Below are 244,964 nucleotides of genomic sequence, written 5' to 3' on the forward strand. Positions count from 1 at the left end.
AGGTAGCATATAACCACTTATTCCTTCCAGGTCACTGAAAATCACCACCCAAAAAAATTGTACTGTCAAATATGCATTCAAAACCTCATAAAATATAACGAGAAATTATGTAAAGACAAATAAGCAAACTGCCTTTCAGCAGTGTATACATTACTGCAGTATATTCTTACATTGACATGTGCGTTTATTTGTTTATTGATGCGTGCCTTCACACATTGTATGGCCATTTAGCATGCAGTATGGGTTAGTGTGATGTAACACAAAGCTAACTATTCCAGCATCTTGTCTATAACAATAGGTCTTGCACAGTATTGGTTAAAATAAAGGATTATGAATAATCACAGCAGTTTTTCATTTGGTCTTAGAAACTGTACACATTACAGGCAATGGAGAAAATAATGATGGCTCTGCAAACATTGTATGCTGTGAAGGTCACATCTGTCCCATCCAATTTAAATATGTAATCTTTATAATTTTGTCTGTGCTGAGCTGATGAGTAGCAACAGATGAATAAAACATCATGGGCATGAAGGATCACATTTTGTCAATTGCAAATCGAGTGGTTTGGACAACTACACTCCACAAAATGACCTAACACACAGTTCACAGCTTGCCAGGGGCGGAGTTACGGGGTGGGGGGTCTTGGGTGCCCGGGTGCCCCCTCAGATGATACCGCACAAGAATAATAATATTGCCTTATTTTACAATTGAAGCTCTATATTACATAATTTCTCTGTTATTTATCAAAATGGTATTTTTTTCAAAATGTTGTTTTACTTATTTAGGTATAACGCTCTTGGGGTTCCATAGTGTGTGAGTATTCATTCATTCATTCATTTTCCATGCCGCTTATTCCTCACGAGGGTCGCGGAGGTGCTGGAGCCTATCCCAGCTAACTTCGGGCAGTAGGCAGGGGACACCCTGAATTGGTTGCCAGCCAATCGCAGGGCACAAGGAGACACACAACCATTCACGCACACACTCACACCTATGGACAATTTAGAGTGTTCAATCAGTATTATTATTATGAAAAAGATTTTACAAGATTAAAAACGTTTTTTGCTAAGTATTTTTTTTATTTCATGTCTTTTTCCACAAACGCCTTTTTATTTCATAATATTGTTTTTCAGCACAATAATATTGTTTTCCAATCAAATACATAAGGCGGAGTCAATCAAGTGATTGGCTGGATCGTGGAGTCTGTTAGCGACGTTAGCATTTGGTAGCGTAACTTTCAGAGTTGCAAAGAGAAGTTGTGAATCGGTTGGATAGTAACGAAAGGCTTTTACCTCAGCCTGAGCGAGGACTTCAGCAGCAGTGTGTTTTTGATGACATGGTTTCTGAAAGTTTACCTAACAGTTTATCGACACCACCAAATGCTAAGTTGCTAACGCAACTAACCAGACTCCACGATCCAGCCAATCGCTTGACTGACTCCGCCATATGTATTTGATTGACAGAAGACAATATACTGTGCGGCTGTGTAAGAATAAATAATAATAATGCATAAACACATGAGATGACAGATATACAGCACACAACCACTTACAGGAGGTTGATGCTTTCTGGTGCCTCATTAATCATGAGTGCTATAGCATATTTGTGTGTCTAGTAGCAACTTTTGACCCATTGAAATAGATTTGGCCACCCCCTTGCCCCCCTAAGGATTAAAGTCTAGTTCCGCCACTGCCACTTGCATAATATAATGTGAACCAATATAGGTACACTCTGCTTTTATCTTTGTAGTTTGCAGTGGTGTAGGACTGCATCCGATTTTTTAATAATTCAGATTAGTTTGTGTAGCCATTCAAGTTGCGAAAACATGCAACTTGCTGTGTGGACTGCATGAAGCCATGAAGGGACACGCAGACATACTGCGACATGTTGTCAAGTGCTCAATGTTAACGGAACTAAATGGTCTTCGTCGCCACGCTTAAGTGGAGCCAACTTTTTTTTTTTTTTTTTTTTCAAACTGATTGTATTTTCTGAGCCCTATCCGGCATTGCTCGTTCACGTCTGTTGTTTGTTTTGTCGACATCTTTCCATTGTTGCTGACATACAGAGGTGGTAACACATTAAATGTTCTCTGGTACATTTACTTGAGTAACTTTTTGAGTAAAATGTACTTCTAACAGTAGTTTTACTAAGCCATACAGTTTACGTTTACATGAGTAAATTTGTGAAGAAAATAAATAAATAAATAAAAGGTACTTTTACTCTGCTACTTTGGGCTACACAAGAGTCGCTACATTTTTCCTCTTCATTCTACGTATTAAATTTATTTTAGGGCTGTCAAATGATTAAAATTCTTAATCGAGTTAATTACAGCTTAAAAATTAATTAATCTTAATTAATCGTAATTAATCGCAATTCAAACCCATCTATAAAATATGCCATATTTTTCTGTAAATTATTGTTGGAATGGAAAGATAAGTAATATACTGTACATAAGTACTGTATTTGTTTATTATAACAATAAATCAACAAGATGGCATTAACATTATTAACATTCTGTTAAAGCGATCCATGGATAGAAAAACTTGTAGTTCTTAAAAGATAAATGTTAGTACCGGTACAAGTTATAGAAATTTTTGTTAAAACCCCTCTTAATTTTTTTTGGTTTTAATAAAATTTGTAAAATTTTCAATCAAAAAATAAACTAGTAGCCTGCCATTGTTGATGTCAATATTTACACAATGCTCATGGGTGCTTAAGCCCATAAAATCAGTCGCACCTAAGCGCCAGCAGAGGGCGACAAAACCCCAAAAAACACAAGTAACAATTTGGCATTGCACTATGCTGTCATTTTAATCTGTTTGAGCAGGGCATGTGCGTTAATTCCATTAAATATTTTAACGTGATTAATTTAAAAAATTAAATACCGCCCGTTAACGCGATAATGTTGACAGCCCTAATTTATTTATTTATTTGTTTTTTGCCAGCAATGCCATTGCCAAGAGTAGCGCGACTAATTTCACCAATGAGACGTTGCAACAATAATCACACAACTCCATTACATCAATCAAGCAAGCTTGCCGTTCTATGATAACGCCAGCCTGTTCAATTACATGGCGTCTTTAAAGCACTGTAAAAAAAAAAAAAAAAAAAAAATGAAGTATTTGACATAGAGCGCTGCCCTCAGCATGACTTGAAACTGCAGATTTTAACCTCTCTCCCAGCTTTTATTTGCCACCGATTGACCACGGAAAACCAGGCACATGATCTTTTTAATTTCATAATAGTAACTACGAAGGAACTACAGTACAGTATTCAGTATTCAAACTAGGAACATTTTTTTCCACTAGAGGGCACTCATGCTCTTTGGACGAATAATGCTTCATTTCATTTTTATTTCTCTCTTGCCGGAATTCTATGATTTTTTTTTTTTTTTTTTTTTTTTTTTTTTTTTTTTTGTCTTTGGCTTAATGTCATTCTGGACTGGGTTATTGTACAGTATCATTATAACAACAGTTCATACAGCTATGTTTGTGATGAGGGAAAAAATACCATTGTTTAAAAAAAAATGTTACTCATTATTTGAGTAGTCTTTTCACTGGATACTTTTTTACTTGTACTTGAGTAAATTTTTTGGATGACTACTTTTAAATGAGTAATATTATTTTGAAGTAACGCTACTCGAGAAAACATTTTAGTTACTCTACCCACCTCTGCTGACATCTGAGTTTCATTTATATCTGGTGTGATGTTTACAGTATATGTTTTAGAGGAGGTGGGGTTTGCCGTCATGAGACAAACTCGATTTAACTAAACTGACTTTCATTCAGGAGCAACATACCATATTGGCCCGAATATAAGCCGGACCTGATTATAAGACGAACCCCTCTTTTTCAAGACTTAAGTTTGAAAAAAGACTTTTTGAACACCAAATTAATTTTTATACAGAAAATAATTACAATACAGTTGAAAAAATGATTATAACAACCGTAATTTCTGGACTATTGGGCGCCCCTGATTACAAGCCTCACCCAGTACATTTTTAAAGGAAAAACTATTTTGTACATACATAAGCCTCTCCTGGCTATATGCCGCGTGTGCCCACTTAGTAACATGAGATATTGACAAAGAAATACGCACAGTTTTCAAAATTTTAATAACACACCTTAACTTTTCATTCCAAACAGCGCCAGGAAACACGGCAGTTATATAGCAGCGGCACGGAAGTTACATAGCATCAGCACGGCGGTACAGCACAAATTGGGCTGGTCATTAAAAACATAAAAGTCTTTGTTAGCAATCTTCATCTTCCTCCTGTGCACTCAAACCATGGAAGTCTTCACCCTCAGTGTCGGATATGAAGACGCTCAGATACACTTCGCCACGCACCTACACAGTCTCTCCTTCGCCGTCGCCTTCAATGTCTCCCACAATGAGGCAAATGTCCTCTTCAGCACGCAGCAGACTGGCCCCTCGAAACCTGTTGGTGATGGCGGACTTCTTTCACACTGCTTCACGCTGCCAGGCTCACCCGGCATACCTGTGCAATAGCTGCTCTTCGCATGAGGCGAGTCTTGGCAAACGATCTCTCGCCGCAAACAATCTCTCGTCGCGAGTCGTCAAAACTTCCCATAACACTCGGATGGCCAATTTAATTTTTTCTAGCGTTCTCCATGATGCAGATCTGCCAATTCTACTCATGCACAAAGACGAGGGTCTGCCACCTCTATTCATACACAACGTATAAAGTTAAACCACCGGTCACAGTGCAAACAAGCGTCTTCCAAGACACTTATATTCCACGTGTCTCACTCCCACATTCCATGCTCGAGTGCCCCGGGCGGCCGTCAGAAATAGGCACAAATTGGCCGCATCATTGCACACGACGCAGGATCCAAAATGAGGGAAAAAAGTAGCGGCTTGTAGTCCAGAAATTACGGAATATGTTTGAGAGAAAGAGCATGTTATTTTGCCTCATTCATATCTTAATGTCTGAGCCTTTAAATAGGTAAACTAAAGTGCAATCACATTCATAAATGAATGGCTTCTGGTTTTTTAAATGTAAATAAACCAATCTATTGTGATAAATCAACAAAATGGCAATAACTGCAATAACCATCAAAGTGAGGTCTAACTGTAACTGTAGTCTTGAAACAAATCTGAATAAGGAAAAACATCGCCAAACTGGCGCCATCTAGCGTCGTGAATGGGTATAATGTCTTGACCACGAATATGAGACGACCCCCACTTTTTCAGTCTTATTTCAATGCAAAAAAACACCGTCTTATATTCGGGCCAATACGGTCTGGAAAAAGCAGTAATCCACCCTGTGGCGGAACAAATGTGAACAGGGCCCGGGTGCGATGAACATAAATGGGACACCCCGAGTGGACTGTCCGATGGCGTGGTGCTAATGGACAGTTATTCACAGACCCCTTTACACTTTTGTGGACCCCTCAGGCTGCATAAATGGGACCCCCTGACTTGACCGTCCGACAAGGGCTGAGGGGGGCTGGTGCTAGTGGACAATTATTCGCGGTCTGCTTCACACTTTTGCAGACCCCTCAGCTCCGTGCATCATCTTACCTTTCATTTTGACCCTCCCCTCTCACCCAACCGTGCATACTTTAAGCCCGCAAACCGGACCCCTCAGAGGTCTGGGTTTGGTGGCGCATTCTGCCCCTGAATCCACTTTTTTCTCCAAATGATCATTGATGATGGACTGCTGATGATTAAAGTGCCATCAAAAACTGACCTGACCTCAGTTGTTATTCAACACTGCAATTCCCACTCCCAACTGACCCTCCCACTTCTCTGTCATCCAACTGTTCTGCCAGCTGTCTATTTTAGATGTAACATGCATTCAAGTGATTACTGTCTGAGTGGTCTCTTGGAGTCTTTCCAGAATAGTTTGACTTGGGAAATTTTGTCGAGCCGAAAAAGCAAATGGCAGCCTGCCAACATTGTTTAGAGGCATGTTAAGCTTAGTTATGTTGAGGTCATGACTGAAAAAAGATGTAAAGTAATGGCTCCATTATTATTTTACTGATGTATGACTCATTAGTTTGCAGTTCTGTGACAACCCCAGGTCACTTACGGTACTATTTTATGGGTGGTCAAGCCAGGCCCAGGATATCTCTCCAGTACTAACGCCGCAAAGGCAATTGCTCAGATTTTCCAAAGTCTGTAAATTGTCCCTTAAATTAAAATGAAAAGTAGTTGGTACTTGCCTTTTTAGCCCAGTGGCGTCGAATCATTTTTTGGAACCCTCAACAGTTGATAAAGCCTTTCATTTGTGGTCCAGCCTGGGTCTTACACGTTTAAATGACCTTTTTGTGAATGATATTTTTGCCTCTTTCGCACAGCTAGTCCAAAGATTTAATATTCCTAACTCTCATCATTTTAGATATCTGCAACTTAGAAGCTTCGTTAAGAGTACCATACCGCTTTTCCCAAATAAACCTCCTACAACAGTTTTAGATGATGTTATGTCTTTAGATCCGACAGAGAAAGGGGGAATTAAGCGCATCTTTAATCTAATTTCTCATATGGTAGCTCCGTCCTTATCCAGAATCAAAGACCTGTGGGCACGGGATCTTCAAACACCAATCGGAGAGGGACTGTGGTCCAAGGTTTTGGGTAGGGTACATAATTCATCTATGTACGCTCGTCATGCTCTGATTCAATTTAAGGTAGTACATCGGGTACACTATTCTAAGGTAAGATTGTCCAGAATCTTTCCAGAAATCAGCCCTTTGTGTGATAGGTGTAAGCTGGCGGATGCAACACTGATCCATAAGTTTTGGTAATGTCCAAACTTAGAAATATTTTGGAAGGATATTTTTGAAGCCCTCTCCCTAGTGTTAGGGGTCGGAATCACTCCTGATCCTTTAATATCAATATTTGGAGTTTTACCGGAGGGACTGTGGCTGCCTACTTGGGGGTGTAGGGTTATTGCGTTTACCACCCTTTTGGCGCGATGTTTGGTTCTTTTGAGGTGGAAGGAGGCTGCCCCACCCACAACGTCGCATTGGATAAGGGATGTGCCGATGAACCTTAGGCTCGAGAAAATCAGATATATTCTTCGCGGTTCTGAAAAGAAATTTTATAGTACATGGGGACCTTTTCTTTCATTCTTTGACAACACCGCTACACAAGTGCAGGAATGACATATACACTGTTATATTACTAATATAGCCATGGGGGATGGGCAACGGTACGGTCGCTTTCCATGCGGCTCCTATTTGGTGGGACATTTGAATGTATCGCACTGTATTTTTATTCTGTAACCATTATGTATTGGAAGTGATAGAACATAAGAACTTTCTATGACTGTCTGGACATTTACAATTAGACTTAGACTTCATGGTTGTTTGTGTTGGATAACTTAGAGGGAAACATTTTTTTTTTTTTTTTTTTAGTTTGGGAGGAGTGTTCTGTATTTTTGTAAAACCAATAAAAAAAGAAATTTGAAAAAGAAAAAAAAAATTAAATGAAAAAAAAACAATTTGTTTAGCTTGTTCAATAAATCTGGCAGATTCTCAGTTCAGCATGCTGATTTTAGTAATTAATGTGTCTTCTAATAGAGTTTGATTATGAATAAATTAAAGACTGAAAGTCCTTCGTTTGTCTGTTGTCGTAGTTTAACTGGTGAAGCTCATTCATGCAGAATAGGGGATCTGTATACATGACTTTTTTACATCAGACATTTTTTGTGTTACTATGCAATTTTAAGTACTGCCTCACGTCATGTCAAATATGGCACGCATCCATCAGGAAATTACCATGGCCAAAAGAAATTGTTTGCTGTGCTAACTAGTATTCGAAGATGTAAATTCAAATTTGGAAAGCCCTATAGCAGAGAACAAACAAATTAATGAAAAGCTAATTTTACAATTTTAGCAGTGGTTCCGTTGATCATTTCTTTGAGTTGGTGATTTTAAAATAACAATAGTAATATTTTTAACTCTGTGGTGCATAGTGGTCACCATAGTGGACAGCTACTGTACCTTCCTCTTTAATGCATTGGTTTCGATGGTTTAATGTATTGTACATTAGTTACAAAAACTGTTTAAAAAAAAAAAAAAAAAAGCCTCGCAGGCTTAAATAAATAAATAAACATTCAATTAATTTAATGTTGTGAATCAACCGTTAAAGTTGTTAAAATTGCTCCCGTTATTACATAATTTCCCTTTTGTCTACTTTCGACACGTGAAAGTTTTAAAACTATTTTAAAGATAGATTCAAGTCAATATTTTACCGATTTAGGAGTGTTTTAGATAAAAAGTTAATTAGGTTCGCTTGGAAGGTTCGCTACAACAGCCTTGCAGGGAAGTCTACTGCTTTAAGATGGCAGCTGTTTACTAACACCCGCATCTAGCTTTTTGTACATATACTGCTAACGCCACCGAGTCTGTTTAGCATCTAGTCCTATATAAATATGATATTTACCGTACCATTATTTGGACGCACTTTGTAGCAGCTGTCTGCAGCAGTCAGGTATGTTGTTGTTTTTTTATCCCGCGGCATGAGTTGAACTAGAGCCGTGAGTTGAGCATTGGCATTACCCGATGGGCCGGGTAATGACAAGCATGATGGTTAGCTACTCTCGCTCAGTTCCTCATTGCGTCCCGAAGACCGCGCGACACGCTGAGTGAGTTTTTTACTTCCGCTTTACTTGACATATTTCAATAATCGGCATTTGGATGTTTGTGAATCGTTCTCGAATCTTCCACGGCCGAATCGCGAATAATCTAAGAATCGGAAATTTCGCACACCTTTACTATGAATGTGCCTAGAAGTCTCATCACAGAGAAATGAATAGACTTTTAAAACAAGGGCTCCATAACCTTCTGGCATAACCAATGCCGAGAATGTAATTTAGCAATATTCATGTGTTTTTTTTTTTTTTTTCTCCACGTTTTTTCATTTTGTGTTTTACTCCTGCATCCCTATCTAAACCTCAATCATCTTGCCAACAGAGAGAAGACGTTCAACTTCACGAGAACGTGATAGAAGAAGAAGAGAGAGAGATCGTTCACGAGATCGTGACAGAGACCGGCGAAGAAGTCGCTCACGATCTCCCCACAGGAGGCGTTCAAGGTGAGGAAAGTCAGGAAGGAATTGTAATGTTCAATGCACTTAGGTTAAATATAGAAAGACTAATGATTAATGTAATAATCATTTTTTAATAATAGGCATTATGTTCACGAAATGAAGTTATTCATTTGGCAATATATCACAACAAAATACTTACTGTTTATTCAACAAGGGACATATTCTTTCATATGCTTTTTTTTTTACGCTTTTTTTTTTTTTTTACTCACTTACTTGCATGGCTTTAACTGCATAGCAGCCTCAAGTGTGCTCTCTGCTGCCAAACTCTGTTGAGTTCAATTCAATGGTCAGGTGGTGTAACTGCAAATAAAAATCCTCCGAATCAAGATACTGTCAATAATTCTATGCTCGAAGAGCAATAGTGGTAATTATACTGTATACAAGATATATAATATACGTACTATTACGTATTATATGCAGTAACATCTTGGGAAAGATGTGTTTGGAATATGAAATATCCATTTGTATATAATAAATAGAAATTTCCAATTAACCATGTGTCCAATGAAGTGGATATCCCCCAGTATATATTTGAACACAAGTCACATAATTGCGTCACTGTTTTTATGACTGTTTTTGTTATAAATTAGTAAGTAATTGTTATATTTATAAGCAGTTAATTTAAAATATACATTTTGGTGCTGATTAGTCATAGTTTGCATTACTACATGCATTTTATCTTATTTTGTAGTCTTCAAAAGCAGTAAAGAATAAGGCAGTTTACACAATAGCCCAGGAAATTCTAGCCATCTCCAGTGATGATAACTGTCGTGACAAAAGTGATGATGAGTGGCTGCCAGACAACAACAAAGACATTGGTGCTTAGGTGTAGGAGTCACAATTAAGTTTCATTGGTTTTCTCATTCAGGTCTATACATTGTGCCTTTAGCCCTTGCCTTGAGCCCCAGGGGTTCGGTGCGTGAATCCAAGGGGTTCGGTGAAGGGGAAGACACGCAGGGCCCGATTTTTGTTCGCTGAATAAATTCAGGCAACCGTTTGACTGTTTTTTGTTTTTTTTAACAGGATTTATTCCATTTCTTTCAAATGCTAATCCTTCATCTGAAGGAAAGCAACACTGGTTTGCTCTGTGGAAGGTTGACTCGCCCTTGGTGTGAGGAAGTACAACAGACGTAGGGGCAGCGTGGACTGCGCTGACATAAACATTTGTGTCACATGATTTTACACGATGAAAATGGTATGTAATGCAAAGTTGCATCAACAGAATGAGATTAGCGACAGAATACAAAAACAGGTACGTGTCAAATGAATCGAGTTTCATTTTGTTGTCCAAAGTGAAGGCAAAATTATTTGTAGTCAATTTTTGTTTCACACTGTTGTGTTGTTTTTGTGTGAAGATCCATGTTTTTTTTAACATATTGATTTTGCCTACAAAGTTTGTCAATCATTTTGTGCACTGATAAAATACAGGGCGGTTCATTAAATTTGGTATATGAGAAAGCATGCTGTCTAAAAGAATAATTTTGAACAGGAATTTGGTTACATATTAGCTTGCTAGCTCAGATCTTTCGGTTCTGAAGTTAAAATCCATCCATCCATCCATCCATCCATCCATCCATCCATCCATCTTCCGAAGGCTTTCGTTAATGCACCTGAGAAACTCACGGGGTTCTGTACTTTTAACAAGATTAAGAACCACTGACTTATAGTGTTTAAAGTGTTGAAAAAATGAAAATGAAATGAAATTTTTATCAAAGCATAAAAAAATAAAATAAAATAAAAAATCAATCAAGGGCGTAGGTTTGGTTTTAATATTGGTAGTGACAATATAACAGCATAACCTGCATGTACACTTTTTGCTGGGGACAGGACATTAATAAGACCAAACATATTTGGTGAATGGGGGTAAGTGCTACATTTCTCACTATTGTGGACATAATTAATTGATAGGCTAAATGATTAATGCAAAATAAATCTGTATTGACCTAAACTAACTTTCACACTGCAAATTCTAAACGTCTTAATCTGATATATATTTTTTTTTAATCTAGTCAAATAATTTTCTCCATCTTTTTTTGAGTGTTAAAGGCTGGTTAACAGATTAATGCGTCAGATTCTTCCACTTACTTTCTGTAAATATTACTATTTGTTCGTATTGAGCCCACACATCTAAACGTTGGTCATCTTTCACCAAAATCAAGAAAAACATTCTTTCAAATAAGGTTTTGAACAATATTCTTGAAATAAAAACCTTTTTGACGAATAAGTTTTTCTTTTAAGATTAAATAGACAAACGTTTTGCTTAAAATGAGTCTGTTAAGCTTATTTTCAGCTAGCTGTTTTTATTTCAAGAAATCTCAGTGAGTAAAATCGACTTGAAGCACTGTAGCAGTAGCAAAATGAATGGAGTGTTACCCACCTCCACAACATTGACATCTTTTTACATTACTTACAGTGGCTGCTGCTAGCGGAAAAACACTTCTAATACCCCTCGTTTTTGAAGGGGGCTGGGGAGGCAGCATGTTGTATTTCTGTTGGGCTGTGAATGTGTGTGTGTGTGTGTGTGGGGGGGGGGGGGGTTCAAGTCATCAGCCAATAAAACGTCAGTTTCAGGGGAAAATGGACTGGCACATTCAACAAGTGAAAAGGGGTCAGTGAAAGTGAACATAATGAAAGTACTGTAATTGATTTAATAATGGTAGGATCAATTCTATCCTTACAAAATATAGGAAGACAATCTAAAATACCTATATAACTGAAGTCCTCATATAATGCAAATAAGGTTGCTTAAAAGTTGGTGGGGATAATTTGAGCATCCTGAAAAGTTGGTAGTGTTATGTCCCTACCGTCCCTATGCAAACCTACGCCCTTGGTTTCTATATTTAAAACACAGCACAAGTTAATTCCTTTTTTTTTTTTTTTTTTTTAATAGTAAATTAACATGTTAAGTGTGCAGGCGGATGGAGTCCACTGGATTGGACATGTCTGTAACTTCATGTAAAAATAATATTTTTGGATTTTTTTAAATTTATTTATTTTTTTTTAAATTTCACTTCGTAAGAAGAATAAAAACACTTCAGAAAAAAATCTTCACCGATGATTTCATGATTTATGCATCAGAGGGTTAACCTGTGGTGGTTATAATATCATATAAAGCTTTCGAGATTTGGATACAATGTATATATTTATTATTATTATTATTATAATAAGACATTCAATACTCCGTTTTGTTTGAAGGACATACCAGGGCAAATTCTCCATTGTGGCCTCAAATGAGTTAGCAAGCGCAAGATTGTTATATAGGCATTTTAGATGTCATGTGAGTATTTTTAGGTTTTACATTATGGATTTGTTTTCTAAGTATCAATACATTTTTTTCCGTGGGTGTGACAAATATCTTTGAATGGTAATTCACAGTGACACACTAAATAACTCTCTTGCAAAAACATTCCTATTTTTGAAAATGGGAAAGTGTGTAAACTAAAACCTCGAAAACATTTTTTTGCAAAGCAAAATAAATATGTTGAAATTATGAAAATATTTTTTTGTGATGTAAGGGTGTAACAATTTTTGGATGGGGGTCGATGCGGGGTTGGATTGGCCGGATGATTGACAGCGCACCCCGTGCCTCTCGTCCAATGAGGGACTGCCGGGGGCGTGCACGTGCGTACTGTAATCAAAACCTCTGATCAACTGGTGAGCGTAGTGCTTGTTCCTTGTCACTGTGTTCCCCTTTTGCAGCCACGCGCAAGTTGCCGACGTTCTCCACTCATTTAGGGCCCAAAACTAGGCAATAGAGCAAAGGGAACTACATGGGGGACAGGTTTGTGGTCGTCCCGGTTGACCGGGGAGGAGATGTCTCCATCGAAGGGCAGCAATCGGACTCAGTTAGAGTTCCAGCGACGCGATTCACCGGTGGCGATGACCGGGTGGAGGACCCTGAGTTGGAGGAGAACGCAGTGTTCGAACCGCAGGACCCCAACGCCGCGGTGCCCATTCTGGAGTACAACAGGGAACCCAATAAATACGGTGAGTCAGCCGGGCAATTACTACACTGTCCCTGTTCTTATCTCTTCTAACCACCCTAGGATTAGCAGTCTGCTATTTTTTTTTTTTTTTTTTTTGGCTCTTTATCTTTTTGTTTTGTGGAACGAAAAGTGCTATGACGCCTGTGCTTCAGTATCATAGGCAAAGCAATAAGTCTGCACAATATCATGAAATTTAAGTAACTTGATGGGGTAACTTTTTGTAACCAAGCAACTAAACTATAACAATGTAAAGTTGTGTCGCCATTCATGTTAGCCATATGTGAAAAAAATTTCTTCATTATGCAAGGTACAAACATGGTAGTTAAAAACTTAAAATGTGCTTAAATTCTACATACTGTTCAGTTTTCATTCATCCTTACATTAACTATAGCCTATCAAGTAATGATATAATAGTAATGATGAAATTCCCCCATGAATATTTTTCATTAAAGTTTCATTAAAACTCACAGCTATGTCATGTACAAATTCAAATTTACCACCGCTAGCATTATTTCCCTTTTCAGTTAAAAAAACAAACAACCAAACAAACAACACAACTTTAGCAGACAGTGTTTATTTTTGATCTATAGCAGTTTGCCGTACACAAACTAACATTTTTCCCCCTGCATTTGAATTTAATTTCAGTTCAATTTGGGAAAGTCAGGATAAATTAATGAGATGTGTGTTATGTCTGTCAAATATGTCAAAAATGATCCAGTTTGACAATGACAAACATGTAAGGGTTAACCACTTGAAGTTACTCAGGAGTGTGGTTGTGATGTTTCTATGTATAGCAGCAGGTTGAAGGTTTATAATGTGCTGGCATTTTGACAACATAGCTATGTGTTCATTCATTCATGATCACTGAGCGATACCTGCCACATTAAACCAGAAAGTTAGGAAAATTCACTGCAATTTGTGTATTTTCATTAGATGCTTTGTGAGGTGGGATTGGATCTCACAGCGGTAATCTGTTGTATTTAGATTTGCTTGGGACACACATTTACTGAGAATTAAAATGTCAGTATCCAGCAAATATTATTGTATTACAGCACTGTACAGGATAACTAATGTATTCCTTTGTGTAAAATGTGTTAAAAGGATTTAATCATTAATATTTCACAATCGAAACCCGCAAAAATGTGTATTCACCCACAGTGAGTGACATACTGTAAATTGTGCAAGGGGATATTACAGCTGGTGTTTAGATATGAGTTCTTGCTTACTTCCTAGTGTAGGAACAAAATATGTAGTATTTCCATTTGCTAATATTGTTAACTTAATTTACACTTTAGGCCTGCAGCTATCGATTATTTTAGTAGTCGATTAATCGATGAACTAGTTAGTTTGAATAATCCAGTAATCGGATGAGGAACTTAAAAAATTAAAATACCTGACCTGAGCCTCAAACAGCATAAAAAAATGAACAACTGGCTAACTTACATAGCAAAAGTACACTAGTTTAAATGCTATAAAATGCCAACATTCTTTTTCTTTTTTTACAGTGCTCTTAAAAAATAGTTCAAACACATATTCAAACCCATCACCTGTCACCTTGATCCTCTTCCCACTGCCCTCATCAAAACTTGTCTTCCCTCAATAGCCCCCCCATCACTACTATCATTCACTCTTCACTTACATCCGGTACGGTCCCTCCATCCCTCAAAACTGCTTCCATCACACCCATTCTAAAGAAACCCAACCTGGATCCCACCAATTTCAATAACCTCCGCCCCATCTCCAACCTACCTTTCATTTCCAAAATTCTTGAAAAAACCGTTTCATCCCAACTCCATAACCACCTAATTACCAATGACATTTATGAGCACTTTCAATCTGGTTTCCGCCCCCTCCATAGCACCGAAACAGCCATACTTAGAATTACAAACGACCTCCTCATAGCATCCGACTCCGGTTTATTATCAATTCTCATCCTCCTCGACCTCACTGACGCCTTCGACAAAATTTCCCATACAATCCTTCTCGACCGACTCTCCTCCATTGGTATCACCCACACACCCCTTTCCTGGTTCACTTCCTACCTGTCCAACCACACACAATTCGTCAAACTTGGCCCCCATAAATCCAATTCCCTCCCTGTCTCCGCTGGCGTGCCCCAGGGCTCTGTCCTGGGGCCGCTCCTCTTCATCATCTACATTTTCCCCCTCGGTTCCATCTTCCGCAAACGCAACATTCACTTTCACTGTTACGCCGATGACACCAAGCTCTACATATCCTCAAAACCAACCGCCTCCCTCCCACCTTCCTCCCTCACCCTCTGCTTAGATAACATTAACTCCTGGTTCTCCTCCAACTTACTCCTACTAAACAGCTCCAAAACAGAAGTCCTTTTAGTTGGAACCACCGCAACGCTCTCTAATGTCCATAAGTTCTCTATTACTATCAACAATTTACCGATTTACCAATTTACTCTCCTTCGTCTGAGGTTAAGAGTCTGGGTGTCATCCTCGACAGCACACTTTCCTTCCGGTCACGGACTCACATATCAACAGCATCACCAGATCAGCCTATTTCCACTTTCGCAACATTTCTCGCCTCCCTTCTCTCACCCGCCATACCGCTTCCACCCTGGTCTGTAATCTAATAACCTCCCGGCTCGATTATTGCAACTCACTGCTCTTCGGTCTCCCTAACAAGTCCCTCCAGAAACTGCAGCTCATCCAGAACTCAGCAGCACGCCTCATCACTCGAACCCCCGCAACACACCACATCACCCCCATCCTCCGTCAACTTCACTGGCTTCCCGTCAAACAAAGAATCAACTACAAGATCCTCATCATCACCTTCAAAATACTCCATGCCCTGGCCCCCCTACCTTTGCGATCTTCTCCGTCTAAACAATCCACCCCATTCACTTCGCTCTACCACTATTCTTCCCCTCTCCGTCCCCCGTGTCCGCCTCTCCACTTTTGGTTCCAGAGCTTTTAGTCATTGCGCCCCCCAGCTCTGGAACTCCCTACCCCCTGATCTTCGCAGCATATCTACCCTATCACTTTTCAAATCTAGACTGAAAACACACCTTCTCACTCTCTCTTACCCACCATAACCCCTAGCTCTGTTATATTTTTACTTCTTTTTATTGTGCTTTTAATTTTTTATTCTTTTAATACCTTTTTATCGGACTGTGATTCCATGTCTCCTGTGAAGTGTCTTTGTATGTTTTGAAAAGCGCTCTAGAAATAAAATGTATTATTATTATTATTATATTCCTACAAAAAACAGCTAAATATGCCTTTTAACTGAATTACGAATGCAAGAAAAAAAAATTAGCTCAAACAAAAACTTGTGTTGGTCTTAACAGGGAGCAACTGGATTCAGCCATGTGAAATGAGGCAGACTAGAGGGCAGTGTAGCCACCCAAATCAATAAAACTAAATGCAAACACTTTCAAAACAAACCTTTACAACGCCACTTTAATCAAATGAAAACTCGAAGCAGCAAAATTTAATTCAAATATTTTGTTTTCTAATCGAATACTCGAGTTAATCGATTGATCGTTGCAGCACTATTACACTTTGCCATATACTGAGCTACTAGGACAGACACATTTGCAGTTGTTTTGCTGTTGCCAACTAAACTACAGGGAAAAAACGAGTAAATAAAATAAATAATATAAGAACAGTTCCATTCAAAGTTCCAGATCTTGATGACTAAGGGGCCGGTTTACATGGTGACACTCCGAGAATACGACACATTTCATGTTTTGCATTTACATTGTTCCGTCTTAGTTCCGTCTCCATTTGAATGATGTCGCAATTACGCATGAAAACGATGTAGTATTCATGCCAGGCCCGAGACGGCAGTGCAGTTTTACAAGGCGACAGCCAATGATGCACTTGACAATGACCTCCTCAGCTTGGTTTTTTTTTCTTTCGCTTCAAAAACCACAAAAACATGAACATAAAATATATTTAGATTAAAAATATTATGAAAACTGTAAATTAAAGCCAACATTTCACCATGTTTGCTGTCTTGAATGTTTGGTTGCAGGGACTGCGCGTGCCCAAAGTGATGTGTGCGAGTACTGACGTTATCGGAGCGAGCGCGTTCCATTCATATGGTTGCAGAGCAATCCCTAATCAAAAGTTTACATTTTCGCCTTCTGTTTTCGCCTTCACCGTTGAAAGGCAAAGCCATTCCACAACGTTGCGTCTTGGTGTTGTAGCGTCACCATGTAAACGATATGTGTGCAACTTTTTAAAAGATTGACTTTGGAGCTCTAGCTGTTCAATAAAATAAATAAGAGTTATCAAGAAGACTAGAGTGCTAAAACATTGGCTTACGGTAAAATACACAAATAGCTAAAGATAAACATTACACCGTGTGTAAATTTTGGTGAAAAAAAGTATAAAGTTACCATATAATCTACAGAAAATGTATTGGATCTGATCACATCAATGTGGCGGTCTGTTCAACGTAATTGCATGTGCTGTATAGAATTACATTTCAAAATCAAATTGTGTTCCTCCTAATATGGTGGTTATTCATTGAACTAAAAAAAAAACCCTCAAAATAATGCAATTTAAAAAACTATTCTAATCTGTTTACTGGTAGTATATATTTTCCATTTGTCAAATGTGTAATTATGGCTGGTAATGAGTTTAGTGGGATAGTCTGTATAGTCAACTAAGATGGTGCCATTTATGTAGTTTCCACAGGGTTTTTCTTGTGTTTTGACAATTGTCAGACCTGGTGTAGATCTCACAAGATAATCTTATCATCACGATTTAATTAGTATGTAAGGCTTTACAGTTGTCCCCTTTTGTTGGATTGATCTAATATTCCAGGATATTTGAACGCCCCTCTCTTTTAATTTTACAAACAGAAAACAAGACGACCTGCAATTTAAAGCATTAACACAAATAGTCCTTTTTTCTTGCAGGCATCTTAATAAATCCTCACATGCACCTGAGACAAACAAATTTGCAACATTTAGGAACCAAAAGATCTTCGCATTTGATGAAAGTTAATTGGCTAGTACTATTAATCATCCAGCACAATGTCATTTTCACACCACCAACTTTTGCAGTCATGCGATACTTGCCGTTTCATTGCTATGGAGAGCCTTGAAAACAAGATTGGGTCAGTAAATACAAGTCGTTAATTAAAAGTGGAAAATTGTTTTGTCCTGATGAGGGTCGCAAAAGATTGTCTTTGGAAGGATTGAGTACATGTGTTATCAAGAGGATGCTTGTGGTTTTGACGAAATGATTGATGAAAGCACACTATTGAATGATGAATGGTGGTAATTCAAGAGGTGATTTTTATGAAAAATCTTTTTAGATGATCAGGAAATGAATAGAGGTAGACCGATTATCTGAAATTTAACATATATCTGTATCTGCCTTTTTTTAATCATACCAGCCGATATGAAAAAATCTATTTAAAACTGGGTTATTTTGGCTCAGATGCAGCCGCGCCTCTCTGTCCTGCCTGCTGTCTCCTGCACTAGTATTCACCCTGTCATCTGATTGGTTAAATGGTAATGGTAAATGGAGTTACACTTGTATTGCACCTTTCCACCTTTTTAAGGCCTTCAAAGCGGTTCACACTATATTCTCATCTACCCACTGGCAGCACCAGGAGCAACGTGGGGTTTAGTATCTTGCTCAAGGATGCTTAGACGAGGTCATCAGGGCAGAGAATGGAACCCACAACCACTGGGTTGGGGAACAACTTCTCTACCACTGAACAATGCCACCTCCTATTATTAGCTATTATTTTCTATTTGTATAATTCAATTAACATGCTTTAGGAATTTCAATGAAGTTCACTGTTTGCGTTATTCATTTTTTTTCACGCCAATTTTTACACTTTTACTGCAAATGAATATCGGCTCCAAAAATCGGTTATCGGCTACTCTAAATACTAATAATCGATTTCGGTATCAGTCCTGAAAAACCCATATCAGTCAATCTCTAGAAATAAAATGATGTACATTAGGGTTGGCGATGTCATATTGTCCGATTTGAAATCTTTTCAATTTTTTTTTTTTTTAATTAACAGAACAGAATAGAAGGCCTTTATTGTCATTGTACAGAGAGAACAACGATATAAGCTTCGCCATAACATGCACTGCATAAAACAAAAGCAAAAGTACAACAAGGCTAAGATAAGAAATACAGGTTAACGTGACAATTTACAGTACTCAGACTAGGAGGCAGATGGCTGACTTGATATGATAGTGCAAATGACCATTTGCACATAGTTATTGATGTAACAGTGCAAAAATGCTATAAGGTAACTGCGCAAATATCGAATATGGAATACCCAGATTATGCAATTCCCAGATTGAGACAGATTTCTATCAACACATTACTTAGTGAGATGTATGTGACAATGTTGTGGCATTGATAGCGACATTTCAGTGCAAATGAACAGGTAGTTTTAGAAAATCTGCAATAAAAGATAAGAAACTACAGTGCAGTTAAAACTTCTTATTAAAATTTAAAGTAAATATTTACAGAAAATTAACCTGCCTCTTGCAAACAACACTTCTCACGGTCAATATTTATTATCAGCTGTCAAACACAAACTACTGTTGCAGTGAATTTGCAGTCACATTATTAAAATGTTAAAATTTTAAATGTCCCAAAGATAAGGAATGCTTAGACTTGCCTGATCTTCATTGACCTAAACTGCTTGTACTCAGTCCGAAAAATGTGCTATTGGTGCACTGCATTCCTACAAGGGGTGGGAACCTTTTGGTACCTCACGATACGATACGATTTGCGATACAAAGCTCACGATAACGATGATCTCACAAGATAGCGATATGACGATTATCAATACATTAGTCACAAAATCATTCTCGGATATTCTACAAAACAACTTATAAACAGAAAAACAAGCTATCTTCATCCTTCTGCTGTAAGTTTATCGCTAGTAGACATCTTATCCATTTGAACTGGGAGTGTGGCAGCGAATGAACCCCTCACTCTTCAAACGGGCCCCTCCCACTTCTATGGCCGTCAGTGGCAGCCAATGCCAGGCAACGAGGTAATTTTGGGCCATTTGAGGTCATTACCTGACTGTTGATTTTTAGTCTCCTCCTGTTGATTTGGGGGCATTTTATGCAGTGAATGAATAGGCAGTGACTCAAACTCATCAGGAAATGACTTGTAAATGCCCTAAAATGAATAGAAAGTGACCTGAGTGTCAATGGCAGCCAGTAGAGCTAACTTAGACACTTTTATGGTTGAAGATTTTGGGAGCAATTTGTTTATTTTTAAAACGAAATGTCGATTCTTGGCATGAGCGTATCGATAACCTTTTGGGAAGCAAAGTATTACGATACATCACCATTTCGATATTTTGTCACACCCCTAATTCCTACACATAACTATGAACTTTTGTTGGTGAGTTGCCATGTTTGTGTGCGTTGACTCAACAAATTTTGATTAGTTAAACACAGTACATGACATCTCTGGATTACTGATGATAAATGTCTCTCATTGCATCAAATTAGAGGAGCACGATAATTATCGGTCCGATAATTATCGGTCCGATAATGGGAATTATGACGTCATACCAATAAATCCGATAACAATATATATTTTCAGTCCTATTAATAATATTTTTGGCACGTGTCGGATTGGGATGTGTGTGTTTGTTTCAATTCCTGTTTTGCCAGTATGCAAAGTTTTGTTACTGTTCTAGAGGCTGCATCTTTCCGTCACCGAGTTAGAAACCTTACTATGGCAATTAGCAAATGTTTGCAGCCTTTTGGTTATTGATAGGCTTGCTGCTCTAGAATTGCCAGGTTTAGAAAGTTTCATGGACTAAAATGACAAAAGTCTCCTCTCCTGTTGCACCAAATGTTTTATCTGCTGACAAAGCACAATACCTGTTGGGTTTATGTTTGTTTCGATAGGTGTTCATTGTTCAGGGGAACCCGTTGTCAATGATATTGACTGATGAATTCTGATTGACTAAAATTATATTTATTTGAAAAAATTAATATGGGCACTTTATTTGAAGTAAAAACTGGTCTTGTCTTTGCTTTGTTCATTATAATAATGTTCATGTCATCATGAAAATTCTGGTTCAGTCAAAGGCAAATCTATGCTGAATCAACCAATAATATTTTTGACCTGCAGGTGTTCAAAAACTCAGGTGCATATGCATTGAAAAATTATATATACGTATATTATCGGTTATCGTATCGGTATCGGCCTTGAAGAGCAGCAAGTTATCGGTATCGGTTTTAAAAAATGGATATCGTGCACCCCTACATCAAATACGCATTAAGTGTTCTGTATGGAGCTTTAGATGCATCATAGATATTGGAATTGTTGGCGAAGACTCATTAATCCAAGAGACATTCATCACGTCATAGACAAGTAATGGGTTGTGTAATATGATCATATGTTGCGATATGCAAGTTATGCAACAAAATGCAACATAAGATGCGCATTATGTTTGCGTGCATGTGTGTGTATATTCCTATTTAAAAAGGCATGCTCCTTCGGTGTCATGTGTTGTCCTCTGCTTTATTTGGAGACTATCAGTCAGCACATCAACTGAGCCCTGTTGAGCACTCATTCAGCTCCTAGGTTTGTGTGGACTCCACATTCTACACTTTTCTAGTTGATTTTGATTGGATGCAAAGTTCACATGGTCAGACAGACATTTTAAGGAAACAGACAAATACTTATCGAATGTAATATTGATGAATTTGAAAAAGAGCGAGGACTTTAGGAAAAGTGAAACTTGCCTCAACATAAGCTGGCAACATTTTTTATCAGATAATATAAAAATATAAATTGAAACGATGCTGGTAAATGTTTTAAAAATGCGACAACAACGTTGTCATTTGTCCTTGGACACAATACTTCTGGAGCAGCTATTTCATTATAGTGCTACCAAAGAAGAATGTACTGAGAGGTAAAAATAAACATACATTCCCATAATAACTGTAAATGTGATTAAGGCTTTGAGGCTCTTTAGCGTTTGCTCTATGTTGAGGAGGAATTATTAATATCTAGGGGCAGTCAGCGTTCCTCGGCTGTGTAGTCAGGGGTATCAGATGTCAGAAATGTGTAGAGAGACGTATCATGTTCTGCTTGTGTCTGAATGAAGAGGGTATCGGTAAGTCTCCTTGCCCCTTCATGTCACGAGCTGTTGAAATGGGTGCGGTAAAGTTAGGCCACTGTCACCAAAGGTGAAACTCAAGGTCAATTGCTAAAATCAATCACAAATAGTTAACTCACCAGTTTTTTTTTTTTGTTTGTTTTTTTAACACTGGCTTAAATTATTGTCTCTAAATTATTGGACTGCTAGAACAGCAATTAACGATTACTTTTATAATTGATTAATCGCACGATTAATTAAACAATCCAGCTCATCAACAGTAGTATAAACCACTGCGATCCAAGAGAAGGGTGCCGAGATATTAACTTGCTGGTCGCCATTCGACACCTAGTACTTTTGAGTCGCATCGTATTTGCTTGCTTGTTCGCCAGCCGCCTTTGTTTTGTGATCCTCTACCTTGTGCAGGTTTCGAGTGTATTTTGTTGTCTTATTGGCTTTCTGCCCACCACTTAGTTTAGCATTATTGATGCGTTTCGACTAGGAGTGGGAACCTCAGGGCACCTCACGATACGATACGATTCGCGATACAAGGCTCACGATAACGATTATCTCACGATATCACGATACAGCGATTATTGAGATACTGGTCAGAAATTTGATACATGATATTCTACGATACAACTGTTGAAACGGAAAAAAAAAAGATATTTCAAAATAGAAAAAAATACTATCTAAGTCATTTATTGAACAGTGACACCTTTTTTGTGCAACATTGCTGCAAAATATACATCTACTGCAAATTGTGTACCTGCACATATAGAGGAAACACACCACATCCACTGATATCTCTTGGAGAGATCATGATGAATGGCACCCTTAATTTCTTTAAAGTTTTAAATCTTTTAAAAAATAATTGACAGAGCTGTAGGTGTCTGTCAGCAGTTGAGCTTGGAATGGGGCAATGATAAAATTGGTGGGTCTTTTCTTCGTATTTCTTTAAACAAACTGAACAGCAAAATTCAATGAGGAAGAGGCAGACTGTAACGAATCAGTTTTCTTTATCAAACTGTTGTTCATAAATACAATCCAAATACAATTTAAAAGCACACTTACTTGTATGACAATTTACAGTTTGTGTTCAAAGGAGACTCCAAGCTGTTATATGAATAGGTTTATGTGTTCTTTGTAAAAAGGAATTAGGCAACTTTACTATCTAACAATAACTCAAGTGGTAATGTGCTTTTCCAAAACACAATACAAACTTGAGACACTGATTAGCATAATCGCGTAATAGCTTAGCGTCTCATCAACAAGGAATACAAATAATACACTTGGCTTCATTTACTCACCTCTGACGGAGGCACACTGGATCTAACAACACAAAAACCAATCTAACTCTCGACACTTGGTAATATTATTAATTCGGCAACTCAACCTGAGTGTAGCAGTGAACTCTTTCTCTCTTCAGCATTAATCACTGGCGCGCGCGCAGCCTCACAATTCGCACAAACCAAGGACCTAAAAGGGACTGCTCATACCTGCCAGCAATAATCGAATGTCAAATTCGTTAGCAATTAATTTATTAATCAATTTAATTGATTAATTTTTGCTGCCTTAGATCCGCCAAACTGCGGCACCAGCTACAGTACTGCCGTACAGGAGTTACTTCCACTTGTTATAGCTGCAGCTATCGAATATTTTAGTAATCGAGTATTCGATTGAAAATTCTATCGATTAATCGAGTAATCGAATAAAACTTTTTCTTTTTTTTTTTTAGGTAAAGAGCAATTATAAATATACATGGAAAAAAAACGGATCTATTATTGAACCATTTTCAGTCAATCATTGTCTCTATATTCAATGTACATTGTTAAAAACAGCCACCAATTGCATCTCAGATGTGACTAGAAAAAAGAAATTCACTACTTTCACTCAAAAACCTTCTAGATCTTATAAAAAGAAAATATTTCTTACCTAAAAATGTAATCACGCTTGATAACACACATCACTTAGCGGTTAGGTGTTTTTCAAGCAGTTTTTAAGTTCTAGTTAAGTTTTAAGTTAGTGTAAACTTTTAAGTCCTGATAGGATTTTGAGTCTTTGCGGTGTTCAAAATAAATGTATGATACCTGCTGCACTGGAGCACATTAGGGACCAGTGTTATTTGGTGTTTTATCCAGCAATGACTACGGAGCTAAAATTGACAGCTTTATTGAGTTTTTATTTTACACCCTCATCATTCTACAGCGCTATGCTTTTACAGATCAAATAAAGCTTGTATGTAAGACACGTTAGCCATGCATCGACAGTAGTCACAATTAATAGAAACCTAATCCCTCCACAGGACTAACGTTACGTGAGCATGGAACAGTAACGTTGATCCTATTTTTAGCGCTGAGAAGTCTACTGCTTCAAGATGGCGGCTGTTTACTAACGCCCTGAGTCTGCCATTTCGCATCTAGTTCTATATACATGTGATATCAATTAGACGCATCAGATGCTACCTGCTACCACCGTAGCATCATGCGGGCGTAGTTTTTGGCAACAGTGGCAGTTTGTAGCGGCTGTCAGCTGCAGTCAGGTATCATTGCTTCCTTCTCGACGCACGTGACATCAGCGCGGTGTCCCGCAATAAAGGTAGTCCAGGCAAAACGGATCCTTAGAGCTGGCAAAATTAAACAATTCCTCGAGGCGAATGAAATTACTCGGATAATTTTTTTAACTCGAGTTGCTCGAGTGTTTGTTTCAGCTCTAAAATAGATTGCCCCCTGCTAGGAAAGAGGGAAATTGGAAATTTTTTCCCCCAACAATTGTCAAGTCCCGTTTCTGAACACCACGGAACAATTTAGATGGATCTCTTCATCTTAAACCTTGTAAACAGACTGTGGGGGTGATATAATAGTAGGATTTTTTTTTTAAATTTATTTTTATTTTTTTAACAAAGCTATAGACCCTACTCACCTACGTCACAAAATGACGTGTCGCTGTATCCGGCCGCCATATTGTCCGTATTTTTTAGACTTATTCTCATTGTTTTCAATTAGTCGTGTAAGTTATAGAGCAACTCACGGAAGCCCCGGTGTTATCTGACGCTGTAAACTCATTGGATGCGTTGCATAAAAGGCGTTATGTGGAAAAGCTTCAGTTTATCCATTCGCCAGATCCATATTTGATGCCTAAATCGATGTTTTTCGACCCGCTGTCTGCATCTGCTAGCTACCCTGATATTTACAACTATCTTGTCCACACAAAATCAGCCTATTCTCACGAAAGTTTGAAAAACTTTAAGAGCTTGGAGGCTTATAAATACTTTGTTGCTGGTTGAGTGAAACAGGTCCTCGTCCACGAAAATTCGGCAGGAATCTATCGTGTGCTCGGGAAGGTGAGTTACGAAATTTTCAATTCAAAATCTTTTGTTCTTGCTAACATCCACTGTCAAGTCTAATGTATTTCATGTCATTTGTCAATGGAGCTAGGGCTTTTAATGTTTATATGGTTTAGCGATAGCACACTCACTACATACATACATAATATGTAATAAATATGAAGTGCGATAGCACTATTCCAGATTGTCCCTAGTTGAATTTATTTTTTGGCTTTTGACCTCAATAGCGAAATTGTAAATTAATTGTATGACAACTGTCTGATTATCCCCTTATAATTATATATTTTCAGGGAGTTCATTCACAACGTCTGAGTATGTTGTCGGCGATTAGCCTAGCAATTATCTTAATTGTGGTTGTCAGCCCAAAACCCTCTAAATACATATTAAATGCATCTTACCAGATGTAAAATGACTACTACATAATCTGTGGTAGTCGTTTGGAGCCCAGTTTTCTCGTCGAATTGCAGTAGTCAATCTCGGTCTCCTCTCCGGGTCTCTCGGAATACGGTAAAACTTCAAGTCTCTCCGTCTATCTTCTCTGTTTTTGCAACCGACCGCCACACACGACTTCACCATTTTGATTATTAATGTTAACGAGCAGAAAAACACGCCATAATAGGAGGAATTTACGAAGCGCTAATGCATTAACATGATGAGTATACGGACAACATGGCGCGGGGGCGTGGCTGTGACGTCACGTGAGTAGGGTCTATAGGATGCTAGCAAAAGATAACAGGATTCGATCAGATGCTTAAAAAATGACTTTTTAGAAATTAAAAGTTTAAAAAAGTTTTAACTTGTTTCATAATAAATCATAAATGAAACTGACCACTGTTCTATTTTGGTCAAAATAAAATTCAAATTTATCTTGTTTCTTCTTATTTTCGCTCCCATGACCTTTTGAGACCATGATTGGCGATTGGGGGATTCAGATTCAGAAAATTGTCATTGTTACAAAAGCACAACAAAACTTGTTTAGAGCATCCATACAGCTAAGTTGATAAAGTGCAAAACCCATATAATAAATACCCTTAAGTACCAAGTGTAAACATTGACACAGTATTGAACAAAAGTACAACAAAGATTCAACAGCAGCATAAAGTCATGTCAGTGCTAAAGTGCAGAGCAAAATATACCTGATATGAATGTGGTGACCATTCCAGAGTGCAACCTGCCTCAGATTGCCAAACGTCAGCTGGTATAGGCTGCAGCCATAGAATCTCATACAGTATCTCATACAGTTGACTGGCAGTGTTGCTTGCTATTCTTGTATACAGGTTCTCTTTCCATGATCAGTTAACCTGTCATGGAGTTGTTTTTTTTTTTTTTTTTGTTAAGGAAATTTAAAGGCTCATAGTAACTGTTTCCCAGTCAGTGTTTTGGAAACTAGGAGACAGTTGCTGGTTTTCCATTAGTCAGTGCTGAAGGAAATTGATTTTCCACTTCCTAGTAGTACACAGGGTAATTTATTTTCTTACAGTTGTTGGGCTTGTCAGTCGAGAAATGATCAAATTGATTTAGCCATCTTGTGATGGTGACATTGCATGCCACTGTATTTCCATGAGTGTTCACAAGGAGGCAACAAAGCATCATTTCAGTTAAACTGAGTGGCGCGTGTGTCTGTGAGGGATTCAAAGTAGACGCTCAATAGTGACTCCACCAACTTGAGTAACAATGGCCTCAATTGTGTTCACTATGGACCTTCATGGCTCCTAAGTCTTGAATATTTGTAAAAGTAAAATAGAATCAACAAAAAGAAAATAAGGAAATTCATGAGGATATGCCTGTACACTCATGAATAAGACATTGACCCTTGACAAATCAGTAATATGTCTCCAAATACCTAAACAATTTTAGTTTCGCCAAAACTAAGGACTTTTATTAATCTGATTTATTTATTGGCGCAATATCAGACCACTGATTATTTCTTGCTGAAAGGCTTCCCTTCATTTCATACTTTTCATACCCTAAAAAGGGGCCGTCTTGACACAAAGTGTCAAATATATGGTTCATACACAAAAGCACACTTGTTAATACTACACATTGTTGTAACCTCATCATATGGATAACCTTGCCCTGGCCTTGATGTATTGACTTTCCAGGGGTAGTCTGAGTGTCTGACCAATTCGGCAGCCAGTTATCACTGCTCATATGGATTGCTGTCATCTGGAGATTACACGGATGAGGGAAAAAAATCTCTTCATGATTAAAGTTATCACTATTACTATTACTATCTTTTTTTTTTCGTATTACCACAGAAATGACTTATAATTAGTCCTGTCGTGATAACAAATTTTAGTAGGCGATATATTGTTTCATAAATTCTTGCCGATATGCGATACTTTTGCTTGTTTTTTTTTGTTTTTGTTTTACCAATTCAACCATGAATATAGTGACGATACATTGTAATAAATCACCGATTTGAATGGAATAAATTGTTATTCTTAAATAAAGACAAACTATATTAAAATTTATAAATACTTTAAAAAAAAAAACACACACGCAATGCATAACGAGTCATTTTAAAGCTAGTTAAGTTCAGAATATGAAATAGGTGAGAAAGCCAATGTGATTTTTGGTGACTGCCAATTAGAGCCTATTAAAAGTGTTAATTTGATCCAAAATGAATGTCATCTTGTCCTGCAAAGTACTCATGCAACAAATTTGAAGCCAAATTATTATCATTTATTGCATCATATTATAATCATGGGTGTCATTTTAAATTTATTTTTAGTTTAGAATCTGAAGTATATGCGATTGCCTCCAGAAATCTGGACACAACACGCTTTTATTTTGAAACGTTCACCAGAAGTACGTTTGCTATGCCACTAACAGTAAGCTTTACACTCAGTAAAAAAAACAAACAAAACAAAAAAAAAGAACAAAGTGCACATTGCTTTTGTCAAGCATGTGGTGTCAGTAATAGTTTTTTCTTTTGTTAGCGTCGCTTGCAAATTATTTAATCCAGCTAGTTTTCATGATTGAAGTGTCATCTTTTAACTGCAATTTTGCGTTGTGGAGAAGACTGCCAATGTTTTATAGCAGGCTAAAGTAGTTAGTACATTGTCTCCTTTCCATTAGCCTCATAGTAGCAATGCTAACGTTTTACAGTGTTAAATATAGTAATTGTTTCCTCATTTTGTATGTCTGAACTTTAATTCTACGGTGCGTTGATGGCCAATAAACTGTGAAAGCTACTGGAGTCTCATAGGCAATCAACACGCACGTGTGCCGAGTGGCCGCAGCACACGCACGAACAAATGTATGCACGCACGCATGCGGCGAAAAATCGCAGCCGGGAAAATTACCGCCCTCATTTTTATTTACCGTGCGATAATTTGACTTATTGCATATCGCGACAGGCTTACTTATAATGTGCACCTCAAGTTATGTCAGCTTTAGTATTATAGTTCAAAAAGTTCTTCACAGACGAACAGCTGATGTTAAAATATACAAATACATAAATTATACTTGGTAATATGCTGCTACCAACGGGATTTGAGATATTAAGGAGGAAGAAAGATTGAAGCGGAAGCAATTTCTCATTCACAACAACGAACATGTTGGATTGTTTAAACATTGGTGGTAAGGGTGTAACACTACATGTATTTGTATTGAACCGTTTCGGTACGTGGTGCTCGGTTCGGAACGGAGGCGTACCGAACGAGTTTCTGACGTAATGTAACCCTTACTTTTCGAGGCTGTGAGTCGATTGGGTTAGTTTCTTTGTGTAGATTATATTTACTCCGTCTTCTCTACTACAATGAGTACCAACAAGGTAGGACAGTATAACCCAGAAACGTCAACGGCGCGACATCGTGGCTGCCGCGAGAGCACAGTGAAACGCGGGCGCTAAAGTCAATCAGCCAATGCACACCAGTTGCAGTGCGGCCGCGTGTTAGACGCCTCCCAGAAGCGGCTCAACACGACGCACGCGAAAAGAACGTCAGAGTTTATTATTTGACGCGAGACGCGACCCTCCTGCGTCAATACTACTACCGGTAGCTAGGATCGGGCAGACCGGAAGTCACTCGTGTAAAAATACGGTGGATCCGGTCAATTTTCAAACTAATATGCAATCGTAACCCACTTTTTGAGTCCATCAGATCTCTTGAGTGGTAGATCGGGGCACAGTTGACTTGTCTTTGTTGATTTACTGCTGTCTTCTCTGCTATAATAATAACCAACACGGCCCCGTGTTCAATACAAAACCCTCCTACCACAACAAAACGAGTAGGAACTAATATTCACATAGGAACTAAAGTTATACAACATAAAATATACAATATAAATGAATACTACATCACATTTGTAAAATATAAACACATAATAAAATAAATAATAGCCCATTTAAATAAAATACATTGAAATGATCTTAAACACCTGTAATTAAATAATAAGAATAATACAGATCCTGCTTACACAATTAAATTTATTAATTTCTGTGTGGCGCTTTAACTTGAGAAAATCCACCAATAAAGCTTTTGAAAACCGTTCATAAGGGGAAAAAAAGATTCATTGAGGCATTTCATTTTGTAAAATACATGTTAAAATCTTTGTCATTGGGATTGCTATTCTCTTTAGCACAGGACTTCTTTTTTCTTTCTTTCAGAAAGAAAGCTGACCGATATGCGGGGTCTGAAAGGCAAATTGTTGTTGGATTATCTTTAAATACCCGCTACTTTTTGAGCAGAATTCTAGCTTTGTATAGGCTGATGTTCCTATTGTTGAAAGCACCAAGGTGTGTAATAAACAACTAGCACATTTATATTTTGCATTTTCTTTTTCTTACTGTACCGAAAATGAACCAAACCGTGACCTCAAAACCGAGGTACGTACCGAACCGAGATTTTTGTGTACCGTTAATTGGTTCTGCAGGTTGCATGGTTCATTCATGTTAGATTATAGCAACTATATCTAATAGCTTTTTGTACTCATACTTTGTATGGGGATGTTGCCAAACATTCAGATGAAATGTTGATAGAGGTTTTTGGCATTGGCAACAAGACTGTTTTCTATTAGATCAAGACCAGACCAGAGAAAGACTGTGTTAGCAAAAATAATTTGTGTGCTTTCTAAAAGAATTTGTGAGCAAAGCAACATGTCAAAGTTGTATAAAACAATTCTATGCTGGTTAAAAAAACAACAACAACATGCCAATCTTATGTTGACATCATTGACTTAGTAAACCATCATCCTGAGGAAGTAACTAGTAAATGGGAGTTTTTCTTTTATGGCCCAACACAGCAAATAAGACAAGCTCTTGGAAGATTTGCATTGTTTCACGTTTTCTTAAACTGTTTATTTATTTATTAAAATCTCAAGAGTTCTGTTTGGTTACTTGGTGGTTAACCACAGACGAAATAAAAATCGGTTCCCTTTCCACCGTTTTGCATATGACATATTATGTAACTGTCAGCTGATGATTTTTCGTATAAGTGCTGCAGCATCTCAAGGCCCTCAGCACACTGTGTTAATGTGCCCAGGGGCTATCGAACAGGACAACTGGCAACAAATTACAGCCAGCAACTCACGCCAACGCATAGGAGTCAAACATTACTAATATTTCCCACTTCAGAATGTTGGCTACTATCGATCAGAAAATCATTCAAATGTGCTTTGTCAGTCACACGCAGCCAATGGGTCGATTTCACCCAAAAGGTCCAAAGTTTCCGCATTTTCTTATCTTTCAGGAATGCATGCAGGCTAATCAATTAACTAAACTTTTTAGAAGGGTATATTTTAGTGCTGACATACTTTTTACAAAGAGACACTTAAATGTCAATGTTGAACCCAGAGGGTCCAACATTGACAACATTAGAGGGTGATAAAAATTGGTGTATGGGAGAGGGAATCATAAAAGCCTGCGAGCTATAATCGTCACTCCCTCGTGGTTGCTTAGTGAGTGACAAGATGGCTTGGAAAAACACTGTCTTTTGTTGCTATACTTCTGTCGTAGTTTTTGGGAACGGACTATTGAGGGGATGTCTTGATCTGATCACGTTATTGGAAATCTGGCCGTTCTCGAAATCGGGCCATTTTTCAGAGGATCGAAATCGGGTGGAACGGATCAGGTTCTTAATTTAAAAAATATATTTGTGTTTTTCTGCTTCATGCCTCTCACTCCCCATCCTGCTACTTTTCTTGGTCATCAGTACCCTGGAGTTAGCTACTTAAAGTTAACAATGATTGACAGGTTTGTAGCTTTGATCTTGCCAGAGAAGCTTGTTAGCGTTACAATCAAAGGTGCCCATGTGTCAATTAGGCATGTGCCAGTATGAGATTTTGACGGTATGATATGATATGACATGATATGATGACCTTAAGCAAAAAGATCACGGTTTCACGGTAGTGCAATTACAGCTCTAAAATGTGTTACCGTTAGATATCTTGTATTTAAAAAAAAGTTTTTCTATTAAAAATGATTTTTATTTTTCAAAACGTATTAGCAAATTGGAACATAAACATGATGTTAAGTTAAAATAAATTTTTAAAAATTAACAAAAAATAACAAATATTCTAAATAAAATTAAAATAAATGCAGTCCTTTGTCTGAGCGTAATCCCACAGCCACAGCTCAACATTATTACCATCAGAACAAAAATAATTGAATTATTTTCCATAAGAGCATGTGTGTATGACTTGTATCATGTTTACATTATACATGGCCTCTTTCTCAACACAGACGGTAGAGAGAGGGAAAAAAAAAAAAAAAATCACGTTTTACCACCACTAGACACACTAAAGACGCTGGTGTTAGCTCTCGTAGCTGGTGGGAAACGTTCATGATAGTGTTAATTTTATTTATGTAGGTTTATTTTGTATAAATGAGAAATCATATTGGAGGTACTGCCTCCTCAGCAGCCACCCTCTGCAAACATGTTTTACATGTAACTTTTCCCTAGCCAAAGTATTCCCACACCAGCAATTTTGTTTTCTTCGATGTGGGGAAAAAGTTCAGGAGTTTCATTTCCTCCAGCCATTGTGTAGCACAGCTGACTCACTGACACTAAGCAACAACTGATGTAGGAGGGTTCAGCCTTGCACCGGCAAGCGAGGGATTTCTCCCTGCATTTTTGGGACATAAAAAATAGCTCATACCATAGGGATGGTATGACCGGAAATTTTTGCGGTTTTGAAACCGTGACGTTTTAATAACACAGTATGCCTCGAAACCGGTAATCGCTACAGGTCTCTTGTCAATCAATGTTTAGCTTGTTACACACTAGCGGTAGTGTGCTGTGGCAACTCATTGTGTAAGTGAGAGGCTGTTCTCAGCAGCGTGAGCAGATTAGAGTTGACTTACTCAATGAAGCATTTAATGAAGACGATAATTTTTCTGCGTTATACTAGTTTAAAAATAATTCACATTATGAAGGCAGCATGGTGGGACAGTAACATGTTTAAAATTTTATTTAAAAAAAACTACAACACCCCCCCCCAAAAAAAACACTTCTGTTTCGTATCAGATCGGGACTTTTAGGGGTGTAACGGTACACAAAAATCTCGGTTCGGTACGTACCTCGGTTTTGAGGTCATGGTCCGATTCATTTTCGGTACAGTAAGAAAATAAAATGCAAAATATGAATGTGCTAGTTGTTTATTACACACTTTTGTGCTTTCAACTGTAGGAACAGTAGCCTATACAAAGCTAGAATTCTGCTCAAAAAGTAGCGGATATTTAAAGATAATAATCCAACAACAATTTGCCTTTTGCCTTTCAGACCCCACGTATTGGTCAGCTTTCTTTCTGAAAGAAAGAAGAAAAAAGAAGTCCTGTGCTAAAGAGAAAAGCAATCCCAATGAGAACGATTTTAACATGTATTTTACAAATTAAATGCCTCAATGAATCTTTTTTTTTTTTTCTTATGAACGGTTTTCAAAAGCTTTATTGGTGGATTTTCTCAAGTTAAAGCGCCACACAGATATTAAAACATTTAATTGTGTAAGCAGGATCTGTGTATTATTTTTATTATTTAATAACAGGTGTTTTAGCTCATTTCAATGTGTTTTATTTAAATGGGCTATTATTTATTTTATTATTTGTTTGTATTTTACAAATGTGATGTAGTATTCATTTATATTGTATATTTTATGTTGTATAACTTTAGTTCCTATGTGAATATTAGTTCCTACTTGTTTTGTTGTGGTAGGAGGGTTTTGTATTAAACACGGGGCCGTCTTGGTTATTATTATAGCAGAGAAGAGAACTGTAAATCAACAAAGACAAGTCAACTGTGGCCCGATCTACCACTCAAGAGATCTGATGGACTCAAAAAGTGGGTTACGATTGCATTTTAGTTTGAAAATCGACTGGATCCACCGTATTTTTACACGAGTGACTACCGGTCTGCCCGGTCTGCTAGCTAGTATTTTTGACGCGGGAGGGCCGCGTCTCGCGTCAAATAATAAACTCTGCCGTTCTTTTCGCGTGCCATGCGTTGAGCCGCTTCTGGGACGCGTCTATCACGCAGCCGCACTGCGACTGGTGTGCATTGGCTGTTTGACTTTAACAGCCGCGTTTCACTGCGTTGTCGCGGCGGCCACGTTGTTGCGCCGTTGACGTTTCTTACTGTCCTACCGTGTTGGTCCTCATTATAGTAGAGAAGACGGAGTAAATATAATCTACACAAAGAAACTATAACCCGATCGACTCACAGCCTCGAAAAGTAAGGGTTATATTACGTCAGAAACTCGTTCGGTACACGTCCGTTCCGAACCGAGCACCAAGTACCGAAACGGTTCAGTACAAATACATGTACCGTTACACCCTTAGGGACTTTGTATCTGCAGATTCTCAATATCAGGTGACTCGGGTGCAAAAACATGCGATCTGGACATCCTTAGTTGACAGTGTAACAGTTCTCATTGCTGACTTTTGTGCAGCTGGTGTAGGTTTGAGTCCAACTGAATCAACTTCTCATAATCACCCTGGGATTGATGGTGATCACTCTAGGGTGGAGTCTGCCTGCAGTCTGCTTGGCTAGTCTTCCCTGACACTGAACAGAACAGGAGCTATAGGAAAGAGATGGAGAGATTTATTAACAGCTATAATTCTCCAATTAACAAAAATAAATGAATTGTGTAAGTACAGTGCAGTGCCGTAATGTTTGATAAAGCATGCTGTTTCACAGATTTACCCTGCCAACTGTTTAAATACTCGTGGAGTCAAATAACACTGCATAGGAAGTGAGGAAATGTTATCCTCAATGTGTGTCCTTGTGAAGGAAATCTCCTCCTTTGAACGCTCTGGACTTCCTTCTCTCTTTGAACAAAAGCTGACATTGCTGACCACTGCCCTCCGGCAAAGAAAACAAATCAAATCATGGACATGCTTTCATACACACAAGCACACGTATCATGTTTTTTTCGTGTTGTTTGAGTGAGTGTGTGTGTTTGCCTATGTATATGTGTGTGTAGGTACTGCCCCTTCACAGGGGCGGGCCAGTTCTGCTCTTCCTTATTGGGGTAACGGGTTTGTGGATTTCACAGAACAGAACAGTCTCCCAGTTCTAGACAAACTTTTGAAGACCCTTGTAATCTAATTAAGCGGAGCTAATTGGGAAAAAGACATTTCCGAGAAGAGGGAGCAAAGGTAAAAGTGAAAACAGCTGGACAGTGGAAGGGAGTGGACCAGCAAAACATCGAGAGGGAGAGAAGATAAGGCTGTGGCAAGAGGGAGACATTGAGAGGAAGCACATGGTTTAAAATGCCAACTAATTTCACTGTGGTTCCTGTAAAGGACAGCTCGGAAAAGGCAAAAGAGAGGATTGAAGAGGAAGATTTGAATGAAAATGAGTTAAACGAGGAAGCTGCAGGTGAGAGCTAGTATTTTTTTTGCATTTTTGGACTAGATGATGAGTAGTAATTACTTCAAAGTAAATTAGTAATACACGTGTGTATTTTGACGCAATTGTCCAATTGACTTCATAACTAGGTTCAAACCAAACATAGCCTACTCAGAAAAAAAGCGGTTTCTGCTGTCTTTTCCCCTCTATTTTGTTAAATACTACTTTTCTTATGAATGAGTGGTTAGGGTGGTTGAAAATTGCTTTTTTCCCCACAAGGTTTGCTCGATTTACTTAACACGGCATCCATGTTGTACTATGACAGCTTGTCTTTGGCCCAACTCCCTGCTACTCATTGATTGTACTGCACTTTTCTTTCTCAGTTCTCTGTGAGCAAAAACTCTCAAGACTACATTCCGTTACCAAGGACCTTTCTCATCTGATTCCTTGTGTATGCGAATAACTTACCAAAACATTTACATCATCTCTTGGTTCAGAATTACACAATCACATACCATTCCTCCAGGGTCAAGGCAAAAGACTCTGAATATTTGCAAACCAAGCACTCAAATTACACTTTGTGGAGCGAGACTCTACTGACTTAGAATCATTACAACAATCTAAACTACTGCGTAAAAGTGTAAAATTTTGTCAAGGCAATGTCACATAGGATTGATGGTAGTGAGGTTTTTGTACTCACAGCAGTACTTACACATTTGGCTATGGGTTCATTGGATCTTCATGGTCAAGGATTTACTGTGGTGCTTCAGTTATAGTTTTTTTACATTTATATTACATGGTAGAGCTGGTATCTTAAGTTAGGTTTCTCTATGCACATAACCAAGAAGGAGACTGACAAAACTCAGGGAAAGCAGCTATGTAACGGATAATTCTCTGAACCTAAGCCTTTAAAGGGAATCACGGACAGAAAGACTTGTAGTTCTTAAAAGATAAATGTTAGAATGAGTTATAATACTTTGGCTTTCAAACACCTCTTAATTTTTCTGTTTTTATAAAATTTGGAAAATTAATTTAACTAGTAGGTCGCCATTGTTGTTGACGCAGCGCTGCCGTACTTTTTACTGCGTCACTCGTTAGCTACAAAAACATGTCATTGGTTCTGCCCTTCCAATTTCAACCCAGCAGAAAAGTGTTGAGCAGGACAGCACTGTCAATATTTCACAAAACGAGGAGAAGAAGCTATTAAATTAAGGTCTCCAGCGAGATTACATAGGGATAACGTAAAAGGGTTCATTGAACAGACCAAAAAAACATAGGGATAATGTAAAAGGGTTCATTGAACAGACAAAAAAAACACGTGATCGCGAAATGGGAGACACAAAAAAGGTGCGTGACAGTAGGTCGGGATCAATTAAACAAACAAACACACTAAAAAAACGTGGGAAAACCAGGGTGAGAGGAAGACAAATGAAAAAGACAAGGCAATGATGCAATTAGCAACAAAGGGATATACAAACTGTCAAATAGCAGCAAGTCAATATCTTTGCAAGCCACCTAGGATCGGTTTAAAGGCACTGCTGATGAGCTGGAATTGGATGCAGGTTCGACGTTGGGAACTCATTCCACAGGTCTGTAACAAAACAATCTGACTAGCAACAGAATGTGACAAAATCATGTCAGTCGCCATACTAGCTTCGCTTGCTAGCTAGCACAGTAGAGGTGTGCATCGGCACTGCCCTCACGATTCGATTCGATTACGATTCGGGGGGCCACAATTCGATTCGATTCAGAGGGTCACGATTCGATTCGATTCAGCAATGCATCGCGATGCATTAAAGCCTGGGATGCATTAAGCAAAGCATATTTTTCGTGAATCATGAGGCAACGCAAGCAGTCAGACATTAAACAACTTTTTATTGGCTCTTGTGTCACTCCTGGTTGAAGTCCAATGAAAATACTTTCAGATATATATATTTAAAAAAAAAAAACAGATCCCAGCATTTAATTAGTGCTTTGAATGAAACCAGGGCTTTCTCTTTTACACACAGTAGCAGCCTTTCACACAGTGCAACATCTGAACTCCTGTGCAAAATCAGTAATAACAGTCACTGTATTTTAGTCACAACGACCCATCAATAAAAATATTCAAGTAAATATGAAAGAAAACGACAAAGAAAATATTGTAGTGCAGCACTATCTTTATCGCAATATCAATCCAGTTCAGTTGCAAACAAAACATCAACTAAATTGCAATGTAGAACAAAAGTAAAATGTAGGCCTAGCCCACTATATACTGTATGTGCAATCAACTTAGAAATGCAATCAGTAACTACCACATAACAATAAAAAATAATGAATTAAAATGAAGTGCAGCAGCATTTTAGCAGCCATAACAATCTGTTTCAACATGAGGAAATATCAGTTTTTTGCAAGCGAGAGAGCAGAGCGATAGTAGAGGTTAGATCGGGCTTAAAAAATCCAGCCCGACCCGACACGGCCTGCTGGTATTGAAGCCCGACCCGGCCCGGGCTCGATCAATTAACTAGATTTGCAGGCCCAGCCTGAAAAACACGATTTAATTTTTTTTTTTTTTTTTTTTAATTTGTTGGAGTGATGCGGGGAAAAAAACGCAGCAGCAGCAATTTATTTTCATTTCTTCGAGTTGGCAGAAAAACGTTTTCTTAATGTTTAAATAGTCTACATAATTTTATGATCATTATAAAAGCATTTACACAACGAAATAATGCTGGGAAAGTTTAATATAAAAAAAAAAAACATGCGATTTTGCAGACACACAGAGGAGAAGATTCAAAAGGATCACATTTGTGTTGCCTTTGTGTGCATAAATAAAAGTGTCATTCGTAACGAATCGCAAGCACCACAGCGGGAGGAGAAGAAGAAAAAGCGGGCGGCGCCACTGAATTCATGTGCGTGCACAGGCAAATGCATGAGCGGAGAATGGAGACGTTTATTCGACATGGCTGGCGCGAGCCATGTTGACTGTTGTCAATGACTTGTGCCGATGTGTTTTTGGTCATTTAAAAATGGTTTTACCGCGGATTGGAACATATTCTAGGCTCTCCCGTTCGCCACCTGTGTTGTTGTAGAGACGACTTTCGGCGTGTAAGAGTGACGTTACTTGTTAATAACACGTCATGCAAATAAACAAATCTGATTGGACGGTTGATTTTGTACTTGTTCGCGTGGCAGTTAATGGGCTGGGTCCCAGACTTTCTCACAGTGTTTGAAAAATACAGGGAGAATAGTCTGGCGGTGCCAGGCAACCTAGGATCGGTTTAAAGACACTGCTGATGAGCTGGAATTGGATGCAGGTACGACGTTGGGAACTCATCCCACAGGTCTGTAACAAAACAATCTGACTAGCAGAAGAATGTGAGAAAATCATGTCAGTCGCTGTACTAGCTCCGCTTGCTAGCTAGCACAGCTATTTTCCCAGTCCATCCCAACCACGTCATCAGCCCCAGCGTGCATTGCGAGCGTAAAGCATGGCGCCCTCCGTAGGTCAAAATATGTTCTAAATATTATACATTTTTAAATCAATGGTAATAATACATATGTTTCCGAATAACATATTTTAGTAAAAGAGAACAATTGTGGCTTATTAAAGCCTACAAGTCTTTAAGTCTGAGGTTCCCTTCAAAGTGTGGCAGTATATTGTTCTAAAGGTTGCTTGTTTTTTAATCTTCAACCTAGTGGGGACTTATTGGAATCATTGTGAAATTCCAACTTGCATCACAACAAAGCCAATAACTATAGATTTTTCTGTGTTTTTACCCTCACACAGTAAAAGTCACGGGATAGGTTCAGATTCGGTTAAATCAAATTTGAGTGAAATCCAAGGGAGGGTCTGAAAGCATGCTGTTGCCTCATGAGAATTACTGAAGGGTGGAATGGTATTTAAATGCAGTTACTGCTATTGATTATGCTGCTGGCTAGTTTCCCGTTGGTTGAGTTGGGGGAGGTGAGACACCACCCTCTCATGATGCAGTTCTTATTTCTTCCCTCATTGTCTGGTTCCCTTTTCTGGTTAGTTTTTTTACTTTGATTGTTTGTTATAGTTTGGAAATGCTGGTGATGTGGTTGAGCTGTTTTTGTTCTGGGAGCTTCCTGATTTCTCTATTTAAAAGTAGAAAAAAAAAGGGGGGGGGGGGCATTTTAAAAGCACGTGACATAACCCGAGGTTTACTTGTGTACTACCATGGATGTGAAAATATAGTCCACCTTTACTTTGTCATCGTTTCCTTGATTTTCATGGATTTTCAGTAAGGACGGCAGATATTCAGCAGTAAGGCGAGTAAAGAAAATAGAATATGTTTCATGAAATTAATTTCTGACTTTTTCAGTCAAGAGTACTGTTCCTCTTTCCATTGGCCAATCCACCCTTGACATATGTTTCCTGTTTATTCCCTGACCAAATCTTGTTCTGTTTAATACAGCATTTTCCACATTTGTGCTCATTTAAAAAATATATATTTATACCGAATGCATGATAAAAACTCAAGTCTTCGTCTTTATTTTACAATGCCATAGTTGCGTCAGAGTAAACAACAGCATTATATAAACTTAAGTCTCTACAAGGAGAATAATTACATCACTCTGGATCTGGTCATGTACAATGTCGTACCAAGAAATTTTCTAGAAAAGAATGGGAAAGTCCCTTTTCTGTTCCAACATAAAATTGTCTTTTTCCTGTTCTATGAGATCAGTTAGGGTATTAGACACCTCGTTGTGGTAAGGGAAAAACTTCAGTGGCCTGCACTCAGCTGTGACATCAACTAAAAGATGTTGAATAATAATTGTATCACTGATATAATTTTACCACAACTGAAATAGCCAAATTTCTTTGGGCAGCATATTTTTATTTAGAGATGGAATATGAAAAAGGTGACAATTTGTAGTCACTGTTGGTAAGCGCCCTTTGGTCTTTTCAAAGGCATAATAAAGTAGAAGTCATAGAATATTGACAGTATTTGTATCAGCTGTGGTCTTAGCAGTATGATAGCTAGTAGGGGTGTAACGGCACAAAAAATCTCGGTTCGGTACGTACCTCGGTTTTGAGGTCACCGTTCGGTTCATTTTCAGTACAGTAAGAAAACAAAATGCAAAATATAAACGTGCTTGTTGTTTATTACACACTTTTGTGCTTTCAGCAATAGGAACATTAGCCTATACAAAGCTAGAATACGGCTCAAAAAGTAGCGGGTATTTAAATACAATAATCCAGCAACAATTTGCCTTTCAGACCCTGCGTATTGGTCAGCTTTCTTTCTGGAAGAAAGAAGAAAAAAGAAGTCCTGTGCTAAAGAGAAAAGCAATCCCAATGGCAAAGATTTTAACATGTATTTTACAAATGAAATACCTCAATGAATCTTTTTTTTTTTTTTTTTCTTATGAACGGTTTTCAAAAGCTTTATTGGTGGATTTTCTCAAGTTAAAGAGCATACGACAGGAGGGGGAAAAAAGTCTTAAATAGCATTATTATGTGAATTTGAATCATATTTTGAGACAATTCGACTATATACAACAATTTAGCAAAGCGCAGATGATGAGAAATTAGTCTCTTAATCTGCCGGTTAGCCACGCCTACCATTATAGGGCTCAAGCGTCCCCAACAGGTGGATGACGTCAGTGGGAGACTGGGCTCATCGGTTTTACTATACAGCCCATTGAGGGGGAGTTATGCAGAACGAGGAAAACACGATGAAGAGAGCCGCAAAATGTCATTGTTTCAGTCTCTCTACTCCACTATTTTTACAGGATATTCTTTTTATCTAAATATTTTTCCCCAATAGCTAAATAAATGGCTTGAGAAGGACCAGTCAGCCCGTCGAGGACGAACTATTTACAACGAGGAAAACGCGACAAAGAGATCTGCAAAATGTCATTGTTTCTGTCTCTTTACTTCAATATTTTTACAGGATATTCTTTTTATCCAAGTATTTTCCCCAACTGCTAAATAAATGGCATGGTCATGACAAATAACAGTCTTGTGCTAAATGGAATATGAAATTATAAAAATGCACTTATTCAGGACGACATGGCAAAATTACTCCATAATAGTCAAAAGTGTTGACTTCACCTTTACTGTCGCACCTCCCGAACGATATTTTATGACACCTAAATCGGACATATGTCATTTCCGTTCCCTGGCTTCAGAGAATGTAAACAAACCAAGCGGCGTGACAGCTAGCCAACATGGTAACCCGAACCGAGTGATGTTTCAAAGTCTTCGAAGCGGAAAATCACACATAACTAGCCTGGATTATTTGACATGATGACAGTCATGCAATTTACAGCTTGTTCCCCGGAGGAGGGCGGCTGTAGTTGTTGTGCAGCTAACGTGCAGCTAATGTGCATGAGGAGAGCTTTTACAATGCTATCAATGATCAAACGTAAGTAGTCCTTTATTTAAAGAAAGTTTGTAGTGTTTACTTAGTAATCGCTGTATTCGTATTTGACATAATACAAAACAAGATGTTTACTCACTTCCTCGTAAGTCCAATGGTCCCACAGTAGTAGGGCTTGTTTTGGCCAATATCCACGGTGAATGGGAACCTTTTGAAACTCCAAAAAGGCGCACACGCCTCTCCCTCATACAGCAAGATTTTTCTGCAGCCGTTTGGCTGGCGTGATGCGAAAAATAAACATATTAATCCGAAAAGCCATCTGAATCCTCAGTCCTCATACACAACAGTAGGCTGTATAGTGAAGAGGAGTCCTTCTCCCGTACACGTCACAGCGCCCTCCTCCTCAATGCAAGACCGAAGCCGGAAGTCACTCATTTTCATGGCGCGGGATTCAAAAAACTAAATAAATATAGCGATCGCTTTCACACACATCCAAGCGCTCCATATCATTCAGGAGCATTGTGTATTAATCTCACTATTTAATTGCAGGTGTTTTAGTTCATTTAAATTTATTTTGTTTAAATGGGCAATTATTTATTTTATTATGTGTTTATATTTTACAAATGTGATGTAGTATTCATTTATGTTGTATATTTTATGTTGTATAACTTTAGTTCCTATGTGAATATTAGTTCCTACTCGTTTTGTTGTGGTAGGAGGTAGGCCTGAACGATATATCGTTTAAACATCGCCATCGCGATGTGCGCATGTGCAATAGTCCCATCGCAAGGACGTGCGATAGTTTTTTAATTTCATTTTTTTTAATCCACAAACGTTTGTTTTGAGGAAGGAGAGGGAAAAAAAGCGCACAGTTTCTCTTTCTCTCCAGCAAGTCATCGGCTCCTCCCCCTCCCCCTGCAACAGCGGAGTGGAGGGAGGAGGGGCCGAACAGCAGAGCGGAGGGAGGAGGGCCCGTTCTCAAAGTGAAAGCAAGCAATCAACACGTTGGAGGAGCAAGGAAGACTGTATCCAAAAGGAGTTTTGGAAGTATTTTGGCAAGAACAAGACTATAAGGGACAAAAAACAGCCCTGTCGACAGTGCCTCGCCATGGTTGCCTCAACAAGAAGTAATCTGTCAAACATGTGGGACCATTTAAAACGCAGGTATCTATGCATTCCTGCTACGAGCTCCCAATCAGAGGCTTTTTAGCACAGGTGGGAACATTGTTACGTGCCAACGTTCTTGTCTCAAGCCTGCTATAGTGGATAAACTAATAGTCTTGGCCAAAAACCTATGAGACCCAGTTGAGAATTGCTGAGCAAGGAAGGTGGACGATATGCAGACAAATACATAACACAGCTGAAGGAATGTCTTTTCTTCTTTTTATTCATGTGACAGCTATCAGGAAGGCAGGAAATTTGGGAGTTAAAATGGTTCTGTTATTCATCACAGTTATTTGCAGTTATTCAGTTCAATTATTTACAAGTTCAATTGAGTTTGTTTCTTTTATATTTAAATTTATTGTAAACCGTATTTTTCAAATAACTATATATAGTACAGCTGCACATAAAGTTTTGATACTTAATATTTTTGTTGAAATATTTTTACAACTTTGTTGCCGTTTTGCAGTTTTATATTGTTATATTTTGTGTAAACAACTCAGGGGACTAATGCACTTGCACTTTTATTAGTCAGATTTAATATTTAAGTTCAAATATGTTGACAACTTTGTTGTTTAACTGAGGTTTTTATGTATTGTTATAGTTTGTGAACTCTTTTGTCATATTTAATATTTTTGTTCAAATATGTTGACAACTTTGTTGTTTTACTGAGGTTTTTATTTATTGTTATAGTTTGTGAACAACTCTTTTATTTGTCATATTTAATATTTTTGTTCAAATATGTTGACAACTTTGTTGTTATTTTACAGAAGTTTTTATTTATTGTTATATTTTGTCAAAAACTTAGGGGACTAATGCACCTGCTCTTTTATTAATCATTTAATGTATTTGCTGCTGTTGAAGTGTAAAATATTGTATTCAATAAATGATCTATTTTGTGCAGACATGACTTCCTGGATACCTTCATACAGAAATCTTCATCATTCACAAATTAAACGGTATTATATGAATACACTGTGGTCACGGTGTGTTATGTAAAGTATTTCCAAACAGCTATTCAAGTCATTTAGTGAAAATTTCTTTAAAAAAGATAGATCTTTTTTTTTTTTAATATCGCAATATAATATCGCAATATATTGCAAACCTAAAAAAAATCGCAACAATAGTTTTTTCCAATATCGTTCAGGCCTAGTAGGAGGGTTATGTATTGAACACGGGGCCGTGTTGGTTATTATTATAGCAGAGAAGATAGCAGTAAGACAAAGTCAAAGACAAAAAGACAAGTCAACTTTGCCCTGATCTACCACTCAATAGATCTGATGGACTCAAAAAGTGGGTTACGATTGCATATTAGTTTGAAAATCGACCGGATCCACCGTAATTTTACACGAGTGACTTCCGGTCTGCCCGATCCTAGCTAGTTGTATTGACGCAGGAGGGCCGCGTCTTGCGTCAAATAATAAACTCTGCCATTCTTTTCACGTGTGTCGCGTTGAGCCGCTTCTGGGACGCGTCTAACATGCGGCAGCACTGCGACCGGTGTGCATTGGCTGATTGACTTTAACGCCCGCGTTTCACTGTGCTCTCGCGGCGGCCACGTTGTCGCGCCGTTGATGTTTCTGGGTTATACTGTCCTACCGTGTTGGTCCTCATTATAGAAGAGAAGACGGAGTAAATATAATCTACACAAAGAAACTGTAACCCGATTGACTCAGAGCCTCAAAAAGTAAGTGTTACATTACGTCAGAAACTCGTTCGGTACGCCCGTACCCGTATCGTAACTATTCAATACAAATACATGTACCGTTACACCCTTAATAGATAGTGTGATAAATAAACAAATACCACTGATGGGAACAATAATACACCCATCACAGTCAGTACTTGTCAACTTCAAATTACTAGAAATAAACAGCATTTTTTTAAGGAAGAAGAAAAATCCAAAAGTCAGAAAAAACAGCTGTTTCAGACTGGCACTTCCCGTTTCCACTTGACAGATATTTTCTTCCCCACCAGTTCCCTTCTGCCAATGTGGTCTATGTGATAAGACGCAAACAAAATTTTTATTGCTTGCTGTTTTGAAATTTTACTTCACTTCCTTAGTCTGTTGATGTTTCCAGTAGTCCCTTTTGAATTGATAACTTTATGTTCCTTTCTTTTGACTACTCAAAAGTAAAATGTCTTCAAGTGATGTTTGCTGAATATAAATCATGACTCAGTTTAGTGGTCACTTGTGTTTTATCTTAATTTGAAGATCAGTTTTTCATGAATTGGTCCATTTAGTTTCTCTTTTAGGACATGTTCACTTTAATCTATTATGGTTATTTTGTGATTTGTATGAAATTACGAAGTTGAAAAGGATTTCAGTCATTTCCCACAATTATTGTGCTTTAAACATGCTGCAGTAAACTGGCATACACCCTTGCATCTGGTGTTGCTTTCCATGTCAGCTCCCAATATCATATTCCGTTGTATATTTATAATGTCAGATTTATCATTATTTTGTTATTTATTGCTCGGTACTAATTTATTACATTGGCACCTACTTCTGATATGGACAAACACCAACAATTATTATAAAAGATTTCCAGATAGATTCCAAAAATATTAATAGTACCGTACAAATAGTACAATAAAAGAAAAAAAACGAGTAAAGCTGAAACTAGTAAAGCTATTTACAAGGCTACTATAATCTCCTACTCTTTAAAATATGACTCGCTATTTTCTTGTGCAACAAGTGGAATCGATCGAAAGCCAGACGAATGGGCCGAGTTCTAGCGGTGACGAAGCCGAGCGAAGTCGCTCCCTGCCGGTGGGCTGTGAAACTCGCAGGAAAAAAAGTGGCAAAAAGTGGAAGTGGTTGTTCTATTAACATATAGTACTAAACCACATCAAATACACATGTATTCATTTAAATACTACTTTATTTGTATGCTGTATGCTTAATTAAACTCCAAACTATTCCCGCACGGGCTCCAATGCACTGTACTTGATGTAACGTGGGACATCGATGGAAAGCAACTTCAGAATGATCATGTAGCATTGATGAAGCAAATTAATTTTATCTTCCTTCATTTAATATTTTAAATATTTCTTTGATACCTCAAAATACTTCCGAACCGCGGACATGTTGGCTGTCAGCCAGTAGTGCTAGCTCGCCGTGTTTTGATTACGTCATCACAAGAGGACTATGGTTCTTGATAGTATTTCAGAGTAAACTTTCAGAGTTTCAAAGTAAACATGTTTATTTCCCATATATTCATCTCCATTACCGTATATTTCGGACTATAAGTCGCACCTGAGTATAAGTCGCACCAGCCAAATAATGCCCAACGAAGAGGAAAAAAACATATATAAGTCGCAACGGAGTATAAGTTGCATTTTGGGGGGAAATATACTTGATAAAATCCAACACATAGAACAGATATGTTATCTTTAAAGGAAATTTAAAATAATACATTAGAGAAGAACATGCTGAATAAGTGTAAAGTACAATAATGTTACATGATGCATGAACAACGAAATGCGAATGTACTCTCCTCACCAGGACTCTACAGCTCTGTCCTGGCTATAGACCCTACCCACGTGACGTCACAACTCCGCTCTCCTGAATGGTACCGCCCACTTGTCCGTCAAAACATAGTGTTAACCTGTTACGGCTACGTACATTTCTCCTATTTACGGCGTGTTTTTCTGCTCCTTAACATTAATAATCAAAATGGTGAAGGCGTGTGTGGCTGTTGGTTGCACTAACAGAGAAGATGGAAGGAGAGACTTGAAGTTTTACCGTATTCCGAGGGATCCAAAGAGAGCGAAATGGACGGCTGCAATTCGACGTGAAAACTGGGCACCAAAAAATCACCACAGACTATGTAGTAGTCATTTTATATCCGGTAAGATGCATTTAAGATATACTTAGAGGGTTTTGGGCTGACAAATAACCACAATTAAGATCATTGCGAGGCTAATCGCCGACAACATACGACGTAGTACGACATAGTTTCAAATTCAAGATGTTTGTGACTTCCCTTTCTTCCACCATCGTTATTTTTTGAATAATATTTAGCTGGTACCAAGTGAAAGAAACTGGCCTCGTCTACGGGGCTGACAAATAACCACAATTAACATCATTGCGAGGCTAATCGCCGACAACATACGACGTAGTACGACATAGTTTCAAATTCAAGATGTTTGTGACTTCCCTTTCTTCCACCATCGTTATTTTTTGAATCATATTTAGCTGGTACCAAGTGAAAGAAACTGGCCTCGTCTACGGGGCTGACAAATAACCACAATTAAGATCATTGCTAGGCTAATCGCCGACAACATACACGTATGTATGTAGTGAGAGTGCTATCGCTAAACCATATAAACATTAAAAGCCTTAACTCCATTGACAAACGACATGAAATACACTAGACTTGACAGTGGACTTGACAGTGGAGCAATAACAAAAGATTTTGAATTGAAAATTTCGTAACTCACCTTTCCAAGCACAAGATAGATTCCTGCCGAACGAGGACCTGTTTCACCCAACCAGCAACGAAGTATTTATAAGCCTATTTATAAGCCTCACATTTTCGTGGGAATAGGCTGATTTTGTGTGGACAAGATCATTGTAAATATCAGCGTAGCAGATGTCAGGCAGACAGGGCGAAGACAGTGGGTCGAAAAACATCGATTTGGGCATAAAATATGGATCTGGCGACTGTATAGAACGAAGCTTTTCCACATAACACCTTTTATGCAACACATCCAGTGAGTTTACGGCATCAGAAAACACCGGGTCTTCCATGAAATGCATTTTAAATTCCTCGATCAATTGAAAACAATGCTAATACAGAGACAAAATGACGGACAAGTGGGCGGAACCACACAGCGAGCACGTGGTTTTGTGACGTCGGTGGGTAGGGTCTATAGACCCTACTCACCAACGTCACAGAATGACGTGTCGTTGTATCCGGCCGCCATATTGTCCGTCATTGTTTACCCGTATTCTCAATGGTTTCAATTTGTCGTGCAATTTATAGTGCAATTCATGGAAGCCCCGGTGCTTTCAGACGCTGTAAACTCATTGGATGCGTTGCATAAAAGGCGTTATGTGGAAAAGCTTCAGTCTATCCATTCGCCAGATCCATATTTGATGCCTAAATCGATATTTTTCGACCCGCTGTCTTCGCCGTCTCTGCCTGACATCTGCTACCCTGATATCTACAACTATCTTGTCCACAGAAACTCAGCCTATTCTCACGAAACTTTGAAAACCTTTAAGAGCAGCACTCTAAGCAACATTACCTCGTGTGACCCTTTACTTCCAATTTTCTAAAATGGCGACAATCAAAAAAAAAAAAAGTTGACTGCGATGGCCGACGCTTCAAGGATAGGTGGATAATGGACTATGCTTTCAATAAAATCCGCAACAACTGTGTCTGCCTCATTTGCAAAGAGACAGTCGCTGTTTTCAAAGAGTTCGATGTGACGAGATATTAGCAAACAAGACATGCTGACATGTACGACAACATTACAAGGAAGATACGCAGCAAGAAATTATAGCAACTTGAAGCTAGTTTAATTTCACAGAAGCAGTATTTCGCAAGAGCCCGAGTGTCGAAAGAGAACGCTACTAAGGCGAGATTGTTGAAAAATTATGAATTTAAAAAATTATAATAAAGCAAATGTGACACACAGAAGGGCTTGCTAAAATGTGTTTAAATATATCGTTCAACGTAAATCAGCCAAGGCAGCCCCCCACATTTTTACCACACCAAATCTGGCCCACTTTACAAAAAAGTTTGGACACACCTGTTTAACTGATGATCCGGAGACAAGGCCAGCTTCTTTCACTTGGTACCAGCTAAATATTATTCAAAAAATAATGATGGCGGAAGAAATAAACATCTTGAATTTGAAACTGTATGTTGTCGGCGATTAGCCTCGCAATGATCTTAATTGTGCTTGTCAGCCCAAAACCCTCTAAATATATATTAAATGCATCTTACCAGATATAAAATGACTACTACATAATCTGTGGTGATCGTTTGGTGCCCAGTTTTCTCGTCGAATTGCAGCAGTCCATCTCTCTCTCCTCTCCGGGTCTCTCGGAATACGGTATAACTTCAAGTCTCTCCATCTATCTTCTCTGTTACTGCAACCAACCGCCACACATGCCTTCACCCTTTTGATTATTAATGTTAACGAGCAGAAAAACACGCCATAATAGGAGGAATTAACGTGGCGGTAATGCTTAAACCCGACGAGCTGACGGACAATATGGCGCTGAGGCGTGGTTGTGACGTCATGTGAGTAGGGTCTATACAGCGAGCTAAACTCCCAAATGACGATGTTGGACGTCCGTATAATTTGCTGACTTTATTTTGGCTGTCGTTATGACACCATCATTTGAAGAGTGAAACTAAAAATAGAAAAATTAGGGCTGTCAAACGATTAAAATTTTTAATTGAGTTAATTACAGCTTAAAAATTAATTAATCGTAATTAATCGCAGTTAATCGCAATTCAAACCATCTATAAAATATGCCATATTTTTCTGTAAATTATATATATATTCTGTAAAAATAAATTGTTGGAATGGAAAGATAAGACACAAGATGGATACATACATTCAACATGCGGTATATAAGGACTGTAGTGGGCATTTCACTCTACTGTCATTTGAATCTGTCTATGCTATCCTCACTCCGAAGCGTCTACTTTTTCCAAAGCTAGACAGCTAGTGAACGACGCTTTAATAATCAGACTTCTTCCTTTTTCATCTGATTTATTAATAAAATGGCCTCAAACCATTGTTCTCTTTAGACCGTAGTGAAACTACAAAAAAAAAAGTACACAAGCATTGCATTAGCAACAACGTTAGCTTAGCACGCTATACAGGTTCACTAAACATAAACAAAAAGCGTCTCATACAAAAAATATAACATTTCGCTTACTAACATAATATGTACATTCTTTACAACAACCACACTTACGGAAAAATCTTGTCCAAGGATCATATAAGCACAACATTACAACGTAGGCGTCAGCCCGAGACGTCGTGCAGCCATATTGAACTGGCAAGAAAGCAATAAACCATGTCGCAAAGCGACCACAAGAGTTCGCTGTTAGACAGCACAAACAACCTTGCTGTAAAACTTACCAAGAGGCAGAATACTGTCTGACATGGGACAGTGCGGGACATGTGCGTTAATTGCGTCAAATATTTTAACGTGATTAATTTAATTAAATTAATTACCGCGCGTTAACGCGATAATTTTGACAGCCCTAAGAAAAATACAAATCCATTTCGTTCTCGATACCAAACAGGTTCGCATTAACGTAAATAAATGATAAATAGCTGCTATTACAGCAATGACACAAACGGTTAGCATGTGTTCGCTAGCATTAGCACATCGTTAAAAAAACCATACAACTGGCTCTAAGTGTCTGATCGCGGGTGAAAAACACAACAACAACAGCAGAAAAGATGATACACACAGGCGCTGCCTCTGTAGAGATATTTTACAAGCATTAACTATGAACGTAGGTTTGCAGCTCTCTCTCTCGCTCTCTCTCGCCCTCGCCCCCCCCACGCGAATGTGGCCATAGCTATTAAGAGTTATTCAGATAACTATAGCATAAAGAACATGCTAACAAGTTTACCTAACCATCAGTGTCCCTCCAAAATAACATGTGAAATGATATAATAATGTTAATAATTTCACACATAAGTCGCTCCAGAGTATAAGTCGCACCCCCAGCCAAACTATGAAAAAAAACTGCGATTTATAGTCCGAAATATACGGTATGCATTTAAATACTACTTTTTTGTATGCTGTATGCTTAATTAAACTCCAAACTATTCGTGCACGGGCTCCAATGCACTGTACTTGATGTGACGCGGGACATCGATGGAAAACAACTTCAGAATGATCATGTAGCAGCGATGAAGCAAATTAATTTTATCTTTCTTCATTTAATAATTAAATGTTTCTTTGATACCTGAAGATACTTCCAAACCGCGGACATGTTGGCTGTTAGCCAGTAGTGTTAGCTCGCCGTGTTTTGATTACGTCATCGCAAGAGGACTACGGTTTTTCCACAGTAAACTTTTGGTCTTTTAGAGTTTTGCTCAGATAACGGTAGGTGTGCTCTCTATATCGTCCCACTTTTTTAACGAAACGAAGTTTATTTCCCATATATCCATATACAGTAATTTAAAAGTTTGACTTAAGTCAGCTACTTTAGTATGACTCAACTTCCCTGTTGCTCTGCTGTTGCTCCCACTACAATATCTTGTAAAAACACCGATCTCAACTTTATTGTTTTAAAATCAGAATAGTTTTAGAGGTCAAAATGACAACTGCAGTAGTTATATTTAATATCCACTGAACCTAAAACCCTAAAAAGCCACCAGTACACTGGCATGTGTTACATAACTGTTGTTTGCTTTAGGGTTTAAGGGCAGAGGATATCATTAAATGGAACCTACATTCACATGCACTCAGTCACACTGAAATTGTAACCATCTGACATCAAGTGGAGCTTGATACGATTAAATCCGTCTTACTGAGTGATTTAAAAGACCCTCTTAAAGCTGAGCCATGACACGTTGAATGATGGTACCTTAAGCAGATGTTCCAGCGTCAAACAAGCTAGCGAGTTTGTGGACATTTTAGGTTGTTACATTAAATCAGTTCTCCTTGGCGGATATTTAAGCTAAAGATAAGGTTTGATCAAGTGCATCCTAGTGCAAAACGAATCTTGTTTAACAGTTTGAAAGAAAATATAATTTCATTTTTATGATGGGTATTAATGGAGAAATCATCAATAAAAGAAAAAATAAATTATGATTTGCATTTTTTTGAGCAACTATTTTTCACATGAAAGTCATTTTATCATGTCTTTTCCTTTAACAGATGATAATGTGCATGATTTTTGCTTGCTTTTCCACTGCCAACTGACCGAGTGATCACAGAGCACTTTTTTTCAAGCTGTCTTTATGTAGACAGCCTTGAGGTCATGGCCCAGTGTCTCGCCTCGAAAACAAGTCAATGTGCCCCAGCATGGTGTAAGACACTCACCTGACTGATAGTTAGCCTGTGGCCAGAAGAGTGAAGCACAAGTCAACGTTCAAAGTGTCGTGGGCTAAAAGCCAGGCCTTGCTTTGTGCGCTCGCCCCGGTGTGACTTCAGTGTTTTATAAAAAGTTCAGGATTAGCCTAATCTAGTTAAGTGATTTGACTCAACTTCACATGCTCTAAGACATACAGATTAATGAGTAGCTAAAACAAAGGTGGAGTCATTTAGCAGAGGGATGAGGTCCTGGAGCAGTCAGATAGCCCTGGCTGTGCCAAGCCAATATTGTACATTAAATAGATTGAATGAAATATGTATTATTTGAATTGGTCTGTGATGTGCAGTGGCATTTCAAATACCGTATTTTTCCGACTATAAGTCACACCAGCCATAAAATGCCCATTGAAGAGGAAAACAACATATATGAGTCGCACCGGAGTATAAGTCGCATTTTGGGGGGAAATTTACTTGATAAAATTCAACACATAGAACAGATATGTCATCTTGAAAGGCAATTTAATATAAAAATACAATAGAGAACAACATGGTGAATAAGTGTACAGTATGATAACGTTACATGATGCATGAACAACAAAATGCAAATATACTGTCCTCAACAGGGCACTACAGCTTGGTCCTGCCTATACAGCGAGCTAAACTCCCAAATGACGATGCTGGACGTCCTTATAATTTGCTGACTTTATTTTGGCCGTCGTTATGACACCATCATTGGAAGAGTGAAACTAAAAATAGAAATAATACATATCAATTTCGTCCTCGATACCAAACAGGTTCGCATCAAAGTAAATAAATGATAATTAGCTGCTATTACAGCAATGCCACAAACAGTTAGCATGGGTTCGCTAGCATTAGCACATCGTTCAAACAACCACACAACTGTCTCTAAGTGTCCGATTGTGGGTGGAAAACACACAACAACAACAGAAAAGATGATACACACAGGCGTTGCCTCTCTAGAGATATTTTACAAGCATAAACAATGAATGTAGGTTCGCAGCCGTGTTTCTCTCTCTCTCTCTCGCCCACTCGCTCAGACGGCGCGTAACTGTTCGTCTTCTTCTGGCTTGTGAGCACTCTTCTTCCCGGAATCAATTGCGAGTGTGCCCCCACTTGGGCGCGAAAGCGCCACAAACCAAAAGCATGCATTTCAATATAAAAAAGTCAATAATACAATTAAACACACATTGCTAAAGGCAGAACGCGAACGTGACCATAGCTATTAAGAGTTATTCAGATAACTATAGCATAAAGAACATGCTAACAAGTCTATCAAACTGTCAGTGTCACTCCAAACACCAAAATAATATGTGAAATGATACCATAATGTCTTAATAATTTCACACTTAAGTCGCTCCTGAGTATAAGTTGCACACCCAGCCAAACTACGAAAAAAACTGCGAGACTGCGAAATACTTTACCTGGTAAAATGTATTATGTTTTAATATCCTGCGCAGTACCACCCTGAGTGCTTACTGCCACACCAATTGATTGTCATCCTCCACTTCTGGTGGCCAGAGGTCACATAGACTGCAGACATATCTGACTCCAATCTGTTTTAGCTAGGTTCCTTATTGGAATTTTGCCTGTTAAGACTGGGCCAAAATATTGAACCGCATGACAGGATGCTGTGGCAATGAAGGCGCCAACCCGTGCGTGTAGTTTGACGTCATACAGTTGCGACAGCGGCAAAAAAACGTGCAACATACGAGAAAAGTATCTACAAAGTACTTTATGAATGTTACTATGCCATTATAGTAGCAAGTATACGGCATTTTAGCTACCTAACAAACATTGACATTATTTACTTGCTTTGACATTATTTACATGTCCCTCCTCCTTGTCTTCGTGAGGAGAAGTGCTGTCGAGCGCGAGCAGTGGGCAAACGCTGGACTTGTCCCCAAGAATGCTGTCTAATACCTAATTCATAAAATAGGCATTTGTTACGTCCTGCCCCTCTTTTGTTGTTGTACTTGTAATAGTGGGCTTTTCCTCAGCGTGCTACATTCTTTTTAACCGCTCTGCACTTCGATTAGCGCTCTCGGCCACATTGAGTTTTCCGTCACGTAGAATTACGTCACGGAAGGTCAAATCCCATTTGAGCTGTTCAGATTGAGAAGCATATTGTCCATGTCGGAAGCTACTTCTCGTATGTGGTTTTGATATGTCTCGCAAAAATTGGATATCTGTGCTTTGTGACTGTCCAGACAACAAAAGAGCCATCGTTTCAATCTGGATTGGCTAAAAATCAGATTTTGGCTTCCAGTCTGAACAAGGCCATAGTTAATGACACTTCACTAAGGCAGCATTTGTGTTTTGAAATAGCTGTTTAATTTCAAATTATTATAGAGCATTCTTGTAATACTTGGATGTAACACAGATTCATGTAGAATTGAATTTACAAAACAAAAATACACCTTTTTTGCATTCAATTTTGTATGTTTTGGTTTCTTTAAGTGGTAAATGTTAAAATGAAGGATTGGCATTAGGGGTATGACAAAATATCGAAATGGTGATATATCGTGATACCTTGTATCCCAAAAGGTTATCAATAAGGTCCTGCCAAGAATCGAGATATCGTTTTGAAAAAGGTGTCAATGTCTAAAAAAAAAAAGAAAAAAATGAACCAACAAGTTGCTACCAAAATTTTCCACCTTAATAGTGTCTCAGTTAACTCTAAGGCTGCATTGACGGTGCTCGACGCCCAATTCATTTAGACTGGGAACGTTTGTTCATTCGAAACCAGAGCATTCACAGTCATTCTGTCCAATTTTCAGGGCATTTACAGGTCACTTGATGTTCATTTTAGGGCATTTACAGGTCATTTTCTGTTGAGTTTGAGTCACTGACTATTCATTTGGGTGATTCCCAGGTCATTTCCTGTTCTGTAACTCAAAATAAACAGGAAGAGACCCATAAAATACCCCAAAATCAACAGGAAGTAACTGAAAATGAGCAGGTAAATTACCTTAATTGGCCAAAAATTACCTCATTGCCTGGCATTGGCTGCCACTACCGGCCATAGACGTTCAATCCGTTTGAAGTGGGAGGGATGTGCTACCCTCCCAGTCCAAATGGATTGGATGTCTACTAATGATAAACTCATTCCAATTCACAGCAGAAGCTTGTTTTTCTGTTTATTAGTTGTTTGTAGAATATCCTAGAATAATTTCCTCACCAATGTTTCGATAATCGTTGTATCGTCAGATCATCGTTATCGTGAGCATTGTAGCGCAAATCGTATCATATCATTAGTTACTAAGAGGTCCCCACTCCTAATTGGCATAATAAACATTTGAGCAATTGTAGTTGATTGATGAAGTGTTGAAGCAGTTGAAGGGAAGATGGAGTGTAGTGCTTGGCTGTAACTAGGAGTGTGCCATCTTAGGCACCCCACGATTCAATTCAATTCCGGTTCTGGGTGCTACGATTCACTTATTGAACGATGACCACGGTATTGTCGATGATCACGGTTTTCACGATTATCGCTGCATTGCACATTACTAATTAATAAAGTAGCCAAACAAATTTATGTCCAGTATTCATTTAAAATATCGTAATGATTCAACAGGAGCGGTGGAAACATGCCCATACAACAAAAAGCTGCCCTTAAACTTTTTCTTTTTTTTTTTTTAACGAGAAATGGCAAAAACATGAACCGTTTTAAAGGCAATACTTATTTCTCAACATGCCCGTACAACACACAGCTACCTTGAGATACTCTTTTTCACTAGAAGGTACAATAACATTAGCTATTTCAAAGGCAGTACTTATTTCTCTCAACAATACAATAAAATTTACACAGGTGGAATGAATTCCACATTTTCTGGAAACAAAGTGTCTTTAGAAATAAGACTTCTTTAAACCAATATACTTTTTTTTTTTTTTTTTACAGATTTCTGTACTATTTCGCATGTTTGTACCGTTACCGCTGTACTTAATTATGGTTTTACACATTCTGCATATAGAGTAACTTTTGTACACCAACAAACAAAGGACAACTGGACATGGAAATACACGTTAGCGAATTAGCTAATTAGCTTAGCGTTCGGCGCCAACAGTTAACATCTCAAAAACAACAACAATAAAGGCTAAACAGTACAAGAGGGTTTGTGTACACTCACTACTTGACATGACTTGAAACTACGGCTGGACAACTGAAAGACAAGGAGCAAGGAACTATTTCTCTATTTCTCGCTCTAAAAAATAACTTGCGCACAGAAGCCTGTCTCGTAAACAAATTTATTTTCCAGTCTTTTGAAAAGGAGTAAATCTCTCGCTCAGTAATCGGCAGCATCCATCATAACGTTGTACGTGCGTTCATTAAAGGTGTCCGGGCGGCAGACGTGACTTGAATTTCGTCCCACTACGAGCGGCTGTCATAAAGTTATTACGGAAAATCATCCTTTTTGAACATCTGTGAATCGTAATCGAATCGTCACGTGTGGAATCGCGATGCATTTAATAGTTGATTTTTTTTGGCACGCCGTAACCAATCGACAGTGTTTATTCAAATATTTTAAAAAGCAAAAAACCTGTCAAATTTGTGAAGTACATCTAAACCTAAGACATCTGTAATGGTACAAGGCTTGAGGAAGCATTAATCTCACCACAAACGTCTCTTTAAAATAAGTACTAAGGAATAAATAAATACAAATTGATTAGATGAATAACACATTTTCTCGATGATGATCCAGGAGATCACTATCCTTATGTTTTGTTTTGGGTTTTTTTGCATTTGGGCCATTCAACCCTCCCTGTCCTGACACTTTTGCTTTTCTAAAGCCTTCCGCTTCCCTCACTTTCTTTGCTCCGCCCACTCAGTGTGTGCAGTCACACATACTGTACGTACTCAAGTGTTAATGTGAGTAGAAGGGATCAGAAGCTCAGGGTGATTGAGGAAAAACATCCATGTGAGCATGCATGTGAGCGTGCATGATGGTGCGCGTGCATGCTGGTCTCAGTGGGAGGGAAAAGGGTGCTTTGTGATGCATGGCTGTCGCTGACTTCGTCATCGCAGGCCACTTTTCACACACACGCACATACCCAGTCACAGAAATAGCTGATCCTCACATTATCCACACAGCACAGGCAGCATTCCTGTCTTCTGCACCTCACAAACAATATCACTATACTTTGGACCTCTATTACTGGAGTTCCGTTGGGACCACTGTTTGGACCCCTCCTCTCGTGAACCTTTTTTAAACCCTGCTCCTCAAAATGGAGCACAGGGGAGGCTCTCGTCGGAGGGGTAAGTTTATATATTTTTTATTTACACTATTATATTTTAGCTAAATAATGTGGGTAATATATTGATATGTTTCCTGATTTTTTTTCTTCACGGAATAATTTGGTAGATAATTTTTGATAGTGTGCACTTGTTCTCTCTCAAATGATGAAGCAAAAATAATAATTGAAAAATACATGTAGTGCTGCTGAAAAATCATTTATGGCTTAATAGACAAGGCTAGAAAAGTTGCGTCCTTTGCCTTTCTTCATTTTGAGGTTTTATTTAATTTCCACTAAAGTATTAATATACTAACATGATGACAAATTTGGGCTTTTGAATACAAGTAGTGGCAAAAACCTTTATTTAAAAGTAATGACAAAATATATATACACACTCAGCACTAGGAGCGGGAACCTCTTGGTACATCACGATTCGATACGATTTGCGATGCAAAGCTCACGATAATGATGATCTGACGATATGGCGATACAACGATTATCGATACATTGGTCAGAAAGTCATTCTAGGATATTCTACAAGCAACTAATAAACAGAAAAACAAATTTCTGCTGTGAATTGGAATGGGTTTATCACTAGTAGACGTCCAGTCCATTTGAACTGGGAGGAATGTTCATTCGCTGCCATCCCTCCCACTTCAAACGGATTGAACGTCGATGGCCGTCAGTGGCAGCCAATGCCAGGCAATAAGGTAATTTTGGGCCGTTTAAGATCATTTTCCTGTTGATTTTCAGTTACTTCCTGTTGATATTGGGGTATTTTATGGGTCACTTCATGTTTATTTTGAGCTACAGAACAGGAAGTGACCTGGGAATCACCCAAATGAATAGGCAATGACTCCAACTCTACAGGAAATTACCTGTAAATGCCGTAAAATGAACAGCAAGTGATCTGTAAATGCCCCGAAAATCGGACCGAATGACTGTGAATGCTCTGGTTTTGAATGAACAAAAGTTCCCAGTCTAAATGGCAAAAAAAAAAAAAAAAAAAAACAACATTGACACCTTTTTAAAACGATATCTCGATTCTTGGCAGGAGCATATTGATAACCTTTTGGGATACAAAGTATCACGAAATATCACCATTTCGATATTTTGTCACACCCCTACTTGGCACTGCTATGAACATGATTCCAGAACTGGTGATGGATTGTTTGTCACTAAATATAACTTTATGATAGTTTTAAACAGTGACAAACAACACGTTAATGATGCCACTGCCTAAATTGAGCCTAAATCCTCCATTAAACCTGAACTTCATGGAAGTGATTTTTGATTCTTGGTATTTGTGTGGTATAATGTCTCAGATTATGATGACTATACTGCCACTTCCTTCTTACGTTTGTAGAGTGTACCATGAGCTAACTCTGGCAGCGTTAGGCAGCTTAGGCATCGTCACAGTGCGCAGCTTAGCTGATATAAATAGGATGCCTGGTCATTTATTACCACAATGACCAGAGAAGCTGACCTAACCATTAGCGGATCTTCAATGTTCCTACTAACTGATGACGAGCCTATACCAATAAATAAGCACTGAACTAATGGAGTCCATCCCTTGCCTAAGCTATTCGGTGCCTCTTTTAATCAGGAATGTCATCATTAACATAAAACTGATGATAAAAAATACAACTGTTGGGTGCTGGAAGTTCTTTTCCTTTATGAACAGGAGTTACTGTTGTTTCGTGATCATTCCTTTTTAAAATTAGACACTACAAATATTCAAGTAAACATTGCCATCTCTCTCCAATGTGGGAAAATCCTGTACAAATGAAATGATGCCTGTCTGAGCATCCCCTGGCCTCAATTTGATTGACACCAATTTCATCAAAACAATGGCATATTTCAGTGGTCACACCATCCACACTAATGCAAGAAACACTCCACAAATTACCGTAAGTAGGCTCTACTACACTATGCCCAAGTCACATTTTTCCAAACTCATTTCCTCTTTATTATAGACTTAGAGGAAATTCAATTTGTCCAGAGGTTGGTTACATTATAATCTCAAACATTCAAGATGATTTTCAAAATTGGTTCATTGTATTGTCTTCGTCTAGCATGGCTTCTTCTGAAAAAGGCTCAATCTTCTGCTGTGACGATTTAGCATATGATGGCAGTGGCTGAATTAACTCTGAAGTAGGACTATAACAAATAATTGTTTTAACATTAGATTAATCTATCAGTTGTTGTTTTTTTTTTTCATTATTATTATTAATTGATGAATCGGGTAAATAAAAAAACAACATTAAAATTCCATCCCGTTATTGAAAAACAGGACATTTGTAATCTATAGTGCTTAAACCTAAATTGATTCTGACTGATTTACTGCTTTCGTCCATAAAATAACATTAGAAAATAGGCAACATTGTTGATCATTGTTTTCTCAAAATAAATACAAAAAAAATTCAACACATATTCACACTTTTTTCATAATCTGATGATCAATAAAATGCTGAAACTAATGTGGTCTTCGCAGACATTCAGCATTATTTACATCAATCATGTCACTTGTATTTATTTATTGGTCGATATAGCGAAATCCTTTGCACTCTTATTTGTAAAACATGAATAAAAATGAACAACTTAGCTTTATTTTCAAATTCTAAATGTTGCTATATTGTCTAAATCAGAATTGTTTGCAGCGTCTGCAGTCTGCAGCGTCCTCTCAAAACTGCTTTGCAAAATTCATAAATAATCTAGGGATGGGAGAACTCCATAGATACATCACAATTGGGATGTGATGGATTTTTATTTTATCATTACATTTTAATTGATGACTAAGAAAGGCAGTTTTGTCGGAATGAAAAGATTGGAATATGGAAGTGTTTGCCTCCTGAACAGTCAGTTAAACATGTTTTTTGAGTCATCCCAGACAAATAAGCGCCTCTGTAAATGAATTGATATCTATATAAAACAGATTATGTGATATAAAACCCAAAAGCGATGAACGAATATGTTTGCTTACATTTAACTTAAGTTTGTTTCTGTGGCTGTACAGTAGCTCAGAAGATAGTGAAAACTTCATTCATCATAACGGCTCCAACTTTCTGCGGTGTCAATGGCGATGCATGGGACATTTTCGTACGGTCCATTTCGCAATAAATTTTGATCGTGCTTGTCTGATTGATTAAATTAGTAAAAAATTACTAAAACTTATGATAGTTTTTTGGGGGGGGCTACATTTTGAATTTGCGCTATTGAAATACCTCTGCAAGCTTTTTGCAATGGTGACAAAACATTTATTGGCGAACATTGCATTCTTGCTAATTTCTTTCCCTTGCTTGCTTTCTGGAAGGTTGTCAGTAGTGCTGCAACCTATAATCGATTAACCCAAGTAATTCGATTAGAAAATAGATTCGAATCAAATTTTGCTGCTTCGAGTATTTGTTTAATTCGAGTGATGTTTTAATGATTTGCTATGAAAGTGTTTAGTTTTGATTTGGGTGGATACAGGCTGCCGTTTAGTTGCAACAATGAATATGCCATTACTCTAACATGGCTGAATCCAGCTGCTTCCTGTTAAGACCAACATAAGGTATATTTTTGTTTGACCTAATATGCACTCGTTATTTAGCTTACAAATATATTTAGCAGCTTTTCGTGGGAATATGTGTTTGAACGTTTTATTAAGAGCTTTGTCAAAAAAAAAAAACATTCTATAGCATTTAAGCTAGCGAACCTTTGCTATGCAAGTTAGCAAGTTAGCTTTTGTGATACTTAGATCCTCATTTATTTTTTTATTTTTTTTATACTGTTTGAGGCTGAGGTATTTTAATTTAGTTTGAAATGGATTGAATGCTCTTTTTAAAATGCAATCTTAGCAAGCCAAAAAAAATATTTTTGCAAGCATTAACACTTATTTCTTAAGTTTTACATCTCCTAAAATGTATTCTGCAAGGCATTAATAGTAATCCGATTTCTCGATTATTCGAACTAACAAAACAACAGATTAATCGATTATTTAAGTAATCGATAGCTGCAGCCCTAGTCGTCAGTGTCAACATTCTTAATTCCAATATCTCTCCATATTTTCAATAGCAATGTTAGATGGACAGATTAAACAGATGCACTTAAACAGGAAAAATAAGTCTTGTGTTTAAGTGATGTTTTTCCTGGTTTCTTATACAGCTCCATTACTATGTAGTACATCCCTTCTTTAGTTTGGTAAATTGCAAGGCCAGCTAGCTCACTAGGACTTTTGCACTGCTGCATGCACGTGTTGACTGATGTGGTAAACTGCTGACAGCACACAGCATCTCTCTCCTGTTTGTTCTTATGTCTTTGTGTATAGTGTCAGACTGTCAGTTCGCAAAAGTATTTATGTAACATGATGCAATGTGCGCGCTAACATTTTAAAGTGTGAATTCATTCAAATGTCGGTATATTACTACTACTAAGAGTTCATATTTATATTTAGCTCTGTGTTTTAATATTGTATTGCATTAACTATGGTATTTTGCCTTTACTGTGAGAGCTTTTGTTGATGCTGGAACTTTTGCTGAGCTCCTATTACAGTTGTGAGTGCAACTGAAGGTCACTGAAATAGTTATTGACAGGGAGGATGCTGGTTGAGCTCTGTAGACATTATTTGTTATGCTGAGGAAAAAAATTCCAACTTTCATTGTCTATGCGATTACCACAAGTAAAATTATCTTATTACAAACATGCTACTGAAATAAACAATGACTTCGATGAAGCATGTTAGTTTTGTGAGCTTGAAATATTGTACATTTTTGTGTCAATGAACAACTGCTTTAAAGTGCTGCAGAGTACAAGGACATAGTGACTTTCTCTGTGATTAAACCAGACTAAGCCCCTGTACAAGCCTCTTATTCCTTGTGCATCTGCATCAAACAGTAAAAGATATGCATCAAATCCCCACTCCTGTCAGATTTCTGTAGGCGTCTCCTCTGTTTAAAACAGCTCATGATGTAAAGCTAAATTCAGCAAAATACAGCAAGGCATTCTGAAAAGGGATGTGCTGCCCATTGTCAGAAAGCTTACAGTGCTGGCCAAAAGTATTGGCACCACACACAAAATAGAATGAAAAAAATCATTTTAAAATCTATCATTTTACACAAAACTCCAAAAATGGGCCAAAAGTATTGGCATTTGGCACCCTCAGCCTAATACTTGATTGCACAACCTTTAGACAAAATAACTGCGAACAAATGCTTCTGGTATCTATCAATGAGTTTCTTACAATGCTCTGCTGGAATTTTAGACCATTCTTCTTTGGCCAACTCCTCCAGGTCTCTGAGATTTGAAGGGTGCCTTCTCCAAACTGCCATTTTCAGATCTCTCCAGGGGCGTTCTATGGGATTCAAGTCTGGACTCATTGCTGGCCACTTTAGAAGTCTCCAGTGCTTTCTCTCAAACCATTTTCCAGTGGTTTTTGAAGTGTGTTCTGGGTCATTGTCCTGCTGGAAGACCCATGACCTCTGAGGGAGACCCAGCTTTTTCACACTGGGCCCTACATTATGCTGCAAAATTTGCAGGTAGTCTTCAGACTTCATAATGCCCTGCACACGGTCAAGAAGTCCAGTGCCAGAGGCACCAAAGCAACCCCAAAACATAAGGGAACCTCCGCCATGTTTGACTGTGGGGACTGTGTTTTCTTCGAAGGCCTCATTTTTTCCCTTGTAAACTCTTATGTTGATGTTTTCTACCAAAAAGCTGTACTTTTGTCTGATCTGACAGGAGAACATTTTTCCAAAACGTTTTTGGTTTTCTCAGGTAAGTTTTGGCAAACTTCAGCCTGGCTTTTTGATGTCTCCTCACTCCTGGTCAGAAGTGGAGTCTCCCTGGGTATCCTACCATAGAGTCCCTTTAATTCAGACGCTGACAGATAGTACGGGTTGACACTGTTGTCCCCTTGGACTGCAGGACAGCTTGAACTTGTTTGGATGTTAGTCGAGGTTCTTTATCCGCCATCCGCACAATCTTTCGTTGAAATCTCTCGTCAATTTTTGCTTTCCGAACACATCAAGGGAGGTTAGCCACAGTGCCATGGGCTTTACACTTATTGATGACACTGCGCACAGTAGACACAGGAACGTTCAGGTCTTTGGAGATGGACTTGTAGCATTGAGACTGCCCATGCTTCCTCACAACTTTGCTTCTCAAGTCCTCAGACAGTTCTTTGATCTTCTTTGTTTTCTCCATGCTCAACGTGGTACACACAAGGACACAGGACAGCGTTTGAGTCAACTTTAATCCATTTTAACTGGCTGCAAGTGTGATTTAGTTATTGCCACCATCTGTTATGTGCCACAGGTAAGTAACAAGTGTTGTTAATTACACAAATTAGAAAAACATCACATGAATTTTCAAAGGGTGCCAATAATTTTGTCCGGCCCATTTCTGGAGTTTTGTGTAAAATGATAATGATTTGATTTTTTTCCATTCTCTTTCGTTGTTTTTTCATTGCAAGCAAAATAAATGAGGATATTACTACCAAAGCATTTGTAATTGCAATGATTTTCTGGGAAAAATTGAGCATTATCTGACAGAATTGCAGGGGTGCCAATACTTTTGGCCAGCACTGTAGTTGCTGTTGCAAGTCATGGGTCGTCCAACAGGATGAGGACACAAGCACACAGTAGTGACGGGATCTGTCGTTCACTTGAGTAAACGAATCCATTCCGGTTCGTTCAGTAAAAAGATTCGTTCAAACAAATCAACGAATCGTTCGCCTCCCCCTCATCTCCCTCCCCGCCCAAACGAATCGTTCGGTTACTGAACGGGAAGTGACGTTGCCGAACGAATCACCAAAGACCACTTCGCAGTATAACTGAACGGGAAGTGACATTGCTTTGTCCCTCCCTCTCTTGCACACAGGCACCGCTCGTCGTAGTTTCAGAAATGAGTGACAGGCGGTATCATTCTGCTTTCACAGACAGCCTCGTCTCCCTCCTGCTGCTGCAAAAGCGAGGGAGAACTTCCGCGTCATCTGTCCTAGTTCTATGGGCTCAGTCATGGCTCGTGCTTGCATTTCGATTTAGGACACGGTTAAACATTTTCCTTTTGTGGGGGGAGTGGGGGTTTGGGGTCGGGGGCGCACGGACTTTCTTTAGCATGTTCTTGATCACATATACAATTCTGCTGCTACCAGCCAACGCAGCATCACAAAAATAACGTCACGAAAATAAAAATAAATCGAAAGTTTAATTTCTAAATATGGAGCGACCAACACATCATATTTGCCTCTCGCTCTGTTGTATTTTTGTTTTTATGCTCATCCCTATTATTTTAGGTCACTATTGCTAAAACTGAAGTGTAAATAGCTAGTTGTCAAATGTGCTGCTCTGAAACAAAAACAATACTACATTTTGATATTCGACAGTTTAATTGCAAATCACTATTAAGATGATCGTATTGAATTTTTGCACTGGTATTAACAAATAAAATAATCCGGTCAGCTCCCCTGTCGCCCCCTCATCTCAGATCGTCAAATGCTGACGAGAAATAATTGTTTGCGCTTTACGATGTTGCCTTTCTACTCTCATTAGTCTGTTAAGAAAAATGTAGACATATTGCGACATCTCCCGTGTCCGCGTGCGTTGTTTTTGAGTAGCACATGATGAACGGATGGACATAATTTGTCAAATCAACCAACACCCGACACGAAAAAAAAATAAATAAAGCAGTAGGAAAAAATTTACATGTATATACAGTTTCATTGCAAATCAGTATTATGGTGATAATACTAAATATTTTTTCTGTGCGCATATGAGGTAAATATCGCTGCCATGAAGCCTCCATATAGTGACAGTTCTCTGCCCCCTTCACTGCCGTGAGTGCCGTCACGCGACCGCAGCTCACTTTTGCTTGCCTCGTAGCTACCCGTGTTTTTTTTAATTTATTTTTAGCTACCCGTGTTTTAACTACTGTAAATTTGATAGTATGTTGTCAGTCATAGGTAGTCCAGAGTCTGTTGAGAAAAGTAGTACACTAAACCATGCTCGCTGGATTTGTGTGGTGTTTTGTCTGTTTGAGCAGCATTTGATAGGCTCCACATTAACAAATATGTGACAAAGTCATTTCCTTCCATTTTTTGACTCGTTCACCGCATTACTGGAAAGTCAAGTTAGCAGCAAGCTAGGTCAGGAACCGGAGGACCGAGTCACTGAACGGGAAGTGACATAACTCAGTCTTGCCCCCTTGCGTGCACGCTGGCTGCTTATTGGCTACACGTGGAAGTGATTGACAGACGCCCTGATTCTGTTTCCGCTCCCTCCCCTGCCCGCGATGAGGCTGGCGTCTGATTGGTCGTGTGTGATGTCAGAAGACGCTGCCGCTTGCTCAACGCCCTCCCACGCAGCGAACAAGCCCTAACTTCATAGAACGAATCAGTGCAGATGGTGATTAGTTCGGTCTCGTTCACCCAAACAATTCGTTCAAAAAGACCGAATCGTTCGCGACCGATACAACACTAGCACACAGCTAATAACATAAGAATGAGAAAGAACAAAATGTAGGACTTCTGAATGGTCTTGGTATTGATGCACTTGTATATCTGTGAAAAAAGATGAAAAATACAGTTCAGAAAATGGTATCCTATACATGTGAAAATCTAAAGAAAAAAATGTGCACTATAACAATAAGCTAAGGTTACACCATTGTTTTTGTTCTGTAATATTCTTGTTCTAAGTGTGTACGATAGTGAAGCAGTAAGCAATAAGTAGAAGTGTTTGTCAGACGCACCCTTTTGCAATGTGCCCTCTAAAGACAAACTGTTCTGTTTCCACAGGTGATGGTGTCCCAAAGGAAAACAGTCCCTTCATCAACAACACAGACAATGACAAAAGCAACAGTTATGATGGCACCAACATGGCACTTTTTGAGGTGATTTGCATCCAGTGAATTAGTTGAAGTTGTTCTTAGTCAGTTGCTGTAGTTCTCAGTGATAACTGTGACAGCTGTCACACTTAAGGCCCAAGTACACCGCATGCGTGATCGTTGCGGTTCCGGTCCGGTTCAGTGTTGCCTGCGTGCCACGCAGTCCGTCAAAAACAGGCAAATCATACCGGCTGCTGCACGGCTGCGGTCCGCCAACCTCGTCCCCCCTCCGTGAGCTCTCGCGTGATCGCGCGCGATAATGTGCCATTTAAAACAACGAAAAACACACGGAGTCTATACTCATCAGAGAAGCAGAGAGAGAGCACATATTTTCTTTGCATATTGATATTTTAGTTAATCTGGAATTAAGAGACAGACATGACTGCATCATGATGAGATCAGGACAGAAAAACACACATAATAGGACACCTTGCAGCTTCCTTTTTTATATTGTCCTTATAGAAAGGATCTGCTGCATCATAAATGATTTTGTGGGTTTCCACCTCCATGATGAAGCGCTCATCATCCATCTTCGCTCGTGTTTAAACCGTGATTACGCACCTGGGCTGTTACGTCCAGGCCCAGCTCCGCCCATTTTGCCGGATGCGTGTCCGGCAAAAATAGAAAATAGCGTATACCATCCGGCGGGCATGCGGCACGCCGGAGGTGGTTCGCAGTCAAGCCGGAGCACTGACGCGGCCGGTATACGTTGAACAATAGGATATAATGGGAACGGATTGGCTCTGGCGCTATTTTTTTCCGGAGTCGGACCGGAACCGCAACGATCACGCATGCAGTGTACTTGGACCTTTCCATGGTTAGTCAGCAATGTGCAGTGTTAATCTGTAGTTTATTAACTAGTGGGTTTTGGACTGTATCTTGGTTTTATAGTGGGAATAAATCCAAAATTAATGAGTGGATTTAAAGCAACACTAGGTAACTTTTCAACCTTTATCAGATATTTTAATAACATTTGTGTTAATATGTCGACCAGTGTTGTTTTTGGCAGCTATTTTAATTTTCGTCTTAGTCTTTTGGACGAAAATAACAGTCTTAGTCATATTTTAGTCATTTCAAAATGTGTTTGTCTTGGTCTAGTTTGTCAATGAAAACTCAAATTTTGTCTAGTTTTAGTCGACAATTCTCAAAATATTTTCGTCTATAATCTTCAAAAGTTTTAGTCTGTGAATAAAGAAATAAATAAAAGTTTCCAAGAATTTCGAATGAACATGACAGATGAGCACATAACTGTAAAATCTACAAGGACATCGCAATTTTCATTATGATAACACACACTCAGCAGGAAAACAGCTCATTAATTGCAATTATTAAACCCACCTGGACGCCACGAACTGTATGTAAAATGTTTTCCAAGGGTTTAAGAAAACAGAGAGTCACCACGCTAAATGCTAATGCTAACGCGAAAACATCCATTTCGTTATGTTTTAGTCTCCCAAGACATCATCGTGACGTCATCGTCATGAAAAAATTTGTTCGTTGACGAAATATTTTCGTTATAGTCATCGTTTACGAAAACAACATTGATGTCGACTGAAAACTAGCTGAATAACATCTCTTTTATATCTTGGGGTGTCTGTATCGCTTTCAGCGGCACTAATTAACTTTGAGGAGGGTGGCAAGAACCCTGCCACACACACAAAAACTGCAAATGTGCTGGCTGTTTTACAGCCTCTACCCCCTTCCCCTATTCATTATAAGAATGGAAGTCGATGCAAACTTTTTCGTGCGAATTCTGCAAAGATGGCAGAGCAACAAAAGAGACAAAAAGTTTTGTCTGAGGAGGAAAAAAAGGGGGGCTATCAGGATATACAGAATAAACATTGGCTTTGCCTTCACTCGCTGGTGTGACACCCTCCGACCCATCAACTGAACTCGTCAGCGCTGATGAGTTGGGGTGGGGGATTAGCCACACGGTTGCTAACCGTCATGTGCCATTTTTTAGCCACAACTGGATTCATTACCTGATTACTATTTATCCTTCGCACAGCCACTGGAAACAGAAATGTTGTTTAATCCATCTGCAGGCGACAGGGACATTGATTATTGATTGATTGATGATTTTAGGACACTGTGCGGGCGTGTGCTCGTCCTCATGGGAAACGCAGTCTTTCTTAAGGCAAAACACTACCGCTTTTTTCCACCGGCATCGCTAAAATCGACCAAATCTGAAAAGTTACCAAGTGTTGCTTTAAAATTTCGCATTTAATAAACAATAGTTTTTGTTTTAAAAATGTTGGTAATTGAATTAAAAAAGGCTGTGGTTGGATCTATGCAGTAGTCATCAGTTTCACTTACTTTCCTGATACAATATCACAATGCATGACCCATACAAAAGTAAAAAATTGTAAGGACATACAAAAAAAGGCCAAAATTCCAAATGTTCACACTTTAATTTTTTAAATAATTGATTAATTATAATTTTAAATGTTTACCTCGCTGAGACTCTGCCACATACGTTGTTCTGCCATTTGGCCAACATGGTGTAGCCTCTCTGCGATCGTTGGACTTCGTACTGACTTAATTGGAAAGCGAAACCTTAACTTAATCAACCATACATAGGCACAGTTCCCGAAAAAGCTTGTACAAACGACTCTTTGTTGGCTGTTTTAATGTCCTATTTTTAAGTTATTGTTGCTCTATGAAACTTAAGCTTGCAGTACTGATGGACATATGTATTTTAAAAACATATCATCTAATTTGTTCAGTCAAGTTGAAACCATGTAAAAATTGTATTTGTGTGTTCATTTAGAAAATTGCAACATCAAAATTAAGAAATTATATATAAACGAGAAGTGAAAATGGCTAGTGTTTGCTTTTATTTGCTATTTATTTGCTATATGCTATGATTTGGCTTGTTAAATCCTCCTTATTTATTTTATTGCAGGAAGAGATGGACAGCAACCCCATGGTGTCATCACTTCTTGACAAACTGGCAAACTACACAAATCTCACCCAGGGAGCCCAGGAACACGAGGAGGCAGATGACGATGAGGGCTCCAAAAAGAAAGCTGTCAAGGTAAACTGGAATAGCTCCCGTCTTTTCTATATCCAGTACATGTTTGAATCCTAGGGTGGCCAAGGTATACTGTTTACTACTTAGGAAATCATGTGTTTATAGACCTGCACACTGTAACGCAGATTGGGGTCTATCCACTTTATTTCCTGTGATCCTGTTTTCTAAGTCATGAGATACAGGCCATAGTATATGAACCATCTTCCTGATTTTATTACTGAGTCAAAAAGACTGCATGTCAATTTTGTGCATGTTTGTGTGTGTTGTCACAAAATTGTTTCAATGACAGTTGAATTAGTACTCTTCTTTAACAGCTGGTTTCAACATTTTATTTATTTGGCTCATTTTTCTCTGTCATCAGAGTCCTCAAATGGGAACCTTCATGGGTGTCTATCTCCCCTGCCTCCAGAACATTCTGGGGGTCATCCTTTTTCTTCGCCTTACCTGGATAGTCGGCACGGCCGGCATCTTGGAATCACTGGCTATTGTTGGCCTGTGCTGCTCATGTGTGAGTATTCAACCAAAACAGTCCTTATAACACTTCTCCAAGTGTTAAAGGTATCGTACGCTGAACTGTTTTACCTCTATTTTCAATATGAAATGAATATAGCAGATCCATCAAAGTGTCAATATTCTGTTTTCACAACATAAAGTGTAAATCAGAAGCGGTTCCTTTGTCTAACAATGGTGTCTGGTCACCCCCAGATAGCTGTGATTGAAGTTTAGATCCATTAATCTCTGGTTATAGCAATACAGTTTCTTGTTTGTTTTTTCATACTTTTGCTAGTGCTGTTTTATATGACAATATATATGTAAAGGGGCTGCAGATATCGATTATTTAAGTAATTTATTAATCTATCAATTAGTTCGAATAATCAATTAATGGGATCAGGAACATGTAATGCGTTGCAGAATAAATTGTAAGAGATGTAAATCAAAGGCTTGTGACGATTGCACTTTCAAAAGAGCATTAAATGCGAATACAAAATAAAATTCCCAAGTGCTTCTTCAAACTATGGAGAATTGCACTTTCATTTCACAAGAGCAAAAAAAGCATATAAATAAATTAAAATACCTGAGCTTAGCCTCACACGGTCTAGAAAAAAAAAAAAAAAAAATTAGGATCCAAGTACAACAAAAGAACAACTGGCTAACTTGTATTGCAAAAGTCCGCGATCTTAAATGCGATAAAATGCTGACGTTTTTTTTTTTTTTTTCTTTTAACAATGCTCTTAACAAATATTGAGTAATCAGATTAAGAACATTTAATGCGTTGCAGAATAAATTTTAGGAGATATAAAACAAAGGCTTGCTAAGATTGCACTTTCAAAAGAGCATTAAATGCAATACAAAATAAAATATTAGAGTGCTTCGTCAAACGATGCAGAATTGCACTTTTATTTAAAAAATAAAATATCTGATTTTACTGTCAATCAGTTTAAAGTAATACATAAACCTAATTAAAGGATATAAATACAACAAAAGAACAATTGGCTTACTTGCATAGCAAAAGTCCGAAAGCTTAAATGCTACAAAATGCTAACTTTTTTTTTTACAATGCTCATAACAAATGGTTCAAACATATATTCCCACAAAACTGCTAAATATACCTATAAACTAAATTACGAATCCATAAAAAACATATTAGTTCAAACAAAAACTTGCCTTATGTTGGTCTTAACAGGGGGCAGCTGGATTCAGCCATGTTAAATCAGTTATTTCATATTCACTGTTGCCACTAGAGCGCAGTGTATCCACCCAAATCAATAAAACTAAATGCAAATCCTTTGAAACAAAATCATTACAACGCCACTGTAATTAAACGAATCCTCGAAGCAGCAAAATTTGATTGAAAGCTTTTTTATATCCGAATTACTCGAGTTTATTGATTAATCGTTGCAGCTCCAATATAAATACATATATGTATTATTGTCAAATCAAGGGTGTGACTGACCATTCTTTTTTTATCTGCAACAACTCAACTCATTTTGGTGCCTTTTGCATAGTACATGGATTAAAAATAGTTTACTGGCATTGAGAAGGAGCTACAGAGAAATTTTCACAGGAAACTCACAGGCTATACTCACTCTTAACATTTGTGTAAAATCAAGCGATTTAGAGCAGTCACATGCAAGATTATATAAATTCATGTGTATGTGTGTTTGTCTATGTGCTGTAATTAAGGACCAACATTTCCACTCCTCCCCATGCTTATCACATAATCCCTCCATCCGCAAAGTGTCAGAAATACTGCAATGTGCACTCTCACACTCTTGCTGATATTGCCCAATCCCGCGGCAGACAATGGATTACCTCAGATTAATCAGGGAAAGTACAAGCAGAAGCCTTGGCAGGGAATGCTTTTTACCTCCTTCCTGAAGGAATGCTTCCTGACAAATGATGACTACCGTATTTACATTCACATTTTGCTCAACAGACAGTTGTGGATAAACGTTGACATACAGTTGTAGAGAACACTTGAGTTTCGAGTTATTTCGAAAACTCTTGATGGTGATTGGATGCATCTTTGTCACAAACACGTTCATGAAATGATTTTATGACTGTTAACAGAAAAAGTAACCAAAACTACTAGGTCAGAAATATATATACAGCAATGCTAATATTTGGTTCTAGGGCTCTTTGCCATTTTAACTTTAATTAGGCACTTTTGGTAGCCATTCACAAGCTTCTGGCAAGTTTCTGACTGAATCTCTGGCAGAGAACAATCAGTTGTAGAAATAACTGTAAACTCAAAAGAGCCATGACATTGTTCTCCAGATTACAAGTGTATGTAAACCACAACCAGGAGGTGGAACACTGCAATTAAAGCACCTATATTTAAATGGAGAGATGATTAAGTACCATACTTTGAATTTTGTCATTAAAAATGTATCTTAATGTATTGATTCTGAAAAGGACTCACTAGCAGAAGATGTAATAGACTCTTGATTAGAGGTGGGAATCTTGGGGCACCTCACGATTCGATTACGATTCAGAGGCTATGATTCGATTATAAATCGATTATTGATGCCCCCCCCCCCCCCGAGCTATTAGCTGCTTCTGATGTTTTATACATTAGTTACAAAAATAGTACAAAAATCTTCTCAGGCTTAAATAAAGTACTATTTCAGTATAAAATTAACAGTTCAAAACAGTAAATAAAATATTGAAGTCCCCATTCTGTATGAGCAGCTTTAAACTACCTTCGATCTTCATCAGAATAAATCATAGAATTTTGCAGAAATATATTTTTATCCAGCTAAAAGTGAACTCGGGTATAAATGAAAGACAATGTGTACTACTATTTCAATACAAATGGCTCAAAAATGTGCTTTTCTGCTTTAAGTTGTGTAAACATGAACATGTAAACATTAACGGGTTTCCCTGAGGTACAAATAATTAAAATAAATAAATAAACGTGTGGGTGTAGCATGTCAGATGGCTAAAGCTACCCAGCTGGGCAATGACAATCATAATAGCTGCGTTGTCTGTAACAACAGAAACGTCTTTTTTTGCAATGTTCCATTCATTTACAGCACCGCTTAGCAGCTCAACCATATTAGCAACCTTCTTTTTTGAAGCCCGTGAGCTTTCAGCTCCAACTCATCGGTTATGAAATGGGCTGTTACTATAACAAAAAATTCGGGGGCTACAAATCTCCACTCATCACACGTAACGGCGACTCTGTCTACATTCGACAACGATGACATGATTTCTACTTTCGTCTGCTTGTAGAGACTGCCATGTCAGTCAAACGGCGGCGGGATGGGATGATGTACCTCGGCTTGCTTTCAACATTCTTCGAAATCCCTTATTTTCTAGAAGATTTTGTCATAGAATCCAAAATAATTCCACACGTCTGCTTTTAAATTTATGGGAACAGGTCTGATCTCACAGAGAGGTTGGTTGGTTAAGTCAGCCATGCTTATATGCATGTTTCGTATCTAGCGGCATGAGTTGTGAATGTGTACTCTCAGTCCGTTCTTCATTGCGTCCCGAAGACAGCTCTGGCTATGTTTTAGTTCCGCTTTAATATGGATGTTTGTGAATCGTTCTTGAACCTTCCAAGGACGAATCGCGAATAATCTAAAAATCGGAAATTTCACGCAATTTCTCATAATATAAAATTGATTCTTTTTTGTGACAATCATGAGGCTTAAACTCCTACTGAAATCTTACCAGTACATTCATATGGAGGCTCCTTATCTGCCACATCATTGCAGCTAGGAGTATGACAATGTATTGAAAAAGTGATTCAGTATATTGCGATACGTTGTACCCCAAAAGGTTTTCAAGATGCTCCCGCCGAAAGACGATATAGGGTTTTAAAAAGGGGTCACCGATTTGAAAAAATAAAGGGACCAACAGGTTGCTACCAAAATCTTCCATTGGAATAATGTCTACATTAGCTCACTGGCTGCCATGGCGCTAGACATCCCATTTATTTTGACTGGAGTGGACTGAACCAGTCTTTGGGCATTTACAGGTCACTTCCTTTTGATTTGGAGTCACTTTCGATTCATTTGGGGACATTCTTGAGTCGCATCCTTTTCAGTAACAACAGTAATCAACAGGAAGTGACCTGTAAATACCCCAAAATCGATAGTATGTGACCCGTAAATGCCCCAAAAGGAAAAGGAAATCAACCGGAAGTAACATGAAATTCCCCAAAATAAACTCATTTCCTGGCATTGGCTGCCATTGACAGCCATAGACGTCCAACCCGTTTGAAGTGGGAGGGATGGCAGCGAATGAACGAATGTTCATTCGCTGCCACCCTCCCAGTTCAAATGGATTGGATGTCTACTAGTGATAAACTTATTCCATTTTACAGCAGAAGAATAAAAAATGCTGTAGCTTGTTTTTCTGTTTATTATTTGTTTTGTAGCGTATCCTACAAAAATTTTCTGACCCGTGTTTCAATAACTGTTGCGTCACCATATTGTGAGGGCGTTATCGTGAGCCTTGTATTGCATATCGTATCGTGAGGTACCCAGACGACCCCCCCCAATTACCGTTACTAATAAAATCCTGATCTTATTCTAACAAATTTACAGTTTGACTTCTTGAGCCTATTGCTCTTTATGCTATGCGCAGTATCATCCACTAACCTTCTGCGAGAACAAAAGGGCAAAGGTAATGTCAAACCTTCGAAACAAATTACCGTTAAAAAAAGACACAACAATGCAAAAGAATGCATCTGGATATTTGACCTGGTACTATTCGTCAAGTCACTTATTGTCCAGAAGAATTAAAATTTTCAAGTTAAAACTGCCCTAAATTGCTGTACTCCAAAAAATTCCATCATGAGGACTGTTTACTTATATTCAGTAGTTTTTAAATTGGAGCATCAGTATGTAGTAAATACAGTATAAAATATATGTAAGAAAGATTAAAAATCAAAAATTAACTTCGAGACTGTGAGACAGATGATATGATTTTGTGTGGTGAAAGCTCCCACTTAGTGTTTTTTTCTTTGTGGTATATTACGTCAGATATTCCTGGTAGAGCGCGAGTTGTATAGCTGCTTTGGATTTAAAAGGAAGTGAGTGGTAAAATTAACAGCTAATTGGCTTTTCTCCAGCTTGTCTGCCGTTTTAAACCGGATGGCCAACGAGAGCCGGAGGTTTATCTTGGCTGTGGGAAGTCACGGCTTTCCCCCTGTTGGCTCTGCTTGGGTCCAACTGCTCTTTTTTCATTTCTTTATCTTTTTTTGTCCTTCATAATGTCACCTTTACATGTTCACTGTCCCCTTGTTCTTTTTTTGTTTAAGTTAAAAGGATAAGCAGAGCAGAGAATGGATGGATAGAAGTTGACCTTTATGTCTTTGTTATCTTGTGCCTGTCCTTCCTCTTTTTAGTAGCCAGCTGCCTTATGAAAATATTGGCGACATAGAAAATGATTTCATGGAAAAGCTTGTATGATTTGTATTCAAATTCAAATACCATTTAAATTGATTTAAGAAATTAATCTTCAAGATTTGTTTTTACCAGTGGTGGAATCATGGCTGTCAACAGACTTGCAGGGGCCCAGGGAAAACAGCTGCCTTGTCACGACAATATACGCAGTACTTTTAACGCTTTGCAAGCAATGACAGTGTAAATTTTCAAATTATTTACCGTATTTTTCGGACTACAAGTCGCACCTGAGTATAAGTCGCACCAGCCATAAAATGCCCAACGAAGAGAAAAAAACATATAAGTCGCACCGGAGTATAAGTCGCTTTTTTGGGGAAAATTTATTTGATAAAATCCAACACATAGAAAAGATATGTCATCTTGTAAGGCAATTTAATATAAAAATACAATAGAGAACAACATGCTGAATAAGTGTACAGTGCATGAACAACGAAATGCGAATATGTCCTCACGAGGAAGCTACGGCTCGGTCCGGGCGATACAGCGAGCTAAACTCCCAAATGACGATGCCGGACGTACTTAAAATTCGCTGAACAATTTTGTCCTCGATAACAAACAGGTTCACATCAACGTAAATAAATGACTAGGTGCTATTACAGCAATGACACAAACGGTTAGCATGCGTTCGCTAGCATTAGCACATCGGTCAAACAACCACACAACTGGCTCTAAGTGTCCGATCGCGGGTGGAAAACACACAACAACAACAGAAAAGATGATACACACAGGCGTTGCCTCTGTAGAGATGTTTTACAAGCATAAACAATGAACGTAGGTTCGCAGCTGTGTGATTCTCTCTCTCTCTTGCTCTCTCGCCCACTCGCTCAGAGACACTGCGTAGCTGTCCGTCTTCTGGCGTGTGAGTGCTTTTCTTCGCGTAAACAAGTGCGAGTGCGCCCCCACGTGGACGTGAAAGTGTCACAAACTAAAAAGCATGCATTTCAATATAAAAAAGTCAACAATACAATTGAACACACATTGCCAAAGGCAGAACGTGAACGTGGCCATAGCTATTAAGAGCTATTCAGATAACTATAGCATAAAGAATATGCTAACAAGTTTACCAAACCATCAGTGTCACTCCAAAAGACCAAAATAACATGTGAAATGATATAATAATGTGTTAATAATTTCACACATAAGTCGCTCTTGAGTATAAGTCGCACCCCCAGCCAAACTATGAAGAAAAAAAAAAACTCCGAAAAATACGTTAATTTGAAATGGACAGTTAAATTTAACAGACCATAATAATAAACAAACAATTTCCATCTATTTTCCCATGTAGGCTACAATACAATACAACTGAGAGTGCTATGCCTGCCTGCTAAGCAACAAAACAGTATAACAGTGGGTTGTAAACCCAAGATAAATCCAGCCGCCGGACCCGGGTCTTTTCAGCGTCACGCACCTGGCCCCCACAGACTAACATACATCCCTGATCTCCCATCACCCTCTCTCTCCTCAGCTCAACGCGAGCAGCATGTCTTGTCTGGCAGCTCAATAGACTACAAGCGGCCGGTGACAGACTCGAATTGGGCTTTGGTCATGGTGATCGCAAATGTAAACGTTCAGTGTCAGCGGCTGTTGTTCACTTACCGACATCACCGTCTACAGCCAACTCTAGCCCTAATTCTCTGGCTTCTTGTCCCCCTTTCAAAAACTCAATCATTTTTTGTCATTCACCTCTATGATCTTCATCTCTTTTTCTTTTTTCTTTTCTTTTCTGCGCACCCGATTTATGACGACTCGCCATGTTTAGAGTTTACAACAATGACAGATTTTAATTTCTTGCTTCAAGGCACGAACGTAGTGTAGCCTTGAGTGCGCTAGAGCGGGGTCAAACCATTCTCTGCTAAGACAGAGGGGGTGGGGGGCGTTGTGCGAAAAATATATATTTGAAATATTTAATATGTTAAAGTTTTTGAGTATGTATCAAGTATAACTTAATATTTAATCGGACAATGATTTAAATAAAAAAATATGTCAATGTAAAGTAAAATAAATTAAGGTTCATAGGTTCATTAAGGTTCCTATGGTCCTGAGGCCCAGGAACACATACCCGGTTGCCTCTCCCCCTGTCAACGGATTTGGGTGGAATTTACCGAAGTAAAAGTACTTTGTTACTGTACTTAAGTAAATATTTCTGTATCTATCTGTACTTTACTTGAGTACAAATATGAAATGGAATATTTAACTTCACTACATTTGAGACCACGTATCTGTACTTTTTACTCCACAACTTTTCAAATTGTCGCCTGCGTTACATAGTACTTTTGTTTGTTTTCTTTATTTCTCATTGTGAATTGATAGTTTCGTTTTCATGCCTCACCCGCAATCAATAAGCCCTGTGCAACTATACCATAACTGAGCAATAGAGGCAGCGACAAGAGTACAACCAAGATTAGGCAGGTGAACAAGATTTTGACCAATAAAAACCACCACACTCTTGTACAGTAAGTGACGGTATGCACCTGATAGTTGTGTGCAATCTGCCATTTAACTAGGTTTTGGAGTTTTTGGCCTTGTTAAGCTTCCCGTTTACAGTACAGTCGATGTTATTGCTAGTTGTTGCCATTCTGCAAAGTTTGAGAGAAAACTGAGAAGGCAATGAATTGTTTGGTTCTTTCTTTGAATGTTGACTCAGATTTCTGTACGTATGTTTGTATATATACTGTATTTAAAGGTATATTACACTTTTGCATTGGGAAATAATACATTTACTTTTTACTTGTAAAGTCAATTTTAACGCAAGTACTTTCTCTGCTTGAGAATTTTTTTTCGTAGATACCTGTACTTTTCCCTGTATCTATACTTTTACTGAAGTAAAAAAAACAGTGAGTACTTCATCCACCATTGATTTTTATGGACTAAACTATTGTTTAATTCAGCGAAAAACCAAAAAGGTATTTTTTCTAATTATGATGGCATGAAAAAGGTATTGAGTTGACAGCATCAATGTGACTGCTAAGTATTGTTTTTGATGGAGAATTATTTTCAAACTATGTTTCAAATAGCAGATTTCAGTCATAATCAGACATCATGCCATGTTTTGTTTCTGTGTTCTCCTTTCAGACCATGCTGACTGCCATATCCATGAGTGCAATTGCTACAAATGGTGTTGTGCCAGGTATCAAGCTTAATCATTCATTAGTGATTAATGGTTTGCAGTGTTGTTTTTGGCAGCCCTTTTAATTTTCGTCTTAGTCTTTTAGATGACAATACTCATTAGTCTTAGTCATATTTTAGTAATCTCAAAATGTCTTTGTCTTCGTCTAGTTTTTGTTGACGAAAACTCAAGACTAATTTCGTGTAGTTAAATGCAACGTGTACTTAAAAAGTTTTCGTCCGTAAAATTCAAAAATGTTACTCCAAAAATTAAAAATAAATAAATAAATAAATAAGGGTTTTCAACTATTTCGAATGAACATTGACAGACAAGCACATATTATAGCGTCTATAGGACAACGGCCACTTGGTGATAGTACACACTTAGCAGGAAAACAGTACATTGTTTTCAATTAATTATACCCACCGGGACGCCACGAAAAAAAAATTAAATAAATACATTTTAAAAAGTTGTCCGGGAGTTAAAGAGGACACTCGCCGTTAACATTAGCCTAATGCAAATGCTATGCTAACTCTACAAGTTACATTTAGTATGTGATGATCACTCAGCACAGACCTTTAAAGGCTCAAATAACATTGTTTATTCTTTCTGGCTAAGATAAGAAAACAAATCTTACCGCGTGTACAAGCTGGAGTGACTGGAGACGACACTGATGAGATTGGGGGACGGGGGGCGCAGCACGTCACGAGTGACACAACCAGACACAGCTACGATACATGCTAACTACACATAAAATGTCACGCATTGTGAACATGTGACAGAAACTATTGCGCATTTTCGTGTCATCGTTAACGAAAACACTGATGGTTTGAAATGTTTTGCAATTTTAACTTGAACTTTTTCCACAGCTGGAGGCTCCTACTATATGATTTCCAGATCTCTTGGACCCGAGTTTGGTGGAGCTGTGGGTCTCTGTTTCTACCTTGGTACAACATTTGCTGGCTCCATGTACATCCTGGGTACTATCGAGATTCTATTGGTGAGGAAATACACTGTGCACCCTATACTGTCAGACATTTTTAACTCAATGTTGGTCTCCGATCCCTGTTCAGACCTACATTGTGCCTAAGGCAGCCATCTTTGTGGCAGAAAAAAAGGAGGATGAAGTTGATGCCCTTCTGAATAACATGCGTGTCTACGGCACGTGCTGCCTTACGCTGATGTCCATCGTCGTCTTTGTGGGGGTGAAATATGTCAACAAACTTGCCCTCGTCTTCCTGGCTTGTGTCATTCTCTCTATTCTTGCGATCTACGCCGGAGTCATCAAGACCATCTTTGAGCCACCCGACTTTCCGTGAGTCAATTATGAATGAATACAGTATATATCAGTTGTCTTTGTGCCATTAAATTCAAGTAATAATTATATGCTTCTCACAAATGAGTTATCAAAACAGTAGTATATCCCTGCTTTCCCTTTTGTTGTTATAGTGTTTGCATGTTGGGAAATCGTACTCTGCAGAACCACAACTTCGATAAGTGTCTTAAGAATGACATTATTGATAATGTGACTGCTACCACCCAGCTATGGAAGCTGTTCTGTAAAGGACCTGAGCTCAATGCTACCTGCAATGACTATTTCCTAAATAACAACGTGACCCAGATTCAAGGCATCCCTGGACTTACAAGTGGAGTTATTTCAGGTTTGAACACAGCTTGTCCTTGGTTGATTTGTCTAGTGTAATAAATGCGCTGTGCTATTTTCCTCTCATTAACATTGTGTTAAAAAAAAAAATCTATAGTGTCTCACATAGTGAATACCCCATTATAGTGGTTCCCTCGCTACTTTGCGCTTCAAATGTTGCACCGTCAGTCCATCGCTGATTTTTTTTTTTTTTTTTTTTTAAATTAAAAAAATAAATAAATCAATACAAGTGAACTGTCCCGATCTGATCGCGTAGTGTATCCCTCCCTCCCTCCCCCTGCTCTTTGTTGGTCAGGCAGTGCAATGTAGTTTATTATTAAAGTTAACAATGATTGACAGACGTTTGGGTTTGACCTGGCCAGAAACACGAACTTCAAAGTGCCGCATGCGTCAATCATCATTTAACTTGTTAAACAGTTGCTCTGGCAACTCAGTGAGCGGATTTGAGAGGACTCACTCAATGACGTATTTAATAAAGCCAATAATTTTTCTACATTATTCTTGTTTAAAAATAATTCGTTGGGACAGTAACATGTTTAAAATTTATCATAATTATTACATTAGAAGTGCTTAAAAGCCATTTATTTTATATAATGTATATATAATATATATATATATATATATATATATATATACGTAAAGTTTTTTTTTTTTTATTATTATTATTATTATAATTTGGGGGGGGAAAAGGGGGAAAAAACATGTCTTATAGATATCTCTATCCAATGCTAAATCTGACCACATTGAGCACTAAAAAAAAAAAAAAATGTGTGTGTGTGGGGGGGGGGGGCGCTACTTCACAATTTATCACTTATTGTGGTGGGTTCTGGTCGCCATTAACTGCGAAAAACGAGGGATCACTGTAATTAATCTGAAGTATTGCATGACCATTTGGTTGTCATATCGAGGCTTTTGTGTCTGAATTTCTCTTTCTCTACTTCCATTCAGAAAATATGTGGTCAGAATATGGGCCTCTCGGTATGTTAGTTGAAAACAAGAAGTTGTCATCTCAGGGAGGAAGTGATCCCACACAAGACATCTACCTGCCCTATGTTGCCAATGATATTGCCTCCTTCTTTACACTACTTGTTGGCATCTACTTTCCTTCTGTCACTGGTGAGTGTAGTACCTTGTATGGTAGTTATTATTTTGAATTTTGTGGTCAGCATTGGACTTGCATTTGACCTAGATTCTGTCCGTTTTTTTGTGATCTTTCAGGTATCATGGCCGGTTCTAATCGGTCAGGTGATTTGCGAGATGCCCAAAGATCCATCCCAGTTGGAACCATCCTGGCTATCTTTACCACCTCTGTCATCTGTATCCTTGTGTGTTTTATTGAAATTCCTGGTGAAACTGACAATCAGTTATGCTAAGGCGAACAGACTCAATTCTAATCCTTCTTTATTGTTCAGTTGAATCCCACTGACCTTAGACAGAAAATCTAACGATGCAACCAAATCTTATTTAACAAGGAAGCATTTATCACAACCGTATAGTATGTGTAAATACTGCTGGACTAGTAACAGTTGTTTTTCGTGTTAGGATAAATCAAGCTTGAATGGGCAAAGAAAAAAACATCGGGAGCTTTCCAAGAAGTGTAGAAGATTGCTTTTGACCAGAATGACCTAATTTGTTCTCCTTAACAGTTTGCATCAGATATAACCTGTGTCGTGCTATTCGGCGCATGCATTGAGGGCGTTTTACTCCGGGACAAGTAAGACTTAAACACACATTGCAATGTTCTGCACACATTTCAAAATCATTTATTTGACCTGCAAGTTCACAATTCATATTTCTTTTTGCTAAGCACAGAATGTTTTTATGAGACAAAAAAAAAAACAAACTCAAGACAATTGGAAATATCCATATATATATGAACTATACTATAATATGCTACGGTTTACTATAGCAAACCTTACCCTACCGTACCAATAAACAATATTGAAAAAGACTATCATTGCGATTTTTGGGGAGTTTGCAATATATTGCGATATTTAAACTAGAAGAATTTACACCAGATAACTTCAATAGGTCTGTTTGAGATAGGCCTGAACGATATTAAAAAAAATTTACGTTGCCAAGGCTCCACACTTACTTTTTGCATTGGTTGCACTGGACCAACTATTTTCTTAAAGTGCATCAGCACAAAATGTAGGTGCACTCACATTTTTCATTGCATCACCTTTCATTCATTCATTCATCTTCTGAACCGCTCATCTTCACGAGGGTCGCGAGGGTGTTGGAGCCTATCACAGCTAACTTGGGAACTTGGGATGTGACAGGAACCTGTAGAAAACCCATGCATGCTGTCTTTATATTGTGAATTAATTTTTAAAAAAGAATATCGTAGAAAAATGCTTGTCTTCATTAAATGCTTCAATGAGTGAGTCCTATCAAATTCACTCACGGTTTGACACTCACGCTGCTGAGAACAGCCTCTCACTTACACAATGAATGAGTTGGCACAGCACACTTCAGACTGTGTACAGTGGGGAGAACAAGTATTTGATACACTGCTTTCTCCCCACTGTATGTAACAACCTTACCGATGATTAACATGTGCCTTTGATCGTAGAGTAGGCCTGAACGATATTGGAAAAAACTATTGTTGCGATTTTTTTGAGGTGTGCAATATATTGCGATATTATATTGCGATAGTAAAAAATATATATATATATATATATATATATACAATTTTTTTTTTTTTTAAAGAAATTTTCACTAGATGACTTGAATAGCTGTTTGGAAATACTTTGCATGACACACCGTGACCACAGTGTATTCATATAATACCATTTCATTTGTGAATGATTAAGATTGCTGTATTATTATGAAGGGATCCAGGAAGCAATGTCTGCACAAAATAGATAATTTATTGAACACAATATTTGACACTTCAACAGCAGCAAATACATTAAATGACAAATAAAAGAGCAGGTGCATTCGTCCCCTAAGTTTTTGACAAAATATAACAATAAATAAAAACTTCTGTAAAATAACAACAAAGTTGTAAACATAGTTGAACAAAAATATTAAATATGACAAATAAGAGTTGTTCACAAACTATAACAATAAATAAAAACCTCAGTAAAACAATAAAGTTGTCAACATATTTGAACTTAAATATTAAATCTGTCAAATAAAAGTGCAAGTGCATTAGTCCCCTGAGTTGTTTACACAAAATATAACAATATAAAACTGCAAAACTGCAACAAAGTTGTAAAAATATTTAAAAAATATTAAGTATCAAAACTTTATGTGCAGCTGTACTATAGTTATTTGAAAAATACGATTTACAATTAATTTAAATATAAAAGAAACAGAAACTCAATTGAACTTGTAAATAATTGAACTGAATAACAGCAAATAACTGATGAATAACAGAACCATTTTAACTCCCACATTTCCTGCCTTCCTGATAGCTGTCACATGAATAAAAAGAAAAGACATTCCTGCAGCTGTGTTATGTATTTGTCTGCATATCGTCCACCTTCCTTGCTCAGCAATTCTCAACTGGGTCTCATAGGTTTTTGGCCAAGACTACTAGTTTATCCACCATTGCAGGCTTGAGACAACAACGTTGGCACGTAACAATGTTCCCACCTGTACTAAAAAGCCTCTGATGGGAAGCTCGTAGCAGGAATGCATAGATACCTGCGTTTTAAATGGTCCCACATGTTCGACGGATTACTTCTTGTTGAGGCAACCATGGCGAGGCACTGTCAACAGGGCTGTTTTTTGTTCCTTATATTCTTGTCGATAGCCAAAATACTTCCAAAACTCCTTTTGGAGACAGTCTTCCCTATTCAACGTGTTGCTTGCTTTCACTTTGAAAACGGCCCCTCCTCCCTCCGCTCTGCTGTTCGGCCCCTCCTCCCTCCACTCCGCTGTAGCAGGGGAGGGGGAGGAGCCGATGACTGCGAGTTGGAGGGAATGAGATGAGAGGCTGTGCGCTCTCCTTCGCGCTCCTTCCTCAAAACAAACGTTTGTGGATTTAAAAAAATGAAATGAAAAAACTATCGCACGTCCTTGCGATGGGACTATTGCGCATGCGCACATCGCGATGGCGATGTTTAAACGATATATCGTTCAGGCCTATCGTAGAGCTATCGAGTCTTCTCTGGCCAGATCAGAGCTACAAACCTGTCAATCATCGTTGACTTTAAGTACCAAATGCCAGCTGCAAAACAGTTTGGTTGCACTGCTTAGCAGGAGGGGGAGGGTGTGAGGCTGTAGCGCTGTACGAGCATGAAGCAGAAATGCAAGTTTGCGTGTTCAAAAAAAAAAATTAAATATTGCACACCCCTGCGATGCGAGTATTGCGTATCTGCACATCGCGATGACGATGTTCAAACGATACATCGTTCAGGCCTAGTACCATACTGCACTGTACTATACTATACTATACTATACTGTACTATACTATACTAGTGTTTTTTGAGTCACGGCACGTTTTTACATTAGAAAAAATCTCGTGCACACACACCACATACCAAAAATGTTCCAAAATTACTTTCTGTACAGCATATTTAATTATAAAATAATTTCTAAATATTTATACTTACTCAGTGTGAAACTTGAGCCTGCTTAGATGAACACAAAGCCGATATACTGGCAGGAATCTTCTTGAACTGCTCTCAGTCTTTGTTTTTATTGTTTTTAACAGTTAGGCTTGAAAAGCTCAGAATTCTCAGACGGGGACTTTAGCCATGTCTTTAACCACATCAGGGCCGAGCATCTAGCTGGCAATGGCTTTGCAGGCAGGTAGTATAAATGTCAGTGCCACAGTGTGGGATTTTTTTGGATTTAGCAACAAGTTCATCAATAAGGTAACTGGCTTTTAGGGCTTTTTCATTTACCTTTGTAGTTTTTCTCAAAAAAGTTGCCTGTGTCTCGGTGTTTTCACGAAAGCGAACAAAATTTTCCATCGACTTGTTTTGAAGCGACAGTTGTTTTGTCTGGAGATGACGTTTAAGCTTGCTTGGCACCATGGTGCTGTCTGATAGTGATATTTGTGTCGCATTTAAGAACTGCTCGGATTTCTTGCCATCAGCAATCTTGCTGTCCTCGACAATGCGTTGGAATAAAACACAGGGTGGGGGATTGACGGTCATCACATGGATAAAATGGAAAGGACACTTTCATGTATAGTACGGCTGCAGCTATCGAATATTTTAGTAATCGAGTAATCGACTGAAAATTCTATCGATTAATCGAGTAATCAGATTAAACTTTTTTTTTTTTTTTTTTTTTTTTTTTGTCATCTAATATTGAACCATTTTCAGTCAATCAATGTCTTTATTTTCGATGTACATTGTTGAAAACAGCCAAAAATTGCATCTCAGATTTACTCTCGGATCATAGAAGCACTTGCTCGCATCAAAGTCATCCGCCTTAGGTGCGCTAGTTTCGCCTTGAACTCCTCGAGCCCTGGTGGCCATTATTCATCATGCATCATTCTTCATCATGCTTTTATGCCATTAGCGTAATCACCTGTCACTCAAACATGTCGGAAGTAGCGACAAAGTTGGATCTTTATGTCAGAATAATTCAATCAAAACTTTCTACTTAAAAAAAAAAAAAGTGCTTTCAAAACTTTTAGTACTTCAAATAAAAAATGAGTTCAAAACTTTTTGCTCTCCAAAAAAGTGACACTTCAATAAAAAATATATATACCGGTATATTTCGAATAAAAAAAATATTTTCAAAAATACATATATGTATATATATACAGTATATATTTTTTAGGGAAAGGCAAATTTTATTTTTGAAACTGATTTTTTTCTTTGATTGAAAATAGTTTTTTTGATTGAAGCAACTTTTTCTGGGATTGAATGATTTAGACACAAATGTCTTACCCATAATATGGCCCAAACAAAAAAAGGATTGCTTCAATCAAAGAAAACAGTTTAAATAAAAAAATTAAGTGTTCAAATGCGAAATTCTGAGTTTCAAATATTTTATTGCATTCAAAAACTTTTTTTCTATAATTGATTTTTTATTTTATTTTTATTTTTTTTGATTAAAGTGATTTTTCTTTTGAAAATATTTTTTTTTTGGAAGCAACTTATTTTTTTGATTAATTAATAAAGGCCCAAATGCAAAACTACATTACTTCAATCAAAAAAGTAGTTTCAATCAAAAAATATATATATATTTTTGCATTCAAACACTTTTTTTTTTTTGATTGAAGTAACTTTTTTTAGTCGAAAATATATATTATGATTGAAGCGACTTTTTTTTTTGATTGAAGCAACTTTTTCTGGGATTGAATGATTTGGGACACAAATGTCCTATCCGGAATATGGCCCAAACAAAAAAAGGATTGCTTCAATCAAAGAAAACAGTTTAAATTAAAAAATTAAGTGTTCAAATGCAAAATTCTGAGTCCCAAATATTTTATCGGATTCAAAAACCTTTTTTGTATGATTGATTTTTTTTTAAAGTTTTGATTGAAGTGATTTTTCTTTTGAAAATATTTTTTTGTTTGAAGCAACTTATTTTTTGATTAAATAATAAAGGCTCAAATGCAAAACTACATCACTTCAATCAAATAAGTTGTTTCAGTCAAAAAAAACTTTTTTTGTATTCACATTTTTTTGATTGAAGTGACTTTTTTTAATTGAAAATATATATTATGATTGAAATGACTTTTTTTTTTATTTAAGCAACTTTTTTTTTTTTTGATTGAATAACAAAGACACAAAATCTACCTCCATAGAAACCTAGCCCTCCGCAGGGCTAACGTTACGTGAGCGGGTAACAACTAGCGACATCTTATTTATTAGCGCTGCGAATCTACTGCTTTAAGATGGCGGCTGTTTACTAATGCCGCCCAGTCTGTCATTTCGCATCTAGTTCTACATAGATGTGATATCTATGAGACACATCCGACGCTACCTGCTACTACCGTAGCATCATGCGGGCGTAGTTTTTAGCAACGTCGGAGTAGTTTGTAACGGCTGTCGGCTGCGGTAAGGTATTTTTTTTTATTGCTTCTTCAACTACGTACGTGACATCAGAACATTGTCCCGCATTTAAAGTAATCTGGGCAAAACATGATGCTTAGAGCTGGCAAAATGAAACAATTCCTCGAGGTAAATAAAATTACTCTGACCAGTTTTTAAACTCGAGTTACTCGAGTTGCTCGAGTATTCGTTTTAGCTCTAATGTACTTGCACTTGACGAGTCTCATTTCTCGCCACAAACCTGACGATCTCTCACGGCACACTAGCTGCACACCGATTGAAAAACTACTCTACTCTACTCTACTCTACTCTACTCTACTCTACTCTACTCTACTCTACTCTACTCTGCTATTACTCCTACTCCTACTACTTCTACTACTACTACTACTACTACTACTACACTATACTACTGTATACTGCCAACAGGCCACTTCTATACGTTTTGTGGATACATGTGCCTTGTCTCTCCTGTAGGTTTGGTGACTCTGTAAAAGGCAACCTGGTTATCGGCACACTATCTTGGCCTTCACCTTGGGTCATTGTAATTGGCTCCTTCTTCTCCTGCTGTGGCGCAGGCCTGCAGAGTTTGACTGGTGCACCACGCCTGCTGCAAGCCATTGCACGAGATGGCATAGTACCTTTCTTACAGGTGAGACACAGACCCTTGATTAGTGAAATCAAACACACCCCTTTCATTTGCATTTTTACATTTGCTATTAAGGTATTTGGACACGGAAAAGCTAACGGAGAACCTACCTGGGCTCTCCTACTTACTGCTGCAATCTGTGAGATTGGAATACTCATCGCCTCTCTGGATGCTGTGGCTCCAATCCTCTCCATGTGGGTATTTTCGTGAATAGTTTTCATTTCCCTCTACTTGAGCTTTGATGCAGTTGGTCAGAAAATCTTTATCTTACTGCAGGTTTTTCCTCATGTGCTACCTGTTTGTCAACCTGGCCTGCGCAGTTCAGACATTACTAAGAACACCAAACTGGAGACCACGCTTCAAATACTACCACTGGTCAGTAATCTGTAATAATGCATTTTATAGACTATAAAATGGAAAAAATATTGAGTTATGAAGTCAAGTGAAACCTGTTAAGTGTTTTAGATATTTGACTTAAAGTAACTCGTGATGATGCTCATGGGATATTATCTATGGCCTTTTTCACATTCATTCACACTCAGACACAAACACATCTCCATTAAGATTAATTCCACAACAAAGGTTGCACACAATAGCAGTCAGCAACCTTGTGCCCCGAGAATTTCATCATTTTACTCCCATTTTAAGCCTTTCAGCTGTCCATTCTGAAATGGGTTTATTTGTTTCTCAACTAATGAGGCAAAACCATGACACCTTTCTATAAATAGATGGATTTTGTAATTAGTGGATGAGAGTTGCGAACTGCTTTTTCTTCGCAGGGCTCTCTCCTTTCTCGGAATGAGCTTGTGCTTGGCTCTCATGTTCATTTCATCCTGGTATTACGCCATAGTTGCTATGGCCATCGCTGGCTGCATCTACAAATACATTGAATACAGAGGGTAAGTACCGTAATTTTTGGAGTTGGCCGCTACTTTTTTCCTTCATTCTGAATCCTGTGGCTTATAGTCCAGTGCGGTTTATTTGTTGATTTATTTGAGTTAATAGAAAACACTTAATTTGACAGCGGCGTCATAAGACTGTGATAAGACCATCATAATTTTGACATGACACTACCATGGGCATTACTGATTGCTTATGACAGATGTCATTAAGTGTCATCCAGCAAATTATGGCACTAGCTCCATTTATGTCCACCTTGGATCTTTTACATCTATTCAAAAGTGACATAATTTGCCGGATAACACTAAATGACATCTGTTATAAGCATTCATTAATGCTCATGACAGTGTCATGTCACAATTATGATTGTCTAATGACAGTCTTTTGGCGCCACTGTCAAATTAAGTGTTACCAAATACCATAACTAGTAAGGATGCAACAATAGTCGGTTTTACTAGTCCTTCTCAAAAAATTAGCATATTCTGATAAAGGTCATTATTTTCTGTAATGTACTGATAAACAGACTTTCATATATTTTAGCTTCATTACACACAACTGTAGCACTGCAATGCATGCTTGAAGGCATGTTGGAAAACAGCAGTGTTGACAGCAGGTGGCAGCAGTGATTAATTGTCTCCCCCAAGGGAGTAGTGATGGCCAAATGAAGCTTCTTGAAGCAACCATGGTGGTTCTTATGGTCTTATGACAGACACATAATACAGTGAGGACAGCTGTGGCTTATAGTCTAGTGCAGCGTATTTGTTTATGAATAAATGCTGTTTTCGTGTCAAATTTGGTGGGTAGCGGCTTATAGTCAGGTGAGCCTTATAGTGCGAAAATTAAGGTTAGTAGTTTCCAGCTGCCGGACAGATGTAGTCAATTTTGTCGAACTGTGAAAGCAGACATTTTGTTTTCATTCCTGCTGTTTTATTTTTATCTCACACAAACATCCAGATAAACATGAATTATATTTCTACTATTTTTGTCCTTTAACAGCGCTGAGAAGGAATGGGGCGACGGCATCCGTGGCCTGTCACTGAATGCAGCCCGTTTTGCCCTCATTCGTCTAGAAGAGGCTCCCCCACACACCAAAAACTGGAGGTACACCATGTTGAGTTTGTCAGTGCAACACTGTGAACGACTTGTAGGCAGAATCCAGACAAGACTGGACTCGGAATGTTTGTCTAATCTCATTGTTCAACGTCTAATTTACCAGACTGATGTGATAAGCCTTTATTCAGGCTGGAACAAGCAGTATCCCCTTATTCCCTCAATTGATTTGATCAAAATCAGGCCATGGTCTTCTCAAATTATGTCCCCTTAGGATTTCTTCTATTTTTATAAAAGTGTGTGATATAGTTTTTGACAACAGTAATTAAAACTGAAAAACAGTGTTTAGGAGGCCCTTATAATTTTCGTTCTTTTGCACGATAATACTAGTCTGTCATATTTTACTCATCTCAAAATGTGTTTGTTTTCATCTAGTTTTTGTTGACCCAAACTCAAGAGTAATTTTGTCTAGTTTTAGTCGACGTTTACTAAGAATGTTTTTGTCCGTATTTTTTTTTTTTAATTACTCCAAAAATAAATCAATAAATAAAAGTTTCCAACTATCTGGAATGAACATTGACAGGCGAGCGCATACTGTACTGTCACGTCTACAAGGACAACGACAACTTGCAGACAAACAGTACATTATTTTCAATGAATTATATCCACATGGATGCCACAAACTGTCTGTAAAAAGAAAAAGTTGTCCGATGGTTTAAGAGGACGCTCGCCGTTAGCATTAGCCTAATGCTTACGCGAATGCTATGCTAACGCTACAAGTTACCTTTAGTGTTTGATCATCACTCAGCACAGACCTTTGAAGGCTAAAGCAACATTGTATATTCTCTCTGGCCAAGACAAGAAAACAAATCTTACCGTGTGTGCAAGCTGGAGTGACCGGAGACGACACTGGTGAGCCGGGGGATGGCGCAGCACGTCACGAAACAACTATAAAACTACACAAAAAATGTCACACATTAACATGTGACGGAAACTATTGCTCATTTTCATTGCGTTCTCGTCTCTTCAGACAAAAACTGACATTAGTATCTTTATGTTTGGTCTCCCAAAACAAGTTTTTAGCTCGTTATCGTCTCGTCATCGTTGTAAAAAAAAAAAAAAAAGTGTTCGTTGACGAAATCTTTTCGTTATGGTCATCATTGACTAAAACAACACTGCTGAAGAAATTACCAATGCAATAAAATTTGATTACTTTTTTCTTTGGATAAAATCAGGCCTCAGTGTTTGGTGCTGCTCAACTTGGATTCAGATCAAGCAGTCAAGCATCCACGCCTGCTGTCGTTCACTTCTCAGCTGAAGGCAGGGAAAGGCCTGACTATAGTGGGAAATGTATTGGAAGGAACCTTTCTTACTAAAGAGGCTGAGGCAAAGAAGGCAGAGCAGGTATAGCAGAAATCATCCATTTACATCGTTTATTCTTTGATGAGTCGTAACATCCTTTTATTACTGTAATTTTCTACAGAACATCAAGTCTTCCATGACAGCTGAACGGACCAAAGGATTCTGTCACGTTGTCGTTTCTTCAAACCTCAGAGATGGAGTCTCTCATCTTATCCAGTCAGCCGGGTTGGGAGGCATGAAGCATAACACAGTCCTAATGGCCTGGCCAGGAACGTGGAAGCAGTCCAATGACCCGCAGTCATGGAGGAATTTCATAGGTACAGAAACAGGAGGAAGCAGTGAAAATGTCCAATCAAGGTTAGAAAAAGGCTCTCTTTATTCCTGTGCCCATCCAGAAACGGTGCGAGAGACCACATCTGCTCACCAGGCCTTGCTCGTAGCCAAGAATGTGGACAGCTTCCCCACCAATCAAGACCGCCTGGGTGAGGGCACCATTGATGTGTGGTGGGTGGTTCATGACGGAGGCCTCTTGATGCTGCTGCCTTTCCTGCTGCGACAGCACAAGGTAGATTACTACATGACACGTATTATATGGGTCTCATGAGTGCCCACTGGGCCTGAACGATATTGGAAAAAAATAATAGTGCGATAGATAATGCGAATGCTCCACACTTACTTTTTGCATTGGTTGCACCGGTGCGCCTAACTTTTTTCTGAAGGTGCACCGGCACAAAATGTAGGCGCACACACATTTTTAATTGCATCACCTTTAACGCCATACTTTTAATCACTCTCTATTAAGGTAGTTCCAAAAAATCGATTATTAGATGCATCGCGATTTGAGTCGTAACGATTCGATTACGATTCATAAAGGTTCTAAAACGCTGATTCTCCCTAATAACTTTATGACAGCCGCTCGCAGCGGAACGAAAATCAAGACACGTCTGCCACCTGGACACCTTTAACGGACGCATGCACAACTTTATGATGGATGCTGCCTGTTACTGAGCGAGAGATTTACTCGTTTTCAAAAGACTGGAAGATAAATTTGTGTATGAGAAAGGCAGGAACCCAGCAGTTGCGCTTCTTTGCGCAAGTTATTTTTTAGAGCGAGAGGCTCCTTGTCTTTCAGATGTTCAGCAGTAGTTTGAAGTCGTGTCATTTGAAAAATGTCCTGAGTGTGTTCCTAAGACCTGTGTGCGTCTATAAGAGGTGTGTACACAAACCCTCTTGTACTGTTTAGCCGTTATCGTTGTTGTTTTTGAGATGTTAACAGTTAGCGCCGACCGCTAAGCTAATTAGCTAATTCGCTAACGTTTATTTCATATACAGAACGTGTAAAACCATGATTAAATACAGCGGTAACACTACAAACATGCGAAATAGTGAAGAAATTTGTGAAAACAAAGTATATTGGTTAAAGGAAGTCTTATTTATAGACACTTTGTTTCCAGAAAATGTGGAATTCATTCCACCTGAGTAAATTTTATTGTATTGTTGAGAGAAATAAGTACTGCCTTTAAAATGGTTAATGTTTTTGCACTTTTTTGTAAAAAAAAAAATTAAAAAGCAGTTTAAGGGCAGCTTTTTGTTGTATGGACATGTTTCCATCGTTCCTGTTGAATAATTAGGATATTTTAAATAAATAATGGACGTAAATTTGTCGGGCTACTTTGTTAGTAATGTACGACGCATCGATAATCGTGATAACCGAGAATCATAGCACACTGAATCGTAATCGAATCAAATCGCCGGGTGTCTGAGATGCCAAACCCCTACTCTCCATAACATTCATATAATTCATTCATTTTCTCCCTCACGAGGGTCGCAGGGGTGCTGGAGCCTATCACAACTAACGCCAGGAAAAAGGCGGGGTACGCCCTCAAATGGTTGCCAGCAATTCGCAGGGCACATATTGACACACAACAATGAACACACACACTCACACCAATGGACAATTTGTAGTGTTCAAATACAGGAACCCCAAGTAAAACCCTTTTTTTCTCTCTGTTTTTATTTGGTTTTATTTATGAAATTATAAGGCTCATATCTCCAGAAAACCGGAGATATTCCCTTATAATTTCATAATAGTAACTATGAAGGAACTACAGTATTTACTCTTCAAGATAGGAAGTATTTTATCCACTAGAGGGCAGGGCACTCATGCTCTTTGAACGAATGATGCATTTCAGGAGGTTTTTTTTTTCGTCTTGCTAGAGTTCTTTTTGGGGGGGGTTGTATTTCTTTGGCTTATTGTGGTTATGTCATAGGTTGTAGTACAGAATAATAATAACAGGGCATATAAAAAAACTGCGCTGAGAAAAAAAAAATACCTCTTAAAAAAAAAAAATTCAAACATTGTAAGCAGTTTCTCACAATGTTAACATTACTTGAGTATCATTTTCACATTTTTTCATCCTTTTTTACTTGTATTTGAGTGCATTTTTTTGAATGACTACTTTTACTTAATATTATTTTAAAGTTACGCTACTCTTCTTTTAATTTCATAATAGTAACTATGAAGGAACTACAGTATTCACTCTTCAAACTAGGAACTCTTTTCTCTACTAGGGGGCACTCATGCTCTTTGGAAAAATAATGATTAATTTATGTAGATTAAGATTTTTCTCCCTCACCGGTATTCAATGTGTTTTTTTGTATGTCTTTGGCTTACCGTAATCAGGTTATTATAGCACCGTATAATAATAAAAGTTCATAAAGATTTTGTGCTTACAAAAAAACAATACAATTATTTTAAAAAAGTCAAACAATCGTAAGCAGTTACTCACAATGTTACTCATTACTTGAGTATCCTTTTCACCTTTTTTCATCCTTTTTTACTTGTAATTGAGTACTTCTTTTTTTTTGCTGACTACTTTTACTTAATATTATTTTGAAGTAATGCTACTCTTCTTTTAATTTCATAATAGTAACTATGAAGGAACTACAGTATTCACTCTTCAAACTAGAAACTATTTTCTCCACTACAGGGCACTCATGCTCTTTGGACAAATAATGATTAATTTATGTAGATTAAGATTTTTCTCCCTAGCTGGAATTCAATGTGTTTTTTTGTATGTCTTTGGCTTAATATGGTTATGTAATATGTTATAGCACAGTATAATAATAAAAGTTCATAAAGATAACTTTATGAGCTGAGAATAAAAAATACCATGGTTTAAAAAAAAATCAAACATCTTAAGCAGTTACTCACAATGTTATTAATTACTTGAGAATGCGTTTCACCATTTACATTTTCACTTGTACTTGAGTACATTTTTGTGGAAGACTACTTTTACTTGAGTACTATTATTCTGAAGTAACGCCACTCTTACTAGAGTAAAATTTATGGCCACTCTACCCACCTCTGGAAGCGCTTTGAGGGCCTTAAAGGTGGAAAGGCGCTCTACAAGTGTAACTCCATTAACCATTTAACTCTTTAGTGAAGGGGTTTGCTGAAGGCAGCAAGATGAAATACAGTGAAAGTGAAGCAGTTTTATGGTACTTAAATTTAGTTTTCTCATCTTCCTCGACAACACTCCCTCAGGTGTGGAGAAAGTGCAAGATGCGCATCTTCACTGTGGCCCAGATGGATGACAACAGTATCCAGATGAAAAAAGATCTCCAGACGTTTCTGTACCACCTGCGACTGAATGCAGAGGTTGAAGTGGTGGAAATGGTGAAATATGTTTGAGTGCTTGCCATTAATTATGCATAATATGCCAAAGTGTTGTTGTTGTTTTTTTAATCAGCCATTGAACCAAACTCATTTGGTGACGTTGTATTGCTCCTCTGTGTGCAGCATGATAATGATATCTCAGCCTTCACCTATGAGAAGACGCTGGTGATGGAACAGAGATCTCAGATGTTGAAACAGATGCAGCTATCCAAGACAGAAAGGGAGCGAGAGGTACGGCCCCCTAGTATTTAGAATTGGGTTCTTCATTTACAATTTACGTATTGACTCAATTGTGGTCTTTGATTATATGACTGTGTGTTAGAATTTTTTAGCACACACCCAGCCTTGTGCCGATCAGCTCGACAAACAGTTCAAAACACAAGTTATTTCTCAATTTTATGTCCATTATCAACACCCGTGGCACTCATTGACGGTTGGCCCCTTCTGCTTTTTATCTGCAATCACGTTTCGGGGCAATGCCGCACTACTCAGATTCAGAGTATCACTGATGAATCACGTAACTCAATCCGGAGGAAGAACCAAGGTGCTGCCGAGGGCGCGAGCCTCAGCCGGCAGTCCTCTCCAACGGAGGACACACAAGAGGATGAGGTAGTCGTTTTTGTCAACCCCAGTGTCCCTTACAACTGTGGCCCGGCTTCACAAAGTATAATCTTTGGCTACAGTGCAACTTTTACTTTTCATTCATTCATATTCATTTACATTTTTAATATAAACATTTTCTTTTAACTCATTTACAACTGGAACTAAGAGAGTTCAAAAAGGACTACATGATTAACATCAATCTTATATAGCAAAATAATTAGGTAGAAGGAAGTTTGAGGTTTGTTCCCGATTCACACATTTGCTTTGAATGCGTACCGTAATTTCCCGAATATAAGGCGCACCCGTGTATAATGCGCACCCCAAATTTACTTGTAAAATCTCGGGGAAATTATTGTACCCGTTTATAACGCGCACCCTAAATTTAGCACCAATAAATAGAAGAATACAAGAAAACAGAGCTCGTGTACAGATGCAGAAATGTCATTTTACTGAATGGTGAAACACAGCACAAGCATAGCATATTGGTAGTTCAGAACATTACCATAAACTGACAATATTTACGGTAATAATATGATTTGACAACTTCTCCAACTTACCAGAATCTAGGAGAAAACAAAACAGATGTCACTTTTCTTTTAAAGACTGCTGTATAACTTGCTCGTTTCATCATGACGAATCAATGTTTCTTCCATAGATTGATATGGTAAAATGAAAGTGAGAACGTAAGTCGGAAATCCGAGAGAGCTCATCACTGTCGACACGACAGTAACAATAGGAACTATTGTTATTTGGGTTGAGTTTCCCAAGGGACAGATATAGTTGACAGACACACACAGGAAGTCTGTGTTGTTACGTTTGTTATGGTCCGAGTTGCAGAGCTGCAATAAAGGTTGACTCAAATGAGTTCAAGAAACTAAATTCTGTGCTTTATGAAGAGTGAAAAAAGCAGAATTTAACACAGACGGAATCATTTGGCCGATCAGAGTGAAGTATTACCGAAACAAAATGGTGACGTCACGTACCGTAATGGTCGGCAACGGATCGCCGCATACGTTTCGTCAACACAACGTGGACGTGTCGATAAAAAAAAAAATCGGTTTATATATAAATATATATATATAATATATATATATTTCTGTCTCCATCCATGTACCCGTTTATAATGCGCACCATGATTTTACAAGTCGATTTTGGAGAAAAAAAGTGCGCGTTATATTCGGGGAATTACTGTAGTTGTTGTTGTTTTTTTTTTTTTTTTTAATGTTCGAATGAGTAGAAAACAGCAGAACAAAATCACTAAAAGAGTTACAGTGGCATTTTAGTTAGGATGAATTGTGACTCGTGCTGACTGACTGTTCTTAATTGACTTTCAGCAAAAAAAAAAAAAAAAGTTGCAGACATCCATCAGCCAGGTTGGGCTTCGTAGTGTTGAATACAATGCAGAATACATTGCAAATTGAATTTCCTGATTTGCGACAGACCAGAGAACCAGATTGTTAAATGTACCGTATTTTCCGCACTATATGGCGCACCCAAAAGCCTTCAATTTTCTCAAAAGCCAACAGTAAGCCCATATATGGATCGATATTCGTTAATCATGGCATGACATTCCCTTTAGCACAGCTCTGTCTAGTGAAAAACGCAACCACTACTACTACTACTTCTACTACTACTACTACTACTACTACTATGGCTCCTTAAAATGTGTGCGCCCTATATATGAATAGTTTAAAAATAGACCATTAATTGAAAGTTCGCTTTATACTGATAGTCCCCGGGTTACGGACGAGTTCCATTCCTACGCTGGCAACGTAATTCGAATTTCCTAGTAAGGCGGAATTAACCCTATAAGTACCCCTAAGTACTTCCTAAATCTCAAAATAACTATCCAAAAATATTCATTTTACATCATATTCATAAAATGAAAAATTACTGTAATTTTCGCACTTACCCACCAAATTTGAAACAAAAACGTCATTTTTTCATAGACAAGCCACACTGGACTATAAGCCATAGCTGTCCTCACTGTATGATGGGATATTTACACCAACAGATATTAACCAAGAACACTTTGACAGTGGAATCATAAGACTATCATAAGACCAAATGAACCACCATGAAGCTTTGAACCAAGTGGCTACAAAGCATCATTGCTTCAAAAACCTTCATTTTGCCATCACTGCTCCCTTGGGGAGAAAGTCAACCTCTGCTGCCACCTGCTGTTAACACTGTTGTGTCCATATGCCTCCTAGCATGCATTGTAGCGCTACAGATGTAAATAACAATCAAAAATCATGTCCTGTGCTAATTATTTCTGCAGTTACTGTTCCAGTTTCATTAATTGCTAGTTATGATATTTGGTAACACTTTATTTGACAGTGGCGCCATGAGACAATTTGACAATCATAATTATGACCCTGACACTGTCATGAGCATTAATGAATGACTTTAACAAATGTCATTTAGTGTTATCTGGCAAATTATCTCACTTTTGAAAGGATGTAAAAGATCCGAGCTAGACATAAATGGAGTTAGTGACATAGTTGGCCCGATGACACTGAATGACATCTGTCATAAGAGTGTGATGTCATAATTATGATGGTCTTATAATGCCGCTGTCAAATAAAATGTTACGAATTAACCTAAATAAATCAACAAATACGCCGCACTGGACCATAAGCCGCAGGATTCTAAATGAAGGAGAAAAATAGCGGCTTATAGTCCAAAGATTACGGTAGATAGATAGATATTACGTCCCTCAGGTAACATGGGTCACACCATAGTTCTTCTTACAACTGACATTTATTAATTTGTCATAGTTTAATGACAAAGAGGACACAATAATGCAATAAATCAAATCAATAGAGACATATTTACATACCTCAATGGCTGCACTATAATACCGAGGGGAAATAAGGTCCAAATCTTCAGTGGTCCCATGAGGAAAAAGGCAGCTATGCGCCTTATAATGCGGAAAATACAGTAAACACAGCCTATTTTTTGATAATGCTACTAGTGGACATTTAGTAAAAAAAATAAATACATTTAACACTATTTAGAGGTGATATAAAAATAAAATACAAGCAATATATAAGGTTGTGTAAGGAATGGTCCCTTTCAGTCTTTGTTTTGCTGTGCTCAGCCATGCTGAGCTTTTCTTAGCATCATGTTACTATATACTGTACTAAAGAGCTCTATGCTGCTTTGTGAATACCAACCTGTCACATCCCAAGACTGCAGCCCAAGCTCCTTCATTCATTAATCCTACATTGAAGTCATCCCAAAATACCTCTGATGAAAGAATGGACAGTATTGTGACCCAAACTGACCTCTGTGTTTATATGCAACTAATGTTACATGCAAAACATCACACGTTCATTTATCCTCATTTCTGAACTTAATTATCCATGATTTAAATTGCAAACATATTGTCAGACATGACAGCACTGTCCATTTTATCATATCGCCATTGTCCAATGAAAACTACTTGGGTCCGAATATTCATTTTCTCATGTTTATTCATCCAATTCCCTACATAAGAGTTATTTGGTTTTAAAAGGTTTTTTTCATTGGAAAGCAGCGATAAACAGAGTTACCATGCCCATTTTTCCCCTCAACCCACTTGTACTTACAGTATGACTTTCTGACAGTGAGGACATCACTAAAATGCTAATTCATTGTCATGACTGCTGTGAAAAACAGTTCATTATGAATTCTTTGTTTAGTATAAGGAAAAACATTCTGTAATTATTGGAAATTGAGTCCCATGGTGTTGAGTTGTTGTTCTGTGTTTCATTTGTTTTGTACTGGTTTAGCATTTTATAACCCAATGTCCTCCTCCTCTGTTTTTTATAACTCCAACTGTTTTGCATTTGTTCCTTTGCATATCATCGTTCTCTGACTTGTGGGCAATCATCCAATCTTCCCATCATTCATGTCATTCATCCTATTTCTCTCTTTGTGCTACTTTGCACGTATCCTCTCACATTCTGTTCTCTACTGCCTGACTTTCTGCCTTTCAACCTTGTATACTGTACATAATTTATGTCATCAACTCATTTTTGCCTTTCCCAGGCCCAGCTCATCCATGACAGAAACACAGCCTCCCACACAGCCAGTAACGACAAATCCGAAACTGGCCCGGAGCGGGTGCACATGACCTGGACCAAAGATAAGCTTTTCACAGAGCGGAACCGCAACCGCGAAGCCAACGCCAATGTGGCCATGCGAGACCTCTTCAACATGAAGCCGTAAGTTAGCTATTACTGATGCATGGAGGTTTAAAATACAGTAGATGTTTAATGAAAAACAAGCGTCCATGTTCGACATATTCAGTAATGGAGTCTGTGTGCGATGTCCACAGAAAGTCCAAGCGTGCAGAACATTTTTGTCAGGTGCTAATGTTCAGGAGCGGATCTAGAAAAATATTAATGGGGTAGCTAGAAGGAGGCAGGAACTTTTTGAGAGTGGCAAATATTTCTTGTTGATATTCTTTGGACAATGATAGGCTATTCTGCTACGATTCGATTCAAAGGCCTTCGATCAATTTAATACAAAATGAAAACATTTAATATAATCAGTTCAAATTTGCCTAAAGCAAAGAAAATTACAAATCAGTTGTGATGCGTATGAAAATTTTGTTCCTGATTTTTTAAATTTTATTTAAACAAAACATAGCAAAAATATAATAGTTTGCATTTTAATCGGGATTACCATATTGGACCGAATATAAGACGGTGTTTTTTGCATTGAAATAAGACTGAAAAAGCGGGGGTCGTCTTATATTCACAGTCTAGACATTATACCCATTTACGACGCTAGATGGCATCAGATATCCTTGAAGCGATGTTCTGTCATGATAGATCTCAGCTACTCTCCCCATTCACAACGCTAGATGGCGCCAGATAGCCTTGAAGCGATGTTCTGTCATGACAGATCTCAGCTACTCTCAAGTTTAACCAGTTTGCATTATTTTAATGCAATGTTTTTCCTTATTCAGATTTGTTTTAAGACTACGGTTACAGTTAGACTTCACTTTGATGGTTAATGCAGTTATTGCAATTTTGTTGTTTTATCACAATAGATTGGTTTATTTACATTTCAAAAACCAGAAGCCATTCATTTACAAATGTGATTGCACTTTAGTTTAAATATTTAAATGTTCAGATATTAAGATTTGAATGAGGCAAAATAACATTCTTTTTCTCTCAAATATATTGTTATAATCATTTGTTTCGGATGTACTGTAATTATTTTCACTATGAAAATTAATATGGTGTTCAAAAAGTCTTTTTTTCAAACTTGTCTTGAAAAAGAGGGGGTCGTCTTATAATCGAGGCCGTCTTACATTCAGGCCAATAAGGTACATTCATTTGTGCTTAACAAATCGATATATTAGTCCACATGGATTAACTGTTACACATCTAGTGTCAACATATGGCAGATGTTCACATTTATTGGATAAGAGTTTGCTAAGAAATTGTATGTAGACCCCACAAAAAGGCACAAATGACATTTACAAACTCACATAGAGAAACTTAGCTTCACATTTTTATATATATATTTTTATAGGTTATATATTGTATATACACAGCGGTTGGTAGTAAGGCATTACATTTACTGAATTACATTAACTTGTGGAACTTTTTTATAAAAATGTACTTTTAAGAGTGGTTTTACTAAGCCACACTTTTTACTTGAGTAGCTTTGTGAAGAAGAAACGCTACTCTTACTCCGCTACTTTGGGCCACATTAGTCATTACATTTTTCCTCTTTAGATTTTACTTTTTTTTTTTTTTTTTTTCACCACTTCTCTGCCCAGAATTCAATTTTCAAAGCTTTTTAAAATTTATTTCCTTGGATAAATGTTGTTATGTAGTAGGTTATAGTTTTCTTATTCTCCTTCTTCAAAGTATAATAATAGCAGTTTATATAGATAACTTTGTGCTGTTTTTTTTTTTTTTTTTTAAATCAAACATGATAAGCTGTTACTCACAATGTTACTCATTACATGAGTATTCTTTTCACCAAGCACTTTTTTACTTGTACTTGAGTACATTTATTGGAAGACTACTTCTTTTACTTGAGTAAAGATTTTGGCTACTCTGCCCACCTCTGTATGCACTCAGACTAGTATACAATACTTACAGTTGTATGAAAAAGTATCTGAACCTTTTGGAAGTTCTCACATTTCTGTATAAAATCACCATCAAATGTGATCTGATCTGTGTCAAAATCACACATATGTAAAAACAATGTCCGCTTTAATTAAAACCACCCAAACATTGATAGGTTTTCATATTTTAATGAGGATAGCATGCAAACAATGACAGAAGGGAGAAAAATGAGTAAGTGAACCCTCTGCCTAAGGAGACTTAAAGAACAATTGAAACCAATTTTTACCAAACAATTTAAGTCAGGTGTGTGCCCAATCACTGATGAGTGGTTTAAAGCTGCCCTGCCCACTATAAAACACACACCTGGTAAGAAATGTCTTGATGTGCATCATGGCTCAGTCAAAAGAGCTGTCTGAAGACCTGCGATCAAGGATTGTTGATTTGTAAAAAGCTGGTAAAGGATACAAAACCATCTCTAAAAGTCTTGATGTTCATCAACCGACAGTCAGAGAAGTTGTCTACAAATGGAGAGAGTTTAGCACTGTTGCTTCTCTTCGAATGAGTGGCCATCCACCAAAGATGACACCAAGGGTTCAGCGCAGAATATTCAGCGAGGTAAAAAAGAATCCCAGAGTGTCAACTAAAGACTTACAGAAATCACTGGCACAGTCCAATATCTCTGTGCACACATAAACTATATGTAAAACTATGGCCAAGAATGGTGTCCATGGGAGGACTCTACGGAGGAAGCCACTGCTGTCGTTTAATGTTCGCAAAAGGCACTTGTACACTCCACAGAACTTGTAGCAAAATATTTCTTGGACTGATGAAACCAAAGTTGAATTGTTTGGGAGTAAAACACAACGTCATGTGTGGAGGACAAATGGAACAGCTCACCAACATAGATACCTCATACCCACCGTGAAGCATGGTGGAGGGAGCATCATGATTTGGGTCTGTTTTTTCTGCCTCAGGACCTGGACAACTTGCAATCATGAATTGGAAGAATGAATTCAAATATTTTTCAGGATGTCTTGCAGGAAAACCTGAGGGCGTCTGTCAGACAGTTGAAGTTAAAAAGAGGATGGATGTGCAATAGACAGTGATCCAAAACCCAGGAGAAAATCAACTTCAGAATGGTTTCAGAAGAACAAAATACACGTTCTGGAGTGGCTTAGTCAAAGTTCAGACTTGAACCCCATTGAGACGATGATTAAAGATGGCGATTTGTGCCAGACATCCCAGGAATCTGACTGAAATACAGCAGTTTTGTAGAGAAAAATGGGCCAAGATTAGTCCTGATCGATGTGCCAGACTGATCTGCAGCTACAGGAAGCGACTGGTTGAAGTTATTGCTGCCAAAGGGAGGGGCACAAAATATTAAATGTGATGGTTCACAAACTTATTTTTCCTCCTTCTGTCATTGTTTGCATACTATCCTCATTAAAATATGAAAACTTAATAATGTATGGGTTGTTTTATTAAAGCAAACACTGTGTTTTTTCATCTGTGTGTTTTTGACAAAGATCAGATCGCATTTGATGGTGATTTTATACAGAAATGTGAAACATTCCAAAAGGTTCAGATACTTTTTCATATCACTGTTTACTATACATAGACATACTTATATACACTATATATTATATATCCTTTTTTTTATTTAATTTTATAAGGATCCTCACTGAGACTTACTAGAGTGGGAAGCCTAACTTTTAACCCTCACTACCATCATGCCACCCAGGTGGATCCGCCACTGCTAATGGTGCAGATCTTGGTCCCCTCACAAATTTGGGATTCCCCTGAAATTAAGTCTTCAGAATAGAAAGCAAGATACAGCATCTTACATACATTTAGCCTGTCGTTTTCGTCATTCAAAATAAGCCTGATTAAGCATACACATTACATTTAGTTCAAAGTGCATAGGTGATTCAAATAACAATGTAGCATGAAATGACCAAAGTGACTGCTGCCAAACCAGTTTGTGTGTTCGTACTAGTAAAAAGATTATAATGACGATGAGTGAAATGGGACAAGTTTGCATGGCTTGAGCTTTCAGGCTGAACCGGTGAGCGTGCACGCTTAGTGCAAGGCTAGCCCCCGTCAACCTATGCGAACACTAATGTGGACTAACTCTTTTTCTCTTATAATTAAGACATCTCAATTAAGTCTCCTTAAAAAAGAGACACTTCGTTTTGCACGGCAGACGGGTCAGCTCCAAGTGTCATGGCAAGCCATGTGGGACAGTTTGAAGCTTTCATAGCTCGTACTTGCTTAGTGGCACTGACTTTAGATGCATTTAAAGCCTGTCTCTGTTCTGTCCCATTTTTCTCCTTCTAGAGAGTGGGGGAGCCTGTAAGTTCTATTCTATTTAACTTAGACTGCATGTGTGTTTGTGCTACTGTACACGGTTTCCTTCAGCATGTGTGTTTCCTGTGTGTGCACGTGCATGAGCAGCCGTTGGTTAACGTGCAGCTATTGTGTGCAAAATTCTGCTTTCCATTTCCCATTTAATAAAGTAAAAGCAAAAGTGATACTGATTGTTGATAGAAATATCAACCCAAAAAGTTTTTACCATCTATAATTTATATTTATTTTTTTAAACAGTGGAAAGCAGAACTTTGTTATTGTATGTCATCATTTTCATGTAATTTGGTTTAGAAGTGTTTGTTTGCAATATTTAGCATTAAACAAGGGTTGATCGGAAAATGTCAACAAACACATCAAAATTCAAATTACATTTGTTTGCGTGCTTGTTTTATGGGCCGGCCATCACTAACATGCACTTGAGGCTAAATGTTCTTGGCAATTAACTGTGTTTACTATCTTTGTTGATTTGACGTATTCACAAATATACACTGCAAAAACACACTTCATTTAAAACTAGTTAAATTCCATTGTTTTCAATGTAAATCTACTCGAAATAAGTGAAATTATCTGCCAGTGCTTCCAGTAAATTTTACTCAGATTTCTTGAAATGAGAAAAATAGATAGTTTTTTCATTCAGATGAAAATAAACATTTAAGGATATTGTTCAAAACATGATTTGTAAGTAGGGTTGTTCCGATCATGTTTTTTTGCTCCCGATCCGATCCCGATCGTTTTAGTATCTGCCGATCCCGATATTTCCCGATCCGATTGCTTTTTTTTTTGTGTGCTCCCGATTCAATTCCAATCATTCCCGATAATTTTTCCCGATCATATACATTTTGGCAATGCATTAAGAAAAAAATGAATAAAACTCAGACGAATATATACATTCAACATACAGTACATAAGTGCTGTATTTGTTTATTATGACAATAAATCCTCAAGATGGCATTTACATTATTAACATTTTTCCTGTGAGAGGGATCTATGGATAGAAAGACTTGTAATTCTTAAAGGATAAATGTGACTTTGTATATTGTGACTAAATATTGCCATCTAGTGTATTTGTTGAGCTTTCATTAAATGATACTGTAGCCATTTAACTGTTCTGGCCAAATGCATGATGGGAAGTGCGACCATGACTGTGCGTACTGGTACAAATTGATATATCTTCTTCGCGTTGGGAAATGTCATAGGGTGTTAATAAAAAGATCAGTTACTACCTTTCTTCCCCACATTGCTTCCCACGATATTTCTAATCGTAGGGAGAGGGATTGTAAGGCTTTAGCCAATTAAAAAAAGGCTCCAAAGGCTGCCAAAATTCACTCTACTCATTTTACGCTGCCTTTTAGCTCTATATATAGGAAAAACAGCGCCATTACAGATTGAACGTGACAATGCGTGAGTGGGTCGTGCAGCGCATGCGTTAATTGCGTTAAATATTTTAACGTGATCAATTTTTTAAAAAAATAATTACCGCCGTTAACGGGATACATTTGATAACCCTACCTTAAGCCTAAACTAAAGACTAGCATATTATGTCTGTAACGTTAAATACAATTAGAAAACGATTTAATCAAAATATATATATATATATATATATATATATATATATATATATATATATATATATATATATATATAAATGGCATGTCCGATATTTTTTTGCCGATTCCGATACTTTGAAAATGACGTGATCGGACCCGATCGATCGGGACATCTCTATTTGTAAGCTTTTTTTTTTTTTTTTTTTTAAGCTTTTTAGATGTATGGGCTTAATAAGAACAAACAGTCAGATTTACTTAAAGTGAGTGGAATAATCTTTCACATGAATGTGTTAACTAGCATTTAATAATCAAAACAAAATGGAGAAAATGTATTTAAGATGTTACAAATTTGCAGTGTACATATTGTTAGTTTACCTTGAAAAAGTTAATATTTGCAAAGTTGACTCATTTTCAGAACCCGGCAAGCATTGCGAATTTTTATGGAATTTGTAAACATTTTAAATTCTCATGACCAAACTATTCAAGAGAAAAACAAATTTGAGTTACAGCGAAAACGAATTACCACAACTCTGAACCTCTTGTGTGTCTTCTTTACACTTACATTTATGGCTTTATTGTAACCATGCAAGGGCCACGATGTGCAAATGAAATTTAATTGTTTACTTCTGTTTAACAAGGAACCAGACCAACGTCCGTCGCATGCACACGGCCATCAAATTGAACGAGGTTGTAGTGAACAAGTCACAAGGAGCCCACCTGGTTCTGCTTAACATGCCCGGTCCACCAAAGAACCGAGGAGGAGACGAAAACTGTATCCTTATTACAATGCTGTTTTTGTCAACTATGACAATAACGAAAATATTTCATCGACTAACAGTTTTTCATGACGTGACGATGACGAGCTAAAAACTTGGCTGGGGAGACAAGAACATAATGAGACAAATGGCAGTTTTCGTCTGACGAGAGGACAATGAGCTGGAAATGCAACATCGTTTCTGTCATTTGTTCACAATGCGTGATATTTTCATATTGTACGTGGAGTACTTCAGCTTGCGTCGTAGCGGTGTTTGGGTCGTGTCACTCATATGAGATATGCTGCGGCTCTCCCGCACTCTCCTAACCGAAGTTTAGGATGTATCTCAAGCTAGGCTGCACTCCGTCTTGTTTGTTTGGAAACACGGTAAGGTTTGTTTTCTTATCTTGGCTAACGAGAATATACAATGCAGGGTTTCCCTTAGGATTTTTTTAAGCTTTGGTGGTGGTGGACTGCATCGAAATCGGACAGCGTGCCGTGAAATTGTTTCATATCATGACATATCTCTTTCCAAGATACTTCAAAATACTAATCTGAAATTAAAACTAGTGACGTCAGCAACGAACAATTGCTATGCTAAGATGCGACGATTCAGTTCAAAGACGCTATATAGAACTTAAACGTTACGTTGATCTCCATATTAAATTTGTTTTCATTGTCTTAAACCACAATTACATTCATTAAGTTGAAATACCTTTCTGCACATTTTATCCCTATTTCTAACTCCACGCCGACAAACTCAGGCGCAAGTTAACAACAGGAGAATCGATGTGATTTTCAAAATAAGGCATGCTATTGTGTGCAAATAAGGAGCTATATATATTTTCTTTCAGACCTCATTTTAAATTAGACAAATTATTTCAAATGTATCTTTATATCTAAAAAAAAATCCCATTTACAATGCGTGGCGGCTTTTATTTTGGTGTGGCGGCACACCACGATCTTTTCTATGTAGGGGAAACCCTGCAATGCAGCTTTAGCCTTTAAAGTTCTGTTCTGAGAGATCATCCGATGCTAAATGTAATACCTAGCGATAGCGTAGCATTCGCGGTAGCATTAGCATTAGCTTCAGAATGGTGAGCGTCCTCTTAAAACACTGGCACGTCTACAGTAGAGCCACTTAGCTTTTCTGGTCAGTAATTTTTGAGGATGTTAAACCCTCGAACAACTTGGTTTTTTTTTTTTTCATCCAGTTCATGGCTTATTGGCAGGTTTGCTGAGTTTGTATTATCACAAAGTTTGCGTCCTTGTACACGTGACGATATGTGCTCATCTGTCTGTGCTCATTTGAAATGTTGGAAACCTTTATTATTTTTTTTTTTGCGAAAAGGTTTTAATTTTACAGATGAAAACATTTTGAGTAACTGCTGACTAAAACAAGACGAAAACATTTTGAAATGACTTAAATTTGACTTGGACTAATAAGTATTTTCGTCCAAAAGACTAAGACAAAAATTAAAAGGGCTGTTAAAAACAACGTTGCCTTATTATCTTTTACAGCTTCTAATTCCAATTCTCAACAACACTACTTCACGCTCCTTTACCTCCTTCCTCTCAGATATGGAATTTCTCGAGGTTTTGCTTGAAGGTCTGAACCGTGTCCTGCTTGTCCGAGGCGGCGGGCGTGAAGTTATCACCATCTACTCTTAGACCGGGGGAAACGAGAGTGGAAAAAAATCCCTGTTCTGCACATTATCGCCTTCAATACTAGTCACCTGACATTTATTTTGAAGGGAAGGACGTTTAGTCGAGTTTTATTGAGATGGGATGGCGGAATCGCTAGTAATGATGGTTAGTCAGCAGGACATCGGGGAAGGAGGGGACATTGCGGGCTCGCGAGCGAGCTCGGCGCGGCCGTGCTAGGCCGCAGCACACTCGTGAGAAAAAAATAGAGCATAGACACTTTATATTTTTCATTCAACTCTTGACGAGGTCATTTGTTTTATCGCCGTCTTTCCCTCGTTGTGATGTTATCAACACTCACCGTTGACTGATGTTGAACCTTTTTCTCTGAGAGGCACACACTGTGCCTCAGTAGAGCGGAGCATCATGGGTAGTTGTGCTGCCGCTCTGTGATTGGTGAACACACCCTTTGCTAGCTTATGTAGCTATTTATCACATACGCAAACATTTTAATTATCTAGTAATGGCCAAAATGTATTTACTTTATGCATTCATTCATCATCTATATGTTCATACAATGACATCATCATTGGCCTTCACTGCATTTAAAAATAGAGCACAAATTTCATCTTAAACTGACAGTTTTGCACTAAACATAAAGTCACGTGTTTGCTACATTTGCGTTATAGCTTGGTCACGTCAATACTACATTATTTGCTTTATCTATATTCAAGCTTTGAGCAATAGTCTGAATTAGCTGAATTGTTAAAAAAAAAGATCAGTAGCCAGGAAGAGAAAGTGCCAAAATGATCAAGAAACTGTGGAAGTATTGGGGGGGGAATTCACCGTGAAAACGAAATTTTTATTGTGCAGGAAATGCAACTGTTTCAACTTGACATTCAAAAGAAATATCATCATATATCATTTACACCTCCACAGTTTCTTTTTATTAGCAGTATTTTTTTAAGTGATAAAAGTTGTATTTTCCTTTGTCGGAAAATGTTAAATTTGTGCATCCAGTGGTTATTATCACAACATTTTGTGTTTTGTTTTGTTCAGTTGCTGTCGTATGGTGTCTGTAGTTTTTTTTTTTTTCTTACGTTAATTGAACCTGTTTTATTTTGAGTGTCTGTTGATTGTTTTATCAAAAAGAGGCTGGCTGGAAGAGGAAGTATGTATATCTGAAGACAGCTCTATTTTACGATACAGCTACTTTTACTATGTTTTATTCACCAGAAATTCCACCTTTACAATACCACAGCAAAAATTGAAAGGGTACAATGGAATGGTTTGAGAAGGATCCGTGTATCATTCGTTCAATTTCAATTCAAAAATAAAATTTGCCAGAAATGGGAGCTGTTAGCATTTTTTCCTGTAATGTATTCAATCATTTTCTGTACCGCAAGCTGTTGCGGGCTAATCACAAGTCACAAATCTGCAAACAAACAATCACACTCACACCGTTAAAATACACTACCATTCAAGATTTGGTGAGGTGGGAAAAACTAGGGCTGCAGCTATTTAACTTATCAATTAATCAGTTAGTTAGTTCAAAGAATCGAGTAATCGGATTAGGAACATTTAATGCGTTGAAGAATAAATTTTAGGAGATGTAAAACAATTGCTTGCTAAGATTGCACTTCCAAAAGAGCATTAAATGTGAATACAAAATAAAATTCCTGATGTTTCTTCAAACTATGCAGAATTGCACTTTCATTTCACATAAATGCATTTAAAAATAAATTAAAATACCTAAGATAAGCCCCAAAATGTATTTAAAAAAAGGATAAATGAGGATCTAAGTACAATTAAAAAAAAAAACAAAAAAACAATGGGCTAAGTTGCAAAGCAAAAGTCCGCTAGCTTAAATGCTATAAAATGCTAACGTTTTTTTTTTTCTTTCACCAATGCTCTTAACAAAACGTTCAAACACATATACCAACAAAAACTTCTAAATATACCTATAAACTAAATTATGAACACCTAAAACAACATTAGCTCACTCAAAAACTTACCTTATGTTGGTCTTAACAGGGGGCAGCTGGATTCAGCTATTTTAAATGAGTTATGTCATATTCACTGTTGCCACTAGATCGTAGTGTATCCACCCAAATCAATAAAACTAAATGCAAACACTTTCCCAACAAACCTCAACGCAGCAACAATTTTTTCGATTAATTGTTGCAGCACTAATGGAAGCCTCAATCTCCTCCAAAGCCCGGGCTTGAACCCTTGACCTTATAAGTGTGAGGCGACATGCTAACCAGTCATCCACCGTGTTGCCTCGTTTCATTCAATCAAATGCTTCCATTACATTTTCTTGGAAATTTAAATGGAAAAACTAGTTGAACGAATGTTACACAGATTGAGAAGTTGTATGACACTGTTGGTCTTTCTTTGTCGTTAGCCTCACAAAGAAGAAATAAACATTGTCTAGTTTTGAGAAAGCTATTAAAGTTTATGTTTAATACTGTTACTGAACTCAGTGGCACTAAAATGTAATCTAATATATCGCTTACCTTGAAAAAGGTTGGCAAAAGAGTTGAACGGAGTGGTAGAGATGTGTTTCACAACTCAGTGGAAACTGGGAGGTGACTGGAAAATGTTATCTACCTCAAAGGTGTCACGGAGGCATGAAGACAGAATCAAAAATGTGGAGACACATTGCAGCTTCACTAAAGAGGGAAACAAGAAAGAAAAAAATAGCCTCACCTATGTGAGGTGAGCAGCAGAAGCGTGTGCGTGTACATGCGTGCCAGTGTGTGTTTGTCTATGTGTGTTGTGAGAGGTGAAGAAGCTGTTGGTGTTTCTGCTTTTGTCCTGCACTGCTAGTGAGCCTCACTGGCCGCATAAGGAAGTCACTTTGTGGAAGTACGTAGAGACAGTAGCCCTGTAAATTATATCTGTGCCTCTCTGAGTAACTATTAAAAGTGCTGAAATAATCCTTGTGTTGTCTGTGGTTGTAATTTGCTCAGTTTGCAGAGCATTTCATAGAATGTTTGTATTGCCATCGTTATTGTACACTTTTTACCAAGGACATAGGTTTTCACAGGGAGGGTAGGGACATAACACTACCAACTTTTCAGGATGCTCAAATTGTCCCCGCCAACTTTTAAGCAACCTTATATGCATTATATAATTAGTTCAGTTATATACAGTGGGGCAAATAAGTATTTAGTCAACCACTAATTGTGTAAGTTCTCCCACTTGAAAATATTAGAGAGGCCTGTAATTGTCAACATGGGTAAACCTCAACCATGAGAGACAGAATGTGGAAAAAAAAAAACAGAAAATCACATTGTATGATTTTTAAAGAATTTATTTGCAAATCATGGTGAAAAATAAGTATTTGGTCAATACCAAAAGTTCATCTCAATACTTTGTTATGTACCCTTTGTTGGCAATAACGGGGCCAAGCGTTTTCTGTAACTCTTCACAAGCTTTTCACACACTGTTGCTGGTATTTTGGCCCATTCCTCCGTGCAGATCTCCTCTAGAGCAGTGATGTTTTGGGGAACGTCGTTGGGCAACACGGACTTTCAACTCCCTCCACAGATTTTCTATGGGGTTGAGATCCAGAGACTGACTAGGCCACTCCAGGACCTTGAAATGCTTCTTACGAAATCACTCCTTTGTTGCCCTGGCTGTGTGTTTGGGATCATTGTCATGCTGAAAGGCCCAGACACGTCTCATCTTCAATGCCCTTCAATGAGTTCATTTATTTTCCCCTCAAAATAACTCAAAATATAGCCATTAATATCCAAACCCCTGGCAACAAAAGTGAGTACACCCCTATGAAAAAACAAACATCCCTAAAGTTCCAAATTGAGTACTGCTTGTCATTTTCCCTCCAAAATGTATTGTGACTCGTTACAGGAGTGCTGTCAGCATTGCTGCAGAGATGGAAGAGGTGTGGGGTCAACCTGTTAGTGCTCAGACCATACGCAGCAGTCTACATCAAATTGGTATGCATGGAGGAAGCGTCTTCGGAAGACGGTACACAAGAAAGCCCGCTCGTCTCATCGGCCCATAGGACATGGTTCCAGTAATCCATGTGCTTTGTTGACATGTCAAAAGCAAACTGTTTGCGGGCTTTCTTCCTCCTGGGGTGACAGCCATGCACTACCAATTTGATGTAGAGTGCAGCGTATAGTCTGAGCACTAACAGACTGACCCAGCACCTCTTCAATCTCTGCAGCAATGCTGACAACACTCCTGTAACGAGTCACATGACATTTTGGAGGGAAAATGACAAGCAATACTCAATTTGGAACTTTAAGGATGTACGTTTTTTCATAGGGGTGTACTGACTTTTGTTGCCAGGGGTTTAGGTATTAATGGCTATATTTTGAGGGGAAAATAAATTAACTCTATTATAAAAGCTGCACACAGACTACTTTTCATTGTGTCAAAGTGTCATTTGGTCAGTGTTGTCCTGGAGCCCTGGTGGCCATTATTCTTGCTTCATCATGCTTTTATGCCATTGGCGTAGTCACCTGTCACTCGAACATGTTGAAAGTAGCAGCGAAGTAGGATCTTTGTGTCAAAATGATTCAAAACTTTTTCTACTTTAAAAAAAAAAAAAGTGCGTTCAAAACTTTTAGTACTTCAAATAAAAAATGAGTTCAAAACTTTTTGCGCTCCAAAAAAAGTGACACTTCAATTGAAAAAAATATATATATTTCAAATAAAAACAAATATTTTCAAAATATACATATATATATTTTTAGGGAAGGTCAATTTTATTTTTGCAAACAATTTTTTTTGTTTGATTGAAAATAGTTTTTTTTTTTTTTTTTTTTTTTTTTTGAGGCAACTTTTTCTGGGATTGAATGATTTAGACACAGATGTCCTACCCATAATATGGCCCAAACACAAAAAGGACTGCATCAATCAAAAACTTTTTTCTGATTGAACTTTTTTTATTTTTGATTGAAGTGATTTTTCTTTTGAATTTTTTTATGTTTTGTTTTAAAGAATCTTATTTTTTAATTGAATAATAAAGACACAAATGTCCTAGCCAAAATGTGGCCCAAACGCAAAACTACATTACTTCAATCAAAAACGCTGTTTCAATAATAATAATAGTAAAAAAAAAAAAAAAAAAAAGACTTAAAAAAAAAAAATTTGGAAAAAGTTTTCAAATGCAATTTTTTGTTTAACATTTTTTTTGCATTCAAACTTTTTTTTTTTTTTTTTTTTTTTGATTGAAGTGACCTTTTTTTTAAATTGAAAATTTATATTTTGATCGAAGCAACTTTTTTTTTTTTTATTATTGAATAATAAAGACACAAAAGAACCCTTCTCAAGCTACCTCCATAGATATGGCGTTGTGCTGAATGGACGGGCAACTGCAGTACACGCAAGTGTGTTTGTTCGTCCACTAGAGAGCAGCATTGTGTTGGCATAATTTTAAAGACAACAATGCGCAAACAATTTAATAGTAAGTCGTCGCAAAAATCGCTGAACTGCTGAATGACAGGTGAGAAACCGTGGCAAGCATATGTTGGTGCAGACAACGTAGATGATGTGGCTAAGCAATAGCAGAGGTGGCAAAAGTATTACAGCTACTAAAAGTAAAGTACAAATATAGGTTAATTTTCATAACATTGAGTCACTCGTGGGCCGTGGCCTACCACTATTTGATAGTAATAACTGCACTGGAGGCTTACTTTGCACAGACTGAATGCGGTACATTTATTTAAAAAATTAATATGTATAGTTTTTTTTAAAAAGGCATGGGGTTTCTTTATTCAATCTATTTAACAAATATGGTCAGAGGGGAAAGAAACCGGAATAAAAGCATACATTTGATTAGGAAATGTGGGGAAGTAATCATACGTGGACATTAAGGGGGGGGCAAAATTTCATTGTATATAATTAATTGACTTTCCAATTTATGAATTTAAAATTAAGACTTCGTCGGTAAAATGTCGTCTATAAATGTTGTAAACTAACAACAAAAATGAATAATACATATATATTCAAAATGGGTCTAAATTATTTTTCAATCACATCATATGACTAGCACCTTAAAGATGGCCATTTGCTTTGCTTAGCCCCCCCAAAAAAACACCTGAGGACAGAAGAGGCAAGATGGATTTACGTAATTCTTTCAAACCTAAGCTTTCAAAAGCGACAACAACTACTGAGCGAGAACCAGGGATTGAAGATGTGGACCATGAAACGCCGGAGAGCACCACCAGAATGGTGAGCGGAGTTTCAGTTTGCCCCACGAAAGATGTCACCGGGCGTCCCATATTCAATGGACGACGATTTTGGCCAAAAGCATAGCTGTCCTTCGCAGCCTGATTTACAATTCCCCTCAAAAATGATGGGAAACAACAACAAAAAAAACCTCAAATTTTCACTTTATTATTAAATATGTTCCTGGCTGGAATGTTCAGTGAAAAAGGATGCAGCGTCTACTTCTCCACTAGGTAAGACAGAAAAACGTTTGCGCTCACTCACTCACGTGCACACACACAGCTGGGATGCCTGTATGTATTAAGCTACTAGACGAGCATATGTCTTGTAGGTAGGGTTGTTCCGATCATGTTTTTATGCTCCCGATGCGATCCCGATCGTTTTAGTTTGAGTATCTGCCGATCCCGATATTTCCCGATCCGATTGCTTTTTTTCTGCTCCCGATTCAATTCCAATCATTCCTGATAATTTTTCCCGATCATATACATTTTGGCAATGCATTAAGAAAAAAATGAATAAAACTCGGACTAATATATACATTTGAATACAGTACATAAGTACTGTATTTGTTTATTATGACAATAAATCCTCAAGATGGCATTTACATTATTAACATTCTTTCTGTGAGAGGGATCCACGGATAGAAAGACTTGTAATTCTTAAAGGATAAATGTGACTTTGTATATTGTGACTAAATATTGCCATCTAGTGTATTTGTTGAGCTTTCAGTAAATGATACTATAGCCATTTAACTGTTCTGCCCAAATGCATGATGGGAGGTGCAACCATGACTGTGCGTATTGACACCAATTGATATATCTTCTCTGCATTGAGAAATAACATATGGTGTTAAGAAACACATCAACTGCTACCTTTCTTCCCCACATTGCTTCCCATGATATTTTTAATTGTTGAGAGGGGGATTTTAAGGCTTTGGCCAATTAAATAAAGGCTCCAAAGACTGCCTAAATTCACTCTACTCATTTTACACTGCCTTTTAGCTCTATATATAGGTAAAATGGCGCCTTTATAGATTGAACGCGACAATGCGTGAGTGGGTCGTGCAGCACATGCGTTAATTGCATTAAATATTTTAACGTGATTAATTTTTAAAAATTAATTACCGCCATTAACGCGATAAATTTGACAGTCCTACTTTAAGCCAAAACTAAAGACGATTTAATTAAAATATATATACATATATATTTTTAAAAAAGGCATGTCCGATATTTTTTTGCCGATTCCGATACTTTGAAAATGACGTGATCGGACATCTTTACTTGTAAGTTAATTCTATTGCTGACAATGTGTTTCGGGGTCATCAACGTCAACAAGGAAGTAATTAAAGTTGCCATAACTTTAAGTATAATGAAGTAAAATACAGAACTGTGAAAATTTTACTTCATCACAGTAATGAATCATACAAGTATTTGTTTAATGAATGTCTGCAAGAATGAAGTCAGATAGAATAAGAAGTAGATCATTTATAGTGTTTTCTCAATCATACGCTTTTAAAGCTGAAGGGTTAAACGAGAAGCAAAAGGTAGAAGGTGTCAAGTTCACAGATATATAGACAAGATTCCAAGGTATTTCTGCTTTACTGCCGCATATCTGCTCGTAACTTCCGTTTTCGAATTTCTCCGTCCAAAGCAATAGTGGAGCTGGAGTAATACCACATCAAACATCAAAACATCAAAATCCCTTAAAAAGACAATTTGGAAATACTGCATCCATCTGCCATCATCAGGACAGGGGAGGACAACATGTTCATAAAAACAGATGTGGAACAAAGCTCGTGCCACCACAAAGACCAGCTGTTTTTGTAGCCATGTTGCTGCTGTGTTATGGAAGGCATGTTCTTCCTATCCTTGCATTTTCATTTGTCCGGTGCTCAAAAAATACGCAAGCTAAAATGTTGCGCATGAAACTACTTGTTGCCTTTGATATTGCTATTACGATGATGATTGTAATTATGATGATCTTTAATATTATTTACTACAGCTACTATTAATCAGTACGTGTAGATGGCACAATTATGTCAACGCATAAATGCAAGTGTTACAAGTATTTTGTTCGTTTGTTTACAGGTGGAAAACGCTGTTAGGCTAGGGAAGACAAGTTGATGTGCCTCACAATAACACTTAATGTACGTTGATGGACATATATCAAGACTACGTGCGTTCTACCCGGGGGCGGCCAACAGGCTGGGAAAAACGGTAGCTCGCCTCGCAGGCGGACCGTCACCTCGATCCCTACATCCCACTACAAGCTTTTTAACTGACGCAACTTTAAGATACGCTATTGGAGCTGGAATTACCGAGGACAGCGTGAAAAAGCTGAACTGTAGGCCGCCGAGGGTCTGCGTAATGTCGGGTCAAAGTTTGGCGAGGCTCTAAAGCCACTCTGGAACTCTGCTGTCTCATATCACATTCTCATATGCTATTTCTTCTAATAATTTTATAAACTGTGATTTATTGCCCTGTTTTGCGAATGCACCAATCATTTTAAATAAAACAAGAAATGGAATCACATTGTCCAAATGTTTTATTGTGATCAATATATGCAATAAAAAAGAATGACATCATTTTTGTTAACATGTCCATACCTTCTAGTATTTCCTTGTAACAACAAAATATGTGTCAGCACTTCTGAATTAAGCAAATGTACAGTAACATTTTTTGTAATTTCAACTCATTTTCGTCACTCAAGTGGCTGGCGTATCAATCTGCACCTCACGTCAACACAGGCTGACAGGTTGTTATAATTTTGTCCACGAATGTACGATTGTTCTTATCACTTCGTTTATAAATCTTTTAGGAATATCCTTAGGTTTAAATCACATCCTTACCTTCTTGTCTGCAGTTGGTTTCGATTTAAGGCATATGGCGAGGTACAGAAGATCCACACTGGCGCATTATAGCGAATAGATGGTCGCTGATGAAAATATTTCACTTCCAACCATATACATAGAAGCTTCTAGAGATCACGCACAGTGCAGAAACTCACAAAGTATCATCTACGTCATGCTGAATCAATTTTTGGAGATTCCATGGGTTCCTCTGCATTGATTTTGCAGTTTTAACTTTGTCAACACACTGCTTACTTCAGCCGAGATTCATGTTGTTCTTTCTAAACAGGAAGTTCTGAGCAGACATTTTCCAAGATGGCGCCGCCCATGTTTCGCGAAGGAAACTTGTCTATTCATGAAAACGTTAAGCACAGTCTCCAAAAAATAAATAAATAGATAAATTAAATACAAGTGGGTTCTATTACAATTACTAGCTTGGTCGCGCATCTCATTAGTAACACAATTCATGTTTTATAGATTACATTTTGCAAATTTTTTAATATGAGATGACACTTGACAATAAAAATAAACCACTTGTTTTTTTTTTTTGTTTTTTTTACTGTTGTTTTGAAGGGGAAAATTATGATAAATTACCATATCTGTCAAGCTCAAACCATCAACAGTACACTTAGCTTTAAATACTTGTATTCTATTTGCAGTACAAATTTGTGGGGTTTTATTTATTTATTTATTTGTTTGTTTGTTTATTTACACTACTCTATTAAAGATAACCAGGCACTTTAAAGCAGAAATGTGAAGTAATTTCATAACATGCCAAATAGGGTCACAATTAAAGTAATTAAACATTGTCCAACAAATAAAGCATGAAAAAATAATTTATATGTTGTATATTTGACAAAATAATCGCGTTTCCGAAGTTCGAGCCTGAAAGGGGACGAACCCGGAAGTGATACGTCACACCGGGAACAGCGATGGCAGCTCCATGCATACGGCCGCCGTACAAAGCCCTTCAAACAATGATTCAAACAGCGATATAAGCGATAGATCGAGCGCAAGGGAGGAGATCCAAGTTTTTGGGTTGAGAGTTGGAGGAAGAAGAGGAGCTTGGAATTTTATGTTGGACCTAACATGTATTAGCCAGACGCTAATCAGGATGCAAACAATGTGCCTAGACTACCTGACATGGAATGGAGACAAGACCCATCGAGATTACAAGATTGGTAAGATATAGGCTGTTATTATTTTCATGATTTGAAGATGCAGGCATTTGCACATAATTTTATGTTTTTGTCTATCTGATGACATTGTTAAAAAAATAATAGTCAGACTTCATGTTCATTTTGGCAGATCCGGCAGCTCTCGTGCATATAAAATAATAATATAAAAACATTGGGGGGAAAGAAGGAGATGAGTCGTTGATGGCTTTCTCCACTTTATTGTGGCAACAATAAGAAAACAAAATAATAGCGGACTGCCGCCACATTCGACCGCAAAGTTTTGCTTCTCGCTGATCTCTTCCTCGCTTCCTACTACTCCAGCGTCTCTTAAACTGATCGTGCATAGTTTGTTATGAGCTTTTTGTTTACAAATGTATCGAACACACGACGTGCTGACAACTTTGTTTTTTTATTCACACATGGAGCCAGCAGTACAACATGGCTTGGGGCTCTCGGCAGGAAGTGGCGTCTAATGGCGTGAGGAAATGTAGTTTTTTCACACAAGCGAACAGATTACAAAGCACCACTTCAGTGTTGTCCCGAGACTACATTTCCCATGATTCACTGCGTGACCTGCGCGCTCGCTGATTCGCTACCAGACATTAAAACCAACACGCTTGTTGTTGTCACCTGTCAGCGGCTCTCGTACGTAAAACACAAACTAGAAGGCTATCAAGCGATCACCGTGAAAGAAACGCCGAACCGTACAAATGCAATGCAATGCTTGAAGATTGAATGTGGAGATACATAATACAAATACAAATAAATGTGCACAAACTCACCGGCGGTGTGTGTCTCTTACGGCAACATGACAGTGAATTACCGCGATGCCGACCCGCTTATATGCACATCCACACCCCTTTCCCGATTGACAGTGGATTAACCCTTTCGGACAAGATCGTAGATGACGCACAATTTCAACACGCTTAGCCTAGCAACGCAACAACAACTATGATCGGGGATTGCCACGAGTTAACTTTCAGCTAACGTCGATAGCTTATACTGTTCATTCCACAACAGTTGGCAGCTCTGCCTTGACAAAGTCATCAGTCATCTATCCAAAAATCACACTTACTTTTTGGCAAATCCTTGATCATAAGCAGACCGGTTAAGGAAGCAGGCGTCTTCGAAGTGTTTGCAACAGAGAACATTACTCGATGATGGCGTGAAATTCATTCGCTTCGAGTGAACGAAAGATGTCCATTTCCGTGCCCTGCTATCCTTTGGCCACTCTCAACTTTTCGTTTGAGTGAGAACAAAACATCGCCACACACCGCCGTGGCATCTTACCGAGAAGCAATGCAACAAACAATACTGTTCTATGGTGGACTTCCCTCGCACTTCCCGGTGTGACGTAATTTCCGAAGATTTCCGAAGACTGCCGAAGAAAAGCATTTTCGTTGTCAAGGGCGTTGCTATGGGTTAAACAAAGAATCTGGAAGGGTTGCGTTAAAAAAAATAATGAAAATATTCTTATAATTGTTTAGCCATTGATATTATTCAAAAACATGTTTGGCCAACCTTAGTTCACATTTCCGCTTTAAAATAGATTTAAACGCTTCTTTAGCTTACAAATGAAACTCAATTTAACTTTGTTACATTTTTTTTTTAATGTTAGATTTTATGTGCAAGAATTCATAGCTGTCAACAAAAATGTATACAATAAGAGAAGAAAAAATGGATATAGTTTAAAACATGTTTATGTGTGAATTATTTTTTGTATTTTAAGCATGGAAATTTCATGGTTATAATAATGGTTCTAATTATGTGTGACTTTATTTTGAAAGGTTGGCACCATCCGGTAAGCAGAGCTTGCTTGACTAGCTGTTTAAAGCCGCACCATCGCTGCCTGCTACCTCGCACCGCCTCTGCAGGATCCTTTTAAGGACAAGAGGCGTCATTATTTTTCCGTTTAGAACTCATTTGACGGCTTTTTCATTATTTCTACCCGTCGTGTAGATTTCCTGTCAATTGGAATTGGAAGGAGGTGACAAGGTTAGCCGCTGCATGGTGCAGTCCGCCGGACGGACGCACCTAACCCCGCAATGGTGTGTTTCTATTTTGCTTTTTGACACCCATGACGAGCGAGCGGACTTCTGTTCTTAGCTCCTGGTTTATTTACAGACCGATATATTTATGGTGATTCATATCCCGAGCTCGTAGCCGGTGAGGCAATGCAGCACGTCGGCGGGTGCTTATCGGCAGGTGGATGGCCAACCTGACGCAAAGCCTCTTTAAAACCGACGCCCCGAACGTACCACCGGACATACTAAAATCATGCTTCCAGGGGTAGGCGTTTTTGGAACCAGCCTGACCGCCAGGGTGATCATCCCTCTGTTGAAGAATGAGGGATTCGCCGTCAAAGCGCTTTGGGGTCGCACGCAGGAAGAGGCGGAGGAGCTCGCCAAGGAGATGGACGTCCCATTTTACACCAACCGGATCGACGACGTGCTGCTGCACCAGGACGTGGATTTGGTTTGCATCAACCTGCCGCCGCCTCTGACGCGGCAGATCGCCGTCAAAACCTTGGGTGAGTGGCTGTGAGGGGCGGGGAGGATGCTACTACTGCTGCTCCAGGGGGGTCGACTGATCCAACCGCCCTGCAGCTTCAGTCAGTGTGCATGACTAGAAAGGTGCGGCTGAGGATAAAGCTTGATTTATGTGTGGAGACACAGACTCTTTTAGAACTTGCCCTGTTCGCTTAAAAATCTGTACTCACATTTCATTGTGTAAGTGTAGCCAATTCCAATTTATGAATTGCATCAAAACTGAAATTGCAAAATGAAAGCATGGACTCTTTCATCAAATTTAGAAAAAAAAAATCAGTCCAAAGTTTGGACTCAATACAGCATTTTCTTACACAAACCTCTCATCTGGACCAAAAACAAACCGGAGTTATTTATATAAAAGTGTGCATTGCTGCCATCTGCTGGATGTCATAAACTAGTGAAATTGTTTCCAAGCTTGAAATTCACAGCAGAGCGTAATTGACGTGTTAATTCATCCTTGGCTTGGTGGTGGTGGTGGTGGTGGTGGGGGGGGTATGATGTCCCGGGCCTCAGGACCATAGGGGCCCCTGAATGACCCTTAATTTATTTTACTTTACATTCACATATTTCTTTATTACCTAAATCATTGCCTGATGAAATATCGATATAAAACTCGATATATACCTAAAAACTTTCAAATATTTAATATTTCAAATATATATTTTTTCCTTTTTTTACAACGCCCCTCCCCCCACCCTCTCTGTCTTAGCAGAGAATGGTTTGACCCAAGGGCATAGGTTTGCATAGGGACGGTAGGGACAAAACACTACCAACTTTTCGGGATGCTCAGATTGTCCCTACCAACTTTTAAGCAACCTTATTTCGTTATATAATGACTTCAGTTATATAGGTCATTTACATTGTCTTCGTATATGTTTTAGTTGTTGTAATTGACCCCACAATTATTAAATGAATTATTTACATTATTGCTCAGACTTACATGTACCTCTATTCACTAGCTGAATGTGCCGGTCCATTTTTTTTTTTTTTTTACTCCTAAACGCACATTTGATTGGTTGATGATTGGACCCCACTCTCCCCCCCAACACACACGCATTAGATTTCAGAGGCATTACGGATTTAAGATGTTTTTTTTTCATCCAGCAGAAGCCACTGTAAAAAATGTAAAAATACATCACTGTTGTGGAAGTGGGGAACACACCACTAATTTTGCTACTGAAAGTCCGACCTGCATCAGAGTTAGCATAACATTAAACTGTGTGAACTTGCTAACCTGCGAAACTCGAGTAGGAAGCTGCTTAGAGAAGTGTCCTTCTGTATGTGTTTTGTACTGTGAATGTTAAATTAACTGTGAGAAATGTAGTGAAACGAGGTTTAACCCCTTCGCCCCAATATATTTTTTATTTTATTGATGTGGTCTTAATACAGCCCTCTGGAGCTTTCTTTTTTTGTTGTTGCTGTTGTTGCGTTTGGCTGTGCTCGTTGACAAAAGCTGTAGTGTTTTACGTAAAGGACAGCTCCATTTAAAAAAATTTTTGTCATTCCCAGACAAAAGAGTTTTTTCAGTTATATTTCTTTATTTAGACAATGTTGAGTGGTCTGAAGACAAATGTTTCTTTTTCTAAATTCCTGGATAGTTAAGAGATGATAATGAGCTTGTATTTATTTTGTATGTTAATATAATTTAATTGATGTTCAAATAATGCAATTTAAATTTGCTCATAAAATCCGGACATTTTTCCTGGAAGTTTTCAAAATGTTTCTTTAGTAGTTTTTGAAAACAATTGTTTGAATTGAACGATGTAAGTTGAACCAATACACATAAAATTTAGTATAAGTCAATATAGATTTATTTTGCATTGATCATTATGAATGTCCCGTCCCCAGCAAAAGGTGTTCATGCAGGTTAGGCCATATCGTCCCTACCAATGTTGAGACCAAACCTACGCCCTTGGTTTAACCCCGCTTTGGCATGCTAAAGGCTACACTACGTACGTAGTAGCCCATTGAGCTGCGGTATGACAAGACATGCTGCTCGCGTTGATCCGAGGAGAGAGAAGGTGATGGGAGATCCGGCATATACAGTATGTTGGTCTTTGGGGAGCGGGTGCGCGAGGCTGAACAGACTCGGGTCTGTCGGCTGTATTTATCTTGAGTTTACAACCCGCTGTGTATTATAGCAAACGCTAATACGAAGCACACTGTTACACATATGCTGCCTCTATTCTGAGCGAGCAATAATGGATCTTGAGCACAGAAAACACCCCTCCTGCTCTCGCTCAATTTCCGGAAGTTCACTGGTTGGCTGTTTGCCCTCCGCTAGCTCTCTGATTGGTTGGCTTCGTGACACATTATTAGCGTGTGCTTAACTGAGCACGCAGAGAAAAAAACTGACGCGTGCCGGAGTCGAAAAATTTTGCGAGAGCAGGAGACGTGCTCAAAATCCATTTTTGCTCGCCCAGAATAGAGCCAGCAATATAACGCCTTATTACCAGTGACTGTAGCTGGAGGAGAGCGACCCTTCAGCAAAATGACAATAATAAAAAAACTACCTACGCTCCACCATATCACAAGGCAGGCTTAACAACCTAGCCATGCTCTCCATTAAGCGTGAGCTTGCTGAAAAACTGGATTTCACTGATGTTATAAATGACTGCTGTCAAAAAAATTAGGCGCATCATTGTTTGAGGACTTGATACCCTCTGGGATGTGGAGGTGGCAGGCACAGGTTGTTTAGTCATACTGTTTTGTTGCTTAGCAGGCAGGCATAGCACTCTCAGTTGTATTGTATTGTAGCCTACATGGGACAATCGATGGAAATTGTTTATATTGTGTCACATCACATTACGGTCTGGTAAATTCAACTGTCCATCTCAAATTAAATAATTTGAAAATTTATACTGTCATTGCTTGCAAAGCGTTAAAAGTACTGCGTATGTTGTCTTGACAAGCCGGTGGCAGGGGTGTGGTGGGGGGGCCCTATCATGGTCTCTTGTCCCCAGGCCCCTGCAAGTCTGTGGACAGCCCTGATTGCCAGTATATTTATCTGGACGCAAACTAGTTGATATTTCATCAACAGAGCCTTTGCTGGTTGTTAAATAGTCCACTCAACTTTGAAAATTCTGCCTACTAAAGTAGACTAACTAGCCGGTGCGCTGGAAGTCACTCACAGCATCCGTTTCAGTCCAAATTTGTCATGCACATGTGTTTTCCCCATACAAAGTGTGCACAGTGGCAGGACACGCATGCTGGACAGTTTACATATTACAACTAGGCTACTACGAAGACAGCGTTCTATTTTAACTACAGTGTGTGTTGGAGTTTTTGTATTGGAAATAAAAGCGCCCATGTATTATAATGCAAATCAATGCAGCTAGACAGTGCAATGACATATGAACACATTTGATCATTAAAAGGGCCAAAAAGCCTTGGTTTAACGCCCCCTTTTCACAACTTTAAAATCAATTGCACACGAATATCCAACGAGAACAAACAATAATATGGCTACAAGGCAAGCATATCTTACCCATTTGAAGACACCAAAGGACAATCATCTTCACCTTCGACCTCAAATTGAATTTTAGAAATTTTTGCAAAGATAAAAATGCACATTTGTTTTTGTGCCACGTTAACGCCTCCTCTTTCAACAGTTTACTTTTCCTTTCCAATAGCACCTTATTCAACACAACTGGTAGCAAGCAAGGTGTCAGGTAGTGTTATTAACGAAAAATAAATAAATAAATCCGAAATCTATAGTTAATCCCCAAAGTCAAATACGCTTTTTTTTTCAATATGTTTTATTCATTTATTTTTAAGAAAAAAAAAACGTACCAAAACCCGATTTTCTTGGTACCTCACGATACGATACAATTTGCGATACAAAACGTACGATAACGATGATCTCAAGATATGGCGAGACAACGATTATCGTTATATTGGTTAGGAAACCATCTGAAAATATTCTACAAAACACTAAGAAATGGAACAACAAGCTTCTGCTGTGAATTGGAATGAGTTTATCACTAGTAGACGTCTAATCCATTTGAACTGGGAGAGTGGCAGCGAACGCTGCCATCCCTCCTACTTCAAACGGATTGAACGTCTATGGCTGTCAACGGCAGCCAAGGCCAGGTAACAAGGTAATTTTGGGGCATTTTAGTTTAGGAGTGGGAACCTCTTGGTACCTCACGATACGATATGATATAAAGCTTACGATAACGATGATCTGACGATAAGGCGATACAACAATTATCGATACATTGGTCAGGAAATCATTGTAGAATATTCTACAAACAACTAATGAACAGAAAAAACAAGCTTCTGCTGTGAATTGGAATGAGTTTATCACTAGTAGACGTCCAATCCGTTTGAAGTGGGAGGGATGGCAGCGAATGAACGAATGTTCAGACGGATTGAACGTCTATAGCCGTCAGTGGCAGCCAATCCCAGGCAATGAGGTAATTTTGGGCCATTTAAGGTCATTTACTTGTTGATTTTCAGTTACTTCCTGTTGATTTTGGGGTATTTTATGGGTCACTTCCTATTTATTTTGAGTTACAGAACAGGAAGTTACCTGGGAATCACCCAAATGAATCAACAGTGACTCAAACTCAATAGGAAATGACCTGTAAATAACCCTAACCCTAAAATGAACTGCAAGTGACCTGTAAATGCCCTGAAAATCATACAGAATGACTGTGACTGCTCTGGTTTCGAATGAACAAATATTCCCAGTTTAAATGAATTGGGCGTTGTGCACCGTCAATGCAGCCTTAGTGTTAACTGAGACACTATTATGGTGGAAGATTTTGGTAGCAACTTGTTGGTTCCTTTTTATTATTTTTTTTTAGACATTAACACCTTTTTAAAACGATAACTCGATTCTTGGCAGGAGCATGTCGATAACCTTTCGGGATACAAAGTATCACGATATTATCACCATTTCGATATTTGGTCACACCCCTATTTTAGTTCATTCCCTCTTGATTTTCAGGAACTTTCTGTTGATTTGGGGGCATTTTATGAGAGACTTCCTGTTTATTTAGGGGCATTTTATGGATCACTTCTTGTTGATTTTGGGTTACAAAACAAGAGGCGACCCAAGAATGAATAGCAGTGACACAAACCTAAAAGGGAGTGACCTGTAAATGCCCTAAAATGAACGGAAAGTGACGTGTAAATGATCTGAAAATCGGAAAGAGTGACTGTGAATGCTTTGGTTTCACCCCTCTCCGGCCCCTCCTTAGTCTAAATGGATTGGGCGTCGAGTGCCATCAATGGCAATCACTATTATGGTGGAATATTCTGGTAGCAACTTTTTGTTTCCTTTGTTTTTTTTTTTAAACACTGACACCTTTTTAAAACGATATTTCAGAAAACGCAGACAAGACTGAAAAAGCCGTTTCTGCCCTTACACTCCTCTTTAAAAGAAACCACTGTATTCTAAGCGAAAAAAACTGTTGTGTTTGATAGAACAATATGTCTATATGCTTCTGTAGCAGATTCATGGCGCATTAAGCCCCCGAACTATTTTTAATCTGTCCGTTTTACCCTGTAAACCCCCGTTTACAGATGTCGCGCAACCGCTTTTGTTTCAACCCAGCCATAAAACTAAGGTAATTAATTTAGGGCTGTTAAAAGATTAAAAATTTGAATCGAGTTAATCACAGCTTAAAAATTAATTAATCGTAATTAATCGCAATTCAACCCATCTATAAAATATGCCATATTTTTCTGTAAATTATTGTTAGAATGGAAAGATAAGACACAAGACGGATATATACATTCAACATACTGTACATAAGTACTGTATTTGTTTATTATAACAATAAATCAACAAGTTGGCATTGACATTAACATTCTGTTGAAGCGATCCATGGATAGAAAGACTTGTAGTTCTTAAAAGATAAATGTTAGTACAAGTTATAGAAATTATATATTAAAACTAGGGCTGTCAAACGATTAAAATTTTTAATCGAGTTAATTACAGCCTAAAAATTAATTAATTGTAATTAATCGCAATTAATCGCAATTCAAACCATCTCTAAAATATGCCATATTTTTCTGTAAATTATTGTTGGAATGGAAAGATAAGACAAGACGGATATATCCATTCAACATACTGTACATAAGTACTGTATTTGTTTATTATAACAATAAATCCACAAGACGGCATTAACAATAACATTCTTTCTGTGAAAGGGATCCACGGATAGAAAGACTTGTAATTAAAAATTTTAATCATTTGACAGCCCTAGTATGAATGTTTATTATTACGTATATTTATAGCGCTGTCAAACGATTAAAATTTTTAATCGAGTTAATTACAGCTTGAAAATTAATTAAACCTAATTAATCGAAATTCAAACCATCTATAAGATATGCCATATTTTTCTGTAAATTATTGTTGGAATGAAAAGATAAGACACAAGACATACACATTCAACATACGGTACATAAGTACTGTATTTGTTTAATATGACAATAAATCAACAAGATGGCATTAACATTATTAACATTCTCTTAAAGCGATCCATGGATAGAAAAACGTGTAGTTCTTAGAAGATAAATGTTAGTACAAGTTATAGAAATTTTATATTAAAACCCCTCTTAATGTTTTCTTTTTATTAAAATTTGTAAAATTTTCAATAAAAAAATAAACTAGTAGCTTGCCATTGTTGCTGTCATTAGACCATGCTCACTCCCCAAACCTATAAAACCATCATCAGCAGAGGGCGCCAAACAACAAAAGACAAGTAACAAGCGGACATTACACTGCTGTCATTTTAATCTGAGCGGCGCATGTGCGTTGTGTCAAATATTTTAACGTGATTAATTTAAAACATTATTTACTGCCCATTAATGCGATAATTTTGACAGCCCTTATTAAAACCCCTCTTAATGTTTTCATTTCAATAAAATTTGTAAAATTTTCAATCAAAAAATAAACTCGTAGCTCGCCATTGTTGATGTCAACCCATAAAATCAGTCGCACCAAAGCGCCAGCAGAGAGAGACAAAAAACACAAGTAACAAGTGGACATGACACTGCTGTCATTTTAATCTGTTTGAGCGGGGCATGTGCGTTAATTGCGTCAAATATTTTAGCGTGATTAATTTTTTAAAAAATTAATTAACGCCCGTTAACGCGATAATTTTGACAGCCCTAAATTAATTATATTTATTATTCAAAATGTCTGTCGTTTTTAGCTTAGAATCATTAATTGATGTCTCATATTTTGTTTAAAAAAAAAAAAACGACTAAAAAATTATTCACTCGCATATTTTAAACTTTTAAACAAATTATGTCACAATGAAAAAATGGCATCTGTAAAAAAGTCACAGATATCTACCTCATAACTACGCTTAGTTGTATTTTTTTTTGTTACTGTCACATTTTCTCCGATATGTTAGATGATAAATAATCGATCCAAAGAAAAATTTTTAAAAAAGTTCATAAGGGTAAATATATGAAGAAGAACATCTCGACCACTCCTTGATGTCTGCGATTTCTGCATCGCGACCCTTGTTATATTACCACGTTTCACCCATAAATTCCCCAAAGAATCCAGCTGTGGCCATTCACAGCTGTGTCTTGACACTCGGTGATACATGCTACATGGAGTTTTTGGATCGAAACAAGGTAAGTACGCGATAATATCTCATTAAAGTCATGGCGTCTGTAATTCTGCTCTCGCGTGCTCTCACCTCCAGATAAGGTTTTGCTCTTTAAAAAACTTTTTTTTTTTTTTTTTTTTTAAATTCCCTCCTGTTCAAAATGTTTCTTCCCCCCAAAAATTGAGATTTTAAGCTTTCCAATGATTTATCCCACATGCATATCGGGCAATTGAGAAAGTTGGCCAAATCGGGGGTCTCAGAGTGGAACTTCAAGTAACCTGAGTGTTTTCCGCCATATCTCGATTCTTGGCATGAGCATATTGATAACCTTTTGGCATACAAAGTATCACGATATATCACCATTTCGATATTTTGTCACACCCCTCGTACTAACTGACAATATTTGGTGACAATCGCAGCAAGATACTAAAGATGTAACCATGTCATCGGAGCTTTGGAACTCCATTAAAATAATATTAATTTCGCAATTATGTTGATACTGTATGTTTGTGTCACATTTTATAGGTAGCATTACATACAGTGTACGTATTAAAAAGTCTGCTGCTGCTGCTGCTGCTGCTGTGTGTGGGATGGCAGAAAGAGCAGCTAGTCATGTGAAGGGCACTCATGAAATAGATCTTGTGACTGCACCCAATGTGAAAATTACCCAGCTCTTTTAAATCAGATGACTGGATTTGGACAGACACACATGCAGTCAAGCATGTGATTTTGATATCAACTACAAGTCATGTCAGATGGTAATTAGACAATTCAATTTAGATCAGCGGGAGCGCGAGAGTGTTGCAAGTTTGTAAGGGGGGAAAAAAACGTCTTTGGCATTTTGCACATTCCCACATTAATGGCCTTGTTTACTTTTGTTAAACACTGTGGAGTGCCAACACAAGGGAATGGCAAGCGTACAGTGGGCCGTATCCCATTGCCTTTCTTATGTCAATATCCACAGTGCATTAAATCACAGGCTGCCTAGACAAACATCTGCTCATGCCAACACTACATAAAATGTGATTTATTGAGTGTCTTTATGGGGGTTTTTAAGTAAAGTTGTTGATCTCGCTGTTGCACAAGCTTGCTGATCATGAGCCAGATTACCAGCCATGTCCCAGTGAACTTGAGTCAAACAACAACATGCCTATAGCTGCATGTCGATGGCCATTCTTTGCCTCCCCTTCCTCCTTGCTCATTTCCTCATGCTTTTAGTATTCCTTCCCAGCCACCTCTCCTTCTAGCTTCTGCCCCCACCTCCAGACAAGTCTATAACATTATATTCAATCATATGTACATTTTTACGGAGAACAAATTGTTAATGTTTGCCAATCCTACCTTATTTAGCATTAATCAGTTTACCTAGTATGAGTGCAAATTTTGCAGAGAGAATTTCACCTCAATACATAAGCCTTTTCTAACCATGTATAGACTTAAGTATTGAGATGAAGTAAAATTCTTTAAATTTTTTTTATTGCTTATTTTTAATAGGGATGTCCCGATCCGATCACGTGATCGGAAATTGGGTCGATCACGACATTTTTGAGAGGATCAGTATCGGGTTCAAAAGGATCGTGTTTTTAACTAAAAGAAATATTTATGTTTTTCTACTTCATGCTGGTACAGCACCACAGCCTCTCACCCTCCCTCCTGCTAAGCAGTGTGGCCAAACTGTCCAGCTTGCGTTTGGTACTTAAAGTTAACGATGATTGATAGGTTTGTAGCTTTGATCCTGACAGAGAAGCTTGGTAGCTCTACGATCAAAGGCACAAATGTGTCAATCATAGTTAAACTTGCATAAGTGTGCTGTGGTTACTCATTGTGTAAGAAAGAAACTCTTCTCAGCAGCCAGAGTGAATTTCAGTGGACTCACTCAATGAAGCATCTAATAAAGACAAGCATTTTTCTTTGTTATTCTTGTTTAAAAATGATTCATATTATGAAGGCGGCAGTGTGGGACAGGAACATGTTTGGAACTTTTTCGGTGTTGGATTAGGACTTGGTATCGGCAGATTCTCAAAATCAGTTGCAAAAAAATGCGATCGGGACATCCCTAATTTTTAAAGTACAACATGCAATACATTAAAGTCCCCTTATGAGAACACATAATGAACCCACAATTTGCTCGTTTCCCTTAATGCAGTTTGAGCAACTCCTATTTTGTTCCAATTCTAAAGAACATCTATAAAATGAGAGGCCACTGTTGTTCCTATTCTTGTTCAACCTCAATATATTGACATGGGTTCTCCCACATACAAAACATCCCCTTGTGAACATCAACTTGTTTTCTGTGAAAATAATGACCTCACTCTAGGTGTTGCCAAAAAAGGAATAGGATTGTTTAAAATGGGGTCTTTTCCAATTACATGACATTTCCTCCCATAAGATACCAATATACTCACAACGCCCACGAAAGACGCCGGCAGTGACGCTATTGTAAGAAACAAGATTCGCTTCCTGTTGCGTGTGTGATTGTGATCACCATGTGGCTGATGCAAGTGTGTGATTTGATTCCTGTGACATAGGAATTTGAACTTTGTAGAGACTTTCACTAGTAGTTCGCTTGTTAGTTGAGCTCCTTATGGCTATAAAAAGATATACAGTACCACAGTACTATTAAGTTTACAGTACTGATACGCTAATAATAGAAATTGTAGGTATAAAGCCAGAATTTGACCAGTCACAAGCAGCAGGAGTCATAACAGTCACCAGAACACCAACGTGTTCTACACGTCATTCAGGTTTTACCAGGTTGGGCTTGTCGTCTCGACAAACAGGTCGATCTTGTTGAACAACATCTCTCTTTCCATTGGGATTTCTTTCACTTCCCTCCTTACTACTATGACATTCCTGGGGCGTCTGATGTCATTCAAGCTTTCTGGCTGTCTTCCAAAGCCGAGAAAGACACAATTCTTGCCCTCTAAAAAGATTGACTTTAGAATAAATTTCCCTTCCTATTCTGTCCGTGTAAACAGGACTTCTTAAGCATGTTAAAACTCATGACTAGATACACATGTTCTCAAAAGTATTGGTACCCGTCTGCTATATCCGCACTGGTCACCGAAATGTATGTACTGAATGTGAAATATGGAGGAAACTCAGTTAAATTCTGGGGACGCTTTGGTGCACTTGGTGCTTGGTGTTATTAATCTGTACAGGCTACAATAAGATCTAAAGACTATCTCTGTATTCTAGAAAGGAATGTGCCATTCAAGGTCGGAAAGCTTGGTCTTAGTCACAGGTTATGGGTCTTGCAACAAGATAATGACCCAAACCAGGGCTAGAAACACACACATACAAAATATGAGTAGAAGCTAGAGGTGTGCATCGGTACTGCCCTCACGATTCGATTGGATTACGATTCGGAGGGCCACGATTCGATTCAATTCGATGCGATTCGATTCAGAGGGTCATGATTCGATTCGGTTCGATTCGGCAATGCATCGCGATGCCTTAAAGCCTGGGATGCATTAAAATTCTAAAGCAAAGCGTATTTTTCGTGAATCATGAAGCAACACAAGCGGTCAGACATTAAACAACTTCTTATTGGCTCTTGTGTCACTCCTGGTTGAAGTCAAATGAAAATACTTTTATATATATATTTTAAAAAAAAAAAACAAACAAACAGATCACAGCATTTAATTGGTGCTTTGAATGAGACCAGGGCTTTCTCTTTTTTTTTTCACACAGTAGCAGCCTTTCACACAGTGCAACATCTGAACTCCTGTGCAAAATCAGTAATAACAGTCACTGTATTTTAGTCACAACAACCCATCGATAAAAATATTCAAGTAAATATTAAAGAAAGCGGCAAAGAAAATATTGTAGTGCAGCAGCATCTTTATCGCAATATCAATCCAGGGATCAGTTCAGTTGCAAACAAAACATCCAACTAAATTGCAATGTAGAACAAAAGTCAAATGTAGGCCTAGCCCACTATATATGTGCAATCAACTTAGAAATGCAATCAGTAACTACCACATAACAATAAAAAAATTATTAATTGAAATGAAGTGCAGCAGCATTTTAGCAGCCATAACAATCTGTTTCAACATGAGGAAATATCAGATTTTTGCAATTGAGAGAGCAGAGAGATAGTAGAGGTTAGATGGGCCTAAAAAATCCAGCCCGACCCGACACGGCCCGCTGGTGTTGAAGCCCGACCCTGCTTGGAGTGACGCGGAAAAAAAAAACGCAGCAGCAGCAATTTATTTTCATTTCATCGAGATGGCAGAAAAAACGCATGTTTCTTAATGTTTAAATAGTCTACATATTTTTGTGATCATTATAAAATCATTTACACAACGAAATAACGCTGGGAAAGTTTAATAAAAATTTTTTTAAAAAACATCCGAGTTTGCAGACACACAGAGGAGAAGATTCAAAAGGATTACATTTGTGTTGCCTTTGTGTGCATAAATAAAAGTGTCTTTCGTAACGAATCGCAAGCGCCACAGCGGAGGAGAAGAAGAAAAAGCGGGCGGCGCCACTGCTTCATGTGAGTGCACAAGCAAATGCACAATACAGAGAGCCTGCTCTCGGTTTTATCCCATTTTTTTTTTATATAATTTATTAGTCCGGCGCAGGGCAGCCGGACCCGAACGTGAATGCTTAACATTTTGGGCCCGACCCGTTCGGGTTCGGGCACAAGATCTAACCTCTAAGAGATAGGACATAACATAATAATGACTGAAGCGGAGAAAGAGGGAGCAAGAAAGATTATTGATGCACCTAAGACATTGAAAGCTGACATCTGGAGACATTTTGGTTTCTACGAGGTTGGTGGGAAACTTGACCAGAGTTATGCAGTGTGTAAAAAATGAAACATGACAATAATAATACAAATGGGGAAACCAAATCCATTGCATCACCGGAATTGCGCAGGAAAGATTTTTGAACGTACTTATATATTTTAAAATGCGCTGAATCGATTCGGCTTGTTGCCCGCATCGAATCGAATCGTCCATGCCCTGCATCGGGATGCATCGCCGCATCGATTATTGTTGACACCACTAGTAGGAGCAAATAATTGTTGGCTAATAGTACATCGCGCAGCATTTCCACTTGTCTGCAGGACTATCACATGTCTGGTGGGATTCACGTATGACTGGGTGCAATTAGACACACTCAAGTACAGAAAGTATCAGTGCCATGATTAGCGATCAGGCAGCATAGAATAGGATGTCAACATGTCCACACTTACAAGTGATTCACATAATACTGGGTTCTACACCTCACATTGCTAACACTCAACCCTGACTAAACACATCTCTTTTTGACACCCCCCGCCTTTCTCCTTGGTCACCACATGGTGTCCACTAAGGATGCAACAATGCTCGGTATTATATTGAACCGTTCGATACGCCCTCTTCGTTTCAATACGCAAAAACATTACATCAAAATGAATGCTATGCTATCCCCACTCGTACATATTAAACAAAGAATGTCTTTAAGGATATGTACAACAAAGTTTATTGTTGCCGACTTGGCTGCAATGAAAAACCTCGATTTGACAACAGACAGGTTAAGACCGTGGGTCACAGAGAGCTAACTCACGGTTACATGATGAACAATGAGTGGCACATTAAGAGCGCTGTACTTCAAACTCGTCCTGTTTATGAAAGTCGATTTTCAAATGCTGATGTTATGCAGTAATGAGCAGACGCGACTTCTGTGGCGTTTGTTAACTTTTTTTAATGCCCGACAACACTCGCGTGCACACATTAGATATCCTCCAATAGCAACCTAGATGTGCTACGTTAGTCCCATGCCATTGGCTGCGTGAGCCCAGAGTGATCACGGGACGTGTAGTCTCTAAAGTACATCGCTGAATTAAAAACCGCCATGACTGAATGGAAGTTAAGCAGGCCAAATCAATCCATACCAGTGACTATAGATAATCCTGCAAATATTATCAATTCAATACGTAACACAGATGGACTCGGACCACAAATAGGATGTCAGAGCATTAAAGGTATTGAATTGAATCAAAAATCGTGTCCCTCGTATCGAAAATCGTACCGAACCGTGACTTAACTATATCGTTGCATCCCTAGTGTCCACCAGAAATACAATTAGCTAATGATAGCACCACTATAATCATAGCTACTGTAGGCGTTTCTTGTAGTTGTTTGTTCTTCTCTTCTGTCTCTCTCCTCTTCTATTTTCCTTTCCGTACCCCCATAACCCCATTCCTGCTCGCTGCATTATCCAAATAAACGAAACACAATGAATAATCACATTAAAACAGTTCAGATCAATAGGACACTCCGATTCCCATCCTTGTGTCAAACAACTGAACAGGACTGGTTAAAAAAAATATTGGAATTGGCCTTCTATCAACCCTGATCTAAATCCTATTGAATATCTGTGGAAGGAGCTGAAACATGCCATTTGTAGGAACCAGAGAAAACTGGACAACTTGGTCAATTTTTTGTTTTTTGCTACAAACAAAACAACTATTATTAGTCAAGGAATCTGAAACGGACCAAAAAAGTGGTAAAGTTGTATAATGTAAGCCAGATTTAAGTGGAAGTCTTGAGTTCTGAAATGAAAAAAAAATAAGTAAAACTTTGAGCTGCTGTTTCTCTCGTATAGATATTGCAGACTAAAACAGGAACTAGTGAGGCTTCTCAATACCGTGTGCAATAGTGAACAACATGCATGGAAGTTTGCGACTTTTCCACAAGAGTCAAAACAGCTTTGTGACGTTAGTGTAAAATCCCTGTATTGTTGCAAAATGTACTTTATTGTGTAACAATATAAATCATGCAGTAATACGCAGTTTAAGTTATATGTTCTGGATAGGAAAATTCCTCACTCAAGCTGACACAAAACTCAAGCATGATGACGAGTGATTCAATGTATCCATCTGCTTACTCATAGTTAATGTGGTTCCACGTTAAGAGGCAGAATTGACAAAGAGCACTTCCCCTAACCTTTGTAAATGATACACACATGACTCACATTATCATCATCTGTTAATGGCATCACTGAAATTCCGTTTAATTGAGTGATAAGTACGGTATTTGCCCCCTTCCTTGTTTCTAGTGATTTTTAAACATCTCACACTCTAATGTTGCAGATCTCTGCCCAATACTTAATATTTCATAAAGTCATCCCACATCTGAACCAACCTATGATGAACTCTCAAAAGAGTAGCTGACCAAACAAAATAACTCGTAAGATTGTCAAGAACGTGATTGTCGAACCTCGGATTGAGGAGGAACAATATGGGTTCCGTCCTGGCCATGGAACAACGGACTAGTTCTTTACTCTCGCTGGAATTGGGAGTATGCTCATCCAGTCTACATGTGCTTTGTGGACCTGGAAAAGGCATATGACCAGGTCTCCCGGGATATACAGTGGGAGGTACTGTGGGAGTACGGGATGAGGAACCCACTCCTTAGGCCCATCCAATCCTTGTACACCCAAAGTGAGAGTTGTGTCCATGTCCTCGGCGGTAAGTCAGACTTGTTCCAAGTGGATGTTGTCCTTCGCCAGGGTTGCGCTTTGTCACCAATTCTGTTCATGATTTTCATGGACAGGATACCGAGGTGTAGTCGTGGCGGAGAGGGTTTACAGTTTGTTGGGCTGAGGATTGCATCACTGCTTTTTGCAGATGATATGGTCCTATTTGCATCATCAGCCTGTAACCTGCAGCACTCACTGGACCGGTTTGCAGCTGAGTGTGAAGCGCTGAGGATGAGGATCGGCACCTCCAAAACGGAGGCCATGGTTCTCTGCAGGAAACCGGTGGATTTCCTTCTCCGGGTAGGGTATGAGGTCCTGTCTCAAGTGAAGGAGTTCAAGTATCTCTGGGTCTTGTTCATGAGTGAAGGAACAATGGAGTGTGAGATTGGACAGAGAATCGGGACTGCAGGAGCGGTATTGCAGTCACATTATCGCACTCTTGCAACGGAGAGGGAGCTGAGCCGAGAGGCAAAGCTCTCCATCTCCCGTTCAGTCTTCGTTCCTACCCTCAACTATGGTCATGAGCGATGGGTCATGACCGAAAAAAGAGAATCGCGGGTACAAGCGGCCGAAATGGGTTTTCTCAGGCGGATAACTGGCGTCTCCCTTTGAGACAGAGTGAGAAACGGTGCTATTCGTGAGAGGCTCAGAGTCAAGTCGCTGATCCCTCGCGTAAAAAGGAGTCAGTTGAGATGGTTCGGACATCTACCCTGGTGCGGAAGGCACCAGGGTTCCTGACACGTCCAGCTGGGAGGAGACCTCGGGGCAACCTAGGACCAGGTGGAGGGATTATATCTCGACACTGGCTTGGGAGCGCCTCAGGCTTGGGAATGGGAAGTTTGGGGCTGCCTGCTGAAACTGCTGCCACGGCGACCTGACTTTGGATAAGCGGTTGAAGAAGGATGGATTGTAAAGAACAGTTAATTCAGGACATGGCAGTAGAATAAACGTTTGGGACAGAAGTTGAACTTTTTGGAAGATGTACAGTTTTTTAAATGCGTTGTTAAATCTTAAAAACAGCATTTGATGAAAACAACATCAACAGTCCACCATGTTAGGGAAACTGTACTCTACATGGTCCTGTCGCTAAATACTTGTCGTATGTCTGTTTGACATGCAAATTAAGTACTGTATATGCTCACATCAGGGGCGGAGCTTGGGCATTTGGTGTTTAAACGTAGGGATGACAAAGTAGTGTCAACGAGCCTAGACTCTCTGCGATATCTGTGGACTTTACTGTCATTCATTGGTAAATTTAGATTAATGTTTTTAGTTCAAAGCCAGCCATTACATTGTCTATGTTAAGGTAAGCCTCTATGAGTTTCTCACTGCCTCATGTTCATTTTTGCCGAGCCATCTATTTACATGCTAATGGCTGCTTTGGGAGTATGCTGGTGAAAAAACCCTAGAGACAGAGAAAATGATGATGGAGTGACAACAAGGAGCAAGAGGAGAAAGCTTGGCCTTCCTGTGAAATTGCTTTTGTCTGTTTGATGAATGGCCAAGCAGGGATGCTCTTTCAGGCACACTGACAAGTGAGCATTCTTGTATTAAGTAGAAAACCTCCCAAACACCGCCCCCTCTAAGCCCTGCCTTTCTTTACCATGGACCTGCTAGAAGGAAATGTTTTGTACAGCGGTGAACTTGGGGCTTTTTTTTGGTTGAGGAATCACATTGTGCTCCTAAATACTGAGTCAAAGGATCTAGCGAAGAGTGCATGTTTTTCCATATAGGACCATAATGAATGAATGAATGAATGTAGTTCATAGTCTGATCACATAACAGCAAACAGCCAAGTTCTCTCTAGTGTAGCATAGTATAGTAAAGGTTCCCATTCATGACAGGAAATGATATCTGTTTCATTTCCTGTTGCATGCACAGTTGGGTAAATTTTTGAAATCTTTTTCAGATGAAACCTTTTCTTGTATCATTTTATACAGCTAAGAGAAAGAGGAGAGACAGATGTTCCACTGGGCAATTCTTATCTTTTTCGGCCCTTCCCGTGCATGACTCAAGCTTTGGTGTGGTTCTGTCTGGCCGTGAATATATTCCAGCTGCCTGCCATGACTCAACCACGCAGTCACTGTTCGGTCCTAAATTGCATTGGATAAGAATAAAAAGGAACAACTGAAAAACTGAAGTCATCGCAAGTCATGGTTTGAACATCTATTTTCATCACCTGTATTGTACCTTGCCAGTTTATAAATAGAATAGCCATCATGATTAAAGCTTTCCCTCCTCCCCAATTGCTGCAAGATGATCATTTCTGGATCAGCCCAACGCAAAAGCACACAAACAGGTTACATAGCCTTTACAGTCTATAATGGCTGCTACGAACCTGACTAGACTATTTTTTTCTCTGAGGGCTGTCATGGCTGGTTGCCAATTTACACTCAGCAGGCATGTTAGTGCACTTGCACAGTTTAATGCAATTGAATACCCCGGTTAAAAATAGATGTGAATTTTACAAACCTCTAAATAGGTGAAGAGACAAATCATGACCGAATTAAACGTATCATCGAATAAAATGTCACATTTAGAATGCGTCTCACAAGCCAGGAGTGTGACGAGAATTAATCTGGCCCAGGGCTACAGCTATCGATTATTTTAGTAATCAAAATATCGAGTAATCGGATTAGGATCATTTAATACGTTGCAGAATCAACTTTACGAGATCTACAGTGGGGAGAACAAGTATTTGATACACAGTCAATTGCCACGTTTACATGGAGCCAAATATTCCAATTACAATCGGAGTATTTGTTCAAACCAAATAAATGTGTTCCATATAAACACCTCATTCGGAATGAACAGGCCCAAACCGAATGGAATTTCATTCCGATTCACAGGGGTGGAATAGTCCTTTTCCCAAACCAATTAGAAGTAAAATTATATCATGTAAACAGGGAAGCGGAATGGTGTCTGGTTGCGTTCTTTCTGCGCATGCTCCGTACTGACGTGGTGACGTCACTCGGTGACGTAAGTAACGTCACTTGCAACATGGCTTCCAAGCACACGCACAGCGCACCCACACAACTTTTTAAATGAACGGCGTATCATTCTGAAGTTTTGTTTCCACTCGAAAAGTTAAAATAGCAGCTGATCTGACGATCGATCTCCATGTTTTGCAACGTGACGCTTTGTTTTGATTAATCTGCGCATGTCAGACGGCAGTTGTCAAACGTCCTTTCGGAATAAAGGCAGTCACATGTAAACGCTGGATCGGAATAGATGAAGTGACATGTAAACAGCTGATGTGAAATTTCCATTCGGAATGATTTGAATCGGTATGAATACAAGTCAGCATGTCAACATGGCTAATGGGAAAACCCATTGGCAGTGTATCAAATACTTGTTCTCCCCACTGTAAAACAAAGGCTTGCGAAGATTGCACTTTCAAAAGAGCAGTAAATGCAATACAAATTAAAGTTTCCGAGTGTTTCTTCAAACGACACAGAATTGCACTTTCATTTAAAAATAAAATACCAGAATTTAGCCTCAAACAGTATAAAGTAAATGAGGATCTAAGTACAACAAAAGAACAATTGGCTAATTTGCATAGCAAAAGTCCGCTAGTTTAAATGCCACAAAATGCTAATTTTTTTTTTTTTTTTTTTTTTTTTTTTTTTTACAATGCTCTTAACAAAACACATATCCCCCCCCCCCCCCAAAAAAAAACTGCTAAGTATGCCTATAAACTAACTTACGAATGCATAAAAAAAACAACTCAAACAAAAACTTACCTAATGTTGGTCTTAACAGGGAGCAGCTGGATCCAGCCATGTTAAAGGAGTGACGTCAAATTCACTGTTGCCACTAGATGGCAATGTATCCACCCAAATCAATCAAACTGAATGCAAACACTTTCAAACCAAACCATTAAAACGCCACTCGAATTAAACGCATCCTCGAAGCAGAAAATTTTAATTAGAAACTTTTTTCTAATCAAATTACTTGACTTAATTGACTAATTGTTGCAGCTCTAGTCTGGTCATCTCACTTGGTTTACATAGAGTGTGTTTATTTCAGCGCCATCATGCCTCTGATGCCCCTCCCACTGCTCCCTAGTTTGTTTGCGTTCTCAACACTGATCAGTGGTGGAGATGGAAACTTATATTTTCCCTGTGCTATTATGTAATTTATATAAGGTGGACATAGAATATGGTCATAGAAATATAGACGACATGCAGGTTGCATCTTAGCTTAACAACACAGATGTACTGTGCATAATTCTCAATGAATATTCAGTCAACTGAGAGTACAACTTCTTCCTGTCACATTGTTGAAACAGAACTATCAAACCTGTTAAATAGGTTTGGTCATGTGACGTTTAAAAAAGGTCGCCAGTGTATTTGGGACAGTAATTTTGGTCACTAGCTATGGGTTAAAATTAGGGTATGCAGCTATCGATTATTTAACTGAATGATTTATCTATGGATGAATTAGTTCGATTGATTAAGTAATTGGATAACAAACATTTAATGTTTTGCAGAATAATTTTAGGAGTTGTAAAACAAAGAAACAAGTGTGTATGCTTGCATTAACATTTATGTTGACCCACACATCCATTGGCATCAAGATTGCACTTTCAAAAGAGCATAAAAGGAAAATACATAAAATAAAAATCCGTGAGTGTTTTTTTCTCCCAAACTATATAGAATTGCACTTTCATTTCATTAGAGCAGTATATTAATTTAAAAATAATTTAAAAATCAAATGGTATTCAAAAATGAGGGTGTACGTAAAACAAGAACAAAAAAAAATTAGTCTAAATGTCTAATTGATATGTAATTTTAGTAGCTCGTAAGAAATTTGCATAACAAAAGTCTGTTAGCTTAAATGCTATAAAATGCAAAAAAAATTTTTTTTACATATTCCCACAAAAATATTTAAATATGCCTCTAAATAAAATTACAAATGCATAAACAAACATATTAGCTCAAACAAAAACTTTCATTGGCCTGAACAGGGAGCAGCTGGATACCTGTGTTTCTTCAAACGACACAGAATTGCTCTTTCATTTAAAAATAAAATACCTGATCTTAACCTCAAACGGTCTAGAAAAATAAATAAATAAATAAATAAATGAGGCTCTGAGTACAACAAAAGAACAGTTGGCTAACTTGCATAGCAAAAGTCTGCAAGCTTAAATGCAATAAAATGCCCACGTTTGTTTTTTTACAATGCTCTTACCAAATCGTTCAAACACATATTCCGACAAAAACCGCTAAATATACCTCTACACTAAATTACGAATGCATAAAAAAACCTCAGCTCAAACAAAAACTTACCTTATGTTGGTCTTAACAGGGAGCAGCTGGATTCAGCCATGTTAAATTAGTTATGTCATATTCACTGTTGTCAACAAGGGACATTATATCCTTCCAAACCAATAAAACTAAATGCAACACTTTGACATTACCATTGCCATTTTAATTAAACGAATCATCAATGGAGCAAAATTGAATTTGAAGCCTTTTTCTTACCGAATTACTCGTTTTAAACATTGCTGCACTAGTTAAAATAGTGTTTTAATTCCCTTTAGGAATCTGTGATATCCACAATATAGTCGTAATTTTTAATAAGGAGCAAGAGTTTGTTGTCTTCTCTTTTCTATATAGAACTCAGTGGTTGACAGAAACTGGTGTCAGGGGGTTTCATCACCATGACAACAGTCCAGATTTAACCAAGCAGCAATATGCACACTCCTCTTTGAGAAAGTTCATCTGTCTCAGACAGATATGAGCCTCACACCGAGCTATTTAGGACAGGCGTCATGGGCCCCGTGGTGAAGATGTCACACAGCTGCCCAAGAATGTTCATGGTTATTAGTTTACTGTTATTACTAATGTGGGCTTGTTGTCTTTAATTACCTTATCAGATTGGGTTTTATTTTCAGTGTCACATCAGTCTTGGTTCTTCAGTATAATTTCATGTTAAATTAATTACATTTCTTCTCTAATTATGAGCCCTTCAGACCTTAAAGAATCTCAATTAGGTACTCAGGTTCTTAACAGGACAATTGAAATTTGGTTGTGGAAGTGGAAAAATGCTACATGGTAAATGCTAATATACAACTTCATTATGATATGATAAGTGAACCAAACTTAATTTTTATCAACCTGTTGTGGACACTAATTTTTAAGTACCTTAATTTTCGCACCAAAAGGCGCACCTGACTACAGGCCGCCACCCATCAAATTTGACACGAAAATGACATTTGTCCATAGATAAGCCACACTGGACTATAAGCCGCAGCGGTCCTCACTGTATTATGCGATATTTACACCGAAAGATATAAGCCGGTAATACTTTATTTGACAGTGGAATCATACGACTGTCATAAGACCAAATGAATCATCATGAATTCTTCACTGCTTGAAGAAACTTCATTTGGCCATGACTGCTCCCTTGGGGGAGACAGTCAACCTCTGCTGCCATCTGCTGTCAACACTTTTATTGTCCAACATGCCTCCTAGCATGCATTGCAGCGCTACAAATGTAAATAACAATCAAAATTCATGTTGTGTGCTAATTCTTCAGTTACTGTTCCAGTCGTTTCATTAAATGCTAGATATGGTATTTGGTAACACTTTCTTTGACAGTGGCGCCATTAGACTGTCATTAGACAATCATAATTATGACAATGTGCACTTTGAGATTTGTTTTTCAAATGTAAAGTGCGTTATAAATCAAATGTATTATCATTATTATTATTATTATGACACTGTCATGAGCATTAATGAATGCTTATAAAAGATGTCATTTAGTGTTTTCCGGCATATTATCTCACTTTTGAAGGGATGTAAAAGATCTGAGCTGGACATAAACGGAGTGAGTGATATAATTTGCCAGACGGCACCTAATGACATCTGTCAAAGGCATTTAGTAATGCCCATGATAACGTCATGTCACAATTATGACGGTCTTATGACTCCGCTGTCAAATAAAGTGTTACCTATTAACCCAAATAAATCAACAGACAAGCCGCACTGGACCATAAGCTGCACGATTCAAAATAAGGGAAATAGTAGCGGCTTATAGCAGGGCCGGCCCAGGCCATTTGGGGGCCCTAAGCAAAATAATGCAAAGGGGCCCATATTTTTGGCGCACCATTTCGTCACAGTGTACTGTGAAACCCAAACATGCAATCCAACCCATACGTCCATATTTTGTATATTAATCAGATTTTGTTGCACTGCATACTTCAAACTTCTCACCCCAAATGATTGTCAGTACTTACAATAGATAGCGCCAAACCTTTTTCTAAAAGAGAAAAGAAAGAGGTTAAGGAAGAATTTTTATTTTTTTAAAGTTTTAATCAAGTATCAACACTCACAAAATTCAAATAAAGCAAACTGTAGTAAACAAAACAATATAAATTAAACAATTGCCAGATTGGGCCCCCCCTAGTGGTCAGGGGCCCTAAGCAGCTACATAGTCTGCGTATAGGCTGGGCTGGCCCTGGCTTATAGTCCGGAAATGATGGCGCAATTTGGGGCTGGAAAATATGCTTCACAAGATGCGTTTCATTCATTCATTTTCCATGCCGCTTATTCCTCACGAGGGTCGCGCAGGTGCTGGAGCCTATCCCAGCTAACTTCGGGCAGTAGGCAGGGGACACCCTGAATTGGTTGCCAGCCAATCGCAGGGCACAAGGAGACGCACAACCATTCACGCACACACTCACACCTATGGACAATTTAGAGTGTTCAATCAGCCTACCATGCATGTTTTTGGGATGTGGGAGGAAACCGGAGTTCCCGGAGGAAACCCACGCAGGCACGGGGAGAACATGCAAACTCTACACAGGAAGGCCGAAGCCCGGGATTGAACCCTTGATCTCAGAACTGTGAGGCAGACGTGCTAACCACTCAGCCACCGTGCCGCCTGATGCGTTTCAGTTAAGTCAATCTAAAAAAAATAACAATAATTTTACCCAGTGTTCTTTGGGCGTTCTTTCAGACATGCGCCCCGGTTTTTTATGCTTTTCTCACACGAAAGTATTCCCGTACACATCCACCGTAAACCACACCGTCAACCAGAGCTCTCTTCAACACTTTACTTTACTTTCATCATATCGATTTGGTAAGTAAATATTTTACGCTTTTATAAACTGTCGCGTTGCCTTGTTGTATATGGCAACGTGACAGTTTATAAAAGAGTAAAATAATGTAGCGACTGTTATTTATCTGTTCTGCCGCAATGGATGATGGGTAGTTGTGGCAACCACAAGTGAGAGTAGTGGTATGTGTTATCTCATGTGTTTTCTGTTCAATAAAGTGCGCCATTTCTTGTGGTGGTGTGGTATATGGGGCACAAGAACAGCGCGTGTTAATAACAAAAGTCAGTCTCTGTCACATTATTTACTTACCAAATCAAGGTGAAATAGGTAAAGGTGTTGAACAGAGTTTTAGTTATACAAGTGTTGTTCATTTCACACCAAGCATTAACAAAACATTAAGCAGTGTGTAAAGAGTCAATGTCTCTTGTGTCTTAAATGCATTGTTAAGCATTTTAAAATAAAGTTTAATTCCACTGAGTTGTAGTTTAATTCCGCTGAGTGGTTAGCACGTCTGCCTCACAGTTCTAAGATCAAGGGTTCAATCTCGGGCTTCGGCCTTCCTGTGTGGAGTTTGCATGTTCTCCCCGTGCCTGCGTGGGTTTCCTTCCACATCCCAAAAACAGGCTGATTGAACACTCTAAATTGTCCGTAGGTATGAGTGTGCGCGTCAATGGTTGTATGTCTCCTTGTGCCCTGCAATTGGCTGGCAACCAGTTCAGGGTGTCCCCTGCCTACTGCCCGTAGTTAGCTGGGATGGGCTCCAGCACCTCCGCGACTCTCGTGAGGAAAAGCGGCATGGAAAATGAATGAATGAATGACTTCCACTGAGTTAATCCATTGATTGTTCTCCCTTAATTATTACTGTTTGAAAATATGTTATTCATTAAATTAACATGAGCTGTTTATATTTTAGAATTATTTCAAGTAAAAAAAAATTTGAGTTCACCTGCATATGATGAATCGCCACTAAAGCTAACTAAGTATCACTTCAGGACTGAAAATTATAAATAAGCTACTGTTATCCAGAGATGGGTAGGAAAATAAATATACTCCGTTATATTTACTTGAGTAACTTTTTGAGAAAAATGTACTTCTAACAGTGGTTTTACTAAGCCATACTTTTTACTTTTACTTGAGTAGATTTGTCAAGAAGAAACGCTATTTTTTTCTCCGCTACTAGTTCTACCAATTTCACCAATGAGACGTCGCAACAATAATCACATGACTCCAATATACCAACCAGAGGCAAGCTTGCCGTTCCGTGATCACGCTAGCCTTTTCAATCATGTGCCGTTTTAAAGCACTTTAAAAAATGAAGTATATTTGAAATGGAGTGCTGCCCTCAACATGACTCGAAAGCGAAAGAGTAGTTGTTCCCCAACCCAGAGGTTGTGGGTTCGATTCTCTGCCCTAATGAACTCGTCTAAGAGTCCTTGAGCAAGATGGATGGCGCGATAGTGTGAAGAGCTTTGCCTTGAAAGAAAGGTGGAAAGGTGCTATACAAGTCTAACACCATTTACTGATTGATCACGGAAAACTGGAGATTTGATCCTTTTAATTTCATAATGGTAACTATGAAGGAACTATTCAAACTAAGAACTATTTTCTCCACTTGAGGGCACTCATACACTTTGGACAAACAATGATTCATTTCTGTCATTTTTTTCTCTCGCCGGAAGATTTTTCTTTCTGCTTAATGTGGTTATGTAATGGGTTATTGTACAGTATCATTGTAACAACCAACAGTTTATATAGATTAAAAATTAATTGTAAGCAGTTACTCACAATGCTTCTCATTACTTGAGTATTCTTTTTACCAAATACTTTTTTTTACTTGTACTTGAAAACATTTTTGGAATGACTACTTTAACTTGAGTAACATTATTTTGAAGTAACGCTACTCTTACTTGAGTACAACTTTTGGCTACTCTACCCACCTCTGCTGTAATCTAATTCAAGTTAATTTGAGTACTGCAAACTCAAGGTAAACAATTTATTATAATTATATAATTATAATTTTTAAGGTTGATTTGAGTTCTTAAAACTTTAAATAATAAAGTAAATTGCATCTAATTAATGTAAGATAAATTAACATTTTTTCTAAGGCGGTGAGTTTCCTTTAAAGGAAAAAAAAAGCACAGTCAACTTATCATATTTTACAGTGTAGTTTCATTAGAACTGACCATTACATTTCACTTCAGACACCTCACCTGACAATGACACTGACTGTAATTATTATATCATCCTGTGTAGTGCTGCAACGATTAATCGATTAACTCGAGTATTCGATTAGAAAAAAAGATTTGAATTAAATTTTGCTGCCTCGAGTATTCGTTTAATTAAAGTGGGGTTGTAATGGTTTATTTTGAAAGTGTTTGCATTGAGTTTTATTGATTTGGGTGGTTACACTGCCCTCTAGTCTGCCTCAGTTCACATGGCTGAATCCAGCTGGTCCATGTTAAGACCAACATAAGCTAAGTTTTTGTTTGAGCTAATGTTTTGTAATTCGTAATTTAGTTTACAGGTATATTTAGCCATTCTGTGGGAATATGTTTCCGAACCAATTGTTAAGAGCATTATAAAAATAAAAAATAAAAATGTTTAAAGCGTTTTATAGCATTTAAGCTATCAGACTTTTGCTGTGTAGTTAGCCAATTGTTCTTTTGTTGTACATCAATCCTTATTTTATTTTATTTTTTATATAACATTTGAGGCTCAGCTCGGGTATTTAAATTTTTCATGTTCCTAATCCGATTCTCGATTATTCGAACTAACTAGTTCATCGATTAATCGACTGCTAAAATAATCTATAGCTGCAGCCCTAATCCTGTGTAGACTTGATTTTGTACTGCAATTTTCTGCTTTATTGCAACCGTAAAGATAACAGCAACATTGTTCTATTGAAAAAAAAAAATAGAACAATGGGTTGTTTCTATCCCTTGATATTCCTCTGAATGTGAAAGGCAGTCATTAAATGGAAGTATATTCTTGTCTGCTTGACTCATTCATTAGATTCATAAGAATATCTGACCTTAACCATGATTTATGAATATGTCATACTTACTTTACCGACCTCTGGATTGATAATTCCATGGCACTGTCTGTGGTGCTGAAGTAGTGGATGCACAGTTTTTTTTCTCCTCGTGACGATTTATAGTGCATCAAGAAAAACACGTTATCGACAACAATACAATCCCCTCAACATGAAATTTATTAAGAAATAAGTCATTAGGGATTTAATCTAGAATCACATTTTTTTCAAGATTTTTTTTTTTGTGTTCGTTGGTGAACTATATCAAGATAAATGTTGACAACAGAATATTTCAATCATTTGATTTGTCATAATTTGTTTGCTAAATTTGATTCAGTATAATTACAGTTCTTGCTTTGACTCACTATAACTTTGATTTCTTTTTCAGTTTCTATTACTCCTTGATTAAATGATATTTTCATTATCAACACTCCAGGGACACACTTGTGTGTGTTCAAATTCATGAAAATCAGTCCTGACTCCTTTATAAAAACCATGCAAATTATCAGCCATATTTCTTTTGCAAGAAGAAGAAAAAACAAGATCCGTTAATGCATCATTTTTACAGGGTTTGACCTCAACCTGATGAAAGCACTAATGATAAAAATATGGCGCCACGTTGCTTTGGTTTCACTACTGCTGTGTGTTGAAGGCTGTTAGTGCAAGTGTGCTGATTAGGATGCAGTGCAGTATGTGCGTGCCTGTGTGGGAGTGATTAGAAAAGAGAACGTGCTGCGCTCCAGTTAATTAAACCCCGGGTGACCCCCCCGACCAATGGTTGTTTGAGCCTGATAGCACACTTTAGTTGATCTGTGGCAACCAGATCGTTCACTTTTTACTATTTGTCATTACGACTAAGGAAGGGAGCCTCAGGGTACCTCACGATACGATACGACTGGCGATGCAAGGCTCGATGAGCTCAAGATATGGCGATACAACAAATATCGTTACATGGGTCAGGAATCTTGCTAGGATGTTCTACAAAACAACTAATAAATAGAAAAACAAGCTATTTTCTTCATTCTGCTGTGAATTGGAATGAGTTTATCACTTGTAGATGTCCAGTCCATTTGAACTGGGAGGGTTGACAGCGAATGAACGTTCGTTCATTCGCTGCCAACCCTCCCACTTCAAACGAATTGGACGTCCACAGGCGTCAGTGACAGCCTATGCCTGGCAATGCGTTAATTTTTAGGGCATTTCGCCATTAACTGTTGATTTTTGTTACTGTACTTAAGCACAATTTTTTGTATCTGTACTTAACTTGAGTACAAATATGAAGTGGTACTTTTTACTCCACTACTTTTTCAAATTTTCTCCTGCGTTACATGTTACTTTTGTTTGTTTTGTTTTTTTTCCTTATTGTGAATTGCTAGTTTCATTTTCGGCGCAATCAATAAGCTCCATGCCACTATAGACCCTACTCACCAACGTCACAGAATGACGTGTCGCTGTATCCGGCCGCCATATTGTCCGTCTCTGTTTAGCCCTATTCTCAATGGTTTCAATTAGTCGTTCAGTTTATAGAGCAATTCATGGAAGCCCCGGTGCTTTCAGACGCTGTAAACTCATTGGATGTGTTGCATAAAAGGCGTTATGTGGAAAAGCTTCAGTCTATCCATTCGCCAGATCCATATTTGATGCCTAAATCGATATTTTTCAACCCGCTGTCTTCGCTCTCTCTGCCTGACATCTGCTACCCTGACATCTACAACTATCTTGTCCACACAAAATCAGCCTATTCTCACGAAAGTTTGAAAAACTTTAAGAGCAGCACTCTAAGCAACATTACCTCGTGTGACCCTTTACTTCCAATTTTCTAAAATGGCGACAATCAATAAAAATAAAAAAAATAGTTGACTGCAATGGCCGACGCTTCAAGGACAGGTGGATATTGGACTATTTCTTCAATAAAACACGCAACAACTGTGTCTGCCTCATTTGCAAAGAGACAGTCGCTGTTTTTAAAGAGTTCGATGTGACGCGATAATATTTACGAAGCAGTAATGCGTTAACATGACGAGTAGACGGACAACATGGCGCGGAGGCGTGGTTCTGACGTCATGTGAGTAGGGTCTATACCGTATTTGAGCACTAGAGGCAGCAACTTGAGTAAAAGAAAGATGAGGCAAGTGAACAACATATTGACCAATAAAACCCAACAGTGAGAGCAGCGCAGCTTCAAATGGGTGCTGAGCACACGTTTTGGACTTTTTCTTTTAGCTTGTTAAGCCTCTGTTTACAGTGCAGTCAGTATATATTTCTTGTTTTTTTTTCTTGCAGTTTTGAAGAAAATTAACAGTCAATGAATTTTCTGGTTCTTTCCTTGAATATTTTTGCATCAAGGCAAGGCAAGGCAAATTTATTTATATAGCACAATTCAACACAAGGCAATTCAAAGTGCTTTACATCACATGAAGATCATAAAAATCACATTTAAATCAATACATCGTAAAAACCAAGATGGTGAGGCATAGGCCTGTGTAAATAACGCACAAGTGTTATCACTTATGTAACGCTTCCTAATCACCTCTGTTTCCCTTTTCAGAGGATGGACAGGGGTGGTCATTTTAAACATAATGCAGTAGTGGTCAGACAGAGCAACATCATTCACTGTGACCTCAGAGATGTTAAGACCTTTGGATATTATTAAGTCCAGTATGTGCCCTCTGTTATGTGTTGGAACTGTGACATGCTGAGATAAACCAAATGTATCCAAAATATTTAAAAGCTCTCTAGCACATCCTTCTTCAGGATTATCAACATGAATGTTAAAGTCACCCACTAAAACAACACAATCAAAGTCCATGCAGACAGAAGACAGTATTTTGGTAAACTCATCAAAAAACATTGTGTTATACTTTGGTGGTCTGTAAATTGTTACCAAGGCAGCTCTGCAAGGGCTTTTTAGCTGAATGACAATATATTCAAAGGAATCAAACTGACCACATGAAATATTCGTGCATTGAAAACTGTCCCTGATCAGACTGGCAACCCCACCTCCTTTCTTATGGGTTCTTGGCGCATTAAAGAAATTGAAGTTTGTGGGAGTTGCCTCAATCAGAACTGTAGAGCTATTATCTTGATCTGACCAAGTTTCTGTTAGGATCATCATGTCAAGGTTATGTTTGCTGATAAAATCATTAACTAAGTAAGATTTGCCAGCTAAAGATATGATATTTAGCGGAGCCAATTGTAGATTCCAGACTGGATTCACTGGTGAGTTTTGGGAATGACATACTATGCTTAACAGGTTGGCAGAGTTGATTGAACGTTTTTTATACAGGAGAAAATACTTTTACTTTTTACTTGTAAATTAAATTTGAAAGGAAGTAGTTTTGTATTTGAGTAATGTTTTCTCTTAGATACTTGTACTTTCACTTTTTGAGTATTTTTGCCCCCTGTATCTGTAATTAATTAAAAAAAAAAAAAAGTGAGTGCTTCGTCCACAACTGATTTTCCAGTTCCTCAGTTCCTTTTCCTTTTAGGGCATGCCATTAACGCAGTACTTGTCAAATAGTGGGGCAGCCCCCCCCCCCCAGGGGGGCACAGAGCGATGCTGGGGGTGGCGCATGTGACCTTGGGGAGCATACATTTTTGTTATACTAGAATAAAGTGTAATGGCACGTCCACTCAGTGGGTGGCAGTGCCACTCTCATTTTTAGCGTGTGCCTAGTATTTTTGAACAAAACAAGAGCACGCAGCAAAGAGCTCTGGAGATAGGAAAAGCTTAGACATGGAAATATGGTGAAGCATATGTAGCGTTTAGCTTTTGGCTTTGATTTTTAGTACAGTGGGAAAGGAGGAAGGACCAGACTGTTTACTTTCGCAGCGGACAGCAGGAATTATTTTTTTCAGCGAGTGCCAAATATTGCCAACAATTCTCCTGCTTTGTAAGTGTTACATCGGTAAACCAGCGAGCACTGTCAGCATCATATAAGGTGGCATACCAAGCTGCTCAGTGCAAAATAACCCCACACCATAGCAAAGGAGCTAATACTGCATGCAGTAAAGATAAATACTGTCCCTCTCTCCAATGACAGTCTCCTTTTCTTGTTTTAATTTTTTCGGTCTAATTGTTCGACATATTGTCCTAATGAGTTAATGTTGCTCATCAATTTGAATTTGTTATTATTTATTGATTTTATCAAATTTTATTTTTCAGCATCAAACGGTCAAAACATTTATCGAGTGTATTTTTACAGAATGGATGTGTTTGTTTGTTTTTTTTACACTTTATTGTAAGCTGATCTATATTACGTTTTACTTTAATATTAAAAAGAACACAATGTTATGCAGAGTTGTACTTATAATATGAATTTTATATACAAATGATACTACAGTATACTTACAGTGGTGGCAGAGAATTGGGGGGGCGCGGAACGTTTACGTCTTCCTGGGGGGGGCCATAACAGAAAATAATTGAGAAGCACTGCATTAACGGATCATTTCCTGTTGATTTTGGGTTACTGAAAAGGAAGTGACTCAAGAATGAATTGGAAGTAATTTAAAATCATCAGGAAGTGACTTGTAAACACACATAAAATGAACAGGAAGTGACCTGTAAATGCACACAAGACTGGCTTGGAATGCCGTGGTTTCAGTGCCATTGACGGCACTAGATGTCCAATCCAGTCAAAATTAATTGAATGTCTAGCGCTGTCAGTGGCAGCCAGTGAGCTAACGTAGACAATATTCTCATGGAAGATTTTGGTAGCAACATGTTGGTTCCTTCTTTTAAATGTTTTTTTTTTTTTTTTTTTTTAATTAAACAGTGACCAGGGACACCTTTTTAAAATGATACCTTTTGGGCTACAAAGTATCACGAGATACAGTGGTACCTCTACATATGAAGTTAATTCGTGCTAGGACCAGTGTTGTTAATCTTACTGAAAAAAAGTAATTAATTATAGTTACAAATTACTTTTCCCAAAAAGTAATTGTGTTACTAACTCAATTACCTGAATGTAAGAGTAATTAGTTACTTGGCAAAGTAATTGGTGATAATTACTTTTTTTTTTTTTTTCCTAAAAAAAAAAAAAAAAAAAAAAAAAAAAAAACATTGGCCATACTATGTGAAGTTTTTTTGGGAGGTTTTTGGTACAATTGGCCCGAGCCCAATTCTTTACCCTAATTTACCCTTTAACCTGAATCAATTGTTAAAAGTTGTTAAAATTGCTCCCATTATTGCATTAGTTCCCTTCTCTCTACTTTCGACATATGAAAGTTTTTAAACTGTTTCATCCTTTAAAGATAGATTCAAATCAAGATTTTGCCGATTTAGAAGTATTTTAGATAAAAAGTTACTTAGGTTCGCGAGGAAGGTTCTCTACAACAGAGCCGTCCTAAAAAGCCTACTGCTTTAAGATGACGGCTGTCATTTTGCATCTAGTTACATCTATATACAGTACATGTGATATCTACCATGTCTACCATATCTACCATAACATGCGGTCGTAGTTTGTCGGCTATCGGCTACAACATGTATTATTGGAGCTACCTAGCATCGCGTTAGCTCGGCGTCACAACTTTCTTCCCTCCTCCCCGCTCCTGCTCTGCTCTTTCGTCTCGGTGTGTCCGTCTCCCTCAGACTTTTCGACCAATATAGTAACGCATAGTAACGCATGCCTTTCCGTCCTCAGTAACGGTAACGGCGTTGCCAAGATGAGAAAAGTAATTAATTAGATTACCCACTACTGAAAAAAATAACGCCGTTAGTAACGCCGTTATATTGTAACGCCGTTATTAACAACACTGGCTAGGACCTTGTTTGTAAGTCGAAATGGTCGCTTGTCGAGCAGGATTTTCCCATAAGAACACATTATAATTCCATTAATTCGTTCCACAGCCAAAACTAAATCCTTAATAAATACTGCTGTTATTATTGCAAATAGCAATTACAAAGAGCAAATCAAATAATTTCTGAATAAAAATCAGAATAATAATATAATAATAAGAATAAGAATACCTTTAATAATGTAACAAATCTTGTTCTAATGTGAAGGATGTATTTAACGTGGTGTACCTGAATGCACCACGTGGCTGATGAAAGAGTGAGAGGGAGTGCAGTTGAGATATTCTTACTCTTTTAACGTCCTGTTGTTGCTGGCATCAACTGCCACAGACAGTAGGCGTGTTGTGTCGCACCAGTTCTGAAATAAATGATTAAAAACCTGACAAAGCTGGCGATCTCTTTGGCGATGGTACCGCAATAATAATTGTCACCTTAACTTATAAAGACTGGCGAACAGAGGTTGGAGGAGTAGTGTTAAGCAGTTCACGGACACGCACTCCACTCTCATATTTTTCTATCATTTCCATCTTCATTTCAATGGTAAGCCTCACCTTTTTTCCTTTTTCACCACCTGCTTTAATATTCTTGGAACCCATGTTGATTTCTCTCACAAGGAAATCCACCGTGCGTCCGTCTTGCGGGAAAACAATGAAATTGCGACGCTGTCATAAATCGTCGTATTTCGAGCATTTCATCGGATGTAGAAACAAATGGCGAGCAATTTTCCTTCTAAGCTGCGCGCTAAATAAAAGAAAATCTTGAAGCACTGCAACTCTACAGGACTATCCAATAATAATGAATTAAATAATATATGATCGCAAAAAAATGTTTGAAAATTGAATTTTTTTTACATGAACGTGATCGCCATTTTAATGAATTAATGACACGTTTAATAACAAATGTTTGCATTTAAATCCGTGGCACTTTTAGTCCCCCATACCACAGAACTTTGAAACTATTAATTGCATATTTAATGGTGTATTTATTTAATTAACCTTGGCACTTTTAGGCAAGGCAAATTTATTTGAAAAACACAATTTAACACAAGGTAAAAGTGGTTCGCATCACATAAGAATTTTAGTCCCCCATACACTTTGTCCAGATTTCTCTGAAATGGGAAGGGGAGTAAATTTAACTGAAACTAATCCACAGCTGGCTGAATACTGAACATATTTCTAAAACAACAGCCTGGCTAGTGATACAGTATAATTTTGCTTTAGCAGTAAGTCATATAAACTCTATGTAAATAACAGCTAGCTTGCAGTCGCGCTAAGTATACGTGCTTATGCTGTTGAAAAAAATCATCACAACAAACCTCTGTTTTTCTTCACGTTTATGCTCTCTTCTTTCTTTTTCTTCTGACCCAGAGGGCTTTTGTCTTTTCATGAAGCTGACTTGTCATCGTAACGTCGCTCAGTTGCGGAGGCTAAAAATAGCACCTTCAGGTAGCTCGCTGGTCTGCTGGGTGGTGAGTGGGACTAGGGTCTGTGGTGAAATTATCGCATCACAGGAAAAATTGAAACGGCCAGAAGGCACACTAGAAAAATGATTTCATTATTATTTAAAGACTTATCACGAACGGTTGTTGTTCTTTTGTTTTATTGTTTTGTATAATTTTATGAATACTGCTATCATCAAATATTATTTGAATATTTTTCTTGACGCCCTTTTGGACACTGCTGCGCCCTTAGGCATTTGCCTAGCTCGCCTTATGGGCCACACAGGTCTGTACAGGACAAGTACATAAAAGGGGAAACAACGCTTATCACAGTGCAAGAATCTAGAAACAGTAACAAACCAACTTTCTATACGGCTCATTAATAGTAATAAGAAGGCTATACCTAAATGATACACTGGTACAAACATTGTCAGGTATTTTTTTTTTTTTAACTTGGAGGTAAACTGCACAACAAGAGGGTATTTTGACAGTTAAGCTCAGCTCAATACACTGTAGCCTAATTTAAAACATGGCGAGCACACAGCTATTACTATCATGCTTTTAAGTGCACCCATTAGGTTTGGAATGAAAGCCCTGGTCACTAGTCATCTCTTCATCATCTTCCAGTGGACAGGGTTGTTGCCAGGTTAATGGTAGCGCTTTTAGGAATGCTAATCAAGCAAATCAAGGGCATTAGCTAAAAGGGAAAGATGGCTGTGTAAGAATAATGACCTTCATCATTCATACTTGTTTTGTTCTAGTGTGTAATTGGAGATGGAGCTTAGAGACAATATATAGTGAAGGACATTTTTCAAATGTAACCTGCTTATGGGTTTTGTCAGTTGATCAAATTAGTTTACTAACTAGAGCATGTCAATCTGGTCTCTTGACTACATTAATGTGTGATGTTTTATGCAGTTTATGCTTTTATATCCAATTGGATATGTGAGAAGATCATTGTTTTTTGTGAAGAAATGCCAACCCAAAGCAAAATAAAATAAGAGTCGAACAAAAATCTGTTTTTGTGTAGATATACTGTTCGCGTTGGGCTTTTAGAGGCTTACTTTCCATTGTATATTGATGGCAGGTGTAGCCAATGTTCCTATGTTGTTCCCTCAAGGCTTTGGAATTGATTTAAGATTAATTCAATTTGAGATAATCATCTGCAAGATGGTTCTGCTTTGTCTCTACCTTGAACTCTGTCTGTCTCAGCCTATTGACTGTAATATTTTTTTTTCATGCATTGAAATCAAAAGCACATCAGGTCTATATTTTTAAATACATACAGTATTTCATAATGTATGTTGTCCCCCGCATCTGGAGTTCAAATTTAAATGAAGATTTCAATGATGGCACTTAAAAATGTTTTAATCTTTGCTTATTAATATATGATAAACACTCTTCATTCACCAACTTTATTGAAATATACTTAATTATCACGTTTCGATGAAAAACCAAGGTAAGAATCTGTTATCTCATCAGGTCGAATCCAAATAGCAGATGCATTCCGAAACAATGACATAGTTGTTTAAACATTTGGGATGAGAATGTCAAGGGTGACATTCTTGAGTGTGATTTAATAAGTTACTTGTTCACATTAGATACACTTTATTTTTCTGCGAAGAGACGTTTAAATCACAAATCTAGGAAGTTTTGAGAACAGAATTAAGGTAGATGTTTAGCCCTGAACAGACTAGCTAATACATTAACAGTAAGGGATCTGTAGTCTTATGTAAAGCTGACTGAAAAAGTTTTATTATCAAGCTGAAAGTTCATATACGGTACAACTGCACTAAATTTTTGTATTAGTACAATGGCTGTAAGCTAGATATCAAGGGAATATTGAATTAATGCTCGAACAGCTTTCCATTGCAGGAGCACTAGGTGGGCGAGGGTAACACACACTAAGTATAGCATGCAAACACATCTGCTGTGTTCACAGGCTCTCATCTTTTAACCAGAGAAGGGCGTAGGTTTGCATAGGGACGGTAGGGACCCTACCAACTTCAGGATGCTCAAATTGTCCCCACCAACCTTTAAGAAATCTTCAGTTATGCAGGAAACGTTTGATTGGCTGATGACTTGACCCACCCCCGACACACACACTCACGCTCACACTGCCCCGACATAAATACATGTCGACAACATGCTGCCTCCTCCACAGACGAAGGATATTAGAAGTTTTTTTTTTTTTTTGGGCCAACAGCAGCCACTGTAAGTAATTTTAAAAGACGCCAATGTTGTAGCGGTGGGAAACACACCACTAATTTTGCGACTGAAAGTCCGACCTGCACCAGAGTTAGAATAACATTAAACTGTGTGAACTTGCTAACCTGCAAAATTTGAGTATGAAGCTGCTTTGAAGTGTCCTTCTGTTTGTTTTCTACTGTTAACTTTAAACTGTGAGAAATATGTTCACACAACACAACATAATCATAATTAACTATGTACAGTATAAACCGTGCAAAACTTTATTGTTGATGAAAATACACTGCAAGTCTATTATTATTTTTTTATATGTCCTCCATTTAGACCTCTTATATGTACCCTAGCTGTGATTGTGAACCAACCATCTAATACATTAACAGGTATGTTGTCCCGGGCTTCAGGACCATAGGGGGCCCCTGAATGACCCTTAATTTATTTTACTTGACGTTCACATATTTCTTTTTTATTTAAATCATTGTCTGATTAAATATTATCTTCTACTCGATATATTCTTGAAAACTTTAACATATTAAATATTTCAAATATTATTATTTTTGTTCTCCTTTTTTTGTGCTCGCTCAGAATAGAGGCAGCAATATAATGCCTTATTGCCAGTGACTGTGCTGGAGGAGAGCGATCCTTCAGTAAAATGAAAATAATAATAAAAAAATAAAAAAACTACCTAAACTTCACCATATAACACGGCAGGCTTAACAACTTAGCCATGTCCTCCATTAAGCATGAGCTTGCTCAAAAACTGGATTTCACTGATGTTATGAATGACTTTGCTGTCAAAAAAATCTAGGCGCATCACTGTTTGAGGGCTTGATAACCCCAGGGATGTGGAAGGGGCAGGGACAGGATGTTTAGTTATACTGTTTTGTTGCTTAGCAGGCAGGCATAGTACTCTCAGTTGTATTGTATTGTAGCCTACATGGGACAATAGATAGAAATTGTTTGTTTATATTGTGTCACATCACATTACGGTCTGTTAAATTTAACTGTCCATCTCAAATTAAATAATTTGAATATTTACACTGTCATTGCTTGCAAAGCGTTAAAAGTACTGCGTATGTTGTCGTGACAAACCGGTGGCAGAGGGGGTGGGGGTAGGCCTATAATGGTCTCTTGTCCCCAGGCCCCTGCAATTCTGTTGACAGCCCTGACAGTGAGGGATCTGTAATCTTATGGAAAGCTAATTGAAAATGTCGCATTATCAAGTTGAAGGTACATATACTGTACAGGTTCACCAAATTGTCTTACAAGAGAGCGTATTAGTACAATGGCTTTAAGCTAGATATCAAGGGAATATTGAATTAATGCTTGAACAGCTTTCCATTGCAGGGGTACTGGAGGGCAGTGATAGATAGACACATTAAGTATAGCATGCAAACACTTCTGCTGTGTTGACAGTCTCTCATCTTTTAAATGCATGTTAGCATGTTTGATTCTTAACAATGACTTTTATTGTTATGCAGGAATGTAAAAGACTCCACCCAGTCTTGCTTCTCCTGGCATGCCTGATTTTCCTGAACCACATAGCAAATGCCTATTGTGTGAACTGTAATTCAACATCTTTCCTAACACTCCTTGCTCCCCCCGCAGTCATTTGCTCCTTTCCATGTCAATTTTATATCCACGCCACATGAATCGATTCATGAAGACTGTTGGTGTATGCCGTTAACAATGGATAATGAGTAATGACTCAGCCATATGACAACTTCGTTCTACCTTTCCTGCACAGCAACCTCTTCCAACCCATTCAACCTTAACAATAGACACGTGTGCAATTGCTCGAGGTATTCTTGTATTATGTCACCCCTGTTCTGGATGTGAACTTGTGAATATCAGTGTGCTGGAGGAGTCATTGGAGCCATGCACAGAGAGGCAGGTGGTCTGGATGGAAGCCAACTGAGAGAAGCGCTTGACTGCAGAGTCAGCCTTTATTTAGAATGACGCAGCTGCTGTCCCTTTTTACTTTAATTCTGTGGTTTCCCTTGAAATAAGTGCAAGTAGCTGTTCTTCCTGCTGGTCTCTTGGCACCAGGGGAGACATGATACTAAACGTGCTTTGTTGAAAACATAAGATACTTGCAAGGTGAATTAAAAGGTGTTCAACTACTCACTACCACTCCTAGTTGATGTTTACTTTCAAACTAGACAAAGAAATTACAGGTATATCTAAAACAAACACGTAGATGAGTACGTTTAGTGCAATACTAACACCCAATGAAAAATTCCATCGACAGGCCAATCAATATTACCACTGTTGCAGTGTTATAAACACAACACACATACAATATGGCAAAACTACCTCACATATATTTTTTATCCACTGTGAAAATCATTTATTTATTTATTGAGGAATTATGACAATATTCATTTGTTTACCGTATTTTCCGCACTTTAAGGCGCAAATAAAAGCCTTCAATTTTCTCAAAAGCTGACAGTGCGCTCTATAATCTGATGTGCCTGATGTATGGATTAATACAGTGTTACCTATATTTACGAAATTAGTTGGTTCCGGAAGGCGTCTCAGAACAAGAAAATCCGTAGTTTTCCATGTATTGTAAATGTCTCAATCCATTCCAAGCACTACTGAAACACCACATCAAATTTTTATAATCAGGGTAAAACCGGAATAAAACAATAGCCAAAAACATTTGAATCGGTTCATATACCTAGCCGTTAATATCTGTAATGAAGTAGATAATAGAACATAATGCGAAGGAAAATAGAAAAAAATATATCTTACCTTCCTTCTCTTTCAAGATGGTGCCCATCGCCTATGTTACTCTTCGTTTGGGCTGCAGCTATCGAATATTTTAGTAATCGAGTAATCGACTGAAAATTCTATCGAGTAATCGGATAAAACTTTTTTTTTAGGTAAAGAGCAATTATAAATATACATGAAAAAAAAAGACATTTAATCCAATATTGAACCATTTTCAGTCAATCAATGTCTTTATTTTTTATTTACATTGTTGAAAACAGCCAACAATTGCATCTCAGATCTGACTAGAAGAAAAAAAAATCACGGCATTCACTCAAAAAACTTCTAGATCTTATATAAAAAAAAAAACATATTTCTTACCTCAAAATGTAATTACGCTTGATAATACACATCACTTGAAAGCTACGTTTTTCCCATGTGTTTCAATTGAATTTCCATTTGTGTCAAGCTATTTTAAGTTCTAGTCAAGTTTTAAGTTAGTCTAAACTGTAAGTACTGATGGGATTTTGAGTTTTTGCAGTGTTCAAAATAAATGTATGATACCTGCTGTATTGGAGCACATTAGGGACCAGTGCTACTTGGTGTTTTATTCAGCAATGACTCCTGAGCTAAAGCTGACAGTTAGCTTATTTATGTTTTAATTTTACATCCTCATCACTCTACAGCTCTGTGTTTTTACAGATTAAATAAAGCCTGTATGTAAGACACATTAGCCACGCATCGACAGTGGTCATAATCAATAGAAACATAGCTCTCCGAAGGGCTAACGTTACGTGAGCGAGTGACAGTAACGTTATATTTATTAGCGCTGAGAAGTCTACTGCTTAAAGATGACGGCTGTTTACTAACGCTGCCCAGACGTGGCCGAGTCTGTCATTTCGCATCTAGTCCTAAATGCATGCGATATCTATGAGACGCATCGGACATTACTCGGATCAGTTTTTAAACTCGAGTTACTCGAGTTGCTTGAGTATTTGTTTAAGCTCTACTCTTTGTGACACAAAACGCGAGGAGACCTGTGTTACTAATGTAGTGAACCGTGTGTGCCTTGAAAAAAACTCTTTGTGAGACAAAAATGCGAGGAGACTTGTACTCTTTTGGCAAAGACGTCGAACCTGCTTGTAGTATCCACAACGCAAAAAAGCTTTCAACCCAACGCTTTCCTCTTCCGTTGCCTTTGCACGCCGCAAACTCTTAAGCCGCTCTTTATGTGTTCGTTCTTTAATCCAACAAAAAACTACTCCACCGAGCAACATCCAAAAACGTAAACAAAAGAGCAAAGTAGATCCAAAAACATAACACTTAAGAGGGAGATTAATCCAGAGAGTTAATGAGGTAATATTGTTTGGGCTCTTCTCCTTAATCCTTCTTGCCTATGCCAACTGACTCACCCAAACAGCTCTTGCTGCCCATTTATTTCATACGACTTGACGTCACAAGCCCGTCCCACGAAATCAATAAACAAATAACTTGTTTTATAGAACCAAAAATGAATTATTCACAATTAACCTGAATAATTAACTAAACGTTATTTAGGCACCTACACTGCTATAACAACAAAAACACTGTCGCACCTGTGGACATCAACATACTGCGACACCCAAATTGAAATGTCATCAACAATAGGCAAATGGGAGAGCAGAATCACGTTACTGAAGCATGATGCCATGGGAAAGATTGTGACCAGTAGGTCAGCAGGATCTTATACATTTAAAAGTAGAAACTACATACGTATCTTTCACAGTAGTGTATTGTATTTTTGCCTCTTATATAGTGATTTTTGTTGTTGTTGTTACAAGGAGCAGTATTTTCCCGTTGAGGAGTTTCATAACCTGAAAGTTCCATTTGTTGAGACGTTCGTAAGTAGATCGTAAGTAGAGGTACCGCTGTAATGGTTAATCATGGCATGCCATTCCCTTTAGCAAAGCTCCATCTAGTGCATGCATAAAATGCAAACCCAACCACGACTACTACTACTAATGCACCTTATACAGGTAGTCACCAGGTTACGAACGAGTTCCGTTCCTATGCTAACGAAATAACCTGAAATTCCGCATAAGTCAGAATTGACCCTTTAAGCACCCCTAAATACCCCGCAAATCTCAAAATAACTATCCAAAAACATGTATTATACATCATTGTACCGTCTTCGACAATAAGTTTGAGCTAAGTCCTAGCTAGACAGCGAGCTAAGCTCTGAAATGACAATGTCAGACATTCGTGTAGTTTGCTGAATTTAAACAATCACATAAACTCGCCCCAAATATTTGACCACAAGGCAAGGCAAATTTATTTAAATAGCACAATTCAACACAAGGCAATTCAAAGTGCTTTACATCACATGAAGATCATAAAAATCACATGAAAATCAGTAGGACGGAAAAACAAAGACAATCGAAATAGGAAATAAAATTATACATAAAAATCACATTTAATCATGAATAGCATAAAAAAAAAAGTTAAAATAAAATCATAATAATAATAATACTGCACAAGAGGAATAGAACGCAAATAGATTGAAATATGTAGACAGTTATGGTTATGCAGTGCTAAACAAAAGCATTTTTAGCTAGCCCTGATTTAAAGGAGCTAACAGTTTGAGCATGCTTCAGACCTTCAGGTAACTTGTTCCAGAGGCGAAGAGCATAATAACTAAATGCTGACTCATCTGCTTGGTACTTGTTCTTGGAACATGCAGGAGACCGGTTCCAGACGACCTTAGGGGTCTAGATGTTTAATAGGAATCTAACAAATCAAGCATGTATTTTGGTCCAAGGCAATTAAGTGTTTTGTAGATGAGCACTAGTATTTTATAGTCTATCCTTTGACTTACTGGAAGACAGAGTAACGATTCCAAAACCGGTGTAATGTGGTCCATTCTCCTTGTATTTGTGAGGACTCTAGCTGCAGCATTCTGTACTAGCTGCAGCTTCCTGACTGATTTTTTATCAAGACCTGTAAATATACCGTTGCAATAGTCCAATCTCTTGAAAATGAATGTATGCATAAGTTTTTCCATGTCTTGTTGAGTCAGAAGGCCCATAATCCTGGCTATATTTTTTAGGTGGTAATAAGCAGATTTAGTGACAGACTTTAGATGGCTATCAAATTTTAGGTCTGAGTCAATAATTAAGCCAAGATTTCTGACTTCATTTGTAGCTGTAAGTGACATTGCGCTAAGGTGCCTGCTTATCTTTGACCTTCCCTTTTTTGGCCCAAAAATGATCACTTCTGTCTTCTCCACATTTAACTGGAGAAAATTCTGGCACATCCATTCATTGATTTGATGAATGCATTTACTCAGGGAGACTAAGGGACTATAATCATGTCCACAATTGAAAACATACAATAAACAGTGCAAAAGGTGTTATATACAGGTGTTTGCACTGTGGATGCTTCACAAGTAACAAATGTGTGCGCAAGCTTGCCGCTGTAATCTTTCCTGTCTCTCTCTTACTCTGCTGCTCGACTTCCTGGTGGGAGCAAATGCGCTCTTCTTCGTGTGTGCGCATGCTTGCGCAAGTGCGCTCTTACTCACGTGTGTTAATACTACCTGCTCTATGCTTCCCACACCAAAATAAAAGCATGCATCACGAAAAAAAAAAAAGTCAGATGTCCGTGTGGTTTGCTGACTTTATTTAGCTGCTTATGACATCAACACGTGCAGAATGAAACTGAAATAAAATGAAATAAAATCAGTCTTACATAACAGCGTTTACAAGTAGCTGCTGATAAAGCAATAACAAATGATTAGCATGTATCCATTAGCATCCGCGCATCATCAAAAAAATCAAATAAACTCGGCCCAAGTATTCAACCACAATTGAAAATGTACAATAAACAGTAAAAAAGGATTATATACAGCTGTCGCCTCTGGATGCTTCACAAGCAACAAATGTGCACGCAGACTGTCACTTCTGGCACTCGGATGCTCTCTGTGTGCGTGTTTGGGGTGGGCACGTCTGTACATGCGCTCACTTCCTGTTCTACGCTTCCTGCGCCAAAATAAAAGCATGCATCGCACAACAAACGTCAACATTTAAAGACGAGACTCAGGTGTAGTAAAGTCGAAATCACCTAAGTCGGGTCCGTCGTTACCCTGGGACTACTTGTACTCCAATATGTTTTCTGGTGCGGAAAATACTGTTATTGGCATTTCACTGCTGCCAGGTGGCCAAGATGCGCACAACAGGGGGAACAGAACAGCATGTCTAGGAAGGAGAAGCAAAAATTTGGCAAAAACCGTTTAATGTTTAATGAATGTACTTATTACCGTAATTACTTTACTTAATGAAACCTAACCAACTGTATCAATGCATCTGTATTTATGAAGACCAATTTTTAAGGGGGAAAAATTGCAGTATACTATGTAAAAATTATTATTTTTTTTTTTGACATGATCTGTTTTTAGACCTATGTTGGGCTCCCTGTAGTAATCTGTTTTTTTTTTCGGTTGAGAAACGACTGTTCAATGACACAACAACAAAACCTTGGGTGTTGAGTGTCTACTTCTCTAAAATAAGGTGAAGGCTTTACTATTAATGTCAGCTTGTATTAAGCACTTGGACTTTAGTCTGTGAGGTCCATGCAACTGCTCTGACAGACTGTCAAAAGTACCTGAAAGAGTTATTAGAAGTGCCAAGACGACATTATTTACTCATATTGGAAGGATGGTAATTTGTGTATTCCCATCCATCAAAATCATACTTGTGCTGAAATAATACAGTCAATGTTTTTGTGTCTCTGCAAGGTGTTTCTTGAGTCATTCAAGTCTCTCCATGTTATATATACTGTATGTCCTGTCTCTAAATTATTGATGTTAAGAGACCAAGCTGCAGAGCTGGAGCTTTTTTCTGCTCCATTACGACTCTCCCACAGCACCACTCTGGCTGTCTCCCAGTTTACGTTGCCAGATGACTACTAGTTTTGAATACAGAGTTGAATCATGAAATCTAATGCCAGCATAGTGACGGCATATTTCAAAACAAGTAATCCCTGACAAAGTGAGATGCTAAAGTGTTTTGAGTAAAACTATTCAGATTTAAGTGACTGTTTTGATGTACCATAGAATGTACAGCAGTCATGTCCAAAGTCCGGCCCGGGGGCCAAATGCGGCCCGTGATCAAATTTCATCCGGCCGCCAGCCTCTGTCATAAAATCAATAACGTCTGGCCCGCACACAGACTTAATAAATTGGTCAGCAGTACTGCTACCAGCATATGAAGTAGCTTACACACTAAATGCTGCTCCTCATTTACCCACTAAAAGGCAGCAGCACTCTAAGCAACATTACCCCGTGTTACCCTTTCTTCCCCATTTCTAAAATGGCGACAATCAACAAAAAAAAGAAAGTGACTGTGACGGCCGAAGCTTCAAGGATGGGTGGAAATTGGACTATTTCTTCTCTAAAATACGCAGCAACTGTGTCTGGGTCATTTGCAAAGAGACAGTCGCTGTTTTTAAAGAGTTCAGTGTGAGGCAATATTACCAAACAAGACACACTGACATGTACGACACGATTACAGGGAAGATACGTAGCGAGAAATTGAAGCAACTCGAAGCTAGTTTAATTTTACAGCAGCAGTATTTCACAAGAGGCCAAGAGTCGAAAGAGAACGCCACAAAGGCTAGTTGCGAGATTGTTGAAATAATTTAGGGCTGTCAAACGATTAAAATTTTTAATCGTGTTAATCACAGCTTAAAAATTGATTAATCATAATTAATCGCAATTCAAACCATCTATAAAATATGCCATATTTTTTTGTAAATTATTGTTAGAATGGAAAGACGCAAGACGATATACATTCAACATACTGTACATAAGTACTGTATGTGTTTATTATAACAATAAATCAACAAGATGGCATTAACATTAACATTCTGTTAAAGCGATCCATGGATAGAAAGACTTGTAGTCCTTAAAAGATAAATGTTAGTACAACTTATATAAATTTTATATTAAAACCCCTCTTAATGTTTTCGTTTTAATAAAATTTGTAAAATTTTCAATCAAAAAATAAACTAGTAGTTTGCCATTGCTGATGTCAATGATTACACAATGCTCATGGTGCTGAGACCCATAAAATCAGTCGCACCCAAGCGCCAGCAGAGGGCGACAAAACACGAAAAAAACACAAGTAACAAGTGGACATGACACTGTGCTGTCATTTTAATCTGTTTGAGCGGGGCAAGGGCGTTAATTGCGTCAAATATTTTAACGTGATTAATTTAAAAAAATAATTACCGCCCGTTAACGCGATAATTTTGACAGAACTATATTAATTAAAAATAATAATAATAAAGCAAATGTGACACACAGAATGGCTTGCTAAAATTTGCTTAAATATATTGTTCTACGTAAAGGACGTCAGCCAAGGTTGGCCCTCCACATTTTTACCACACCAAATCTGGCCCCGTTTGCAAAACGTTTGGACACCCCTGATGTACAGTAACACAAAGCAGTAACACTTTTCTTGTCGGATGTACTGTATTTGCAATTTCTGGGTTTTTTTGCGTTATTTAAATGCACTTTAATTTATGATTTAACTAAAGATGTCCGATCACATTATTTTCAAAGTATCGGAATCGGCAAAAAAATATCGGACATGCCTTTTTTTAATATACAGTATATATATTTTTTAATTGAATCGTTTTCTAATTGTATTTAACGTTACAGACTAAATGTCTTATACTCATCCAGAGTCTTTAGTTTTGGCTTAAAGTAGGGCTATCAAATTTATTGCGTTAATGGCGGTAAGTAATTTTTTTAAATTAATCACGTTAAAATATTTAACGCAATTAACGCATGCGCTGCACGACCCACTCACGCATTATCGCGTTCAATCTATAATGGCGCCGTTTTACCTATGTATATATAGAGCTAATAGGCAGCGTAAAATGAGTAGAGTGAATAACAGCAGTCTTTGGCGCCTTTTTTCAGTTGGCTAAAGCCTTTAAATCCCTCTCTCAACAATTAAAAATATCGTGGGAAAGCAATTTACGGAAGAAAGGTTGTAGTTGATCTTTTTCTTGACGCCCTATGTTATTTCCCAACGCAGAGAAGATATATATATTGGTACCACTACGCACAGTCATTGTTGCACTTCCCATCATGCATTTGGCCAGAACAGTTAAATGGCTACATTTACTGAAAGCTCAACAAATACACTAGATGGCAATATTTAGTCACAATATACAAAGTCACATTTATCCTTTAAGAATTACAAGTCTTTCTATCCGTGGATCCCTCTCACAGAAAGAATGTTAATAATGTAAATGCCATCTTGAGGATTTATTGTCATAATAAACAAATACAGTACTTTTGTACTGTATGTTGAATGTATATATTCGTCCGAGTTTTATTCATTTTTTTCTTAATGCATTGCCAAAATGTATATGATCGGGAAAAATTATCGGGAATGATTAGAATTGAATCGGGAGCAAAAAAAAAGCAATCGGATCGGGAAATATCGGGATCGGCACATACTCAAACTAAAACGATCGGGATCGGATCGGGAGCAAAAAAACATGATCAGAACAACCCTAGATTTAACAAAATGGATTTTGGTATGATTTCATGATAAACCCCCAAACACTTTCTTCAAGCCAGTTAGTCATCAAAAGAAAAGACAAAAAAACACTAAAATGCTTGTAGCCACAGAGTACCCAAATGAATGAATCCTTGTGTGCTTTGCTGAGCAACAGAAACAGATAAAGCACACACTTGTGTGTATTTTGTGTCTGTGAGCGTTGAGTGGTGGTTAGAGGCACGGTGGGTCGGTTCTCACTCTGGATTTCTCAGATCTGGGTCAAAGGGATTAGTTTCCATGCTTGGACAATTGCTCCTAATGACGGATTACAATAGGAAGTTTCACTTTCACAACTAGCGCACCGCCCACTCCCCCCAACCAAGATTTATCTACTGTACTTGACGATACTTAAAGAAGTATCTCCATAGTGAGGTTTGCAGCTAAACAGACTGTATAGTTCAGTAAGGAACTCTACTAAATTGAATGTACAGGAAAGGTACAGTACATTTAAGGGTTAAAAAAAATCTTCCCTAATAAATGTCCTCCAAAAAATTGATGACTCTATGGAAAGTCTGTGGCATTTAATGGTTTGTTCTTTGGTCCATGTCCACTCAGCCTTTCACAAAGTTTCGTTGAAATCACTGTAAGTACCAATAGTTATTGTTTAACCCTGTTGGCACGAAACAGGAAAAAAAGACCTTCTTAGTGGAGTTAATCAGTATAATTCGTGGGTTATGGGAAAATCCTGACTGGACATTTTTAGTGCAATCTAAATACTAAGTTTTTTTTTAAACCTGGACTGCTTAGTTGTAAGGCAAGGCATGGCAAGGCAAGGCTAGGGAAATTTATTTGTATAGCACAATTCAACACTTTACATCACATGAAGGTCATAAAAATCACATTAAATCCTTAAATCCTTTTAATCATTAATAATTAAAAGAACAATAAAACAAAGGCAATCAAAACAGGAGATGAAATTATACATAAAAATAAATAGAATGAAATTAGAAAATGGAAATAAAGCAGAAAAGGAATAAAAAGCAAATAGCTTGAAGTTTGAAATATGTAAACAGTTTTGGATATGCTATGATAAACAAACCTTTTTAGCCCTAAGTTAACTCATTTGCTCCCAAAAACGTATAAATACGTTCTATTTTGGATTGTTTCAGTGTCCCAAAGACGTATTTATGTCTTTTACGTTTTTTTTTTTTTTTTTCAAAAGAGACATCTCTGGGTTCTAATTCAATTTAGCTCCAAAGCACAAAGCTGAAAATCCATTTTAAAGCAATAAAACTGGCCACTCTAGGGCAGTAGCGCATTTGGTAAGACCCGAGACCCGATTCAACGACAATGAACAGCCAAGCGGCACAGCTGTGGCGCCAGTGGAAGACGACTGAATGGATGCCAGACGGTGGACGACCGAGCAGAACGACCGGGACCACTAGTGCAGCGGACAATGCCTTTGAGTCCATGCTGCTCGCGAGCAGAGCCCGAAGAGACTCAAAAAAAATTAATCTTTATGAGACAGGCAGCGATGAGGGAAAAGTTTAACCGGCTGTCGCGGCCGGAACAGCGTCATCATTCAGTTAGTTACTGTATGTGTAAATAAATTGTTACTTTGCTATCAAAAGCTCTATTTGTCTTGATGTTTTTGTTATTTTGAAAAGGAAAACATTATTCAGATGTTTGGGATGTAACTAAAGCAAAAAATAGCTGTGTTAAAGTCAAAGTTATGTTTGAAATGTATACTTTCACAAAAAGCTCAATTTGTCCGTTTTTCATCAGAAATTGGAAAATTGCTCAAACTAAGCTATTTTCTAATGCTGATTCCTAAAGAATGGAAAAAGATATGAACTAACTTTTTTTCTGCTGAAAGAAGAGGGTCTATTCTTTCTTTTGGTGGGTTCCACGTTTATATAGAAATAAAACAGAATTTTCTGTGGGCCTTGCAAAATCAGTCAAAATAGAGTAAAACGGCCGGGAGCGAAGGGCCTTGCTCCGGTGAAAATGGCTGGGAGTGAATGAGTTAAAGGAGCTAACAGTTTTAGCACACTTCAGACCTTCAGGTCATTTGTTCCAGAGGTGAGGAGCATAATAACTAAATGCTGACTCACCCTGCATGGTTCTTGTTCTTGGAACATACAGTACATACTGGTTCCAGACGACCTTAGGAGTTTAGTTGTTTCATAGGGATCCAACAAATCAAGCTTGTATTTTGGTTCAATCCCATTAATTGTTTTGTAGACTAGCAGTAGTATTTTATAGTATATCCTCTGACTCACTGGAAGCCAGTGTAACGATTTCAGAACCGGTGTAATGTGGTCCAATTTCCTTGTATTTGCTTCGGAATTCTGTACTAGCTGCAGCTTCCTGACTGATTTTTTATCAAGACCTGTAAATATACTGTTGCAATTGTCCAATCTACTGAAAATGAATGCATGCATAAGTTTTTCCATGTCTTGTTGAGGTAGAAGCCCCTTAATTCTGGCTATATTTTTAGGTGGTAATAAACGGATTTTGTGACGGACTTTAGATGGCTATCAAATTTTAGGTCTTTCTGACTTGATTTGTAGCTGTAAGTGACATTGTGCTAAGGTGTTTGGCCCCTAAAATGATCACATCTGTCTTCTCCGCATTTAGCTGGAGAATGTTCTGGAACATCCATTCATTGATTTGATGAATGCATTCACTCAGGGAGACTAAGGGACTATAATCATGTGGGTACACAGAAATGTAGAGTTGTGTGTCATCTGCATAGGTGTGGTAGGAGATGTCATACTGTTCCATGATCTGAGCTAGGGGAAGCATATAAATGTTAAATAAGAGTGGTCCAAGAATGGACTCTTGAGGGACTCCACACATGAATATGGTTCGTTCTGACTGATGGTTTCCGATTGACACAGAGAAGTCCCTATCATGTAAATAAGATGTGAACCACTGAAGAACTGTGTCATTGAGCCCTACCCACTTTTCCAATCTGCGAAGTAGTATGTTGTGATCAACTGTGTCGAATGTGGCAATGAGATCCAGTAGTAGCAGTACAGATGAGCTGCCTGAATCAGTATTCAGACGAATATCATTTAGGACTTTGATAAGCACGGTCTCAGTGCTGTGTTGTGGCCGAAATCCAGACTGAAATGAGTGAAAAAGAATGTTGTAGTGAATTTGTAGATTTTTTTTAAGCCACAACAGTTTTCCTGTAAAAAACAAAAATGAGAGTTGAATTCCTGTCTGGATACAGTGTTTTCCTTACCTTACCCTTAAACTGTGCTCCCTTTTTCCCCTCAAGGTATCGGAAAAAACGTAATTTGTGACCGGACAGCCACACCTTTAGATGCCTTCCGAATGATGTCCGCAGCCCAGTACTACCCCAAGCTGCTGAGCATTATGGGAAATGTCCTTCGCTTCTTGCCAGCATTTGTTCGAATGAAGGAGCTGCTGGAGGAAGGCTATGTAGGGGAACTTCTGGTTTGTGAGGCGCAGGTATGTTTATTATGCACATTTTCTGACCAAGGTTGAGACCAGATCAATAACACCATGGTTTGGTTTGCTCACTCTTTATTTGAATGTTCTATTTGTTTGAAGGTCCATAGTGGCAGTCTGCTTGGGAAGAAATATAACTGGAGCTGTGATGACCTCATGGGAGGTGGGGGCTTGCACTCTGTAGGCAGTTACATCATCGACCTGCTTACGTTTCTGACAGGCCAACGTGCCGCAAAAGTCCACGGCTTCCTCAAGACCTTTGTCAAACAGACGGATCACATCCGAGGGATCCGGCAGATCACAAGCGACGACTTCTGCACGTTCCAGATGGTGCTGGAAGGCGGGGCCTGCTGCACCGTCACGCTCAATTTCAACGTCCCTGGAGAATTTCGACAGGAAGTGATCATCGTCGGAACGGTCGGGAGGTTATCTGTCACGGGGACGGACTTGTACGGACAGAAGAACAACGGCGGTGGAGGGACTGAACTTCTTCTAAAAGACACTACACCGCTTGAAAAGGCTTCCTTACCTGAGAAAGCCTTCAGCGACATCCCTTCTCCGTATCTGACTGGAATGATCCGAATGATCCAGGCTGTTCGGCAAGCCTTTCAGGAACAGGATGATCGGCGGACATGGGACGGTAGGCCTCTGACGATGGCCGCCACCTTTGAGGATTGTCTTTATGCTCTCTGCGTGGTGGATACGATCAAGAAATCTAACCAATGTGGAGAGTGGCAGAACATTGTGGTCATGACAGAAGAACCAGAGGTCAGCCCAGCTTATTTGATCAGCGAAGCTATGCGGCGGAGTCGTATGTCTCTCTACTGTTGAAATAGGCAAAGGATCGATCTCAATTCTTTGGTGCACTGCTATCCCTGTTTGTCATTATGACCTCAATAGTATGTTTGGTGCTGTCAAATCTGTATTGTTGTCACCTGATGGGTCAACTCCAATGATAGTGTTTCTGCCTCAGTGGGAGAAGAGAAACAGCACGTTCATAATCAAATATTTATAAGAAAGCTTTTTGGACAGCCTTTGCTTTTCCAGACTGGAGTGCAACTACTGTTACTGTGTTGTCTGTTACCAAAGGGGTATTGCACCTCAAGCCTCCCGAATCGGTCCGGAAGACAACACCACACTGTGAGTTTACGTGAGACCAGCCAAGGAAGGACAAAAGAGTCGTGCTGCTGTAATTTTGCTTTGATAAGATGTACCTTACAGGTTAACTAAGTGAATGTTAAGGAAAACAAATTGTGCTTCAGGCAGCTTCTGTCCTTTGTGTTACACAAGAAAAGGGGAATCAATAGTTGGTCTGATTTGTTTCCTAGTGGGAAAACTCAGCTTTACCCCCTTTAAATATTTCATGTATGTTCTTTTCTTCAGCCAGGACAGGCGTGTGTCACAACAGGATCCTTGTGAAAACTCTGGGTTTTGTGCAACAGTAAGAGGGTTTTCTTTTGTTCCTCTGAAGTTTTGGTTTACATTTGAAAAAAAAGTTCTACTTCAGAGGTTCTTCTGTGGTTGAATTCAGCTAAATGTATGCCGCATTAAAAAAAAAAAAATCGTATCATACAGTGGTACCGCTACTTAAAAAACATCTCTACATACAGAATGTAGGGTTACGACACACCTCAACGGTAAAGTATTGCCTTTTGTTATGAAATAAATTCCAGGATACAAAAGGCAAAAATACAGTATGGCTGATACACACATCTCCAAGAGTTTACTGAACGTAACATACTTGTAGCTGCTCTGCCATTGGCTATTGCCCAGCATTACTGGCATCTAGTTGGCTAAGTGGGACATCTACTGTATGTGTATGTGTGTATTCCAACACCCTTTCATTCGCCCCTTGTGTTCCGACAACTTTACATTAGTATATTATCTTTTATTCTTTATTTTTGATTTTTTACATTATACACAACTCAGAGTTTATGTTTATTGTTTAATAATATATTTGTACATGTATTTGTAACATGTTTTGATGCATTTTTATGCATTTTAAAAGATTTATATCTGAATTTTGGGGGGCTTGAAACTGATTAGGGCATTTAAATGGAAAAATAACCAAATTTTCAAGTTACGAATTGCGAAACTACTTAATTAACAAATTAATTTCATAAGTAGAGATAGCACTGTACAGTGAAGAAAATAAGTATTTGAACAACCTGCTATTTTGCAAGTTCTCCCACTTAGAAATCACTGAGGAGTCTGAAATTTTCATCGTACGTGCATGTCCACTGTGAGAGAGATCATCTAAAAAGAAAAATCCGGAAATCACAATGCATGAGTTTTTAACAATTTATTTGTGTGATACAGCTGCAAATAAGTATTTCAACACTTGTCTAACAGCTAGAATTATGACCCTGAAAGACCTGTTAGTCCACTTATTAAAAGTCTACCTCCACTCTATATAATACCCTTAATCAGATGCACTTGTTTGAGGTCGATGGCAGCATAAAAACACTTGTCCACCCCATACAATCAGTCAGACTCAAACTTGTAACATGGTCAAGACCAAAGAGCTGTCCAAAGTAGGTTTGAAACGATACAGTTAAGTCACAGTTCAGTACGATTTTCGATACGAGGGAAACAATTTTCGATTTGATTCAATTAGAGCTGAAACGAATACTCGAGCAACTCGAGTAACTCGAGTTTAAAAACTGATCCGAGAAATTTTATTCACCTCGAGTAATCGTTTATTTTGACAGCTCTAAGCATTTGCTCAGACTACTTTTAATGCGGGACAACGCGCTAATGTCACGTGCGGGGAGGAAGAAGGAAAAAAAAAAACTTACTGCAGCCGACAGCCGCTACAAATGACGCCGACGTTGCTAAATACTAGCCCCCACGATGCTATGTTGGTAGCAGGTAGCGTCGGATGTGTCTCATAGGCTACGTTCATACTACAGGTCTTAATGCACGAATCTGATTTTTTCGCGTTTTTCCGACTCGAGTCAGGCATTAACTTGACAGTCTGAACGTGACAAGTCGCATAGAACTGGACCATTTCAAATCCGATCTGGGTCACTTTCGTATGTGGTTCAAATCCGATCTGGGCCACATTTTTCCAGACTGTCGCGGCGGTCTGTACTGTCCACTCTCCCAAATCGGATTTCATGCAGCAATTACGTCATCAAATAGCGAGAGAGACGCTTACCGTAGCGGTGCCGCTGTGCGTTATTAGCGCCTAGCTTGCAGTGAACATGGCTTTTGGGGAAGGGCTGAGTTTGACAACAGTCATAAAAAATAAAAATGGGTTGAGGATAAGCCTGAGAATGCTCAGTTTTCTCTCTGCTCCAAGTGAGCAATATTTCAACATCGCCTACACGGCCGAGGTCGGGGCAAACTGCCCGTATGTGTGTGTGACGTGCACGGACCGTGCGTGCATGCTATCGATCCATATAAACTTTGAATATAAGCCTAAACGGGGATTATTTATGTCTGTTATTTGTGTCCTCCTTTTGAAAAGCAAAATATGATATCCCTGGAATGACGGATGACGTGTGTCATTTGTTTTGATACTTCTGCGCATGCGGGTCGTCTTGCTCAGCGCGTGTCGGACCGCGAATTAGTGCGTATGCGTAATACTTGAACGGTCTCAATGGATAAAGGCAGTCTGAACGGGCACGCCAAAAAAACGGATATGACAAAAAAACGGATTCGTGCATTAAGACCTGTAGTATGAACGTAGCCATAGAGATCACATGTATGTTGAACTAGATGCTTACAGACAGATTCGGCCGCGTCTGGGCAGCGTTAGTAAACAGCCGCCATCTTAAAGCAGTAGAGCGCTAAGCGCTAATAAAGAGCGCTAAGCGCTAATAAAAAAGATTAACTTTACTGTACCTTGCTAACGTTACGTTAGCCCTGCGGAGGGCTAGGTTTGTATTAATTATGACCACTTTCGATGCGTGGCTAACGTGTCTTACATACAGGCTTTAACATAACATAGCGTTGTGGAGTGACGAGGGTGTAAAATAAAAACTCAATAATGCTAACTAGCAATTTTAGCTCAGTAGTCATTGCTGGATAAAACACCAAGTAGCACTGGTCCCTAATGTGCTCCAATACAGCCTGTATCATACATTTATTTTGAACACTGCGAAAACTCAAAATCAGGACTTACAGTTTAGACTAACTTAAAACTTAACTAGAACTTAAAAATGGCTTGACACAAATAGAAATTCAATTGAAACACATGGGGGAAAATCCTAACTTTTAAGTGATGTGTGTTATCAAGTGTAACCGCATTTTTAGGTAAGATACACATATATATTTTTTTTTGTTTGTTTGTTTGTTTTGTTTTTTAATAAGATCTAAAAGTTTTTTGAGTGAAAGCAGTGAATTAGTCTTTTTTTTATATTCTAGTTACATCTGGGATGCAATTGTTGGCTGTTTTCAACAATATACATCAAAAATAAAGACATTGATTGACTGAAAATAGTTCAAGATTAGATGAAATGTCTTGTTTTCTCATGTATATTTATTATTGCTCTTCACCTAAAAATATATTTGTTTTAACCGATTACTAGATTAATCGATAGAATTTCCAGTCGATTACTCGATTACTAAAATATTCGATAACTACAGCCCTCGATTCAAAATATTTAATGCTTTGGAAAAAAAAATACAAGTTTTGTATAGTATAGTATAGTAGTATAGTATAAAAGTGCTGAGAATCTTTACTGTTCGTAAGGTGAGGCGGGGCACACTGTTAATTGCTATTACTCTCTTAGCAGGTATGTTTACCACATGAAAAAAAAACATCCTATTTGTGGTCTGAGTCCATCTGTGTTAAACGTACTGAATTAACAATATTTGCAGCATTATCCATAGTCACTGGTATGGATTGGTTTGGCCTGCTTAACTTCCATTCAGTCATGGCGGTTTTTAATTCATCGATGTAGTATATGGACTACGTGTCGCCTGCTCACTCTGGGCTCACGCAGCCAATGGAATGGGACTTGGGGGGATCTAACGTAGCACATCTAGGTTGCTATTTCATGATATCTAGTGTGTGCACGCGAGTGTTGTCGGGCATTAAAAAAAGTTAACAAACGCCACACAAGTCACGTCTGCTCAATCATGCATAACATCAGCATTTGACAATCAACTTTCATAAACAGGACGAGTTTGAAGTACAGCGCTCTTAATTTGCCACTCATTGTTCATTATGTAACTGTGAGTTACCTCTCTGTGACCCACGGTCTTAACCGTTTTTGCGTTTTGCGTTTATTGTTGCATCCTTAGTCCAAAGACACCAGAGACAAAATTGTTCACCTCCAAAAGGCGAGAAAGGGCTAAGCAGCACTTGCTAAGCAGCATATTGAAAAAAGGTCCACTGTTGGAGCAATCATTAGAAAATGGAAGAAGCTAAACATGACGGTCAATCTCAATAGGAGTGGAGCCCCATGGAAGATATCACCTCGTGGGGTCTCAGTGATTCTAAGAAAGCTGAGGAAACAGCCAGAATTACACGACAGGAGTTGGTCAATGACCTGAAAACATCTGGGACCACTGTTTCCAAGGTCACTGTTGATAATACACTAGATGTCATGGTTTGAAATTATGCATGGCATGGAATGTTCCCCTGCTTAAACAAGCACATGGCAAGGCCTGTCTGAAGTTTGCCTATCACCATTTGGATGATCCAGAGGAGTCATGTGAGCAGGTTTTATGGTCAGATGAGAGTAAAATAAAACTTTTTGGTCATAATTCCACTAACTGTGTTTGGAGGAAGAAAAATGATGAGTACTATCTAAAAAACACCATCCCTACTGTGAAACATGGGGGTGGTAGCGTCATGCTTTGGGGGTGTTTTTCTGCGCAAGGGACAGGACGAGTGCACTGTATTAAAGAGAGGATGATTGGGGCCCTGTATTGTGAGATTTTGGTGAACAACCTCCCTCCTTCAGTCAGAGCATTGAAGATTGGTTATGCCTGGGTCTTCCAACATGAAAATGACCCGAAAAACACAGCCAGGAAAACCAAGGAGCATAACAAGGTTCTAGCATGGCCTAGCTGGTCTCCAGAGCTAAACCTCATAGAAAAGCTTTGGAAGGAGCTCAAACTGCGTGTTTCTCAGCGACAGCCCAGAAACCTGACTGATGGGTGGGCCAAGATCCCTCCTGCAGTGTGTGCAAACCTAGTGAAAAACTACGGGAAAAGTTTGACCTCTGTAATTGCAAGCAAAGACATACTGTACCAAAAATTAACATTCGCTTTCCTCAGGTGTTCATGAACTTATTTGCAGCTATATCACACAAATAAATTGTTTTAAAAAATCATACATTGTGATTTTGGGATTTTTAGATTATCTCTCTCACTGTGGATATGCGCCTACGATGAAAATTTCAGACCCCAAAACCTCCATGATTTTTTAAGTGGGAGATCTTGCAAAATAGCAGGGTTTTCAAATACTTATTTTCTTCACTGTATATGTAAAGCCTACTTAACACATGAAATGTATTGCTGGCTGGTTAGAATGGGTAAATAAACAAAAAACAATGGCACACTGTAGCATCAAGATTGGGTAGTTGGGTTTTTTATGACGAAAGCATCCATCAAATGATATTTTGCTCATTTAAGTTCTTTTTTTCCTAATAGTCAATCATGAATACGTTATCGAAAAGATGTCCACAAGGTCAGTTTTTGTTGTAAATCCAGGTGGAATTTATTTGAAATACATTTTGATATAAAATCTTTGATGCTATTTTTTCAAATGAAAGTTTTACCCATTTTTTGGACCCATTTTAAATATTCATTCCAAAAAGATCTCAATCCCTTATTTCTGCACATTTTCGTCTCGTCTATTAAAAAAAAAATATTACTTTGACTCATCAACCTCAAAAAGTGTTAATACTGCTCCTTTTAATTGGAGTTAGTTTACATGTGTATCAAATGCATACGCAGTCACAATTTTTTGAACAGGAACACTGAACTGTACTTCTCTTACTGTAGAAAAGAAATCACTGACTCAAAATATTTCCAAAACTCAGAATAGGTGTCTAATTTATCACAATTTATATGACTTGCATCCAAAATTGACCAAAATATCAGCCAAACTACAGTATGATACATTATCTTTAACCTACAAGCTGAATATATTACTTTATTTTATTATTTTATCCTTTTTTTTTTTTTTTTTTTTTTTTTTTTAAACATATGCATTTCTATACTGTTGTGTTGTTTCATTGTCTTAAAACAATATAACTTGGTTAAAACTACTGAAAGTGTACATATTTGTTGTATTATCAAAGGAACATTGTGTGTCTCAAGATGTACTGTATGTATTTTATTTGTACAAAAAAAATAATAATAATAACTGGAATATTCTTTTCGTGACTATTGCCAGGTATTTATTGTTTGTTTGCTGTATGATGCTGAAACTTCATGGACTGACATGCAGTGGACAGGATTTTGGACAAAATAAGCTATATATGTAGGTATATAGTTCCCGTCTATAAAATACAACTGTTTGAAACACGTTGGTCTGAAAAGTGTGTTATTTTTACACATACACACACACACACACACACACACGTTTTAAAATGCCTAACTACAGTGTGATTTTGACCTTCTATCAAGGGCATCGGTTTGCATTTGGACAAAACTCTACCAACTTTTCAGGATGCTCAAATTGTCCCCACCAACCTTTAAGCAAAATTACTTGCATTATATAATGAGTTCAGGTATATATGTAATTTAAGATTGTTTTCCCATATGTTGTAAGTATAGAATTTCCCCTACTATTATTCAGTGATTTTTTTTTTCATTATGCTTAGACTTGCATTTACCCCTTTTCACTTGCTGAATGTGCCAGTCCATTTTTCGCCCCCACACACAAACGCACTCACAGCCCAGACAGAAATAAAACATGTCGAAAACATGCAACACCTCCTCCGCCCCCTTCGAAAAGGAGGGATATTAGTATTTTTTTTCGGCCAGCAGCAGCCACTGTAAGTACCGTATTGGCCCGAATATAAGACAGTGTTTTTTGCATGGAAATAAGACTGAAAAAGTGGGGGTCGTCTTATATTCGCGGTCTAGACATTAAGTCCATTCACGACAGTAGATGGCGCCAGATATCCTTGAAGCGATGTTCTGACATGACAGGTCTCAGCTACTCTGAAGTTTAACCAGTTTGCATTATTTTATTGCAATGTTTTTCCTTATTCAGATTTCTTTCAAGACTACAGTTACAGTTAGAATTCACTTTGTTGGTTAATGCAGTTATTATAATTTTGTTGTTTTATTACAATAGATTGGTTTATTTACATTTCAAAAACCAGAAGCCACTCATTTATGAACGTGATTGCACTTAAGTTTACATATTTAAATGTTCAGATATTAAGATTTGAATGAGGCAAAATAACATGCCCTTTCTGTCAAATGTATTGTTATAATTATTTGTTTCAGATGTACTGTAATTATTTTCTGTATAGAATTAATTTGGTGTTCAAAAAGTCTTTTTTTCCAAACTTGAGTCTTGAAAAAGGGGGTTGTCCTATAATCAGGGCCGTCCTATATTCGGGCCAATACGGTAGTGTAAAAAGATGTCAATATTGTGGAGGTGGGGAACACACCACTAATTTTGCTACTGAAAGTCCGACCTGCATCAGAGTAGGTATAACATTAAACTGAATTTGCTCTAACCTGCAAAACTCGAGTAGAAAGCTACTTAGTGAGGTGCCATCTGTATGTTTTTTCTACTGTTAACGATAATTAAACTGTGAGAAATGTAGACAACTGAGGTTTACCCCCTTCTCCCCATTTTCATTTTTATTTTCTTTATGTGGTGTTAAAGCAGCCTAAAGGAGCTTTCATTTTTCTTGTTGAGTTTGGCTTTGCTTGTGGACAAAAGCAGTAGTGTTTTACCTGAAGAAAGGCTCCATTTTTATTTATTTTTGTCAATCTTTGACTAAGAAGTTTTTTTCAGTTATATTTAATTTCTTTATTTAGACAGAAAATGTTGCGTTGTCTTAAGACAAATATTTATTTTTTGTATTCCGGGATCGTTAAGAGATTATTAACAAATTTGTATATATTGTCATATGCAGCGATTAAGTGGGGGGTGAGGGTGGCCAAAAATGTAATTGACTTTCCTATTAATGAATATAAAATTAAAAACCTTGCCGGTAAAATGTTGTCTATATAAGTTGTAAAAAAAATAAAACAACAAAACTGAATGAAAAATGGATCAAAATTATTTTTTGAAAACATCATGTGACTAGCACCTTAGAGACAGCCATTTGCTTTGCTTAGCCAAAACCACCTGAGGACAGATTCTGGCTGGAATATTCAGTCAAAAAGGATGCGGCGTCTACTTCTCCACTTGGTAAGACAGAAAAACGCACGCGCTAACACAAGCACTCACACAGTTGGGATGGCAGTATGTACGAGCTTGTGCTAAGCTACTATCCAAGCATATATCTTATAAGTTATTTTTATTGCTGACACTGTGTTTCGGGGCCATCAACATATTTTGCCTTCCGTGCCCCAAAAGTCAAATTCCGCCTATGTTTATTGTGTTATGTTCAATTATTGCAATTTAAATTTGCTAATAAAATCCAGAAATTTCTTCTGAAAGTTTTCAAAATGTTTCTATTTGTTGTTTTTGAAAACAAAGGTTTGACTCGAACTGTGTATCACCTGAACCAATACATATGAAAGGTAGTATAAGTCAATACAGATTTATTTTGGATTGATCATTTAGCCTATCAATTAATTAAGATCATAAACATGAGGAATGTAGCCCCGGCCCCCGTTCGCCCAATCTGTTTGGTCTTATTAATGTCCCGTCCACAGCAAAAAAGTGTATGTGCAGGTTACTCTGTTATACATAAGCGGAGTTTAAGGGGGGGGGCGCCCCTCCACCCCCCTTGGCCGAAAAGTATCATTGCATGTAATTGACTTTCCTATATTTGTATAAAAGTTGTAAAGCTTTACAGCAAACAACAAAAATGAATGAAACAAACAAAAAAAAAATTTCATAATTGGTCAAAAATATTTTTTCGAACACATCATGTGACTAGCACCTTAAACGGTTATTTGCTTTCATATTATTATTATTATTATTATTTTTTTTTAATTAGGAAAGGGCAACTTTATTTTTCAAATGATTTTTTTTCTTTGTTTGAAAATATTTTTTGGGGATTGAAGCAACTTTTTGGGGGAATTAATGATTTAGACACAAATGTCCTACCTATAATATGGCCCAAAAACAAAAAGGATTGCTAAAATCAAAGGAAACTTTTTAAATTAAAAATTAAGTGTTCAAATGCAAATATTTGAGCCTCAAATATTTTTTTGCATTCAAAAACTGTTTTCTATGATTGAAATTTTTCATTTTTTGATTGAAGTGATTTCTTTGTTTGAAAATATATTTTTTTGTTTGAAGCAACTTATTTTTTGATAGAATAATAAAAGACACAAATGTCCTCACCAAATTGTGGCCCAAACGGAAAACAACATTACTTCAATTTTAAAAAAAATTGACTTCAATTCAATCAAAGCAAAAATTCAAAGAAAAATAGCTTTCAAATGCACTTTTTTGAGTTTCAAATTTATTTTTGCATTCAAACACATTTATTTTCAAACGAATAATGAAGACTCAAATCTACCTCCATATGGCTCCGCCCAGGGGTTACAGTGGCGCCACCAGGGGGTGGCCAGGGCCACCCCTATAAATTGGTTGGCCACCCCGCTTGCCAGTATATCGTTAGATTGTTGTAGCTTCAGTTGTGCATTTCATCCCAAATGAATGCATTTATTTTGTTTTGTTAAATGTAGGGCTGTCAAATTTACCGCGTTAATTTTTTAAATTAATCACGCAGTCGCGGTACGACTCAGTCGCACATTGCCGCAAACAGCCTACAATGGCGCCGTTTTACTTATATACAGAGATAAGAGGCAGTGTCAATTGAGTGGAGTAGATACAAGCATTCATTGGGGCCGTACTTTTAATTGGCAAAAGCTTTGTCATCTCTCCCACAGCAACTGTAAATATTGTGGGAAGCAACGTGGGGAAGAATGACAGGAGTTTTCTAAACACCCTGTAGTGTACCCAACACAGAGAAGATATAGCATTTGCAGCCACCACACACAGTCATGGTTGCACCACTTCCCATCATGCATTTGGGCAGAACAGTTAAGTCGCTACAGTATCATTTACTGAAAGCTCAACAAATACACTAGATGGCAATATTTAGTCACAATATATAAACTCACATTTATCCTTTAAGAATTACAAGTCTTTCTATCCGTGGATCACTTTCACAGAAAGAATGTTAATAATGTTAATGCCATCTTGTGGATTTATTGTTATAATAAACAAATACAGCACTTATGTACAGTATGTTTAATGTATATATCCGTCTTGTCTTATCTTTCCATTCCAACAATAATTTACAGAAAAATATGGCATATTTTAGAGATGGTTTGAATTGCGATTAATTACGATTAATTAATTTTTAAGCTGTGATTAACTCGATTAAAAATTCTAATCGTTTGACAGCCTTAGTTAAATGTACACCTTATGCCTGATAGATACATAACACAATAAAATTGAATTGTTGTGGAACTCAAAATGTTGACTGGACAGTTATGCACTATGCACATTAAATCGTTAGTAACATCAAATATTACACAATACACCAAAGTATATCAGTAGCCGTGTCCTTAAGTCTTTCTGATAGTTTTCCCCTGACCTTTTTACTGCAATAATATAATGAAAACCTAAAATTATGGCTTTTAGTTTTGGCCACCCCAAGATTTTAAGTGGCCCCATCTGGCCACCCCTATGAAAAATTTCTGGAGGCGCCACTGAGGGGATACAATTTTTGACTGGGGTAACTACATTTGCACGTTACGGGGGCGTACCATATTCAATGGATGACGATCTTGCCGAAAAGTATAGCTGTCCTAAGCAGCCTGATTTAGAATTCTCCTCGAGAATGATGGGAAACAAAAAAAAAAAACAACGCTCATTTTCAACTTATTATTATACATATTCTTGTAAGTTAATTTTATTGCTGACACTGCGTTTTGGGGTCATCAACATGTTGTGCCCCCCCTGGCCCAAAAGTCAAACTCCGCCTGCTGTTATATCATCCCTAGCAATGTTAAGACCAAACCTAAGCCCTAGCTTTTATATCAGGGTTCACTAAATCCGGACCTCCGTGCCCCTTTACTGTCGTGTTTTCCATGTCTCCTTCCTCCAACACACCTGAATCAAAATAATCGGGCTCATTATCAGGCTTCTGCAGAGGTTGCTGATGACATAGTCATGTGATTCAGGTGTGTTAGGGGAGAGAGACGTGGAAAACACGACAGGAAAAGTGGCACCGAGGTCCGGATTTAGTGAACCCTGCTTTATATCAAACTGAACATGTTTATCTGATTAAGATAATACACATACTATATACCAAAATATTTTCCATCTTGCATACATACCGAGAGTAAAGAGTTGCAATCAGCAAATATAACAAAATGAGGTTTACATAGTTTGCAGTTCAATGCAATCATGTACCAATGGTAGAAATGTATTAGTATTTTTTTCCACTTTGCCATCATTTGCAAACAGTTCAGACAAAAGCTAGCACAATAAATGTGTTGAGCTTGGGTTCAACTTGTTAATTGGGTACACAAACAACCTCGAAAGAAATGCTTCTTTTGTGGCAGGGACTGTTCCCTAGCAACAAGAAGCAATGTTGCTTGACTTCCCTCCTCTCACACACATAGTAACCGCACCCTCATCCAGTAACCAAGGTAACACATGCGTCTTTGACAAGTACTGTATTTTACTAGTGTGTAAAAATGAACACCTGCTATTTAAGCTGTTTAACCAATTTTCCATTTGGCTATTGTTATTAGAGGAGTATTCTGTTTTAGGTGTCTTGAGCAAAATAATATTTCCTCCTTGTACATTTAAATCGAATTATTTCAATGTGATATAAAATGCTGTAATTCCTGTCACGATTACTGTATTACAGTGTCGCAAAAATATTCAATGGGAAGCGTGGCTCACACAATTTAATGGACTTTGCTTACCCCTAGCGGTAATTTTGAGTTAATGCACTATACCCTGTATATAGTACGACAGGCGACAGAAATTGAATGGAGGTCCATCACCTCCATCAGGGGTGAAAGTGGTTAGAATTTCTTGCCGGAACTCCCCAACGTGAAGGTCGCCTCGAAGCCAGAAATGTTATTTATTTATTTAGGTTTTGTTTGTTTGTTTGTTTGTTTGTTTGTTTGTTTGTTTGTTTGTTTGTTTGTTTGTTTGTTTTTTGTGGGGGATGGTCAAAACTACTGAAATGCAAAGAAACTGTTTTGGTCAGTTATTTCTATCACACATACAAAAACTGATTTTCATTCAAAATTGTCATTTTTGCAAAATAAAAGTTAACGAAAACAGCTGTAACCCCAACCCCCATCTCCTAATTTTTATTTTCCCTCATTTCCTCACATACTAAATGCTAAATCTCAGTTTTAACTACTTAAGAATTTTGAGAGAATTTTGATTTCTTCTTCAGGCAGTCATCTTTGTAAATCTCACTGGAACAGCACCAAACAAAAGATCCAGCATCATCACCTTGTCCAATGCAGATTCTTGACTCTTGACAAAGTGATGATCATTTTCCAAGATGTTTATGCATCATGCCACAGACCTAAAACTATTAAAGCATTCTTTGGAGAAAGACTCATCCAGCCAATGTTATGGCTTGCAAATAGCCCAGATCTGAACTCTATTGAAACCTGTGGTGGAAATTGAAAAAAAAAAAAAGGTCTACAGCAAGGCTCCGACCTGCAAGGATGATCTAGCAACTGCAATCAAAGAGAGTTGGCACCAAATTGATAAAGAATACTCATTAAGTTTAAAAATCAAATGATGTGATTTTCTGGTCTTTTTTTCACATTCTGTCTCTCACGGTTGAGGTTTACCCATGTTGACAATTACAGGCCTCTCTAATCTTTTCAAGTAGGAGAACTTGCACAATTGGTGGTTGACTAAATACTTATTTGCCCCACTGTACCTCAGAAACGTGTCTATAAAAGTGATTTGGGAATAAAAATAATGAAAAAAAATCTGAGATATCCAAGGGCCGATCTACATCTGCGGCATACAAGACTACCCCAAAACTCGAACCAAAGTACTGTCTGTCTTGTCTCGGAATTCATGCTAATGTTTTTTGTTTGTTCGTGCAGGATTTCCTGCTTTTATTTTGGTAGTGTTGTTCTTCCTTGTTTCAGCCTTACTTCCTGCTCTTCCAAATCAGGCCGATCGTATCCACCTGTGATCCTTTGTATAAAACACAGACGAGACTGAAAAAGCAGTTTCTGCTCATGCATTCGTCTTTAAAAGAAACTGCTGTATTTTAAGCCAAAACAACTGTTGTGTTTGATAGAACAATATGTCTATATGCTGCCATAGTAGATTCATGGCGTATTAAGCCCCCAAAGTATTTTTAATTTGTCCGTTTACCCCGGAAACCCCTGTTTACAGACGTCGCACAACCGCTTTTGTTTCAAGCCAGCCATAAAATGAAGGTAATTAATTATATTTATTATTCAAAATGTCGTTTTTAGCTTAGAATCATTAATTGATGTCTCATATTTCATTTTAAAAAAAAACTTTAAAAAAATTATTCACTCACATATTTTAAATTTTTAAACAAATTGTCACAATGAAAAAAATAGCGTCTGTAAAAATGGATCAAAAAAAGGTAAGTATCTCTTTAAAGTCATGGCGTCTGTAATTATGCTTTCGCGTGCTCTCACCTCCAGATAGGGTTTTGCTGTTTAATTTTTTTTTTTTTTTTTTTTTTTTTAAATAAATGCCCTCCTGTTCAAAAAATTTCTTCCCCCAGAAAATTGAGATTTTAAGCCTCAGAGCGGAACTTCAAGTCACCTGAGTGTTTTCCGCCATATACTACTCCTTCTAAAAAAAATAGCATATTGTTATAAAGTTCATTATTTTCTGTAATGTACTGATAAACATTAGCCTTTCAGGTAACACTTTATAATAACAATCCGTTTTACTAGTTAATAGATCATTAGTAAACTGTTGATAAATGATTTATTGTTAATTTGTGAAGTATTTGTTAACAGTTTGTTAAGCATTTACAGGGTGTTTCAATAAAATGCCTATGCTAGTTGATGGATCTTTATAAAACTATATACACTTTATGTTGAAGGTCATAAGTTTTATTGGTTAAATATAGAAAGAAAAGTACAAATATTTGTTGGTTCTCTGGCAGATTTTCATAAATTTGCGACATGAGCACTGCCTGCAAAATGCCTTATCAAAATGCCTTTTCTTTTTAAGTGAAAGGCATTTCTTAACCTGAAAAGATAGAAATGCCAAATGTTACACACAAAAGCTTGAAACGTTTCTACACAAACTGTGTTTCAGGTTAAGAACACCCTGTAAATGCTTAACAAACTGTTAACAAATACTTTACAAATCAACAATAAATCATTTATCAACAGTTTACGAATGATCTATTAACTACTAAAACGGATAGTTATTATAAAGTGTTACCGACTTTCATATAATTTACATTCATTACACACAACTGAAGTAGTTCAAGCCTTTTATTGTTTTAATGTTGACAAAAAAAAAGCAAGAACAACCAAAAATCCCATCTCAAAAAATTAGCATATTTCATCAAACCTATACAAAAAAGTGTTTTGAAAACAAAAAAGTCAACCTTTAATTAATTATATCAGCTATGCACTCAATTCTTGGTCGGGAATCCTTTTGCAGAAATGACTGCTTTAATGCGGCGTGGCATGGAGGCAATCAGCCTGTGGAACTGCTGAGGTGCTATGGAGGCCCAGAATGCTTCAATGGCAGTCTTAAGCTCATCCACAGTGTTGGGTCTGGTGTCTCTCAACTTCCTCTTCACAATATCCCACAGATCCTCTATGGGGTTCAGGTCAGGAGAGTTGGCAGGCTAATTGAGCACAGTAATGCTATGGTCAGTAAACCATTTACCAGTGGTTTTGGCACTGTGAGCAGGTGCCAGGTCATGCTGAAAAATGAAATTTTCATCTCCATGAAGTGCTCAAAAATCTCCTGATAGCAAGCTGCATTGACCCTGTCCTTGATAAAACACAGAAGACCAACACCAGCAGCTGACATGGCAACCCAGACCATCACTGACTGTGGGTACTTGACACTGGACTTCAGGCATTTTGGTATTTCCTTCTCCCCAGTCTTCCTCCAAACTCTGGCACCTTGATTTCCGAATGACATGCAAAATTTGCTTTCATCTGAAAAAAAGTACTTTGGACCACTGAGCAACAGTCCTGTGCTGCTTCTCTGTAGCCCAGGTCAGGCGCTTCTGCCATTTCCAGCACACGACTGTGCACGGTGGCTCTGGATGTTTCTACTACAGACTCAGCCCACTGTTTCTGCAGGACCCCCAAGGTCTGGAGTCGACCCTTCTCCACAATCTTTCTCAGGGTGCGGCCCCCTCTTCTGATTGTGCAGGGTTTCCTGCCTTACTTTTTCCTTCCCACAGACTTCCCACTGAGGTGCCTTGATATAGAACTCTGGGAACAGCGTATTCGCTCAGAAATTTCTTTGTGTCTTATAGCCTCTTGCTTGAGGGTGTCAATGATGGCTTTCTGGACAGCAGTCTGGTTGGCATTCTTGCCCATGATTGCGGTGTTGAGTAATGAACCAGGCTGGGAGTTTTTAAAAGCCTCAGGAATCTTTTACAGGGGTTTTGTGTTAATTCGTTGATTCAGATGATTAGGTTAGTAGCTTCTTTAGAGTACCTTTTCATGATATGCTAATTTTTTGAGATAGGGATTTGGGGGTTTTCTTGACTTTTTTGCCAAAATCATCAATATTAAAACAATAAAAGACTTGAACTACTTCAGCTGTGCGTAATGAATCTAAAATATAAAAGTCTAATGTTTATCAGTACTAGCATTTTTTTTTTAGAAGAACTAGTATATTCTACCTCTAACATTGCCTTGTGTCGGAACTTCTTGTATCCTGCCACGTTCTATGTCATCACCACATGTAAGCCTTGACCAAGATTGTTTTATGTATGGAACAAATGCCTTCTGGTTATTTCATTGTCTTTGCGGTTTTTTTGGTAGCCAGCAAATGTTGCGAAATTTTGTTGTCTCTTTTTTTTGAACTCTTGTGGACTGAATAATAAACCTTTTTGTTTGATGGGAACAGTCGTGCATTTGGGTCAAAAGTGAATCCATGTCGCTCTCATGAAATTCTGACATATGATTTCATTTCACAGATCTAAAAAAAAAAAAAAAAAAATTTCATGTCAGTTCATGTTCATGTCAGCGTCCCCCTGATGTGGACCCATTCTTGGATAGCTCCCCATTTTTTTTTTTTTTTTAAATAAATGAACTTGCATTCGGAAGCCACTGCGTTGCATTACCGTCATACACATCATGCCTTGTGGAGGCTGGCCTGACCGCAGTAGTTTTGCAGGTTACCAAGTTCACACAGTTTAATGTTGAACTCAGATGTAAGGTCGGACTTTCACTAGAAAAATTAGTGGTGTTTCCCCCACCACTACAACATTGATGTCTTTTTACATTACCTACAGTGGCTTCTGCTGGGCGAAAAAAAAACTTGTAATATGCCTCCTCTTGAAGAGGCAGCATGTTTTCGACATCAATCTGTGGAGGCTGTGTGAGTATGCGTATGAGTCTGTGTGGCGGGGGTTCGGGGTGATAGGGATTGGTGGGGATATGAGGTAATCATCCAATCAAACGTGCATTTTAGTGGGGGAATGGACCGGCACATTCAGCAAGTGAAAAGGAATAAATGTAAGTCTGAACATAATGAAAATGACTCACTTAATAATGGTAGGGTCTATTCTGTCCTGACAACATATGAGAAGACAATCTAAATTACTTATATAACTGAACTCATTATATAATGCAAATAAAGTTCCTTAAAAGTTAGTGGGGACAATTTGAGCATCCTGAAAAGTTGGTAGTGTTATGTCCCTGCCGTCCCTATGCCCTTGATTAATTCTGCGGCAGAAAATACAAGAAAATGTGTTAACTCAAAAGCTTGTCTTGTGTTTAATGTATAACATCATTGAGTGTTTAAATCAGAGCTGGTTAACTGGAGGGCTGCTGTGTCATGCCATGTTTAGACAATGCCTTTCCTATTCTTACAATTCATGTGACTCCCTCTTATTCCTGCAGTGACACTCACGCGTACACACCTGTTTTACTAAATGTCCACCTACTGTAGTGTACAGTAAATAAACATGAATGAATGAAAAGTATTTTTAGTTTAGGAATTCCATCTATTAATAGCATTAACAACCTTGACTTCAGAGCTTCTCAAAGGAAAGTGAGGTTGGATCTCATGATCCTAACACCCTGTGACTTCTTGTGACTCCAGACCATTTTACAGTATGTTCCCACCCTGATCACTCCTGTATTTGTCTCCATTCCAAGTGACTTTAGCTTTCAATCCACTCATTGGATACTGCCCACATCTACTTTTTAAAAAATGTGTTTGATTAAGTTGACATCAGTAAATACAGTAAACATAGAGGACTAGTTCCCAAGACTCACCCAGGAAGCTGAGCTGTAGGGGTGCGTCCTCCTCTCGGCTTTAGTCGCACCACGGAGCTCTCCATCCATCTCAGGCGGTGGAGATGGCGGACCCGGCAGAGTGCAGTATCAAAGTGGTATGTCGCTTCAGGCCGCTAAACAAGTCCGAAGTCGCCCGTGGAGACAAATACATCCCAAAGTTTCAAGGCGAGGATTGTGTGCATATTGCGGTGAGTAGGACACAGTATTTTTAATTTTTTTTCCCTTTCATTAGTTTGTAAAAAAAAAAAAAAAAAAAAAAAAGTACATTCATCATTATTCATTTACCAGCACAATTTTAGGAGATGAAAAAAAATAGATATTATGAAATAGCTTAATAGTAATGATTTTGACAGACAATGCCGCCGTTCGTACTGAAAATAAGTTGTAATACTTTGATTGTATTGGAATGTTGGTGGCTTAATTTATAGACCACTGGGATTGCATTATACATGGAAAAAATAGTTACAAATTCACAAAAAAAAAATGTCCTGCAGGTGAAATTTTGAATTATTGTACAGTGATCCTTCGTTTTTCGCGGTTAATGGGGACAGAAACTCGCTGCGATAAGTGAAAAGTCGTGAAGTAGCGCCCCCCCCTCCCAATTTTTTTTTTTTTTTTTTTTTGTTCAATGTATTTATTCAGATTTAGCACTGGAATGATTTACAGAGGGGAGAACACGTATTTGATAGTGTATCAAATATGTGTTCTCCCCACTGTATATATGTATATAAGATTTTTTTTTTTCAAATTATAATTTAAAAAAAACTTTTATGTGTGTATATATATTTATATACATATATACTAGTGGGTGTAAAACGATAAAAAATTTTAATGGAGTTAATTACAGCTTAAAAATTAATTAATCGTAATCAATTGCGATTAATCGCAATTCAAACCATCTATAAAATATGCCATGTTTTTCTGTAAATTATTGTTGGAATGGAAAGATGAGACACAATATGGATATATACATTGAACATACAGTACATAAGTACTGTATTTGTTTATTATAACAATAAATCAACAAGATGGCATTACCATTATTAACATTCTGTTAAAGCGATCCATGGATAGAAAGACTTGTAGTTCTTAAAAGATAAATGTTAGTACAAGTTATGGAAATTTTATATTAAAATCCCTCTTAATTCGTTAATTTGTAAAATTTTCAATCAAAAAAGAAACTAGTAGCCTGCCATTGTTGATGCCAATAATTACTTACACAATGCTCATGGGTGCTGAAGCCTATAAAATCAGTCACACCCAAGCGCCAGCAGAGGGCGACAAAACTCCGAAAAACACAACAAGTACACACTGTGCTGTCATTTTAATGTTTGAGCGGGGCATGTGCGTTAATTGCGTCAAATATTTTAACGTGATTAATTTAAAAAATTAATTACCGCCCGTTAACGCGATAATTTTGACAGCCCTAATACATACATATTAATAAATGGATTTTAAGCACTTCAAATGTAATAATTATAAGTTTTCAGCATGTTACTGTCCCACCGAATTATTTTTAAAAAGGAATAAAGCAGAAAAATTATTGGCTTTATTAAATGCTTTATTGAGGGAGTCCTCTCAAATCCAAAGATGCTCACTTACACACAATTAGGGCTGCAGCTATCGATTTTAGTAGTCGATTAATCGATGAACTAGTTAGTTCAAATAATCGAGTAATCGGATAAGGAACATAAATTAAAATATTTGACTTGAGCCTCAAATGGTATAAAAAACATAAATAAATGAGGATATACACGTATGTACAACAAAAGAACTGGGTAATTTACATTGCAAAAGTCCGCTACTTTAAATGCTATAAAATGCTAACATGTTTTTGCAATGCTCTTTACAAATAGTTCAAACATATATTCTCACAAAAAACGGCTAAATATACCTTTGAACTAAATTACAAATGCATTTAAAAAAACATTAGCTCAAACAAATACTTATGTTGGTCTTAACAGGGAGCAGCTGGATTCAGCCATGTGAAATGAGGCAGAATAGAGGGGAGCGTATCCACCCAAATAAACTAAATGCAAACACTTTCAAAGCAAACCATTACAACGCCACTTTAATTAAACTAATACTAATGATAAGTTATCCAAAATTAACACCCCAAAAAATTATTATTAAAAGTAGTAGTAGTAGCATAAGTAGTAAAATTAAGTAAGTAACATAGTTACCTCATTGTAAGAGTAATTAGTTACTCAGCAAAGTAATGGACGTTACCTTTCATGTTGTACACATTATTACATTATACATCATATAACATCTTTCACATCAAAGATGTTAATATTATCTGATTGAATTGAACAGTTTTTTATTTTATTTAAAAAAAAAAAACACATAGGTCACACTTTTTCCTTTTTTGGGGGGGGTAAAAATTATAACCATATAAGAGTGTAATGGTATACGAACTTTCAAATGCTGTGAGAAAAAAAGTCTTTTTGTTTTCGTGACTATTTTTGGTAATAAAAAACAAAAATATATATATATTATTATTATTATCATTATTATTATTACAGTGCTACCTCGTTTTTCGCGGTTAATGGGGACCAGAACCTACCGTGATAAGTGAAAAACACCCCGCACACCCCCCCATTTTTTTTTTTTTGTTCAATGTACTTAACATTGGAAAGAGATACATACAGATACAGATACATATGACGTTTTTTCCCCAAAGTATAATTTTAAAAAATAAATTAAAAAATTAAAAATAAATGGTTTTTAAGCATTTCAAATGTAATAATTATAAGTTTTATACATGTCACTGTACTACCGAATTATTTTTAGACAAGAATAAAGTACTGTAGTAGAAAAATGCTTGGCTTTATTAAATGTTTCATTGAGTCCACTCCACTGCTCACTTACACACAATGAGTTGCCACAGCAACTGTTTAACAAGTTAAACAATGATTGAGGCATGCGGGCCATTTGAAGTTCATGACTCTGGCAACATCAGACACAAACATCTGTCAACATTGTTAACAAGAAAGGGGAGGGAGCGAGTGTGAGACTTGGCGATCGGCTCGGAACAGCTCATATGTATTTTTTTTTTTTAATTGAAAAAAATCCGCGATGGACTGAGGGCGCCAAGTTTGAAGCGCAAAGTAGCGAGGGATCACTGTGTTATAATGTAGCATCTACATGGGCAATTCCAACTTGGTGATGATAATGCACACTGGATGCCATAAACTGTATGTTAAAAAAAAAAAAAAAAAAAAAAAAAAAAAGTTGCCCAAGAGTTTAAGATGATGCTCGCTACACTAAATGCTAATGCTAAGGAGAACGCGAATGCTATGCTAATGCGCCGAGCCACCTAGCCAATCATCATCGCGTTTGCAACAGCGTCTGCGCTATTCTATTTTTTGTGTAGTGTTTTATTTTGTAGAAATTTACTAATATTTCTGAGCTGAGGATGCTTTAAATTAAATAAATAACGAGCCACAAATTCCATATTTTTATGCATAATTTCTTTTCAATTTAATCTTGATGTTTCTGTACTTTATTCAAATTGGACACGTCAACTCATCACAACAGCAAATGCAACCCTTACCACAGCTTGTATTGATCTTCAATGGTTAATTATTCTCAATGAGACAGTCCTCTAATACATGTAAAGCAATAGAATCTCATAATTGCATAATATCCATTTTGGTGAATCCCACAGTTCAGTTTGAAGCCTCAAGCAATTTTTTTGGTCATGTTATGCTCCCTGAAGCTGTCACATTCGCTTATAAAATTAAATTACTATGCGTTCATGTATTTTCTATTTTTTTTTTTTTTTTTTTTTTTTGTGTCATGAGTGAGTCGGACTTTGTCCCAGTTAACATTGAGCGAAAAACAGAGTGCAACTGATCCCCTGAATAAACCAAAGTTTTTTTTTAAGCTATACTTAAAATGTGTATGATCTGTGATATAAATGTTATCAGTCAGAATTGCCACCACACTGTGCCTGAGCTGTGGGCTAAAGTTGATGTTCTAATCAACAGTACAGTTAATGTGTTGTAAGAGCCTACATTTTTAGAATGCTCTGCCTGAGGAAATCAGACTTGCTGAGTCACTAGCCGAATGAAAACCCCCATAAGGCGCACTTACTACAAAGAAGCTATTGATTTTTTAGTGTAATAATAACTTGTCTATTGTCTGTTTTATCTTTATTTTTGTAATGGATTTTGCCTTAATGAGTCCACATTTAAAAGTCTGGCCTTTAATTTTTATTTTGACTTTTCCTTGCTAGTTATTAAGTCTCTGTCATTATTTTAAATGTAGCATTTTTTTGGGGGGTTCTGGAAATAGTTTTTCTTAACTTGAATATTCTGTCAGTAGAGACGCATTTTCCATGTAAATTCCCTAATCCGTTCCTAGCTCACCAAAATTCAGACATAAATCTTTTGTAATGCATAAAAATCCATCAAAACATGTAAAAAATACAAGTTACAATTAGATTATTGCACAATAAACATAAAATCAGAGTTGTGCATAATGTAAAAATACAAGAATAAAGAATAAAAGTTAATACACTTACAGTGCCTTGCAAAAGTATTCGGCCCCCTTGAATCTTGCAACCTTTCGCCACATTTCAGGCTTCAAACATAAAGATATGAAATTTAATTTTTTTGTCAAGAATCAACAACAAGTGGGACACAATCGTGAAGTGGAACAACATTTATTGGATAATTTAAACTTTTTTAACAAACAAAAAACTGAAAAGTGGGGCGTGCAATATTATTCGGCCCCTTTACTTTCAGTGCAGCAAACTCACTCCAGAAGTTCAGTGAGGATCTCTGAATGATCCAGTGTTGTCCGAAATGACCGATGATGATAAATAGAATCCACCTGTGTGTAATCAAGTCTCCGTATAAATGCACCTGCTCTGTGATTCTCAGGGTTCTGTTTAAAGTGCAGAGAGCATTATGAAAACCAAGGAACACACCAGGCAGGTCCGAGATACTGTTGTGGAGAAGTTTAAAGCCGGATTTGGATACAAAAAGATTTCCCAAGCTTTAAACATCTCAAGGAGCACTGTGCAAGCCATCATATTGAAATGGAAGGAGCATCAGACCACTGCAAATCTACCAAGACCCGGCCGTCCTTCCAAACTTTCTTCTCAAACAAGGAGAAAACTGATCAGAGATGCAGCCAAGAGGCCCATGATCACTCTGGATGAACTGCAGAGATCTACAGCTGAGGTGGGAGAGTCTGTCCATAGGACAACAATCAGTCGTACACTGCACAAATCTGGCCTTTATGGAAGAGTGGCAAGAAGAAAGCCATTTCTCAAAGATATCCATAAAAAGTCTTGTTTAAAGTTTGCCACAAGCCACCTGGGAGACACACCAAACATGTGGAAGAAGGTGCTCTGGTCAGATGAAACCAAAATTGAACTTTTTGACCACAATGCAAAACGATATGTTTGGCGTAAAAGCAACACAGCTCATCACCCTGAACACACCATCCCCACTGTTAAACATGGTGGTGGCAGCATCATGGTTTGGGCCTGCTTTTCTTCAGCAGGGACAGGGAAGATGGTTAAAATTGACGGGAAGATGGATGCAGCCAAATACAGGAACATTCTGGCAGAAACCCTGTTGGTATCTGCACAAGACCTGATCCAAAACATAAAGCCAAATCTACAATGGAATGGTTCAAAAATAAACGTTTCCAGGTGTTGGAATGGCCAAGTCAAAGTCCAGACCTGAATCCAATCGAGAATCTGTGGAAAGAGCTGAAGACTGCTGTTCACAAACACTCTCCATCCAACCTCACTGAGCTCGAGCTGTTTTGCAAGGAAGAATGGGCAAGAATGTCAGTCTCTCGATGTGCAAAACTGATAGAAACATACCCCAAGCGAATTGCAGCTGTAATTGGAGCAAAAGGTGGCGCTACAAAGTATTAACGCAAGGGGGCCGAATAATATTGCACGCCCCACTTTTCAGTTTTTTATTTGTTAAAAAAGTTTAAATTATCCAATAAATTTTGTTCCACTTCACGATTATGTCCCATTTGTTGTTGATTCTTGACAAAAAATTAAAATTTTATATCTTTATGTTTGAAGCCTGAAATGTGGCGAAATGATACTGTAGTATCATTTGTCTATAAAATTCTTATTATTATAAGTACACCTCTAAATAGCATTGTGTCCTTTTTAATATTAAAGAAGAAAAAAAATAAAGTGTTAAAAAAAGAACTCATCCATACTGTAAAAATAGACTCAAGATGCATTTTTGACCGTTTGATACTGAAAAAAAATAATAATAAAATAAAAAAATATAAAGTCAAATTGATTAGCAACATTAACTCAAGAGGACAATATGCCAAACCATTAGACTGAAAAAACAAAAATTAATAGAACAAAAACTACTGTGTCATTGGACAGAGAGAGTTTTTATTTTTTCTGCAGGCAGTTTCAGCTCCTTTGCTGTGGTGTTGGGTTATTTTGCATTGAGTAACTTGGTATGCCACATTATGTGATGCTGACAGTGGTCGCTGGTCTATTGATGTAACACTGACAACGCGGTACGATTGTTGGCAATATTCGGCACCTTTTCGCTGAAAAAACAAAACAAAAAAACCTGCTGTCCGCTGTGAACATTTTTAGACCAAGTGAACCGACTGGTCTTTCCTCATCTCCCACTGTACTAAAAGTCAAAAGCCAAATGCTACATATGCGTCGTCATATTTCTTTGTCTTGGCTTTTCATATCTCCAGTGCTCTTTGCTGTGTGCTCGTTTGGTTAAAAAATAGTGATACATGCTGAAAATGAGCGCGCCACTGCCACCCACTCAGCAGATGCGCAATTACACTATTCTAGTTCGTCAAAAAAGTATGTTCCCCAAGGTCACATGCGCCACCCCCAGCATCACTCTGCGCCCCCCACCCGTGGGCCCACCCCACTATTTGAGAAGTACTGAGCTAACGGAACAAGAGGGGCGAATGAAGAAGACACTGGGATACACAGATACAGTAGAGGTCCCTCTTAGCCAATTGGATGCCAGGAATGCTAGGCAATAGCCAATGGCAGAGCAGCTATTAGTATGTTACGTTCAGTAAACTCTGCGAGCTGCGTGTACCAGCCATACTGTATTTTTTGCCTTTTGTATCCTGAAATTTCTTTCAACAGACAATGTTTTCCCTGTTGAAGTGTCTCTTAACCTGAAAATTCTGTATGTACTAGTAGAGACATTCCGAAGTAGAGGTAACACTGTATTATTATTGTTCTGTCTTGTGCTTACTCATTTTTAATGCCAATGACGGCCAATTTGTGTCGTCCTTTGGTGATTAGGACTGTGGTTTCATTTGTGCCAAACATACCTTTTTGGAATGACATGCAAAAACAATTTCATTCATTTTAGGTGTTTTCATTTGGCATGGGCTGACATTTTTTTTAATAGACATCTATTTCTATGTCCCTTTTATAAATAATAAATTATTGAAATGTTATTTATTTATTTAGATTTGTATTTATTTTTGATTTGATATATTTAATACGTTCAATCAAATGTTACACAATTCAATTCTCAACAGCCGGGCAATTTTTTTGAAGTACAAAAAAAAAACAACCCACGTGCATGTTCCTCTTCTGTTGTTGTCCAATTTGAGCAACACACGATTTAAAAAAAAAAAAACTGGCAATAACAGGTTCAGACCACAGGTCTTACATGGCCAAGTCGGGCAAACTGACGCACACACGAGGCTTATGTGCAGAGGTGGGTAGTAGTGCATTATATGTATGCCATTACAATTACTTGAGTAACCTTTTGAGAAAAATGTACTTCCAAGAGTAGTTTTACTAAGCCATACTTTTTACTTTTACTTTTAGAAGATTTGTGAAGAAAAAATACACTACTCTTACTCCGTTACTTTGGGCAACACAAGAGTCATTTCCTCTTTGTATTAGATTTATTTTTTTGCCAGCAACAACAAGAGTAGCTCTTGCAACAATAATCACGTGATTCCATTACACCAATCTTACGCAAGTTTGCTGTTCTTTGATCACGCCAGCTTGTTCAATCATGTGGTATCTTTAAAGCACCATATAAAATTTGGTATTTGACATAGAGCGCTGCCCTCAACATGACTCAAAAGTGCAGATTTAAACCTCTTTCCCAGTTTTTATTTGTTACCGACTGACCACGGAAAACCAGAGCTATGATCCTTTTAATTTTATAATAGTAATTATGAAAGAACTATTCACTATTCAAATTAGGAACTATTTTCTCCACTAGAGGGCACTCGTGCTCTTTGGACAAATAATGCTTCTTTTTTTTTTTCTCTCACCGGAATTCAATGATTTAAAAAAAAAATTTTTGTATTTCTTTGGCTTAATGTGGTTATTTAATGGGTTATTGTACAGTATCATTACAACAACAGCTCATATACTGTAGATATGTTTGTGCTGAGAGAAAAAAAATACCATTGTGTACAAAAAAACAAACATAAATAAGCAGTTAATCACAATATTACTCATTACTTGAGTATCCTTTTCACTGGATAATTTTTTACTTGAGTACATTTTTTGGATGACTACTTTTGCTTTTAATTAAGTAATATTATTTTAAAGTAACGCTACTCTTATTTGAGTAAACTTTTTGGCTACTACCCACCTCTGCTTACAGTTGTGGTCAAAAGTTTACATAGAACATAATGTCATGGCTCTCTTGAGTTTCCAGTTATTTCTACAACTCTGATTTTTCTCCGATAGAGTGATTGGAACAGATACTTTGTCACAAAAAAACATTCATGAAGTTTGGTTCTTTTATGACTTTATTATGGGTTAACAGAAAAAGTGATCAAATCTGCTGGGTCAAAAATATACATACAGCAACACGAATTAGCAATTTCTTTTGATTATTGACTTGAACAATCATTGACTTGAACAAGTCAGGAAAGTCACTTGGAGCCATTTCAAAGCAGCTGCAGGTCCCAAGAGCAACAGTGCAAACAATTGTTTGTAAGTATAAAGTGCATGGCACTGTTTTGTCACTGCCACGATCAGGAAGAAAACGCAAGCCATCACCTGCTGCTGAGAGAAAATTGGTCAGGAGGGTGAAGATTCAACCGAGAATCACCAAAAAGCAGATCTGCCTAGAATTAGAAGCTGCTGGAACACAGGTGTCAGTGTCCACAGTCAAGCGTGTTTTGCATCTCCATGGACTGAGAGGCTGCCGTGCAAGAAGGAAGCCCTTGCTCCAAAAGCGGCACCTTAAGGCTCGACTGAAGTTTGCTGCTGATCACACGGACAAAGATAAGACCTTCTGGAGGAAAGTTCTGTGGTCAGACGAAACAAAAATCGAGCTGTTTGGCCACAATGCCCAGCAATATGTTTGGAGGAGAAAAGGTGAGGCCTTTAACCCCAAGTACACCATGCCTACCGTCAAGCACGGTGGTGGTCGTATTATGCTGTGGGGCTGTTTTGCTGCCAATGGAACTGATGCTTTACAGAGAGTAAATGGGATTATGAAGAAGGAGGATTACCTTCAAATTCTTCAAGATAACATAAAGTCATCAGCCCGAAGATTGGGCGCAGTTGGGTGTTCCAACAGGACAATTACCCCAAACACACATCAAAAGTGGTAATGGAATGGCTAAATCAGGCTAGAATTGAGGTTTTCGAATGGCCTTCCCAAAGTCCTGACTTGAACTTGTGGACAATGCTGAAGAAACAAGTCCATGTCAGAAAGCCATCAAATTTAACTGAACTGCACCAATTCTGTCAAGAGTGGTCAAAGATTTAACCAGAAGCTTGCCAGAAGCTTGTGAATGGCTACCAAAAATGCCTAATTGAAGTGAAAATGGCCAAGGGACATGTTACCAAATATTAGCGCTGCTGTATGTATATTTTTGACCCAGCAGATTTGATCACTTTTTTCTGTTCACCCATAATAAACTCATAAAAGAACCAAACTTCATGAATGTTTTTTGTGACAAAGAAATATCTGTTCCAATCACTCTATCAGAGAAAAATCAGAGTTGTATCATGAGAGCCATGACATTATGTTCTTCACAAGTGTATGTAAACTTTTGACCACAACTGTATGTGTGTGCGTCATGCATGCACTGTGTGCGTCATGCACACACTGTGCGTGCATGCGTTCTTTCAATCCATATACTGGTAGACTTCGAATATAAGACTAAACGGGGTATATTAATGTCTGTAATTTGTGTCCTCTTTTTGCAAATCAAAATATGATGACCCTGGAATGACATACAGCCAGCATGTGTAGTCATTTGTTTTGATGCTTCTGCACATGCGGGTCAGTTTGCTCAGCGCATGTCAGACTGTGAATTAGGCTAGATATATACCGCAGGTCTTAATGCACAAATCCATTTTTTTCGTGTTTTTCCAACTCGAGTGAGTCATTAACTTGTCGGCCTGAATGGAAAAAGTTGCATAGAAGTGGACGGACAATCTTAAATCCAATCTCGGTCGCTTTCATCTGTTGTTAAAATTCGATCTGAGCCACATTTTTCCAGAATGTGGCTGCGGTCTGAATTGTCAAGTCCCCCAAATTGGAATTCATGCAGCAATTACCAGAAAGCAAGAGAGACTGAGTGCTACAGTAGCTGTGCATTAGCGTTAGCGCCTAGCTTGAACGCGGCTTTTGGGGAAGAGGCTGGCTTGACAAGTCATAAAAAAATAAAATGGGTTGAGTTTAGCCTGAGGATGTTCGGTTTTCTCTCTGCTCCAAATGAGCAATATTTCAAGATATTTCAAGACACAGCCAGGAGTCTGGAAAAACTGCCCGTATGTGTGTTTGTGCGTCATTTGTTTTGATGCTCCTGCGCATGCGGGTCAGTTTACTCGGCGCATCTCGGATTGCGAATTAGTGCGCATGCGTGATACCTGAACAGGCTCATTGGACAAAGGCAGTCTGAACGGGCACGCAAAAAAACCCCAAAAAAAACAGATATGACAAAAAATAGGAATTGGGCATTAAGACCTGCAGTGTGAACTTAGCCTAAGTAGCCTGTTTCCTGTACTCATCACCAAAACAAAATGGGAAATTATTTTGGAAAAGATATAATTGCAAAGCGTTTGCTCCTGGTTTACTATAAAGTCTGTAAGTCCGTATTCATCTGCAGTAAAATTATAAATGGCTTAATAAGTTGTTTAACAACAACCACAATCATTTACTTTGGCAGATGAGGGTACACGATAAGTAGGGGGCCCTCCTGAGTACAAATAAATAACATGTATTCTTTATTTCCAGGGCAAACCCTACTACTTTGACCGTGTATTCCAGTCCAATACTACTCAGGTGCAATTCTACAATGCTGTGGCCCAGAAGATTGTCAAGGGTGAGATGGAATTCAGTGCTTATATTTATGTAAATACAGAAGAGTTAAGCATTCAATCCAATATATATGGCGGAAAACACTCAGGTGACTTGAAGTTTCACTCTGAGACCCCCAATTTGACCAAATTTCAAAATTGTCCTAGATGCGTGTGTGATACATCATTGGAAAGCTTAAAATCTCAATTTTCTGGGGGAAGAAATATTTTGAACAGGAGGGCATTTAAAAAAATTAATTAAAAAAAAAAAAAAAAAAAAAAGCAGCAAAACCCTACCTGGAAGGGAGACACCATGATTTTGAGATATTGTCGAGTACTTACCTTGTTTTGATCCAAAAACTCCATGTAGCATGTATCATCGAGTGTCAAGACACAGATGTGAGTGGCCACAGCCGAATTTTTGGAGGGATTTTATGCATAGGTGAAACATTGTCATATAACAAGGGTCGTGATGGAGAAATCGCAGAGATCAAGGAGTGGTCGAGATATTCTTTTTCATATTTTTACCCTTTTTTTTCATTTTTTCTTTGTTTGGATCAATTATTTATCTTCTAACATATTGGGGAAAATACAACAGTAACAAAAGAATACAATTAATCGATAGTTATGAGGTAGATATATGTGACTTTTTTTACAGACGCCATTTTTTTCAGTGTGACGTAAATTATTTAAAAGTTTAAAATATGCGAGTGAATAATTTTTTAAAGTCTTTTTTTTTGTATGAAATATTAGACATCAATTAATGATTCTAAGAAAAAAAATGACTGACATTTTGATTAATAAATATAATTACTTACCTTCTTTTTATGGCTGGGTTGAAATAAGCGGTTGTGCGACGTCTGTAAACTGGGGTTTCCAGGGTAAAGGGGACACATTAAAAATAGTTCAGGGACATAATGCGCCATGAATCTGCTATGGCAGCATACAGACATTGTTTTATCAAACACAACAGTTCTTTTGGCTTAAAATACAGCAGTTTATTTTAAAGACGAGTGCAAGAGCAGAAACTGCTTTTTCAGTCTTGTCTGTGTTTTCCGCCATATTTATATGTATATATATATTTTTTTATGTAGATGTCCTCGGGGGCTACAATGGTACAATCTTTGCTTATGGACAGACGTCCTCTGGTAAAACACACACAATGGAGGTACTGTAGTACCATGATACTGTAACACGGCAAAAATTTCTAAATAACTGTAATGTAGGTATATTTCCTTCTTTCTGCTAAAGGGCAATCTTCATGACGGCGACATGATGGGAATCATTCCCAGAATCGTTGGGGATATTTTTAATTATATTTATTCAATGGATGAGAACCTGGAGTTTCACATAAAAGTAAGTCATTCATTTCATCACGAATTAAATTTGCACTTAAAATTGCATCTGATGGGAGTTTTTTTTTGTTTTTTGTTTTTTTAATTTTATTTTATTTTAGGTCTCTTATTTTGAAATTTACCTGGACAAAATCAAAGACTTGCTGGATGGTATGAATGACTTTTGGTTTATGGAAAGCTATTTGGAGCTCTTTATTCAAATATCTTTGATATGCATTTCTCGGTATATGTACTGATAGTATTTGTCAGTACGAAGAGGATTATTCACGACTTGTGTGTCGAATAAATGTCTTTTCTCCAAACACTTTTGGTGCATATTTATGTATTTACACCAGACGATTAAGGTATGTCTATGTATTAGTCAGCACAAGTTATCTTCTGGATCCTACTGTGTAAAAATGATCTTAAATGTGCCAAACAAATGCTTGGACATTTCAGTCAAATAACATAAAAACAAAACTGTGCTATACAGTGATCCCTCGCTATATTGGGCTTCAAACTTACGGTATTCCATCGCTGATTTTTTTTTTTTTTTTCAATTAAAATAAATAAATAAATAAATAAATACAGTATTTTATTAAGAAATTATAAGATATATGCATGTATACGAGTAGTAATCATTTTATTTTATATACATGTAATTTATATCATTATAATTACATTTAAAGGGGGAAGTGACGTATGCCGAAAAGCAGTCAGCATATTTGTTTTTTTTTTGTTTTTTTGTTTTTTTGTTCCTGCCATTCTCCTCAAAGGTAGTTTCGGTGAAAACGATACAGACCCCCTCAATATATAAAAGAGGTGTCATCCAAATAGTTGTCAGTCGACATATTATCACAAATGTTATGAAAATATTTTATAAAGGTTGAAAAGTTACATAGTGTTGCTTTAAAAACCATTTATCAAAACATATATATACATAAAGGGTTTTATTTTATTTTTGTTTTGAATTATAATTTAGGTAAAAAAGAGGTATTATATGTGTTTCCAATGCTGTTAAATCTGAAAAAATACATAGAACACACCCTCCCAAAAAAATTTTCAATTTAAATAAGCTCCGCCTCTACTTCGCGGATTTTTATTTTCGCGGGTGGGGGCGGGGGGATTCCCCATTAACTGCGAAAAGCAAGAGATCACTGTCCTGCTTTTGAATTTACTTTTAAATTATTGATTGATTCATTGATTGATTGATTGGTTTGTGTGAGGGCCTTTCCCATCTCTTATGGTGCAAGTGTGCAGAAATGTCATACAGTAATTTCCAGGGGAGAAATTGGCTAGAATTTGTTGCCGGAACTCCCCGACGTGAAGGTCGCTCCAGAGTAGTGTTGTATCGGTCGTGAACGATTCGTTCTTTTTGAACGAATTGTTTGGGTGAACGAGACCGAACTAATCATCTTCTGCACTGATTCGTTCTATGAAGTTGGGTCCCTTGTTATCTGCGTGGGAGGGCGTTGAGCAAGCAGCAGCGTCTACTGACATAGCACACGACCAATCAGACGCCAGCCTCATCGCGGGCAGGGGAGGGAGCGGAAACAGAATCAGGGCATCTGTCACTCACTTCCACGTGTGGCCAATAAGCAGCCAGCATGCAGGCAGGGGGCAAGACTGAGTTATGTCACTTCCCGTTCACTGACTCTCCGTCCTACCGAGAATGCTTAGATGATTCGTTCTGCTAGACTGCTACGCTAATTTATAGTCAGCCTACACCGGCAGTCACGCAGCAGCGCTGCGGCAGTGAACGAGCTAAGGACTGAAAGGAAAGGGCTTTATCAATTATTCTTTCATGTTGAGCCTATCATATGCTACTCAAATGCACAAAAATCACCACATAAACACAGTGAGCAAAGTTTACTGTGCTTTTCTCGACAGACTCGAGACTACATATGACGACATTGTATCCACTTTACAGTACGTTAAAACTTTCGCCAGTAGCTTCAAGGCGAAAAGGCTGAGCTATGGATACGTCGCGGGGGCAGGCGAGAAAGCTGTCAAGAGACTAGCTGGACTTCAGGGTAGCGAAATTTATCTAATCTGTGCCCATGGAAAATGACTATTTAGTATGATCACCATAATACTGATTTGCTATGAAACGGTAGTTTCATGACATATTTTCCTGAGTTTTTTTTTTTTTTTTTTTCCCGTGTCACAGCTTGTCGGGTTGGGGCGCAAATTAATTAATGTTGAGTCCATCAGTCCATCCTGTGCAACTAAAGCGACCAAAAATTAAACGCGGGGAGGTAGGATGTATATATACATGTATGTCTCCATTTTCTTAACATACCAATGAGAGTGGAATGGTTACATTGTAAAGAGCAAACGATTCTCTTTTCTTCAGCATTTGGCGATCTGAGATCGGGAGGGGATGACTGCGTGGAGTTGATGGGATTATTTATATATTAATACCAGTGCAAAAATGACATTTCAACACAATTTTTAGGTAATATTTTTTCGAGTGTTGTTTTATTTATTTATTTTCGTGTCAGAGAAGCCAAATAAGAATAATAATAATACATTTTATTTATAACGCTGATTTAATATTTATTAATATACATAATAAATTGATTAATTATTAATATTTTTTATATTTTCTTATTTGTGTACAATAAATCTCACTCAACCGGAAAAAATAGCCGAAGACAGTTTATTTAAATTCCACATTTATTTGTTCTTCAGCCGAAATGATTTGGTGGTATATCAAATGGCTTTCACGAGCAGCCAGCTCACGTAAACACGCATTTAAACTACGAATACGGAGGGGAGCGTACACGTAATTTAGCGTGATTGAAAAAGTTTGTGCTTAAAAAAAGGGGAAATGTTTAACCATTTCCTATATCAAAGTGAAGCAAGCACAAGCCATGGCTTTGATCCCATAGAAATATGATAGACGCGGAAATTCTCATTGCTGCAGCGGCTGGGCTGCAAAGACGAGGAAGTGGAAAAAAAAAAAAGAAAGAAAAACACAGTCTGTCACTCACTTCTGAATCTACGAAGAGAGCGGCCAATGAAAAGCCTGTGTACTGTGCAAGAGGGGGAGGGACCAAGCCTTCCTGTTCAGTTATATATGCTAAGCGGTCTTTGGTGATTCGTTTGGCAACGTCACTTCCCGTTCACTGACCGAACTATTCATTTGGGCGGTTGTGGTTGGGGGGGATGAGGAGGGCGAACGATTCGTTGAACGATTTGTTTGAACGAATCTTTTTACTAAACGAACTGGAATTGATTCGTTTCCTCAGGTGAACGACTTTTCCCATCACTACTCCAGAGCCAAAACATTTTTTTCTTCTGATTAAAAAAAAAAAAAAAAAAAATTATGGGGGTTAAACCTCTTAAACTATTGAAATGCAAAGAAAACTGTTTTAGCACAGTTATTTCCATAACACATACAAAAACCGATGTTCATTCAAAATTGTATTTTTTCAATGATTTGCAAAATAAAAGTTAACAAAAGCAGCAATAACCCCAACCTCCATCTCCTAATCTTTATTTTCCCTCATTTCCTCACATACTAAATGCCAAATCTCAATTTCAACTACTTAAGAACATAGGCTGTATATTAAAAATTGAAGTTAATCTTTTACCGGAACAGCATTCCGGCCCTGAATCTTATACCGGAACTGCGTTCTGGCTCTGAATCTTATATGATCACTGCGTTCCTGACCGTTCTGGCCCACTTTCACCCCTGGTAATAAAGTTAATACAGTGATCCCTCGTTTTTCGCCGTTAACGGGGACCAGAACCTGCCACGATAAGTGAAAAACCGCACAGTAATGCTATATGCTACAGTTATGTGACTAACTCTTAATAGCTGTGTTACGTTAACATACCGGCCACATTCGCATTTCGTTGTTAATGAATCATGTAACATTATCATACTGTACACTTATTTAGCATGTTGTTCTCTATTGTATTTTTATTTTAATTTACCTTTCGAGATGACATATCTGCTTTATGTGTTGGATTTTATCAAGTAAATTTCCCCAAAAAATGCGACTTATACTCCAGAGCAACTTATATACCTGTATGTTTTTTTTCCTCTTCGTTGGGCATTTTATGGCTGGTGCAACTTAACACTCAGGTGCGACTTAGTCCAAAAAATACAGTATGTGTGTGTATTCAATGTATTTATTCAGATTTAGCATTGGAAAGAGATACAAAGAAGACGTTGTTTTCACTTTTTAAGTAAAATTTAAAAAATAAAAATAAAAACTTTGTGTATATGTATTTTTAAATGGTTTTTAAGCACTTCAAATGTAGTACAGTTAATTATGATAAGTTTTGAACATGTTACTGTCCCAACAAAATTAATTTTAATCAAGAATAAAGCAGAAAAATGCTTGTCTTTATTAAATGCTTTAGTGAGTGAATCCACTCAAATCCGCTCAAGCTGCTCACTTACAATGAATTGCCACAGCAACTGTTTAACAAGTTAAACGATGATTGACGCATAAGACGCTTTGAGGCTTCAGCTTCCAAGCATCTGTGGCAAGATCAAACATTAAACGTCTGTCATCATTGTTAACTTTAATAAGAAACTCCAGTGCACTACCTGACCAACAAAGAGCAACAGGAGGGACAGTGAGACTACGTGATCGGCCCGGTACGGCTCATCTCTATTTTTTGTTTATCAATTGAAAAAGAAATCTGCGATGGAATGAGGGCACGAAGCTTATTGGAATTAAATATTCCAACTAGTCCGTCCAGTAGTACATATTATTGATTCTACTACTACAAATTGCCCCAGTAATAAGGAAAAGGTATACTTAAATATCAAGAATTTCCAAGAAATGCTCAAACTGCTTTCCATACACTTTTCAAATTGTGTCCATGATGGCAATTGGCATGATTGATGAACAAGATTTCTATTTTCTTCCTTTTCAACAGTAACAAAGACCAATCTTTCAGTCCATGAGGATAAAAACAGGGTGCCCTATGTAAAGGTAAAATGTGTGTGATGCTATTTCTGTCATGTAACCTACAGCATGTATGGCTCGGCCATGTCACTCAATGATTAATCACCACAGTCAACCCTCCAAAAATGATCACACAGCAGGCAGTGCTGGCATATTAATTTGGCCACTCAAAATATTGAGCCTTTTTGCCCCAAAGGGAGTATTTACTTTTTTGGCAGTCGTGTGTTGATTCACTTTGAGCAAAGACCAAATATAATCATACAAGCTATACACTGACTACTTCACATTACTGTATAGCAAGTGTATTTTCTTCCATGTACAGTAAATGGTGGGTGGTCTACGGTACTCACTTTTTGTGATGTAAAGCATACAATGATAAAACATACACTCCTAACATACAGTGCTGGCTAAAAGAATTGGCACCCCTGCAATTCTGTCAGATAATGCACAATTTCTCCCAGAAAATGATTGCAATTACAAATCCTTTGGTAGTAATATCTTCATTTATTTTGCTTACAATGAAAGAACCCTCAGCCAAATACTTGGTAGCACAACCTTTAGACAAAATAACTGCAAACAACCGCTGCCAGTATCTATCAATGAGTTTCTTACAATGCTCTGCTGGAATTTTAGACCATTCTTCTTTGGCCAACTGCTCCAGGTCTTGACATTTGAAGGGTGCCTTCTTCAAACTGACATTTTCAGATCTCTCCACAAGTCTTCTATGGGATTAAGGTCTGGACTCATTGCTGGCCACTTTAGACGTCTCCAGTGCTTTCTCTCAAACCATTTTCTAGTGCACTTTGAGGTGTATTTTGGGTCATTGTCCTGCTGGAAGACCCATGACCTCTGAGGGAGACCCAGATTTCTCACACGAGGCCCTACATTATGCTGCAAAATTTGTTGCTAGTCTTCAGACTTCAAAATGCCATGCACACAGTCAAGCAGTCCAGTGCCAGAGGCAGCAAAGCAGCCCCAAAACATCAGGGAACTGTTTGTTTGACTGTGGGGACTGTGTTCTTTTCTTCGATGGCCTCTTTTTATCCTTTAACCCTTTAACACCGAACGTGTCGGCAGCGACGAGTTTACGCATGTCGTCTTTGAAGCTTCGTCACGCTGTAATTACGTCATCCACGTGCCGCTGGTTGGTCTCATTTGAAAGTACGGAAGTTGATGTCCACAGCAGTTTTATTTGAAGTCAATCGACCAAGAAAAATGGGAGATAATGTCATTTGAGTTTTATAGTTTTATTGCACTCATACATATGCATTAAAACGCTGCATGGACCATGTATCTATCTCCATATTTCCATCGTTTCTTGTCCTTTTCAAAAACCGAAAGCAGCACAAACGACTACATATCCCAAGAGCCGTTGTGATGTCAAGAAGGACGAACCGAATGTGGACATTTTTAAAAAAATTTCCGAGCGAGGCGCCAACTAAGGAAAAGGAGACATGCGAAGCAAGCAATGGCCAGTTGGTTTGAGCGAGCGACTTTGAAACGTGCAGAATGAATCTAAAACTAAATTTAGCGCAAGCTAATGTATTATTTCATTAACTCAAGGAAGAAGATGAGCTGTAATTGTCATTGTTTTCCTGGGATGAGTCGGCATCTCGGCGAGTAGAAGTGACAGGCTGACAGCAGCGCGCAAATGGCGAAAAAGTAGGCTGTGTGATGTTGTGTGTGACGCAGCTCCGTGACCTGTTCATGCAGAAGCTTTATTGAGTTCACAAAAAAAAAAAAAAACTTGGGTCGTATGCCAGAAAAATTTGAATTGAACTGAACTACTTGTCAATATTTTTGAAAATACTTTTTTTCAATGTTGTATATATTTTTTCTTCACTATAATCTTCAATTTTCATAAAGATGAGTGTTCGAGAAGCTTGATTGCATGTACGTATATACTTTAGATAAGGTGATGTGTATAATGCCTAACTTCACAAAGAGATATCCTCCAAACCCTTTTTGTGTTAGATGATATATATATTTTTTTCCTCACTATTTTGCACTGTATATAACCCGTTTTGACCATAGTATGTGTAAAGGCCAAAAACGCCTATGACCATACTTGCTGTTTGTGTTGAAGTGTCAAACATAAAACTATTAATCTTATTTTTTTCTATTGAATGTTTATCCTAACAAGTAGAATAAATATTATCAAGCTTCAAAACGGTTGGTCGAGCATGTTTGGTTGTCAATGGAACATTAACATTACAAATTTTGAAAAAATATTTTGGAATTTTTTGTCTTTTTGGGTCCAAAATGTGGATTATAATTGGTCAGGGAAGAAAACAACAGTTTGGACATGAGGTTCAAGGTGTCCTTAAAAAAGGGACCCAACTTGGCCATTGTGAACAATTTTTTCTTTGAAATATAAAGGCAACATCAAATGCATGCAAATTCGGCCAAAATAGGCATAGGTGTTAAAGGGTTAAACTCTATGTTGATGGCTTTTCCCAGAAAGCTCTACTTTTGTCTTCCAAAACGTGTTTTGCTTTCAGGTAAGGTTTGGCAAACTCCAGCCTGGCTTTTTTTATGACCATAGACCATAGAGCCCCTTTTCATTCAGATGCCGACGAATAGTACGGGTTGACACTGTTGTACCCTTGGACTGCGGGACAGCTTGAACTTGTTTGGATGTTAGTCGATGTTTTTCTTTTCCGTCCACATCTACGAAGTTTAGCCACAGTGACGTGGGCTTTACACTTATTGATGACACTCCGCCCGGTAGACACAGGAACATCAGGTGTTTGGAGATGGACTTGTAGCTTTGAGATTGCCCATGCTTCTTCACAATTTTGCTTCTCAAGTCCTCAGACAGTTCTTTGGTCTTCTTTGTTTTCTCCACGCTCAGCGTGGTACACGCAAGGACACAGGACAGAGGTTGAGTCAACTTTAATCCATTTTAACTGGCTGCAAGTGTGATTTAGTTATTGCCACCACCTGTTATGTGCCACAGGTACGTAATTGATGCTGCTATTACACAAATTAGGGAAGCATTATATGATTTTCAAACGGATGCCAATACTTTTGTCTGCCCATTTCTGGAGTTTTGTGTAAAATGATGATGATTCAATTTTTTTCCCCACTCTGTTTTGTGTATTTTCATTACAAGCAAAATAGTTCACCAAAGCATTTGTAATTGCAATCATTTTCTGGGAGAAATTGAGCACTATTTGACAGAATTGCAGGGGTGCCAATACTTTTGGCCAGTACTGTACCCAATTGCTATTCCCTCTGTAAACATAATTAATAAAGTTAAGTCAAGCACTTACTTGGCATTGTATTGTATGGGTGTGACAAAATATTGAAATGATGATATATCATAATACTTTTTATCCCAAAAGGTTATCGATATGCTCTTGCCAAGAATCAGTATATCGTTTTATAAAGGGGTCAATGTTTAAAAATAAAAAGGAACCGACAAGTTGCTACCAAAATTCCACCATAATAGTTTCCCTGTTAACAGTATGGCTGCTATTGACGGCACATAACTTGTGTACAGTTCAGATACATTTTGTTTTTATGTGAAGTAAAATGAAAAATACTTTCTGCTTCATGTTTCCTTTGACAAGCATCACTCAGACAATATGATTGGTCACAGCTCCTGGTACTAATAAGTGCTTCTCTGTCAAGCCAGCCTGCTAAAGGGGCTGTTTAACATGTCTCCCTGTGCCTTGTGATGCGCATGTGTCCCCAGGGGTGTACCGAGCGCTTCGTGTGCAGTCCTGATGAAGTCATGGATGCCATTGATGAAGGCAAAAACAACAGAAGCGTGGCTGTCACAAGTGAGTTTGTGCGGTGCTTCTGCCTCTCATGGGTTCAACCTCACCGAGTCTCCTGACTGTTCTGCGCCAAATAAAAGGCTTTCAGTGCACAACTGCAATAAAGTAGGCTTGCCTGTACATGGGGGATGGATCAAGTCATGTGGTAAATCTAATTATGGGTGATTAGTGTGGAAAAAAAAAAAAAAAACGGCTTTAATTGTCTCCGTTGGCAATTACTATTAAGCACTTTCACACCTATGGAATATTTAGTCTCATAGACCTCATAACCTATTGACATGACATGGGAAACGGGGCCTATTTTCAAAAACTTCAAATATTTTCAAAACCAAAGCTGCTACCAACCTAAAACCAAAACAGGCACCTACCTTAGCCATATTTGAGTCTTCATGAGCGCGGAATCAAACGATTCAAAGTCGTTCCCTTATAAAATCCTGATTAATTATTTTTTATATAAGTATAACATAACTTAAAATGGCTATAAAAGTCTCTCATTTTATGCTAAATGCAAAAAAATCTCCAAATGCAGATAGTCACTTATATTTTCAGGATCAATAGCAATATTTAATATATACTTTAAGTTTTTGACCGAAATAGCAACTTTTATTTTATTTTTTTCAACAGCTAATAAATCTAACATTTGAAACGTAATACTTGAGGTAAAGATGCAGAATCAATTATAAAAAATATGTAAATAGATTATTAATACTATATACAATCACAACTTAATATAGAATAGAATGGCTTTTTATAATCATTATACACTATATACTGTTAGCGAATGAGGCTAGCCGCCACCAGGCATAAACAGAGGTTTTCGGCAAAAATTCATGAGAATAAATGCTTAAATCCCCAAATTATTCATAAATATGGTATATGGATGTAAAACAGTCAAGATTCTTGGTTAAAAGCAAAGAAATATTAGCGTTTATTTTACCTACTGTATATTGTCGAAATACAATGCTACTCTGTTAGTGAATGAGGCTAGCGGCCGTCTGGCGTAAACACAGCTTTTCTGGTGAAAATGATTGGGAATAAATGCTTAAATCCGTGAATTATTTATAGATATCGACGTAAAACAGTCTCGATTCTTGGTTCACTCATTCACTCCCAGCCATTTTCACTGGAGCAAGGCCCTTCGCTCCTGGCCGTTTTACTGGATTTTGACTGATTTTGCAAGGCCCACAGAAAATTCTGTTCTATTGTAATATAAAGATGGAAACCACCAAAAGAAAGATTAGACTCTCTTCTTTCAGCAGGAAAAAAAGTAAGTTCATGTCTTTTTCCATTCTTTAGAAATCAGCATTAGAAAATAGCTTAGTTTAAGCAATTTTCCAATTTCTGGTGAAAAAACAGAGAAATTGAGCTTTTTTGTGAAAGCATACATTTCGAACATAACTTTCGACTTTAACGTAGCTATTTTTTGCTTTAGTTACATCCCAAACATTTGAATCATGTTTTCCTTTTACAAAACATCATAAACAACAAGACAAATAGAGATTTTGATAGCAAAGTAACAATTTATTTACATATAACTAACTGAGAGATGACGCTGTTGTCGCCGAGATGACGCTGTTGCCGCGACAGCCGGGTAAACTTTTCCTTCATCGCGGCCTGTCTCAGAAAGATGAATTTTTTTTAAGCCTCTGCGGGGTCTGCTAGGCGAGCAGTACGGACTCAACGGCATCTTCCACTGCACTGGTGGTCCCGGTCGTTCTGCTCGGTCGTCCAGCGCATGGCATCCCGGGCGCCCTCTCGGTTGTTCTGCTCGGTCATCCGCCTCCTGGCATCCTTCGACCGGCGCTCCGACCGTGCGGCCCGTCCGTTCGTTGCTGTTAAATCAGGTTGCGGGTCTTACCAAATGCGCTACTGCCCTCTAGTGGCCAGTTGTATTGCTTTAAAATAGACTTTCAGCTTTGTGCTTTGGAGCTCAGTTGAATCAGAACCCAGAGGTGTCTCTTATGAAGAAAAAAAAAAACTTAAAAATGTATAAATACGTCATTGGGACACTGAAACAATTAAAAATAGAACGTATTTATACGTTTTTGGGAGCAAATGAGTTAAAATAAACCGTGCAGGTAGCATGTATTTTACGTAAATATGGCGAATGTGCGGTCTTTAAGCCTTCATGTGTAAACGAAGAAAATTTTTGAGAATAAATGCTTCAATCGCTGAATTCTTGATACATATGGACGTAAAACTGTCTTGATTCTTTATTGAAAGAGCTAAAAAACGGAAAGTTACGTATCTATTATATGTATTTGTCGAAGAATGACGCCAATGCCGGAGCGGTGCCCATTCCCCCATTGATTTTTTTTTTACCAACATTTCAAAATGCATGCATAGTACGAAAAATATGATATTTACCTTAAATCCTCGAACAAATCACTCCTGAGACAATCTTTCCTGTCTGTATGCGGTTAAGCGTTCGTAGTTCTTCCAAAATCCAAGCTTAAACCCGGCTTTGACATGACCGTGTGCCGCTTTCGACTAATTATTATTAAATGACGATTCAAGCTCGGCCCCCGATGGTAAGGCGTCACGCAGAGAATGACCATGTGTCACGTCAATAGTAACGAAGTCTATGTTAGGGCCAAAATACACCAGATGCATGATCGTTTCGGTTCCGGTCCGGTTCAGTGTTGACTGCGTGCCACGCAGTATGTCAAAAACAGGCAAATCATACTGGCTGCGCACGGCTGCGGTCGGCCAACTCCGTTCCCTAGTGACGTTTCGCGTGATCGTGCGCTATAATGTGCCATTTAAAACAACGAAAAACACACGGAGTCTATACTCATCAGAGAAGCAGAGAGAGAGCACATTTTTTCTTAATTTGCATATTGATATTTTAGTTATGTCTGTCTCTTAATTCCAGATTGACTGCATCATGTTGAGATCAGGGCTCTGTGTGTGTGTGTGTGTGTGGGGGGCCCTATTTTGCCCTCGGTTATGTCGGTGGGTTTATATCTCTGCACATTTAGAATTTATGGCACATAACATCTGATAGCGCTGTTATAAACAACTGTTAAATAATCTGTAATATTTATAAAATGGATAGCGAATTATATACTACATGAACTAAAAAACAGCGTACTTGGAATTGGTGTCTCAACACTGCAGATTCCTGTGCCCAGCGCAAACTGTTGTTTTTTTCTATGAAGAGTCAAGTGAAATGTAGGAAAGAAAGAGAAACGTCTTGACTAGACCACCAGGTCGAAACTTGTGTCTCTTTATTCTCTTTCGTACTTTTCCCCCTCGACTCTGTATACAAACCGACATTGTGTGTGCGCCGGGCACGAGAATTTCTGCAGTGGAGCCACTTTCAGATACGCTGCTTTTTTTTTTTTTTCCACTCAAAGTTGTCAGCACGTCGTGTTTTTGATATCATTGCCAGAAAAACACACATAATAGGACACCTTGCAGCTTCCCTTTTAATGCTGTCCTTATAATAACGATCTGCTGCATCGTATATCACTTTGTGACTTTCCACCTCCATGATAATACGTTCTTCGTCCATGTTTGCTGGTGTTTAAACCGTGAATAAGCAACTGGGCTGTTACGTCCAGGCCCAGCTCCACCCATTTTGTCGGATGCGTGTCCGGCAAAAATAGAAAATAGCCTATACCATCCGGCGGGCTGCGGAGATAGTCCGCGGGCAATCCGGAGCACTGACGCGGCCGGTATACGTTGAACAATAGGATATAATAGGAACGGATTGGCCCCGGCGCTGTTTTTTACCGGAGTCGGACCGGAACCGCAACGATCATGCATCTGGTGTATTTGGGCCCTAAGTCTTTAATTAAACTAACATGCTTGTTTTTGCCGGAGTACAGAGTTCTCTCTGCTGGAAATTGTGGATATTATGATAGCTGATATATGCTAGGAGATGGCAGAAAAACACTACTTTTCTAGTAAAGTGAATTAAATCACTTGAGCGTAGTACAGTAAGTTGAATCTGATTACTAAATCAATAAAGAGTCATCATAAGATATCCTGTTGTTGTAGTGTATGTCAACAAAATTGGATGTTATTGCCTCTCTTTGTGTTTTTGTCAGACATGAACGAGCACAGCTCCAGGAGTCACAGCATTTTCCAAATCAACATCAAGCAGGAACACACCCAGACAGAGCAGAAACTCACCAGCAAACTCTACCTTGTCGACCTGGCCGGGAGTGAAAAAGTATTGAACATCTCTTTTCTCATTACCCTGTCTCCACATTAGTTGTACGTTCATCCTTATTGAGAAGCTGTGCAGTGCATCGAATAAAAAAACAATTGTTTTTCTCTCCAAGGTGGGGAAAACAGGAGCTGAGGGTACAGTGCTAGATGAAGCCAAGATGATCAACAAGTCCCTTTCTTCACTTGGAAATGTTATTTCAGCGCTGGCTGAAGGCTCGGTAAGTACGACTGCACATTTATGGAGCAATATTTAGTCATTTGGCTTTCAAACCGTGATTCAAATATGTTGGCTTGGAGTAGCATTTTTAGTGCCATAGCGACCCTCACATAACCTTCTGAAGTAGCAATGTTAGCGCCACTTCTATATATGGTGGATGATGCGTCATTCTATGCTCCTGTATCAATTCAACAATGACAGCAATCTTTCTTTTTATTTGTTTTGTAAACTATTCGTGGTGTGCCTTTGCCAGACGTATGTGCCATACAGGGACAGTAAAATGACCAGAATCCTACAGGACTCCCTAGGAGGAAACTGTCGGACTACCATGGTTATCTGCTGCTCACCTTCTTCTTTTAATGACGCTGAGACCCGATCTACACTCCTATTTGGACAAAGGTACATTTTAGAATCTTGAATCTAGAATCACAATCTAAAACAAAATCAGGAAATCACATTGGAGGATTTAAAAAAATAATTTTAATAAAAATAATAAAAAATAATAAAGTATTTACACCCCTTAGAATCAGCAATAACTATGACATGTAAAGAGTTGTCAGTTTACCTTAAAAAAAAGCCCACCTTTACCCCATGAGTAGTCACCCACCCACCACCCGTTTGAGCTCAATATTGTTACCTGTGCACCCCACAGTCAGTCATAATCCAACTGCTACCATGGGCAAGATCAGAGAGCTTTCGAAAGACACCAGAGAAACAAATTTTGAGCTCCATAAAGCTGGAAAAGTCTGTAGGACAATTGGAAAGCAGCTTGGTGAGAATAAATCAACAGTTGTAGCACTTGTTAGAAAATGGAAAAGGCTAAACATGACTAATACTGATACCTCGCACTGCGGTTCCATGTAAAATATCTCCTCGTGGGGCATCACTTATGATGAGAAAAGTAAGGGCTAAGCTTAGAACAACATGGCAGGAGCTGGTCAATGACCTGAAGGGAGCTGGATGCACAGTTTCAAAGGCTACTTTCAGTAGAACACTACGGTGAAATGGTTTAAAATCATGCATTGCTCAGAAGGTTTCACTGTTGAAGCCAGTACATGTGAAGGCCTGTCTGAAGTTTGCCAGGGACTATCTGAATGATGCAGAGGAGTCTTGGGAGAAAGTCAGATGAGACCAAAGTAGAACTTTTTGGTGCAAACTTTACTCATAGTGTGGGGAGAAAAAAGAAGGATGAGTACAATCCCAAGAACACCATCCCCACTGTGAAGTATGGGGGTGGAAACCTCATGTATTGGAGCTGCTTTTCGGCAAAGGGGACAGGACGACTGTACTGTATAAAGCAGAGGATGAATGGTGAAATGTATCGTCAGATTCTGAGCCACAACCCCCTTCCCTGAGTTAGAGACTTGAAGATGAGTTGTGGCTGGATCTTCCAACATGACAAGGATCCAAAGCACACAGCCAAGCTGACCAAGGAGTGGCTGCGTAAAAAGCATATCAAGGTTCTGGAGTGGCCAAGCCAGTCCCCAGACATCAATCCAATAGAAAGACTTTGGATGGAGGTGAAACTTCGTGTTTTTCAACGACAGTCCCGAAACCTGTCAGATCTCGAGGAGATTTGTGTGGAGGAATGGGCCAAAATCCCTGTTTCCGTATGTGAAGAACTACAGAAAAAGCGCCTGTCCTCTGTAATTGCAAACTAAGGTTTCTGCACTAAATATTAGCACTGATTTTCTCAGGGGTACAAATACTTATGAACCCCAGTAAATTACAGATAAATTATTGAAAAATCATTCAATGTAAGTTCCATTTTTTTTTAGCTTGTGTCTCTATAAGTGGAAATGTATGATTAAAATTTCAGACCGCTACCTATTTTCTATGTGGGTGAACTTGCACAACCATAAGGGGTGCAAATACAGTGTATCACAAAAGTGAGTACACCCCTCGCATTTTTGCAGATATTTAAGTATATCTTTACATGGGACACCACTGACAAAATGACACTCTGACACAATGAAAAGTAGTCTGTGTGCAGCTTATATAATAGTTAATTTATTTTCCCCTCAAAATAACTCAAATTATAGCCATTAATATCTAAACCCGTGGCAACAAAAGTGAATACACCGCATCGAAACTACATACATCCCTAAATGTCCAAATTGAGTACTGCTTGTCATTTTCCCTCCAAAATGTCATGTGACTCATTACAGGAGTGCTGTCGGCATTGCTGCAGAGATTGAAGAGGTGGGGGTCAGCGTGTTAGTGCTCAGACCATACGCCGCACTTTACATCAAATTGGTGTGCATGGCTGTCACCCCAGGAGGAAGTCTCTTCTGAAGACGGTACACAAGAAAGCCTGCAAACAGTTTGCTGAAGACATGTCAACAAAGCACATGGATTACTGGAACCATGTCCTATGGTCTGATGAGACGGGCGGGCTTTCTTGTGTACCATCTTCAGAAGAGGCTTCCTCCTGGAGTGACAGCCATGAACACCAATTTGATGTAGCGTGCGGCGTATGGTCTGAGCACTACCAGGCTGACCCCCCACCTCTTCAATCTCTGCAGCAATGCTGACAGCACTCCTGCGACGATCTTTCAAAATAAGCATTTGGATGTGACGCTCAGCACCTGCGCTCAGCTTCTTTGGACGACCAACCCGGGGCTTGTTCTGAGTGGACCCTGCTCTTTTAAAACGCTGCATGATCTTAGCCACTGTGCTGCAGCTCAGTTTCAGGGTGTTGGCAAGCTTCTTGTAGCCTTGGCCATCTTCATGTAGCGCAACAATACGTCTTTTAAGATCCTCAGAGTTCTTTGCCATGTGGTGCCATGTTGGAACTTTCAGTGACCAGTATGAGAGAGTGTGAGAGCTGCACTACAAATTTCAACACACCTGCTCCCTAGGCACACCTGAACCTATTAACACTAACGAGTCCATGACATTTTGGAGGGAACATGACAAGCAGTACTCAGTTTGGACATTTAGGGATGTAGTTTCTAAGGGGTGTACTCACTTTGTTGCCAGGGGTTTATATACTAATGGCTATATTTTGTGTTATTTTGAGGGGAAAATAAATTAACTCTATTATATAAGCTGCACACAAACTACTTTTCATTGTGTCAAAGTGTCATTATGTCAGTGTTGTCCCATGAAAAGATATACTTAAATATTTGCAGAAATGCGAGAGGTGTACTCACGTTTGTGATACACTGAACTTCTGTTCCTCACTGTATCAGACTTTCTGTAAGTGCTGCACTAAAATGAGCTAAAAATGCTTATTTGTTGCCTTTCTCTCTGACCAGGGCGAAGACCATCAAAAACACAGTAACTCTGAACATGGAGCTTACTGCAGAGCAGTGGAAGAGCAAGTATGAGAAAGAGAAGGAGAAGAACAAGGTACTGAGAACGAGCGTAACCTGGCTGGAAACTGAAATCAACCGCTGGAGGAAAGGTGACAATATTATACATGAAGAATGCCAAATTGACTCAAGCGTTTACTGAGAGTGGTGATGTCGCCCCTAACAGGAGAGACTGTGCCAGTGGAGGAACAGTTTGACAAGGAAAAGGCCAAAGAAGAGGCCAAAGCGGCAGATGTTGTTCCCAATGACAAGACAGAAGCCTCACCAGTACAAATCAGTCTTCCTGGTGTGAAACTCACGCCGGCTGAGACAGGACATTACGAGGCAGAGATGGCGAAACTCTACAAGGAGATGGATGACAAGGTAACGCAATTGATCACAATGACACTTCGACTGCAAGTGTTATAGAGCATTTTAGGTTCATCCTGATATCTCACATGAGAGAGAACGTCCCTTATTTTTTGTTAGTATCCTAGTGCATTCCTATAAATAATATAAAAATTGTTTTCACTTGACCTTATAATGGTGGAAAATTTGCATCAGTGTTAATTAACTTTTGTAGCAGGCATTTAAAGAACATATTCAAAAAACTTAAATCTAATAAAAAAAAAAAAAAAAAAAAAAAGAAGATATTACCTATTTATTTTGTTCCTGTCGCAGCATTATTGTGCCTCTTCTTTTTTGGCCAGCAGATGTCTCTTTTGGACACTTTGGTTACAAAATTAGCAGTGATCATCTTGTCCATTCATCCTTCACCTCTTCCAGGACGAGGAGATTAATCAACAGTCTCAAATGGTGGAGACGCTTAAGGAGCAGTTGTTGGACCAGGAGGAGGTGACAACCCTATCCCACCTTTCATCTTACCTCACCTTAACCTGGCAACAACACCCAAAATAACTGTCCAATTTTGTAGCAGTAAATATAAGCAAGCAATACCATCTGCATGTGTTTGTGTTAAGCTCCTTGCCTCTTCCCGGCGGGACCACGACAGCTTGCAGACAGAGCTGAAACGTCTGTTGACAGAGAATGAAGCTTCCAAAGAAGAGGTGAAGGAAGTGCTGCAGGCCCTGGAGGAACTTGCTGTTAACTATGACCTCAAAAGCCAGGAAGTGGAGAAAAAAACTCAGGAGTTTGAAGCCCTCAGTGAGGAACTGAATGAAAAATCTGTAAGTGCTTTATAACTTTTTATATCGTGCAGATGATTATTAAATATTAGGGATGTCCTAAATGCATATTTTTGCACCCGAGTCTGACTCATCTGATTTTGACAATCTGCTGACACCGAGTCACGATCCGATCCTCCAAAAAAGTTGTTTGTTGTTGCAGCAACATGCATCTTGAGCCCCTTTCAGACATATGCTGAACTCCGGTTAAATCCCGGGATTTAAATGGGTAGCCCTTACGTATGTCTGAAAGCAATTTCCTGGGTCGACTGAAACAGCGATGACACGGATAATAACCGGGTCGCATCCTAGTATAACGTCCGGGTCTTCACCTGGACACTGTATGCATGAAAGCAGCCGTTTAATTCCCTGCTCACAGCGCGAAGGCTAATGACATGAATATCATGGCGGGCCAATCGTCACTCCTTCTTGCTCCGCAGTAAGACAAAAAGCTGCAAACAACCTCGAAATTATCAATATGGCAAACTGAAAAGATAGCATAATTCAACTCAAAACATAACGGAATTAATTTGCTACTGAATCTTAGAACTGAGGAAGAGATAAACCACCGTCCATCTTTGTAAATGTGTGGTTTATTTTGTTGCTGATGCCGACCAAAAATGGCATAATCTTATGGATTATAAAATCCCATCCCGTCACGCACAGGGAGCGCCGGGTCGCCAACTCAGGACAAGTCTGAGGGGCAGTTTTCATGGCAACTCTGCGACACAAAGACGCAATGACTCAGTAGCGGACTCTCCTCGCGTGCATATGGTGTCGGCAAAGACGGAAAATTCTGAATCCTGCCTCTAAAGTGGAAGAATCCGATTGCTTGGGATTGAGGGGGGCTTCCTCAGCATGCATATCAAAGGCTCCTGCGGCGCGAGACCACGACGCTAACGTCAGCACTCGTACACGTCACATTGGGCGTGCGCAGCGGTGCTACTAAACATTAAAAACAGCAAATATGGCGGAATGTCGGCTTTAATTTACTGTTTTAATAATATTTTTAAATTAAATATGTTGAATGTTTCAATTTTTGTGCCTTTTTGAACAAAAGAAAAATGGCATTGCTTCGAGTGGGCGGGCATGTTTTTTTTTTCCCCAGGCAGAGGGAGCTTGGTGGGGTCAAAGTGCATCATTCTCTGTCTCCCTGTAAATCTGCACTGCCCCCTAGGGCCTGGCATGAATACTACACCGTTTTCATGCGGAATTGCGACATTGTTCAAATGGAGACGCAAATGCAAATTTGAAATTTTTCGTATTCTCGGAGAGTCACCATGTAATCGACTCCTAAAAGGGTCAAACCCGGGTAATTCCCGGTACATCTCCAAATGTCTGATAGTCAGGAAATGAAGGTGATATAAGCCTTAAAGGGGCTTTGGTCTTCGCGCCCCTGCCTCTTTGTAGACAGGCTGAGCAGCAGGGACAGAAATAACCCCCCCACACACACACACACACACATACAACACACACACACGTAGGAAGGGGCAGGGACTCAGTTTGGGGAAGTTTTGGCGAACGTATCAGGAATGTACAGTATTTCTCTTTCAATTGTTTACCTTTACTCAGTCAGTTTTTGTAACATGAATATTTGGGCTAAAGTACCTTATAAATATTCAAATCCTTTGCGTTATAAACTTTGTATTTAATATGTGTACAAAATTACGAGTTTTCTTGCTCATACAGTAATGTGAAAAAAATAGGACACCCCTTAAATTATTCAGTTCTTTATTAAAAATGTTCACATATCTATTTCTGATCTTGTTTTTCTTTATCATTGGAAAATAAAGTGATTTAATAGCATGCAAATAACAATAAATAACATAGTTTTTACTGTTTAAATACATGAACAAAAATGCATATTCTAACTGAGGAAAAAGTTAGGACACCCTACCACCTAATAGCTAGTGTTACCCTCTTTGACTGAAATAACTTCAGGGAGACGCTTTTTGTAGCTATTTACCAGTCTTTGGCATCGGTCTGAGGAAAGTTTGCCCCACTCCTCAACGCAGAATACTTTCAGCTGTGAGATGTTTGAGGGGTTTCTTGCATGTACAGCTTGTTTCAAGTCACCCCACAGCATCTCAATGGGATTAAGATCTGGGATTTGACTCGGCCATTCCACGGGACCCTTACTTTTCGGTCAGTCCTTGGTGAATTTACTAGTATGTTTTTGGTCATTGTCATGTTGCAGGGTCCAGTTTCGCTTCAGCTTTAATTTTTTTCACAGATGATCTCACATGTTTCGCTAGCACTCTCTGATATAAGATAAAATTCATGGAGGATTCAATGATGGTGAGCTGGCCAGGTCCTGCTGTAGCAAAGCATCCCCAAACCAGGACACTTCCAGCTCCATGCTTCACAGTTCTTCTGAGGTTCTTTTCCTGGAATGCTGTATTGGTTTTACGCCAAACACGTCCTCTGTTCCGGTGTCCAAATAATTCAATTTTAGATTCATCTGTCCAAAGAGCATTATTCCAGAAGTCCTGATCTTTGTCTACATTCACTCTGGCAAACCTCAGTCTGGCCTTCATGTTCTTCTTGGAGAGCAAAGGTTTCCTCCTGGCATGCCTCCCATGATGGTTGAACTTGTGAAGTCTCTTCCTGATTATAGAGGCATGCACTTTCACATCAACAGTAGCAAGAGCCTGCTGTAGGTCCTGTGATGACATTTTAGGGTTTTTGGAGACTTAGCATCTTGCCATCTGCTCTCGGGGTGAACTTGCTTGAACGGCCAGACCAGGGCATGTTGGCAGTGGTTATGAATGTCCTCTACTTGTTGACTATTTTTCGGACAGTGGAATGGCTGATTTCATATTCTTTTGAGATCTTTTGAAATCCCTTACCAGACTCATAAGCGTTTACAATCTTCTTTCTGGAGGCCTCGGGCAGCTCCTTTGATCTCACCAGGGGCGACGTACAGGGGTGAGAAGTGATGTTGATTCTAAGGGCCCATGCCCTGATTGGGCCCACAAAGAAAATTAGAACATTAGTTAATCATTTGCAAATTTAAATATTAATCATTATAATTTTAATAGGAATAAAACAAAGGGTTTCTTTTTCTTGTTCTGTTTTTGGCAAAAAGTAAACACCCAGAGAGCATATGTTTTGCCAGCCCCCCCCCCCCCCCCCTCCAACCCCCGTATTTTCAGTAAATGGTTGGTTACGCCCTTCCTTCGATCAGACTGGGAGCAGCGGTGCGCATTTACACCAGTCAGTGACTCGGAGTGTGCGGTACTGCAGAAATGTTTTCAAAACAAAAATCGGGTTATCAAAAGCGGAAAGAAAAGAAAGCAAAACAGGAGAAGGGTAGAAAAGGCCAACAGGATGTGACAAAGTACTTCACAAAGGAAGATTGGTGTCTTGTGTCAATATAGTGCTGAAAATTAACCTGTTCTTTCAGCCCTTTCCAGCCCCATTTGGAACCTTACGATGTCTATTACAAAGCTCTGAAACGTGGTCCCAGCTCACTCCGTAAGAAATACGGGATTTTCCCGGCCTCAATGAGCGACATTCACCTATTCGAAAACAATAATTCCAAATAATGACGCCATTTTTTGGTATCCTACAGATGTTGAAAGTTGGTATGGAATTTTTTTTTTTTTTTTTAAATCGGCTTGAATCCAGTTTGTCAAGAATTTATTGAATTTAGTTTGTTAACAAGGGACCTCACTTCGGAGCTGTAGCCTATAGTGGAGATCGCGAGTTTCCAGATGGGGCTAAGCCTACTCTATAATGAAATACTGTAATTGTTTGTTTGCTATTGTTTGCTCCACTTTTAGCTGACATTTAATCAGTACAGCAGGCAAACTCTTAGCAAGCTCTTCATACCAAAACAGTTGTATACTGTATACTGTAATGCAGGGTTCACTAAATCCGGACCTCGGTGCCACTTTTCCTGTCGTGTTTTCCATGTCTCCCTCCTCCAACACACCTGAATCAAATTAATCAGGATCATTATCAGGCTTCTGGAGGGGTGGCTGATGACATAATCATTTGATTCAGGTGTGTAAGGGGAGAGAGGCGTGGAAAACACGACAGGAAAAGTGGCACCGAGGTCCGGATTTAGTGAACCCTGCTGTAATGTATACTGTAGTATAGTTAAGTTAAAACATTTATTCTAAGTCATTCATTATGGTATTTGCTTGTAGAATATTTCTAATAAAAATATATTTAGATTATAAGAGATGGCCTTCAGTACATTTCTTATAGATATCAGTCTATTCATTATTGCTCTATACGCTGTATATTTACATGAATATATTTTCATCTTATATTAATGCAGAAAATGCACAAATTAGTGTGTAAAGATTCACCAGAATGCAGGGAATTACGTAGTTGATACTCTAAATGTGTGTGTGTCCCCTGGCACTGGTGGTTTGGCCCAAAGTGATATCTTTTCATGGGGCCCAAAATCCCTGGCAGCGCCCCTGGATCTCAACATGCTGTTTTGTCTCACTTCAACAGTCACTCACTGTTGAAAGTATTCTGCGTTGAGGAAAAGGGCAAACTTTCTTCAGCCTGATGTCAAAAACTGGTAGATGGCTACAAAAAAGCGTCTTACTGAAGTTATTTCAGCCAAAGCGGGTAACACTAGCTTTTAGGTGGTATGGCGTCCTCACTTTTTTTTTTGTTGTTGATAAATTTGATTTAATGAAAAAATCAGTGTTAATTTTTGTTGTTTACCTGCAATTAAATTACTTTTTTTTCCCCCGTGATAAAGAAAAACAAGATAAGAAATTGATATGTGAACATTTGTTCGTAAAGAACTGAATATTTCATGGGGTGTCCTAATTTTTCACATGACTGTAGTCTAGTCTTCTAGTTGCAAATAAAAATATGAGACTAGTCGGCTGGGAAATTAGTCAAAATTCCCATCCCTGATTTAAACAAAAGTTAATTAAAAACCCGATTCTCTGGAAAACGGCGCGATCGGCCCGATTTCCGATCACGTGATAATTGGGACATTTCTACTAAATATCATCAAATTGTTTTTGTTTACATATCCTCACTAGAGCTCTTTAGCCTCAATTGACTGCGAGCTCCTGAAACTGAAAGAGATAACCAACCACCAGAAGAAAAGGGTCGCAGAAATGATGGCGTCATTACTAAAGGACCTAACAGAGATAGGCCTTGCAGTGGGGAGCAATGATGTTAAGGTAACAAAATAATGAACCAAATATTTGAAGTTTTTCCCGCATCTAAACTCTATATGTGACCCACCAGCAACACGAGAGTAGTGGCGTTATTGACGAGGAGTTTACGGTGGTTCGGCTTTACATCAGTAAGATGAAGTCAGAAGTAAAAACGATGGTGAAACGCAGCAAACAGCTGGAGAGCTCACAGGCCGAGAGCACGCAGAAGATGGAGGGGACTGAGAGGGAATTAACAGCCTGCAAGCTGCGTGTATCTCAGGTAACTTACCAGCATCTCCTCTATTAAGTTGGTGCATATTTGCATATTTGACAGTCCCCTACTCTACACAACTCACTGACTTTTTTTTTTTAGCATTATGGGTTTAAAACTGCTGTCACTTGATTTGTCTGAGTTTATGTTTACCATTTTTGTGTTTTTGCTTTTGCCTTTTTGTGGGCAGTATGAAGCTAAAATAAAATCCCTGACAGACTGTCTCCAGAATGTGGAGCAGAAGAAAAGACAGTTGGAGGAAAATGTGGACTCTCTTAATGAAGAAATAGTCAGGATCAGAGCACAAGGTGAATACTACTAAGATATTTTTCATTTATTTTGTCTGTTCTACTATTACATGTTCATGAAAGAATGAAAATTTTTATTCATCTACTAAAAATCCAAATTTTCTCCCTCCAGAAAGAGTGAATGTTATGGAAAATGAGATCCAGTCTGCCAACGAGGTGAAGGTACTCTGCCATTAACCCCTCCCTTGCTGTCATATGTGCTAAAGTTTAGCACACACGCACACATATTATTTCTTTTTTCTGTGGTGCATATTTGACATAATGAAAAATTAGCCTCTCTTACCCATTTGGTATTTCATAAAGTCTTTGCGCCTGTGAATGGCGCAAAGAGTTGTGGATACACCTTCCCAGTGACAACCTTGACTTTACATAGTTGGTGATTTAATGACTTGCGTGAGTCTTCTGTTAAACACACAAAACAGTGATCCTGATTTGATCTGCCTATTAAAAGGAAGTTAAAGTCCTTTGTTAAAGCAACACTAGGTAACTTTTCAACCTTTCTCAAATATTTTCATAACATTTGTGATATGTCGATTGAAAACTAGTTGAATGACACCTCTTTTATATCTTGAGGGGGTCTGTATCGCTTTCACTGGGACTAATTAATTTTTGGGAGGGTGACAGGAACCCCGTCACACACAAAAAAAACTACAAATGTGCTGACTGCTTTACGGCATATGGAACTTCCCCTTTGGGCTAGGGCATAGTTGTCAAACCAGTTCCACAAAGGGCCAAGTGAGTGCTGGATTTTGTTCCGACCGGTACCGCGCAAACAGTTTAACCAATGAATTTTCTGTTGAAACAAGCAGCACCTGACAAAGTTTAACTGATTACCCATGTAAGAGATCAGATTGGTCAAAAGGTGTCCTCTTCATTGGTTGGAAAGAAAACCTGCACCCACTTGGTCCTTTATGGAGTCAGTTTGACACCAGTGGGCTAGGGGTTAGCCACACTAAGCGACACGGTTGCTTACCGTCATATGCTATTATTTAGCTACAACTGGATTCATTACCTTATTACTTTTCATCCTTCACACAGCCGCTGGAAACAGATACAGTGGGGCAAATAAGTATTTGGTCAACCACCAACTGTGCAAGTTCTCCTACTTGAAAAGATTAGAGAGGCCTGTAATTGTCAACATGGGTAAACCTCAACAATGAGAGACAGAATGTGGAAAATAAAAAACAGAAAATCACAGTTTGATTTTTAATGAATTTATTTCCAAATTAGAGTGGAAAATAAGTATTTGGTCACCTACAAACAAGATTTCTGGCTGTCAAAGAGGTCTAACTTCGAACAAAGTCTAACAAGGCTCCACTCGTTACTTGCATTAATGGCACCTGTTTTAACTCATTATCGGTATAAAAGACACCTGTCCACAATCAATCAGTCACACTCCAAACTCCACTATGGCCAAGACCAAAGAGCTGTCGAAGGACACCAAAGACAAAATTGTAGACCTGCACCAGGCTGGGAAGACTGAATCTGCAATAGGTAAAACGCTTGGTGTAAAGAAATCAATTGTGGGAGCAATTATTAGAAATTGGAAGAAATACAAGACCACTGATAATCTCCCTCGATCTGGGGCTCCATGCAAGATCTCACCCCGTGGCGTCAAAATAATAACAATAACGGTGAGCAAAAATCCCAGAACCGCACGGGGGGACCTAGTGAATGACCTACAGAGAGCTGGGACCACAGTAACAAAGGCTACTATCAGTAACACAATGCGCCGCCAGGGACTCAAATCCTGCACTGCCAGACGTGTCCCCCTGCTGAAGAAAGTACACGTCCAGGCCCGTCTGCGGTTCGCTAGAGAGCATTTGGATGATCCAGAAGAGGAGGAGGAGAAAGAATACTGAATTGCATCCGAAGAACACCATACCCACTGTGAAGCATGGAGGTGGAAACATCCTGCTTTGGGGCTGTTTTTCTGCAACGGGGCCAGGACGACTGATCTGTGTAAAGGAAAGAATGAATGGGGCCATGTATCGAGAGATTTTGAGTGAAAATCTCCTTCCATCAGCAAGGGCATTGAAGATGAGATGTGGCTGGATCTTTCAGCATGACAGTGATCCCAAACACACAGCCAGGGCAACAAAGGAGTGGCTTCGTAAGAAGCATTTCAAGGTCCTGGAGTGGCCTAGCCAGTCTCCAGATCTCAACCCCATAGAAAATCTGTGGAGGGAGTTGAAAGTCCGTGTTGCCCATTGACAGCCCCATAACATCACAGCTCTCGAGGAGATCTGCATGGAGGAATGGGCCAAAATACCAGCAACAGTGTGTGAAAAGCTTGTGAAGAGTTACAGAAAACGTTTGGCCTCCGGTATAGCCAACAAAGGGTACATAACAAAGTATTGAGATGAACTTTTGGTATTAACCAAATACTTATTTTCCACTATGATTTGCAAATAAATTCTTTAAAAATCAAACAATGTGATTTTTCTGTTTTTTTTTACACATTCTGTCTCTCATGGTTGAGGTTTACCCATGTTGACAATTACAGGCCTCTCTAATATTTTCAAGTAGGAGAACTTGCTCAATTAGTGGTTGACTAGATACTTATTTGCCCCACTGTATGTTGTTTAATCTATCTGCAGGTGACCATCATGATATTAGAGACACTACACGGTAGTGCGCTGGTCCTCATGGGAAACTGTTTTCCTTAAAGTGACTGTCACAGCATAAAAAAATCTTAAATAGCAATATTTTGTGAATTAGAATCATATTTTGAGACGATTCGACTATATACAATGATTTAGCAAAGCGCAGATGACGAGAAATTAGTCATTTAATCTGCCGTTTAGCCCCGCCTGTCATTATAGCGCTTTAGCGTCCCCAGCTGGACGATGACGTCGGCAGGGTCACGATTTCAGCTGATTTAGAATTCAGCCCATTGAGGGGGACGATTCAGAACGAGGAAAATTGCGACAGAGAGCAGCAAATATCATTGTTTCAATCTCTCTATTCCAATATTAAACACAGGACATTCTTTTTATCCAAGTATTTTTTCCCCAATCGCTAAATAAATGTATGGTATGGTATGGTATGATCATGACAAATAACAGTCTTGTGCTAAAGATGAAATATTCAAAATACATTTATTCAGTATGACAGGGCAAAATTACTGCATTATGGTCAAAACTGTCGACTTCTTGCACCTCCCGAACCGTATTTTATGCCACCAGCGTGAGTCAGGCTTTTGCCATTTCCCTACCCCGGCTTCGGAGACTGAGGAAACAGCATAAACAAAACAGGAGGCGTGACAGCTAGCTTTTATTGTAACCCGAACCGAGTGGCGATTCCAAGTTTTTTCTCGCCTTTCGAAAACGAAAATCACGCAAAACTACGCCAACTCATGTCACACACGGCGGCGGGGTTGATTGTCTTCACTGATCGGCCAGCCCACGGAGGCGGGCAGGCAGTGCTCGTCGCCGGAGGTGGGGTGGGGGGGGAGGAAATGCTTAAAATGACAAATCACACAATACTACCCCAACTCACACACGGTGGCCGGGTTGATTGTCTTCACCGATGGGCCAGCCCACAGCATAATATAAAACACGAAGCTTATTCTTTTCGTTGTCTGTCCAATGGTTGCTCAACCCGAGACTGGAGCCGGAAGTCACTCATTTTCATGGTGCTGGATTTAAAAAATTGAATAACTAAATCGATTGCTTCCACACACATCCAAGCTGTCCATTTCATTCAGGAGCATAAAATACCGTGTGAAATTTGAAATAAATATGCTTTTTGCTGTCATAGGCACTTTAAGGCAAAACACTACCGCTTTTGTCCAAACTAAAAAGTTACCAAGTGTTGCTTTATATCTCGCAAGCCGTATAATGAATTTTAATAAAACATTCATTTATTTAATGTAAAACTGAGCCGCTTCAGAGGCTCCTGAGCTGCGGTTTGCTTAACCCTGCGCTAAACTGTAAAGATGAGCAGCTATTACTTTGTTTTTCTAACTAGGAAGCTGTGGAGAAGCAAATCCTGTCTCACCGAGAGGCCCATCAGAGGCAAATCAGCAATCTGAGAGACGAGCTTGACAGCAAAGACAAGCAGATCACTGAGCTACAGGAGTAAGAAACCACCATCACTTATCACTAATCGCAACCTCATTTCAACCTAATCCTGAATACGTGCACAGTGAGAACCAGGAGATCAGGCTGGAACAGGAAAGGTGGCGAGTTGAGCATGAAAAGCTCAAGGCGGTGGAGCAAGAGAAGAGTCGCCAACTACAAGAGCTCACGTAACATCACTGCCTCTCTAGTCATTGGAATTGGTGTTACTTTTAGTTATACTGTCCGTGCATTCTTTTCTGATAGGGAGATGCAGGACAAGCGGGAGCAAACAAAGCAGGACCTGAAGGGACTGGAAGAAACTGTGGTCAGTTCCCAGCTTGTACACACAGAAAGTCAAGGGTTGGGAATATTGTTTCGGAAAAGAAAAAGAAGCAGCATACACTGCTGGCCAAAAATATTGGCACCCCTGCAATTCTGTCAGATAATGCTCAATTTCTCCCAGAAAATGATTGCAATTACAAATGCTTTGGTAGTAATATCTTCATTTATTTTGCTTGCAATGAAAAAACACAAAAGAGAGTGGGGGGAAAAAAAATATCACTATCATTTTACACAAAACTCGAAAAATGGGCCTGACAAAAGTATTGGCACCCTCAGCCTAATACTTGGTAGCACAACCTTTAGACAAAATAACTGCGAAAAACCGCTTCCGGTATCCATCAATGACTTTCTTACAATGTTCTGCTACAATTTTAGACCATTCTTCTCTGGTAAACTGCTCCAGGTCTGTGAGATTTGAAGGGTGCCTTCTCCAAACTGCCATTTTCAGATCTCTCCACAGATGTTCTTTGGGATTCAGGTCTGGACTCATTGCTGGCCACTTTAAAAGTCTCCAGTGCTTTCTCTCAAACCATTTTCTAGGTCTTTTTGAAGTGTGTTTCGGGTCATTGTCCAGCTGGAAGACCCATGACCTCTGAGGGAGACCCAGCTTTCTCACACTGGGCCCTACATTATGCTGCAAAATTGTCTTCAGACTTCATAATTCCATGCACACAGTCAAGCATTCCAGTGCCAGAGGCAGCAAAGCAACCGCAAAACATCACGGAACCTACGCCATGTTTGACTGTGGGGACCGTGTTCTTTTCTTTGAAGGCCTCATTTTTTCCCCTGTAAACTCAATATTCATGCCTTTTCACCAAAAACTGTACTTTTGTCTCATCTGACCAGAGAACATTCTTCCGAAACTTTTTTTGCTTTCTCAGGTAAGTTTTGGCAAACTCCAGGCTGGCTTTCTTATGTCTCTGGGTCAGAAGCGGGGTCTTGCTGGGTATTATACCATATAATCCCTTTGCATTCAGACACTGACGGATAGTACGGATTGACACTGTTGAACCCTCGGACTGCAGGACAGCTTGAACTTGTTTGGATGTTAGTCGAGGTTCTTTATCCACCATCCGCACAATTTTTTGTTGAAATCTCTCGTCATTTTTTTTTTTCCCGTCCACATCTTGGGAGGTTAGCCACAGTGCCATGGGCTTTACACTTATTGATGGCACTGCACATGGTAGACACAGGACATTCCCATCTTTGGAGATGGACTTGTAGCCTTGAGATTGCCCATGCTTCCTCACAATTTTGCTCCTCAAGTCCTCAGACAGTTCTTTGGTCTTCTTTCTTTTCTCCATGCTCAATGTGGTACACACAAGTGCACAGGACAGAGGTTGAGTCAACTTTAATCCATTTTAACTGGCTACAAGTGTGATTTAGTTAATGCCACTACCTCTTATGTGACACAGGTAAGTAACAATTGCTGTTAATTACACAAATTTGAGAAGCACATGATTTTTCGAAGGGTACCAATACTTTTGTCCAACCCATTTTTGAAGTTTTGTGTAAAATGATAATGATTCTTTTTTTTTTTTTTTTTTTTACATTATCTTTTGTGTTTTTTCATTGCAAGCAAAATAAATGATATTACAACCAAAGCATTGTAATTGGGTAACACTTTATAATAACTATCCGTTTTACTAGTTAATAAATCATTAGTAAACTGTTGATAAATGATTTATTGTTGATTTGAGAAATATTTGTTAACAGTTTGTTAAGCATATACAGGGTGTTCCAATATGGTTGACCCCATTCTAAATGCCCATGCTAGTTGATTGATCTTAATAAAACTATATACACTTTATGTTGAAGTTCATAAGTTTTATTGGTTAAATATACAAAGAAAAGTACAAATATTTGTTGGTTCTATGGCAGATTTTCATAAATGTGCCACATGAGCGCTGCCTGCAAAATGCTTTATCAAAATGCCTTTTTCTTTTGAAGTGAACGGCATTTCTTAACTTGAAAAGATAGAAATGCCAAATGTTACACACAAAAAACTTGAAACGTTTCTACACAAACTGTGTTTCAGGTTAAGAACACCCTGTAAATGCTTAACAAACTGTTAACAAATACTTCACAAATCAACAATAAAGCATTTATCAACAGTTTACTAATGATCTATTAACTAGTGAAACGGATAGTTATTATAAAGTGTTACCTGTAATTGCAATCATTTTCTGGGTGAAAGTGAGCATTATCTGACAAAATTGCAGGCGTGCCAAAACTTTTGGCCAGCAGTGTATGCTGGTTGTTGTGATTTTGTGCTGGTCATGTTGGTTACCAAATAAAAGCATTGTTTTTCTCCAAGCAAGTTAGTTAATAATTCATTGGACAATTGCCCACTCCGGATGTGAAAATCATTTTACTGGCAAACAATCACATTTTCTGCATAGTGGAGTAAACAAATGACTCAGTAAAATCCACAATTTACAAATAGGATGATGTGAAACTGCTGAGTAAATATAAATTTGAGCTGCCACACGCGTTTTAGTTTTTCTGTCCCAAAGTGAGTGCAGCAGGATAATAACATGTTTGCTTACTACAAAATTATAATGATTATGTGAACCATCTCTTAATGCCCCCACACTCCAAATCTCTTTTCATCTTGTTACATACAGGCTCGTGAGCTGCAGACACTTCACAATCTCAGAAGACTTTTCGTCCAAGACTTGGTCATTAAAGTCAAAAAGGTAGGTAGAGATTCAGTAATACAATATTGTACAGAATAATGTAACTCTACATCAGTATAAACTACAACTTTTATTGGAGAATAATATAGAGTTTTAAATGAATCCATAGGCGGAGTTTGACTCTTGGGGCAGGGGGAAACAACATGTTAATGACCCAAAAACGCAGTGTCAGCAATAAAATTAACTTACAAGAATATTTATAATAAAAAGTTGACAATGAGCGTTTTTTGTTTCCCACCATTCTTGAGGGGAATTCTAAATCAGGCTGCTTAGGCAATACTTTTCGACAAGATCGTCATCCATTGAATTTGGTACACCCACTGGTGTCGTACCAATGTAGTTACCCCAGTCAAAAATTGTAACCCCTGGGTGGAGCCATATGAAGGTAGATTTGTGTCTTTATTATTCAATCAAATATGTGTTTGAATGCAAAAATAAAATTGGAACTCAAAAAAATGCATGTGAAAGCTATTTTTCTTTGATAAATTTTTAATTTAATAAAATTTTTAATTTTTGGGGGGGGGGGGGGGTTGAAGACAATTTTTTTTTGTTTTTTGTTTTTTTTTGATTGAAGCAACTTTTTTATTGAAGTAATGTTGATTTGTGTTTGGGTCACATTTTGGATAGGACATTTTTCTATTATTCAATCAAAAAATAAGTTGCTTAAAAAATATAGATATTCAAAAAGAAAAATCACTTCAATTAAAAAGAAAAATTTCAATCATAGGAAAAAGTTTTTGAATTCGAAAAAATATTTGAGATTGAAAAATTTGTATTTGAACACTTAATTTTTCATTGAAAAAGTTTTCTTTGAAACAATCCTTTTTGTGTTTGGGCCATATTAGGATTGGGACATTTGTGTCTAAATCATTCAATCCCCCAAAAAGTTGCTTCAATCAAAAAAAATATTTTCAATCAAAGAAAAAAATCATTTAAAAAAATATTTTTTTCTCTAATAATATATATACTGTATATATATATATATATATATATTTTTTTTAAATTATATGCAAAGCAAATGACTGTCTAAGGTGCTCAAAGAATAATTTCGACCCATTATAAAAATGTTTTTTTGTTCATTTCATTCATTTTTGTTGCAGTTTTATTGCTTTACAACCATATACTATATAGAACTATATATACTATATGTATATATATATATATATATAGGAAAGGGAATACATGCAATGACACTTTTTGGCCATATATATATATGAGAGAGAGAAAGTCAATACATGCAATGACACTTTTCGGCCACTGGGGGGGGCTGGCCCTGGCCCCCCTTAAAATCCGCTTATGAATGTATCCATTGCCAAAAGGATTCATCATAACTAAAGTTGTCCGATCATGATTTTTTAACTGATATCTCGGTATTGTCCAACTCTAAAAATCCAATACGATATCAAACTGATACCGATATGTGCAGTCGTGAACTTAACATATTATGGCTAATTGTATTGTGATGCCGCATTGGATACTTTAATTATGTAACAACGTCAAGGTTTTCCAAATCAACATTATGTTAAAAAAAAAAAAAAAAAAAAGGCTAGGTTCATACTGCAGGTCTTAAGGCACAAATCTGTTTTTTCCGACTTAAGTCAGGCATCACCTTGATGGTTTGAACAGCACAGGTCGCATGAAAGTGGACCATTTCAAATCCGATCTAGGTCACTTTCCTATTTGGTGGCTGCGATCCGAACTGTCAAGTCCCCCAAAATGGAATTCATGTATTAGGTCAGCAAAGAGCGAGAGAGACATGGCGCTACGTTAGCGGTAGCGGTGTGCATTAGCGTTAGCGCCTAGCTTGAACGCGGCTTTTAGGGATGAAGCGAGCTTGACAACAGTTACAAAAGAAATAAAATGGGGTGTTAATCTGTGCTCCAAATGACCAATATTTAAAGATTGCATACACGGCCAAGAGTCGGGGCAAACTGTTTGTGTATGTGTGTGTCATGCATGCACAGTGCGTGCATGCAATTAATCCATATAAACTTTTAATATAAGACTAAACGAGGATTATTTATATCTGTTATTTGTGTCATCTTTTTGGAAATCAAAATATGATCACCTTAGAATGACGTTGACATTTGTTTTGATGATCCTGAGTAGTGGGTCAGTTTCTACAGCGCATCTCGGACTGCGAATTAGTTACTTGAACGCGCTAAATGGACAAAGGCCCTCTGAATGGGCACGTCAAAAACACAAATAGGACAAAAATCGGAATTGTGCATGAAGACCTGCAGTATCAACCTAGCCAAAGAGAACAACTTCAACTGAAGTTATGGGAAAAAGTGCCTATACTGCACTATGATTGTTGAAATCACTCTAATAGCATAACACATCCCAAGCATCTTAGTTTGGAGACATCAAATGGTCAATAAACATAACTGCTGTGCTCAGTTGTAACCAGCCCGGGGCGTAAGAAAATGAATAAGAGAAAATAATTGAGAAGCACTGGTTTCATTGATCTCACACAATGATTTGCGATTGTGTAAATACTGAACAAGTTTTGTTCTAAACTTTTCTAAATTTCGATCTGACGTTACACCGAGCCTACTAGAATTAGTATTCCAAGCCCCATATTTATGCTCCTGCTATAAATATATTCCATTTAATTTGCACTTTTGATGAGAAATTACTGAATCTGGAGTGCACAACATGAATAAGTGCAATGAGCAAGCCATCTGGTTTTACGAAGGTGGCATCTGTAAATAAATTGAGCCTTGAGGTTGGTCCTCATATCCACCGACCTTCGTACTCGGCTTGATATGACTAACAGAGCAGCTTTCTTCAAAAATAAATGACATTGTTTGGTCAATAAGGATATGTTAAACTAATACAAACCAATACTACTACGGTATTAATTTGCCAAGTTCTATAAAGATGCTAAAAATAAATGTCTTTCAACAGAATGCTCAGGTAAGCTCAGAAGAACGAGAAGTCAGCACTGCCCAGAAAAGGAAGATATCCTTCCTGGAAAACAACCTGGAGCAGCTAACCAAAGCTCACAAACAGGTAACTAAAACTGTTTACTGTGGAAAAACATTAATGACTAAATAGTTCTAGCAGTAAGGACAGTTTTAACAGACAAAAAATGTCAAATTTTGATGCTGCTGAGAAACCTGAATTTCCCCTATGGAGAATCAATAAAGGATTATCTTATTTTAAACCTATGCAGTTTTATTCGGTTCAGCTCACTTGCTGAAGGATATACTATAATTTTCGGACAATAAGACGGTATTTTTTTTCCCTCATTTTGAATTACCCGGCTTATAGTCCAGTGCGGCTTATTTGTTGATTTATTTGGGTTAATAGGCAACAATTTATTTGACAGCGGCATCATAAAACTGCCATAAGACAGTCATAAAAATGACATGACACTATCATGGGCATAAATGAATGCTTATGACAGATGTCATATGTGTCATCCGGCAAATTATGTCACTAACTTATGTCCAGCTCAGATTTTTTACATCCATTCAAAAGTGAGATAATTTGCCGGATGACACAAAATGACATCTGTCATAAGCATTCATTATGCTCATGGCAGTGTCATGTCATAATTATCACCGTCTTTTGACAGTCTTATGGTGCCACTGTCAAATAAAGTTACTAAATACCATAACTAGCAATTAATGAAACAACTGGAACAGTAACTGAAGAAGCAATTAGTACAGAACATGAATTTTGATATTTACATCTGTAGCGGTGTATTGCATGCTAGGAGGCATGTTTGACGAAAACAGTGTTAGCAGCAGGTGGCAGCAGAGGTTGACTGTCTCCCCCAAAGGTTCAGTGATGGCCAAATGAAGCTTATTGAAGCAATGAAGCTTTGCAGCCAAGTGCCATCCGGCAAATTATGTCACTAACTCCATTTATGTCCAGCTGTGATTTTTTACATCCATTCAAAAGTGAGATAATTTGCCGGATTACACAAAATGACAATAAGCTTTCATTAATGCTCATTGCAATGTCATAAATATGATGGTCTTTTGACAGTCTTATGGCGCCACTGTCAAATAAAGTATTACTAAATAACATGACTAGCAATTAATGAAACAACTGGAACAGTAACTGAATAAACAATTAGTACAGAACATGAATTTTGATTTATTTACATCTGTAGTGGTGCAATGCATGTTGGACGAAAACAGTGTTAGCAGCAGGGGTTGACTGTCTCCCCCAAGGGAACAGTGATGGCCAAATGAAGCTTTTTGAAGCAATGCAGCTTTGCAGCCAATTGGTTCAAAGCTTAATGGGGATTCATTCAGTCTTTCAGTGCTGCTGTCAAATAAAGTGTTATCCATTAATATCTTTTGGTGTACATATCACAGAGTACAGTGAGGACAGCTGCACTTATTATCTATGAACAAATGCCATTTTCATGTCAAATTTGGTGGGTCGCGGCTTATAGTCAGGTGCGCCTTTTATAGTCTGAAAATTACGGTACCCTTCCTAAATTGGTCAGGATAGAGACATGATGTACAAAACTCCTCCATAACAAAATGTTGGAGAACAAGTCTTTTTTTTAAAATCCAAATTTCCCTCAAATCTCACGAACTATGCTTATTTTTTCATAATGTTAGTTGATTTCCGAATGGTATCATCCAAATACTATGTATTTTACCAGGTTTGTGTCAAGTCTTTGTGGTTTATGTTAAGACCTCTGTACTGTATGTTCACTGTAATGTAGCTGCTACAAGACAATGCTGCCCTCAATTCTGCAATTCCTAAAATGGAGAAGCGTCTTCGAGCCACAGTTGAACGGATCCAAGCCCTGGAAGGCGCTCTGAAGGACGCCAAAGAGAGTGCCGCCCGCGACCGCAAACGCCACGAGGAGGAAGTTGAGCGCATCAGGGAGGCCACTAAGCCTAAAAACATGGCGAGGAGAGGCTCAGCTCAGATTGGTGATCATTTTCATCAATGTTTTCCCTTTTATTGCAAATAAATACCGTATTGTCTTCCTTAGTAATTAGCATGGTCATTATTTGGAATTTTCCCAGAAGGCTTGACATTACTGCATATGGATTTGGAAAATGTCCTCCACAGAAATATGAATGTGTCAAACATAATGATAATATGATCATGACTAATCTTTGCTCTGTGTCCAACCCAGCCAAGCCCATTCGACCAGGCCAGCTGCCAGGCGCCTTGCTTTTGAACCCAAATGGAAACAGGTCCAACCTCATGCAGAGTTATGGTGGCATCAAGGAAGGGGATGACAGGCAAGAAAGGAGTAACTTACTTAATCTATTTGTCACACTAGTCAAAACATCATATTCGTTTTTTTTTTTTTTTTTTTTTTTTTTTTTTTTTAAACACTGTTAAACTTGAGAGTTTGTAGAAAGGGCGTAGGTTTGCATAGGGACAGTAGGGACATAACACAACCAACTGTTCAGTAAGCTCAAATTGTCCCCGCTAACGTTTTAAGCAACCTTATTTGCATTATATAATGCCTCCCGGTATATACTGAAGGTAATTGAGATTGTCTTCCTATATGTTGTAAGGATACAGTTGAACCTACCATTATTGAGTGAATTATTTTCATTATGTTCAGACTTACATTTGCTCCTTTTCACTTGCTTAATGATCCTGGTAATCCCCCCCACCCACCCAACGCACGTTTGATTGGCTGATGACTTGACCCCACGCCCCCCGCCACACATACACACACGCACACTCACACAGCATTGACAGATTCACGTCGACAACATGACGCCTCGTTCGAAGAGGAGGGATATTACAGGTTTTTTTTCGGCCAGCAGCACTCACTTTAAGTAATGTAAAAAGTAGGGCTGTCAAACGATTAAAAATTTTAATCGAGTTAATTACAGCTTAAAAATGAATGAATCGTAATTCAAACCATCTATAAAATATGCCATATTTTTCTGTAAATTATTGTTGGAATGGAAAGAAGACACAAGACGGATGTATACATTCAACATATGTTACATAAGTACTGTATTTTGAACTGTTTATGTCTGGAAGCCCGGCAACGTAACCATGTGACGTCTCCGCCCTACGACGTCAACAACAATGGCAACCTACTACTTAAACTAATTTTACAAATTGTATAAAACAAAAAGATCAAGAGGGGTTTTAGTATCAAATTATTTGAACTCATAATACTGTTTATCTTTTAAGAACTCCATGTCTTTCTATCTGCGGATCCCTTTGATAAAAAGACTTGCACTTCAGAATGTTTCTTTTGGAGTTTAAAAAACAAAAAATGTTTGAATCGAACGTTGTATCACCTGAACCAATACACATTACAGTTATTTCGTATAAGTCCATACAGATTTATTTTGCATTGATCATTTAGCCCAGTGGTCCCCAAACTACGGCCCGCCTCCACATTAGGTCCGGCCCCCTAAACAATATTTTATTTTATTTTTTTTTCAATAGTGTTATTTATTTCCTGGCTTTTTTCTGTGAAGAACCCAGAGATGGTTATTTGGTTATTATCTATTTAATTAATAGTGTTGTTTTATTATTTATTATATTATATTCAGGGGTGCACATATTTTTTTTGCCCAGGTTCTCAGAGGAGGACCTGGAAATGCGACTTGGTCCTCATTGTGCTTGAGCGCCGACCCGCCTGATGCGATAAAATTATGACAAGCTTTACTTAGAGCCAATTACCTTTAATTAATTATATTAACAATTAATGCTTGATTATCAAGTGGCACAACAAAATTGCCATTACTTTGAAGTGAAATGTAAAGAAACACATAAAAGCACTAATTCAAAATAAAGGGCATCGGCTCCCACATGAACTCCAAGCCTTTGTAAAAGGGGGATGTCCTCCTCATAAGAGCTCATTGAACGTGCATGTTTAGCTTTGTGAAATGCGAGCAAAAACACATTTGTCAGTGCATGGCGCTGTTCTTCAATAACTTTTTTCCGCCACTTGTCCATAGGGCGAGTGTTGTCCTGTCTGGCGTCGATAGTTTGCTTAATTGCCACATGCTCTGTTTTTTTCGTGCTTTTCAAAGTTTGGATGGCTAAAATTCTTTGACCCTACATAAAATGCGTTGCTCTTATTAACGACAGTGGGATTCTCACGCCAAATGTTGGACCACATTTCCGTGCGAGCATCATTTGCTTCTAGCCAAGGTACCTCTTGCAGCCACTTTTCAGCAAAAGTCCTTTTTTCCGGTAGCTCCGGTGACGTCTCTGTCGTCTGTCTGTCTTTTGACGGGGGTGGGGGAACACGGAAATAATTACTCAGTGGGGCCTGCCTCTTTGACATTTTGAGAAGTGATTTTCTCGTGTCCGCCGCAAATACAGTGGTCAGCCATCGGTACGCAAAAGCGTATGGAAGCTGTTGAGGGCCAGCGCGTTTGTCTTCGTCCGGTACGCATGCGCGCATGCGGACCACTTATGTGCACCCCTGATTATATTATATATACATATTAGATTACATTATTACTATTTTTTTATTTTATTTACTTTAGTTCCGTGAAGAATCCAGAATGGGTTATTTGATTGTGGCTTTCTGAAAAACAATAAATTCAAACCTCTTAAACTACTGGAATGCAAAGAAAACTGTTTTAGCACACTTACTTCTAATAACACATACAAAAACAGATTTTCATTCAAAATTGTATTTTTTCAATGATTTGCAAAATAAAGGTTTACAAAAACAGCAAAAACCCCAACCTCCATCTCCTAATTTTTATTTTCCCTCATTTCCTCACATACTAAAATGCCAAATCTCAATTTTAACTACTTAAGAACATAGGATGTATATTAAAATTGAAGTTAATGTAAACATTCTTTTTTCTTTTTTTTTTTAAACGGATATAAGTAACATACATTCAGAAAAATAAGTACAAATGACTTATATTATGCAGAGTGAAATGGAATATATTTTGAAGATCGCGCAAAAATTGGCAAAAACATTTTAAATAATAAGGAAATGAATAAGTCGCCTAACATAAATGAACAAATATAAGTCCAAAGTGTACATTGACAGCTAAGATGTTCTGAACCTCCCCATCAGAGCAAAGAAAACTAAATATGATAAATAAGCCTAAGCTCTTTTGTTGCTCTTATCATTTTATCCATTTTATGTTGCAATGCCCTTTTTAGTCGCATCAATTCAACTTTTTTTTTTTTTTTGGCTGTTCCAGAAAACATCCACATTTGAACCAATCAGCGCTAACTACCTCTGCTGATCACATGTCAGTATGTCAGCCAATTGAATGGATAAATGAGTCCAGGTGTTTTGCTTTGCTGCGTGCATTCGCACATTGACGTGACTCATCATCGTCAGACTCAGATAACTGCAGCAGCTGGGGAAATCTCCATGCCGTCCGTGGAATAAAATAAATAATCAATATTGGTGAAAACGGATTACGCTACACAAGCACTTTATTATGATTGTTGTTCACAGTTCAGTCCATTTAAATCTGATCTTGGTAGATTGTTTTCGTCTTGGAGATGAAATACAGTGCCTTGCAAAAGTATTCGGCCCCCTTGAATCTTGCAACCTTTCGCCACATTTCAGGCTTCAAACATAAAGATATGAAATTTAATTTTTTTGTCAAGAATCAACAAGTGGGACACAATCGTGAAGTGGAACAACATTTATTGGATAATTTAAACTTTTTTAACAAATAAAAAACTGAAAAGTGGGGTGTGCAATATTATTCGGCCCCCTTCCGTTAATACTTTGTAGCGCTACCTTTTGCTCCAATTACAGCTGCAAGTCGCTTGGGGTATGTTTCTATCAGTTTTGCACATCGAGAGACTGACATTCTTGCCCATTCTTCCTTGCAAAACAGCTCGAGCTCAGTGAGGTTGGATGGAGAGTGTTTGTGAACAGCAGTCTTCAGCTCTTTCCACAGATTCTCGATTGGATTCAGGTGTGGACTTTGACTTGGCCCTTCTAACACCTGGATACGTTTATTTTTTAACCATTCCATTGTAGATTTGGCTTTATGTTTTGGATCATTGTCCTGTTGGAAGATAAATCTCCGTCCCAGTCTCAGGTCTTGTGCAGATACCAACAGGTTTTCTTCCAGAATGTTCCTGTATTTGGCTGCATCCATCTTCCCGTCAATTTTAACCATCTTCCCTGTCCGTGCTGAGGAAAAGCAGGCCCAAACCATGATGCTGCCACCACCATGTTTGACAGTGGGGATGGTGTGTTCAGGGTGATGAGCTGTGTTGCTTTTACGCCAAACATATCGTTTTGCATTGTGGTTTCATCTGACCAGAGCACCTTCGTCCACATGTTTGGTGTGTCTCCCAGGTGGCTTGTGGCAAACTTTAAACGAGACATTTTATGGATATCTTTGAGAAATGGCTTTCTTCTTGCCACTCTTCCATAAAGGCCATATTTGTGCAGTGTACGACTGATTGTTGTCCTATGGACAGACTCTCCCACCTCAGCTGTAGATCTCTGCAGTTCATCCAGAGTTATCATGGGCCTCTTGGCTGCATCTCTGATCAGTTTTCTCCTTGTTTGAGAAGAAAGTTTGGAAGGACGGCCGGGTCTTGGTAGATTTGCAGTGGTCTGATGCTCCTTCCATTTCAATATGATGGCTTGCACAGTGCTCCTTGAGACGTTTAAAGCTTGGGAAATCTTTTTGTATCCAAATCCGGCTTTAAACTTCTCCACAACAGTATCTCGGACCTGCCTGGTGTGTTCCTTGGTTTTCATAATGCTCTCTGCACTTTAAACAGAACCCTGAGACTACCACAGAGCAGGTGCATTTATACGGAGACTTGATTACACACAGGTGGATTCTATTTATCATCATCGGTCATTTAGGACAACATTGGATCATTCAGAGATCCTCACTGAACTTCTGGAGTGAGTTTGCTGCACTGAAAATAAAGGGGCCGAATAATATTGCACGCCCCACTTTTCAGTTTTTTATTTGTTAAAAAAGTTTAAATTATCCAGTAAATGTTGTTCCACAACTCTCGATTGTGTCCCACTTGTTGTTGATTCTTGACAAAAAAATTAAATTTCATATCTTTATGTTTGAAGCCTGAAATGTGGCGAAAGGTTGCAAGATTCAAGGGGGGCGAATACTTTTGCAAGGCACTGTACATGTGTGGCAGCTTAGCATTTTTTTGGGTGGTTTTTTTAATAGCGTTTTGACAGTTTTCGTCATATTTTCGGAATCAAAGCACCGTGTACCGGAACAGCATTCCGGCCTTGAATCTTATACCGGAACTGCGTTCTGGCCCTGAATCTCATTCCGGAACTGCGTTCCTGACCGTTCTGGCCCACTTTCACCCCTAGGTTTATCCCTTTCTCCCCAATTTTCATTTTTATTTTATTTATGTGGTTTTAACTCAGCCAAAAGGAGATTTCATTTTGTTGTTGTTGTTGTTGAGTTTGGCTGTGCTTGTGGACAAAAGCAATAGTGTCTTACATGAAGGAAGGCTGAATTTGTATTTATTTTTTGTTTATCCCTGACTAAGAGGTTTTTTGTGTTATTTCTAATGTTTATCCTTATATATTATATGTACTGTATGTTATATTACGGTAATTTCTCAACAATGTTGAGTGGTCTTAAGACAAAAGTTTTTTTTTTTTGCATTCCTGGATCGTTAAGAGATTATTACCAAGTTTGTATTTATTGTGTATTTTAATATAATTTGAGTTATGTGATTTGATAATTAAATCCAGACATTTATTCTGGAAGTGTTTCTTTAGTACCTTTTGAAAACAAAGGTTTGAATGGAACAGTGTATCACCTGAACCAATATATATGAAAGTTAGTATAACTCAATACAGATGTATTTTGCATTGTTTATTTAGCCTATCAATTAATTAGGTTTATATTCGTGAGAAATGTAGCCCTGACCCCCATTCACCCGATCTGTTTGGTCTTATTAATTTCCCTTTCCCAGCAAAAAGTGTACATGCAGGTTATGCTGTTATATCGTCCCTACCAATGATGAGACCAAACCTACACCCTTGCTTTCACAAACCCAAATGTTTCTCCAGACTTCTTCAAGAGTTGTTTTTGGTACCTTCTGTACAATTTACACATGTGTTATCAAAAGAAAGTTCTGTTTGTTATTTTATTTTATTTTTTTGCATCCGTCCTCATTCTTGTCCTCTTATCCCAACAGCTCATGAAGGTCAGCTCAGGGCAAAGTACTCGTATGAAGATAAAGGCGCTGACACACCATTCTTTTTCCATCAAAGTGTACATACTGTATACTTCCTGTATGCATTGGCTGTGCAAGTCACCATTTCAAACTTCCCGTTCACTGTACAAACATTGTTCTTCCAAATCCAACTGTTCTGATTTATTTCCACATGCATAGTTATTAACAACAAATAAAAAATGTAATAATGTTGTCCCGACATTTTTCTGCACATACTCTGAAAGCTGATTATAGGATTATAACATTCATTGTGCTTTTGTTGGAACGTTTGAGTAAAAATAAATTGGAAACAAATGAATGTGTAATGCAAGTTCCAGAACCTCGTCAGCATCATTAATGTGAGGAATAACTGCATCTGTCTTCTTTAGGTTTACAGTCACTGTTCATACAAAAACTTGGGAGTATAATCATTGTAATTGGTGGGCTCTGGATCATATTTATACTAAAGAAAAAATGTATTTAAAAAGGAAAAAGGATGTCTCTGTGTGTGTCTGTGTGTTTATTTCTGTCAAAAAGAACATATTAAGGTCAATATAATTTAGGTATTTTCAGTGACAGATTTTGTATTTTTGCTCAAGATTGAAGGTAAACTCAGAGACTTAAAATTGAAAATGGAACACGAAAAAAGGATTGAGTTTTAAAACAAAAAAATGTGGATATAGAGAGATAATTTGAAGAGTGACCGTGAAAAACAATTTAAAACATCTAATGTTTTTATTTTATATATGTAATTCATGACTTGCTGTCTTTCACCGACAGGGTGCGCTCGTACACAAAACGATTGTTCCGTGTGAAACAATGATAACATAGAAAATACTCTCTGAGGATTTTTTTTTTTTTTTTTTGTATAAATTTGTTATTCCATTGCCTGAAGTCAACTTTACTGCTTTATATGGTCTAACTGTTTTTCATGGTAGGGCTAGATCAGGGTACTGAATCATTCATGATTATCCTGCTTAGATTGGAAACACCCCGTTGTGACTGCCAAATACAGACTGATGACGAGATGGGCGTGCCAACTTGCATCTATGATAGGAAGATCTGAATACTACAAAAATAGCAAACTTAATAGTTTTATTGCTATCATCATTATTATTCTTAGGAATGTTAAACATCCATATAAATATGACACCCAAGCTCCTGTCATTTGTCAGTGACAATGGTGTGACTGGAGCAAAGAAGGAGAAAGCACTACCTGGAAAAAACTGGAAAGGTGTAGACTGGACTGCAAAGCTCCTGGTAGCGACTAAAGGCTGTAGACGGAGTTAAAAATACGCCCAAAACACGCTGCACCTACTTCCGGAATTCTGGTAAATCTACTTTCAAAATAAACCCACAATATGCTCTCTGCACGCTAAACTTTAAGACATCTTAGCGCAAATATAGAAATATGAAAGGCCAGTATGCACTTTTATACATTATTTTTCTTCCTATTTAATTGAATTAATTTTTAAAATTTGAATCATTGCACTCAGCTTTATCTTCGCACAGCCAAGAACAGTATTAATATTTTTGTCTATTCTGCGTGATGTTACTACTACCAAAATCTTACATTATTTAATAATGTATTTTATATTTAGAATTTATTGTTCTTGACGTCACAAGTTCAAGATCCGCTTTTATAAACAACGACGCTCTATTAGAATTAATGAAAGATTATAAAGAACAGAATGAGCAATCTCTTAATGCGAATATTCTTTACTTATACACAAAAAATGTACAAACAAACAAATAAGTGAATCTATTGAAATAGGAAAATTGTACCTTGTGGGAAATTCTTCTGGAATGCTCAGTTTGATCGTATTAAATGGAGAGAGCTGTGGCTTGTTCCTTTTAAACTGTTTGTTTCCAAAAAAGTAAGGGAATTGCATTTTAAAATTTTACATAAAATAGACCCAACTAATGTGTATTTGTTACATTTTAAGGATGTTGACAACAAATGCACATTCTGTAACACTTAGCCTGAAAATATAACTCATTTGTTTTATGGTTGCCCCATTAGTGCAAAGTTTTGGACTGATCTTCAAAAAAATATTTTATTTCAAACCGAACAAAAGGTTGAATCAAAAGGAGAAACAATTATTATCATATTTCAATCCAAAGATATATATATATATATGTAATTGACTTTCCTATACAGTATATGATTTTAAAATTAAGAATTTTCCGATAAAATATTGTCTATAAAAGTTGTTAAGCAATAAATCCTATAAAGTATATGATTTTAAAATTAGGAATTTTCCGATAAAATGTGGTCTATAAAAGTTGTAAACCAATAAAACAAAAATGAATGAAATTAACAAAAAAAGATATTTTTACACTGGGCCAAAAGTATTTTTCGAACAGATTATGTGACTAGCACCTTAGATGGTCATTTGCTTTGCTTAGCCAAAACCACCCGAGGACCGAAAAGGCAAAATGGATATACGTAATTTTTTTCAAACCTAAGCTTTCAAAAGCGAGAACAACTACTGAGCAAGAACCAAGGATCGAAAACGTGGACCATGAAACGCTAGAGACCACCGTCAAAATGGTGAGCGGAGTTTCAATTTGCCCCACTCAAGACGCTAATTGTACAACAGAGCCACCACCGGTGTCTTGCCAATGTAGTTACCCCCCATAAAAAATTGTGTCCCCTGGCCACATAAGCGCGCACACACACATTAGTTATGAGGGTTGTCGACTTTACAAATTAATTGAAGCCAGAAAAGAACCACAGTTATATATTTTGGATATAGACATGTACCTAACTGGAGAAACTCCATTCAGGACTTGAATTACAGTAAGAACAGTTATACTAGGTCATCCTACGAGTAAAACGGTGAAACATTGCCTTTTTAACGTTCAGTACGT

The 244,964-nt window shown here is 38.1% G+C and overlaps 3 protein-coding genes across 9 annotated transcripts; all 3 read left to right on the forward strand.

Annotated features, from left to right (window-relative positions):
• The first annotated feature begins 12,371 nt into the window (after window positions 1-12,371).
• Window positions 12,372-110,453, forward strand: slc12a7b (solute carrier family 12 member 7b). 6 transcript variants are annotated; one of them, XM_057824209.1, is made up of 26 exons: window positions 12,373-13,059; window positions 65,824-65,918; window positions 68,818-68,949; window positions 69,308-69,454; window positions 77,937-77,991; window positions 78,840-78,970; window positions 79,044-79,285; window positions 79,420-79,631; window positions 80,582-80,749; window positions 80,852-80,950; window positions 81,290-81,347; window positions 87,076-87,250; window positions 87,323-87,441; window positions 87,524-87,622; window positions 88,027-88,146; window positions 89,144-89,248; window positions 90,433-90,601; window positions 90,681-90,876; window positions 90,955-91,124; window positions 94,107-94,238; window positions 94,362-94,469; window positions 94,731-94,847; window positions 98,877-99,052; window positions 103,256-103,270; window positions 105,471-105,604; window positions 107,166-110,453. In XM_057824209.1, exons 1-26 carry the CDS (start codon window positions 12,843-12,845, stop codon window positions 107,255-107,257), a joined length of 3,483 nt encoding a protein of 1,160 aa, XP_057680192.1. In that variant the 5' UTR covers window positions 12,373-12,842; the 3' UTR covers window positions 107,258-110,453. The 6 variants fall into 6 exon arrangements, with proteins under 6 accessions (XP_057680193.1, XP_057680192.1, XP_057680196.1 ...); XM_057824211.1 differs by lacking the exon at window positions 12,373-13,059 and adding an exon at window positions 34,746-35,315 and having other exon boundaries at window positions 107,166-110,452; XM_057824214.1 differs by lacking the exon at window positions 12,373-13,059 and adding an exon at window positions 55,021-57,075 and having other exon boundaries at window positions 107,166-110,452.
• Window positions 110,454-119,289: 8,836 nt separating this feature from the next.
• gfod1 (glucose-fructose oxidoreductase domain containing 1) lies at window positions 119,290-176,504 on the forward strand. The gene is made up of 3 exons (XM_057824142.1): window positions 119,290-119,993; window positions 169,153-169,346; window positions 169,449-176,504. The coding sequence occupies exons 1-3, from the start codon at window positions 119,741-119,743 to the stop codon at window positions 170,175-170,177; spliced, it is 1,176 nt and encodes a 391-aa protein (XP_057680125.1). The 5' UTR covers window positions 119,290-119,740; the 3' UTR covers window positions 170,178-176,504.
• Window positions 176,505-183,629: 7,125 nt separating this feature from the next.
• LOC130909007 (kinesin-1 heavy chain-like) lies at window positions 183,630-242,718 on the forward strand. 2 transcript variants are annotated; one of them, XM_057825043.1, is made up of 26 exons: window positions 183,630-183,899; window positions 199,163-199,250; window positions 200,319-200,392; window positions 200,476-200,580; window positions 200,681-200,729; window positions 205,461-205,516; window positions 209,190-209,277; window positions 213,330-213,454; window positions 213,567-213,671; window positions 213,924-214,069; window positions 216,931-217,079; window positions 217,154-217,350; window positions 217,753-217,821; window positions 217,947-218,153; window positions 223,169-223,312; window positions 223,380-223,568; window positions 223,750-223,867; window positions 223,980-224,029; window positions 227,840-227,949; window positions 228,018-228,119; window positions 228,196-228,256; window positions 230,901-230,972; window positions 233,883-233,987; window positions 235,666-235,879; window positions 236,089-236,197; window positions 242,073-242,718. In XM_057825043.1, exons 1-26 carry the CDS (start codon window positions 183,894-183,896, stop codon window positions 242,077-242,079), a joined length of 2,745 nt encoding a protein of 914 aa, XP_057681026.1. In that variant the 5' UTR covers window positions 183,630-183,893; the 3' UTR covers window positions 242,080-242,718. The 2 variants fall into 2 exon arrangements, with proteins under 2 accessions (XP_057681026.1, XP_057681025.1); XM_057825042.1 differs by lacking the exon at window positions 183,630-183,899 and adding an exon at window positions 187,157-188,137.
• Window positions 242,719-244,964: the final 2,246 nt, after the last annotated feature.

This window comes from Corythoichthys intestinalis, chromosome 20 (genome assembly GCF_030265065.1).
Source record: "Corythoichthys intestinalis isolate RoL2023-P3 chromosome 20, ASM3026506v1, whole genome shotgun sequence".
Lineage (NCBI taxonomy): Eukaryota > Metazoa > Chordata > Actinopteri > Syngnathiformes > Syngnathidae > Corythoichthys > Corythoichthys intestinalis.

Excerpts from the sequence above, each read along its gene's own strand:
- LOC130909007 (XM_057825042.1), top strand. The coding sequence starts at position 188,012 with ATGGCGGACCCGGCAGAGTGCAGTATCAAAGTGGTATGTCGCTTCAGG. Across the intron at positions 200,730-205,460 it reads AATCAAAGACTTGCTGGATG|TAACAAAGACCAATCTTTCA; the intron begins GTATGAATGACT and ends CCTTTTCAACAG. Across the intron at positions 213,455-213,566 it reads ACCTGGCCGGGAGTGAAAAA|GTGGGGAAAACAGGAGCTGA; the intron begins GTATTGAACATC and ends TTTCTCTCCAAG.
- slc12a7b (XM_057824209.1), top strand. The coding sequence starts at position 12,843 with ATGGGGGACAGGTTTGTGGTCGTCCCGGTTGACCGGGGAGGAGATGTC. Across the intron at positions 87,251-87,322 it reads GCATAGTACCTTTCTTACAG|GTATTTGGACACGGAAAAGC; the intron begins GTGAGACACAGA and ends TTTGCTATTAAG. Across the intron at positions 91,125-94,106 it reads TCCTGCTGCGACAGCACAAG|GTGTGGAGAAAGTGCAAGAT; the intron begins GTAGATTACTAC and ends ACACTCCCTCAG.
- gfod1 (XM_057824142.1), top strand. The coding sequence starts at position 119,741 with ATGCTTCCAGGGGTAGGCGTTTTTGGAACCAGCCTGACCGCCAGGGTG. Across the intron at positions 119,994-169,152 it reads GATCGCCGTCAAAACCTTGG|GTATCGGAAAAAACGTAATT; the intron begins GTGAGTGGCTGT and ends TTTCCCCTCAAG. Across the intron at positions 169,347-169,448 it reads TTCTGGTTTGTGAGGCGCAG|GTCCATAGTGGCAGTCTGCT; the intron begins GTATGTTTATTA and ends ATTTGTTTGAAG.